The sequence below is a fragment of the Molothrus aeneus genome, chromosome 12 (assembly GCF_037042795.1).
Source record: "Molothrus aeneus isolate 106 chromosome 12, BPBGC_Maene_1.0, whole genome shotgun sequence".
In the NCBI taxonomy this organism is placed as follows: Eukaryota; Metazoa; Chordata; class Aves; order Passeriformes; family Icteridae; genus Molothrus; species Molothrus aeneus.
Window position 1 is genome coordinate 5,821,995 of NC_089657.1, and position 288,358 is coordinate 6,110,352.

The window sequence follows — 288,358 nt, forward strand, 5'->3', positions numbered from 1 at the left end:
AGAGCAAGAGGTGCCCCTCAGTACTGGCTGGGGTCTGTGCCATGGCTGGGCCTGGACACTGGCATCCAGGGAATGGCACAGCAGGAAATGGGCATTCCAGGCTCCAGGGAACGGCACATGAGGGAATGGAACAGCAGGGATGGGCACTCCAGGGATCCAGGGAATGGCACATGAGGGATCCAGGGAATGGCACAGCAGGGAATGGAACAGCAGGGAATGGGCATACCAGGCTCCAGGGAATAGCACACCAGGGTCCAGGGAATGGCACAGCAGGGAATGGGCACACCACGGAATGGGCCCACCAGGGTCCAGGGAATGGCACACCAGGGTCCAGGGAATGGCACAGCAGGCTAAGGGAATGGCACACCAGGGAATGGCACACCAGGCTCAGGGAATGGCACAGCAGGGTCCAGGGAATGGCACACCAGGGAATGGGCACACCAGGGATCCAGGGAATAGCACACCAGGGAATGGGCACACCAGAGATCCAGGTAATGGCACAGCAGGCTCCAGGGAATGGGCACAGCAAGTAATGGCACAGCAGGGAATGGCACAGCAGGGAATGGCACACCAGGGATGCAGGGAATGGCACAGCAGGGATTGGGCACACCACGGAATGGGCCCACCAGGGTCCAGGGAATGGCACACCAGGCTCAGGGAATGGCACACCAGGGTCCAGGGAATGGCCCACCAGGGTCCAGGGAATGGCACAGCAGGCTAAGGGCATGGCACACCAGGGAATGGCACACCAGGGAACGGCACAGCAGGCTAAGGGAATGGCACAGCAGGGTCCAGGGAATGGCACACCAGGCACTGCCCCTGCTGTGTGCACAGCCATGGGGACACATCTGCACCTTCCTGTGGAAGATGGGAGGGAAGAGCAGGGAGAGATTCCCAACCTTCTGTCTCCTTAAAATGCCCCTCCTGGCATTAAAGCAGTAGGGAGCTCTATAAACTCCACTTTAAAGAACTTCTGTCTCCATCTTTTCTGGATTAAACTGTGCTGCCTGTCTCCAAGCAGAATGTGAAGTCAAATCAGCTACAGCATGTCTGCAGAAGCCCTGAGTGGAGCCTGGGACACTGTCTGGGTTTGAAAATCCCCCTTTTGAAAATCCCCCAAGGTTTGAAGCTCTCCAAGCAGAGCCCACCAGAGCTGCTGATAGACATCCCTCTCCTTCCTGTGGGCCTTTGGCTCGCTGCTGGAGCTCTGACAAAAGTCCAGCACTTTGGAGAAGACTGGGGTGGCCAAGCAGAGCAGGAACCCAGCTGCAAGTCAGGAGACCCAGCCTGAGCTACCAGCTCCATGATTGTGGATGTGCTGTGTCCTTTCCCCATTTATTGCTGACAGCATGATAAAGCCTTTTGCAACATCAATCATCTTAAAAACAATAAAACCCATAAAGCAGACCAAACATCTTTTTTTCCAAACACACCAGCATTAGTGACTTTACATCTGCATTGTCTGGAAGAGGAACTTTATTGTAATAAAATAGGTTCTGTCAGTCCAATATTCTTAGGAAAGGCTACTTTAATGGCCTGGAGTTTATTTTCCTGAACTGCCACACACAGTTAGCACTGAGGAAAACAGAGAGGGCTTGATGAGACTCCAGAGCATGCAGATATTTTTTTTGCAGCTTTAAAATTGATTTACAGCTTGCACAAATGCAACGCTTCTGGATGTTTTGGATTCTGACGAGTTGCACAGAGGGTTGTGCTTAAGGTGTCCAGGGGAAAGCTTTATGTGGGCAATTAAAACACAGAGACACCCCAGCCTAACAAGCACAGGGATGCTGCTTGGCAAAAACTGAGCTATTACTTGGTGGCTATTACCCTTTTTGTACTTGGCACTCCAGAAGCCATCACAAAATCAACTCCAAGAGTCCAACTTTCCTGGCAGTCGTTATTCAGCAATATCTTGATTTATTTTTTTTCTGATTATTTTTTTTTCTCTTTTTCCCTGCATGGGAAAGTAAAGCCCAGTTTCTACAAATACTTATGGCAATGACATCCTGGTTTCTATGCTTGCCTGCTGCTGCCAGTACAACCTGATGGATTGGGTATCAGTGAAAAGTGGATGCAAAGGGTGTGATCACTGGCAAATTCATGGTAAAACCCAATGAATATTCATGACATTTTTTGTGGTATTCAACCATCGACAGTATTTTGGACTTCTCCCAGCAGCATCACAGCCAGTTGTGGGGAAGGGGAAAAGTTTTGCTCTTCACACAGGAGTTATCAACCCTCTACTGCTAAATGAGGACCAATGCAAGTTTACTTTCCAGCACTTAGCACAGCCTGTAAACATCCTAAACACAACCCTCAATCCCAGTTCCCCCCAGTTATGCTTGATGTACTTTACCCCTGCAGCCTCAAAACACAGGGCAAACACCAACCTCGCCAAGTAATTTCAGATCCACTGATTTCTCTGCTAAACACCAAACAGCAAGTGGGGGGCTGCCTTTCTCACAGAGATTTGGGGAGCATTTGGCACAGAGCAGAGAGCCTGAGCTCAGCCAGGTCCTCTGGGTGCTGCTAGAAGGCATGCTAGGAGTAATATTTTCTCTTATCAACAAAAATTTTAACAAAACTTTTGTATATTTACTCCTTGTTCATGGGAACCTTGTTGACTGAGAAGGGCTGTGGGTGAAGAACAGACACACTTCCCCCTGGCAGCCTCAGCCACCTGGAATATCATCTCCAGAGAGACATCTTCATTAGGACAGATAATGTTTGCTTGCTGCAGTGAACATGACAATAAAATATGTTTAAGCATACCATAAAAATTAAACAGTACATCCATTACATCACAGCTACCACATTGCCAGGGTGTTTGGTTTGTTGGATCCACAAACCTTTAGTGGGAAAGGCTCTGTAAATTCAGTCAGCTTGTGATATTGCAAGATGCTAGGTCATGTCCTTGAAATGTGTTGTTTTATTGTGAAAATTTGGTTTAGCAGAGGTTAATAAAGCAGCCACTACTGCAATGGAGTCTCTCAGTGCTCATGTGCAGCAGATATTTCTGCAATCCTGAGCTGGCACCAGGGCAGTGGTGCCCAGTGAAGGATGTCAGTGGGAGCAGGAACCTCGGCCCAAACATCTGAACACAGCTGGGAAGCACTGACACATTTTTTGGGTCATAATTTGAGTTTCTTCCTGCCACCCCTCCCACTTCACCAAACACACTAGGAGACCTTAAACCCAGTTCAAACCCCACCAGAGCCCTTTCCAGTCTCTTTTGAGGGATGTGATAAACTTGCACCAGTAAAACTGAAGGCAAATGGCTTCAGTCTGACCTGATGTAGCTCTGCTGGGTTCAGGCTGACTTGGCCAAAGAAAAGACAAATATTCCCTCCACACACAAAACAAGGCAAAGCTGCAGAACGTTGCTTGACAGCTTTTTGTCATACAGAGGCACTTTCAGAGTTGTCAGGACATGAAAGCAAGCGCTACTAAATAATATTTGACTTGAGTATTATGTCACATGAAGTAAACATCATCTGTTGCACTGATGGCTTGCTCTGGGCTGGAAAACAACCACCACTGCCAAGGCACCCAGCAAATTCCTAAAAGAGACTCTTGCCCAAGTGCTCAGAGCAGAGATTTGGCTCCATGCTGCATTTGAGCTGGGGATGGACAGACAGATGCAGAGGACATTCAAATCCCATGGGGCTCAGGCAGATGGGTAGGACTGCATCCTGCTCCTTGCCTGATTCCCAGATGTTCATGGGCAGCCTGTGAGGCTGGGGCTGGGTTTCCAGCCATGGGACAGTCCCAAGGAGTCACTCATTTGGAGACCAACAGCCATGAGAAAAGCTGAGCCAAGCGTGCAGAAGCACAGGGGAAGGTAGAAGAGGGCTACAGAGATTTTGGCTGTGGTAAAGGTCAGGCTTCTCCAGTGTTATCAGTCAAGAAATTTAAACAGCAGAGACAACACTCCAAAAATTCACCCTGGAAATTAAACTGCTTGAAAGGTGAAAAAAGACGCAGGGGGAAGAGTCAAAACCAGAAGGAAGTGTTAGATTAATGGTTGGACTCGATCTTAGAGGTCTTTTCCAACCTAAACAATCCTATGATTTTGCTTGGGAGAGGAACACCACCTGATGGACCCAGGAGAAACTAATCCCAGTCTGGAAAATAATCCTATAAAGAGCAACCTGGGGCAAACCCAGAAAAGGGTTCTGTTTTCCTCTAAGAAGGTCCCTGGAGACACCAGGAGGTGCAGAGGGCCCGGCACTGTCCCCTCTCTCCAGCACAAGGAGTTGGGATCATGGGGATGCAGAGAGGGTCAGTGCAGTGCCACAGAGAAGCCCTTGAGGAGATCAGATGCTGGGCAGGGTCGTCAGCAGCAAGGTCACCAAGGAACACCCACAACATTGCAAAAAAACAGCACCTTCAACTCGGGGCAATACAAAGAGCACCTGGAAAAATCAGTTTTCTTGGGAAAATTCCAGCAAAGCTCTGTGGAAGTGACTCCACCCCATGGAGGTTTTGCACATGGAGAACCACTCCTGCATGGAGAAATCATTTTTGGGGCATTTTTGGGGCATGCATGGTTCCCCCAGAGATCCCTGCAGGAAAACTCCTGCAGGAAAACTGTCAGAGAGTCTGAGCTGAGCCTGAGACAATGGGGTTGGCTTGGGAATGGCTGTGATTTTTACAGCCCTAAATTTGATAGATTACCAAGATTTGTTCTGTTTGTTTTTTTAAGGAAAACGTTTTATGGAACCCAAAAGTATTTTGCTAACGAAAATAAAAAAGCCACTTACAGAAGGCTTTGTGAGCCACCACACAGACAAATGTTACTAAACACAGTGTTTAACTGGGATTAGAGATGTGGACATTAAATACCAACAGGCAACTTCTGGTGTGGGAAGCCCCAAAGCCATTGATTGCTGTGGATCAAAACAATGCTGAGGGTCTTATCAGGACCCTTTTACTTTGCCCTTAGGTTTTTGTCTCAGCATCTGCTCCATAGTCCCCAACATGCAGAACTAAGCTCTGATCTGGCTTCAGAAGGGTCCTAACACCCACCACATACAGGATCCTGTTTTGTGGTCAGATTGCAAACATCTCCTGGAGATCCTGGGGATTTTTCCTTTGGATTAAGTACAAAGGCCTGCTGGAGGTTTACAAACAAATGCCTTAAAGATAAACGTACTAATTTTTTTGGTAGGAAAAGATGTTCTTCCAGGAAGAGAAGGAAAAGAAAATGTGAGCTAATCAGGGCAAAGACAGAACAAATGAGTTCATGGCCAAAAAGCCCCTAAACTCATTGCCATAAAAGATAAAAACTGAATGAGTAATGAAAGCACAGCTCCATCACAGTGGGAGAAAAACTGGATAAAAATGCAGAGGTCCTTTCACCAAACAAATCTTTTCTACAGGAGGAAAAATGGGAAAATAAAAGAAACACAATTATCCATCAACTGCTTTGGCAATTTTCTCTTAGTGTCTGGTCTAATAAGTGCAATTTAACACTTTGGGTATACAAAGCAAGAATTGTGTACTGGACCTGACAAACACATGATGGACATTAGTAATGGAAATTCAAATCTTCCCAGACTTGGCCTGGGAAGGGGCCACACTCTTACCAGTGAGGAAAGGGGAGAAAAAGAAAACAAAGATGAGCAAAGGAAGCCATCAATGAAGATGGGGTAATAGGAATAAAAACCCCAAACTTAAATTAGGTCCAACTAGATATCTTGGTGCTGGTCCAGAGGGTCCTGGGAAGCCTGAGCATCTCTCCTGATGTGTTTCAATGGGGCAGGTCAGTGTCAAACCACACCCCAGAAGGTCTCCCCTGGCTGGGGAGAGCCTCTGCCAGTGCCCAGCCTGCCCTTGCTGCAGCCCCTGCCCGTGGACAGCTCCACATCTGCAGCCTGGTTGGTTTTGTGGGAAATGCTGCTTGAAGGGAGGAGAAGAGAGAAGCTGCTGCCCCAGCAGAGCGCACGGGATGCTGGCCAGGCCAAGTCACTCTGCTGGCCAGCACAAGTCACTGTGAGCTCTGCTAACACTGCCCTGAGCAATAGGAGCAAGGCTTGGTTGCAGCTGGGCTGTTCCAGTGGTGCCCAGCCCCACTAGCCAGTGGGAGACTGTACACAGTCCAAAATCAAGGAGAAAACCACATGCCTGAAGATATCCTTCCCCATTCATTCATCTGCACAGCCTCCCCTGCACATTAAATGCTTTCCCTGCGTTTATTTTATGTTGCACTTCTCAATGGTTACGGTTGTCAGATGCTTTCAGTGACAAGACACTGGTTTTTCAGTTGCTGTTGCCAAAATTCCACTATCCAGGCTTAAATTTTCCAAGCAAGCATCTGCTACAGTCTGAGTCTTGGGGGGGAAAACACTTGAAATAAGTCTTGTGTTTGGTAGAATGAGCTCATGGAAAACAGGGTTGTTTTGTCTATGTTTGCAAAAGAAAAAATAAGAGAATCATCAATGTTTCACAGAGCAACACAAACATTTCCATGCAATTGAGTGAAACATTGAAGCCTGCTGGAGGAGAGAGGAGTTTGCAAGCTCAAAGCCATGAGAAGGAAACATCACTGCTGGGGAGGCTGAGCCATGGCCAGGACATTTCCTCCATCTCTCCAAATGGGAATCTGCCACGGACAGGGCCACTCCTGGGACAAACCCAGCACCCCACCAGGAGCAGCTGGAGCACTCAGTAGACCCTGACTGGATGGAACAATTGCTCTGAAGATATTCCAGCCCTGTGTGGGTGCAGTCCTGTGCTCTGTGCTCTGGGACAACTCTGAACAGACCTGATGACCCACTGTGGTCCCTTCCAAGCTGGCCCATTCTGGGATTCTGTCTCCACATGTGCATCTGAGAGGGTCTCCCATGGATGCTTGGCCTGAGCACGTGGTTTTTGGAGGACAAATGCAACGTGGTCCTGTCTGGAGAGCACTGCTGAGGTATTTTCCAGCTACTTCAAGATGCAGCTGTGATTACATCATTCATTAATTTGTGGTAGAGACAAGTATCCCATAACTCAAGCCCAAGAGAGATTTCTAGGGCTTTGACACTAGAGATTAAACAGAAATAAACATCAGCATCAGTGAAAGTGACTGCAAAATAGCAGAAAGGGTAAGTGGTTAAGAACAGATAAAGATCAGTTGTTGTTAGCCTGTAACAAGGATTTAACTGCAGGGAGGAGAAGGGCACATAGAGACCGTGACAAATTGACAAGTTCTTCACTGTTTATGAATAAAGGAAGTATTTCAAAGAATAAATAGAGAGTTTCTAGAGAGAGGAGGTGTGTGCAGGCATGGAGTTTTGTATAGTCCATTAAGCTGAGTGTGGTGCATTTCAGACTTGTCTGGCTTGAAAAATGGCTCCAAGGTACCTCATACCAGCATGGGCTGCTGAACTTAACAGACTAATTAATACCTGTTTGTCCAAAAGGACAAATATCCCCACAATATACCTAAAACAGTGGTGTTTCCACTGGACTCAGCAGCTGCCTCCAAGCACACACATCTCAGTCATGAAATCCTACTGCTTTCCAAATGTTTTGGAAAGAAGTACACAAAAAAGGCCCATAAACGAGGACAGCAGCAGTACATACATTCTTCTGGGTCGTCACAGCCTGTTTGGGATCAGTAGTGTGAGCTCTGCCATGCACTCCACAAGGAGTCAAATCCTGTGTTGAGCAATGCCAAAACCTTCCCAAAACCTTTCTTTGTCCAAGGTGTATTCCAGGGATTCACCACCCTCCACCCCTTTAGCAGGTCCCTGGCACCATCACAGCTCTGCCCTGGCAATTGTGGCCAGCAGGATTTGGTCACTATGAGCCCTGCTCTGCCCTTCACACACTTTTTTGCCTTTTTAAGCTCCAAGTTTTCAGATGTACTTGACAACAACCCAATTGTTTTCTGTTTGTGCCAGCACTGGGGGGCTGCACACATTTTGAGATAGCATCTTCATAATTTAAGCATCAAACAGAGGATGCCATGACACTGTTTCAGTAAGAGAGTCAAGAAAATTTAAAAAAAAAATAAGTCAATGAGTGATTAAACAAAATAAGTTAAATATACCTATTAATCTAAAACCAAAAGTAATGTTTCAGGAAAGCACATAAACCTGAGGAGTTTCCCTGAACAAACTGGGCACATTCACGTGAATGAACTTGTGCAGGTTTTCCTGTGAGTGTAAAGAAATGCCAAGAATTATCTGTTATGTAGGAAAGGGCTCCATTTCTTGCAGTACCAAAGCTCCAAGCTCAGAATGGACCAGGCTGCAAGGAGGACAGGGATGATTCCCCAGACTGTCCTTAAAGGGTATTCTAAAAATTTGGCCAGCACGTGGAAAATATTTGGAACAGCCTTCATAAAAACGGTTTTGTTCTATCTGTTCAAGTGAAGATATTTATGGTGTCTGCTGTGTCATTCCAGATTTGTCATGGGCCATTAAATATCCACCTGGATATTGCATCATTTAACTACTGGAATGCATAAGCATTTCTGCTGCCTGTGAAAGGGCAGCTCTGAGCTGTGCAGAGCATTAAGTGCCCTGCTCTACTTTAACAAATAAATCAGAAAGTGGAGCAGATAATACAACTGTGTTCAGTTGTGGTAGACTGACTGTTATGTATATTTATTTATTTTAACTGCTCATGACAAGAATGTGAGTAGGGACTGGATATATTATTTCTGGCCTTTCCTTGAGTTTGTTAATCTTCTCTGGGTGTCAGCAGCATTTTGGTGATCCATCTGAGCAGGTCTCTTCTCAAACCAGACCCTGCACTAAGTCTGAAGGCTCACACACAGGCAGATCCCTGGCATGGACAAAAAAAAAGCTCATCTTGATTCAAGACCATGCTCCAAGCTTTATGCACCCGAAGGTGAAAAACCATTGCTCAGCCCAGGTGGCTCCAGCTTGTCAAGATCTGGAACAGGATTCTGGAACAGCATCTCAAATTCTGCTGTAGTGCATGAAATGTCCTCACAAATGCTGAAGTTTTTTGGCATGCAATGCCTCCAAGATGTGTCCAGCCTCAGGCAATGCTTTCCAGGCTTGTCCCCATGCTGGCTGATCCAGCTGCCTCCCATTTGTGCTCCAGTGCCATCCACCTCTTTTAAGTGTGGCTGGTGACACACAGGGGGGACCTTGGGGTCATCCAGCTTTACTACAAACACCAGCACAAGTGTCTAAGGTGGAAGAAAGGATCCATGGTTACACAGGGCCCTGAAATGGATACTCCTCAAGAGAAAGTGTTTAATGACATATGACTGCAGACCTCCTTGGTGGTCCTGGTTTGTCCCAGATTTTTTTTTAAAAAGTCTCATGCTGAACTGATGGAAACAAGGTGACATTGTGGTTTGATGTTGGCACCTGGCATACAAACTGGGACAGCCCTGGAAAGAGCTGATTCTGCCAAAGCTAGGGGTTTTAAAATACATCTATTTCTTTCCAATCCTCAGTGGGGGTGGTGGAAAGGAACCTAAACCCTCTCCAAAATCAAAATGTAGCTAAAGAGAGTTATTAGGGAAATAAAGTGGTTTCAGTGGGAGTGATTTAGCCAGGCTGGGGTGGGAAACTGAATATTTGGGCTGGCTCTCCTGGGGCAGCCTGTGAGGCAAGTGCCTGCTTGAGGGCCAGCAGCCCCACGGCCTTTGGCCTTGGCACACATCCTCACAGAGTCCCTGGGGGATGTGGATATTGGGAGCATGTCAAAGAGGTCAGGAAATCTGGCAGGTCTCTGCCCAGATGACATCAGCTTTGGAAGAACTTTGCAGGAATCAGAGTCCTGCTGGGGAGAAAGCAAATGTCTGCAGGTCCTCAGCTGCAGGGGAAAGAGCAGCTCTTTCTGCAGGGGAGTTTTCTGGCTGTCTGCAGGTTGCCCAGCATGCCCAGGCTCCATCACATATCTAGTTAATGCCTCCTGGTTGTCACTGGAGTGGCAGCAGCAGCTGAAGAGGCACAGGCTGGTCTAAAGTAGGAGGTTGCTCCCTTCCAGAGCAGCAGAATGTTTTCTTTTGCAATTCCAAGGGATTGGACTCTAAATCTGATGTGTTTCCTCTGATAAGCTGCTCAAAACAGAGGCCCTCACCCTCCTTCTCTGATACCAGCAGCATGGAGCACTGGGCAGGCAGAGGAAGGAAACTCAGTAAGATCAAATCCTCTCACAGAACAATTTTATCAACAATTCCTAAGCTGCTCAGCTCTTCTCAAGCCCAGCAGAGGCAGGTGTTCCCAGTTTACTGTAAACCACCAGAGAAGTGTGAAACAGCTCTTGCTGTACTGGGCCATATGGATAGGAAATCTGTCTCCAAGACAAATGTATTTCAATAAACCCCTTCTCGAGACACACTCTAGGTTTAGCCTATAAAGTAAACTCTGCAGCACTCATTTTGGAGGAGAGAGGGGAACTGTTTTCTTTGGCATTTCCCATCCCTTTTTGCCTCAGCTGCAGACAGAAGGAAAGCAAAACACACATGTGGTCCCTAGGAGGGGAGAGGAGAGGGAGATTTTGCAGGGATTGGCGTTAGGATGCTGTGGTGCTCTGGAGAGCCCCTGCAGTGCCACCCAGCATGAAACCTGCAGCTCACTGTGACCAACCAGAACAAGCAGCCCTGGAGCAGATACTGCACTGAACAGGAAAGGAAAGCCTGGCTAAAATGTCCAAGCACAGCCTGTCTATGCAAGGCAGAGAACGGGCAAACAAATAATGACAGCAGGTAGAAAAGTGATTAATACAAAATTTCCATCCTAAAAAAATTGTTTTACTACTGCTTTGCCCACTTACATTCTATTAGCTGAGTATCATCAACAGCCCTAAAATCCACAGGGTGCTTCAAATTGGTTATTCCTCTACTTTAAATACAAGAAAACTGCACATGACCAGCCATTACAGAGGAAGCAGGAACCTTGGCAGTGGAAACCATTGTAGAGCAAACAGCGACAGGTAAGATGCAGGTTGATATTTGATTTTGCTTCTTTCCCAGACTGAGATCTGGCTAGTAACAGCTGCCTACTTTATGGCTGTCTCTTTTTATTACTTTATTCACCTCTATGCCCCCCAAAAAGCAGGGGGGGAAAAAAAAAGAATGGCTAAAATTTATGGCTAGAAGAAACCGATTACTGTTGGCAAGTGAACTGAAGGGATCAATTGTTCCATACGGCAAAAGCCAAAGAACTCAGGGCTCTATTCACAAGAAAAGACTGATGTGCTAAAGGGCATGGAAATGCCACTTTTATTGTGCGGCAGAGAATTTTCACATTTGAATCCAGATTCCATAGGAGAGCGTGGAATGTGAGCGAGGCAGCTCGGGGGGCTGGCCAGACGGCGCGTGCGAGCCGAGAGCCCCGCGCGGGAAAAGCACAAAGGCCCAGCACAAAGGTTCTGTGTTCACGGCCTCCAGCACAGCAGCAGGCTCTCACACAGGCAGGGAATTGTGTGCAAAATGTCCGGAAGTCAGCACCAAGTGTGCTCAGAGACAGGCAAAGCCAGAGCAGTGTGCTCCCCTTCCCCAGCCAGGGCGGACTGTTGGGTCTGTTGCTGGTGGTGGTGGGAGGAATTTTGGTCAAACCCATGAGAATCCCTGTTTTAGTGGTGGGAGAACAAACCCCTCACGTTTCTGTCTTCATGAGGAGGAGCAGCAATTCCCAAGCTGAGCAGACTGTGCCAGGTGGCTGCAGGTGGGAGCAGGGATGCAGGACAGTAAGCATAGCATCATTTACAGCATGTCAGGAAAAATCTTCAAAGTTAGGATGTGAAGAAATCAAGACCCTTGGCTCCAGGACAGACATGCAAACTGCTCATGTGTCTGTAGAGAGACAACAACTGCATGTTGACAGAGCAGTTAAGCACGATGGGTCTGAAGAAGCCAATCCAAGCTGTAATTTTGGACTTGCATCAAAGGCAGCCCCAGTGGGGAAGAGGAGGGTTTGAGGCACAGCCCTGCCATCTCGATCCCACATGCTGAGCTCGCTGGGGTGAAGTTTCCAGAGGTTTTTGGTGCTGGGTGCTACACAGAAAGTGGGGACAGATGGTCCCTGCTCAACACCTGGGACAGCTATTTATAATCAGCTGCTTTGGTGTTTTCCCATAGACAGCAGGGTTTTCCCAGTACAAGAGCAGGGAGGAACTTTGATTTTCAGTTTTACAAGCAGAAAATGAGAGGTGGGCACACATTTAATAAATCTTCCAATGACAGCTAGGTACCTCACTCACCAAAGAACCCTGGAAATCACAGTCCTTGCTCAATTAAGTGAAAAACAAAAAAAGTTCTCGGAGCAGCCAAGTACAAATTCTTCTAAAGCAAATGCCAGTGTCAAGATCTCCCAGGTTTTGTTTTGGGATGCTCTGTCTGCCGGTATCCGAAACTCAGGACACACAAGTGTTTATGCATTTCTAAGGAGGCTCATGGCTAAATTTGGGCAAAGGTTTGTGAACTGGAGAGGGGGGAAAGGCTCTGGGAGGGACTGCAGCAGTGATTCCAGCAGTGCAGCCCTGCAGATGGGCGTTGGAACACAGCTCCCGTGGGGCGGGATCGATGGAAGGCTGACAGCACAGATGTGCTGCAGCTCAGCCTGTGACTAATTTTAACAAGCTGCTTGCACAGTTACAAAAGGCAGATCTGTTGGCATTTTTACTTTCAACCACCTGGTCTTGACAAACATTTTCTGCAAATAGCACATATGTCATGAGGCTGGACTTGGGGAGGCGTGCAAGGCAGGGAGGAGTTTAAATTCTGAGGATGGAGGCAGGGGCTGGAAGTGGGGATGGCCAGGATGTCCCACCCAACAGTCCAGGTCAGCATAACCAACTGTGGCCAACAGGCTGAAGGAAAGCAACACTCAAAGGAAGAGGTGAAATATTTATAATATAAATGATGCAGTGGGACAGGTCTGCCACTCATGATGGACAAGGAGCACTGTCCAGGCATGGGGTGGAGCAGATTCCCTGCTCAGTATCACCTACAGTGCATTGACATAAGCCTTGCACCAGTTCCTGTCCTTGCTGGGTTCATCTCTCTTGAATGCCAGAGAGAGAGAGAGAGAGACAGCTCCAGGGAAAATGCCCAGAAGAAGACAGAGGTTTGAGCCTTTGAAGGAGAACATGTTGAACAGTTTTTATAGAAGGTTTTGACTTAAAGGTCCCTCTGTGTTCGAGCCAGCAGGGGAGGACACAACTACAAGAGATGTGCTGCTTTCAGGGATAATCCTGGATCAGTTTGCACCCTCAGGCAAGGCTGTTCTATTTGCAGGAGATCCAGAGCACAGGCTGATCTGGTGGACCTAAACATGCAGCAGTGACCTCCACAGTTCTCCTTTTCTCACCCCACTGTAACATCCACTGCCAAAATTCAGGAAGGACTGGTGTGAATTTGTGTTAGAGATGAACATCCTCCAATTCAAGCGTCATGACTAAGCACAGAGATAACAAGGAGCTACAAACACCCTCCATCCCTTGATGTCTCCACTGGCAGGCCATTTTGGAATAAGAGTTATTGGGCTCATTGCCAGTGTGACTGGTAAATCCCATGATTCATGAAATGTAAACTTCCAGTTGTTGATCTTGCGATACTCTCTGCCCTTAAAACGAATCCAGCTGTTCACAGAAGTTTTCTCTGTTTTCCTGGAGCCTGGCACAATGAGGGAGATTAAGTGCAGGAGAACAAAAGAGTGAAACGACAAAACTAGTGGGGCCATGACTCAACTGTTTCATAGGCCTCTTTTTGAGATGGGGATGGGGAGGGACTGCTGACAAGCTGGGCTTTGATCAGACCAGGGAAGGGAGGAGGACACCAAGTGATGCAGAAACCATCTCAGTGAAATTGTTTTTTTCTTTTACAAGGATGAAGCTGGTTCTACTCTCTGCATCTAGAATTAATTTACTTTGGGTTGGGCAAGGAGCAGAGAAGTAGGAGAGCCCTGGAAATCTGTAGTGTCTTTCCCTAATTAAAACGTGTCCTGGCTCCCAAACATGAGCTGTTGTTCCAGCTCGTTTTCAAGCTACACTGGAGCCATTTTCAGACTTCAGAGTAAATCAAAAAGCAAACCAAGCAAACAACAAGTTTATGTGTCAGATCAGCTGAGAAACTGGGTCTCTCCTCTCCAGAAAGTGTTTAATATTTTTACTGCAGCATTACCAAAACGGACCTCTGCTGGCCTATTATATAAAGCTCATAGTCAAAACCAGACCACCAAAACCCTTCTGCACACAGCCTTACCCCCAAAAAGGGTCAGTCAGGAGCCTCCACAGTTGGTAAAACACACATTTTCAGTTGCCTGCCCAACAAACAAACTCTCATTGCTTGCTCTGAAATAGTCATGGGACAGAGGAGAGGAATGAGAAGGAATTTGAAAGATGGAGGTTTAGGAACAAATGATAATTTATGTCTTTCAGAAAATACAAGTCAAACCTTGCCTGCTCTGGCCCTTCAGCACTCCTGATTGGAACAGGATATGTGTTTAGCATATCTCCAAGGTATTCTCATATGAACATGACAACCAGGTGCCTACTGTGAGGACAGCTATAACAAATCACCCACATTCTTGTCAAGCCAACGCTGCAATTGTTCTCCTCAGATCATCTGGCTGCAGTGTGGGCTCCCTTCAATTTCTAACACAGAAAGTATTTCCAATAGTTGACAGATGTCTTTCCTCGCTTTACACTCCTTTCTTACCCTCTTCAGTGTCAGGCTTGCAGGAAATACCGAGTTAATTGGAAAGATTAGGGAAGGTCTCCTACAGCCATTGCAGGAGAAAGTGGGAGCAGACAGAATGCAGTTAAGAGAGAATAATTCATTTAAAGTTTTTATTTTAGTATTAAGCTTTAAATATTAACAGCCAGAGGAAGGAAAGGCTCTAAAATTCTGTTGGATGTTTGTTATCACTCAGCAGAAAGCAAAGTGATCCCTCTCACAATATTTTAAACTGGTAGATTAATTCCTTGTTCACATACAGAAGACAGTTTCCAAGAAGCAAGCATTTGTAAACAGTTACTAGAAATACAATTTGCTTTTGCTCTGCAATACTAGAGTGTATGGTCCAGTTCACTGGTTTATCCCACACACAGACCTCAGGGTTTTTGCCCATAAATTTCTCTCCTGTGGAAGATGAAATACTCATTCTCAGCAGAAAAAAAAAATTAAAAAGGAAAAATGAACACAGAGAGGAATTTTTTGAGCATGTAGATAATGAGAATTTCTATAGAAATTGTCTCTCATGAGCTCATTGGATTTGAGTCAGGGTTTGATGCCAAGATTTCTACAGGACAAGAAGTCCTCCTCAAGGATCCAGGAGTGGAGTCCAGGTTTTCACCTCCACCCACTCTCCACCATTTCATAGGCAAAAAGAATATTTTCACATTGGTATCAGTTTGATATGGTGCTTGATCTGCTCTGATTTACAGGCTATATTCAAGTGTGAGAGGTTACAAAGAATTTTCTTCCTAAAATGACACAAAACACAACATGTCCTAATTATGCCCCTCGATGTACTGCAGCCATCTCAGCTGTTTGGAGCCTACCAACAGGAGCTGTAAGGGAGATATGTAAGCATCTTGATTTATCACTGCTTTGCAATGCTGTTCTCGCAGCAAGACAAGCACCATCCGCCTCAAAAAAAAGGTTTGCACTGAGAGGGAGAGGAGGGAAAAGAACATTTCTGTGCTGCAGGGACCAGCTGCAAAATCCCTGCAGGAGGAAAGGAAAGGAAACCAAAGGAAAAAGCTCTGCACGAGCAGTGCTCAACACGCAGCTCTCAGCTCCTCAGGACCAGATCAGGAGGACACAGATTGGGCATGGCTGAGTAGGGATATATGGACAGAGAATAAATTAAAAATTAGTTTTGTATTTAGACCTCCTGAGGAAACAGGGACAATTAGCAGAGACGTGTTAATTCAATGTACAAGTCAGTGACAGCCACTGCAGGGCTCTACAGGACCCTGGCAGGAAATCACCCTCTGAGGGGCAGTCCCTGAGCTGTTACCTCCATTACGACCAGTGGGGATAATTTGAGATAATTTTCAAGATTGGTATTATTTGTGTCATGGCAGCCAGCATTTATCCTGCAGGCCAAAACTCAGCACTCATTTAAAACACATTTCAAAGCATTACCTGCTCAGGCATCTGGAAGTGCTTAGGCACATGAACCTGTTTGCTATTTACACTGCTTAACTGCTCCCATGTTGGACTGCCCTAGAAAGCTGGGTGACAGCAAAGAAAACAGCACAGAGCAACACCCAGCGCCTTTTCCAAGGAAAAAGGAGGATAAAAGTCCACTGGTAGCTTTGTTTGCTCTTTGGCTTCTCCTTATCTCATGCCTTGAGAGCCCTGGGGAGCAAGTTAAAGGACAAGGGAAAGAAAATGAAGAGCAGCCATGACTGCAGATGAGGAACCACAGCAATGGCATGAGGATGAAGGCTGCCAAAGTCTGGTGGAGAACAGGAGCATCCAGAAGGGAATCTGCAGGGAAGAAGACCTGAACAAAGGTTGCCTCAGCTGGGATGCTGAACAGATGGGATCCAGTAAGGAAGGATCTTCTGCCAGGAGCCAATAAAGCAGAAGGAAAGCCCATGAGAACTGCCATGAAGGGCTGCAAGAGCACTTCATGAGCACTACTGTGCTGCCAGAAAGGAGTCCCAGGCCTGCAAGCCACAGAAAAACTGCCCACAGCACATTCTGGGTGATGCTGACAACGTTCAGTGCAGGTTTGTGCTAACAGCTCACACCTCCACGTGCCACATGTGGTAGCTGGCAGAAGAAAAGAGCAGAAGATTAGAGCAGAAGGCAGGCCAGGATGGTTAAAACCTTCCAAACAGCCACAGTCCAGAGGCAGGACTATCTCCTTAGGACCCAGAGCAACAGCAATGGAAGTTCAGTGCTGAGAGAGGCAGTGCTGGAAGGTGCTCACAGCCCTGCACAGTGACCTGCAGAGGCAGGAGGGGCAGGGAAGAGCTCAGCTGAATGGGGAGCACCCTCCAGTGAAACTCCATCCAGGAGAGCAAGCCAGAGACAAGCAGGGGTGTGCCACTCTGCCACAGGACACTCCATCCCTGCAGGGCACAGAAGGATTCAGAGAAGTGAACAAACACTGAGGTAAAAAGTAAGTTCCCCTCTGAAGAGCCAGAACCAGTTACCTTAAAAGGAATCAAAAAAGGAGGAGACAAAGGAATCCACTTTCTATTATATGAAGAAAGCTGATGAGGGATTCCCGTCTTCCTCCTCCCAGAACTACCAGAGCAAGACCAGTCCAGAGAACAGTAAAGGCACAGATTTGTTCATTCTCATCACTGGGACATGGAGGCCACTACTGTAAGATGTCACTGAAACTGAAGTCCCCTCTAGCTTCAGCTGCAGCTGAGATGGGTGTGAATATCCTGAATTACCCCTCAGAGCCCAGGCTGGGCACGTTACACCTTGGAATTATTCTGTGGAGCAGCTGCAGAGCTGCTGTGCGTGGATCTGCCTGCTGCCAGGCTGGAATGCCCTCCCCAGCAGCAGGATGAGCCCCCAGAGCAGGGCCAGGGCAGGAGCAGACGTGGCAGTGCTCAGTGCCAGGTGACACACGTGAGGACAGGCACCTGCCAGCTCCCAGAGCCAGCAAATTCCTCAGCCAGCAGCAGGAAACAAACACAACAACGACTGACTTGCCCCAACAGCAACTCAAGGCTGCAGTTCCAGCTTGTCTGCAGTATCAATAAATTGCTCTTTGTGAAAGTGTGAGGTTTATTTGCTCTGAGAACACCCATGCAAATATTTAGGAGTATTTCTCTGAATAATTCTCCTGAGCTTGGGGGTTATTTTCAGTCCTCACCCTGTGAGCACCCCTAGGCACAGAGCCCATGGCAGTGCTGCCCACCCAGTCTGCACTGCTCTGCATGCCACGCTGTGCCCGTGGATGCCCCGGCCAAAGTGCCCATCATCCCACATCCAGATCATCTTCCAGCCTAGGAATGCATGAAAGTTGCAGCCACAGCCCAGGATATCTTGCACCAGGCTAAAAAAAACTTATTTCACTCCTTAAAGCACATTAAGATAATTCAAAAATTTAATGGCAAAGTCTCAGATTTTTTTTTTTTCTTTTTCTCTCCTCAATCACTCCACAGGATAGTTGGCAACAATTTTTCTTCATCAGGTCAGTTCTTTCCCTCTTGGTCTGCCAAAGCTCATACTCATATTCCAACTTTCCTTTGAATCCCACCTTCTAATTGTCATTGTTATCTAATTCTTTTTCAAGAGAAAGGAATGCCCCTTGGTCTTTCAATCAGCTCAGATTTGTGACCTGACTTTAAATACATTCAGCTGAAAGCCATTAGCAATTATTCAATTGCCTTTGCTGTAAAATGGCTTAAATTACTTGACATTAGTCCATTATTTGAAGAAAAAATATCAATTAAACCTTCAGGTTTAAAGAACTTACATTTCTATATTAGAGGCATTTAACAATATTTTGATTCTAAATTTTTTCCACCAGTTCTATCCAGAGCACAACTGTGCCTCACACGAGTCCTGTTGGCATCTGAGGTGATGCTGGACCCAAGTGTGGCTTAGACCAGCATTGTCCAAGGGCTGGCTCCAGGTGTGCCACGGATCTGGGATGGTGCTGGGTCCAAGAGCTCACCTGGGGCCATGGCTGGGCTGCAGGGAACACCCCCTGCTCCATGCCAGTGACCTCCCATCACTGAACACTCTGTCCCAATGGTGTTGGCAGCAGGATTAGCTCTGATGACAAGAAGAAGGAATAAAATTAAATTAAATTTAAAATTAAATAAAATAAAATAAACAATGAAGGAAAGAGTCAAGTGAACAGTTTGGTGGCAGTGCTGACCAGAGCATCGTTTCTGTGGCCACCCATCCTCCCTGCTGCCTCTTGGCAGTGAACAGGGCTCAATTTTCTCCCCTTCTGCTCTGAGTTTGACTCTTCTTCAGGGCCTGGGATGTTGGAATACTCAGTTCCTGCCCATTAGAATCATCCCTCTGGCACTGTTCTCAAGAAAGAGTGGCTACAATTGCAACTAGAATTTTAATGCAATTGATTTGATTTCAGGAATTCAGTTTTTCCCTAAGAAATGCTGAACTGCATTTAATCTCTCCAAGCCCTAGGAAAATACATCAAAATTTTCCAAAAGAGGGAGCATTCCCCAAAATCTCAGAGACAGACCCTCACAGTGGAGGGTGCACCATTCCCAGGGCTCCCACCAGCCCAAAGGAGGCAACAGAGGGAGCTGACAAAGGCCTGGAGCCAGACTGTATATTGCAGCCTGTTTCTTCTGCAAGGTGCCAGGTCATCACCCCACTCATGAGTGGAAAACAGAGCAAGATCTGACAGCTGGATTGGGTTTGAGGGGACACTGACTGATCTGGGGACCACAGCATGCTTGATGGGGACACCCAGGTGAGAGTTCACCCCTCAGGAGCAGCTGGAGATGGGTACAACTGCTTGGGGCAGTTGTCAGGTGGCAACATGGGGTGGATAAGGGGCAGGGGATGACTCCCTGCATGAGTTTTTGGGCCAATAGCACCTTCTCTCAGTTCTCTGGAACCACTGTTTAGACAGACAGTTTCCCCTGGGTCCATCTTCAATGCACTCTGAGAGCAGTAAAGGGCAGTACTGTGATACAGACAGTGTGAAACCTCTTCAAACTGGAGAAGTTCAGGCATGATACATCACTGCTGCTGTGAGTGATGCTGCTGCAGAGGAGCACTCGGTTCTGCAGTGTCCAATTCAAGCACCAGCCAAACTCAGATGTGGCTCCTAAGTGCCACGGATCAAAAGACATTAATTGTTCAGAAAGAGGGAACAAAAGTTTGCAGTGCACAAACCTCCCCCCTGACCATTCTGCCAATCCCCTCTGGATTGTTTTGTTAGCAGTGCTCTCTGAGGCTGACAGTCCCTGCTGCACAGGAGGCCAGCATGGATCCCTGCACCACACTGGTGGTTTGGCAGCTTTACGATGTTTTACATCACTTTTGCAGAGAACACCAGAGCTATAAAATTTGTAGTTTTCCTAAACCCCCAGAATCCATTTAATCAAAACAGCCCGGTGGCCACACCAGGGCATTATGCAAGTGCATGGCTGCTGCTCCTTCAGCTGCGGGAGGAGGAATTTGCTGACAAGTCAAGATTAAACTTTCAGTTCCTTCTGCTCTCTGCACTCATTACAGGCTGTTAAGAAATTTCAAGTTAATTAATTCAACCTCAGGAGAGGAAAATACTTGTAGGATTTAACATGGTGCAGCTATGGAAGGAAAAGGCTGAATGTGTTTGCAGCTGAGCAGAAAACAGTCCTTGTTCTTTGAAACACCCTTCTCATCCTCCACTGCCCCGGGTGTTGTCATGGGGTAGCCTCATTGGAAACCATTTCACATGAAATTAATTCTGTAGCACCTAAACAGATTTGCACCACAAAACCAAGTGGTTTCTGAGCCACTTCTTGCCATGCATTTTGTTTTCTTCCCAGAAACTGCCTGTGTTCACAGCCCATAACTTGGCACGAGCACCAGCAGCCACACCTCACCTCCTTCCAAGCCAGAGGCTGCTGGGCAGGCAGGGGATAGAGCCCCATAAAACACAATTAACGTTTTCATTAAACAACAGCTCCCCAAGTGAGAACCTCCTGTACTGACAGGAACGAGACTGCTTTATGTTAACGGTGTGTCTCGAAACGTAAAATAAAATATTTGTGCTTGCATAAATAGTTGGAAAGGTAAAAGTGTCATAACAGTGGGTGTTTGTTATTGGAGCTGGAGCTTGCCTCCTGCCTGCAACAAAATGTCATAACAAAGCCTGCGTGGGGCTGGCTACGTTTACTCCTCGCCACAGTGTTTAAATTCTGGTACAAACCCCAGCCATAAACAGATTGCAGAACAACTCCTGCCAGAGGGCTTATTTTAGCATGCCATGGACCCAGCACTGTCCCAGGGGATGCAAAGGGTGTTCTGCAAGCTTTGCACCCCCTGAGATGGCACCGGGCCCAACCAAGCCGTGGATGGAGGTGATGGTGTGCCCAAGCGTGGACCCAGCACCCCTGCAGAGCTTTGCTCACCACCTGAGTTGGGGTTAGGTCTGCAGAATGATTGGGGTCCTGCCAGCTTGGAACCTGGGGCCACCATGGGCCATAGCAGGCTTGGAGCCAGGGTCACCTCAGGTGATGGAAACCACAGCAAGGTTGGACCCAGCACCACCTGTGCCCAGGGTCACCTCACCTGCACAAAGGTTTGTGCCCCCTGAGACCACACTGGCCCATGGCAATCTTGAGCCATCAGCCTGAGCTCTTGCCAGCTGCAGAGCACCCTGCAGCTCCCCAAAGCCTGCCCCAAACTCCTCAACAGAGAGTTCACTTCAGCCCATCACATCCTAAAATCTGCTTTTTGCAGAGTGCCTTCATCCCCAGTGCAAGCTAAGCCAGGCTTTCCAAGCCAGCCCAGCCCAGGGGAGGCTGGAGGGAGACTTTTATCACACTTGGCCAGCAGCAGCATCTTCCCAGCTGCTGTCAGCAGCAGAGCAGCCAGCACTGGGAGCTGGGAGCACTCCCTGCAGCTCCTCCTGGCCAGCAGGGCCCACCTGCTGCAGCAGCATGGGCTGGCAGCTTTACAGCCCTGGAGCCCATGGCTGGGAGAGGCTTCAGCTGCAGAGGAGCCAGTGTGCCTCTGGTGTGCTGTGGAGTGGAGCAGGGGGTTCTGTGGCCCTTTGGGGATGCTTGCTGTGTCCCCACAGCTCTGAGGAAGAGGAATTGGTGGCACAGGGCTCCCATGGCCAGCTCTGAAGCAGCTCTGCTCTGATGGTTGATCCAAAGCAAGGACCACCCCCAGCAGGTCCCTGACACCCTCCTGCCTCCACCCACTGCTTGTAACCCCTGGGGTCACACAGGTGCCCGTGCCACATGCTCTGTGTCTGTGCCCCTGACCTCTGCACCTTGATCCACCCTGGCCATTCAAACCCTGGATGAGGAGCAAGGGGAGACTCAATCCTGTGCAGCTGGGGCAGGCAAACCCAGCATGAATTCTGGCACAGTGTGACTGGGCAGAGGGCAGGGGAAAAGACAGCTACACCTGGGAAACGTACCAGCATCCTTTTTCTTTTAAAATGCCTTAGGTAACATACAATCTACAGCCTACTTTACTAACACAGATCAGTACTGGTGTCTGTCTGGTGTAAGCTGTGTGCAGTGGTTTTGGGGAGCAGTTGGCACTCCCCATGAAGCCCAAAGCAGGGACAGCCCACATGGCTGTGCCATACCAGCAGCAGAACCTTGGGACTGCCTGTCTGATACACTTCTGCAGCTGTGAGCAGCCATGAATTAACACTAGGAGTAAAGCAGCATGATTCCCCCAGAACAGCTGTAGAAATGCTTAGCCTAAATTAAATAAGCATTACCATAGCAGCTAGGTGCTTATTTACAAATGAAGGCCTGGAAGCTGCAGCCAGATCTGCTTCCCCTGCTCCCCACAGGCCCCCAGGGCCAGCACAGGCAGCCTGCAGGGTTTGCACAGGACTGGATGGCAGACTGGAGGAGCAGGGTTGTGGGCTGGACTGTCTGCAGGTCTCAGAGGTCATTCAAGAGGTGGGGGTCTCCAGAGGTTGGGAGACCTTTTTCTGAAGGGCTGAGCCTGTGACAGAAGCCACCAAGACACCAAGAAGTCAATGCTCTGAGCAGGGCTGATGGCTGTGCCTGAGCAGCCCCATGGCAAGGGATGTTCTCCTCGAGCTGAGACACATCTCCATCAGCCAGCAGAGACCCTCTCTGCCAGGGAAGGAGGTCACCCCTGTCCCTGCAGCCAGAACTTTGCCCTTGCCAGCTCCCTCTGGCTCAGGGACCCTGCTCTGACACAGCAGCCTCAGCCCAACTCACCCTCACAGATCCTTTCCCACCTCCTGCACCCAACTGGTGCCCTGGGCATGTATTTTCAGGAGCAGGTGTCTGTCTGGGGGCTCTTCAATCTGCACAAAAGCCCCTTAAACTGCCTGATTTTCTGAGCTCCTGCCCACTCAGCAATCCTCTCCAGTCCCCAGAGAGGCATCAGTCATGGCAGTGAGGATGCACAGCAGAGCTGGGGCTGCACTCCCTGCCTCAGGAGAGCCCCAGTTTGTGTCTGTGCCTGCGTGGGCTGCAGCTGCCCCACTCAGAGCCATTTTCTGCCCCCCTGCTCCTGGGGTGCAGCTACAGCCTTGTCCCTGCACGGGGTGAAGGCCAGCAGGAGGGGACAGGCAGAGAGCAGAGCGTGGGTGCAGGACCTCAGGGGAACAAGAGGAGGTTTCTGTTGCCCTGTCCCACCCCGCAGGAATCCAGGGTCACATCATTCCCACCGGGAGGGGACTGCACAGCTGTGTCCTTCCCTGCTCCCAAAAACCTGCCTTGCTGCAGAGCACTTCAAAGGGTTTCACTCCTCACCAGGAGCAGGGGATCTGGGAACCAGCAGTCCCAGGCTCTGGGTCTTCTTTACAAGTCCCTGAGGGATAGAGGGAAATCCAGATGCATGGGAGCAGGGATGGGTGAAGGCCTTTGGTGTGTACTGAGCTCAGCTCCCTCCTCCCCATTACATCACCTGCTGCCTTGAGGCTCAGCCAGTGCAAAGCTCCTGGCACAGCACCCGTGGCTGGGGAGAGCCCTGGGGCCAGGCACAGGTGGGCAGCACAGGTGGGGCTGGGGGGTGCCAGCAGGGCAGGGAGCCATTGCCACTATCACCCTGCAATCAAACCCTCTCCTGTGAAATGCCTGGGCTCCAGCAAGCTGGCACCCTCCTATGGAAAAATGTGCCTGGAAGCTCTCCTTGGAGCCATGCCTGCTCCAAGGAGTCACTGATAACCCTGCTGCCAGCCAGATACCCTGGGATGGTTCTTCTTCCTCCCCACTGCAGAAGGGCGTTCCAGATCCCATCCTCTCCCTGCCTTTCAGAGCCTTCCATTTCCCAAAAGAAATTTCTGCGCAGCCAGAAGATTTTACCACTTTGTTCTCAGAATATCATAATATTTTCTTTTTTAATTAAATCGCATTCCCCATCTGCCTTGCATACATGTTTTGGGTAGTCTGCTTTTGCCAAACATAAGGTCAACATCCCTGCTACTAACTTTCAATAAAAGCTCACTGGTGCTAGAGCTGTGTTTTATCTAAACCCGATGTCTGCTCACAATTCTGACCGCACCCAGGCTAGGGCTGTGTGACTTCACTGCCCCGGATTCCCATCAAGAGCCTTTTAACATGAGTACACTCATTTAGCAGCAGGCATTGTCTTGCTTTCTTCATTAGCAAACTGAAAACTCACAAGGATGATTTACAATATTTCTGTAACAATGATGAACTTGTGGGGAAGAGTGGCTGTGTTTGATTTGAGCTGCGAGCAAATTAGCGGAGATGTCCTGGTTCTTAATTTTAAAGCTCAAAAATGGAGTGAAGTCAAGGAAATTCAAGAGAAAAAAAGCTTCAGCAAGGGCATTAATAAGGGAGGCTGAAGGGGAGACAGCCAGGAAAAGCAAATCCCAACCTGCTACATGCAAACTAAAAAAAAAAAAGGAAGTCGATACAGTTGTACTGGAAAGCGGACCACAGAAATATAGATATAGCAGGGTTTCTCTGATAGATGCACTAAAATGGAAAAAAAAAAAAAAAACCTTCACAGAACTCCTACATGTTTTTTGTCCAGAGTTCCCAAACTTTTCCAACAGAGGTTTCAACCTCAAACTCTCTCAATTTACAGAACAGAAGCACAAAGATTAATAATTCATAGCAGCTTCCATCTATATCCTGCAGTGTGGAAAGGAGAGAGAGGAGCACAGACTGGACCATGCATTACTGGAGTCCAGAAGCTCTATTTAACTCTCAGGAGAAAGATTTTGGATTTTGGACAAGAGCTTACCCATCCACATGCTGTTGGGAAGCACAGGGCTTTCCCTCCCCGTGCTGAAGCTGAAGACTGCACTCAGCTATAAATCTGGACTAAGATCTGCAAGGCCAAATCAAGATAAGCACAAAGCAGAATGCCTGCAAGTATAAACTCATCTTCTTCAAAGCCTTTCAGGCCCCAGCTGCAAATTGGTTTATTCCGAGAACAAATTGTTGCTCAACTACTTGGAAGAATCTTCACAAAACTTCAGGCAAAGTATCTTTGATTGAAAAGAGCATAATATCAGTGATAAATAATATCAGGTGAGAACACAGCAGGCCTTCACCTCCCCCAAAAGTGAGATAAGTAACATCAGACATGTTCTATCACTTGCTGCTCCATAGCAGCCAATAAATTGCCCAAGAGCCTTCCCAGGGCTTTTGTACAGAATGTCCTTTTTCCTCTGTGCAACTTGTAACAACCTTCCTCCAACAAGAAAAACCCACAGAAAAAAAGGACAAATAATCCCACTCTGCTAACAAAGGGTTGGCTGGCCCAGGAATTTGGGATGAGCTTCAAGGATGCCCAGAAAAAAAATCTGACACCCTGTTAATATTAACTCCTGTCCTTGCCAAGGAGAGCATAGCCACATCTCAAGTACCTAACATGCTTTGAGAAAGATGTTACACAAGAACAGCTCAGGCCAGCTGTGAACTCACCCTCCTTGAGCAGCTGGTGGCACTCTGGATTCAGCATCAGAAACACCTCCCATGCACCTCCCACCTGCACGGTTCTGGCTCTGCTTGGACTGGAGGAAAGGTGGAGACCAAGTCTCTTCTCTGTTGTCCCACTTGCTGCTGTCCACTGGCATCATTTGAACACCAGGGTGTAGGGAGAGTCACGGGGCTGTACAGGCAGATGGTGTCTCACAGGTTATAATCTTACTTTTCCCTTTGTTTTTTCCTACAGACTGAAAATCATGAGAAGAGTATTTTACCTCCAACGTGTTCTGGTTTTTAAGGTGAACAAAGGTCAAACCTGTTCCTAAAAACCATCCATCTCTTTCTTTCTCCTCTACTCCTCATGAGGAAGGGTGCACGAGAAGGAGGGACAGAGAGTGTGGGAGGACAACATGGCAGCGTGGGAGGGCCAGGAGAAACAATGTGAGAAGGCAAGAAAATAAATAGAAACACATGAGGTAAACCAACCCTGATTTAATCACTGAACAGCTCAGCAGGGTCACAGATGACACGAGCAACAAGGCCAGCAACCTCAAGGAAATATTGTCCAGGTCATGTTAAGACAAGATACTTTCCCCTGGAGCCCATCATAATTTGGGTTTGCCACCACGTTGGGCTGGTCAGAGGAGGTGCTGCTGCTGCTGCTGCTCAGTGTTTCCTGTCCCCCAGAGCACAGAGCAGATGCCTGTGCTAGCAGGGAGTCAGGGAGCTCAGGTATCCCTCAGGTATCCCTCAGATCCAGCACCAGGATGATGTGCACACCCCTGGGCATGGTCCAGTGACCAGGGCTGTGCTGCAGGGACCCACCTTGCAGCAAACATGCAAGATAAGCCACGTGCAGGCAGAACTGCAGCAGAATGAGGAGCCTCAGATCTTTAGGGATCAGGCTGTGGGAGCTCTCTGGAGAAGCAGAGCATCATCTGAAAATACTTTGCTGTTTCTGCATGGTCCACAGCCACCTTCCACTTGGTGGCCACATCTGGGGAAGAACATCCACCTGCACTGGATTATTCTTCTGGGTGTCGACCTCATTTTGGCTCTCCTGCTTAGTGTTTGAAGTTCCTGTGCAGAATCAAATTTAGCAAGGTCCATACCTAGGCTGGAAAAATATCTGTCCTGGGGGCACTTCCTCGGTCATCCTGGCTTTCATTAACCCAGCTTCTCCACTGTCCTTCTTTCACACCCATTAAACTGCACCAAAGGGAGCTGGCAATACATTTTCCTTTGCCCTTCTCCTTTGTGCTCCTCCTTGATGAATGGCTAAAGCAGATGCACAGTTGCCTTTGAAGGCTCTGGCCCATGAGCATGTTGAATCAATGATGGATTGGACCAAATGAATCACAGTGTGGGAGAAAGCACAAGGCAATGATTTCTAAGTGGCCTTCACATCTTTACACTTCAGAACTTGCTTTAAAAGCCTGTTTTCTTCTTTTTATCTGGTTCCAGTTTCTGCAGTGCCTTTGCATATGTTGAGGGAGGTAGGGGGGAAGGAGGGGAACCTTTACATATAAACAGAAGAATCCACTTCTCCATTAGACAATAATGAAGCATTGTCATTTAGGGAGTTCAAATAGCTGGGAAACCACTTCAAGGCCATGCAAAACAACTGGGTAGCATCAGAAAGAACAGCAGTTGGCAAACTGAGCAAGAGAGTTCAAAACTCCAGTGAGCAAGCTCGCAAAAAACCCACAGCTGGTTCGGTAGCCTACCTCCCTTCACTGGGACACGAGAGCTGCTTCAGCAAGAAGCTTTAATGAAACTGTATTTTTAGGATATGGTGAATTGCCAGGAATACCTTGATATAGAACTGCTGCTGCTGGATCCCAACTGGAGCCCTGTGTGCTCAGCTGAATCCGGTGTGGAGTGTCCCTCCTCACAGTGAGTGGGAGGTCTCCAAAACCCATTCAGAGCATCAGCTGCTTCCAGCTTGGCTGCTCTTGGGCCCTCCCCGTGACTGATGACACAACAGTGCTCATCAGATGGATGTTCTTCCCCCACAGGTACACCAGGGTGGATGCAGGGAACCAAAGCCACCCATTTTGCAGTGCTGCTTGGAAGAGCGATGCTTTCCTGGGCACAGGAGAGAGGCAGAGTTTGTGAGAAAAGGAAATTGTTACTTGGCCTGACAGTGGACTAGAGGGAGAAGAACATATGTGCAGGCACACAAATTTTCAGGCTCAAACATCTGAAAAAAATCCCAGCAAAAGCCATCCCCCAGGCTGGGAATTGGTTTTTATGGTTAAGCAACATGCCACACACGTTCACCCCCAGGTCCCTGCACTCCAGGCTGCACTTTGTGCCCAGACAGCCCTGCCAGGGGGAGGACACTGGTGGCTGGTCCCTGCCTGGGTAGAGGTCTTCCCACACACCACCCTCTGTGGGATCTGCTTTATGTTACTGCTCGGGATGATGCTGCATGTGGAAATGCAAGTGGAAGCTTGCTCAGACCACAGAATTTGCAAAGCCTGTTTGCTTAACCAGAGCTAAACACGAGCCAAGGACAGCTTGGTTTAAGCTCCTTTCTTCTGGGTAGCCCACATGGTGCACTGTGGCTGCTGCAGTAGCTGTGCCAGTGCTGGGCTGTGCCCATCAGGGAGATCCAGGGGTGGCACAACACAGGAGGACAAGCACAAAGCTGCCCCCAAGGTCCTTCTTGGAGACCCAGTCTCAGTAGAAAGCAGGGAAAAACTCCCTGAAGCACATGAAGGGTTTCTTCCTCCAGCACCCTCTTCCCAGAGCCATCATTACTCACTGAGCTGCATGCACACAGGAATTGCAGCAGCAGCACCCCCATGCACCTCACTGCCTGCCTCCTTGTCATCCCAGCGAGGAACAAATCCCTCTGCTCCAGAGATAATGGACTTGGATGCATAAACCCTTCTGGAGTTTGCCCTGATTCCTGCACACAGCAAACAGCCACTGCCAGCACCTGGGCAGGCACAGATCCTGCCCAGTTTCCCAATAAATATTCCAAATCTCCATGGCGGGGCAAGCAGGGCTCTGGAAAGTGCCTGCTGCTCTCCACACAGGCAGGGGCATTGATGAAGTGCTGTGTGGTATGGAATTATTATTTTATCCACGAGCAATGGAAGTAGGGATGAGCTGAAACACGATTAGCTTGGGACTTTTCCAGCCTGACAGCAAAGTGTACAAATAAAACAGTGGAAAGGGGAGAGGATGGTACTGCAGGAGGCAGGTGTGTGAAATAGAGGTGCTTGGGACAAAGGGAAGTCTGTTAAAGTAAGAAAAGCCTGAATAAACAGGTTGGGTTTTTTTTTTTCCCCAAATACCACTTTCAGCTTCATCCAGCCAGAGCTTAAAGATAAAAGGAAAAGGAGCTGCTGATTTTCCAGTGGGGGAAACTCAGCTGGGGGCTTCAGGGCTGTGTTTATTAAGCACCACGTTCACACAACTGATCTGAGGAGGACTCAGAACTTGGAGACCAGCACAACCAAGTGCTCATGGGAGCTGAATCTTCCTTGCTTTACAGACCCCTCATGTTTTAAGGGAAGTGAAAGTTCTCCAGCTGAACACCCCAGGAGCACAGTATCCCCCAGACACAGTGCTGGGATGGGCAGAGGATGCTGTGAGCTGCACTCCTCTGGTGAAGCCCTGTAACACACAACATCCCCGTCCAAAGGCAGCATTTTTAGCCACCCTCATCACATTTGTCACTGATTTTCAGTGCTCTCAGATGCCCTCACTGTACCCCAGTGGGACACAGCCCCAGCTCAGCACTGCCCTGTGCATCTGCAGGGCACCACAGGCTTTGAAGTTTGGCCCCTCCAACGAGAGCCCTGGCTGGTACTGGAGCTCACATGCTTATTAGGAGGTGAGGATGATTAATTGCCTCTCCCTGCCCGTCTGAGGGGGGCTGCTCAGTGCTGTCTCACTGACAGTGATGTTTCAGGGCCATATGGCCCTTCCACATCCCATCAGCACCGAGCCTGCAGCAGCCCCTCTGCTCCACCCTGAGTCTCAGCTTTCACTGGGGTGGGGAACATGAAATACCAAAACTCTGGCTGAAAACTTCAGGGTCAGGAAGAAGTTTAGGGAAATTCATTCTGTGAAGAGCTAAACCTGTCTGCTGCCATCAGTGGTGCTGGTGGCACACAGCAGAGGGTCACCAGCTTCACCAGAGCAGGGTCCCCTCTCCAAAGGGACCTCACGTGGCTGCAGTGCTGAGTGAGTCTCTGCCATTACAATGAACTTCCATAAAAGCAACTGAAACCCTCTTTTCCCTTTGCCCCCACACTGTGGGGGCACATGGGGGCTGTGTTTGCTCTTTCTGAGACTGGCAGCAATGGCAGGGAGTGTGCCCCATGCCCACAGTCCCACAGGAACCTGCAGACTTTGTGAGATAGCATGGTAAGGCAGTGCCAAGGTGCACAATGCTGCAAACCTATAGCTGCATAACAGGTAAATCTGGATTAAAATGGGTCATCAAGTTGTTCAGGTTGCTGTTTTTTAGTTGGTTGTGTTCATATTCCAAGCAATCCATTGTTTTTTGTCTCTGTGCCCCTCTAACAGTGCAGCACTGTGCTCACACCTGCATGGAATGGGTGCAACCCTCTGACCATGGATCTTATAGAGGGCACCTATGAGGGCAAATTCACAGCAGAAGCAATTCCCACTCCCTGCTGCTCCTCACCAGTGCCCAAGCACACCATGGGGACCTCTCCCAGCTCATTTGTGTCCCAGCAAAGAGCCCTCTGCAGCTGGGCACCTGCAGAGAATGCTGGGGGTGCTCCTGTCCCAGCAGCCAGTGCCTGACAGAAGCCAAACTCCCCAGGAGGGCAGGCTGTGCTCACACTCAGTCCCTAATCCCCAGTGCACAGCCCCCCTTGGCAGGCAGCGTGGAAAATGCCACTGCTCACAGATATGGTCTCCAGGGAGGACAGTTTCCACAAGCTGCAGCAAAGCAGGAGAGCCTGACCCAGAGGCCAGGGTGGCCATGGGCCAGCATCCATCTCCTGAGGTGGCACAGAGCTGTGACACCTGGCAGCCACTTGATTGCTCACCCTAGCTCTGGTTGCTGTTTTCACTGGAGAAAGAGTCCAGCCAACAAAAAAAAAATATAAATAAATACAAAAGCCAAGAGGAGAGTAGCTTCCAAATTACATTATTTTACTTGGTCCTTCAGTTCCCATCACAGAAAGCAATTGGTTTTTTCCAGAAAAAGAAAAAAAAAAAGAGAGAGATGGTTGTTCACCTCAGTCCCCCCTGTGGGAGCTGAGCAGGAAGAGGCACCAGCAGTGGCTGCCACCACCTCTGGGGCTCAAAGCAGCTCAGAAACCATCCCTGCCACCCCAGCAAGGCCTGCAGGGCACGGGGACTGCTGGGCCAACACTGCCTCAGGGACCTGAGCTGGGATCAGCACTGGGATTTCTGCCCCACAGTGCCTGGGAGAGCTGCTGGGTTCTCTTTCAGTGGAGAGGGATATGGGGACCTTCTCCTGCCTGCCCCCCAGCAATGGCTCTGATGCTGCAGCTCCCTCCCTGGGAAGGCTGGGAAAAGCCTCCCTCAAAGGCCTTTAGAGCCATGTAAGGGGAAAAAGGGAGAAAAATGGCTGAGGGGAAAGCAGATCCCACAGATGAGCCCCTGTGCCCACAGCACAAGCACCTTCCCAGCCCCACGAGCATGCCAGCAAACCTTCCTGCTGCCTAATGTATTCCATGTGGAGCCTGCACCTCCAAAACATTACTTAAAATGGGAATAAATCCTTCATGAGACCTCAGCATGACAGATACCACTTGATTGAATTGCCAAGCAAGAACCTTTATTTTAAGGAAAAGCCTCCATTTAACCTATTGTCACTCTGCAGCAGGGGGAAGCAATAAACTGTGTATGTCTGCTTTGCAGCCAAGTCCAAAAGGTTTATCCACAAGCCCTCTGTAGCAAATCTCCTCCACAAGTTCTTTTGATACCTTGTGGATTTGCTAAACATTTATAACATGAAAGTGAGAATATTATACACACTGCCCTGGCATAAATCACGGGTCTGATCCTCTGTATACACTAGCAATGGAAAGGGGACCTGGGAGGAGTGAGAGGGTTCTAGGCTGCAAGGTGAGTAATTGGAAAGGTTTCTCTCATCCCTCCACCAGCCCTAAATGCACACCAAGGCATTAAGAGAAGCTGCTTCTCCCCCAGCCCCTCCAGTTTTTCAAGTTTTACACCTGGGGAAAGAAGAATGAGCAGCCCCTGTTAGACATCAGCGAGGTGAGTGTACAGGACATTTAAGAAGTGGAAAAACATCTGTTTAGTCCAGATAGAAACCAGATGGAGGCAGGGGGAGGTGAAGGATGGAGAAAGAGACAAGAGGAAAAACAGAAACCTGGTCAGGAAGAGGGCTGCAGGAGGAGAGATGCTTCCAGGAGGAACCAGTCTCACCCAGCCAGACCTGAACGCCCTCCTGGGCTGTGGGCAAACAGCAGGGCACAGCTCTTGCTCACAGGATGAGGCACTGGGGGACACTCAAAGAAACTCATTTTGGAAACTCAGGTGCTGCCTGGCCCCCTGGGACACCACATGGTCACCAGGACTGGGAATGGCTAAGGAAAAGTCTTGCTGGCGAGAAGAACTGTGGGGGTGTGGGCTTGTTTCCAGCCACCAGATCCCCACACCTCCCAGGTCTGACCTCTGAAATGCCCCAGTGCTGCCTGGACCAGAAACACTTCCTACAAGGAACATACAAAATCCTACATTTGCAGTAGGAAGTGTTTTTTAAGGGGTCATTTGGCACTATTCCCCAGTCCTCTTTATCCTCACGTTCACCACGGCAATCAAGCATTTCTCTCCTGCCCTAGGCCAGCTCCCTCTGAGGCTCTCAGAGGCACAGCTTGGAGTTTTTCAGGTCTAGCAGGGGCAGTAAATGAAAGTTGTGCCTGGCAGACAGGGTGCAGCAAGCAAAATCCCACAGGGAATGGCACAAGGCACGGCACACACAGACCTGGGGAGCTGGTTGTGGTGCCTGCAGGCAGAGAACAGCAGGAGCTGCAGCAGGAGGGCTGGAAATCCCCCAGAGCTGCACCAGCATCCTGGGCAGAAGCATTGCAACAACACCAGGGACACGTTTGCTGGGGGTGCTCCTGCAGTGCTGCCAGCCAGGCTGGAAAGATCACTAACGCCAGGACAGTGAGATGCAAAACTCAGCCCTGGTCTGACAAACTGCTTCCTCCTGGTTTTGTGTCTGACTTCAGTCTCAGATTCCGCTTTGGCTGGCAGAGTGAACGAAAAAAAAAAAAAGCAATTTTTTTTTAACAACTCTAAAGGCTTCTCCAATAGTATCAAATGCTAGAACTAATGAGCAGTTTCCTCACTATATAATATTTTCCCACGGAAAAAAAAATCTATTTTCACAATGAACATTTTTGCAGGAAATGTTTAATTTTGAGGCCATTTTGATCCATTTCTTAAATCCAGGTGAAGTGTCTCATTTCAAGTGAGTGCCAAAATTGAAGGTCTTTTTTATGTTGCTGTTTAAAATGTGTCTGTTCCCTACATTGCAAGTAGGAAAAGGATCAGAATAACTTCTCCCTTGTCCCCAAACAAAACCCAAGTGTTTGAACATGGTCACTATGCAATCTGAAAAACCCTGTTCAAAGGCTGAATGAAATATTCCCAGTTTGGGAAAATTATTTCCTGCTCCATTTTAAAGAAATGCATTACAAATGGACCCAAGCTACCTCTTAACTTGGTTAGCACTGCATAAAAGGGGACCTCAAGTGTCCAGAAATCATTTGCAAAGAGGTGAGAGTAAATCAACCCTTTTCTGATCAGGTCTTGCAGGGAATAAGTGGGGAATCTGGGATTGAATAAGGGAGAATTGGAGGTTGTAGCAGCCAAAATAGAAAAGGAAGAAGGAAAATGTAGAGGTTACCACCCCTTCCCCACCCCCTCCCCCCCCAAAAAAAAAAAAATCACAAAATAGTTTGGGTTAGAAGGGAACTTTAAAGTCCATGTAGTCCAACCCCCCTGCAACAAGCAAGGACATCTTCAACCAGATCTGGCTGCTCAGAGTCCTGCCCAACCTGACCTTGGACGTTTCCAAGGATGGTGTATCCACCGCCTCTCTGTCAACCTGTGCCAGTGTTTCACCACTCTCATTGTAAAAAACCATCAGCAGACCATGCCCATGCAGAATCTGTTCCCAGCCCCTGGTGTCCTAGCAGGACAGCCAGAGAGGTGGCACTGAGCCTGGGCTTTGGGACCACGAGGTGGACAAATGAAATCTGAATTCTCCAATTTTTAACCTCTAACAGGAGCTCTCCCTACCCAAGCACAGCAGGTCCCTCACTGCAGACTATGCAGCTGTGCATTTATACCTCTCTTACCAGAGGCAGATCACTATGGTCTCATCTCTGCCCTGATGAGTATTTCTACAGAATTTTTGGAAGTTCAGCTGTCCTGGAACCCTGCACAAAGCTGCTCTCCCGCCAGCTTCCTCTCCGGCCGGCTCCCAATTTGTCTGCAAACCACAAGTTTAATTGGAGCTGGCAAGTGTTTTGACTTCAAAAACGTCTGTAACACCTGGAAGACAACGCTCAGGTTTAAGGGGGAGGAAATGGGATGAAATCCAAGTGCTATTGTCACGCTCTCAGCTGCCTGCACCAGAAGGAATGAGTAGCTGCAGGGTCTGGTGCATGCAGGCAATACCAGGCACGCACACAGCTCTGCCCTCCTTCAGCCTCACGCTGCAGCAGGCTTCTGAGGTCACGTTGAAGCTATGTAAAAACCCCTTCTGAATAAATAAATAAGTAAATAAATTAAATAGACACACCCCATAACGTTTATGGAAATTAATTGCAAGAACTGGGAAGAGACGGTGATGCGCCGTTCCTGGAGCCCATAGAGCAGACAAATGATCTAGCAGAGGATGAGAAGGGCTGCTCTGATGAGGGACACTGTGGAGGGGACTCTCAGCATGGGCTCTGTCAGCACCCTTAGGAGCTGACACTCAGTCTGGATCAAGACCACCACAGTGCAACTCTGCACACCCCATATTATCCCAAAGTCATGACTTCCAGCTGTCCTGAGCCCCCGTTTATGATCCTCCCCACTAGGGTGGGCAGGGTTTTAGGAGAGGCATTCAAGGGAGTGCTGGCTGGAGCTGTGCCCTGGGCTGCCCTCCTGGCTTTTGGAAACTCTGAAAGCCTTCAGTGCCCACTGCTTGCTTGAGCTGTTGCAGAAAGAGAAGGAACAGAGCCCCTTCCCATTGGAGCTGCCCTGGCAGTGCTGGTGGACCTGTGAGTGCAGAGCTGGACCAGAACTAGCTTTTTCTGCAAGAAACAGTGATGGACAAATCCTGCTGAGACTTTCAAAGACCAGGCTGAGAGGAAAGATTTATTTCCTGTGATTTACCTTAATGAAGGGTGGAGGAGATTTGTCCTCATTGTGTTCTCTTGCAATTTCAACCAGTTATGCCTTGTCATTTACAGTGGTCTTTCTCCAAAACGAGGAGAATTTTGAGAATTTCTCTAAAATAAGGAGCTGAAAACCCCTTCCTCTCCCACAGCTTTGAGGGGGAGAAACATCAACCCTTAGAAGAGATTTAAAACAGGACAAAACTCCTATGACACAGAAAAATCCTGCAGTAACACCATGTTTTACCATATGATATAAACCTGAGAAAAGCAAAACATCCAGTTGTCAGCTTCTCCCACCAAGTTTCACCTTTTATTTTCGTATATTACATTGTTAAAAGACCCACTTGGTTTTTTTTGGTTTTTCTTTTTTTGGAAGGTCAGTTTATTTTACTTAACTAATATCTAGATAGAGAACAAACAAAATTTCAAAGGGGTCACTTGGCCATTTCTGCAAGTCTTTCATTCAAGCCATTTATCAAACCTTTAATAACAGCCACTAACATGTGAGAAATGTTAACAGAGAATGAATGTTAAAAAAAAAAGTAAGTATTTTGCAAGGTGCTCCAGCCACAGCCCCAGAGATCAGTGTGATTCATGGAACAGATTTCCTTCTCTCTCAAGGAACCATGCTGCAAAAGGACACAAGGGGCTACTGACACATTCCTGCTGTAAAAGCAAAGCATGCTTCTAGAAATCAAGATACTGTTATATTTTCACCCCATGCCTACACATGCTGCATCCTGTCTTTTATTTTCTTGTAACAATCAGATGCTTTTCTAGGTTTTCAGTATCATGTTCAGTGACTTCCTTAAACCTGGGCAAATTCTTCTGAGCCAGATTTTGGAAAAAATCCCATGTGGAAAATTTGAGTGATAATTCAGGTTGTGACACTGGCATGATTGCCATGTGAAGGGATAGACAGTTCTGTTCATAAAAAAAATTCTCAACAACTTCTGCAAGCAAGAGCAAGCACAACAAAAGCATGCACTGAGTTGTCTCCCATTAACAGCACAGATCAAATGAGCCAATACAACTGCTTCAGCTTTACCTAAATAAATGCCTGGATCAGTCATCAAAGTAGAATTGTTTTCCACAACACACTTCCTTGAGCAACCCAGATAGCCTTTGTGCTGGCCCCAGCAGTGATGTAATGGGAAAAGCTCCCAGGCAGTGTCAGAGCCCTGCAGATTGCTCAGACCCGGGGCTGCAGCCTCCAGGTGCGCTCAGCAGCGCCGACCCTCGCTGTGATTAATGGCTCTTTCCAATGCCTTGCGTTAGTGCAGAGAGCCAGCCTGAACAAATTGTGGATGGTCTGTGGGAGGATTCAGTCACCTGGAGGCTGCCACGTGTAAGGAAGCTGTGCCAGCCTACACAACCTGGGTACCTCAGACACGAGCCAGGTGATGCTCAGCGCTGCCTACAATCACTGTGGTACACACACACAGACACACACAGCTCCTGCCTGCCCTGCTCTCTGCCAGAGGAAGACATCTGGGACAACTACTGCCCAAGCCTCAAGGCCCTCAGCCAAAGAAAACCATCAGTCCTGATGGAACCAATCTGAAAATGCTCCCACTCTAGAACCAGCAATCCCTCCTAACCACATCCAAGTGTGGGCTCTGCACAGAAGGCAGCTGAAGTCCCAAGGAAACACCTCACACAGAGACACCACTTCAGACAATGCCATTCAGCAATAATTAGTCAAACTGGAGGTAAACAGCCAAAAACAAGATAGCACTTGATAAAATAGCATTTAACAAGAGAAGGAAATCTCTTTCACTTAGCCCTCGTGTTGTAGCTTGGGACCATGACAGATATTCCAAGTATCACAAGGCTTCATTCACCATGCACTCAAAAATATCCAGCACGCCCCAGATGCATTCCATTCTCCCCAAAAAATGACAAGTCCAAGGGCTAAAAACAAGAAGCCACCTGAAGCATAGCTCTGGTATTTCTGGCAAAATAGCCAGAAAATAGAAGAAAAAAAAGGCACCACCTGCCACTTCAGCCTCAGGGCTCCCTGGAAGGATAAAGGCTTGGGGCAGTGCAGGTGGTGCCTGGGAGGTTATAGCCCACAGCTGTTTTTTCTCCCCACAGGTGTAGCTCGTCCAGGGACCCAAGCAAACACACCCTGCACCCCATAAATATTGGAGACAGCACAAATCACCTCTGCTGCAGCCAGCCCTGGTTCAGAGGGATGGTTTGTGTAGCTAAGGGCTTGTGCAGTATCAGATGGTGGTGATGGAGAAGGGATGGAGTTCAGCTTCCCCTTTTTCTTCTCACCAAGCCTGTACACAGGTACGTGGCTATTTACTGCTTTGTTACTAGCTGGAGTCAGGGACTGCAAAAACCTCATCACAAGGGGGTAAGTGGAAGGTAAGAATGGTGTTTTTTGGTTTTTTTCTTACACCTTCTTGCCTGGGGGTTCTGTTGGACGTTGCTTGTCCCCTAAGCTGTGTTCAGGGGGAGCTCCCTCTCAGTGCCCCAGGAGCAGATGATGCTGCTGTAGCTCTGTGAGGAGCAGAGGGGGTTGGTTGGTCTGCCCTGGCCTTCAAGGGGTCTGATTTTCGATCATCCAAAAGAAAATATTGTCCAGGGTAACCAGAACAGAGAGGCTTTGGCCAAGTGGGATGGAAGGGAGTAATGGAGGTCTCCTGCAGAAAAGCATAAAGCTAAAGAACAAAAGAAATCCTAGCTAAATTCAGTTCCTCTCTGGAGTAGCAGAGGTGAGACTAATAGTTCTATGTAGTTTCTTCTAACCCAGAGACAAATCACATCCTGCTGGAGTGTTTCAGTTTTGAGGGTATTTTCTTCTTTAAATTTGGGTGGCAGCTTGTGCCTCTTCACACAGTGCTTCCTCAGATCACAGGCTGGTAGGGGATTCAGTCTCATTATTTCTGTGGGAGCTCTTCATCACAGTGTGCCTTTCTGCAGAGCTGCTGGGAGCAGCATCCTTAAGGCCAAAGGAATGCAATCCTCATGGGATACAATGGAAACAGTTGTTCTGCATCCCTGGAGCTCCCCGTGGTCACTCACATCTTGTGGGAGATGCAGGCGTGTGCTGAGAAATGGGTGTCACACACTGAGCTGATGCACAAATCCCAAACATCCATCACTGAGCTGTGGACAAAGCTGTCCAGCTACTGCATGATGGTGTGGTATTGCCAGAGACTCATTCATGTGCCACGGCAGGCTCTGAGAGAAGTTTGAGACATTTTCCATCCATTGCTTCCCCTGTTTCTAATTAGTTATGGTGCTGGCATAAGCTGGGATCTGTGTCTACTAAGCATTCATCTGCTCTTCCTTATTCCCACATGAAGTCATAATCCTTCATGGCATCCCAACTGTTGCACTATGGGAGTGATTTAGGGTGCCTCAAATCAGAGGATCATCCCTCAGGTACTGAACAAATAGAATAACTGTGGAAGAAAACAAGCCTTGTGTCACAGGCTGCTGGTAAGAACACATGTGCTGGCACAGGGACACCAAGAGAGGAGTGGAGGAGAGGCTGATGTATCCACAGAAGAATTTGAAGAACAATCATGAGATTTTACACATGGCAGATGTCTAAGATATTTTGAGAGATTCTTCTCGGAGCCTCTAAGCCACAGCAGGGCCCTGCCACATATTTTGTTCTTCCCATAATGATGCTGTGCCATTTGTATTGCAGTATTGATGCACTCCTGGGTGGTACCAGCAGGATGAGAAGTGTGGTTAATAGCTGGCTTCAAGGGCCAAACAGAAATATCAGCCTGCAGTTCAATCCCTAGCCAAGAATGAGGCACTCAAGCAAGGAAACAGATTTCTTTCCTAAACAAGGGATCAAAGTATGATGAAGCAGTGGACAAATCTTAATATCTTCCAGCCAGATGAAGCAACAAAAGACAGTTTGGTAGTAACAGCCCAGAGTAATCACAGAGGCAGTAATTGAGTCCCAATAAAAGTTGTCACAAGGTATCTTGCCCCACTTTCAGTATGGATAAAGATCAAGGACACAAGTTGGGAAAAACTAGCTCTGACCTGTAAAGGCAGTGCTTGCTTGCCAGATGCTTCCAGAGCCTGGCTGCTGTGGACATTCTGCAATCATCTTCCTTTGATTGTTATATGGGATCTGGACCTCTGAGAACAGCCCCAACTTGTGCAACCCTCAGCTGAGCTTGCCTTGGAAACCCTGCCAGGCAGAGACCACCCCTGCTGATGGTGCCCTTCAGCTGCACAAGAAAGACTGGACAGTGAGCTATTAAATAAATATGTTTATTAATTCTAGATTTAAATGTTTATTAATTATTAACATAACTACTCAGCTTGGTAGTGTTTTTTTTTTTTTTTCCAGCAGGCACCCTGCATTTACTCCATGTGGGCTTTTCCTTATCTGAGCCCACAGAGAGGTCAGGGTTGTTTTGGGGCACGGTGAGTTCCCTCTTTTTTGCCATGGAAGTCAAGTCAACAGCCATCAGCAAGGAAATACAAACTTTACTCTGGAAACCCTTTGGAGCCCACTACTCTCAAGATTGTTCGTTCAAGCTCATTTTTCCCCTTACACAGAGGCAAGAGCTCACAGTAAAATAAAGCATCTACTGTTTTTCAGCTGCACATGGCTCCCCAGCCCTTTCTAGAGACTTATCCAGTATGAATAATTAGTCCTGATTAAAGCATCCCTATCTGAAAGGTATTAAACTCCTCCAACAAAATTTCTAATTTTCTTTTCTATTTTTCTTTAAGCAGGGGCAGGTGACTCCAATTTTATCTGCAGCAGGATTCCAGTCTTCCTTGCTCCACTTGTATCTTTTCATCCAACACATTCCTCTGTGGCTGCAGGAACTTCATGCCTCTCTCTCAGCCTAGAGGTGAGAGCAAGGAGCAGAAGTTGCACCATGTAATTATGGTTATTATGCCAGCTAATAGAGCTCCTCATGGCATAAACACTGCTGAGAACAGCTCTGCTCTTGCTGTTGGAGGCTTGGCACGGATCTGAGTCCAAGCCCAGATCTGAAGAGCAAAGCCCAAACCCTGCCAGCTCACACATGGGGCCAAACCTTTCCCTGGGCTTGGGGAAACCTCTGGGTTTTGGAGTTCAAGCAGGATTAGTGTAATGTTGTGCTGAAATGTGTGATCCAAGCAGACAGTGCTCAGACTTCAGGTCTACCAGCTTTCTTCCTGCACTTGGACTCAGTCCATTGCCTTGTCTACCAAAAAAAAAAAAAAAGAAAAGCTTTTAAGTGTAATTTCCAGGTTTGAGTACTACAGGTTTACATTCAAACCCTCACTTTTATCATGTATTTTGCCCATCCAAATGGCAGGCAATATTCTAGTGCTGTCTCTTTCTCTCTCCCTTTTGTCTTGACAAGAAACTGCTCTCATGCTATTTTGCTTTTAGAAAGATGAGATAAATACACACACACTTATACCACAGTTTTTATGAAAAGTCCTTCAGTATGGGATAAAAAGGAATCAGAGGTGGCAAAGTTGTGACAGAATTTGGATGTGGATAATTGGATCTACTTATTTGCACCATTTTTTACTAACTGCCTGTGTCAGTCCTGGGCTGAGAAAGCAATTTAACTCATTGCCTGTGAAAAAATGAAATGACAGCAGCTACTCGAGTGAACTTTCACATTAAGCAAGCATGATCTGCTGTTGATCAAAGACTTTGTGTTCCTGGAGGACCAGAGTTCAAGCACCAGCCTCTAATTTCCAGAGAAGAAAAGGTTTCTGTGTCATTGCAAGGTAAATTTCAGAGTTTGAGGCCAAGGTAAACTTTCATGTCAGCACTGTTAGTGACCCTGTGCTGAAGCTTCACTTGATCATCTCTTCCTTTAATTCTCACTGTCATATTCTGCCTCCTGCTCAGCTGAATTGGCTTCCCCCATTTCAGCAGTGAGGAGTGATGTTATCACCAGTCATTGCTCCCAGGCACTTGTGCATCACGTCATGCAGCTTGCAGGTTGTACCAACAAAACAAGCTCTGAGGACGGGGGTTGGCATCCAAGAGAGACCAGACACCAGCTTTGGGTGGCAACAAGCCATAGAATTGTCCTTGCAGGTCTGGTGTAACCAGAACAGCTAATAAACCTCTGGAATGCTGATGCTGTGGTTGATCTGGTCACACTAGAGAAACCATCTCTTGCAACTGGGATGGCAGGAGCCAAATCATGAGCAGCTAATACCAAAGGCCACTGCTAGAGGTGTGTTAATGTGACTGTTGCTGTGCTGAATAATCACTCTGACTCTGTTATACCTGCTGAAAACTTTTAAAGCATTCGACATCACGATGATAATATTGACTGGAACCTCAGTGCACCCACGTTGACAATACAAGGGACTGAAGCCATGGCAGCAGTCATTTTGCAAACCTCAACACCACTGGTGTTGGGTGTAAAGCCATATGAAAGTTATTAGAAGAAGACAAATGTTGTTACAGATGGATTTGTAGCCCTGAAAATAGAAGTAAATGGAGGAGTGAATGAAAGATGTCAGATGCAAGGATGGTCAAAAAGAGCAAAGGTCCACCCGTTTTTATTTTGCTGTCCCCAACCTTCAGCCTGCCCCAGGAGAAGTCAAATGGATCCTTCCCAAAGCCTGACAGCATTGCCATTGCTGCCCATGCAGTGTGACACCTACTGCAATCCCCAGGGCTCCTCCTCAATGCTCTGAAAGCCAAGACATCTGTGAAAAGCAGCTGTAGATCCTGGGTGGTTAGAAGTTAATTGGCAGGTCTAGCTTGCAAATCAAACCAGAGAGAGAGAGATACTTCTGCAGGAACCAGGAGACAGAAACTCAGCTCATGTTGAAGATGAAGGGTGCCCTGAGCCTGGGGCTCGTGTGAGTTCCTGGCAGTGCCCCAGGAGTGTGGGGTCACCCCAGGTGAATCATCTGGGGCTGCTTCCCCAGCTGTAAAGCAGGATAATGCTTCTGTTCTCACCTCAGTTTGTCTTCTCTGTTTAGATTTCAAGCTCCTCAGGGCTGTGTCTGATACATGTATGTACAGTTCCTAGCTTAATAGAGTCATGAACCAAACTGAAGCCTCCAGGCACTCCTGGATATTATATCATTGCTAATTTCACAAGAGGTTGCAATCAAATTCCTGTATAGGAGGGACAAAAACCTCTGAAAAATTCCAGAAAGGAATAAAGCAAACTATTAAAAACTGAGGAACATTTTTGCTGAAGTGGAAATAATGGTACTTTGTCCCAAAATGTATAAAATATGTATTGCAATTAAATTCTCTATTGGCAAATTGCTCTACAATTAAAAAACACAGAAGCTTGAGTGAGGCAATTAGAATAATAGTAGAGTGTTAATTATAGCTTGATGGATTCTGCATGCTGTCAGCAATTACCTTCCAAGTGTGCACTTCTGAACCAACTCCAAATCCACAAAAAGACACCGGCAGAATTAGAAGTATCTTCCGTGTTGGCATGCCTTTGCCATTTTAAAATTTGTTTTCATAAATACCTTTATAACCTATTTAATTAGATTTAATAAGGTTTGAGGAAGAAACATCCTCCATGCTGCACACAGGCTCCAGCACAGGCATTGACTTGGGCATGAGGGAGAGCACAACTGGGAAGAGCCTCATTTCCTCCCAGCTGCCCTTTTCTCTGTGCAAGGATATCTTGTGCACATCTGAGGTGATTGGACCCAGGTTCCAGCAGATTTGCTTCTAGCTTTCTGTTTTGTTAAGGTTATCTAAAGATTTTGGATCTCTCTCTCTCCCCATGGGAAACCCCATACTTACCCTCTTGCCCTAATATTGAAAAATATTGACATGAATTGCTGAAGTTAATTAAAAAGCCTGGTTGTCAAATCTGAGAACACTTTAAAAGTAGCAAAAGGTCTCTTTATTTCTATGATACCATCCCTACTGAGCAGGAGAAATCCTCTCCATAAAAGTGCTTTTGGGTCCAGCAGAAGACTTGACTGCTGTCTGTGTCAGGCACCTGGCTGAGAAGCTAAAAAATCCCTGTGCATTGTGTCAAATACAATTCATGGTTCCATTGACCAATATGTAAGAAATCTAGAAGAAAAGGAGAACAGGCAGGGGGTGAGAATGTCCTCACCCAGAGTGACAGCTTCCCAAAAATGTGTTTCCTCTCACACTTTCCCTCACACCATCAAGGCAGCATTTCATCACTGTGAGCACTGATGCTGATTGTCGAGAAAGACCTTGCAAGATTTTTTGCTCAGTTTTGGGACTACAGGCAGGAATGCTGAAGCCCAGGCATTCAAAAGCTAAACTGCTCATCACTCTAAAGGCTGGCTTGTCACCTGCCTTCCTCTCCTGTCAGTTGTTGATAAGGCTCCAGTGTGCTGCCTTTTCTTGCTGCTGGTTCTTACTCATGGGTATGGAGAACAGCTGTGCCTTCATCCTCCTCATCATACTCATGGAGCTGCCAAAACTCCACGTCCTGCATGGGGAAAAGACACTGAGGCTTTGACACGGGACTTTTTCACAACCTGTGGGCTAAATGGAGTTTCTTTGGTTGGGATAGCAGCAAATTCACCATCATACCTGTTTACTTTGCTCAGCTGAACCTACTCTCTAGGTGACAGCAATCCAGCTTTCATGAGTTTCGTGAGTTTGTACAGCTTAGTTCCCACTCTGAACAGCCTGAAATGCCATTGCCCTGGGTTTTTTTGGGGAAGAGATGAGCAGCAGGGTTGGAGCATCCTGCAGTGCAATGCCCCGTTCTGTCACAGGAAGGAAATACGGCTCTGTCCCTGCACGCAGGAGGGATCTGCACTGGAAAGTTGCAAATTTAATTAAAGGTAGTAGAAGGAGGATTCCCCTGTGATATCTAAAATATCCCATTCTCCCCACGTAACTCCTGCTGTAAGGGGTTAAATCACAATCCCGCCGGCCGTGGGTGCGCTGAGCACTCCGAGAGCTTCCTTCCCTGAATGCTGTGCTGGGCCACATCCAAACCTGACCCGGGCACTTGGATGCTCCCCAGGGAGCTCGGGAGCGCCTCTCGCTGCGGTCCTGGGGGCGCAGGGATGCTCCGAAATGAGCCGTGCCCGCGATGCTCCGGGGGCAGCCCCGGTGGGTCAGGCTCGGTGCCCTCGCCATCGGCCCCGTGCTGGGCTCCCCCTCTACGGGCACATTTGGGACCCGCAGCCGCGCTCAGGTGCGCTCTGGAGCACGCGTCAAGGACTGACCCGCTCCTGCCACGCGTGTCCCTGAGGAGTGCAGCCCCTCCGGCCGCTTCGTGGCGTGCCGAGAAGGACAGTCCGGGGTGCAGGGATGCCCCCAGGCCCGGATGTTCCCGGAATTGTCGGGATTTACGGCAGGGAGGGTTCGGGAGCTCGGGGCGCGGCCCCTTTAAGAGCGGCAGCGCTGGGGGGGGGCGGCCGCCCGCGTTCACACCTGGAGTGGGAAAGGGGGGCGGGCCCCGCCGCGCGTGATTGACAGGCCGCGAGTACCAGTGGGACGGCGCGGCGCCGCGGAGGGGGGGACTCCTGGCCAATGGCGGCGCGGCGGGGGCCGCCCGGCAGCCAATGGGCGGGCGCGCGGGGGGCGGCGCGGCTACATGTTGCGGTGTCGCCAACGTGGGTCCGCGGCGAGCGGCGCTCGGGCCGGGCGGCAGCGGCGGCGGCTGCGACCCCGCGGGAGGGCACCGGGACCGGCCGGCGCCCGCCGAGCCCGAGCCGTGCGGCGCGGAGCGGCAGGAGGAGGAGCAGCAACAGCAGCAGGCGGCGCTTCCCGCGGCGGGGACACGGATTTGACCCGCCCGGCAGTGCCCGGTGGATGCCGGCGCCGTAGCGCCCCGCGGGGCCGGCGGCCGAGGCGATGCTGCGGGCGGCGGAGCGGCGCTGAGCGCTCCCGTCGCCTCCTCTCGCCGCGGACGTTGCCCGGTGCCGGATACAAAATGGCGCTGCCGTCACGGGCGGCGGCGGCGCTGCTGCTGCTGGGGCTGCTGCGCTCGGCCGCCGCCGGCTGCCCCGCGGGCTGCGCCTGCGGCGGGGACACGCTGAGCTGCGGCGGGCTGGCACTGCCCGCCCTGCCCCGGGACCTGCCCCGCTGGCCGCGGCACGTGTGAGTACCGGGGGCACCCGCGGGAACGGGGCGGGGGGTTCGGGCAGCCAAACCAGCGCTCTCTGGCTTGTTGTCAAGGCAGGAGAACTTTAAACAGAAATCCCCGCGAAACCCCGGGTTAAGCTTCACTTAAACAACTGTGCTGCGCGGTGCGGAATTTGTCCCGTGGTCCGGTGTCCCCTGTGGCACCCACGGGCCCGGGGATGGGGGAGATGGAGGCGGCGGTGCGGTGCTGGTCCCGGGTGGAAAGCTGCGGCTGCCCGTACCTCGGTCTTTTCAGGGTTGGCCTCCGGTGTCCCGGAGGAAAGGGAGCCGGGAGCGGGTTTGGTCTCTTAGCGATGGGATCTGCTGGAGATAACGGCCAGCTTGGGCTTCCGAATCCTTATTAGGGCATCGTCCATCTGTCCGTCCGTCCGCCCGTCCGCGCCGTCCCGGGGCTGCGGAGCGGGGCGCGCCCCAATCCGGACCCCAGCGCCGCGCCCGCGCCCGCTCTCTTAATGCTGGCTTTTAACGCTGCCAACTTTTTAGGCTGGGAAATTCGGGGAAAGAAAGGCGGTCGAGGGCTTCTGGGGAGTTTCGGTAAAACCCAGGTGTTTTCCAGCCGCGGCTGGCTGCGCTCCCTCTGTGCTCGCTGTGTAGCGAAGTCATTCAGCTGCGCTGTATCGTGTGTCCTGGGCGGCAGTGAGCTCAGAGCCCCGCACCTGGTGCTTGCTGCGGCACCCTGAGATGTTTTTTTATCCCCGGAAAGGTGTTGTAAAGTGCTCAGGTTCGTGTCCAAGTGCAGGACGGTGTCTCTGCCATTTCCCGGGAAGCGCAGCGCGTTGTGTGACCGCTGCTCGTGGAAACCGAAATAAAACATCGGACACTTGATGCTCAGGAGATTCGGGGGAAAAGCGTGCTCAGCATTGACAGCTCGAGTGGTTTAACAGTCCAGGAGGACTGAGAGTATCTGTGTGCGCTCACAAACTTGTTAAAAAGTGCCCTGAACTGTTAGTTAACTTCGGGAAATCAGTATCCAGAAAGGGACAGGGAAACAGCGCTTCTGTTGCGGGGCCTTTCTGCTGTTTGAACAGATTCATAAATTACCGAATCTCTGAAACCCCTGGTTGTAATAGATACTCCTAAGCCCGGCCAGGAAAGAGGACGGTCACTGAAGTGTTGCTGGAGATCATCCAGCTCCTTATTGAAAAGAATTATTAGAGGTTTGTCGGGTTCTCCTGGTGGTACTCACTTTTAGCTGCATTTAGAAACGCATTGTTTTACATTAAATTACCGTGTCTCGTATTGAGAGGAACGTGTGACCTCTGCATTAAAGCCCTGACTCATCCCATTCACCTGTTGCTCTGAAGGATCTTTCCTCACCTTTCAGAGCGAGCTTTTAATAATTCCAGGATTCCCATGCACCTCTTAAAATAGGACAGTGTATCTTTGTTTGGGCAAGGAAGGGCGTTAATAACCCAGACAGAACAAATTTATTGTGAGGTGTTTTATTCCGGAGTGCTAATACTCAGGAGTGTCTTTTTCAAATGGAACAGGTTTTGGAGTGTCTTTTGTTCAGTTCAAATTTTATTGGTGAAGTAAGAGCACGTATAAATCTTCTGCTCTGGACTCCTGGGCTGTTGATCTTTTAGACACGTAGAATACGATTTGCACGATTAATAGTGAAACTAACCAAGAGTTGGTTAAATGACGGCTGTTGTATTTGAAAATACAACATTAAGGCTTTTTTCCTCTCCATAGTTCGTGTAAAAAGACAACGTTGAAGCTATTGCAAGTACTTTTGTTTTTAGAATAATATTGTTTCTAATTATTAAAAATTACTTACAATTACCTATTTCAGTTTAGAAGCACAAGGATGAAGCATGTTTTTCAGGTTTAGTGGGATCGTAAATGTTCATTTTTTGTGCAGAGGGTTGATAACTCACTTTACTGGTTTAATTCTCTCTATAAAAGCACCATGTGCTAGCGAAAAGTTACCTCTGTGCGAGTATCTCTGTTTCTTTTTGGATTTTTTTTTTAAAGAAAAAGAAGGCAAATGTGACGGTCCGCAGTGCTGCATGGCTGATGCAGGAGTGCAGCCCAGGGGGTGCGGGTTCTCCTGCCATAAATTTGGGAGAGCCAGGCGATATTGGAGCTGCGCATCCCCATCTCCGTCCCTGCTGGGCAGGCTGGGTCCCGCCGGAGCTGTTCGCTCCCCGCCGTGATAAGCTGGGGCATGTTCGATCGCTAATAGGAGACGAGATAAACCCCAGCTTCCAATGACTCTGGTGGCAGTGCTTTAACTTCATTAAGGCTCTATTGAACAATCCCTGCTTAGCAGTTTATCTTTATTCCTAACGAGTGCCACAATGCCGGGGCAGTGCTTGGAGTCGGTTTTCAGCGTGTTGGAGATAAAGCTTTTGTTTGTCGGCTTGGAAATGCGGCTCGGCAGCCGGGGAGGCTTCTGGAACAGACTTAATCACGCCGCGTATTTTGTCAACAGGACTATCAGTACCGAGGAAAAGCACTTTTTGAAACTATTGTTGTTTCTCTGCTGGCAGCAGAGCTCGGAGTTGTCATTTTTCTCCCAAGCTTTCAGAAGGAATAGCTGGTACACAGAGGGGATGCAGTGGCTCACATTTAATGTAGTGTAGCATGGATGTTTTTCAGGGTTGTTTTTGATTTTTTTTTTTCTTCCTTAAAAGCAACAGGCAGCTCAGCACTGTGTAGCAGTTATATAAGTGTTCTTGACTTGCTGCACAGGGCACGTTGCAACACTGCCATGACCCATCCCGTCCTCGCAGCAGCACCCAGCTGCAGCTGGGAAGGGTTCCTGGTCCTGGGAAGGGTGCACGGAGCTCCTTTGCAGTGCCTCCCTTTGGAGGTGCTTTAGTGTCTTGTGGTGTTTAAGTCTGAAGTTTGTTTTTACAGTAGAGTCTTACATGTGGCATCAAGTTTAGGGCTAAGCTTAAGTACAGAATGCTTCATGCACCCAAAAAGCCAGGGCTCCAGCAGTGTTGGTGATGTGGCACATCCCCTGCATCCTCTGCTTCTGTCTCTCCATGCATCTTGATTTTTGAGGAGTGACAGAAGAGGTATTTCCTTTAGGCATCGGTATGACTGAGGGTTTTTTCCTTTTCTATTTAGTGATAAGCAACAGTAAAAGAAAAGCAACAGTATTTTAGGTACAGCTTTTGGTGAGAAGATTTAGGGACAGTGAGGCCATGGCTGGATAGCTAATTCATTGCTAGCGTGGTCTGCAGCAAAGAAAGTTTTTATTTTAGGCAGAAGTATTGTTCATTTTTTGACCCGAATGACTAAGGGATATTTTGGGGGATATTGACCATCTGTGCATGGACCCTTCTGCCTCTGGGTCAGTGTGCATGTGCCTGGCATGCCTGGGAGAAGGCAGCACCCCCAGGTCCCCAGGAGAGCTGGGCTAAGAGCTGCCCTCTGTTTCCCAGGAAGGCTCCAGGGTTTGGCTGTATGGATGAGTTGCCCCGAGGCACCAGCTGCGTGCTTGTTGGCTCTTTGCACGGTGCTGCTGCTCTCCGGAGAGATCAGGGCAAAGTGTCTGAATGCTTTTTAAAGTCCTGTGGGTGCCTGTCAGTGGTTTCAGGGTCTGGAAGTGCATTTGAAGTAGGAGTCGGGAGCAGTCTCTTTCTGGGCTCAAGTGCATACACACAAAGATTTTTGTTCAGTGAAAATTAATGTTTGTGCTCAAAATTACCTGTAAGTTTCTTGCTAAACTGGGTGTCAGGTCCTGTAGCTTTGCTTTCATATGTTAGGGTAGCTTTGCTTGCTTGGTAAGGGGCTCTGCTGATGCTGGTTGTGTGGGATTTTTAATTTTATTTTTTTTTTTTTTTGAAAAGGGCATTACTCGCTCTCGGGCTCTGGCGTAAGTCTGCTCCTGCAGATGCTGGAGGAGGAGGTGTGGGGGACTCTCCTGCTGAGAGGGGGGAGTGCTGCTGGCAGTACCTCTCCTGCACGTCCTGTTTCCAGGCCTGCTGAAATAATGGAACAAAGATTAAGTCATGGTCACCCTGGGCTCCTGCCCCTGCAGCTGTGCAGCTCTCAGCGAGTGCCGGCTGCCCGGGGGGTTTGGAGGATGCCTTGGGAGAGGGATGTGCCCTGGTGCAGGTGCCTGGTGCCTCTGGCCACCCAAACACCCTGCTGGGTGGTGCTCCAGGGAGGTTTTCCTGCTCAGGTGGGACAGTGCTGGGAGCTGGAGGTGCTTGTGAAAGAACTCCTGCATGGCTTGCAGTGCCACACAGCTCTGGTGGCTCCTGGAGCTCTGTCCTTGCCAGTGACCCTGCTCGGGACAGTCCCAGGGCTGCAGGATGGCTCTGCACCCTCAGCATTGCAGTGCCACACAGCTCTGGTGGCTCCTGGAGCTCTGTCCTTGCCAGTGACCCTGCTCGGGACAGTCCCAGGGCTGCAGGATGGCTCTGCACCCTCAGCATTGCAGTGCCTGCCCTGGTGGGGAACAGCAGAGCCTCTCCGGGCCGGCTGCTTAAGCACAAATAAATACATGTGCCTGCGAGTAAATCCACCCTTCCTGTGCGAACATGTGTCGGTGGATTCGCTGACCACCCTCAGCATGCCGCAGTATTTATTTATCAGTTCCTACAGCAGGGCAGCAGTTAACACAAGCACTCTGCATCTGCTGTCTGAGCTTCTCATCTCCATCCCACACTGAGCCACGGCCGGGGCAGAAATGGGCTCATCGGACTAGGATTAAAAGTAAATACGAGACTGATAAAAAAGGAAAAAATACCTCCACTTTAGAAGCCCTTCTGGCTCTGCAGAAGTCCCTGGCTTCTAGTGAAAAGCTTTAGGACCTCCTCTGCATATTCCTCTCTCCTTTTGAGAAACTTCACGGCATTTAATCGCTTTGAGACTTCTCCTCTCTGCAGTGACTGCAATTTGAAACGCAGGGGTCCCATACAAAAGAAGCAAGTGCTCAATGGGCTGTGTTAATATTCAGTGCCATTTACAATGGGTGCAGTTTGAAAAGGGGAGAATGGATGGTCTGGGAGCTGGGGGAGGAGGAGCTGCAGAGGGAAAATTCCCAGGACAGGGGAAGCAGCGTCTCAGTAGGCAGTAGAAAAAAAAAAAAACCCAAAAAAACCCACACTATCAAGTGTTCTCTAGAAAAATCAACTATTATGTGTTAGGTACAGCTTAATATTTTTTTTCTTTGCTTGTGCAAAGTGTTCTACAGTCTTCTGGATGTAAGGTTTGGGGGTGGCTGAGCTTTGCAGGATTTCCTGCTTGTAATTCAAGGAGCAAATGTGAGGTTGATTGTCTTATTATCCCTTTACTTGTTGGCATCAAGAACCTAAAAGTGGTAAACTAATACGTTTGGGACCCCAGACACTTCAACAAAGCACTTCAGGTACTTAAACGCTTCCTCGAGCATGGGTGAGATTTCACCTTCCTGCTTAAGCTGTTGCTGGAGTCCTGGCTCTGATGGGGATTTGGGCAGATGTAGAAGTTTTTGGAAGTGGAGCTTTATTTGGTGTGTGAGCCTCACCTGGTGCAGACAAGTCCCAGAGCATTGGAAGGATGGTCCCAGACTGCAGCTTCACAAGAGCCTGCTGCAAGGGCTCAAGGTGGTTTCATGTTGAGGCAAATCCCCCAAGAACTGTCCCTGAAATGCCCTTGTGAGTGTGCTCGCACCTGGGCTCATGAATAGAGGAGCATCTCCCACTGCAGGGCAGCTGGGAGCTGCTGAGTGCCACCCTGGGCATGCCCAAGCAGTGCCTGCCTTTGGCTCCTGAGCGCTTTCATCCATCCCAGAGGGGCTCAGGTTTTGTCTTGAAGTTCGAGTGGCTGCAAATTGGGATGATGACTCTCCTTCCTCAGTAGCCAGCTCTGCTCAGGGTTTGTGTATTGGCCCTGATTTGTGTATTGGCCCTGGCTGGTATGTTAGCCGCACCCAGAAACTCTCAATTAGGGCTGCAGGGCTTTTAATTGATCTCGTTGGCTGCCCTGCCAGACACCTTGGATTGAGTTAGCTCAGCTCATCAGCTTTTAACACGATCATTTTGTGCTGCTAACCTAATCACCTAGTGTGACTCCCCTGTCTTGCAGCATGGAGCTGGATGGGGTCATGTGGATGAATGCAGCACAGATAATTTAGACTGATGTTGCTTGGGAGAGCCATCTGTGGAAAATCCGGGCTTCAGGTTGAGCAGCTCTGCAGGACCTGGGCTGAGCAGGAATTAGCACCTCATGCAGGGTGAGGGAGTGATTTAACATAGAATTTAGCTTTGGTGAATAACAGTAAATAAATAAAGCACCTTGGTCTGGATTGTGGTTTCATAAAAAACCTGGGCACCCCCTGACAGCTCTCCCTTGCTGGTTTTTAGTGGCCTGTGAAGAAAGAAGCAGAGTGTGAGGCTCCAGGGTGTGCAGGATGAAACAAAGGGCTTCTTCCTGCACACCCTGGAAAAATACCTGTTTCCTGCTACGTCCAGCTATTAAATAATGTATTTTTTTTTGTAGCATGGACAGCGGCCTAAGTCAAGGACCAGGGTGCCGTTGTGCTAATGCACCACATGAAATACCTATTATTGTTGTAGCTGAGTCATCCATTAATAGTTAACCAAGTCCTGTGCTGCAGCCCAAGTCCTACAGCCCCAGCCTCCTCTGGCTTCAGAGCAGGACCACAACACATGTAATATGTTACACTCCCTCATTATGTTTTCAGCACGTTGTTTCTCAGGCCACAACCATATAATTTTGGAGATGGCTAGAAGCAGGCCCTGCTATTTTGGGGACACCTCTCAAGACCTGATGACATGTCATGTCCAATTCCAGGAGCAGGGTTCACTTGGTTCACGTGGTTCCATTTTCACTTTGAGTAAGAATTGAAGGACAGGCCTCAAACTGCAGCCATCAGTGTAGCTTTTATTAACCATGCTGGATGTGCAGACAGAATGGTTGGTTGTTTGCACCTGCCATGGCAGTTTTGTAGCTTCCCACAGTGGCACTGTATAAATTTCAGGAGGAAAAGTGTAGGAGACTTAACAATTGAACAATTTGATATAGGGCTACAGATTCTTAAAATGTTGTACATAAGTTGCATTTGAAAATGCATTATCTGCCTAAAACTTTGTTCTGGAGATGAAAGTTTTATGGTTTTATGTGCAGGAGAATTTGTCTTTTTTTTTCCCTTCTTTCCAGGGTGGGAGGCAGGGTTTGGGTAGTGTTGATGTTGCTGCTTATAATGGGGCAGTAACGTGTGTGAATTTTCCTTTGGGGTCTTTTTTTGGACCTGTTGGGGCAGTCTCATTATTTTTTTAAATTGGCAGAGGTTCAGTCTTAAATGTAATTCTTGTAAATCCTACTGCAGAAGGTGTAGAGGAATCCTTTCACTTTAGAGAACACACCCTCCTGAATTCTGTGGCAATTTGGCTGTGAAATCTTGAAGTGAAAAGCTTTTTCCTAGACCACCTCCTCCAATTTTTATGGGGTTTTTTTCCTCCCTATAGGAAGGCAGACAAACCCTCAGGTGCAATGAGGAAATGAGAAATTCAGAATGCCAAGTCTGGGCAGTGCTGCTTCCCACTTGCCCCCACACACAGGGACAGGGATTCATCCTCACCACTGAAGTGTTTCTCTGGTTGCCCAAAGCCTGTGATTTTGGGATGGGCACTTTCCAGGGTAGAACCCTGTTGTCTTTCAATGCTGTGAATGCTCCTCTGCTCTGGAGAACTGACCATCAACAACAGCTACCCATAAGCCTCTCTCCAAAAAACTGACCTGCAAATTCCAAATACACTTTGCCTAGCTGATGTTCAGGCTGTTTTACAGCTTCACTTAGAGTGTGTTTTAGCCTGCTGCATGCCAATATAAACACAAGTTTTCTTTGTTATCTAAAAAATACTCTTAAAAAGTGCTGGCTGTCCAGCAGGGCAGGACGTGCAGCCTGTGTGGCAGTGCTGGGCTGCTCCCCAGTGCAGATGGGGACTGGGGCTGCATTGGTGGGAGAAATTTGCTTGGAGGTGACAGGTTTGGGCTGAATTGGTGGGAGATATTCCCTTGGTGGGTGTTGATTGCAGCTGTGTTTGTGGATGCAGTGCTGGAGGTGTCCTGTGTGTGTAGGTGCTCTGCTGGGGTGTGGTGAGTGGGTGTATGTCCATCTAGGAGTGGGGTGGTGGGAGATCTGGGCAGGGGGAAAGCCTCTGGTCTGTGGATTGTGTCCTGGGTAATAAAACAGCAATTGTAGGAAACGGCCTGGCTGGAGGCCCTGTGAAAAATTGCCCCCTAAATGTGTTCCAGTTGTCCAAACAGTGGTGCCTCTCCTCCTGTGCTGTGTGCAGGGGAGCCTGGAGCTCTGCTGCTGCCTGGGGAGCAGCCCCAGGCACCCTTTGCTGCCTTTCTGCTGTGGCTCTGCCATCCACCCAGCTTTCAGAGCTGTGCAAAAGTACCAGAAACTTTAGCATAGGTTTAAACAATGTCTTCTAGCAGTCTGGACAGGATGAGCCCTTCTGCAGCAGTCCATGGGCAGGCAGCCTGAATTTGGCTGTTTCCCAGCACAAGGTGGTTGCTTTGAGATGGAGTGGAAGGTGCATGGAGCCATGGATTTATTTCTCCCTCTCTCAGGAGACTTTGCAGCCTCAGGGAATGAGAAAATGGACGGGTATGGAAGGATTGTGTTGGCAATGACCCCTCTGTCACTTGCAGAGGGTGAGGAGGTGTGTGTTGATCCTGGATGTTCTACTTCTCTCATGCCCAGTTCCTCTGCCTGGTGGAGGCAGAGGCAGAAATGGGCAGAAATGCCAGTGCTGTGACACAGGGCAGCTGTGAACTGCTGAGAGCATCCCATGCTCTGTTAGTCCATGTAACTCACTGCAAACCTTTGTCCCCTCCTGAACTGCAGCAGAGTCACATCCACACTTGTATTTAATTTGTTTTGGCAATGTGGGGAGGCTTCTCCTGTTTTAGGAGACTTAAACAAACCGTGTGATGTTTTATTTTGAAAGGTGTCATAATAGTTTGTGCTTTTTCTTTGCTAAGTGTATTTTTGTGCTGTTCCTGTCTGTTGGTCTATAAACAACTCTGTTCATTCTTTTTCCTCCTTGAACAAGTAATCCAAGTCAGAATTCCTGGCTTTTGAACACCTTTGGATTCTTTTGGAGTAGTGCATGCATTTTGCATATAAATCAGTAAATAAAGGATAGTTTGGGTTTTTTGACTTCTCTGAATTGGAAGGATTTGTGAGAGTTGTTCCATCTTTTTTTCACATGGTTATAAACCTTGTGTATCTCCTCTCCCACTTTCCAGCTTTTTTTTTTATTGAGGTGGTGACCACCCAAAAGCTGTTAAGGTTGATTAAATAAAAGGGTTTGAATGACTGTTCATAAGAGTGGATAAATAAACTTCTTCTGTTACAACAGGTTAGAAAATAATATTAGAATGGGTGCCTAGGCAGACTCCACCTTTGCTGTGTGAGTGGGCAAGGAGAAGTTCTCTGGTTTGGGAGGAGGTCTGCAGAGGCTTCACCCTGATTTCTGAGCACTTTTATCCAGAATTGTCACCTGCTTGACCTGCTGGACAGGGAGCTGGCAGCCTGTCCCTCATCCCACAGGGATGCAGTGGGACTCCTTCAGGTCCTGCAGGTCTCAGTTTTTCCTGCTGTTGCTTTCTGTGAGGCTGAGTCCAGCTCCCCAGTCAAGGTGCTTGGCTTCTGGCTCCTTGGTGAGCTGAAGCTCTTCCAGGAGCTCTGGATTCATCCTTGCTGACCCTACCAGCAGAGACATGTGCTGGTCTTTGAGTTAATTCCTTGGACAGAAACCTGTACAGGTCTAACAGGATGTGTTAGGCTTGCACTGTCTACTTCAAACAACAGCTGGATTTGCTCCTCCCTGCTGCAATAATCTCTCTGAGGCAGGTACTGCTCTTTACCCAGGTTTCCTGAGAAAGGAAAGCTCTTCCCCCAGAGCTTTTGATGCTGTTGGCCAACTTCACTTTAAGGGGAGAACTCAAATTTGGAATTTCTGCCTCTCCCATGGGCAGCAGGCTGTATCCTCACTGAGGGAAGGGAAGCAGTGTGAGATTATCGTGTATGAGAAATCAATCTCTGTGGAAGAGAGCAGTGCTGTTTAACCATCCCTGCAGGACCAGTGGGTGACAGAGTTCCAGCTGGGAGACAGGGCTGTGCTTACCCCTGTTATCAGCTTGCTTGGGGAGGTGTTCAGAGTGTGGCTGGAATGGTGCTGGTGTTTGTTATCTGATACCCACAGCCAGGAGCAGAGGATTTGGTGCTGGGTTAGCCCTTGCATTGTTCCTGTGAACAGGGGATCGATGCCTGTTCACCGAGAGCACCCAAATCCTGGCCTCTTTGGGGACCAGCATGGATTCCTCTGTGTCTAAAGGGCTGTCACCAGTGCAGTGGAGGAAGCATCTCAGGCAAAGCAGCAAGCTCTTGTGACTGCCACAGCAACAACCAGGGATTGATTTTGGTGATGTGCTGCTCCTTTTGAAGTAGAATTTCCAGGAAGAAAATGCCTTCACATTTTCTGCTGGGCATGGAGCTGTCAGCTGTGGATGAGAAGGAATGGCCCTGGCTGTCTGTATCCCTCAGACTGCTCCTTCCCTTGCTGTCCACTCAGGGGTGTGGGATTTACAGCCCCTGTGGGGAGAAGGCAGAGCCATGCAGCTGGGCAGCATCCTTGGGAGATGCCACATCACAGCCCTGGCTGTTTACCACAGCTTTTCTCTCGTGGTTCCTAGCACTTGTCTCAAGTGTTACCACTTTGTGGTCTGCTTCACAAGGGCCTGAGCTGTCCTCTCAGCTGGCAGGGACACTGGGGCTGTGCTGCATCCCTCTGTGTGTGATAAGCATGGTGTGCTCAGGCTGCCCAGGCTCTGTGTCCTGCTGTTTACTTTGTTTGCTTCTCTCTCCAGCTGGGAATAGCTGAAAGGCAGGGCTTGAAGCACTGCAAGTCATAATGCTGGCATGGGGCTTGCTGGGAAAAGGGCTGTGCACCATTAAGCCATTTAGGTTTGTCACAGATTGTTTTTTTTAAGTCAAAAAACACAAATCCACTCTCTTGGGGGAGGATGAGGTGGCAGCTGAACACTTGGGGCTGTGTTAATGAATGTTGCTTTGTTGGTGAGATGCATGGTTAAAAGAAGAGGAATTCAGCACAGACTTACAGGTCTGTGCATTTGGAAACAAAATGGGGAAGTCTCCCTGTCCAACAAGTTCCAATTGCTTCCTCTATGGTTTCCTGAGTAATTCTGACTGCTGGTTATAAACAATCTCTCTTGCCATGGCAGGGTGCATCATTCCCCAGATCTCCCTTTGGACCAGCACCTGCCTGCCGTCCCATCCCTGCAGGCTCCTGGGCTGATGGCAGCTGGTGGCAGGGAAATTCCTGTTTCCTCTGGGAAGTCAGTTTTCTGAGCACAGCTGTGAGATAGACAAAAACAGCCACAGCCCTCAGATGACTGGGATTGGGAGTGAATTGAAAATGTGCATTGAAATATTTTGGGGGGGATTATGGTCTGTCATAACTGAAAAGCCTTTTGATGGTTTTCCTGCTTTTTAGGTTTGAAATGCAGAATTCCTCTCGACTTGTTTGAGTGGCTTTGGAGCCACCTGACTGTGCCAAATGTGGAAGAGCAGAGCTGGTCCTTCTCTTGGCATTCCTGTGGTGTTGGGAAGGGGTTGCAGGATGCCCATTTAGGTCTGGGCTATGGGGACAAGGCAGGAGGGATAAGCCAGGCCCTGCAGCACCTCTCACTCTGCCAGGGCTTCACCATTCACTCTGGCCACTTCACTGAGGGCTTTCCAGCCAAGGTGAACCAGCTCTGTGTGTGATATTTGATGGTGTTTTGGGGCAGTATGTGGCTGTTTGACCCATGCCCAGCCTGCCACCGTGGTTGTTTTCCATCCTTGCTCTGTGTTTAGCCCAATGCCACAACACTGGTGTCCCTCAGTTGAAGTCATCCCTCCAACCCTCACCTTCTGGGGTCTATGAGGACTTGTTGGGAAGCAGGGCAGGAATAAATGCCAAGCTCTGATGCAGGCAGGACCTGGCCTTGCTTTGGTGACACTCCTCAGCCTGGAAATGGCCCTGTAATTAAAGCAGTGAAGATCCATCTCACCTAATGTAACCCTATAAACATTAGGCTTTATGGGTAAGCTAGAGATTTAGTTTTCTCAGTTTTGTGGAGTGCAATGGGTATTTCCAGAGGACAAGTCAAGAACTGTCCAGGGGCCATGCAAGCAGAAGTGTGGCTTGTCCTTTATGGATTGGGATGTGGTTGGATTCTGTCTGGGAAAAGAGACTCTGCCCAGAACTTTTTCACAGCATGATCATCTCTGTAAAGGCCAAGAAAACTTGATCTGGAAGCCTGTTTTACTTGTTCATTCCTAACTCCAGCCCTGCTTTGAGGGGAGCACTTGGAGGCCACCAGCCTTGCTGTCCTGGCACAGCCATGTTCCCCTCCTGGAAGAAAGGGTTCAGGGTGATATTTGAAATGCAGCAGAAAACCCCACACTTCCTTCAGAGTTTTGACTCTTGCATTTTTCATCTTGGGCAGGGTTTAAAGTTTTCTGCAACATTCAAGGAAAGTTTTGGTTTCCCTTGCCCACATGTCAGCATTCCTGAGCAAAGCAGCCTCAAGATTTGTGGAGCAAATTCTTGAAATTTTGCAAATGTTTTGAGCCAGAAAATGTTTCCAAAAACTGCCTGACCTAAGAAAGAGTTGGTAGGACTTGGGCATGGCTTAGGAAAAACGAATAAGGCATTTTTATCCCTCTTTAAATTAGCATCATTCTGACCAAAACAACCATTCCCAGTCTTGAGAGCTGCTGCACTCTGCCACATTGTTGTTCTTAAACCACAGCTGTGCTCATTTGAATAAACCAGATAAAAAAGATACAGATTTTAAACCCGAGCTTTTCCCTGTTCTTGCACCGACTTCCCCGGTGATCTTAGTGTCATTTAAATCTGAAAAGGAGTTTGGATACTTCAAAGTGGACTTGAAAGAAAGGGAAGTAAGGGTGTGTGTGGCAACTCCTGCACCTGCAGGCACTGCAAACCCTGCTTAAGGCTCCTGGGAATGTTCTTCTCTGAATGTTCTCCTTGAGGTGATCTGGGTGTGCTGCCACCAGCACCCCATAGTTTGTGCTCTGCAGCACCCAAGTTGCTGTTGTGGATGCTCCAGACATTGGGTTTATGATTTATGCACTGGATGTCTCCTGCCATGGGCTCTTTATAGAGGCAGGACCATGAGTGAGCAGGAAGGGCACTGGGAGGCAGGAAGACTCCTGAGTCTGGGACCACTGACTTGTTTCTAAAGGTGAAACCCCAAAGCAGACCCATTGCTATTTTGGCCCAAGTATAGGTTTTGTTTTAGTTTTCTTGTTGTTGTTTTTGCGAGCACATTCATGGTTGTAGGGGATTTTGGTACTGACATCTTCCCTTCAGAGAAGGGGTCTGACTCACACTAAAATTGCTGCTTGATTCCCTTTTTTGCCCTCCCCCTTTTTCCTGCTGAAGTCAAGAACCACTTCAAAGGCTCAGATGTGTTGGTGCCAGATGCCACACAGTTATTGTTAGAAGAATTTGAAATATAATTGAAAACAAATCTTTGTTCAGCCAGGCATATCTGGCTGTTGACTTTCACTCATGACAGAGGTGGGTGCTCAGCCTCTTCTGCTAGATTTGATGTCTACACACTTGTCATGGCAGATGAATTGTCCCCATGAATTTACATCTGGTAAATGTTTGCAAAATCTGGAAAATGCATATTTTTAAGGAGGATTTTTCCTACCTAGGAACCCGCACTGACGCTCAGAAGTTGCCAGCATATTTGTGGAATTCCTTGCAGTAATAAAACACATCAAATTGGTCTTGGCAGGCTGATTTCAATAGAGATGCTCCAAGTCCAGGTTTCTCAGCTTGGCAAGCAGAGTTGTCCCACTTCCTTTTAAGACTCGTCTCTTCTGTGGGATATAAGGATATTGTTCAATGTAATTTCGAAAACATTTGTAAAAGCATGGCTAATACAGCTGTCTGCACTCATTTCAGCTTTGTTTGCTGAGACAGCAGGGGCTGGTGTGGGAGCTTTGCAGCCCAGCTCAGTCAGTTCTCATGGTGAAGTCCAGGAGGCTGGAATTCCAAAAGTGCCCAGCAAACCTTTGCCCACAGCAGCCCCTGCTTGCCTGCTGCTGAGTACAAGCTGTTTTCATACCCCATAAGATGGCATTTGCAAACATGGTTTACAAGGTGCACAGTGTGGTTTAGGTCCCTGTTTCTTGTATAAATTTAGAGGCGCGCACCAGGTCTGTCTTGGATCAGAATTTTGACTCTGCTGGTGCACATTAACCCAGAGTTTTGCCCCAGGACTCATGGGCCACTCCATGCTGTGTTATGGTGTGACCACCTGGGCATCATTTTGTCCCTCCTTGCTCCAGGTACCCGGGTTTGACTTTCCCTTGGGCCAGGATGATGGTCTGAGACCTAAAAGCCTTAGTGCAGTGGGGTGCAGGGAGCTGAGTCCCTGCTGGAGGATTTTCCTGCAGCCAAATTTGCACAGAAGGGTCCCTCTGGAATTTAAAAGGTCTTCTCACTGTGATTATGTTGCTGGATTTGGTGTTTCTTCTTTTAATTTGCCTCCCCTACCAAATACACCAGTCTCATTGCATATGGCTGCCTGTCTGTTGTTTATTATCTTTGCTACACTGTGGTTAGTGCTCACACATGGTATTTCTTTGGTTTCAGTAAAGACTGAGCGGGTTGTCCGCCCCTGGATCCAAAAAATGTAAACTATTTATAAATGAAAAATACTCTTCCAGTTTGAAAGTGCTGTGTTGTCCCCTTTCCATCCAGCATGTGCACATTTGTCTGTTCTCCTGTAATCCCACTGATGTACTTCCAGATTTCTCATAATTTATGGGACTGGGGGCTGTCTGGAGAAAATTTGATGGGACCTTGTGCTCATGGGGGAGAACACGAAGCAATAGTGATAAAAAGTAATGGAAAAATGTTATTTGGCTGTGCTGCATTCAGTGCAGATATGGCCCCAAACTCAGATAATCCCTTCCTGCAGAGTTCAGGGATTCTTGATTTTGATTTTCCAGTTGGGCTCATCTCCATAATAAGCAACTCTTGAAAAACTGGGACAAAAAACTTATTAGTGTGGCTTAAAATGGCCAGAGTGCTTTTTCTGGTACTCCTTGCAATTAAACTGTGTTTGATCTGTTTTGAGCATGTACTTAGTTTTATATTGAGCTAAGAGCCTATGTTTAGTCTCCTAGGGAAGAAAAATAAGACAGGATTGAATAATATATTATGGGAGGCTGGGGTAAGTTTTCTGTGCCTGTTTGGACTGCAGGGCAGGAGGTGATGCTGGGTGGGCAGCAGGGGATGGGCTGGACCAGAGGCTGAAACAGTCAAGCCCAGGGGCAGGAGAAGAGGAGGCTGGGAAGGAAATACAAGGTGTTTAATTGAGGAGCTTGTTAGCCAGCAGCTGATGGGTTGTTTTTGTAGAGAACTCCAGGGGAACTTGAGCTGAGTTGGTTTCCTGGTTGAAATGAGTGTTGCTCGGTGATGGGGCTGGTATAGGAGTGAGGCATGTGGGCAGCAGAGCCCTTCAGAAAATGCTCCCCAGAGAGCAGGAGTTATTGTGATCTATGGTGACATGGTTTTCCATGCAGCCAGGGTGATGGTAAATGAGGTAGGGCTGTCCTGCTTCCTGCTCAAATCTGGAAGATTAGAGGATAGCTGAAAAAACAGGTGGTATTTTTTGGAAGACTGTTCACAGCATTCCCAGCGATTCATCATTCAAATGCAAATAGTGGAAACTTTCTCACTGCCAGTGAGTTCAGGCAGCCTTTGCCATGAAGCCACGATCAGTCAGTCTGTAAATGGTGCAAAACATCAGTGGTGTAACCAGTGCAGAGAAGATTAAAGCATAATGAGTGTAAATTCAGTAAATTTCCAGGTTTTCTCTGGACACTCTTGGCACTGATGGTGATAATTCCTTGCTCTGTAAAACAACAATTTCTGAGCAAGGAATATAGGGCTTGGGGTTTTAATTTTGACTGTTTGGGAGCACCTAAACGCATTTGCACGTCTGTCCTGCACAAGACAGCACTTGCTGGAAAAGGCTGCTGCAGCCTAGCTGGGCCTGTGGAATGAAGCCTTTAATGCACTGATTGCATATTAATGAACAGCCAAGGAGGAGGGACTGTGCCAAAAAGCAGGGAGCAAAAAAGCCAACAATATCAGCACGAACTTTGCACTCTAGAAAGTGTGAAGTGACGTTGGTGAAAGGAGTTTACTGCACAAGTGGAACACTGTGGTCCCCTTTGATGCCCAAATTTCTGTGCTAGTAAAATTGGCCAGAGGAAGGATAATTGACCAGTGGAGCTCGGTGGGTTCCTGTTAACCCATTCTGTACCCCTTGGAATGCTCTCCACTGCTGAGTGTGTTTTGGCACTGTGGGTGCCTGCTCTGGAGTGTTTGACGTATGGAGCTGTAACACCTCTCCATCACATGGGGTTACCATCCACATCTGGTTTCTATCACCCTCAGTGGTTTTATTGCAAGTTGTAGTGCTCCATCTGCACCCTTTCCCTTGCCCAGTCCTGTCCCACAGCATCAGGAAGTCCCCAGCCTGGAAAAAGCTACAAAATAGGCTGGTGTATGAATTAATTAATATAATGGCTACTGATAGCAGTGTGCTTTTCCTGGTATTTGGCAGAAATTGGATATCTTGGCTCTTGCCTTTTCATCAGCCTGGTTTCCACATCCCAAGCTCATTACCAAGTCCTAGGGATGTGGGTTTTGGGGATTTTTAGGGCTCCCCACCTGCTTGGAATCCTCCCATAGAGGCTTCCCCACAGAGCCTGGGTGATGCCAGTGGTGGCACTGTCCCCATGGAGTGCTTGGGGACAGACTGGCAGCTCTGTGTGGTGGCTGGTCAGTTCTGTCTCCCTCCAGGAATGTGCAGTATTCAGTGTGGGGGCTTGGGTCCCCAGTGCAGCTGGGGACTTTCCTGTCAGGAGCACTGGGAGTATTTAAGATGATCTTGCAAATATTTTTTTAAAATTTTTTAGGGTTTCTTTTGGCCCTGGGCCAATTTTTGCTTGTCTCAGATGCATAAAGTGGGTTTGAAAAAATGTTGTTTCTCTCTCTTCCCCCATTTAAACATTTCAAGAATGTCAAGTCTTGTCAGCCTTAGCTTTGCTGGGGAAAAAAAAAAAAAATCCCTTGAGGAGCTTGGGGATGTGTTTTGTATGTGATCTCAAAACCCTGAGGGGAAGGTACATTGAGGGAGGGAAAGAGGAGGTCATTAACAAAAGCTTCCTTTATCCCACATTTTAATGAGGTATTGCCATTAAATAGCAGCAACCACAGAAAAATTCAGCCAACCTGACTTTTCCCCCTGTGTTTAGCCCCTTGGTTTAAATCATGCTCTCACTTTGCTGGTTCCCTGCTATGACCAGAGTTTTCCAAGGAAGATAAACTCCAAATTTGTAACATAAACCTGTTTGGTAACATGGACAAATTAAGAAAAATATTCTCATGGAATTTTTCTGCTGCAGTTACTTGTAATCCCAGTAATACACATGAAAATGAGCACAAGAATTCTGATTTCCTGAGGGTTTGTGTCTCCAGGGCTGAGTAAGGTTTTAATTAGTGCAGAGTGTTCCTGTTATCTCTGGATTGTATTTTATCAGTGCCCTCCTTTCCCACCTTGGCTGTGGTGTATTTTGGGAGTGTGGGGCTCCTCTTTTCTGCAGTGATGGGCCCAGGCCATCCAGGGCTGAAGGCTTTGTGCTGGCCCTGGGCTGCTCTCCCCTCCTTGCCTGGCCCTGTTCTGCAGCCTGGCAGGAGCTCCTCCCTTACCCTTCCCAGCCCTCTGGTCTTATTCCACTTTTAAACTTATTGGGGAAGAGGACAGACATCATCCACAGACTTTTTCCTTTCTGAGCATGGCTGCAAACAACTTCCCCTCCACTGATCATGCAGAAATGAGGAGATTTGGTGGCTTTGGTGCATTCACTCTCCCTTGGTGGTGCAGTGGGATGGATGCTCAGGGTTTCACAGAGACCCTCTCCTGTTTTCTGGGCTGATTTTGTGGGAGGTTCCAATGGACACCTGCCCACCTCAGCTTTCCTCCTGCTTTTCCCAATGCAAGGGCATCTCTGTGCTCCATCCCCACCACCACCAAGCAGCCCCTGGATGCTTTTAGGGGTGATGGGGGGTGAGCTGACCTCTCAGAGCTGACCATTCCACCTCAATCCCGTGCCTGCTGCTCAGCTGGACTTTGGAGCCTGGCTCTGGATGGGGCAGGGGGAAATCCCGAAGAAGGAGGAAATGTTTGTTTAATTCCTGACGTGGTGTAAGGTTCAGATTGTGAAACAGCAGGGACAGAGCAGGGCATGGTTTTTCCCTGTGGTTTGCAGATAACATGTGCAGAGCAGGCAGCCAGTGTGGGGCTAGGGGAGAAAGACACCGAGGTTTATTTGTTTGTGTGGCTTGTTTTTAATTTAAATAACCTTTATAATTTCCCCTCCCTCTGAATAGTAAGTGATTCCTTATTTATAAGGGCCTTGCCTTATTATTCAGCCTGAAATACAGGCTGCACTCCAGCTTTTACAATTGGGATTAATTTTTAAGATGGGTCCAGGCAGGGGGGCAGGTAGTGTGAGCCCCCTGTGTTTGCATTTCCTCTGCTGTTGGAGGCCTTTGGCTTCTCTCTGAGCATAGCTGGGGCCAGCTGCCTGCTGCCCTTGCAGCCCTGGTGCTATAAAAGAGGCAGCAATGTGTTCCCAGCTGGAATGGGCCTGGGTAATTGCTCTGGGCAGGTTTATGGTGGGGAGGTGTGAAGTGCCCGCTGTCTGTCTGTCTGTCTGCCCCCCTGCATGGGGCTCTGCAGATGGGCTGGGGGGCTGCTCAGGAAAGAAGTGGTTTGTTAGCCATCTCCAGAGTAATGGAATCGTTGGAATCACAGAAAGGCTTGGGTTGGAATGGCCTTAAAACCCCTTTAGCTCCCATCCCTGTGGCCTGTGCACCCACTAGACCAGGCTGCTCAGGGTCCTGTCCATAGAATTGTCCCTTCTCCATGGGGATCCAAGTCACAGAGTGGGGCTCTGGTGCCCTGAGAGTGCTTGGACAGAAAAGCCACACTGGGATTTCAGAGTGCATCTCTGGATTTCAGACTGAGTTTTGCTTATTAAGGTGGGGAGAAATGTGTCTAAGGAGCCATTTGCCACCTTTTCATAAATATGCTAGAGATTTCACAGCAGAGTGCAGAGACTGCTGAAGCTGGCTGGGCATACCAGAAACTTTATGAAATAGTTGGATTTGATCAACACTTAATCACAGTCAGGCTGCTTGGCCCAGCCTCGCTCCTCTCCCAGCCCCAGAGGCGGCAGGAGGTGCTGGGGCTGGCCTTGTGCCCCCACTGCCAGCTCCACGTGTCTGTGATGGCACACCAGGACATCTGTCAGTGCCCAAGGGAACGTTTATGGCCATGAGGAGAGCAGCTGGGCTGCAGCAGGTCACTGCTGTCCCCTCAGGTACAGGGGGACAGTGAACTGAAATGCTGCCTGCCATCCTGCATCTTGGTGTGTGGGGGCATTGCAAGAGAGCTTTTCCAGGTATTTTATCCAAGCTTTTCCAGGTACTTTATCCAAGCTTTTCCATTTTCTGAAGTGGCTGGATCGGGGGGCTGTTGTGATAAGGCTGTGGTCATTTGCTGCTGTTGCACCCAGTGGCAGGTGAGGGCAGAGGGGTGAATCCACCGACTGCAATGCCCTTGGTTTCATTGCCAGGACGTTTTTTGGATGTTTGCTGTCCTAGAACCCCTTGCTAATGCTTTCTGTTTGAGGGTAGAGGGGTGAATCCACCGACTGCAATGCCCTTGGTTTCATTGCCAGGATGTTTTTTGGGTGTTTGCTGTCCTAGAACCCCTTGCTAATGCTTCCTGTTTGTCCTGCTCGTGTGAACAGCTTCCCTGCTCCTGGCTGTCCATGCCTATTGCACTTCCTAGAGACTTGTTCTTCTCAGGATCAGAGGAGCTCTGTCTCTCAGGCACACACACTCACGTATTTCTCTTGACCCAAGTCCTTCCCAGCCTGGATTTGTGCTGTTCTTACACTGCCTTATGGGCCAGCATCCAAATTCAAGCACGAGAGAGATATTTGAGGTTGATTCTTTGCTGAAAACCAGCTTGCTTTTTTCCCTACAAGAACTAAGCAGAAAACTTCAGCTCTGGCTAGGAGTTTTCAATTAATTTTACGAAGTTATTGGTACACAGAAACAGAACATTTTCAGCAGCAGCAGTGTTTTTCAAAAGTTTGCCTACGAGCAGTTTATTGATTGAGCAAATAGGTGGATAACACAAGCCTGGAGGTGTATGATGGTTAATGTGTAACCATTAAATAGACTTATTTGGGCACTTTTTATGGGTTCTCATAGCAATTAAAGCTTATAAAGCTGTGGAGAGTGTTTTTTATGTGCAGCAAAATGAGAGCCTTTATCGCAGTGGAGGTGTTCATGGAAAAGGTGCAGTTTATGTAATTGTGTTCACGTGACTTGACGTAAGTGTGGGGCTGCAGGAAAAGAAACAACCTACTAGAGCTAATTCCCTAATTCCCAAGGCTGATTGCAATATTCCTGTGTACTGGCTTCCCTCCCAGTGGCTCTTTCAGTATATTGAATTCAGTGTCATTCCATGGGGGGCATTTTATTGTGAGCCTCTCTTGCTCTAGCCCGATTTTTTCTGGCTCTCTCCCCCATGGGTGTGGGTTTTTGGTGTGGGTTTTTTTTATGTGTCTTGGAGCAACTTTGGTGGTGGTGTCAAATTTGCTGAAAAAAGGAGCATGAAATGGTTTCCTGCTGGCTAATGTGATCAAGAAGTATTCTGCAGCTCTTGAAGCTCTGTCCTGGTTAAAGCAATCACACAGGACCCCAAACTTTGTGGGGATATGGAACAGCCTTGGTTTCTGCTTAGAATTTTTTTTCCTTCCCAATACAGTGTATTTAATGGAAAGTGAAGGCTGATTGAAATGTTGTGGACTCAGTAGATGTGTGTGTATGTATATATGCATGTATAAAGCTGTAGTTCCTCCTTTTCAAACAAAAGAAATGAAGACTGAAAACCAGACTTGTTTCCTGTGTTTTGCAGCAGCACCATCTCCACTCTGGAGCCATGTGGATGGTGGGGGAGAACGGATGGGGAGGGCAGCTTGGCTCAGTTTGTGGAATTGTGTGATTGCACAGCTCCAGGCAAATATTGACACCGGGTTTCTTGGCAGATGTGCTGTTCCTGAGGTGCCTTGGGAGCAAAAGATCCTTCCCTGGCACTTCCTGCAGCCCTTGCTGGGGTGGTGGAGGTGGTGAGTAAAGGGAGAGAAGCTCACTGAGTGTCAGTGATGGGTGCTAAGGAAAGGTTTCACTCACAAATACTCTGATATCACATTATGAGATCTCCACCAAAGGGATGGATGCCTGGCAGATGTGCAGAGGGATGGGACCCCTTGGGTGTGTCAGCACTGCCAGCCTGGCACAGGTCTGAATGCAGGGCATGCAGGCATCTGCTCTGCTTTTGGCATCTTTAAAAAAACAAAATAAAACCCAAGGGCTGGCTGAGAAAGGGAAAATTGTAGAATGCTGTTTTCCATCAGCACTTGGCTGCCTGGGCTGTGTGCTGTGGCAAGGGTGAGCATGTGTGAGATAACCTGCTCTCCCTGCTGCAGTTCTGGAGAATACACCAGAGCATTGTTAACATCAGCCAGATTCCTCTGTGCTGTGGCTCTGTAGTGCAGTCTGGACAAAAGGTTAAATTGGGCAGTCAGTTTTGCAGTTCTGGAGAAAGTCCAGTATCACTTAGTTAACTTTTGCAGAGCCATTTCCTGTAGGTTTTGTTAGAGAAAAGCAAGGTTATGTGTTTCCAGTTGCAGTAGAGTTATTTTCCCCTATAAAATGCACTGCAATTTATTTTTACACAATTTTGATTGGTTTGCTAAGACTTGGAGGGTTTGGAAGATCTGGAAAGTTGTTGGGTTTTTTTATTTTTTTTATTTCATACCTCACTTGCTGTGACAAATTGAGGAAAATGTGTTTTTTTAATGTGGCATTGCTGAAGTCTGGCCAGGCTGGGAGTGTGCACAGCATGTGCTCCCACACTGATGTCTGACCCAGGGTCCTGCTCCTGGCAATGCCCAGTTTTGGGAAGCACTGAGGAAGTTTTTCTCCTTCAGGCAGGTCACACACAGCCTGGCAGTTTGCTGCAGCTGCCTGTTCTTCCTGGCTGCACAGATGTGGTGATGAATTGCACAGGGGTTCTTTCCCATGGTTTCTCAGCTGTGGAGGTGCTGTCACCCTCTGGCTCCTTGGCTTGCCCTCTTCCATCTCTCCATGTCCCCTCTTGTAGGGTGCTCTGGCTTCTCCATCATGGTCCATCTCAGGATTTCTTCATCTTTTCATGTGAATTGCTGCATTTCTTTTTCCCAGTGCTGTCTGTGCTTAAAGCAGCAGTGCTTCTCACGAGCCCTAACTCTTCTTTCTCTAATTTCCTTGAAATGGTGACATTTATTATTTTCACAGAAACCAGTCTGTCTCCTCTCAAAAGGACATGGTTTGAATTCTCCAAGCAGTGAGTGCACCTGTGTCCCTCACTGTGCAGTAACAAACCTTGGGGCACCTTCTGCATTCACATTTCCCAAATAATCCCATTTTGGAGCAGGGCTTGGTGTGAAGCCAAGGAGCCCTTGGCCCTGTGAGAGCTGCAGGTTGTGCAGTGAATGGTGAGCCCCTGGCACGGTGCCTGGGCTCACAAGGACCACTCCTAAGAGGGAAGGGGTATTTCTGTTCCTGGCCAAATTGCAGTGTTAGCTTTTCTATTTTCAGGGCAGCCAGGTGGCCACCCACATGGAGTTTCATTATGAGACTTGTAAAAAATATTTTGAGAGGCCATTAGGTAAGTTTGAGATGGCATCTTCTTTGGGTTATGCCTGAGTGAGGTGGGCTCAAAGCAGGAGGCAAGGACCTGGCTGCCTTTTAACAGCTTCCTGCAGAATTTGTTGCTTGACTGCAGCATCCCTTCAGCTGAAGGATTCCCTGTCCTTGGAGCTAGGAATGGAGCTCCTGTGACAAATGCACATCCTCTGGTGAGCAGAAACTAAGATTGTTACAATGCCAAGAGGAGCAGAATGATTCCAGTAATAGTAGTTAAAAGATGAAAAAATTAGTTTATCCAAGTATCTTCTGAATCCAGCAATTTTGCAGGGAGAGTGGGTTCTTTATTGTTTCCCATAGTAAAAGAACTGGGAAATGTTCCCCTCCCCTCTGCAATGTGGAAAGGATAAAAATCTATAGAAGGGAAAGTTTGTTCTTTGACTACATCTACATTCCCTTTGAATTAGCTGTGATGCCTTTAGCTGAGAAACTCTGCAAATCCGAGGGAGTTCATTGAATAATAAATCAAGGCATCCATCCAGCAAAGTACATCAGAGCCCTTTGAAGTAGATGAAAAAATACCTTTGTGATCTGAACGAGAGCTTTGGTGCCTGACTGATGCTAATGCAGGGTTCAAACTCAGCTGCAGTGGCCCCCAACAGAGGTGGGGAGCAGGAGCAAACGTGGGCTCAGGAGCAGCTGCTTCCCCTTGGCTCTGCCTGGAGCCCCATTTGCTCAGGACTCCTGAAAGTTTGAGAGATCCAAAGAGTGAAAAACTGCAGCCAGTGGAAATAAGGACTGACTTTTAATACTGCAAAGTTCTGAGATACCAGACTTGGGGAAGGGCAAGCTCATTTGAAGGACTTTCTAAAATTTAATTGCCTATAACTTTTTCTCCTTCTGAGATTTTCTGCAGTCTGAGTTGCACGAATAGAGAAATCTGGCTTTGTAAGTGGAAGGAGCCGAAAAACAGCACCAATAAAAGCTGTAAAGCTCTCAAAGATTTTTAAAATAGTGCTTCTGTAAAAGATGTGACATTATATGCCGGGGCAGAGTGCTATAAAGATGTTTTACTAGCACTCTTCACAACTCAGTTGTAAGTTGTGCAGCTGTCCCAAACTCCCCTGATAAAGCCTTTCTAGCTGTGCAATCACTGTAATTGTATTGCCTCATGCATACATGCATGTGTTTGTGTTTACATGAAGGTCATGTACACGTGTCAGTCATTTAGGCATGAATGCACACATGTCAGATTGTGCTGTATGTAAGGAATGTTAAGGCTGGCATGTAAAGCAGCAATAGGTTCAATTGTTCCCTCAATGATTTTATGGCATTCCTTGGGCAGAGACTTGAGCTTCAGCTCCATCTGCTTTGACATTGCTGCTGTCCCAGGGGCAAAAACCAATACAGGAGTTATGCCAAAAAAGTCTGAATGATTGTTCTGACAGCTGACCCTGATGTTAACAGCGAGGTAGGAAAGTGCTTTTTATAGAGCACACTCACACACACAGTTATACACTCACTCACACTTGTATTACTCTTGATCTAAGTGGAAATGGCTTGTTTTAAATGCAGTTTTTCCATCTTGAAGGTCAATTAAACCAAGTTGGAGGTCAGATAGAAGGGACAGAACATTTGCTTCTTGGTGTATCTATTTCTGTAATGTTATCAGTGCATGTGGTTTGATTTCCAGCATTTTGTTCCCGAGGCTTCCTCTAAGGCTGAACAAATTGGATCAGTTGGATGTAGTACAGCTTCCAATTTGGGGTTAGAAATCCATTAAATTGCTTGGTGCTTTGTTGGCAGTATGAAAGTGCTTGGAGTGGAAGTGCATTATGATTGGACATTGATTACTCAAAAGGAAAGGGGATGGATGCTTGTGTAAACCATACACCTCCAGCCAGGTTGGCCAGCTTTGGGGTTTTTTTAGCTTAAAATCTTCAGGTTTTGCCCTTAAATGCTGTTCTTTCTTACAGAGAAGAACTATTTTTAAGCTGGAAATGGAGAGCTGTCTGCCATGTGTTCCTCACACCTCTGGAGGATTAGAGCTGGCCCTGCACCATGTAGTGCTGCCAGCCTCAGACAGCCCTTGGGTAGCTAACTAGTCCTTGAGATGGTTTGGGGTTATATACATCATTCCTTTCCACACACAAAATGTTTGGATTTGGCCAAGCTCTCAGTTTCAGCCCGTGGCACTGGAAGGTGCCAGGAATGTCCTTGCTCTGGTAGGTTTCAAACTGAGTGAGTTTATGGTGGGGCATAGGGTTGTAATTCCACTTGGGCCGATCAGAGAGGGCTTTATTCCAGTGTGCAGAGCTGCAGAGTTGCCCGGGTGTTGTGTGAGATCAGAGTCACTGCTGCAGGGGGAGGAGAGGAGGCAGAGCTGGCAGGGCTGACCAGTGCCTGTGTCCTGGCTGCTCCAGCTGGGTGGGCTGTGCTGGCTCTGCTCACTGGCCCCATTAAACTCTGCAGCCCATCTGAGGAGGCAGAGCTTCACTTCAGTCCATCTGCTGAGAGTTTCCCTGGTGACAGCACAGCACATGCCCTGGGTGGCTGGGGAGGAGCAGCCACCAGGGAATAGCAGCCAGGTATTGTGGCCAGCCAGGGGGAGAGAGCAGGACAGCAGTGCTTCTTTCTGGGAAAAGCCTCTAAAAACGCTTTGGTACCATCACTGTGTGAGAGCAGGAGGTGATGCAGCCCCTCAGTGTGGGTGGAAAGCAGCATCAAGTGCAGGAGAAGCTGGAGCAAGCCTGGAGTGAGCCCCCATGCCTGGGCCGCAGGGAAAATCTGCACATTGGTTTTTTAAAAACTTGTTTTCCCCCACTCTTCTCCTGACTAGTTTTAACCAATGCACAGATATTCCTTGGTGCCACTTCTTGGCAAGCATGTTTTGGGGGGAGATCAGTCCTTGCTGATTAACTATTAATAAAAGCCAGGACAGAGAGAGTGGCTGAGCAAACACAGTGGGAGAGGGTTGTGTGCCCTGTCCCCACCATTAATGATTGACTGGGCAGGGCCCTGCCCAGTGCTGCCACTGGGCCAGCCATGGCCAGCTCTCACTCAGAGTGGGCTCTGCAAAGGGGCAGTGCCAGCTGTGTGCTGAAATTCCATCCTCAGGGCTTGGGGATCCCCCATCCTGTGTGCAGCAATGCAGATGTGGCGTTGCTGGGTAGTGGTGGATAGTGGCAACCTGTTGTGCCAGGTTGTGCATTTACTAAATTAATATTTCTCATAAAAAGTGGTGTTGGAGCAGTGGAATAATATAATTTTGGCTTGTTAAGGTCTCTGAGCTTACCAGAAACACTTGCAGATAGGATTGAAACCATTTGAATCCCAAAGAGAGCAGAGCACATTACAGTTCTGTGTTCTTTGAGAAAACTTGAAATATGATTATTCAGTATTACTGAAGGGTTGACCTTGGAAGTTTTCTAAAATCATGGAAATCTTGAACAGTGTTTGAGGAATTTCTGAATTATCTCTTCTCTCTGCACTCTAACCCACAGCTGGATTTTGCAAAGTCATGTGGTGGGAGGGTTTGATTGCTAGCAGTCCAACATGCTGCTGTGGGTCTTCCCAAACATCTGAAAAAAAGCCAAAGGTTTAACGTGGTTTATCTGCTGGGAGTACTTGTGAAGAATTGCACAACTTTCAGAAGAAAATATTTGCTTTGCAAAAGGAGCCATTTTTGAAACTGTAAATAGCACTTAATGCTGATTTATCAATGTAGCTTGTTACTGTTAACGGAGGCTAAGCAGTTCTAAGGTAGATATGTATAGTAAATTATATAGTTATTAATCGTCAATAAATTGGTTTAATATGTTGAATACACAGTGGGGAACCTTAATTGAAAATGTTAGTAAAGAAGTTATGGCCTTTATTGATTTACCAAAGAAAAACAGCAGTGATGGAAGCAAAAGCAATTTGTTTGGTGTTTTGAGCTGGGCTATCCAGCCATTGCTCCAGGGTTTAAGAGACTGCTTTGCTTTGTGGGTGCAAAATCACCAAGAAAGAAATTTATTATCAAATTAGAAAAAGCTGAGTTTGTTCATACACAGTCAAGCAACCAACCTGCAGGCTTTTGGTTTTAGGGCTATGTCTTTCTCGTGGTGGTAGTTAGCACTTTAATCAAAGCAATAAACCCAGAACAAACCCTCTAGGTGTCAGGGCAGATGATGGGTGGAGTTTTATTTGTGGGTTAAAAAACCCTCCACATCCTGCTTTTCCTTCCAACTGCTTACCTGTCACAGGTGGCAAAGCAGGATTGCTTTACTTGAAATTAAATACAGTTATTCTTATTTAGATGCTCATTCCCCCTTTGAAACGTGTTTTTGCTTTGATGCAATCCTTGGAGCTGATGCCTCAGTGTGTTTTGGAGAGGATTGTTCTCCTTCAGGCAGTGCAGCTTAATAGAAGAGGCAAATACAGAGAAAGATTGCTGCAATTAAATCCTGCCCTGAGCCCTGCAGCATCCCCTGTTCCCTGCACACATCCTCACTGTTCCCTTTGGCTGGGGGCAGAGGAACCTGTGGCCCCAGCAGGAGGATGAGCAGCCTCAGGGGCTGCAGGCTGTGTGCCTGTGGCCAGTGCTCTTCTCAGAAGCAGAAAAAGCATTGTTGGATACCTTGTCATTCCTGCTTCCTTTGCCCTGTGCTGGTTTGAGTCCCTGAGTAGCTGCTGGGAGGGGCTGTCCATGTGCCCAGGGAACAGAGGGGCCTGGGGGGAATCTCACTGACACCACTGCATGACCTTCAAATCACTTCACTTCTTGAAACTTGACCTTTTTTGGAACAATTGGGACAATATTTTTGGAGCAATTGAAACACTGAGAAAATTTGTTGAGAGGGCCAGGATCAAGCTCTGGTAAAATGAGTATCCTTGTGTCCCTTCTGATGGTGCAGAGTAATAGCATGAGGTCTGTGAGCACCTGAGTTACCCAGGTGATTTCTGCATGTGTTATGGGGTATTTGCATATATGTGTGATAATGTAGATTAAATTGCATCTAAGCCTTCTGTCTTGAGAAATAAATCAGGGGTGTTTGGCGGAGATGATCTTTCAAGAAAAGAGAAAAAGGCAGACAAGAACTCTACTTGAGTTTTGCTAAGGTTATTAAAATAAGAGGAAGTGGGATCCTAGGTTTTTTCAAAACACATTTGTGGAAGCCAAACAGGGCCTAAAATAACCTGACACTGCTCTGCTGAAAGAGACAAATAAGCCTGTAAAAATCCTTGGTGTGGGAGATGTGGAAGCCCCAGCAGCCTTGCAGTGCTCCTGCAGAGGAATCCTGCCTTTCCTCAGCCCTGACAGTAGGCCTGCTCATCCTGTGCTGCCTCTTGGAGTCTGGCAGTCCACAGTGGCAGAGATATTCACATTTACAGCCCTGTGTGAGCTGAGGCCAGATGTGTGATCTGTGTGCTCCCCAAGTTGTGAGTGCAGACTGGCAGAGCAGGAGGAAGGGCCAAGGCTGAAAGTCCCAGAAAGTCACTTGAAGGTAAGATCATTCCCAAGTTTCTTGAATCATACCAACCACATGCTAAATTAAATTGTAGTCTGGCACAATACCTCTCAGTGATGTGGTTTTAATTAGTGTTCTTTGCATTAATGGCTGCATGCATCTGCATGGTATCAATTCTTTGGGGATCATGCTACAGGAATTTCCTTTAGCCTGTATCACTGGTCATGACTGAGAGTGATTCATGGTGCAGTTTGCTTGGTGTCTGGATGACCTCTCAAAGTTTGTCTTCACTGTCAAATTACCTCATATTATGGCTTGAGGGCTGCCCTTAAGTTGACTCCCTCCTGCACATAAAGCCCCTTATATGAGCAGGCTGTCAACCCAAGCCAATGTGATGCTGCTGCTAATTTGAACAAGGCCATAAGTAAAGCCTGAGTGGGCACATCAGCTGAGCCACAAGAGAACCCCTCAGTGTGGGGCACAGCTTCACCCATGTGGGTGCTGTGTCCTGCAGAGTCCCCTTCTCTCCAAAGCTCTTAGAGCAGCAATCTGGGGCATCCACCTTGCTGGTGCCCTGTGTTTTGGTGCTCTTATTACCTCCTTCTAGGAGGTAGCTCTTTGCCATGCTTGCTGTGGGCCATTTCTGGGCTGCATTTCAGAGTCTCTTGAAGCTGGATGCTTTGCACTTGTAGGCAGCACCCAGGGTACCCTGGAACAGAAATGGGGCTTGGCCTGGGGCACAGTGGCTGAAAAGCTGCCTGGTGAAAAGGACTGGGAGGTGATGGTTGACATCTGTCTGAACATGAGCTAGCCAGTGCCCAGGTGACCAAGGAGGCCAGTGGCACCCTGGCTTGTACCAGCAATAGTGTGGCCAGCAGGACAGGGCCAGTGATCATCCTCAGCACTGGGCATGTGTTGAATGCTGGGTTCAGTTCTGGGCCCCTCACTACAGGAGCACAGTGAGGAGCTGCAGCATGTGCAGAGGAAGGGACTGGAGCACAGCTCTAATCTGAAGAGGCTGCAGGGGCTGTTTGGCTGCTCTTGGGAGTAGACTTTGGACCTGTCCTGTGCACAGCAATCAAAAATAGACTAAAGCTCCTTCTTTCTGTCCTGACTGCCCATACAACCACCTGAATCCATGCAATCTCTGATGGCCTTGTGCTTCAGCATTAATGCTCCCCTGTCGCTGCTTACAAGGACACTGCCATCTCCCTGGCACCTCACAAGCTTGTTTAAAAGAGACATCTGAGTGTGCTTTCTTCCTGCACAGCTGTACACTTGTAGCACGGGCAGTGTGCTCCCTCTCTTGCTCCCCTGGCCCCCATCCCCAAGCTAATTCAGCTGTAGCCATGCTTTTCATACCCACTCAAGTGTGCATGGGGCCTCCATTCCAGGGCTGTAAAGCCATCTACAAACATGTGGGAAGAGGATGGTGCCTATTCAGTGAGCTGCAGACTAGGCAGCTATCTTTCAACAGATGAGCTGAAGGAATTTCTACTGCAGGGCTCAATTGTTCTGGGCCCTCAGCTCCCTTTTGTGCAGGAGCAATGAAAAGTTGTGTTATGACAACGGTTGACAAAGTGTTTAATGAAAGCCACAGTTGGCAGTGACAGAATTTCAAGCCATCCTCCTTTTCTCCAGTGCCTGTCATCAAAAGGTGCAGAAACACTTTTGACATAATCTTCTGCACTGACAGATAAATGGTTTTGATGTGAGGGTTGGAAACTTTCACCTTGCAGAACTGAATTCAGCCATCATCGTGGTGGACAGAGACCAGGAGCCGTGTATGTCTCTGTTCCTTTGTCTGGTTTTCAACAGAGAATTAGGTGGCTTTTCTCTGCACTGGTCAAGGTCCCAAAACAGGGCCAAAACTTGAACATAAACTCCTGATCTACCCTGCACCTTGCCCAAGGGGGCAGGGTTGGCCTCTCACAGGTCAAAGAACTGACTGGTCCCTCCTCACTGCAAGCAGGACTCTTTGTTTGACAGCACTGTTTCTTTTGGGAGGTAGTTTGAGCATACCCAGTTGCTTAACAAGACTTTCACTTCAGTCTGCAGAGCTCAGTGATAATGCCACTTTCATAATGCCAGCTGAAGGCAAACACTGCTTTCTTATTTAGAGACTAGAATAACTGAAAAGACAGATCCAGGGCCCTTCCCATATTGATTTTACAGGCTCTCAGTTCCTGATCACGGGCATCTTAGTGACAGGAGGGGAAAACCCTACACTGTTGGATTAGCCAGTACAAGGAAGACTTAAAGTCTGTAATGGATAAATAATATGCAGAACACTTTTCATGCCAGTAAATCAGAATAAAGTTTAAAAACATTTACCAGCTTTTCCTTTTCAATAGAAGATGATATGAAAAAAAACCAATCTGAATGTTAGGGGCCACTCAGGTTGGTTGTTCTGCTCTTCCTCCTCTGCCAGCTGTAGAACTTCTAATCTTTGTAGCGTCCCTGAACTTCACAGCTCAGGCTCTTGAATTTATATAAGTTGGCTTTTGTTTTATTTCCACAGTTGCCTTGGAGGGATCAAAATATCCTTCCATGAGTAATTCAACATACCCATGCAGAGAAGCAGGGCACTGAGCAGCTTGTGGGCAACCCCACTTTTGCGCTCAGCTAACCTCAGGTTTAGGTGCCAGGAAATGGGCAGAACATGCACCAAAGCCATGGGCTCTTGGAACTGGCATAAAACACTGCAGGTGATGCTTTATACTCTGGTGTTGAAGAGATGCTTGGGGTGAGAGATGCCTCAGAGGGCTGGGCAGGTGCTGATTTGGAAAGGACAGGGTTTTGGTGTTGGGAGCCGATGGCTTTCTTTGAGGAAGACATTTTGGAAAACCGATGGCAGGAACATTTGTTTGGTGATTCATTGGGCAATTGTGGCCTCATCCCAAGGGCTCCTGGAGAAGGAATGCATTCTGTGCTGCAGAGGAACAGCAAATGTGCCAGCTTTCAGTGATGGGACAGCTGTGCCCCAGGCTTGGCATCTCCATCAGCCTCCACTGCTGGTCTGCTCAGCTCAGAGAGGCCAACCTGGTGGGGTTGAAATGAAAATCCTGCAGTGCTTCATTCACTGCTGGACATTTGGGACCCACACTTTGGAGTGGGAGAGCATCCTGTGCACCCATGACCTCAAGTTTTGAGCTCCCTTCTTTATTTGCATTACTGGAGCCCAACCAAGATTGAGGACTCATTTCATCAGCATCAGGCAAACCAAGACAATACCTACCTCAATTTTATTTACAGTCTAAATAGACAAGACAGACAAAGGGTGGCTGTGGAAACAAAAGCTCTGGAGAGGTGATGTGACATGACCCGGTCACACAGCAGGAGATGAAGAGAGCCAGGAACAGACAGAGGTTTCCTGACTCCCAGTCCCAGTGATCTATCTATTGAAACATGTTAATTCTTTCTCTCACTTAAATGCTGTGACTGGCATGCCACACACTGCCTAGTGAGGGGATCAGAGTTCTGGGAAACACATCCTTTGATTGCTAATGCTTCAGGCTAGAAATTCTTGGGTATTTTAATATAAGTTAAAATACAGCTAGTGCCAGAAACTCAGTAAACTTTATTTTGGCATATCTAAGTAATTTCAAGTCTCCTGTTTATTTTTTACTGACTCTATTTCTAGGTTTCATTTCCCCACTGATTTTTGAGCAGTGTAGTGTGCATTTAGTGAGGTGGTTGGGGTGAGTAATGTGGGGAGAACTGAAGACTTTGGTGTTCAAGAGGATGGAGTTCACCTGCATTTCTGCAGCAGATGTTGGGAAGTCTTTCTGTTGCTGGTGCAGCAAAATCTCTCTGTGCTAGCTGAAGAGCCAGCTACTTGTGCAGTGACTTTGATGTTCAAATGTCCTGAATGGCAGCAGCAATAATCAGAAAGTCGTTTTGGGTGATGTTAAACTGTGGCCATGAAATCCTTTAATTTATGAAAATCTCTGTTTTTCACTTGTGAACTTTGGAGGTTCATGTCAGCATCACTCAGTGCTTGAGCACAGGATAAACCAGGGATCTGGTCCCTCTGGCAAGTGCAGGGAGGATCAGTTCTGGTGCACGTGTTCTTGTTCCTTGCTTCATAAAACAGCCCCCTTAGCCTATTGCAGAGGAATGTGTTGAGGAGAAATACATTACCTGAAAAAATGTGAAGTTTGGCTGCAGTAAAAGGCATAGAAATACATGAAAACAGATGGATTCATGCACCATCGTGTCTGGCTGTATTTCCCCCTTTTAGTTTGTCACTTGTGTTTCTGTCTTGGCTTTATTGTGCTGAGCCTGTAGGACGTTACCTGTTGTATTTTTCTTTTTGCCTGTAGATCAGGCAGGGGCAAGCTTCAGCATGATCTTACTGTGTGGTTAAAAAAAAAAAAAGTAGTAATGTAATCTGTGGGCAAATTGCACTTTAATTCGTAATTGTGCTATGAATATGGACTTGGCTTTCAAACACACTATGAGTTTAAACTGCAGTTTGACTTTTATTTAGATAAATGCCTTTGAGTTGATAGTGAAATGGATATCTACTGTAGGCTGGTATTGATTTAAAGGTCTCTTGAGTGTTTTAAAAGACAGTAGGGGCTTACAGGACAGTGTATTTTAAACTGAGATGCTTGGTTAGGTTTTACACTCCTCTATAATTTCACTTCTAGGCTCTGTTAAGAGCCAGCCTGTGTTGCTGATTTGTGGAGCATTCTTCCACAGTAGGTATTGGCAAAAAAAATTGAACATTTTGGGCAAGATGCGAGGAGCTGCTTTCAGAGCTGAAATGATGGGGAATGGTGTGATGTGAGAGCCATCAAATGATTCCCTGGTGCAGGGGAACGCTTTGAGGACTTCCCATAAATGCATTACAAGAGGGCAGGTGATCAATATCTGCTTTTTAGCTTGAAAGAGGTGTTTATCACTTCCTGCAAAGTTGGTAAGCTTTGTAGTCTTTCAAGTCTCGGTATTTGCAAGGCTGCTGTGAGCCTGGATTTCTGTGTGCATTGCCAGAGAGTGCAGTGCGTTAGTGTGAGCACTTCAGGAGGGATTTTCCATCAGTGCTCTTCTGGCAGCTGCCTTTTCTTTGTGTGTGCCCCAGCTCTTGGGCCATGGAGCATTGGTAGAAGTTCAGTGGGTGCCTCTGTGACTTAGATCCTGTTTGGGTTCCAGACCTGCTTGCTTTCTGTGGGCACAGTTTTAAAGCAACGAAAAAACCCAAACCGGGGAAGATTGGCCAGTTTTCTAGTCAGACTGGCTTGGTGGTTTGAATAAGCAGCTCGATGTTTGAGGGCTTATCTAAAATCAGGCCATGAATCTTTTGTGTTGTGTTCAGGGGTGCAGTAAGAGGGTGTAACCTCCCTGCAGAGGAGGCAGGAGGGTTGAATTTTACCCAGGGTAATATCCGAGAGCAGGGTGTGGAGCAAAATAAAATTAAAGAAGTCCCCCTCACAATTTCCTTACAATTTACTGTGGTTGCTGTTCTGCTACCACCCATCAATTTGCCTCCTCCCTCTTTAGATTACGCTCTCACAGAAACATGCCAGCACTGCATCCAGAAGGGTAATTAAAGCGCTTGTTACTTTTCTGCATCATTAGTCACTTGGTCTTAATTGATTTGGTTAGTGCCTGGCTGCAGGTTTGACCTGTCCTGTGTGGAGTGCTGAGAGTGCATATCTTGGAGGGAAGGCTCTGCTGTTGCACTGTGTGATGCTACAGCACAGCACGGCAAAGCTCTTGCTTGTGGTTTCTGGAATTAGCACTTAATTTGCATTATTTTGCCTGTTTGCTGTCCCTAGCAATTCCTGCAGTGTGTTCCTTCCTGCAGCATGTTGAGCTCTGGGTGTGTTTCCAGTCAGGGATGTCCTGTGAGGCAGATCTGCTCTCCCACCAGGCTGCACAACCCATTTGTCATCCATCAGTGCTAGAATATGATTTAGGTTTAGATTTGGACTGTTGGATAGCTGGAAAGTGTTGGCTGGGGTTGTTGAGGACCAAAGTGTGTTCTACTCTGTGGCTTGAAAGCTGTATTCACTGATTTAAAAAAAAGTAGTGACAGACTAATTACATCATCTTGTTAGAAAATGTAGAATATATTTTATGTTTACACATAGCAAGTGTACATATGTGTATTTTGTGTGTAACACACAGTGGTATAAAAATATCCTGTGTGAATATAGCTATAAAATATTTAGTGGAAGGTTTGTTTCAGTTCAGACTTTAATTTGTCAGGAAACATCCTATTCATCTGTGATTAGTTTTGTGGTTGGAAATAATCAATAGTAGAATAATAAATGTAATTGTGTAATATGAAGACGAATTAAAACCACACTAATCTAATGCAAAAGAAGAAGAAGCTTGGGGAGAGCTAGATAAGATTTTTGTCATGGAACTAAACTCACTTGTGTATTCAGCAGAAAAGTGCTGCTCTCCTGTTTAAGGTCTCTTTAAAAAAAACCCAAGACCCAAACCCTGTCAGTGCAATCCAGAATAATTAAGATGGCTCTGTTTTGCTGAGCAGGGTGACTGACTATTTTGCTGATCCCACTGTCTTTTATTTTAACAGAAACCTGAGCTACAACAAGTTGGCAGAGATTGATCCTTCTGTCTTTGCAGAGCTGTCGAACCTGCAGGAAGTGTAAGTATTCCTTCAAAGGCTTTAATTGTGTTTTGCCAGGGCTGCTTGTGGGCTGTGAGGAAATTATATCTACTTTCCTAAGACAGTACCTTCCTTTAGCTAAGTTGAATGAGCAGGTCTGACTTGGTGTGTAGGTTTTTTTCCCTCTATATTGTATCTGGGCTGCTTTTTTTAAACTAATCAATGAGCAGAACACAACATCCCAATTAAAACAGCAGAGCTGTTATTGGAAATCATTGGAGTTTGCCTCCCCGGGTGTTGTGCAATGCTTGGAGGTAGCAGTTGAGCACACCTGAGCACACACAAAGCTCCTTGCTGAAAGCATAACCCTGAAGCAAGGCACAGCAGCCTGGATTGTGACACCTGATGCCAACCTAGCCCAAATCTCCCAGGAAACAAAGGTGTAGTGTAGTGGATAACAAAGCACTTAACTGTGCCTCCTCCTCTCTCAGACATTTCTGCTCCTTTTGGAACCAGAACAAACTCTGCTGGAAGTGTGGCTGGAAGAGGCTAAACCAGCAGAGCTGTCCCCTGCTCTTGTGGGGAGCAGAGGAGCTGGTGAAGGTCTGAGTGGCTGTGCCAGACCCTCCTTGCTGTAAAACAAACCCATTTCAGGAACTGCAGGCTTTCCAAGCTCCTGATCTCTGAGAAGGCTCAGCAGTTTCACTCAGAGAGGGGCTGCACTGTCAGCCCTTAACAGGGGTTCCTGGAGTTCTGATTTTGGGGTTTAAAAACAAAAGTGCCTGAGATTGCAGGCAGTGGGCTGAGGTAATGAGCTGTGTTTGCCTGGTGAATCGCTGGCATACTTGAGGTTTGGGCTCTGTTTGAAGAGCTACTGGTGCCTCATGGGAAACTGAAAAAACATTTCCTTTCAGAAACACTCCTGTGCTCTATCAAGCATTTTCTCTTGTCCTCTGTCTGTTTTCATTAAGTGTTGGCACTCATGGAGGGGCCAGATCCTGTGATTCTTAAATAGGCAAAAAGTGGAATTCTCCCTGACTGATGCCTGCTGGATTGGACTGTGCAGATTCTTGCAGCATCTCTCCCCTGGCCTGATTGCCCCTGGCTCCTCTGTTTGCATGAATAGTAGGGACTTGCTGGGAATCATGAGTAAGTGAGGAATGGAAATCAGAAGTGACTGCAGTGCTCTGAAATCAGCTCTGCACGGTCTTTAGAGAGAAAGTGATGTGGGTCAGCAGAGCACTGCCTGCAGGATCTGTTTTCTCAACTTCTCTTTTCACTGTGGAAAGCCTTAAATTGCTCTGTGCTTAAAGAAGAATAATTGCAGCCCTGATTTAGAATTATCCTGACATGACTGTGGCTTAGCAGTAGCTTTTATTCATGGAAGTGCCTGAAGGTGTGTGACTTCAGGGAGCACAGGCTGGGAAATGTGTGTGGCTTCTGATTCCCCAGGGAGGGAATTCCCTTGAGCAAAGTGCTGTGTGTGTGTGTAGAGCAGTGAGCAGTTCCATGCTGTAAAAAGGTGTCAGGGTTTCTGGGGAGATAAGTAATGCAGCCACAGTGTAATGGGTAGATAAGAGCTGCTTGCTGTGTCAGAAAGGCAGGGTTAGGGAATAGGGAGAGAGCAGAAGAGTGAGTAGGAGGGAAAAGGAGCAGTCAGAAATGGGAGACTGGAGGGGAGGCAGAGGTCTGGAGCAGAGCCTGGAAGGCAGTCTGAGGGAGAAGCTCTATTAAAAGCCCTATCTACTAATCTTGGTTGCTTTTGAATAACAGCTAAACCACAGACCACTGAAATAAACTTCATTTCACAAGGAGAACCACATCTATATTGCCAGAGCATCTTCTTTCTGAGGGTTTTTTTTTAAGCACTTGACAAACATTCATGAAATAAGGATCATGCTGTGGCATGTCTCGAGAGCAAGTCAGTGTTTCTCTGTGCATGCTGTGCTGGGCAAACCAAGGCACCCTCAGGGAAAGAGATTGCCCCAAATAGTAGAAGCATTGATAAGAGCTGAACCTCCCATGATGCTTCAAACGTGCTGTCTGTGGTTCCTGAGCATTGCACAAGGCTTAAAACTCTGTGTGTGTCTCTCCATGTGAATAATTACTGTGGTATATTTTGAAAACATTTTGTTTTCTCTTGATTTCAAGAAAATAACTGCAGACCAAAAGATTTAAACTTCATCCCTTATCTTCAATGCTGTGCTTTGCTTTACTGAGATTGTGATAAAGTCAGAGCAGAATTTACCCTACACTTCTCCCTCAGTTTAGGCAGCTGTTTTTGTGCTTTGTTTTGGTGGCCTTTATGAGAAGCTTTTAGAAAAGTTTTAAGTCTGTATAGGATGAAATTTAGTGGCTCAAAGTGATGCAAAACCCTGTGATCCCACTTGCTCTGAAATAAGTGGTGGAGGCTCAGGGTAGGGGCTGGACTGGGACATTATTTTCCTTCAGGACACTTGATCTTTCTCTCATCCCCTTTGGTGGCTTCATCTGGTGACAATCCCCTGGTGTCCATCCATTCTCATTCCATGGATGGATGGATGGATGGATGGAAGGTGCTGCTGTGGGGTGGGCCCTGTGCTCCTTTCTGGGCTTTCCTCAGGTCATGTGGATCATGGAATCCCCCAAACCGATGGTTTCATGGCTCTCAGGCTTTCCAGGCTCATTGGTAGCAAAGAAAGTAGTAATCATGCTAAAATTCCTCTGCAAACAACTCACCTTTTCTTTTCTAAAGTGCCTTTCACTGAAAGCTCTGGAGAGCTGTGCTATTTTTGAGCAGGCTCCATTTCAGCTTGACACCAGCCTGGCAACTGGACTGTAAATATTTTATATGGGTGGCCCCCCCTCTGCCTCAGCATCCAGAGGGTTTGTGTTGTCAAAGGTGAGGGCTGGGGAAGGAGACTGAAAGTTTTTAAAGTTGTTCAGCCCAGCTGCTCTGTTTTGAGGTTTGTTTTTTTTTTTTTTCCCCTCTTTTTTTTATTTTTTATTTTTCAATTCCTTTACATAGGGAAAAAGGAAAGATGAGTGGGAAATCCCAGGCAAATACAGAGCTTGGCTGTCTCCTCTGTGTCAGCAAATGGTGCCTGTGAGCCAAGAGAGAAAATGAGGTGGGAGAAGCACTTCTGACTGATTCCTGCCATGGCAGGAGGCTGATATATGAATATCACACTTATGTCAGAGGAGGGTTTGACCAGTTGTTAGATGCTGGTTGGTGTCAGAGCTGCTTAACCAGAGCTGACCCAGGCTCCTTCTTTTCCTGAAGATGCTTAGTTAGATGTTAATGAAAACATGCTCAAATAAGCATTTTAATGCTCTTTCCAGCTTGCTCTGTACCTTTGGAAGCTCCAGACCATGTTGTAATATGAGCAACAGTGAGCTTTTAGTTGCAGAGTGGAGCTCCTTGCTGAATTGCAATGCATCTGGCTTTTTTCCCTTACATTTTAAGGCATGGGTATAATGTCAGAGGCAGAGGAAAGCTTTTATCCCAGCAGTGCTTGGAACTCCTCGTGAAATCAAATATCTTGCCTCCTCTCAGAGGAGCCAGAAGGGAAGTTCTGGGATAAATGTGCCACTGCCCTCTCCCACCTGCCAAAAATAGTGTTAAAAGGAAAGAAGAGGGGGGGAAAAAAAACCAACATAATTTAAGATTGCCCCTACTCATGCCTGTGGCTTAGCAACCCTTGGCTGTACAGCTTGGGATACTGTGCTTTGCACCCAAATTGTGAACTTTTCAGGATTTTCTGCAGAAGGAGAGCACTTGGAAAGCCCAGAGTGACCAGGGGTGCTTTGGGGGTGCTGGGGAGCCTGGCCAGGGCTTGGCTGTGATCACTGCAGTGAGAGGGGGGAGTGGGTGAGAAGACTGAGAAATTGGGTGATTCTCAGGCAGCCAGACGAGCGACTGTTACAGTAATTAATTGACTAATTCACCGTACAAACAAGGGCTCTTTAAAGCAAGGAAGAGCCAGTCACATGGCAAGGATCTGCTTTCAGTCAGAAAAACACTTTGAAGCATTAGGCCCTGGCAGGGGACGTGTCTGTGCTGGTGGTGCCATTAACCAGGGGCTCTCTGTGCTCCCCAGCTGCCTGGACTGGTGACATTTCTGTGCCTGGTGACATTTCTGTGCCCAGCACTGCTGCCTTTGTGGGGAAATCCCTCTGGGATTCCCAGAGCTGGGCCTGCTATGGAGAGGATGCCATTAGGTTGTGCCCCCAGGCCCTGACCTGGTGTGAGCAGGGGAAGGGGTTAAATTCCTGTCCTGAGCCATGGCACACATGGCTTTAAGGTGCAGAATTCTCCTGTCTCAGGTTTGATTCTGGAAACACAGTAGTGGAGGGCTGTGGCACAATGCCTTCCTGCCTGGCACTTTGGGGAGGGGCTGGCAGGGGGGGAAAAGCCTTGCTCTTATAAAGATAATGTGTTGGAATCAATGATGGTGGCTCTTAGGTATTGAAGAGCAAGGTGTGGCCAGCACAGGTCCAGAAAACTCCTTTAGATGGAGGTTTCTGCCTCAGTGCCAGCCCTCCCCTGCTCCTGTAGGCCTGGGCACAGGCTGCTTGCCTTCAACCTTGATTTCTGTTTCTTGCAGGAGGCTGGACCACAACGAGCTGAGTGCCATTCCCTCGCTGGGATCTGCTGCTTCCAGCGTCCGCTCCCTGCACCTGTAAGTCATCGTCACCTCCCCTGGCTCTGGGCTCTCTCTGGGGAGGGTTTAGCTGCCTCTGAGAGCTTCATGGGTGTCACACTCCTTCCTGCTGACTCTAGAGTTGGGGTTTTGGCTTGTTAAGAAATGTAAGAATTAATTAACCTTAATTAAGAAACGTCATCTGGAGTAGTGTGATTTGTGTGAGGTTGTGTGTTGTGCTTATGGTCAGTGGTAACTTATGTCAATGTAAATTATGTAAATTCCACAGGTTGAATAAAACGTCTTCTTTCTCATCTGCCTTTGGGTTTCAACCATTAGGTCATACTTGTGCTATTAAATTTTACATTTTCTTTGTTGTTCTTTTTATTCCTGGCCCTGTTCTGATCATTTCTTCTTTCCTCTTAAAGCCAGAGAGTATTCATATCTTTATCTTTTAGGGAACTCATTCCAGACCTGTTTTTATGATTTCTTTCAACTTCTTTTTAACATTTTCTTTTGAGAGAGCAGTGACTGTAAAGCATGATCTGCAGAAGGTCTGAAGTTCCTAACTTAGGTAGTTTAGATGACCACAGAAGCATCAGACACCTGAGAGTCCTTGTGTATTGGCCACCAAGGATCTTGGTCCATGGTGCTGCTGAAGGGAATAAAATACTAAAATATCAAACTATTTAGTATCTGAAGAGTGTGGATTTCTAATATGATTGTTTGCATGTGCCTGCTTGTACTGTGCACTGAGGAGGAATTTTGCTGAGGTATGCACGATACCTCCCAGGTTCCTGGGAAGTGTTTATGGCTAACAGGGACTCCAGCAAAGTGCTGGAGCAGTTCAAGAGGTGGCTTCCAGCCTGCATGGCCCTGTGCAGGTGTCTCTGTTCTCCATGGATTTGGTGCTTCTTGTGGTACAAAATCATCTGTGACCACACCACCAGCTGATTGGCCTCTCTTGCTCAAAAGGCTCTGACTTAGTCTGAGGCAGACTTTATCTGCTGAGTTTCTGTGCTGCCACGTTTGTGCTGTGCACCAGGCTTTGAAAAAGACCTCCAGAAATCTCATTTATGGATGGAAAGCTTGCATAGAATTTGCCATCCAGGGATAAGGTTTTAGGCCCCCCAGATTGGCTTCTCTTTCTCATGAAGTCTATAAATGCTCTTGAGTTCCACAAGCCCCTGTTGTTATTTTTTGCTATTAATTTAGCTGTTGGCAAAGAACCAAATTGCAGGAGCTTTGGGTTTTTTATTCCTGAAATGAAATGAGCAGTTTGGAAAGGGGGAATAATGACTTGTGGAAGGCAGTAGATTTACGGCTCCTCTGAAATTTCAGAGTGGTGCAGAAGGAAGGAGAAGCTACAAAGCCAAATGATAAAAGAATGGGATTCTGAACAAACCTGCTTAGTATCACTTTCCAGAAATCTGAATTGCTCTCCTCAGCTGCTGCACATAAATAACTCTGATAGCAGGATTTGTAAGACTGCTGTCATACTCCTGCAAGAAGGGTCTCTTTGTTCAGCTTGTATTAGAGAATGCCACTTCTTTTCCCCCTTGCATTTCCTTTTAATTTTTATCAGAGATAAAAATAACCTGAATGATGTTTTAAACTACCTGCTCCAATCAATGTTGCTGACTCACATTGGAATGATTTGCTGAGGAAGTGAAGTTTTCTCCATCTTTGGGAGTCTTTAATCAATTGGTTGGCTTCCTAAAAGATGGACCTTTAGTTCAACTCTAGGTTAATGGGCTTGATGGGCAAATTGGTGGGTAAAGTTGTTTAGCCTTGTGTGATGTAAGGAATCAGATGATATGGTCATACTGGTTTCTTCTGGCCTTCCAATCTGTGAAGTAATAATTGGGGAGGCAGCCAAACCAAACCCAGGGTGAAGACTCATAATGAAGACTTGTGTACTGAGAAACTGGTTTATGTTTAAGTGTATAGTGTTACAGTGTATTCTTAACGCTAAAGAAAAATAAATACATTTCCTTTTTTTTTCAGTGTTTAGAAATGTGTGAAGTGTGTTTACCTCACAAACCTCTGAAGTAGGTTTTGTATATTGCATGTGGTTAAGTATTTCCAAAGGACTGTTAATGTATTATAAAAGCAAGGGTTGTATATTTGTCACTCAAAACATCCCATCTGAATGAGTTATTTCATCTCCTACTCTTCCTAAACAGCAGAACACACTTTTTCTCATTTTGGGGCTGGGAAAAACAATACTGCCAAACTCAAATTTCCCATAAAGTTTGGTGGTTGTGTGGGGTTTTTTATGGGTTTTGCCTTTTTTTTTTTTTTTTTTTTTTTTAAATGAGCTTTGCTTTGCATTCCCTGCTTTTGGGTTTTCCTTACCTGTCTCCATCACCCAAAACTTGCCTGACCCCACACGTATGAGGACCAAAGGCCAGTTAAATATATATGTAAGCATGTGAGAATCTGTTGAAGAGAGAATTCTCAGAGCTTTCTGCAAGCCTTTGGATGTCCCAGGCTGCAGATGGATGCAGACATAACATATGTACCAAAAATGCTTTGTCCTGATACAGTGCCATGGAGTTTGGTTCAGTTCAGTTATTCCTCGAAGAATCAGTTTGTTTGCCTTGCGTGTTGAAAATATTGCCAGAGTCGTTCATTTCAGCAAGAGCAAACATAAGGGACTTGATAAGGCTTTTAATAGAACAGAAGGGAAAAATAATCTATGTAGGGGTTACCAAATAAAGACAGACATTAAATGCAAACATCTGTTAGTGCAAACAAAAGCCAGGAAATTCAGCTGGGAGGGGGAGAGACCGAGTCTGGATTCATTCCGAAATTACATCGGAATAGCTGAGAGGAGAACCTTGCCTGCAATTCCCACAGCATTTGTAATTTAGTTACAGTTCCTAGACTTGGACATTGGGGAGTTGATGGCAGGATGTTTTCACTGACATGCCCTTGGCTGAGGATTTCCCATCCCAGTGCAGCTACAGTGTGTTAACTCTGAAGGCTCTCGAGGAGACCCTGTTACCTGATCTGCTGGGGAAAGGGGTGATGGAAGAAACCATTTATTTGCAGAACTTAGTCTGTTTATATCCAGCTTCCTCACTAACTTGCATGGAAGACCTCTTAGGCCTGCCAGGTTAAAGGAGCTGCAATCAACCCTGCACTGGTCTGTTGTTATGGGTTTCCTACAAACCCCTAAGCTCAGCCCTTACTCTGGGGCCTGTCTTTGCTGCTGCATCTACCTGCATGTGAGTAACTGCACCCTGGAGGGGTTTTGGGGCATTTGGACAGATGATGGAGGTGGATCCTTGTCCTCTGCCCTGGCTCCAAGCCTGATTAATCCAGCATCCTCTGCCACAGGCTGCTGGGCAGCTGTAGGGCTCAGTGGAGAGTGCTAACCAGACCTCTGGAGCAAGCATGGTAAACAGATAACACTGCCCCATCCTTAGCTGGCTGGGAATTAAGGAAGTTAACAGATTAAACACTTGAAAATAACTTTCATTTCTTTCACTGTAAGTCTTTTAAGCCTCCAGCCATTTAGGAACAAAGGGGACAGTGACCCACAGCAGTCAGCTGTGTGGTGGCAACAGGCAGGGCTGTTTGAGATGCTTTGGCCCCATCATCTTGCTCTGAATAAGCACAGATAACAAGGAACTCAGAATAGGGATTTTTAGAGCAAAAGAGTGTGAAATAGGATTAGCTGATTCACAAGAAGATGCAGTGACACTGCAGTGTATTTACTGGGGAAAGCGAAATCAATAGGACTACTCTGCTGCCAAACTGAGCAGAAAAGTCTCTTGAAGAAAATCAATCTTCTTTACAGACTCATTAATGTAAAGATCAATTCACATTAAACTGTAATTAAACAGAGAGCTAATAGGAGAAGGGTAAGTGATCTGCTGTGCCCCAGGCAAAATAGATCATGTAAAATTTGAAAACTAAATACTGGAGAATTGGAAACTGGGAGTGGCAGGGAACATGCTAGGACTGCTTGGAAAAGGGCTGATGAGCTCAGATGCTGGTTGGGGCAGCATGATCCTCATGGAAAGGAGGTACTCAGTGCTATTCCAGCTGGATGTCAGGTAAGACAGGTCAAACACTTCAGCCAGTCTCTTCCATTTGACTTGCATGGTTTCATGTAGAGCTTTTCCTCTTAAGTGCTGGGGATTTCTTTATAATTCTGGTTAAATTAGCCACATTGTTAAAATTGTGACCCTTGTTTCTTATCTAACTTTGATTTTTCTCTGGATCTCCTTAGACCTTTGTACTAGATTAAAGTTGACCGGTCTTGGAAGTCCATAGTGTGGCAGAATCAGGATTGCACTATTGAGCTGTTGCCTCATTCCTCCACAGTGAAAGCTTGGGAAAGCTGCTGTTATTTTAGTGCTGTTTGCACTGCTTCACTTGTGTTGTCAGATGGGGTTTGCAAAGACTTTCTGAAAACCCATGTGGTCCATTAGATTCTTTGAGCTGCTGTTTTGCTTTCATCCAAGACAAAGGTGTCTTGCTTTGTGAGCTGAAACAATGCAAGCAGCCTGTGCTCTGAGTGGAATCTCACAAATACCTTCATTTCTGCAAGATTTCCTGGGAGCTGGGGTTGTGGGCTTGAGATCTGTGACTTCACTTCATCTTTGCTTTTCAGGTTAAGGTGTTGCAGACTGTGTTGAGCATCAGGACTGCAGCTGCAGCTCTGTCAGGGTGACCCTGTTAGAGGGAAGAGCTCAGAGCTGCTGCCATCTCTGCTGCTCCTAGAGCTCAGCTCAAGCCTGAGCTGGTCTCTACACGAGGTGTGAGCTCACTTTGTGTTCCTGGCTAGGCCAGAGTAAAAACCTCTGCGTGGGCGGTGTTGAGAGCTGGGAAGTTTGGCTTGCAGGAGGAATGAGGTTTGAGCTCACAGACAGCACAGACACAGCCTTGGAGGCCATTTGTGGCCTGGGATCCTGCTGTGCTAATTGCTGTACAAACAGAACAACTGCCTTGACCCCCAAGGGGTTTAATCTGCAAGTCATCTTTGCTGGAGTTAAAAAGGGATGATCTAACAATTAGAAATAAGGAGAGTACTCTGTTAATTCCATCTGGGTCGCAGCAAGAGGTTTTGTGCTCACAAGCACCAAATCCAGATGAGTCAGAGGCAGCGGGGTCTGCTCGGAGTCAGCAGCTCTGCCTGTGTGCAGGACGTGCCTTGGGCAGCTCAGAAACCACACTGCCCTCCTCCCTTCCTCATTGCTGGCCCAGAGGAAACTTTCTCTGGGAACTGAGGTGGTGGAGATAGATAAGTGGGAGCAGATTCACCCCCAGCCCCTGCTTGCATCACCTACATGGTGTAATGTCTGCAGGGGCCAATTCTCCAGTGTTTGCTTAGGTAATTCCCCTTGGAGATGGAGAGAGCTGCTTTCTGAGAGCATGGCTATACAGGCTATACTACTGAGCTTCTGGGTTTGGATGTGAAATACATTAATATGGAAAGGGAAAATGAAAAGAATGCTGACAGGCTGTTCAGTGTGCAGCAATGCACAGGCATAAGATATTCTGAAACTCATCTCATAAGTTTGTTTTGCTCAGAGTTCATATTAAGGCTCTGGTGTGTAAAGTCTGCAAGTTTTTGAGGCCAAAGACTGCAGGAGTCTTTCCTAGTGGATGAAACTCTCATTAATCATGTACTCCCAAGCACCAGAAGAGATGCGATGCTGTTTTGACTTTTCTTTTGGGCTGTTGGAACTGTTCTAATCATTTGCATGTCCTCTTTGAGCTTTTAGATATAACATGAGTGCATGGAAATAGCAAAGGATCTGAGGCTATTCCAGGGAAATGAGTAATCATTTCTTCTGGAAAAGCAACAGCAGTAAAGCACACAGTTATCAGACTCAACAAAAGAGCATCAGAAAGTAATCTGGGCACGTACAGTGGAGTGTAAAAATTGGCCAGAGGATAAAGGTAGTGAAAGTTGGTGGCAGCTCATGAAATACCCCTGGAGGCTGCTCTATTATGTATTTAATAACAAGCATTTTGTGCAGCCGTGGCAGCTTCTTCTGTGAGCAGAGAATTGCTTTGAGCTAGGCCAGATCTGCTCTGGCATCTGTGTGCTGCTTTGCAGGCCATGCTGGGTTAATCTGTGTATGGAGGGAGGAGAAGAGGACATCAGTGGGACAGAGCACAAGGTTAGGGGTTGGAATACTGGAAGAGGATCTTTTTGTGCATGACCCACATACTCATTATACCCCAAAGTATGTGTATACATACATACACACACACACATATATATATATACATACATACATGTGTGTGTATATATATATATATATACCCCTTTGGGTGAATCTGCTTCCTCCAAGCTGAAGAGGATCTACCTCAGGGCAGCTGGAGCTCCTGGATGTAAAGCATCTCCAAGGGCAGGAGCATATTTTGTGTACAATGCACAAAGTGGCTTCCAAGTTCTGTCCCTCTGCAGATCAAGCCTAGATCAGTTGTTAGGGTCATCTGCAACCATGATCTTTTGTTAAGGTCAGTATGAAAAATAGCTTCATATTTGAGCCTTAGAATAGCCCAAAATTGCTACTATTAATATCTGTGGCGGATTGACTGTCTCATTTAATGGCATATGGCAAATAAAGCACACGTCTACAAAAGCAATTCCTTTGTTAGTCTTCACAGACCAAGCAGGTTTCAAATATAAATAACTTGCTGAGTTGAAAGTTTTTTTAGCATATTGGAGTTTCCTGCCTAAAAACTGCTGGCAGTGGCAATTAAGTTTGCTCAGAGGTGAGTAAAAGTCAAGTTGAAGCTACAGTAAAAGCAAGTTGAATTATTAAAAGTCTCTCTCCATGTTCCTCTCTGAAAGTTTAGCCAATTCAGCTTTTTAACAAAATTGCACAATATAAAGAAGCTCTCAGTATGTGTTCCCACATCCCTACTGAGATTGGGCAGTTAGTCCCCAGTTATCCTGGTTGTAGACAGTGGTGCTTGTTCAGAGCATGAAAGAGATCCCAGAGAGGAGTAAGAACAGGGCTGGGGGTAGAATTGTGGGGTTTAAATTGGGTGGCATAAAACACTGGCACCATTAGGAATAATGTAGGGTGAAGAAAATGTTCACTTGAGTGTGATCCTGCTAGGTTAAGGTTGGCAGAGATCAGAAAAAAAGTCTGCAGAAAGCTCATTTCTAACTGAATGAAAGCCAGCTATGTGCTGGATTTTCTCTTATTTTTAACCCATGTCAAATTCCCCAATTAATTGGAGAAGTGAACAATAGAGATCATGTCAATAGTGATTATCTTGCAAAAGCAGCCCTGCTGGGGGTGTGCAGCGTGGAAAATGTGACTGCTGGTTAAGAGAGATGAGAAAGTGATCTGTCACACCTTCAGATGAAGTGATCACTTGAGAGGCCACGCTCCCTCAGGTTTGTGTGCATAACTCCTGCTTGTTAACAGGAATTCCACGTGAATATTGATTGGGAATAAGTGGTTGGGTGAGTACATGTTCTGCCTGTCAAACCATTTAATGTTCAATTGCACATCAGGGAAAATAGCAAAGGTAGCTGGAAAATGAAACTGGAGTGCAGAGCTGTGCAAGTGGAAAGACAACTGTGTTAGTGGTCAGATCTGAGCAGATAAAATGAGTTGGGGAGAGGTAGAATTGAGAGTTGATGACAAAAGAAAGAATCTATAAATGGCTCATGGATTTTAGATTTAAAAATCATTTCCTGCCCAGTCCATCTACTGCAGATCACACACTCTGTGCAAGCAGTTGCTGCCCAGGGTGGTGATTAGCATGAGACATCAGGCCAAGGGATTGGACTTTCTGTAATCCCCCAGGTGCCCTGGAAAAGGCACACTTTTTGGTGATCTTACCAAGGTATTTTTGCCCTCAAGGTTGTTTCTTTGAGAGAGCAGTCATCTTTTTCAAAATAGGAGGAACTGAAGATGTAAATGGTCTTACTATAAAAGCTTGAAGAACTTACTGGCTAAGTGGTGGTGAATGCTTACCCTTGACTTTACAAGATCTTTACCAGGGAAGCTTGAACAGCCTGTTTTACACCAGCCTGGCTTAGCACAGAGACAGTTCTACTCTAAACCCCAAATTTCCTCTTCCCTGGATGTTTTGCCACCTTGTTTTGGGGTTTCCCAAAGCCACCCTTCCTACTTGATGAGCTTCATTAGCAGCAGGGTGCCTGTTCTTGTGAAGAGCTGCTCTTTTCTTTGCTAGCTTGACCACTGCTTTTCCACATAGGAGCTACTCCTTCTTGCAGGCAGAGCAGTGTGAGCCCAGCAGAGCTCAGTGAAGTCTGCCCAGAGGCAATCCCTGTTTCTGTGACCTTGCTGACAAGACAGATAAGCCCTTTCAACAGAGCTCAAGTGTGTGTCATGTTGGAGCAGACAGAACAGCCAGCCTATCTACATCTCTCAAGTGTTAACAGGAGTTTGACTGGCCAGTCAAAAATGTGTTTTTTCAAATGCTGCCTTTTTCAAGAGGCAGGTCTTTTAGCAGCTTCTGCTGCAAGTTCCGTGAGACTGAGAGTTTGATGGTGTGGAAGATGAATTCAAGTGTGTTGTCCTTTCTTTACCTCCCTTATCATCACTGTAGTTAAATCCACCTGTTTTCATGGTGTTCCTGTCAGTGATGGGAAAAGGCCCTCTGTCACATTGTGGCTTAGAGACACAGACAGTGCATGCTATCAAGTCTGCTTGCAGTTACAGTTTGGATGAAAATTGCAGCATCATGGGCAGAGCCATTGCATTTGCTTTGCACTTGAATTGCTTCTCCCCTTGTGTTATTTTCCCCTCCTCGCTCCCGTGGAGAGACAAAAGCAAAACAAAACCACCCACAAAACACATGTGCTCTCTGGGCTGTGGTGGATCTTATTTACTTTGATCATGTATTACACAAAGAGAAACTAAAATCAGTATCAGGATTTAAGGATGAAAGTGCCTCCATGCCCTGTGCTTTTGGAGCTTCTTGGCTTTCAAATGGAAATGCCCTCCTTGTTGATTAGAAGCACAAAACTTGCATGCAATGAAATGAAAGGAAGCTGCTGTCTGTGCTCCAGCCTCTGCTCTGTGCTGGTTCAGTTGACGTCTGATTTTTGGATTTCTGTTCTTGCTTATCACAGACCTGGCTCATCTTTGAGGCGGTGATAAGGTGGGGGGCCTGGGCAGCAGCCCTGACACAGGCACTGGGCACTGTGGGGCTGTGGAGAGCAGGAATTCATCAGAGCAGCAAAGTGGTGGGGTGAAGGTAGCCTCTATCTTGGCTTCAGAGAGTTGCTTATGCATTTAATTTGTGATAGGAAATTGAGTTTGGCTGGCGTGGATCAGTGGCAGAAGAAAGCCCTTGAGGGAGAAGCACAAGAGGAAAAGCCAGCGGCAGAGCAAAAGAGTAGCAGACCAAAGATATGAGATGTAGAGCATGGAAACACTGACCTGACTGTCATCTGCCAGCAACTGAATGACCCCTTTCAAATACTAATGCAGCCCTTCCTTCAAAGAGGCTCTGCTGAGTGCCACGACCCCGTTCAGACAGCTGGTGCAGAGCCCTGTGGTTTCCTGCATTCTTGTGTGAAAACTGCCATTTACCTTGTGTGACTCTCTTCCTTCTATTCCCACAGGACAATTCTCCTCTTAGCAGAGTTCAGCACTCAGAAGAGCCTCTCTTCTCCTTTGCAGCCTTCCTCAGTCCTTGCTGCAGATGGAGGTCAGGGAATGTGAGAAGTGACAGGAGCAGTGGCATGGACAGAGAGGGGGTGAGAGGCTCACACAGCTCTGTGTGCTTGCAAAACCAGCAGTGATGGTGTTCAGTGGCTTAGGGATTCCCTCCCTGGTGCCTTTGGCCAAACTGCATCACAGGTTGGGCAGCCCCTGCTGAAGATAGCTGGCCCCAACCCTTGCAGGTGCATCCTCCATTGAGGGTGAGCTCAGGGCTCTGCACATCATCCCTGAGATTCTTTGGGGTCAAGTTCACAAAAGTTCAGGGAGGCTCGTTACAGAGAAGCTGTGCCAGACAATGAGAGAGGCTTTGCATGGCCTGTTTAATGGATCTGAGCCCCTTGTGAATACATCATTTTAAAAACTGCTGCAGAGCACTGTCTTGATGAAACATCCAGTGTAACCAGAAGAGAGCTGGTCCTCTTAGAGCCACTCAGTTGCTGATGGGGGGACTGTGCCCATAACAGAGACTGTCTTGTCTTCAGGAATCTTTATTTGCTTTGATGTCACAGCAGGTTGTGTAATCTGCTGAAGAGATGAGACAGCCTCTATTTTAAAGATGACTAAATTCTAATCCTGCCTGTCCCACACATTTTGTTTTCTCAATGGAATGAAATGCTCAAGGCTTAGGAAGTTGTATGTTGCAAAAAATATCCGAAATCATATGGTGGTGAGTCAAAGTCCAGTGAAAGGAAATGCAGATCAAAGTGAGGGAGGGAGAGAGTTTTGAAAAACGACATGGCTTCCCTCAATGGATCAGCACACAGTGTAAGGTCATGTAAGAAATCAGAAAGTTTACATAAACAGTGCTAGTTCAGAAATATTCAAAGAGAATATGTAGCTCAGTGTGTTTTGGTTACAATAGGAGAAGGGCTTTCCTTCATGCAGTTCATACTTAACCTATCAAAAATTGTTCATCAGATCCAGGCCTTTGCTTATGTCCAGCTGCTGGGAAGATTTTAAAGAGAATGCTTGATCCCCTCCTCTTATCCATGTGGATTAGAAGGAGCTGTGGGAGTGTGCCTGGCAGCAGGATAACATCTGCCCATGGTTGGGTGCCCCGGGCACGAGGGTGCTCTGAGGCCACTGGGAGTGCAGCAGGGTCAGTGGCTGCAGTCCATCAGTGTGAGAGGAAGATGAGCTTGGTCCTGTGAGTGACCACAGAGTGGCCTTTAATAATAGACAGTGAAAACAGAGCCCCTGGGTCACACTGGGCTCACATGAGCAGTCCTGTTGGCTGCAGTGGAACTATTTGTGTGAGTGAGAGTTTGCTTGTGGGAAGAGAGTTCCTAGCACAGCCCTCTGCAGGGGGCAGCTGCTCCCAGGCCCAAAGGGGTGAATTAGCAAATCTCAGCTCCCAGACTGATTTCTGCCTCCAAACATCCATGACCTGGAACAGAGACACGGTCACTTCACTGTGAAAGGTTCCATTTTTTTCCCATCCCCTCCATCTTCAAAGAAACCCCAAAGCCCAGGTTGTTTTTTTTACCCCTCTGTTTTGTCCCAGCTGTGTGTAGCTGGGGGTAATTTGATTCATGCTACTCCATCCTAAACCATAGAATAGGGTGAGAACATGACCTGATGAATAAAAGCCTCCTGGAATATACCTGGTTTGAAGCTGATGTACAGCAGATGAATAAATCCTCTTCAGGTTTTCTGCTTTAGTTAGATATAGTTGGAATAGCTCCTTCAGCTTGTTTCTTGCATTATTCCTTTATATGATTTTAAGTGAAAAACAGTGTAAAAGGGTCATGGGTTTTGTTTGCTTCATCTTAGACCTTTTTCTGAAGGAGTGCTAGGGAGAGGGAAGATCCTGACTTACAGTTTTAGGTAGAGCATATGAACTTTAGGAGAAAGTTTGGATATCTGTAAAAAATTACACAAGTGGCTTCTCTTTTTTTTTTTTTTTTTTTTTTTTCTTCCAGTGGTTTGGGGTTTTGGTATGGGTTGGTTGGTTTTGGGGTTTTGGGTTTGTTTTTTTTTTTGGCTTTTTGGGGGTGGTGTTTTTTGGTTTTTGTGTTGGTTTGTTTTGTGTGGCTGACCCTAAAATGCAGTGGCTGGCTGGCCTGCCACTGCTCTGCTCTTGTTGTGTGTGCAGCCAGCACCTGAACAAACAGAGCTGTATCTGTGACAGCCTGGGAATCCGCCAGGATTCCTCAGGGAAGGAGTGATTCAGAGCATCTGAGAAAAGTGGGGGCTGCTTCCATGCATCCTTGCTTCCTGTCCAAACAGCAACCCATGCAGCCTTGCTCTGAAAGGACAGTGGGGCACTTCCCACAAGCAAATGCAGTTTTTTTGTTGGATAAAAATACACATTCTTGTGACAGTACAAAATCTTGTGCCTAATGGATTATTCTGGAAAGGCTGGTAAGACAACACAAAGTGTCAGACAACTAGTGGGGCTTTCCAGAGCACTTGGGGAGTGTGAGGGCTCATGCACATCAGGCAGTTCAGTTTTTCTGGGAAGGTCTCATGTTAAGAACTAGAGAATGGTGTGACACAGACTTCCAGCATGTCACCTGCCTGGTTTACTTCATCTTCAGCTGCAGAGATGGCTTCACTGTACTCCAAGGCAGACATTTCACAAGTTACAGTAGAGAAGAAAAAGTTTTCTGAAAGAAATCTTTGGAAGTAAAATTTGTGAGTAAAATGTTAAAACCATGTAACAAGTTCTACACTGATAAATTGTTTGAACTTTGAGTCAAAGCTGATGTTCAGGTCCCAATGACATTCTTCCCCTTCCTTCTTTGCATATGTTAATAAAAATCACTTAGGAGATCTTTGGTTATTGAATGTAAGAAGGTGACCCAGAAAAGCAGGAACATTTATGTTGCTGCTGTTGTAAACACAAATTCATCTTCCAGATTATCAGTTACCCTTCTTGCCTTGTTAGGAAAATCACTCAGGCGTTGCACTCTACTCTGAAACCGTGATTTTATTTATTATTTTTTGTGTTTGTGTAGTGAGTGACAGGCTGAAATCAAATAGCAAATCATGTAAGGTGAAAGCTTAGGAACCCATGTCTTTGATCTTCTTCAGTGTTTCTAGAAGGATCAGTACTGGATCTCCATCTCCTCTGAGCTGAGGAGGAGGAGGGCAGGTAGTTCCAGGCACGTGTTAGTCACAGTGTGTGTGATCCATCTCTGGTTACGCTGCCTTTGATCTCCCTCTCTTTGCACAGCCAGTCTGTGACACCAAACCTTGCCTGTCCTTCACTACCAAACCCCATAACTCTTTCTGGCTCCAGCATTTTGTTTCTTCAATACTTTGTCAGGATGGAAATACTAACCAAACCCTGAACTTTTAAAAATCTCCCTTTTTCCAAGTCCTGTGATCTCCCTCGTACGCTAATTTTGAAAATGTGCTGGCATATTAATAGAACCCTGCCCGAGGTGCAGAGCCCCTCTTTAGAAGCTCAGTTTTATTTTTGATGCCTATAACAGGTGCTGGTTTAATAGGTTTGCTGTATTACAGCTTTCCCTTTTCTCTGGTGAGCCGGGCCAGATCTGTAAGCTGACACTACATGAAGGGCAGGCATGTGACTTATGCCTGCCTTTAGCCTCGCTTCGCACTGAACATTTACACCGCAGCTACAGCAGCCTTAGTTCAAGCTTTGTCTAAACCAGGAGGTTTTCTGCTGATTGTATTTAAATCAGCCCAAGCAAAGCCCCTCGTGCATTCCTGTCTGAGGGTCTTGCTTTGATTTTCTGCTGTCAGCTTTGGAGTGGGCAGCTGCTGGGGAGAGTGAATGTGGCTCAAACAACAAAGGAACGTTTTTGTGCTGCTCTTTGCATCCATTTCACACAAGGAGTTTGAAGCTAAGGTATAAATTAAACTGAGTGGTGTTCTCCTTGCTTGCTGCAAAGAGGAAGGTGAATTCTTCCCCTATTAGCTCTGGTGGAAAATGTTTCACAGCCTGTTTATCAAATAAATATTCACAAAGACGCTTCGAATGAGGAAACGCACCGGGATTAAAGTGTAACTTTACCTCTAAAATACAAGCTGAGATTCCTGGAAATGCTGCAAGCCTTTGACTTTGCGCCACCTGTTATTTTCCTGCCACCCCCTCCAGCTCCCTCCCGGCTCAGAGCAAACCCAAACAGGCTTTGGCTGTGCTGGAACGTTCTGCTTGTTTTTCTCAGCGCGGTGGAGCAGAAGAGCGCGCGTTGCGTTTGTTTCCTCACGGCCTTGCTTCGGCAAGGAGCTGCCTGGGGATGGTCCAGATCTCCTGTGGGCACAAGGGGTCTGTGCAAAGTGCTGAGGGGCTGTGCTACTCTGGGGTGTTGAACTGAGGGGCTGGAGGGTGCATCCACCCAGCTCTCCTCTCCCTCTGCGGCCAGAGCTGGTGCTGACCCCAGGGTGAAGAAGTTCCTGAACAAGTGCCATGAGCACAGAGAGTGTGGAAGGGATCACTGCTGACTGCCAGTTACCTTAGCTTGGCACAGAGGTGTTCCAGGTCTGTGTTAGCTGCAGATGAAGTGTCTCTGGGAATGACGTTGGGTATGAACTTGGAAGTTCTGCTGTTTAAGCCAGATCCTCCCATATTCATAAACAAACCCAAATGGACTTGGATGGGCTCCTTAGTTCCTATGATTTCTTTTTTGCTTGAGTTGCTTTCACTCCAGGTTTTTAGTCCTCAGCAAAGGCTGCATCATCCTAGTTGGATAGTCCTTTTCCATGCACATTGGAAAGCCAGAGGTAGAGAGGGGTTAAGGAACTTGCCCAAGGCAGATGAGTCTGTGCCAGAGCTGGGAATAGAAACCAAGAGACTTGGCTCCCACTCCAGGCTCTAATTGCACAATCTCACATTGAAGCCCTGTCATTGTACACTCTTGAGGTAGCACTGGCTGAAGTGAGGCAGGGAAGGCTGTTTCCAGGCTGTGATACCCAAGGAGTGGGGAGAGGAAAGGATACTGGGAGGTGTTGGTTGTGCAAGCACCAATTATTTGTGCTTTAACGCCTGGTTTCGGCAATTGGTTCTAAAATCTGATCTGTCACATTTGAAGCCGACCCAGTGTGAAGTGGTTGGGTGAAATCCAGCCCTTTTCCAGTCAGTGATAAAAGGGAGAGGCAAATTCATAACACCACTGGGTTTTTTGGTGTTTTTTTTTTTTTTCTGCAAAACTCCCTTGTGATGAACAGAGGAACAAAGGCGGGAGAGCCGAGAGGATCCAAGTAGTAACAGTAAGGGTTAAATCACATTTGGGCCCTTACCAAAAGAATGAAAAATAAATTGTAATCAAGCTAGTAAAAGGTTTGTGCTTTGCTGCTTTCATATCACATGCTGTGTATAGGAAAAGTCACAGGCTTTGTTTGAAGTGCAGTGCTTTGAGAGGGTGCAGTGCTTTGCAGCGAACTGTCTGACATTCCCCAGCTGGGACTGGCCCGGGATGGTGTTTGGAGCTGAGAGCTACATTTGGAGTCAGCCCATGTTTGAAGCAAAAGGGGGAGAGGGAGAGAAAAGAGCCAGTTTTTCTGCCTGTGCAAAATAAAGTATCCCTCTCATCTGCCAGCTGCAGCACATGAAAAGCGAGAGGCGAACAGACAGAAGTCACCTGGAAACTGCGAACACAGCTCAAACAAAATAGTTCTTTCCTGTCCTTTTCTTCCCTTCTTCAAGTCTGTCTTCTGGGATGGGTTGGGAGATCTGGCAGGCAGGCCGAGTGGATATATGTTGAGCAACCAAAGCACAAAAATATTAATATTCCAAAAGAAAAAAATAATAAAATGAAAAGACATTGGCTTCTGAAGAGCGTTTCATGTCCAAATCCACTCTGTGCTCTCAGTCCCTTGCAGACTTTGCTGCCCTGTGTAGGGATTGTCAGGTGATTTATAGATTCTCCATGTTCGTTTGTACAAGCCTTCATTTCCTGTTAATTTACAGCCAGATTCATCTCAGCCATCTCAGCTTAGATGAGATCAGAGCTGAACTCGCAGCCCCTGCTTCAGGAGAGCTCCAGAAAATGTGCTCGTGCTTTGCTTTCAGTTATGTCTGTGTTCAGGTACTTTCCTGAGTCAGGCTTGAAAGCACATTTAATGGGTGCTCTTCTTTTGAGGAGGAAAAAAGTATTAAAAATATCTGAACCTTGTGATGCTACTAATCAAGTTAATTGAAAAAAAAAATAGTCGTAGAGGGAAAGAAATTTCCCTTGCCCGTGTTTTTAGTTAATGGAGGTCACAAAATTCTGGGTATAGTGATTTTTCCTGTCTTTTAGTCTCACTGTGCTATAAATTCAGTGTACCACTGTCCTACTAGGTGCATCAGACTTTATTCCCAGCTGTAAATGAATATTGGTCTTTTGGATAGCAGCCACATCATTACCTTTGAAACAGTTGTGGTTGTGGAGACCTGTGTGCAGGTAACCCATGGAATAACCAGTTTGGAGACATAAATTATGACTTTCCTTTGATTTTTTGTGACACCTTGTTGCATTGTATTAGCAGCACACTGCTATAGTGCTGTAAAATTTGTCCTTCGTGTTTTCTGAGCCTGCACTGAATTAATTATCATTTAAACTCTTCAGTCAAAGTAGTGTTTCTGTGCCTGTTTCCCCAGCGTTAAGCAAGGGCCATGTGCTGGCTGTTTAAAGGGTGAGTCTCCCAAGAGCAAATTGTTCTGGGGTTGCAGATTTTCCACTCTTCCTGTTGTGGACACCAGCAAAGGTTGTGGTGAAACAATCTGGTTTCAATAACAGGGAGGGTAAAGGAGCAGATCATGGTGTGGGGAGCAGGTCCCTTGCCATGTGCTGCTGGCATTTTCTGTCCAAGGGAGGTTTTCTTCCAAAGGGGCTTGTCTGAACCTCTGGGAGAGCCTGAAGAGGGGGTGAAGCTGGAGAAGATGGGCTCCTGAACAGCTGGAAGTGCCTGAAAAGCTGTGTCAGACATCCCTCAGTTTTTGTTTCAAAGGGCCGATGCTTTGTCAGGGGAGCTGGAACTCGCATTCAGGAGTGCTTTCACTGGCTGCTCTCCCCTCCTCTGCTCACCCAGTAGGTGTCTGCATGGATTGAGGCACAGGACTTGTCTGAACTCCCTTTACTATCTCTTATTATTCAGCAAGTTCCCAAGTGTCTGGTGAGCGTCTCTGTTTGGAGTGCCTCACTCAGAGCCTTGCCAGTAATATCAGTGACTGCTCTAAATTCACATCAGGCATGTGCTCTGCCTCTTGTGACTAATGCACAATGTATTTCTTTAATTGATTACTGTTCTCTACTGACTCAGGCCAGAAAGGAGTCAGAGGAAAGGACTCAGTGAGGGGGTGATTTTTACTTATACCTTGTTGAGTACAGATGAGGTCTAAAGGTATTTAACTGTTTGGTGGCTGTGGAAGCAAACTGAGGGCAGTTGGTAGGAATTTCTCTAAAGAAAAACCTTGGATTGAATCCCTCAGGCTGTCCTGATCGGGCAGCAAACACAGGGGATCAGTGCAGGTCTGATCCTACAGCTGGTGCTTGGGCACTGCAGAGTTGTCCTAATCCTACAGCAGGACAAAAGTAGCAAAAGATAAGGAAATGCCAGCAAGAATGTTTGCAAGACTTCTTAATTCTGTGTGTTATAAATCACTGTAACACAGTGCAAAGCTGGGAATTTTCTGAAGAATCCTTAGGAATTCAGAATGTTATGTAACTTTTGTTGAGTTTGTATTTAGTTATTTGTTTCCTTCTCTGAAAGTCACATTCTCTGGATAAAGCCTTGGCATGTTGAGCCACTGATCTGCACTCCTTGCCTTTGGGATTTAGAAGCAGCCCTGTAGTCCTGGCATGTAACAAATGCAGTTTGGAAGCGCAGGCTTGTGGGAGAGCCCAGATTAATGGAAGAAAAACTGATGAGTGGAGTCAATAGCTCTGTAGAAGGAAAAAAGTGGAAGCCTGCAGATACCTGTGAGCTGGCTCTAGCCAGAGGAGCAGCGAGGGGATTAGGGAAGAATCTCTCTGGAACGGTTAAAAAGTTAAAGCTGTTAAAAAGTCACCATAACTCTGAGTGTACAAACTCAAGGCCAGCCTGGAGGCGTGCTGCAGACTCGGATATTCATTCTGTTTTTCTAAGAGAACCAAACAGTCCCTTTTTCTGCTCCTGACTGTTGCAGGCATCACAACAGGATCCGCAGCATTGAGGGCAGTGAGCTGCAGCCCTACGTTACCCTGGAAACGCTGGACCTGAGCTTCAATGACATCACGGAAATCCGAAACGGCTGCTTCCCACAGGGACTGCTCATCAAGGAGCTGTGAGTTCTGCTGGCTGGGAACAGCTTTTGTGGAGTTGCCACAGCACAGAAAAGGGCCTCAAACCTTCAGAAAAAGGAGCCATGAGCATAAGAAGTATGGGATTATTTGTCAGGATTTTAAGTGCAAGGGAGAGTGAGAAGGCAGCACGTTGTCACTGTTGTCAGGTTATTTTTGAGTGGTGTTTGGTTTCTGATGTAGCTATAAAGAATGCAGATTATTATTAATTGTGTTGTAAAGAAAAGGTATCTTTCAGGTATCCTACATCCTTCATGTGTAGATGTCTCTATAAAGAATACAGATTATTATTAATTGTGTTGAAGAGAAGAGGTATCTTTAAGGTATCCTGCATCCTTCATGTGTAGGTGTCTTTGCAACTGCAAACCCATGTGCATCTAAAAGAGTGGAGAGAGAACAACCATTTAATCATCAAAGTGGCTTTCTGAATATTGAGAACAGACATGTCTCTGATTATTTGGAGAAAATGGGGTCAAGCAGAATAACACACTCCCACAGGATGTTGCTATTCAGAGAAATATGACATAATCTGTATTTTAGATACCTTTGAAGAGGTGCAGGCAAGTAGTCTGCCTGCATTAAACTTTACACCCAAGTTTGTGTTCCTGGTTGCAAGAGGGTATAAGAGAGTGGTGTTGTGACTGATGTCCTGCAGAAACAGCCCCCTGTGGCTCAGACCAGGATCTAAATAAAAAAGACCTCTGGGACAGCTGCTGAGGGGAAAATGGGGAATGAATAGCATCATCCTGCCCTGGAATAGTCTCCAGTTTCTGGCTTCCACTTCTGATTGCCTTGTTCAAGTAGGAGGATGTCAGGGAGCTCTTTGGAAGTGCCCAGCAATTGTCCACATTCATCACAGGCTCTGGGAAAGACCATTTATGCAGCCAGAAATTCAGCTGGTTTTGAAGCCACCTCTGTAGTTTCACCAGCTTGTCCGGAGACCAACTAAATGCTGATAAAAGGTAATTTCTGACAGAAGCATTCATTTTTCTGCTGTGATTTATTGCAGCTACCTGGGGAGCAACAGAATCAGCACCCTGGAGCCCGGTGCCTTTGACAGCCTGTCCCGGACCCTGCTGACACTCAGGCTGAGTAAAAACAGGATCACTCAGCTTCCTGTCAAGGCCTTCAGGCTGCCCAGGCTAATTCAGCTGTGAGTACAAATGTCGAGTTTAATTAAGCTCAGCCACACTTCATGGAGATAAAATGATCCTGGGGGTGTGCACAGCAAATGTCACCCATCCTCACCTACTGTGTCTGAAATGTAGAATTCACTGTGCAGGAGTTCTCTGCCAGCTCCTAGGAAGACACACTGGGAGAGGGTTTTGTCTTGTAACTCTTGGCTTTTCAGGTCATTATTTGGATCAGGTGGGGAGGGAGGGAGGGAGGAATGCTGCAACAGATATCAGCATCTTTTGCACTTGACAGAGTGAGACAAATCCATTCCCTTGCAAGCTGCTGGTGTCTGTGGTGCAAGAGAGGTTTGCAAGATGTTTCCATTGAGAGGGACAGAACTCAGCTGCTGTGTTAGTGTTTCAGGGCCACACAGGTATCTTTATGTGCCAATAAAAAAGCAATGAGGGAGGGTTGTTAAACTGTGAGGTGATATTTGGGCAGAGAAAATTGCAGCTCAGATGAGTTAACACACACATGGTTGTTGTTCTGCCTGTGTGGGGACACACAGACATCTGTAGCTATAAACATGCTTTATGTGTAAAAAAGTGGCCACTTAATGGCACTTTTCCCTTCTGCTGCTGTTGTAGAAATGGGCCCAGCCTAAGGCTCCTTGCAATCTTTCCATCAAATTTGAAAGACAAAAGGTCCACCTCTGTCTGTTAACATAAAGTCCACAAATGCTGTTGGAACTTGCACCTCTAAGTGTCAACCTCTTGACTGAGAGAGAAATCCTGAAGCCAGGGTGTGCCCAAGGAGAGTGTGTGCATTTGTGTCTGCATACATGCAGGATTTACAGCCAGTTTGGGATGGGATGGGGCACACAGTAGGAAAAGTCTGCTGCCTCTCAGTTGGAAGTTGCTGTCCATTGAGCGAGGGCTTCTAATTCACTGTGTTTGACTGCATCATGTGCAGAATTGTAATGAAAACAACTCAGTCTGTTTAGGAACATGGTTTGCACTGAGAGATGGAGTAATTGGTGCTCTTAATGACTGCCTCAGAGCTGGTTGTTTAACTCTGCAGATAAACATGAATGAATTGCAAGTTACCCAGATTGGTGGGTTGTAGGATTTGTGTACAGTTCTTTTTCTGGCAAAGCCTGTTTCACTAATAGCCCAGGAAGTGCAGTACCACAAGGTACTTTAGGCCTGCAAAATCTTTATTGCTTACTTGACTTTAATTATTCTCAACTTGAGCCCAAGTTCAACATTGTTTTTTTAGGCAGTTGAAAAGTAAGCTTAAAGTCTCTATGGCTTCTTCATCTTTTCCAAAACAAGTTTGGATGTTGTAACCTCCACCATTTTCCTCAACACAAACACTGAATAGGGAGCTATCCTCAGCTTAATCTTGTATGTGTGGGAAAAGTATCAGTTTTAAAAGCTTTAGCTTCCAGCTTTTAGTGCATTGTGTTGAAGTTCTCCACTGACTTAACAGAACTGGATTTTCACCTGGTATGTCTGGGTCAAGCAATCCATAAGACTGATGTTGGTTGGTAAAGAGTGCTGTGATGATATTCATATTGCTATTCAGAAAAAAGATATTGGCAAAATTTAGGGGTCCTTCCCCACCCAGGGAAACTCAAAAGAAATTTAATGAACCAGGCTGGAAACGATTGTATACACAAATATTAAGACTGCATTGTTATTGGAAACACTTTCGCTCTTTATTAGTTTCTGATAGTAGAAAAAAAAAAAGTGACATTTTTCACGGGTCTGAAGGCTTTCCTTTCAGACTTGGCCATAAAGTTTCCTCTTGTGCCCACACTTCTGGGGCACCTGCATGTTTCAGAGCACATTTTAAGTGGGCAATTACAAGTCCTATAAAAACAATAGATTGTAAAGGAAATAATGCCAGTGTTTTGGTTCAAATGGTGTCTGTGCTCGAGGGAGGATGGAGAGCGGGAATTGATGAGAAGGCTCAATGGTTGAAAAGAAATGCAGAGAGAGGAGGGATGAAGAGGAATTGCTGCACTGTGTAATTTCTCTGTAGTGAAAGCCTGTCCCAGGGTGAGTTTGTTTAGGAGATCACACCCAGCTGCCTTCCCTGGATAGCTCTGGGATTGAAGGTTTCCGGTGCTGTTCTGGTGTCTCCTGGGAACCACTGACACAGGAGCTGTTGGCATTGCTGCCCCCATTGTGTGCTGCACAGATGACTGGGTGAGAAAGGGCTGGGCTTTAACCAACTTGTATGGCCTTGGTGATTTCAGGGAGCTGAACCGCAATCGCCTCCGCCTGATTGAAGGGCTGACGTTCCAGGGGCTGGACAGCCTGGAAGTGCTGAAACTGCAGCGCAACAACATCAGCAAACTGACTGATGGGGCTTTCTGGGGCCTGGCCAAAATGCAAGTTCTGTAAGTTGGTGCTGTCACATCCTTCTCTGTATTTTAGCAATGACCCGTGCTGCTTCTTGTGCTCCTTTCTCTGTCCTGCACGCCCAGAGCTGCTGCAGTGGCATTGCCACTTCTCTCTTCACAGAGAAAAGCAAGGCGTAATTTTTCTCAAGAATATTTCTGAGATTCACATTCTCTGAACCTCAGAGAAAGAAAACACAATTCTTATTTTATTTGCTGTGCCTGTGTTTGTGTAAAAGTAGAATGCAATATGGAGATTTTTTATCTAAAGTAATGGTGGTTTATTTACGAGCGTGTGTGTGTCGGGACTGTCAGCTGACAGTCACAAGATTCCCTACAGTTGTGTGCAGAGTTGAGTGCTTGGCAGTAATGTAAAATAGTGTAATATAGTAGAGAATGATATAGTATAATGAAGTAATTAATTAGCCTTCTGATAAGATGGAGTCAGACACATCATTCTCCCCCCTCGTCGGGGTGCCTACAAATTCGATACAGCAGCTTCTCTTTAGCTGACCCACAGTTTGCAAAAGCTCACTGCTTCAGCAGGTGTTCAGTAAAAACAGCACTGTTTTTTAAGCTGTGGAACTATTCCTTTGAAAGTTTGACAGTTTGAATGTTCAGCATTTATCTCAATTGGTCTTTAAATATCTGGCTTCTGCAAATTTGTTTTGGCTGATAAATGGAAACTCTTTGCTGCAGACAGCATCATTCCACCTCATGGGATACTTAGAAACCAAGCTGGCCATTCTAGGTGATGCTTTCTTTCCATCCCAGAAAATAAATTGATTAGTCATTGCAAAGAAATACCTGAAGCTTCCAGCACCCTTGGCTTCCAGATGTGTTTGTGAGGTCCCAGGTGGTGAAGGCAGCAGGTTTCTGGGTCCTGCTGTCACACAACTGAGACTCTGCAAATACAAACTTGAATGGGATGCTTTAAGCCCAGTTTACTTGCAGTGGAGCTTCTCTCTGCAGTCACATCTCCTTGTGGGTATTTCCTTTGTGTGTCCTTGAATTTCTATCTTTGTTTGACAAAAAATGCCCACACATGCATGTGTCCACCTGGGTATGTGGAAAGGTGTGTAGGAATGGCTAAAATCCCAGTTCTTTTTGGAAATGCTTCCATCATTTGACCAGTGCCGCTTATCTGTCAATTCCTTCTGGTTTTTCTCCACAGGCACCTGGAATACAACAGCCTGACAGAAGTGAACAGTGGCTCTCTCTATGGCCTTTCCTCTCTGCACCAGCTCCACCTCAGCAACAACTCCATATCCCGCATCAACCCCGATGGCTGGAGCTTCTGCCAGAAGCTGCATGAGCTGTGAGTTGGTTTCTGTGGTGTTGTGTAATGCTGGTAGGAGAGAGGGGAGTAAGGAATTTTCTCAAGACCTACAGCTCCCACTCTTATCAATCTGTAGAAACGCAGGAACTGCAGGCTCCTAAGTGATGACCTTGTTATTTATGATGTTATGACCTTCAGAGCACCTGGTTAAAACACATTTGTACCAGAAACAAAGGCTAGAACCCACTAAAAGTGCACAGTGCCAAAAGACCTGGAGAGTTTGTGAGCTGTGGCTTGCCAATGTTTTAGCTAGTGAGTTACAAGACTTGTAACTTGCCATATAATAACTATACAGCCTGAAGGAATCTTTGCTTTATCCTCTGTATTTACAAAGAACAACCGTGCTTTCAACCAGCAGAGATTTGGCCCTTTCAAGGCAGTTCTCCTTGTTTCTCCTGTTTACACTTTATCCTTCCTGTGGGGTTCAGTTGTTGAAAAGTAAATACATGGGCTTTGCTCTTCTGAGGTGCTGGGGATACAGCCTGGCAAATGAAGGGCAGCCCCACAAGGGTGTCTTTTGGATCTGTGGCACTGCTTAATGCCTTTTTGAAGAGACAACAGGGATGCTGGCAGTATTTACAGAAGGTGCTGCCATCCCCTCGTGGGACTGTGCAAAGCTTTGCTTTTTACTTTGGTCAACTTGACACTTGGTCAGTGGAGCTGGAATTCATTCTGCTTGGTGCAGGAAATGCTAAACATTGTCAGGGAGTCTCCTATCCACCAAAAAGCAGCTTCCTGCTGCCAGAGGCCTCACTCTGCTCTCACACTGGAGGTTGGTATCTGCCCACCCAGCTGTGAGTCCTGAACCTTTGGGATGTGGGCTCAGAGATGGATACACATGACACATGTAATTTCTTTATGTTAAGAATTAACATGCTAGCCCTGTGGTTTTTCTATTGAACCCAAATTATTTGTTCAGATGTTGGTTATTTTTTGGGGGTGCAAGGAAGTACTTTATTTTTTGTTCTAATTAAATACACACGTGATTGTTGAATTACTTGATTTTTCAAATTGCTGCAGAACTGCCCATGCCTTGCACAATTCAGATCCTCACATGATATTTTGCTAGATTAAGGCAGTGTTAATGGAGAGATCTTCAAGGCAGCAGATCAGAACTGGAACTGTGCTCTGCCTTTGATCTGTTAAAATCTGAAGCATCAAAAAAAGGGGACATCAAGGCACTCACAGCTGAATCCTTGGAACAGCCAAATGCAGATCACTGCACTGCATAGAACCAAGTATCTGGTGCCTGTGCTGAGCTTTATTCCAGCCTGGGTTGGATGGGGTGGGTCAGGCCCACCTGCACCTCCCAGGGCTAATGGCAGAACTCTTTTAGGGAGAGCTGAGCTTGTCTTCTCTACATGACTCTGTCTTGCAAACCCTCAAGGTTTAGTTTGGAGGTTGCTTGTCATGCTGAGTCCTTTTTCTCAGGTATGGATTTAGGATCTCATCCAACAAGCAGTTCTAACGGTGAGCTGTCCTGTCTTAGAAGCAGTAATTGCAGAAACTGGGGTGCAGGATGGGGTAGGTTTGGAAGATGCCTGGTGGTGTGAGGTGGTGTGAGGCACTGGGGTGTGCCTGGCCTGACAGGCAGGGTTGTGCTGCAGTTTGAGGCCACGGCTGAGATGGGGAAAGTGATTGTGTGGGAGTTAGCACAGCCCTGCAAAGTCCTGCAAGCTCTCTCAGGTGCTGCCTTTAGGGTAAAGCTGCTGTAGGGAGCCATCAGATATGAAACTGAAACTCCTGTAGGAGAGATCTGTGCTGAAATGCCAGGGTGAGGAAAGGAAGCCATGGACACATCCAGACTGACTCGTGCACTTTGTTGGTGGTTTCATTCCTGATTGAAAGATCCTTGCTCACCTCCCCTCTTGCTAAATCTGCTGGGTTTCAGTTACCTGAAAACACTGTGGCTGTACAGGGAATGAATTTCAGTCTTCTAAGGAGGGTGTTGATCATCTGAAGGAGGAGTTATCTCATTCAGTTGCTGGGACAAAATGTGAACCCAAGGCTCTGGGCTGATGTAAGAGCTGACAAGGAAAGAAAGCTCTTGCCTTGTTCTGAGCATGAGAAAGGGCTGATTGTATTCACCAGTCAGGTGCTGGAGCGTCAGCATCATGGAAAAACCACAGTGGGAGCAGAGGATTTCATCAGAGGTAAATGGTGACTTGGCTGCTGGGTCTTTCCTTTTTACCTGTAGCTTGGTCAGGGGGAGTGAAGTGTCTTAGAGGTACCTGATCCAGAACAGGCTGGCAGCAGCAGCTCCAGTTGCACAATAGGGTTCTGGTTAACCCCATTCTGCACCAATTCTGGCATGGTGCTCAAAATCTCCTACTTCTCACCAGGCTGGAAGGGCTGTGTAGACAAACGTTGCCATTGATTCATGCCAGTGATTTCTCACTGGTAGAGATGCCAAGCTTGGTGAAGCAGCAGAGATCTCTCAACCAGATCACCCACACTGCTGAGCTGAGGGGGGAAACCTGAGGTTTTGCAAATTGGGCCTGGGGCAGGAAGCAGAGCCCTGGAGAGCTGAAGAAGCCACTGCCAGGTGCAATAGCTCCTGAAACTTTGCATGTGTGACACCATTGAGAGTCACCACGTCCTGCTGCTGTCTGTCCATCTTGGGGTGACATCCAAACAAACAGAGGGAACATGCCTTCACCAGTTGTGGCAGGAACTCCTGTATGTGGATTCAAAAGGAACTATTTCTTTTCTCAGCCAGGTTTAGGATTACTTTTGAACAACTTTTTTTTTTTTTAAGCCAAATTCTTTAATAGCAGGTGAGGACATAATTTTGACCAGATGCCAGTTCTTCATAACTAACACTATAGCTTCTTTAGGAGTGAAAGTATGTTGTCCCATACCTTCAAACTCATTAATCTTTGCTGAATTTTTTCCAGAGCTTGCCCTCTGCCCACTCACACAGCTAAAAGATAGAGAGCCCCTTTGCCAAGTAAATGACACTCTCAGTGCTCTGGAGTATGTGTCTGTTTGGACTTTGGTTTTGGCTTTGCAGTGAATTTCATGCAAGCCCTAGACACATTTTTAAGCAGACTCATTAACAGGCAGTGCTAGAAGAGGAATTTGGAGGTTTGGAACTCCGTGAATTTTTTTTTTTCTTGTCTGTACAGTGAAGAATTTCAGTGCTTGCTCAAAGCTGTTTCACTTTTTCAAAAGTTGAGCAGCCCAAACCCTCACATCTTTTGAAGTGAGTGGCACTCCCAGGTCACCGAGGAGGTGGTTTTCAAAATCTGGTGCCTGCTGCTATTCTCATTTGAGAATCCAGGCTGGCCTTCCACAGTAAAGCAGGGCTTTATTCTGGATAGAAGGTGGTTGCACAGTGTGTGGGGTGGCTGCAGCAGATCCCAAGGCTTGCCCTCAGTGTCACATCTCCAAAGCCTCATCCACACCTTGCTGGGAGAGAAAAGCAGCTGCCTTCCTGCCAGCTTCCAGACTGCAACAGGAGCAGTGCTGAAAAAAATCCTCCCAGACCAGAGATAATGCAGGCAAGGGGAAGAGATAGGTGGAAAACTAAGGAAAAAAAAAAAAACAACAACCCCAACCCTCCAATAGTCTCTTGTAAGTGGAGAGGATTTAAGGCAAACTGTGCTCCTTGACAAAGGGGAGTGGGAGGAAGGAAAGGTGGCTGGTTTACAGCAGACACCTCCTTTCTGTGGGTGAAAGGAAGCATTCAATTGCCTTGTGGTGAAATGCTTTTGGCTCTGCACTGGGGTGGAGCCCAGGCACCCACACCCAGAGCCTGGGGCTGGCTGTGCACAAGTGCAGAATGATAAGGCACCTCCTGAGCACAGCAGCCTGCACCCTGCCAAGAGGCTGTGTGAGCTCCAAAATCCATCAGTGTGACATCACTCTGCACCTCACAGGGCGTGGGCAGCAGGGCCTGCTGCTCCTGTGAGCCTCAGAGGGAGAGGGGATTGAGCACAGCCAAGGCTCCCAGCCCCTCACCCAGCTGCAGGGGAGGCAGGGGAGCTCTCCCTGCTGGAGCTGACAGAGCCTGTGTGCTGGGCTGCTGCTCTCAGTCACTCCTGGGGCAGCCTCTCTCTGTAGCCTGCACAGAAAATTGCCCCAGAGCTGGGTACCAGCTGCCTCCTGCTCCTTGGTGTCCCCCATGGGTGTTTTGGGGCAATACCTGCAATCAATCCTATTTCCTCACCCCCCCCCCCAGTGCATCACCTCGTGTCAGGTGGCTCTGGGAGGCAGGCACTGCTTGGCACAGAGCAGTTTGGAAAATACCAGATGGATTGACAAGAGCTGTTTGTTGCATTTTTTTTTTCCCTTCAGGATTCTCTCCTACAACAACCTGACCAGGCTGGATGAGGGAAGCCTGGCAGACCTTGGGGGGCTGCACGTGCTGAGGCTGAGCCACAATTCCATCAACCACATTGCAGAAGGTGCTTTCAGGGGACTCAAAAACCTCCGTGTCCTGTAAGTTGCTCTCAGCTTTTGTCAGTCCACACCCATGTTCCCTCCCTCCACAGTTTGTGTTCTGCCACATGGTTCTGCTTTGTGAAGATGCTTTGGGTGCCCATGTCTGGCAGTTTCAGGTTCCTGAAGCCACCTCAGCTGACCAAAAATCCCTGAGGTCTCATTCCTGCAGCTAATAGCAGTATTTCTCTTGCTATCACATTGATTTTAATTGAAATTCTTAGAAAAGCTTGGTTTCTTTTGGGTCATTCTGCACTCAGAAGGAGCAGGGATGATTCCTTCTCCTGACAACACTGGAAATTTGAATATCCTCTTAAATGTGCTATTGATCACTTCTGTGGTGTTTCTTTTTTTTAAAAAAAACTGAATATTAATATAAAATTGTGAATAAATATAAAATTATTATTATTATTATTGTAAGATGATGTTAAGAAAAAAAGCAATTGGAAAACAAAGAAATGTAGAGGTTGGGCTTGGCATCTGACTGTACCAGAAGTGTAACAACACATGAAGCTTCACCCAGCCTTCAGTCCAGTCATAGAAATAAGAAGCTTTTGCAGGTAACATGCAAGTAAACAGAAGTTTTTAATTCAGTTTGGCCCATGAAACATTGTGTGCTATGATTTTCGTGGGAAACCCTGAAAAACCAAAAAGTTGCCAAGGGCAAAGTTTCATGTGCCCTAGTACTGAATTGCAGAAATGATCCATCCAGTGCTGGCTGGGGCCATTTACCACAGACTTTTATTTTAAAACCACTGACACAATAAAATACCTGGAAATATGACACTGGAAATGAGGTTGCCTAGTCCAAATAGCAGCTTGGAAGGTTTTGGGAGCAGTAGAGCCCATGAGACAGATCAGTGTGGCCTCTGTGGGGTGCAGTTGTGTTGTGTTTGTGGGACCCCCGAGGAGGGAAGGAAGGAATGATTAATTTGATTCCATGTTCTTAGAAGGCTAGTTTATTATTTTATGATCTATATTATATTAATGAATACTATACTAAACTGTACTAAAGAATAGAGAAAGGATATAGACAGGAGGTTAAAAAGATACTAATGAAGACTTGTGACTCTCCTCAGGGTCCAACACAGCTTGGCCCCAATTGGCCATTGAGTCAAAACAAAGCAGAAACCAATGAAACAGTCACCTGTGGGTAAACAATGTCTAAACACATTCTAAAGCAGCAAAACACAGCAAAGCAAATCAGATAGTTATTGTTTTCCTTTTCCTCTGAGGCTTCTCAGCTTCCCAGGAGAAGAATCCTGGGCAAAGGGATTTTTTCAGAGAATGTGACTGTGACAGGGTTGTAGCATTGTACCATTGCACACCGAGAGCTGTGTGAGACTGAAGCACATCTGGGCTTGCCTTGTGAGCGTCAGAAGATGGGGGATGCAGTTCCATGGCTGCAGCCGTGTTCTGTCTCCTCGCTGGCTGCTCTCCTGCTCTCTCTGGGAGCTGCAGGCCCAGCACCTTCATCTGGCTCACCACAGAGTTCTCACAGCCCCTGTGACAGCACCAGACACGTTCCCAGGCTGCTTGGGTTCAGCAAACTGATTTAGTTCTTCCTTGCAAAGAAAAAAAACCACACTTTGATACTTTTATTCCTCTTGAGAAGCCCATTGTGGCCTGAGTCATTAAAAGGAAATGGGAACAGAAAAATGTCCCCTCTCTACAGTACTTTTTGCATCTTACTCTTTTCTTTATTGAAGTTCATAGTGAAGGAAGTGACTGGAAAGTGAGTTTGGGTTTTGTTTGCTTTTTTTAAACTTAAGCCAAAGCCTTTCAGGCCCTGGGCATTGAGAACGGGCCCTCTCTGAGGCAGCTGTCAAGACCGGAACTAAAGGTTTCCAAAGAAAAATGGAGGGGAAGGGAAGCTGCTCCTTCTCTTTGCTCTGCACTGAATGTGGAGCCTCTTTTATGTCCAGGGCAGAGGGGGGGAGGTGGAGAGGGAGTGTGTGAGCGAGCTCTAATTTAATAAAGAGAAAGGCCTATTGGGTCCTGCACCTGGTGAAAAAGAGCTGAGCATGCTTTAATTATGGGCTATTGTTGGGGAGCCTTTGGTGGGTGTGAAACTGCTGAAATGTGGAGCTATTCAAATAGAGGTCAGGCCCGGAGACCTCTGAGCACAATGATTAACAAGGCTGCGAGCATTCAAGCTCAGCCAGCCAGAAAGAATAGGAAATTGGCAACAGGGGCTGGGAGAGGAGTTGGGATACAAAGAGAGCTGGGCCAAAATACCCCACTCTTTTTTTCTCCCTCTCTCTATTTTCACTCATTTGTTAAAAAGGTTTTTTATTCCTCCTTTCTAACACTAAACCTTTGAGTTGCCACTGGGTGAACAAGCAATACCATTTTCTTTCCCTTTTTCAAGAAAGCACAATGTGTGGCAGTCAATTAATAAAAGTGTGTGTCAGAGCTCCTACAGGCTGTTCCCACTTGTCTGTCTGTGCCATGGGAAAGGCTTTGCTGCTCCAAAGACCAGTAGCCCGTGGTGAAACTGAAGAGGAGAAGTGTCTGAGAAGGGATTTTCCCTTAAAAAACAAACAGAACAAGGGACATGGGCTTGGCAAGCCTAGGGAAAATGTAGAAACTGAGCTCCAGGAGGATGGATTTGCTCCTGTCCCACTAGGATGGTGCTGGAAATGCCAGCACATCAAAGCATTCTCCTGGACTCATCTCTTTGGCCACCACAGCATCCTGTGTGCCCACAGCCCACGGGGATATGGAGTTTTTGTCCATGCCTTTGGCACAGAGCAGCCCCACAGATCACCCTGACATCCACAGTGATGCTGGCTAAGGCCAGGGCTCTCCAGGGATGTGAGATTCAGGTCTCAGGCTTAAGCCAGCTGAGAAACAGGAATTGTGGCTTTTGGCCATCTCCCTTCACATCTTTAGTTCACCCTAAAGCAGAGAAAGGAGCAAAGACTGAGCCAGCTGAGGGAAAACATTCCCGTATTGAAACTGGGCTTTCTCTTAAATTTGTTTTCCCTTCCTCTGATTTACTGTGTATTTGTGCTGTCCAGAAGCCACGCTGTGTTGCCTGTGTCTGGAGTGTTGCAAAATGCAGGGGGACTCGGTTTTTCTTTATTTGGTCTTAATATTTTTTTATCTGGAAACGTTCTGATAATCGTCTTCAAAAGGTGTGAAAGGAGTACCTGAGGGCTCAGGGGTTATCTGGATGGTGAAGTTTGCTTTGGTGCTGTGTTTTGCCAGGTTTTAAATCAGAGTGATGTAACAAAACCAACAAAGCCTATTTAGTGTTTCTTTCTTTTTACTTAACATTGGAAATGATGAATTTCTGTCTGTGATGCTGGGTATTCATTGCTAGCTGGATTTAAAAGCTGGGAGGGAAAGATTTCTAAACACTCTGTTTAAACAGCTTTTGTGGATCTCTCTGTTTGTTCTGTGTGCTTGTTTTTCTTTAGACCTCTTTGACTCTTGTAATTGATGGTCAATTTGAAAGCCAAAAGAAGCTAACTCTGAAAAAGGAATTCTCTTGGGTTTTTTTTCAAATGGTTATACAGAGTTAGGCTGGTGTGGTGATGCTGGCACTCCCCTTTGTTGAGTTTTCAAGTTCATTGCCAGAAAAAATGCAGCTTTGTAGAAAATACACCAAATCATCTTCCTAAGATTCAGCTATAGACAAATATATACACTGGAATACCCAAAGTGATCTTATTTCATGGTAGTAGCATTTAAGGACAGCTGTTTGTTTCAGTTTAATTTTGGCACTTTATTTTCACTTTCCTCCTGTTTGGATGTGCTGAACTAGAAAAGGACAGAAACCTGCTTGGTAAAAAGTAGCTGTCTCAAAGGATTTTAGCTAGGAGTGAGCCAGAGCTCTGGAATGCACCATTCCAGGGCAGGAGAAGTGATTGGTGCTGCTTTGCTGCAGGACTCTGCATTTTCTGATAACTGTCAGGAGAAAATGGGAGGCTCTCATGTGCCTCAGGATTCTTTAATATAATATAGATCATAAAATAATAAATTAGCCTTCTAGGAACATAGCTTCCTCCACTTGTTTGTAACAGTGGCATTGGGACCCAGGTGCTGATTCTGAGCTCTCTCTTGTGTTCTCCCCAGGGAACTGGACCACAACGACATTTCAGGCACAATAGAAGATACCAATGGAGCCTTTACAGGCCTGGAAAACCTGAGCAAGCTGTGAGTATCTCTGGGCTTGGATTCTGCAAGCCAGTTTTGTTGTGTGCCTGTGTGGGGTTGGGTCTGTCCCTTTTTATGCAGCCTGCCTCACCTTGGAACAAGACAAAAATCAGCAGAAAATCTGAGCTGTGGTAGTTTTGCAGGCTCACTGCAAGAGTGCAAATGTGGTTTTTAAGCAGGTATGAGGCAATTATTTCCTTTCAAAATGGTGAGCAGACAGTGCCACACACTGCAGTTCAGACACAGAGAGGAATTTGAGCTGTTTTCACGTATAAAACTCAGCACAACCATTCCTCACTTCTAAAAGAAACAAGCAACAAAACCGACCCCTTGCAGTGTGCAGCGAGGCACTGATTGATGCAGCAAATAACAATAAACAGAAGAGAAAAATCTCCCCACTTCCTGCTACAGCAGAGGATTGAAACAGGATTCCTTTCTGTGGGATACTCTTTCTGAGAGTGATCTTTTGGGCTCAGTTCCATGTGCAGTGACAATAAAAGGCACCATGGGGCACAGGCTCTTGAAGAGATAAAAAGGCTCCCGAGGCAAGCATGCGCCTTGCGAATGTTTATGGCTTGCTCGGCCTTGGCCAGGATTTTCACATTGCTCTCTGCAATCCCTGTCCCATCTGAAGCAGGGGGATATAAATCAGCCCTGTCAGAGGAGCCTCTGATGGCTTGTGACAAATCAAGAGTCTCTCTCTAATCATTACCTCTTGCCTTTGTTGAAGTTCCCAGTGCCCCCCCTGCGCCGCTGTCTGTGCTGCTGGGATGGCACAGCCAGAGGTGCAGTAAAAGCACCTCGATGGAGAGCAGATGGCTGCAATGAATCCTGGCAGGAGGAGGGACATTGTCACGCTCTCATCTGAGACTCCTGGGGCAGAGGGACAGGCAGGGATTGTGGGGAGACAAATCCGGAATCACAGACAGAGATGGCATTTCACTGCTGCTGAGGGGAGTCGCTGCAGAGGGGCCCAAGCTGCAGCTGCAAGTAAAGTGGGGCAGAAGGCAGAGCAGGATTTAAGGACAGGGGGAGCCAGGCAGGGAAGCAGAGGCAGTGTGGGGGTGAGAGAGAAGTGAGTAAGAACTGCTGTGCATGCAGAGTCAGGGAATCTTCCCATGACTGCCAGAAAAGAGGCAGAGGAGCAGATGTGGTGGGTAGAAGAGTTCTTGGCTGCTTGACTGAAGTGTTTGGTTTGTCTGAAGAAACCAGTGAGAGCATGTGAGCAGCTGGAAGGGTGATGGGAGCAGAGACTGTGTCCAGTGGGATTTGCAGGCTCTAAGGATTGTGAGTCTGTAGTGCTGCTTTGACAGGGAGAGAAGGAAAGGAGCAGAGAGAGCTGTCCTGGTGGTGCATCCCTCCAACAGGGCCACAGGCATGGGAGCAAAACTAGTGGTCCCCAGTGATTAGGATATGTTAGAAATGCTGGGTGCAGATAACAGGAGAGTGGTGAAAAGTCCAGAGGGGACAGCATGGAAGGAAAGAGCTCAGCAAAAGGATTGCCTTGGAAAGCAGGAGCAGTGAGCCCTGATGAGCTGTGGGGGTCAGGCAGAGGCCAGGAGGAGCAGCAAGGAGCAGGAGGAGGAAGGATGGGAGCAGGGGCAGCCTGTGGGGTTTTGTGCTGGGAGCTCTGGGTGCAGCAGCTTTTGCTGTCCCCTGTGAAATGCCCTGGCCTGATGTGATGTTCATCACCCAGCACAAGGAGCCCCTCCAGAACATGGCTGGTTTGGGCTGCTGGTAGCCAAGGATGCACTGAGGGTTTGTGCAAGTCCAAGGCAGTTTGGTTTATATCTTTATTTCCTTTGTTGACTGATGCCTGTCACTGCACACGGACTCAGGCCAGCTCTGAGGCTGCCTGAGGGATGTGTGCAGGGAGGGTTTGTGCAGGGGATTGCAGCACATCTCTGAGCATGTGGATTAGGTTGGTTTGGGGCAGACAGGAGTGGTTTAATTACCTGCTGTGGGACAGACAGCTTGCTGGGATTGTTCACTGTCAGCCAGAATGTAAGGCTAAAAAACGCTCAGAACATGAAATTATTTTATTATTACTTGTTTTTGCAGCATTTTGAGAATACTTGTGAGTGGTCACTTTTAGAGGGATCTCTTCAGAAGTGTTTTAGCTTATCAGCACATAAATCCCAAACTGATGATTTCTAAGGCTGAAGTGGGTATCAGGATTTCTTTTGGAAAATAAAAGATCAGCCCTTTCAGCAAACATTTCACTGTGTGATTTAGGGCCTGTGTTTAAACCGTCAGCCTCTTTAAATGCATTAGCATACAAAAAATAAATGGGCACTTCAGAGGAGACCTTCCAATGAATTAATAATCACCTCAGCTCTGTGGAGATTGCCTTAAAAGCCCTTCCCCTTTGATCTGGCACAGATTAGCCTCTGAAAGGATTTAGCACAGAGAGGGTTGTTCGCTGACATGAAGGTGTTAAACAGAGATGGAGAGAGGCCAGTCACTTTAGCCTTCCCTGAATTATATATGAAGCTCTCCAGGATGGAGAGCACAGGCCTAAATTAAAATGTTGCTTGAAGAAAGAGGGAGTTGAGAAGCACTGGAGCATAAAAAGCAGCGGTGGAATCACTGCGGAGCAAGGAGGTTCCTAATTATTCAAGCTGCTAAATGTAACCAGCTTTTTGATGGCTCACTCAGCGAGGTCTTCCTGCAGGTGCAAAACTGGCTGGAGGAGAAAAGGCTGCAATGAATTGTGTGCTTGGCATGTAATGACACTGGTGCAGTCTCCAGGAGAGCTTGTGCTTGGCTCTGCCCCTGGAGGAGGTTCAGGCCAGCAGTGGGATGGCTGATTGTGGCTGTGTTCTGCTGCCTTCACATTCCAGCCTTCCACAGCCCTTTGATGGGGGCCTCTAGGTTCAAACTCTCAGATTTGTAGAGGCACTTAATTGAATTAGTTGCAAGGAGTAATGAGTTTGCTGAGGCCTGACTTGTTATGTGTGTTAGGTATTTCTCATGTCCAGGCATCGAGCTGTGTGCACCTACACAAGTGCTGTAGTTATATATTCCCTTCCCCAGATGCACTCCTTATCTCTGCACAGATAACTAAACAGATATCAGCAGTGTCTCCAATTTTCAAAGACCAAAATCCACTGAACAGTGATAGAAATCTGCAGCTATCAAACCCAAGCTCAGCATAATTTTTTTAATTTAGTTTTTTTCAGCAGCAGTTGCCCATCTAACTTGCATTAGAATCATAAAGGTTGGAAAAGATCATTAGGATCATCAAGTCCAACCATTAACCTAGCACCATCACCATGTTCATCATTAAACCATGTCCTGAAGTGCCACATCCACATGTTTTTGAACGACTCCAAGAAAAGTGACTCTGCCACTTCCCTGGGCAGTCTGTTCAATGCTTACAACCCTTTCTCTGAAGAAATTTTTCCTAAAATCTAATCTAAACCTCCCGTGGCACAGCTTGAGGCCATTTCCTTTAGTCCTTATTTTATCCTTACCTTGTCCTTAAAGCACATTTATTAGGAATATGGCTGCAGAAATTAGTGTGTATGGATGCAGCCATTTGACCAGAGTTTACATATAGTAAATTATTTACTGTATTAATCATTCTAATGGATTTCTCAAAGCCTTCATTAATGCAACATCCCTTTTACCAAATGATGGCACACATGATTGCACCCATCCTTTGGTGCTGGGGGTATTTGAGACTGGGCTTTCCTGGAGCCTATATATAACCAAATTATCCTGACATTTGAAAAGTGCTTTGTGGAAAGCCTTGACAAGGAGGATGAACCTTGGAGGGAGCCTGGGGAAGGAAAGCAGTTCCTAATTGATGACACTGGTTGATGTTTTATTAAAACAGGTGAGGGCACTATCCATTTGGCACAAACCCTGCCCCTGGCCACCAGCACTGGTCAATATTTATGGAGAACTGTTGCTCTGGAGATGGCAGCTGGGCTGGGATGTCTCCAGCTGGCTGTTTCCTGGTGATAGCCCCCTCATGCCACTGCTGATTCAGAGGAATGCTCTGTGGTCACAGATGCAAACAAACCCATTCCTCAGCTCTGGACATTACCTGTTCTGCCTTTTGCTCATTGAAATTGTCCCTTGGCTATGATCTGTTGCATGGTGTTGCTCTGCTGTTGTATTTAACAGGAAGGAATGAGCAGTGCCTGCAGTCAGCTGCTGTGTGAATGTGCAGCCCAGGGCAGCCCTCAGCTCTGTGTGCTGATAGCTGCTAGCCCAAGCACCAGGGAATAAATCACCACTCTTCTTCCTGTCTGGGAAGAAGTCAGAAATGAAAAGTTTGTGGGGAGAAACCAGTATCTTGTTAAACTGTCACTGCCCTTAATCCTGTCCACAGCCAGCCTGTGAAGAACAGAGGGGACTTTCTGTTACTCAGCAAGCTGGTTCCCAAGCACAGGAGCAAACCTGCCTTTTTACATGATATGGCACATTCCCTTCTGTGCTGTCATCACTATTAAATTCAAATACAGATAAAAGGATTTAATTTCAGGAGCAGGAAAGCGAGTGTGCTTCAGCCCTCCTAATCTCTGTGCAGTTCAGATTTCCTGGGACTTAACACTGAGTGTGTATATCAGATAAAGCCACACTAATTGTGTTCCTTCTTCTTTTTTTTTTTTTTTTTTTTTTGCCCCCCCCCCCCCCCCCCCTCCCATTTTCTTTCTGTTTATCTGGCACTGGATGTTTGGAAACTGCAGAACTCTGTTTGGAAACAAGATCAAGTCGGTGGCCAAGAAAGCGTTCTCAGGGTTGGAGGCTCTGGAGCACCTGTGAGTAACCCACCATGCCTCAGAGTTTGGGAAGGGGGGGTCTGCCAAAAGTAGCTGCTTGAGAAATCTGCTAGCAATTTAATAGTGTCTTTGTAAACTGAGAAGCCAGTCCATTTGTGGGGGCCACCTGCTTCCTTCTCATTATAAGTCCGCCTCAACTTTGGCCTTTTTTTGTGCCAGGAACAAAGTCGTAGAACATATGGGAAATTTGCATGCTCTTAATTTTTTGAGAGTATCACCTTGACTTGCCCATTACTGCTTTGCAGGCTGTTAGCAATGAAAAGAGGCTGGTGCAGGCACAGCACTCCCTCCTCCTTTGCCCCAGCTCCCTCCTAAACCCAGGCTCTGGCAGTGCCACGAGTTACAGATGACTGGGTTTGATGCATCCCCACTCAACATCCCCATGCAGCACAACCCCCATTTGCAAGAAGGGAATTTTGGCTGCCTCTGTGTAATTTTTTTCTGTGTCCCAAGGCTGATGACTCCAGCAGTGATTCATGAATAACCTCCTTTCTTGGATTACGACAAGTTAAAGTATATTTGACTGTGCTCTACATGTTTTATTGGCTGTTGATTGTATGAAATGTTATGGCCATCAAGAGCACACTGAAGAGTTTGGGCTGCCTGACTGGGAGTACATTCCCAAATAAAGGTGCCCTTAGTGCTCTACTGAGATTGTCCTCTTTAGGCAGTGTTTGTCTGCCCTACCTGTCACTTAGTAAACTTCAGCCCTAAATCTGACACTGTGCTTTTTCAGAGAACAAATTATTTTTTTTAATTAGCAATAGTTGTGAGGGAAGGCTTTAACCCCTTCCTTTAGAAATACTGGGATGTTTTTTTAAACCTAACAGTGTCCTCTCCAAGTCATTTTCAAATAATTCCTCAGATGCTGCTTAGTGCAAGTATTTGCTTTCTTTTATGTTTGCTGAAGGTCTAGCCTGGGGTGGGTACCACATTCCTGACTATCTTTGGTTATGGAGGGGGCTGAGGAATTTCTGAGCTATGGATGATGGAGGTAGCTCAGCCTGAGGAAGTGCAGTGAGAAGATGGGGTAGGGAATGACTTAGTGATTTTTGTTGGCTGGCTATTGTTCAGCAATACTTTGATAATACAAAGATGTTTGGAGGAGCATTTCTATGTAAGTGCTGAAGGCCTTACCTAGGACCTAGCAGATCACCTTTTACTGGAGTCATTGCTTAAAATCAGTGTGAGAGGCTGTGTCCCAGCCATGGCATCTCTTCTGTTGACCCTGCCTGTGGTTGTGCCTGCAGGAACCTGGGGGACAACGCCATCCGCTCCATCCAAGCCGATGCCTTTGCCAGGATGAGGAGCCTGAAGCAGCTGTAAGTGATTGTCCTGCTCACACCCACCCCAGGCAGGAGGGATCCTCCTGGCCCTGCACCTCAGCAGCAGCACAGGTGCTACCCACACCACCACTCAGGCATTTCCCCCTCCCCTGCATGCTCCTCTGGGGGGTATTTTTACACATCAGGAGCTGTCACTGCATGTAATAGTGAGTGAAACTAGATCATGGGGACGGGTTCTTCCAGCAGGTTTGTGCTCTTATTGCCTGTGCAATTATTCATCTCCGTTCAGGAAGTCCAGCCCTGCTCCTGTTAGCCAGCTCTCGTGCTCACAGCACCATGGATTTAATTCCCAGTGGCCCATCTGCTCCCTTGCTGTTCCTGTGTTTAGGGTTCACACACAGGACTGATACTGCAGTGATAAGCTCCATTTGAACTGCATGCACTTGTCATTCAGCCTTCTGGTGTAAAAATACAGATGTGTTATCAGAGCTGCTGCTTGTGCTCCAGGCTGGGGCTCTGCACTGTTATCAGACACTGTTTCCAGTCTTGCCTGGTTTCCTTTTCTCCTCTTCCCCATAAATATTTAATCCACTGTCAGTGTGTTGCTATGCCCCAGAGTAGTGCAGTGTCTGTGGAACACAAAATCATTTATTTGGTGTTTGGGCAGGTACTGGTTCTTGCTCCTGACATTGGAAATGGGAATCAGATGGTCACTGCTGGCAGTGACACTTGATACCAGTGACTGGGAGTGAAGAAGATAAACACTGTGTGTCTGTTATGTGATTAAAAACTTTATCTTCTGCACTGGCACTTGAAACAAAATTGAGATGAAGGATTGATCTTATTAGGAAGAGATAGTGAGATCCCAGATACTGTGAAGGAATGTTTATAAAAGGGAGAAGTTCAGATAGAGGACATTTACATGCAGAATGCATTGTGCTGAAGGATCTCCTGACCTGTCCCAAGTACCCAGGAGGTTTTTATGCCATCATATGTGTTAAAGGCTACACATCTTTCTAGAACAGTAAAGTGGACAGCTTTGAAATGTCAAATCCCTATATTCTCTGTCTCTCCAGTCAGTTTCTTTCTTTTTCCCTTCCCTGCTCATTTCAAACTTCAGGATTTCCTGAGGTATTGGGTAGAAAATTAGCAGGAGATTCACATCTTGTAGTGCAATGCTGGAGTTGGGATTCTCCTGGGCTCTTGATACCCTGCACTTGCATAGCTTGTAGGATTGCAGGACTGGAGCTCTCTCTGGGGCATTTCCCAGTCTCTGAGGCATCCTCACATTCAATTCCAAGGATCAGACTGAGTTTTGCAAGCCAGACCAAAGTATGAAAGCCCTGGCTTTCATACATACATACATACATACATACATACATACATACATACAATTCTTCACTGGCCTTAGAGCTACGCTGAGCCATAATTTGGCCCAGAATATTAAAAAGAACCCACATTAATCCCAAAGCTCCCTTTTTCTTTGCCCCTTTTCCTAGTGTAGGATCAGAGAATTACAGAATCCTACAATGGTGGGGTTGGAATTCAGGATGCTGAGAAATGTTTATGTGTTTTGTTTTCCAGAGTAGTTACTGTTCCTGTGGGGTTTATACAAATATCTTTGGTCATTTCTCCTCTGCTGCTTCTTTTAATCAGTAAACACAACTCCAGGGTCACCTTATGGAAGGCAGGGTCTCTCTGCTTTCTGCTCTGCCATGGAGGGAACTCAGAGCCTTTCAGTGGGAGCTGGGTGTCCCCTTTCTCTCTGGTCATCAGCTAAATGCTGAGTTTGGTCCCCACCAGGGGCTCAAACCCCAGAGGGGCAGAGCAGGAGCTCATTGATGTGTCTTGTCTGTTCCTGGGGATCACTCTGGGGGCTGGTTAATAATGACAAGGAGCTGCAGAGTGTCACTGCAGTACAGGAGGGGGTTTCTCTAAGTGTGTCGTGCCTGTAACACCTTCAGTGCCTCAAGGACATCCCTGCAGTCCTTTTTCTTCCTTCCACCCATGCTGGGGGGGGCAGGAGGAACGTGTTTAACATGAAAGGGCTGTGAGTTTCCCAGCCTTCTCTCCGTGCAGGACTCACAGCAGGCTGGTGTTGGTTTTGTTTCCCTGCAGCCACATTAACAGTGACAGCTTCCTCTGTGACTGCCAGCTGAAGTGGCTGCCCCAGTGGCTGGTGGAGAAGGAGCTGCAGTCCTTTGTGGTGGCCACCTGTGCCCATCCTGAGTCACTGAAGAGCAAGAGCATTTTTGCCATCCAGCCAGAGAGTTTTGTGTGTGGTAAGTTCTTGCCTGCGTGTTTTGAGGTTGTGTGAAGGGTAGGAGTCACTTGGGAAACATTTTCTTTGAGTACCAGCATGTTATTATGAGAGGGTTTCTGTTTTGTTTTGTTATTCAGTGGGATCAAAGGAAGCCCAAGCCTGCATTTAAAAAATTTGTCATTGGCTACAATTTATTTCCCACTAAAACCACACAGTGGATTGCTTGCATCCAGAGTATTCCTTGCAGGGCTCCCTGAGTATTAAATCAAAAGGGACTAAGGCCTGTTCCACTTCCAGATGGGGCTGCACAGACACTTCCCTAGTCCTCTCTGTTTGATAGTATCAAGCCTGCAGCTGTAATTTTTTTCCTTCTGCAGTGTTCTGAGCTCCTTTTTTGGATTTGTGTTCTTCACCCATCTTTTCTCCCTCTTGGAGACAACAAAGAGTTAAAAACAAACCCCAGAGGAGAATCCCTCCATCACAGCTGCTTCTTTGGGACCAGTAAGGCCCACCCAAATACTGCAGCTCACTCTGCACCTGAGCTATGGTTTCAAAGCAGCTTTACTTAATACCAGCACACATAAACATCTACTACTTTTCTCATAAAGAAAAAGAAATTTAAATCATCAGAAGAGGCCAAATCAGTGCTGCTCAGGCATCCAGGTTTTGGGGAAAAGAAAGGCTTGGTTTGGGAGCCAAACCCTGTGCAGTGGAGCCAACCAGTGAGGATCCTGGGTGGAGCTGCACATGGCTGTTGGAAGGAAAAATGAGCTTTTGCAAACAGCATTTAACTGAGCTGAATGCATGACTTGCACTGAACAGGGAGCAGAAGCTTTGTTCCAGTGTCCCTCCTGATCCCCCAGTGACACTCTCTGCCTAGGTGGCCCCTGTCTGAGCAGGCTGGGAGGGAGCCTTGCTGTGCTCATCTGGAAGAAGAGATCCTGAAAGCTCCATCCCCACAGCAACATCACAAAGCAAAAGCAGCTTTGCTTCCCAGTGCCTGCCAAGTCCTCCAGGCACTAGTAGTCCTGGTTCCAGAGGCCTGGCTGTTTAATTAAACCTTAGTCAAATATTAAATTACACCATTTGTAGAAACCTAATAAATGAATCTGCTTGGATCCTTGCTAAAACCAACAGTCTTCAGGGCAGAGAGAGAGTGTGCAGAGCTTTCCACCCTGGTCGGGTGACAGGCAAATACAGCTGCTTCTGCTTTGAGAGTCATGGAGTCCTTTAGGCTGGAAAAGACCTCTAAGATCTTTTAACTTTAACTTACTTACCATTAACTTACTGCAGCCAAACACACCACTAAACCAGGGCCCTGAGTGCCACATTGACACATGATTTAAATACCTCCAGAGATGGTGACTCCACCACCTCCCTGGTCCCTGAGCAGCCTGTTCTGGTGCCTGACAGCCTTTTTGGGGAAGAAAGGTTTCCTATTAGCTAATCTAAACCTCTCCTGGCACAACTTGAGGCCATTGCCTGGGAGAAGAGACCAATCCCCACCTCACTAAAACCTCTTGTGAGCGATTTTCCCTGGAGGGGGACACTTGCAGCCCTTTAAATGTCCTCTCCCCTCCTACTTCATGCCAATACAGGTCTGGCGGTGAGGTCTAAAGTTCAGTTGTGCTCTTCATGCATGGATTGTACAGAGAAGGACAACCTGAATATGGTCTGAATATCTTCTTCAGACCATAGTATCTTTCTCAGATTCACTTGGTGAAGGAGCTGGGTGTCTTGTAGGTGTCTGAGGTCACTCAGTGACCACCTCAGCCCACTGAAGGAACCAGAGGAACAACAGTCCCATGTAAACCAACAACTCAGTGGAGCTGTGTGTGGCACACCTGCTCTACAGAACACTGCTTATTTCTCATTTCACCTCTTGGCTTGCTCCAGCCTCCCCTCAGAGCCCAGCACTGACTCTTCATTGCTGCTCTTTCCTCCCAGACGATTTCCCCAAGCCCCAGATCATCATCCAGCCCGAGACCACGGTGGCTGTCCTGGGCAAGGACATCCGCTTCACCTGCCTGGCTGCCAGCAGCAGCAGCTCCCCCATGGTGTTTGCCTGGAAGAAGGACAACGAGATGCTGCACAACGCCGAGATCGAGAACTTCGCGCACGTGCGCGCCAAGGACGGGGAGGTGATGGAGTGCACCACCATCCTGCACCTGCGGCACGTCACCTTCGCGCACGAGGGCCGCTACCAGTGCGTCATCACCAACCACTTCGGCTCCACCTACTCCAACAAGGCCAGGCTCACTGTGAATGGTGAGTGGTAGCTGACTCCTCCTCTTCTTCTCCTTAGCCTGAGCTCCTGCTGAATCGTGGTACAATTCTGTTGTGTTTGCGGGGTGCCCCGATGAAGGGAGGAAGGATGAACCTGACTCCATGTTCTTATTATTTTATGATGCTATAATATATCAAAGAATGCTATACTAAACTATACTAAAGAATGCAGAAAGGATACTTAAACAATGCTAAAAAGATAATAATGAAAACTCGTGACTCTCTCCAGTCTTGGCACTGATTGGCCATTGACTCAAAACAATTCACACCCGAATCCAGTGAAACAATCACCCATGGGTAAACAATCTCCAAACACATTCCACATTAGCAAAACACAGGAGAAGCAAATGAGATAATAATTGTTTCCCTTTTCTCTGAGGCTTTCCCAGGAGAAAAATCCTGGGTGAAGGGATTTTTCCAGAGAATGGGAATGCCACACAATTCCTTGCTCCTGAGGGTCTGTTCCTGATGGCAAGCTCTTAACCTCTGCACAGCAGCTGTTTGTATCTCAGTGGATGCTGGGAAATGCCCTGTGAGGAGCACACACCCTTTTGTGTTGGCTGCCATCCAGCCAAGCACTTCAGCATGCATGTTCTTAGCAGCTTGAGCTGCTGCTCTTTGGCTGCTCAGGTAGATTCTTTGCCCAATGAAAATGAAAATACAAAGGGGTGCAAAGAAGGGGGATGTAGCAGTTGGAAGGTCTCTGTGGGAGAGATAACAGATTGTTTTCACAGAAGAAAATTAGCTTTGATTCATTTTAATTTTCTTCACAGAAGAAAGTGAGCTGTAATGATCTGAGTTGGGGGTGTCATGGATTCTGCAGACAGGTGTGTTCTGTAGAAACACGGGGTCAGTCCCCAGCAGCTCAGAGCCATCCTCCTGCCTGTGGGTGACTGTCACCTTGATCCCTCTGTGGGAAGGAAAGCAGAACCACCCAGACGACGATGTTTCCCCACAGAATCACTCAGGCCCTTTTCTTGCTTTCCCTTTCTCAGTGCTGCCATCGTTTATCAAAACCCCCCACATCAAAAGCTGGACGGGCACGATGGCACGGCTGGAGTGCGCTGTAGCTGTGATATTTTCTGAAAAATCCTTTCTTTAGAAATTTTTCTCCTGAGAACCCTCAGGAACAAAATGTAAACAATGATTATCTGCTGTTGTAGAATGCAACAGGTAGATCTTTGATGGCCCATGTTAGTTGTTTCTAATTAATGGCCAATCACAGTCAGCTGGCTCAGACTCTCTGTCCGAGACGCAAGCTTTTGTTATCCTTCTTCTTCTTTTTCTGTTCTTAGCTTACCTTGTGATTAAATCTTTTCTTCTATTCTTTTAGTATAGTTTTAACATAATATATATCATAAAATAATAAATCAAGCCTTCTGAAACATGGAGTCAGATCCTCATCTCTTCCCTCATCCTCGGACCCCTGCGAACAGGGTCACAGTGCGCGGCCGAGGGCCACCTTAATCCCTCTGTGTGAAGGAAAGCAGAACTGCCCAGAAGACATTATTTCCCCACAGAACCACTCACACTTTTTTCTTACTTTCCCTCTATCAGTGCTGCCATCATTTATCAAAACTCCCCACGACATCGCGAGCCGGACGGGCGCGGCGGGAGCGCGCGGCCGAGGGCCACCTTAATCCCTCTGTGGGAAGGAAAACAGAACCGCCCAGACAACGATATTTCCCCAGAAAATCACTCACACCCTTTCCTTGCTTTTCTTCCATCAGTGCTGCCATCGTTTATCAAAACCCCCCACGACATCACGAGCCGGACGGGCACGACGGCGCGGCTGGAGTGCGCGGCCGAGGGCCACCCCGCGCCGCAGATCGCCTGGCAGAAGGACGGCGGCACCGACTTCCCCGCGGCCCGCGAGCGCCGCATGCACGTCATGCCCGACGACGACGTCTTCTTCATCACCGACGTCAAGGTGGAGGACATGGGCGTCTACAGCTGCACGGCTCAGAACTCGGCGGGCTCCGTGCTGGCCAACGCCACCCTCACCGTGCTGGGTGAGACGCCTTTTGGCTTTCGTGTGTTTGTAATTGTGTCATGTGGTTGTAATCCTGCAGTTCTGTAGTGTATGGCTCTAAAGTGCATATAGAGTGTTAGGTGCTGTTCTTCCATTTTGGTCAGACAAAGCAGTTCCTCTCTAGGCCCAGGAATCAAGGACACATCACTGTCTCCCTGCCCTGAGAGATGGAATCAAAAGTCAGTTGGGGGAGAGCAAACTTAGGGTAAATGACTTCATTACCTGAAGCTGTAATTGGAAGATTAACCACCAATATGCAAATGGACTAATCTTATAAAAGTGTAAAAACCCATGACTCATCATCCGTTTTTGGGTGGAGTCCCTGGGGGTGCTTTCATCTGCCCTAAATGAACCTGAAGAGGCCCTTCAATAAATATAACTGCTTTTATTCCCTTAATTTTGTCTGGCCTCTGTTTTTAGGTAGTCCCAAAAAGGCATCACCAGTGCCCCAGAAGGCCAAGTGCAAGTGGGAACAGGGAGGGATGGCCATTAAGCCCTTTACCAGTTGCAGATAAAAGAGAGACAGAGTCAAATGGTCTGCTTAGTCTTGTTTCATTCTTTTACACTGTAGTTCACTAATGAAAAATACCTGTTAAGTAAGAGAAGGAGCTGTAAGTTGCATCTCCTCTTGTGCTGAGGAAGCCTCTCCAACCAGCCTATTTCCTGTCTGGGAAAATGACTTCAAAAGGAAATTGCACTTCATCTCTCTTGCTCTGTGAAATACTTCACTTTTCAGCTGTTGGCATATGTCCTCAGAAGTTTCTTGTTGGGAAAACTTAACACCAGTTGGTTGTGGGAAGTGAAACCTTGGCTGTGGTTGTTAGATCTGTTGTGGTGTGTTGTGTCTGCTATATTCCTGAGCACGTGCCTGCTCGTGCCTTGCTGTGTCTGCAGGAACACGAGGAACTTTCAGTGCTGTTAAATCTGACAGGGATTTTAGGGACAGTTGTTACACCATTATTGGGGAAGGTGAAACAGGAAAGCCTTATAAATATGATTGTCTGGCAAAAGATTTTGAGAATATAGAAACTATAAGCGAGATTGAAATGAGAGCAAGCTTTGAGATACCTTAGTTACTGAACAACTGGAAAACAGTGGTGTGGCTGGCTGAAGGTAATCCCCTTTTGATGAATTAATACCCTCTGCCTGCAGACAGGTCCAAGGGTCAGAGCAGACCCTGCTAACTTAGCAGAAGGGGTCCAAAGAGTAGTTTATAGGGTTTAAAATGTAACACAGTATGGTAATGTAATTATTCTTATAGGCTGTATGTAAATGCTATAGGATTTGTATATTTAGTAGATTGGTTAGTGAGAATAAGAATATTCAACACAGAAGAAGATTTATTGTATTGTAATGGGAACCTCACTCTCTTACCTTTTTTACTCCCTTACGTTCTTACCCTTTTACTCTCTCACCCTCTCATCCTCTCTCCCCCTCTCTTCTCTTGGGCCTGCTCTGAGCTGTGGTTGGCAGCTCCCAGCAGGGCCCTGCACCGAGGCCCTTTGCAATAAACCCCAAATCCCAGCAGGGCCCTGCACCCAGGCCCTTTACAATAAACCCCAAGTTCCAAGCCCTGGCTTCAGAGATCTCTCGTCTCCGTCCATCCCGACTGTCCTACCCCCATCTCTCCTACACACCATCCCTAAAACTCAATTTCTGTGCTCGTTCTCCCGCAGAGACACCATCCTTGCTCCATCCCCTGGAAGATCACGTGGTGTCCGTCGGCGAGACCGTGGCTCTCCAGTGCAAAGCCACGGGGAGCCCCCCGCCCCGCATCACCTGGCTGAAGGGTGACCAGCCCCTGGTGGTGACAGAGAGGCACCACTTCACCTCGGGCAACCAGCTGCTGATCGTCAGGAACGTGGTGCTGGAGGACGCGGGCAAGTACACGTGTGAGATGTCCAACACGCTGGGCACGGAGCGCGCGCACAGCCACGTCAGCATCCTGCAGGCGCTGGGCTGCCGCAAGGACCGCACCACCGTGGGCATCATCACCATCGCCGTGGTCTGCAGCATCGTGCTCACCTCCCTCGTCTGGGTCTGCATCATCTACCAGACCAGGAAGAAGAGTGAAGAGTACAGTGTCACCAACACAGGTAGCTGCAGTGTCCTGAGGTCCCCTCTAACCTTTCCCATCGAGGCCGAGCCGGCTCGGCAGGGAGCTCCACAGTCCCCTGGAACTGCAGCTTCTCTTGGCTCCCAGGGCTGGAACCAGCTCTCACTGGCTGCTGAAGCACGTTCAGAGCTGCATTTCTCCCCTTGGCTTGCTCTTCAGGAAGGTCTTTTCCACTTGGCTGTAGTTCTGGCCATTGCTTTGCTACTTTGGTTTTCCATGACCATAAATGATAACTTTTGAGACAGTCTGGATGATGTCCATGATGCTGGGAACCTGTCCTGGATTTTGGAAATCTGTATTTTCAAAGTCTTCAAAGTCAAAACTTGAAAAATTAAGACTTTTAAGCTGGAATCCCATTTTTTCCATGTTGGCTATGGGGAGGTGGGTCTCTGTTACTTTTTAGAGGAAGAATTAGCATATATTGCTTTCTCCTGATACTCAGAGGGGATAATTTGGTGCTGAAATAGATGTTGCAGTGAGAATAAAATCTCCTGCCCTCTTTACACAGCCTCTGAACAAAACAGAAGTATGGAAGAACCAGCCTAAGACCTTCCCAGCCTGCTTGGAATTTCCAGCCTTCCTTAGCTTTAGATAGAGTACAAAAGGATTTTTAAATACATGGGCTAGGTAGGAAGTCTTGGACAGCCTATTAGCAGTGTATTAGTGTGTATTAGCAGATGTATTAGTGAGATTCTTTTCTAACTTCTTCTTTTAGTCCTCAAAATCCACAGCTTTGTGCCCAATATAATTGAGTTTCACTTGGTTTTGTGTGGCAAGGGAAACTGAAATTGCCTGATAGAAAATGGAGAAGGCCAAGAGGCTTAAGACTTATTTCCTGCTTAAGAGAATCAAACACCCTTTTCTGCAAAATACTTTTACTCCTGACTTCAGGAGGCAGACGACTTGAGTCAAAGGAAGGACTGAATTTCAGAGGAAAGAGAAGGATTTACTTATTCTGAATAAATAGTTCTACTGCACCTACTATGTACTGACCATGCCACATGCAAACACTCCAAGTGCCTTTATCAGCACTCTCTCCCACAGCTTTAAGCTTTGAAAAATCAGGAATGGGGCTTCTGAGGGGAAAGGAATATTTAGGCAGTTCAGTTTCCAGTGCATCTACAGAAAACAACCCCTTCTAGATCTGGTCCCAAATCCCCCTTGAAAATGTGAATTTCCTTTGAAAAATCCTGCTGGGAGCTGACTTTTCCCTTCTGCCATTGCTCTAGATGAGACTATAGTGCCTCCTGACGTGCCAAGCTACTTGTCCTCCCAGGGGACTCTGTCGGAGCGCCAGGACGTGGCCATTGGAGTGGACACCCAGCAGCCCAACGGGCACATCGACAGCAATGGTGAGCAGTGCTTTCATTGTTCTGTGATGCTGGCTCTGAACCTGATATGGGAGGTAGAAATCTCAGCCCAGGGTGCTTCTGTGTGTTTGTGTTTGTTCTGAGTTATCTGAGAGATCTTTATAATGTTACTCCTGCATTTATGCGGAGCAGGGATCTGTGTTTGACTTCACAGAGCTCTCCTCTCCCTGGAGTAAGTGTTCCTACAAGCTGACTGCCTCAGAAACTGCTCAGTCAGGCCCTAAGGACTGGACTGGTTTTTTGCTAATTTTGGATTCTGTTTTTGGCAGCAGAGTTACCCACAGTCATACCAGAAAATGCATTAACATCGCCTGTCCCTGCCTTCAGGCTTTGAAATTAAATGTTGGGGTTTTACACTATTTAAACACAGCACATTAGGAAGGAGAAGTTAAGAGTTCTGAACAAAGATCCTCGTGAGATTGTGCAGCACTTACTCTGTTAAATGTTTGCTGAAAATTATCTTTTATCTCCATTTCTATTTTTTCTCCCTTTTCCAGTGTAAGTAAGACCAACAAGTCATTTAACTGAGCAGATGGCTGTGATCTTTACCCAGATGGTTTGTTTGTTACAGGGATGTGTCAGGCTGATGCTGGAAGGTGTCCAGATGTTGAAGCTCCTGCTGTAGGTTGTAGACAGCCCAAGCTGTGTGTCAGCTATAACAAAGACACTTGGAAAACTGAGGACATGGCTGATGGAATGCTTGTTCCAGATAAGACAGGTACAAAACCCATTAATCTGGGAAGGCATTTCATGTTTGTACAGATCACAAAACCCTCCAAGTCAGACAGCATTAACACAAAAAATTGTTACGTTCAGAGAAAAAAAAAAAGCTCAGAATGATTCTCAGGTGCAAGCACAAAAAATTTACTTTCTCCTGCTTGCTTTGATTCTCTCTGAACGTTGGATAGTTGGAATTTGAGGAACCATCAGAAAGAGGCAGAGTAAAGCTCCCAGTTGCCATTCTGCACAGCTGGTTGATGGGAATTTTGATTTGAAATATTCTTAAATTATGAGAGCACTTTCTGAACTGAAAGTGTTAAATTTTTTCATGCTCTTTTAAAAGGGCTGTTGACTTCAAAGCTCAGCTTTTTAATTTGTTTTCAGAATTTAAAGGTTGTTTTGGGCACTACACCTGCCTCTGCTCTTTGCCAATTTCTATGGTGTTCCACTCATACTTTTCTATTTTTAGGATGTGCTTTCTGTTCTCACACTGCATTGTAAAAGGCACAGAAAATCAGCCAATGAAACAAATTTTCTCTCTAGGAGAAACTAATGTGAAGTTTAATAATGGAAAGTTGTTGAGTGCACTAAGGAAATTAACTTTCAACTTTTAGAAACTCCTTGCTGCTTTGAATCCTGCTCATCTGTTCATACCACTACCAGTAATAACATATTTTGAGATAACAGTGCAAGCTGATGCTGCTCCCTGTAAAGCAGCAGCACAAAAATAAGAAAGGTAACTTGGTATTTTAAAGCAGCTACAGTAAAGTTCCACTTTGCACTTCTACCCTGATTAGAAAGTTTGGGAAAGGAAATAAATGCATAGTTTATTTAAAAAAAAAAGTTACAAGTACTTTGGAGTGAAAATGAATCCCTAACTAACTAAACCTGTTAATTGGAACTACCTTGAGTGATGGTGGATCTGTAGTAGCCCTGTGTTAGACCACGAAGTTATTTAGTGAGAGATTCCCCCAGTGAACTGCACAGAACTGCCCTTTCCTTCCATGATCTGTGTGCTCCAGTGCTGACCCCTTCCAGCTGCTCCTCTCACCCTGGTGATTTTCCCTTCTTCCCCCAAGGCTACGGGCTGCCCGTGGTGTGCACGGAGTGCAGCGGCAGCACGGACAGCGAGAGCCTCCACCCCTACCCCAAGGACTGCCAGGGCCTAAAGACTGTGGAGAACACCCACCCCAATGCACTGAGCAGCAGGGAGCACCAGAGGAAGAGGGGTGCAGGCACCAGCCTTCTTCATGCCCAGCCCTGCAATGGCATTGCCAGTGGCAAGAGGGTGGAGACAGACGGGACCCTCTACCCCAGCAACCACGACAGGATACGGCCGGAGGGCGCGCACGGTACGTCCTTCCTCGGGTCGCCTCTGATCCCCAGGGCCACCAGCAGGGCTGTGGCACAGCCCCACGTGCTCCCCTCAGCCTGGGGATGGCAGTGGTGGGGTTGGTTTGGGCAGAGGATAGAATTGTTAGGGTTGGGAAGGACCTCCATGGCTATGGAGGGTGGGAGTGCTTGGTGGGCTGAGCGTCACCTAACCATGCTGCTCCTTTGGGGTTTTGCAGGCTCTTCACAAGCAGCAGCAAAGCCTTCAGAGCTTAACAACCTTAATTTGGTGAGAGCTTCGCCTGCAGGAGGGTCACTAAAGCAACTGAACGTGCTTCCTGAAATATCCCCAGCACTACTGGATCTGCAGGGGGAAGCAGACGTGGAGCAGGCTCTCCTGCCCAGCAGCAGCACAGCCCAGCCCCACGACTCCACTCACGAGCCCAAGCTGCCCAACAGGTCTCTGGACTGAGAGCACAGACTGACTGCCACGTGCAAATTAACAAACACACTATTACTTTTTTAAGATTTTTTTTTTCTTTTTTTGCACAGAGTATATAGGCTACTTACTTCTACCTCGAATCTTGAACTGATGGCCTGGCAAAGGCAACCAACTGAGGTATGAGAAACAAGCTTGTATGGGGAACAAACTCCTGTTCGAGCGTCATCTGATTGTACATAGTTTAAAACTTCCCTGAGAAGTATGAAGTGTTCAAAAGTCAACTTGCATATGAAGCACATAAATGCAAGGGATTATTGTGTAAAGAGAAAAAGTATTTGATACAATTGTACATAAGAGTTTTCATATATAAATATATATATATATAAAAAATATATATCTTTTACAGAGGCTATTTTAATCTTTAGTGCATGGAAAACTGAGTGAAATTTTACAATTTTGGCAATATTGTTTTCAGTATCAGGTTGCTGTTAAACTTTGTGAGAGAAATAATTCTGGTGCCTTAAATGCATAAACAGAACTTTTAAAAGCCAGACTGTTCCAAAGGGATTGTCCTCTTTTCAGTGGAAGTTCCTTTACACCATGTACACTGGGGTTGGGGCAATCCCAGGTACTGGTTGGGTGGAAAAGTGACCAGGAACAGCCCTGTGGAGAGGGATTTGGGGGTGTTGGTGGGTCAGAGGCTGGGCGTGCCCTAGCCATGGGTGCTCACAGCCCAGAAATCCAACCATGTCCTGGCCTGCATCCAGAGCATTGTGGGCAGCAGGTTCTCCTCTGCTCCACTCAGGTGAGGCCCCACCTGGGGTTCTGCACACACTTCTGGTGCCCTCAATGTAAGGAGTAATGAGTTCAAACTGAAAAAGGGGAAATTTAGGTTAGATACAGAAGAAATTGAAATTCTTCCCTGTGAGGGTGGTGAGGCACAGGTACAGGTTGCCAGAGAAGCTGCAGATGTCCCATCCCTGTAGGTGTTCAGGCTGGATGCACCTCTGAGCAACCTGGACTAAGGAAAGGTCTCCCTGCCCACGGCAGGGCGTTGGAACAAGGTCATCTTTAAGGTCAGGACAGGCTGGATAGATGGGCTAAATCCAACAACATAAAATTGAACAAGTCCATGTGCTGGGTCCTACACTTTGGCCACAACAACCCCTGCAGTGTTACAGGCTGGCACAGAGTGGCTGGACAGTGCCCAGAGTTCAGAAAGAGACCTGGGGGCACTCGGTGGCACCTGCCTGGACATGAGCCAGCAGAGTGCCCTGGTGGCCAAGGAGGCCAATGGCTCTGGTCTGTGCCAGGAATGGTGTGGCCAGCAGGAGCAGGGAGCTCATTCTGCCCCTGCCCTGGGCACTGCTGGGGTCACACCTGGGGTGCTGTGTCCAGTCCTGGCCCCTCAGTTTGGGAAGGACCTTGGGACACTGAGCACATCCAGAGGGGACAACAAGGCTGGAGAGGGGCTGGGAACACAAACCCTGTGAGGAAGCCCTGAGGGAGCTGGGGGTGCTCAGCCTGGAGAAAAGGAGACTCAGGGGTGACCTTATCACTCTCTACAACTCCCTGAAATGTGGCTGGAGCCAGGTGGGGGTCGGGCTCTTTTCCCAGGCAGCCACTGACAGAATTAGAGGATACAGCCTTAAGCTGTGCCAGGGGAAGTTTAGGCTGGGCATTAGGAAAAAATTCCTCACAGAAAGTGACTGGACATTGGAATGGGCTGCCCAGGGAGATGGTGGAGTCACCGTGCCTGGATGTGTTTAAAAAAAGCCTGGATCTGGCACTTAGCCATGGTTTAGATGATAAGGTGGTGTTAGGTCATAGGTTGGACTTGATCATCTCAAAGGTCTCTTCCAGCCTAGTTAATCCTGTGATTCTGACCCTTCCAACCCAAGACTTTCTGTGATTCAATTGGATTACTTAGCACAAATTTCCTTCCCCTTGGAAATTTATTGTACTTAACACATTTAATAACAGAGATCTTCAATTGTGTCAAATGAAATTTATAAAGAAAAAAAGCAGCGAGCAATTACATAGCAACCTGATATTTTCCTGTTGGTGGAAGAACTTGAATTCCATTATTTTTCAAAACTTCATAAAAATTAGTATTTGAACTGTGACTGTGTGAGACTTTAGAGTGGACCACACAGGAGGCACTAAATAGCTCTTCAGCAGTGTAGAGCCCCAAAACAACCAGAGGAAAAGGCTGTTTTGACTGGGAAGAAGTTGTTACCAAAATAAATAACTTGTGCAGTAAACCAGGGGTGGTCTCACAACAGTGCACCTCTCAAACACGTCATCACAGAGGTTTTACCTGCCATGTGTGCACAGCTCTGAGCACCACAGCCTCACCACAGGCCCTTCCCCTCCCAAAGGGACCCAGCTCTACCTGTCTGAGGTGTGTGCAGCAATCCAGCCTTGCCCTGCTTAGAATAAATAACCTGTGCCAGTGTAATGCATTTTCACACCCAAAACCCACATCTGTTCTGTGGGGGTTTGAAACCATAGAGCTGTTTTGACAACAAAACTGAACTGTACTCCTGAGGGGACAGCTGTATCACTAATTCATCCAATACCTTTTTTTTTTTTTTCTGCAACACAATATTACACTTTGTAGTTGAACAGCCAGACTCTATATGAAAACATCCCCTTCAAGTGAGTTATGCTGCCTTGTGTAGCAATTCTGGCTAGTTAGAAATACACTTGTTTTATAAGGAAAACTGTGGATTCATGGTTGAACAGACTTCTAAATGGAAATGTCCCAAATGCTTTTATGTGGTCTTTTTAAGTTCATCCATTAACGGGGGGGTATATAAAGAAATGCCCACCTCAGTCAAACAGATCTTTGTCACTTCTGACTTCACAATGACGCTTTTTATTTATAGGAAGGTTGCTTTCTGTTGGTGTTTGTTGGTACCTGTGGATGGAGGACTCCCAGTTCTTAGTGATTTGAGTTCTGCTAACGTGAGGTTGCTAACTCTGGTGATGACTACTTTGGGGCAGGTTTATCATGGGTGGGAGGGGGTGTTGTTACTTTTTTCCTTAGGAGCAACCCAAATGCCAGTTCCAGTGAGGCCGAGTCTGGGAATCCACCTTTGCCAGGACTGTGGTTCAGAACAAGCAGCAGAGACAAGGGCAGAAACACTTCATGGTCACTTTAGCTCCATCACTGAGGGACTTGTCCCAGGGCTGCTGCACCTGTGGGCTTTCAGGGAGGGGCTGCAAGCTGCCCCTTGGTTTATCACAAGCTGGTCCTGCCCAGCCTCAGCTCCTGTAAGGGAAGGACCTGGGGGTCAGGGGGAGCAGCAGCTGCCCCTGGATGAAGCCAGGCATAATTCAGCCAGTACCTGTCTGTCCCAGTCCCTGACTATTGACACGTTTGCACTTTGAGACAGGTGGCGAATTACAGTGAGTGCCAAGTTTATTCAGAGCAAAGGAAATGGAGGTTAGAAAATTATAAACCGAGCACAGTTTTCCCTTTGCTGAAAGGAAAAGTGCTCCAGAACTAACTCATGGAACCAGGGACATGGGGGAGATGGGAATGATTCAATGGGCTCGTTTTGCTGGCAGAAATGTCATCACCAGTGCAGATACAAAAGCATATTTGCCATGTTAACATTGAAAATAATGGTTCTGAATAAAGTTAACTGCCTAATGTTATGACTTCCACTAAATATGTGAATTTGCTGCTTCTAAGAGGCAATGTGAAAGAGGAAGTATTACTTTTGTGTACAAATTTATTTATTTATTAGAGAATTTGGTACAATGTTGTACATTGAAAAACATGTAAGATATTGAAGTGTCTAACAAACGGCATTGAAGTGTCTTTAATAAAGGTTCATTTATAATATTACAGCTGATCTGTTGAGAGTGAGCTTTTGGGAGTTTCAGTTGGAAATTAAATAAAATTCTAATCCATTGCTATATCTCTTTCCTGTCTTTCTGTCATGAAAATGGAGCTTAACTGCCAAAGTACCTGCTCTTGAAATTGGGCCATGAGATAGTGGGGCTCTGACAGCCTGGCATGTGGATGGGGTGGAATTTGGGGCTGGATGGAAAAATACAATACAGAACTTGTAGGAAATACATTTCCAATATATCAGCTTGCTTTACTATCTGGCAAGTCCCCCCTATTTTGGCAGTGAGAACAGAACAGATGAGGGGTAGCTCTGTGTGTGTGTGTGTGTGTGTGTGCAAGTAAAAACAGGGCCAGGACAGCACCAGACCCAGCTGCAGTTGTGAACACCTCTGGTGTTCCCAAAATCCAACCCCACCCTGGGTGGAAATTCCAGAGGTAGCTTTGGAGATAAGCCTGAATTCCTGCTTTAACTAAAAATCTTAATTCAGCTTCTGTAGATTTTTTAAAAATTGAAATTAATTCCCCCTTGAAATTATCACTTTGGGTATAAAGCAGATTGTCTGAGAATATTCAAAGTTCCTTAACACATCTAGGAGTTAAAATTTTTTAAAACTGAGAGAGGTTTTAAGAGGCTGGTGTCTGGTGTAAAATTTATTATCCCACTTTATCCTAGTAATGGGCTACATTAAATTTTGGTAAACTTGAAATAAAACATTGCTAAAACTTAAGGCAAACAGTCATAGGGGAACCCATGCATTTTTTGGTCTATTTGTTCTCCCTGCAATTCCAAAACTAAAAATGTCCTTTTTATCCATATTAGGCAAACTGGTGCATGCAGAACAGCCCTGGCCACCTGCTGGGGCTGTCAGTTGCCTGCTGCCATTCCCAGGTACCTTTGGCCTTTGGTGCAGAGCTGCTCCACTGGCACACAGGAAGGGGAATCATTTTTTGGATGGGTTTTGGTTGGGGTTTTTTATTTTAATTTAAAAAAAAAAAGGTGATGACAAAAACTGATTCTGCAATATTAAATAAAAACAACAAAAAAAATGCACCATTTGGACCCAATGATATAAAGATGATTATTTACAGCTCAAGTAATTAAATGCATCAACTGCAGTGTTAACCCCCTCACCATGTTTAAAGAGCTTCAATAGAAAATGTGATGTAGATTTTTGGGACAGAGTAATAAATCTCCCTCTCCCCCAGCCCCCAAAATTGAATGTGATACATGTATTTATAGAATGTCATAAAAGAGACAGCCTCAAAATGGCAGGAAGCACAGCTACACCAAGCCATGCTAATGAGCAGTGTTACCAACCAGCCAATACAGGACTTGGCTGAATTCCCCATTTTAATTGAAGATTATTTTTTAAGAATTATGTCCTTTGTTCTGTATGCTTTACTTGTCTGCCAATTATTTTCTAAGTTTTGGCCTCTAAAAAGTCTTACTACTCTGTCATGGATAGCAGTATATATATATATAATACTGCTAATATGTTTTATTATATATATTTATATATAATAAGACATCCAGGCTGTGCTGTAGGCACTCTGGGCAGGGGCTCTGGTGTCACTGGTGTCACTGGTGTCACTGGTGTCAGCACACTGACCTGGTCTGGCGTTTGTTCTCCCTCTACATCAGCAGAACTCTGATGTTCTCCCTGCTTTGCCCTCCCAGCTTCCCTCCCAGGTTTCCATCCCAGCACTTCCATCCTCCTGCAGCTTCAGCAGCTGAGGGATGAAGACCAAAAGAAGGCAGAGCTCTGTGTCATTGCACAAGCACAGCTGTAAAATAATACAAGCCTGTGCTTTTACTGGAGAAATATGAGTGTGATTAATAAAGCTGCACTGGCTCCCACACAGGAATGCTTGCTGAGCACCTGTAGGTATAAACAGGAATATAAACTTCCACAAATACAGCTCGAATCAGAAACAAATGGATGATTGTCTTTGACAAAGAGCTCTCCCAGGCCAGGATCCTTTGGTGCTGTTGGAGGGCAGCAGGCTGTAACTCTATCAGCCCCTTCCCCTCCCTGTTACGAGGCAGGTGCCACTGAATGATGAAAACTTGCTTTATTTCAGCCTCCCCACTCAGCCCCCAAGCCAGAGCTTTCCAAAACACTTTCCCTGCAGGAGTTCTAATAATGCCTTTTGCAGCCACCGTAATTAGCTGTTTACCCCCCAAACATTACTTTTTTGGCACAACTCTTCCAAATTACCTCACCCACTTTCCATGCAGGAAAATTTCATGTTTGGGAAACTGGATTATTGGAGGATTTACTTCTCTCAAGCAGGGAGAGTGGCTCTCAGCCTGCGGGACAGCTGCTGGGAGGGCTGCGGGAGGAAGGCTCCGCTCCAGCCGGCTCCTCCTCCGGCAGGATGGGATGGGCTGGCTCAGAGCAGCAGCTGCCGAGTCTTCTCGTATGTCCCCAGGAAGATGAAGCCTCCCAGGCTGATGGCTGCCATCCGTGGGACAACACCTGCGAACAAGCTGAAGGCAAAGGGAAGGAGCTTTGAGAGATGAGCGGGGAGCGGATGCAGGCGCTTCGGGAAGCAAAGCCAAGGAAAACTCTCCCTTGCTGGTTTCTTAAATCCCACCCCACTACTCACTGCAGGGATCTGTCTGGACTTCCCTAACACAGCACTCCCAAAGCTTGTGGTTTGTAACCCCTCTCCACACTCCTCAGGTGCAGAAGGACAAGGCAGAGGCCATTGTGGACCACTGGGATGGGGAACTCAATCAATCCCATGGCCACAAAGAGCTGCACACAGGTGGGAACATCCTGTCCCCAATGCCCCCACAGCCTCTCAGGGCTGCCCCTTGCACAGCCAGCCCTGCTCTCTGCAGTGCCTCGTTCCCAGGAACACACAACAGTGAGGGAGCAGAAATGTTCCACTGTGGCACCTTCAGCTGCCACCCTTTTAGGTGCCTGATCTGCACAGTTCTTCAAAATGAACAGGAAACTCGTGCAAAGCCAATTGCTTGACACATCCAAGCTCACAGTTGGTTTAACAACTTCAGGACAGGCCAGTGCCTCCTCCCAGAGGATTACAGGCTTCCATTTGGCATCCCACCCCCCTTCCAGATCCATCCACTGATGGCTGAGCTCCACTGGGATCCTGTCCCTGGCTGTCCCAAGCACTGCTGAGGGGGTGTCCACAGTGGAACAAGCTGTAATTCCTGGTGAGACCTGGCTGCTCAGGAGCTCCCTGCTCCCGCTGCACAGGGAAACCTCTGGCAGTAATGAGCTCTGCTAAGGAGCCTGGAGCACACAGGCAGATGGAAACATTTTATGGCTTTACTAGACAGCAATTGGGCCTATTACCATAATGACAGCTTTAAAACAGAGTAATTTGTACAAGGCATGTATGGACAGGGCACTGATAGGGCAAATCCTAGGGAGCAGCACACAGCATCCCTCTCCTGCCGAATTAGGGAGCCTCATTACGGGAGCAGGGGCAGACATTTGTTTCCAGAACAGCCCACTCGAGACACAGCTATTACACAAACAGGGGCCCATAACTGAGTTACCCAGAAGCTGCATCCCTGGCAACCCCCATTACCAACCATCACTTCCAAGAATCCTGGCCCTGCTTCTCCCAGTTTCCTGTTCCCACCTGCCAGGCCATGCCTCCCCCATGGGCTCCCTCTCTGCGTGAGGGCAGAGCTCAACAGCTGCAGGGAGGTCCCAAATCCCAAGAGCTCTGTGGCAGGTCTGATCCAAACTGCTCCCTGCTGGACCACGCCTGCCTCCATCAGCAGATGAGACAAATTGGGTTTATTTCTGCTGGCCCCATCAGAAACTGCTCTGGTGGGCAGAGGTCTGCTGTTCTAGCTGGATTTGGTCTGTGTCTGCACTCTGCCACTCCCCAGCTCCTAACAGGACCCTGCAGTTACCCTTTGGATCATTGAATCATTTAGGCTGGGAAAGGACAAGCCCAAAAAAACCCAGCACTACCAAGCCCACCACTAACCCATGTCCCCAAGCACCACAGTCACACATGTTTTAATTCTACCACTTCCCTGGGAAACAGGGCAAGGCAGTGCAAGGCCTGGACACAGCACAGAGGGGCCAGTGCTGAAAAAAGCACTGTGTGTAACTTGCAGCCCAGTGCTGGAGGCTTTCTCCCCCCTGCTTAGCTGCCATCTCCCCCAGAGATGGGACCCCTCTCTACTCCCCAAAGAGAATTCTCCCTGCTCTCCTCTCCTCGAGGGGCTGCTCAGCCACAGAGGCTTTCTCTGTGCATGTGCTGTTACTGCTGAGGCATGTGCCCTTCTGGTATTTTTCCACTGAAATCCAGATTCATAACCCACACTTCAACAAATAAAACCAAACGATGTCGAGGGATTGTTATTTCAAAATTAAATCAGTACCTCACGTGTGCCAATTCTGCTCTGGCTGGGAAGCTCATGGGAGGAACAGGACACCTGGTGCAGCACCACCACTCTACACAGGCCACCTCAGCAGCATCACCATTCAATAACCCTTGTGTTTCTCACCAATAAATTGTGAAGCTTCATCCATGGCTTTCAAACACCTCTATCTCCTTGTGAGAAAAGCCATCAGCCAAGATGCAAACCCCCTTTTCTGTGAATGATTCCTCCGCTCCTCTGGCAAGAGCAAAGAGGTTCACAGATCCACTCACCCCATCCCTATCCTAACCCTTGCCAGTCCTGGCTCTCCCTTGACAGAAAGGGATGTGGAATTTCTTGGCGTGGAGCAGAGGCATTTACTAGGTGCAGACCAGGAAGCCGAGCCCTGTGCTCTGGTTTTAATAAGGTGGCAATAAGCAATGCGTCTTTCTGCCCTCAGAATTCCTCCTCTTCAAGTACGAGATTTATTAGAGGAGCCATAAATCATGTCATGTTGGAACTGGCCAAAAAAGCCCGACATTTTTATTGGTTTTGATTAATAGATTTATAATTGGCAGCAGGCATGGCAGCCTCTGCGTTTATTTTTCCCAAGACTTTCTTCCTTTTCCTCGCAGCTGATGCAGCTTGGCCTCCTTTGCACGTTACTTTTTCTCCAGATCTCTCATTGTTTTGATTTCAACTGAATTGTGCTCCCTTTGGTCCTAGTCCACTGGTGCTATCTTTGGGCAGAGTTTAATTCTGGGTTGTTTAGGAAAGGGCACTGCTGAAGCACCCTGGAAAGAACACAAACACACATTTTTACTTTCTGCTGGTGGCTGGGGGGTGGGGGGAATTTCCTTAGTATAATCCATGTTTCTTCACACCCTTTAGAGCTTCCACTAGCAGCAGACATGGCCTCACTTCTCCCAGTCCCTTTCCAAACATGCCCTAAGAGCCCACCAAGCCCTGCAGGACCCAAAACTCATCCCCTGCCACGTCACCTTGTCTCCTCCCAGAGGCAAACCTGAGACAGCCCATCCCTGAGTGCTGCTGGGGGGCACAGCTGGATGCCTTCCTGGAATCAGTGCTCAGGAACTTCCTGCAATTTGTTTTGAATTATTTCCCACATGTGTAGAAAGAGGGTTGAACTTTTATTAGCTGGGCAGGCAGAGATCAGATGTTCAGAGAAAGCTGTCCCCTGCAAAGCTGTGTTGTGCACAGTGCTCTGGCCAACAAAGGTTAGGACAGTGACCTGAAAAAGTGAAAGGGCTAAAAATCTAGGGAAAACCACAGGGAAAAGCCCAAACCTTCCAAAAATCCCTCTGTTTCTCTTCCAGGCCAAAGGCAGGGGAGACACAAGCCCTACTGAAGGCAGCACAGGCTGAACCTCACAGACTGGAGAAGTTAGGAGATAAATTCACTTTCAGAGGCCAACTACTGGTATAAGACACACACTCAAAGGGGACAAGGTGGTGTAAGTGGAGCAGAGTCAGTAAAAATCAGTAATAATTTTGACATCTCAGAATCTTCCAGAAACACCAGCAGAAGACTCTGTGCTCCCACACTGCTCCAAGGGCAGGAGAGCAATTCTCTGTCTCAGGACTGGACAAAGTGAGGCACTTGAGAGATGGGATGGACATCACCTCAGACTTCCACAGCTGGTCAGAGGAAAGCCCAGAACATTTCTACACTCTGGTTACAGCAGGAAAGCCCTGCAGAGCTGCTCTGAGGCTGCTCAGACCTCTCTTTGTACTCAAGCCTGGCTCAGGAAATTTGCACTTTTGCAGTGGGTTCCACGCTGCCAGAATCTGGGGGCATGAGCTAAAGGCCAGACCTAAGGGGAGATTCAAAGCTCACAGCTCCTCCCTCTGCTTCAGCTTGTCCCACTGCTGGCACCACACTGGCCTTGCCTGCTCACATTGTGCTTCACAACAGAAATGGGGAATTGAACAGAGGGGACCTTGCTGGTGCTTTCAAATCTGCAAGAAATTGCCAGGAGGAGGAAAACCTGTCCATAATGGGCTTGTCCTTATGGTGACCTTCCCTGGCACCTCAGGAGAGGGGATTGACACCCCTCAAATGGAACTGCTGAGACTGCAATGAGATGTGTCTGAATTTAAATGGACACAAATCACAAATGTTCATAGGGAGGAGTCCATCATGGGTTATTAACACAAAGCCACCCTCACCTCTGGCACTGGAGCTGGGCTCAGAGGTTGGATACACTCCCAACAAAGCCCCTTTTCTGTACTCTTCCCTGGACACTGCCCCCAGCCAGGGCTAAGGTGAAGACACTCAACCTCCCTGAGGGATTTGTTCTTGGCTACCCCACTGCTGCTCCCTGCCCAGGTGTGCAGCAATCAAAAGGCTTTTCTGCATTGCCAGTATTTAAACAGAAACAGATCCCACCCCATCCTCTCACACCCCCTAAACCACACAGACAACACAACCCCTGAGGTGCAGCACGTCCTTACCCTGACAGGCCTTGTGTCCTCCAGATGCCACCAAGGGCAGCCAGAACATTCCCCCTGGCATTGCTGGAACCAGCCTGCACCACAGAGAGAGAGATTGGAAATGTTGGCAGAGGTTATTTATTTACTGAGCTCCTGCCCCTGGTTAGTGCTACAGGACAGGAATTACAGACATCCCCATAACCTCCTTACCCCAGGCACAGGCAAAAGCTCCTCATCTCCAGGAATGAAAAAAAGGGTGGAAAGTGAAGCAGAGGCACAGAAGAACAAAACAATCAAGGTCCCAGAGCTGGTCAGTTCAGAACTGGGCAGCCAGTCCCTTCTGCACTACACTCAGCTCTACATCCAGCAGCTGACACTGCAGTAGGACCTTAATAAAAACACTCTCAAAGCACCAAGTGACTTTGCTGCTCCTTCAGATTTAAAGGAACAAAAAAACTCAGAGTAGTGTATTGCATGTGAAAATTGTCTTGACAAACAGCAGGACTAGAGACCCTTAAATTCCATGTGATGCCTAGTTAATGTGAAATGACTGACAGAAACAAAAGGGTCTCAAAGCACACTCATTTCTTTCCCTGGTTGCTCAGGAGAGGGGCAGAGGTAAAAGAAACCCAGTTTGTACAGGTTTATCACCAACATTATCCAAAGACAAAAAGCTTTAGCAGACACAGCCCAGCAATGACAGATAACACAGCAGATGGGACTCAGCTGGGGAGGAGCACTTTGGCAACAAGAAACACCCCAAATTGAGAGATGTGAGCAACAGGGTAAAAAACACCCAGAGAAACTCCAGAATGCCCATCCTTCACCAACACAGCAGCTCTTTTTAGGGCTGGGAAAGGCTTTAGGAACATCCACCTGCTCTTAGCTTGGTGGCTCTCAGCTCTGCCCTGGGTCAGTGAGATGACGATGGGAACACCAGACTCACCAGCAATTTCTAAACTTATTAAACTTACTGATCTTACAAGCAATCTTCCTTCTGCCCAGGTTGGCTGATGTTGGCCATCACAATCTCTATAGTTTAACATTTTACAACAGAAAATCCAAGTCCTCCTCAGAAAATACATACAGACATATCAAAACAGCAGAATAAATCCCTGATGGGCAGTTTAACATTGAGTTAACTCTGACTCTGCAAGGCTTTTCTTCTAAAGACACTGCATGAGAGTCTGGAAGCTGAGCACAAGCCCAGGTCTGTTTCAGACAGCTCCCTTGGGAAGGGACCAGAGAAGCATTCAAGGAAAGGAACACAACAATTTCATTAGTTCTGCATGCAGTGCCTGTTCACATCTACTCCTGCCTTCTAGGACAGGAGCAGAAATGATTATTAATAGGTGCTGGATTTCATTCTGTAAGGACCCTACAGAAACCCTGGCATGGCCAGGCCATTCCCTGGCCTGTCTGGTGGCCTCCTTCCCTCCCCCTTACCTTTGCCAACATAATTCTTGTCTTTGCTACGTCGAGCGGTGTGGTGACTGCAGCTGCAAACCCACCTGAGAAAATTAAACCACCAAGCACAAGTGAGACATTGTTGTGTGAATATGAATGCCACACTGCCTATAATTCCCAGGGCTGTGGTCAACACTGCTCTGTTATTAATGCCTACAGCACGTTCCCTCACAGGTACGTCTGTCCAAGGTCTGGACACAGACCTTTTGTTACCGTGTATTGATTTTAGAAAACAGCCCTCTGCTGCTAAACTGTAAACCCAAACACCCCCAGGGACATTACTGTCTTTTTGTTCTGTGCTCTGTGCATACATGAACATAGGAAGGTTGTAAGGATAACAGATTCCACCTCCAACATCTACAGCGAGTTTGGAAAGAAAAAAACTGCTTGCTCATTTGCAGAGATGGGAAAATAAACCAGCCACACTGTGTTCTGCCTAGAGAATTAAAGTCTGACCATTTAAATGCTGGAAAGACAGAATCATGCTCTGTATCTGAAACACATATGCTTGGGCTACTCACTAGATACACACAGACTGGATCTGGGACTGTTCCAAGGAAAAAACACAAGTCATTGTTTGGGATGGAGCTCATCTCCAGCAGATTAAATCACCTCCACTTTGGATAACAACAATGTGAGGCTGCACAAGGGTCTCAGGAAATTGTCAGAAGTCTGCTGTCACAAGTGCCATCTTACCCTCAGGGGCATTTTTATTCTCTACTCTCTCCCAAACTTCACCCTTGGAGCTCATTACTGTCACTTGCCCCAGCCAGCTCAGCTGTGGCTTTCCTCCTGACAGCCAGAAATCTTCAGCTTATCCATCTGCATGTCTCGCCCCCAAACGTGTGTGTCTGGCTCTGTATTTTAACCCTGTTACTGCAGTCTGGCCTCTTGTGCTATCTAGGGACCAGCTCTGCTGCTTTTCCTCCCAGGATTTTATTCCTTTCTCTTATTTCCCCATCCTAAAATCAATTCTAATCTTTCCCTCATCTGTTCAAAATATTTCAAGATTAATTCATGCTGAGGAAGAGCCAAAGTGAAGGAAACTTCTAAAATGCAGGAGCAGCAGTAAGTGAAGAATGAAATGGGAAGAAAGGGGGGAGAAAAGAGAGCAAGAGATTTGTTCTGAAATCTTTCTTGCTCCTAATTTTTTCTTTTCTCTGGAGCTTGTATAAATCCTGTATCTGCTGCAGCCAGGAACAAAGTGACTCCAAAGACTGAAGCCTACACAGTGCCCAGGGAATAAGCTAAAAATAATCTATTTTCTGTTCCAAGTTTTATGGAATGTAGAAAAATTGATCTCTCTTTTCTTGGGATGGGAGAAGGGAAAAAAGCATTTCTTCTAAAATCTTTAAAGTAATGAAAAAAAAAAATTACCCTGCTGGCTTGTGTTTTTACCTGCATCTCTCTTTCTCAACCACCTTAACTTGAACATATTAAACCCCTGTTTTATGACAGAACAGGCTGGGCCAGCTGGCACCCTACTTGACTTCTTACAGTTAATTAAGGAATGTCCCGGGACAGTTCAGGAGATGCAGTAAGGCACATGTGCAGCCCCCTGGATCTCAAACCAGAATAGCAGGAAAGTGGAGTTAGTGAGCAGCCCCAAATGCCTGGCGTTAGGAGCAGCTTCCACTCCCGTCGGGTTGGCCCACGTGGTTCCCTCTGCCGGAAGCTTTCTAGCAGTGATACCTCACTAAAAAGCAGAAAAATGGGCTGTATGCAAGAAGTCAAAGCAGAAAGTATGAGCAAGTTAAACCAAATTCCAGTCCATTCTTGGACCTTCTTTAAGGTCAGAAAATCTTTTTATTGTGAGCCAGTTTTTGCGTAAGTGACCGAAAGGCTTTGAGAATGGTCCGGATAGAAACTTTGGTACTCATGTCAGCAATGTATTTTTAGAATGGTAAAAATAATCTCCATGGAAAATAGTGGCTTTACAAGTCTGGATGTAGAAGCCCTTCCTTTGCCCACAGACCAAGCTAAAATTAAACAGTGAACCACATGGCTGTCAGGCCTGTGTCAAGCAAAAAAATCTCAAAGCATCACCCAGCTCTGATGGCAACACTTTAGTAAGACTAACTTATGTCCCTTATCAGATCCCTGTAACTTTTTTTATGCATTTACTCCTGAGAGTTTCTTATTGGCAGCAGCTTCAGTCTTGGCTGATAAAATAGTTAGAACAAACACAATTTATCCTGACACGATGTTCCCAAATTCTTATCTGAAAAGTTTAATCAAGGCTGATTGGTTTTCATTTTTTCCCCAGTTGACATCTGGATCTTCCCTACTCTTTCGTTATTAACATTTCAATGTTTCTTTTTCCATCACTGGGAAGTATTTGGTACAGATTTACCAATCAGTTCAGAATGGCAACAGCAACAATAAAATGCTTCATAAGCACAACAAGCAGCAGGATAGCGGCTAAATTAAAAGCAAGTTTGTATATGCTTGACAAAAACATGAGATTAAAGCTAGCATTTGTTGAGGACTGCTCTTTATTGAAGGCAGAGAGTCTGACAAAAAGAATGTTCTCCAGCCTTAACTCTAAATGTCCAAGATAATTTTAGATTGACCTCTTAAACTTAGTACACAGGTATCCAGGAAGAGAATAAAGCTTCTAATCACCAGATTGATACAACAGACATAAACTGTTAAAGCCAGTCTATTCATTGAAAATAGGAAAGCTGTGCACTGCACTAATCCACAATAGGGCCCAACAGATCTTTAAAACACTTAAATATTTAATAATCATTCAGTTCCTGCTGTCACTGAACTCACCAAGAGCTGCCACATGAGGCTGGAGACTGCTCCACTAATCAGCAACCAGGAAAAGCATCAGAGTTTCACATGGACAAGAAAGGCTGAGACACATGGAGTCTCCCAGTCCCAAATCACCCTGGTTTCCCTGCAGAGCTGATGGAGAAAAAGGCACCTTTGCAGGCAGTCTGTGTCCAGGCTCACTCACCAACTCAAGGCTCCTCTCTCCCTTGCCCTAGACAGAGCTGGGGATGACTTGGGCTCAGCAAGCAGGCTTAAAGATGGATTTTCACATGAGAGAAGGCTCTTGGCTCATTAATACTTCTAGCAGAGCAAATTCCTCTATTGGGAAAATAAACCTTCATGAAGTAGTGGAAAATTCATCACCCATCTCCCAAGAAGTTACAATGGTCACTGTATATTCACACTTTACCAAGGCAGGGTGTTAAACAGAAAATCCCCCTGCTACTCACACTTTCCCAGTGACCAGTCCTTGATGGAAGTGCTGGTGACAGACATCTGCAGAGCATGATTTACCTTTACTTGGCAATAAGAATAAAAAGAATTGAAGACTTAAAATATTCCCCTAGGTTGCTGCTGGCGTTTTTTTACCATTTTAGCTGTCATACACAAATAAAAGCATCAGAAGTGAGGGAAATACTTCACCTGGGAACAATACATAACCCTAGGTTCTCACAGCCTGTAGAATTTGCTGCTACAGGAAAATGTTTCCAGGTACTTAGACACAATCCTCAAATAAAACCTATGAAGGGAGAAAGACAAATTCTCCTTCAGTTTTGGCATCTTGCTTTTCTGTACCATTTTAACTTCTCCTCACCTTTTCTGCAGGGTTCAGGGAATCCTTCTGGCCATTACAGGGCTTCTTCCTGAGTCTGAGTTCCTGTCATATGGCCAGACCTCTGCTCTCTCTTCTGCCATACCACCCCTGATCTGTAGGTCAAGCTCATTTCAAGAGACAGGAATTTGTTCCTTGTTGGGATTAGCCCATCTTAGGAAAAGAAAAACTATTCAGGTCAAACTGTATTATTGGCTTTCTTCATTATTAATTTCTGTACTGACACCTGGAGGTCACCCAGGACTTTGTTTTTTGTTAATAAACAGGGGTTTTTCACTTTCACCCTGATATCCATTTCTCTCATTGGCAAAAAGGGATTATTGGAGCCCTTCTCTTTAGAGGAAATGCTCATTCCAGGACGTTTTCCCCTGAAATTTGTCTCAAAACCAAGACATGGGTTGAAAAACTGAGCGGCTCAGGTCCAATGCTAAACCTCGTAGCATCCTCTTACACTGACTGATCTCCAAGTTCACAAATGGCATTTTTCAGAACTCTTCAATCAATAAGTTCTTATTTTAACTTTTATTTTACTGGTATCATGTTCAATTTTTTTAAGAGGAAGTTTATTCTGGCCCTTTATCAGTGTGGGAACGACACCTGCCTATAGTAGAGCAAAGTGATCCAAGAACCTCTTTGGATTTCAGCAGAAATACCAAGACAAAGCACTGCTCCCTCCAGAGATTTAACCAATTCAGGCCTAGGAGCATGTTCCAGGCAGACTCTGCAGGGAAATCTTGAGAACTACTCAAAAATTTATTCAGAGCTATAGAGTTAAAGAGGCTTTTAGACACAGTGTGTAATCTTGTCAGAGCCGATTAGATCAAAACAAAAGTGATGGGAAATCCTCCCTGTTCATGTGCAAAAAGCTCTCCTTAGTGCATTATGACTCACTGGACTTGCACCTCCATTCCTGGTGACTTTGTCACCACAGAGCATTAATTATTAATGTTAAGCCACACTTTTTCTTATGGCAGTGAGAAAGAAGGCATCTTAACAGGGGCAATTTGCAGTCACATTAAATGGATATTCAGGTTCTTTGACAAGCTGGGGATCACCTCAATGCTCCAGGGCAGCGCTTTTCTTTTCCAACAGCTAATACCCAGTGGCAGGATCTCCTTGCCACTGTCCCACTTGCATGGAGAGCACAGGAAGCCCAGCAGCTCTCCAGGGACAGCCTGCCTTGGCACACTGCAGGGCTGGGCTGGTACAGCCAGGCAGTCCAAGCCCAGAGGCAAGGTTTGGTTCAAACACAACCTCAGGCTTAAAATCTCATCTAGATCTACCTTTGGGTTCTTCTGCTCAGGTATCACCTTTTCCCACTCCCCAAATACTCCAAACATCTCTGTTAAGACACCAAAGATGATGATAAAGCTGGACAAGGCCTTGAGGGATTAAATTATTAACAGATGAGTCAGAGAGGATTCTGAATCTCTGATATTTATGTTCATGCCTATTACATTTCCATAAAAAGCCCATGGATCACATACATCCATTTTATATGTGAGGGCTGAAACTGCTGCCATTTCACAGGCACTGGGGATGGAATTCAACAGATTGTTGCTCTTGGTTCTGTCTTCACCAAATAGTTATAACCAACTCATACAGACACACACACACATGTGTGTGTGCCATAAAGGGAAGCTAAACAGGACTTTTCTTTCAGTTGCTTTCAGCTTATTACCCTGCCCCTCAGGACCTCTAACATATTTTTAGAAAGCATTGAATTCAAGCAAAGAACACGGGAGAAAAGCCTGTCTGTGTGATTTCACCATCCCACCACCACCATGGTGGCATTTGAGGGCATATCTGTGTGCAAAGGTTGTTTTTTGGATAACATTCTCCTTTTAAGGATAACACCACAGTGATTTAAAATCACTTCTGTGCACACATCCATCTTGTTTTATTCACAGGGTACTGCTGAGGTTTTTGGTTTTTTTTTTGTTTTGGGATGGAGAGAAAGGGATAAAGAGTTTGGTTGGCCTTTTCTTCCCTCATCTGAAGCTACATGTAGGTAGTTAATAAATTTTAACTCTGGAATCCATTGTTCAGAATGCAGGAAATTATTTTTCCACTACCTCCCCTCAGCAAGAAGGCTAAATATTTTCAGTGAAACAGAATGGATGCAGTACCAGAATAGATCAATATCAGAGCCAGCTTGTTAACATATCTCAGAGGGAGGCAGAGGGGAAGGTTCTGATCCAAAGAGAGCTCAACCTCCTGAGCTTTGAAGCAGCTCCTCAAAGGACACATGAGAAAGGAAGATTACAATACTGCTGGTGAAAAGGAAATAATAGGGAGACAAAGAGAAGGAAAAGCTGGCTGGAGGAAGGGTAACCCAGAGAATATTTATCCTCACCAATTAAAACATGAGCTACAAAATTGGACTCCTGCTCTGCAGAGATTTGTGCTTGGGGAGTAGAGCCTAGGAAGGCAACCAGGCTGAAGTGTCTCATCTACCACCACACAGACCTGGAAGTCTCTGTGCTGGAGTCTCCAGGACCTGGTGTCTCCTCCAACACGAAGTGTTGGTGTCCCCAGCCTGTGCCAAAGGACAGTGCCACATTCCATGCACAGCTGTGCCTCTGGAGGCTCCTCCTGCAAGATTTCTGCTAGACAAGGAGCAGACACTGCTGAACATCTATTAAACAGTAGCAAGTCCAAGCACAACTGGTCAGAATCAGGGCATACAGAAAAAGAATTGGAGGCACTGAGCTAAATTCCCAAGTGAGGCACCAAATTTGACCTCAGGAAATGACTCTGCAAGTCTTTGGGTAAATCAGATAACCTTTCCAGCTCTCTGAACATGCCTGAACACAGTTTTTGTATCAATCTAACTGTAAAGAAATCAGCAGTGTTAAATTAATGAGCCCCCTCACACCTGCAGACATACAGATTGCATTTTAAAGCATTTTTAGTACGTTAGTTTGATTTGTTTCAAAACGAAAATGAACAATCTGCTTCATTTGCTTTTACTTTGTTTGCACTGATTGACGAAGTCAGTGTAAAATCCAACAGCAGGATCTTAAGCAGAATAAAACTCCCTTCCCATCAGCATAAACAGAAAAAATACAGCTGGACAAGACTACAAGAGGTCACCTAAAATATTCCCTCGGCCCCAGAATGGAATCAGTTCTACCTCAACCATTCCCTCACTGCTCACACACCCGATCTCTTAACCCTGTGCAGCCACAGCCACGCTGCCTCCCCTCAGCTGTGCAGCTTCAGTGCCCTCCAAAACAATCCTCAGTCTCTGCTGGAATTCTGCTGCTATTAATACTTCATTTCCCCTAACAGAACTTATTTAAAAAAAAATTACATACAATGTAATGGCTCCAAGTTTGTAAGTTCTCAAAGAACAAGCTTTGCTTTTGATAATCTCCATTTCAAGAAATGCTATAATTTCTCTTTAAACAGGATTTATTTTTTCCACATATTCTGTTACTAGTTTGGAATCTCAAAATGTATTTTAGCTCCTTGGGGAAAAAGCTCTGGCTATCCATCCCTTTACTATTAATCTGTTTTTTCTATTAAGACAGTTGAATCTCTCCTCCCTCAAACTTGTCAGCTATACTGATGAGTCATTAATTGATTTTTCTTTTTCCTCTTTTTGTTTTTTTGGAAGCAAGTACAGTAGGCTAAAATCAAGCAAGAAGCCTACTGAAGAATTCAATTAACTTCTGGCTTGTTTGGTAACAAATAGCGCAGTATTGTGTTCTGCCACCCTTAATTCTTGTTGTAGTGTCTGGAGATTGCCCAGATGTTTCATCCTCTGGGGGTTTTTTTGCTGCAGAAGGCTTTTGCCTCCAGGCTGAGCAGTGCTGGCCCTCTGCTCTGCTGCCTCCAGTTAATCTAGGTGGCTGTCAGAGCTGTCACAGGAATGGTGAATCACGGCCCCTGCAATCACTTCAGCCCCTGGGGAAGCGCTCGGAGCGAACAGCTGCACAAACCCCCACCCAAACGGAGTTTCTCCTGGATGAGGATTTTACAAATCAACTTTGAAACAATCACAAAGCCTGACTGACAGGCCCACAGTTTTTAAATAACAGAAATTTGTCAAAAACAAATTGGTTGTCTTTCAAACAGACACCCTGGCTGAGTCTTTTTTTTTTTTCTTCTCTTTCCTTTGCTGACTTTCCCATTTCAAAACAACAACTGGATCCATTTTCTTCTAAACAAACTTGAATTACAAAGGAATGTTGTTCTGCTATACTTAATAGATTTGCACATTTTTCCCTTTCTTCTTTAGTCTTTCCCAGTATAACATATAATCCTTTGCACCTGCAAAAGCTCCACAGACTGCTGACTGCCAAGAATCCACCACGTGACCCTGCTTCCATGACCAGAGATCCTGTGTTTAAAGAGAAAGGAAAATAAAAAGTTATTAAATGTTTGAATCTATCTGATCCCCATGTGAGTTAACTCTGAGGATGGGAACTTAAGTGAAAAGCTATTTTTGTGGCATTTTTGAGTGATGTAATAAGTGATTTTTCCCAAGGAACTTGTGTACTTGAACAAGCAGATGGAGTGAGAAAGACGTCTGGAACTGAGGAAGGCTTGAAGCAAATTGCTTTCAGGGAATTCATATGTATGTATTTAAGCCTGTGGCCATGCAATTTTGCAAATATTTTGTGAATTTATTTTCTTTTTGGCAGATAAAACAGCACAAAGCAAAACACTGAGCGTGAGGGCGGCATGCAAGAACCAGTATCAGCTCAGCCCAGACGTACAAAAGGCTCCCATTTAAAATGAACATCTTCCACCAGACACAAGGCCTGTTTGCTCCCCTACATTTCTTAAACCAACCCTTCCCCTCACACTCCCCAAAAAACCCCATCATTAAGAAATTGCTCTTATCACTCCCATTATACCCCAAAGCAGGTGTGGCTCTGTTTTTCACTTGGCGTCATTAGGGACCACACACCCTCCTCCCCACACACCCTGCTCCCATCCATTTCCTCACAGCAGCATTTAAACACACACATTGAAAGCCCCAGCAAGAACAGTGCCTTCCAAAGCCACCTCTCAAGTCACATCACACAATCTGATGAGCCCTGTGAGTATCTGCAGCCAAGGCCAGTGTCTGCTGGCAGGGGTTTTCTCTGGCAGCTGCAGTCTCTGTGCTCTCCCCTCCTGCACCCTGCTCCATCACCCCTTCCTCATCTCCTGAAACACTTCACAGGGGAAGCTCTGGAGGAGAGGTTTCTGGTTTATGATGTGAGGATCAGTACTGAGCAAAAAGGGATGGGATCCACAGCCCTTCTGAGGCCCACCACTGAGAAATCAGCAATTTTATTTTATAGCTATGGCATTCTCCTTCTTTTTAAAGTCATATTACTTCTGTTCTATAAAATTTTCTTAGAAGCAACTGGATAGCAGTGCTAGGCTGAGGTTATTGCTCTTGGGCTCCTGGTCTGCAGTGCAGCCACTTTCCACTGGAGCAGGAGAGCTCTGCTCTCGTTTGCTGACTCTTCATTTAACATGCTGTCCTCGTGACTCGCTTCTCCCAGCTTGGCTGGCGGTTATATTTCAGTTGAATGTTTTAAAAATCAAACTGTTCAAGCAACAATGGCCAGCCACAATGTTGTTTGGTACCTTGCCACAGTTAAATAGCTGCAGCTCTGCTGTACGAAAGCACTAGAGGGGTTCCAGCCTCTCTAATGCTAGCCATTCTTTTCCTGGTGTTTTTGGTATGGGCTGCTATTCTGCCATCACCCACAGCAGAAACTGATTTTCATTTCATAAATAAATAAATAGGGATTCATAATTCTTCAAAACCATAATATGTTTTTCTGGAATAACTTACAGTCTTTGGACATACAGTTCTCTTGCAACTCAGCCCTGATGGAAGAAGGACACACTCCCCTGGACAAACTACCTTCCAGAGTATCTGGGTACTGTAAAAGCATACATCTCACCTTCAGCACCCATCTGCAAAACACTTCAGGTGCTTAAGAAACCTTGAATTGAAAGCCAGGGTTTAAAAACTGAGCTTCTGGAGCCACAGCTTTCTTTTGATAGAAACAGAATTATTGTATTTGGTTTTTTTACACATTTTCCAAACATCTGTATATCTACAGCTGAGCCCAAGAACTCAGAACAGTTACTGCTGCCATGTAAAAATGCACTGTGCAAGAGCTGCTGGAGGACTAAGAGGAAAACCAGCCCATTAATACAGACATTCATGGCTTTGCCAGAAGCCCAGCCTATTCTCAGTCATGATGGGGTTTTATGTTAATGTCATTGTCCAAAGAAGAAGGAAAAGGTCATTCTGATTTCTTGGCATGTAGCTCTGAAATCTAGTTTCTGATAAAGCCTGGCTGCTCAGGGCAGCTCTGCACAAAGAGCCTCTGCCAAGCAAGGCAAACAGTGATGAATTCCCATCCATTACGCCTGCAAATTGACAACAGGTATTTGTAACAGCCATGCAAGATGGAAAATGCTTTAAAAGGGTGGAGCCAAGAACAGTTCAATTAAGTTAGGGAAAAGGAGAATTGAGGCTGGAGAACAGGAAGCAAATTCCCCAACAGTGAGGTCTACTGAACCACGGAGCCAGCCTCCCCAGGGAGGAGAGGAAAGCCCTCTCCTTTGAGTCATTTAAAAATAGACTGGAGAAGGCACTCAAGACTGAACTGTAGGGAATAATCCTGCACTGGCAAGGGCAGGATGAGATGACTTCATGTGTTTCTTTCCATCTCCAATTTCGGTGATTCACCCAGAGCTCCAAACCTGAACATGCAGAAGAGCAAGAGGGAAGCAGGGCACGAGGACATGATCCTGGAGGAAGCCAAGAGGAACAAGTGTCACAGGGCCAAGAGGACCTGGGCAGGACTCCTGTCCAAATTCTTTCTAACCACACGATGCTGTGGGCCAGGATGACGTGCTGGAGGTCACACATGTTTTCTCTCATAGCCCATGGACCAACTAATTGACAGGGCTGGTAAGTCAGGCCTGTAAAACTTGCCCTTTGAGCAGGTTTTAATACCATTAAGACATGGCAAAGCACAGAAGCTGTTAGGGGCCTGTAGATTACTATAAAACCAGGGCCTTGTTCCTGGAAAGAAACAGAAGGTCCATATACACATCTGCCTAAAACACTGACTTTGAACAAAATTGCTGGGTACTGCAGTGGTACAGGGCTTAGGGGGGACACTGCCATCCTAGGTGCTGCAGAGAGGCAGAAAAGCCTTCCACTCGGGGATATGATGGGGAGAGCTCAGGTCAGGCAGAGCTCAGAGTCCAAGGGGCTCCAAAACAGGGCAGAAGTGCCCATGTAATGCCTGCAGAAGCCCCAGGGACACTGCTCTGTCTCCATGTGCTCCTGCAGGACGAAACACAAGCCAGGAATCACGAGCAACACGACTGCAGCAGCTGGCTCAGCCTGGGTCCCCCACTGCCATCACCAAAAAGGCTCCTACCTGCTCACACTGTGCTCCTGCAGCAGAAGGCTGCAGGGGACAACCTGACTTTTCCAGGGCAGTAGCCATTCCCACTAGCACTCACAGCCTAGGGAAGCAGAATGACAAGGAGCACATTACATGAAAGGGCCGCCATGCCAAGCCTGTGTCATGTGTATTCTATTAAGCTGAAGGCTGAATAGAAGACTTTGTTTTCCACTTCAAAGGACCTCATCCCAATCTCTCTCTCTCTTCCCTTATGAATAACAAATTGGAAATAAATCTTCTGGCTGAAGTGCATGGAAACTCATACAGTTGGGGCCCTCTGCAGCTTCCCAGCTCAATCACATGGTAATTTTTTTTTGTAAACACTTTTCTGTGATATATATGTAAATCTCACTGTGCATTGCTGCACGTGTAAGGCAATACAGCGGGTGTGGCCTCAGGGGATGGCACACAGCAGGAAGCCTGACTGCATATTTCCAATTATTCACAGGGATAATGTTCACAGAGAAGGGTCAAGTTTTATTCGTGGGCAGAGCCCTACTTTTCTTCCTAGAGATCCCATTTCATCCTGCTCCATAGGCCAGTGTCCCCTGATTCTCACCACAAATGTTATTTAGCTCTTTTGATACTGAGAAAACAAGGACATCCCTTTTTGTTGGGTAGAGTAAGCATTGGAAAAGTCACTCTCAAGATATACCAAAGGCCCCTCAATCTAAAAAAAAAAAAAAAAAAAGAAAATATTACCAAAATATTACCAAAATATTACCTCTGCTTTTAAATAGTGGGGGGAAGTATTTGGTGCCCACAAACATGGACTCCTCAGTGCTGAGGACACCTGGCCTCCAGATGGCCAATAACCTTTGACCAGGGCACACAACTCTTACCTGTGCATGCCTGTCATCTTTGCCACACATTTACAGTAAAAGTTTGTGCAAAAATCAGCTGTCAGCTTTGTGTTCCCAGCCCAGCCAGGTCATGGTCTATATTCAGGACATCTAAGCTTTGGTAATCCAGGAAAATGCAATACCCACATCTCTCAAACCTGATGACCAGCCCAACACCACCAATGCTGCAGGAAGCATTGCAGAGAATAAGACATCTCTGCCTTGGCCTTGCTATTCTTCAAGCAGAACTCATGGCATATACCACCCTTGAGGCCTGCAGCTGAATAAATATTACAATTCATTCCAATGATAAGTATCTATAGTATCTCTGTGTGCCCCTCTGTTCACAACAGTGTTAAACTTCATGGCAACAGGGGAGAAAAAAAATCAGTACAAATCAATCACATGGATCTGTGTGCATGTGAGGTCCTGCAGACTGAGGAAAGAAAAGCAATTTTCATGTTTGCCTTTCCTGCCAGGGATTTTACTCACAACGTGGCATTCTGCATGGCTGACCCTTACAGATGCATGGCACATTAGCTACAGGAGAAGCAAAAACTTCACAAGTTGATTGCTGTTTCTATACAGAAAGTCAACATGGAGCAAAGAGCCAAATGTCCTCCTCAGTGGATTTTTATGTGCATATGTGCAGCATATGGGCAAGTACATGTGTATATTATCTTGCAGGAAACATGCAAGCCCAAACATGGGAAAAATTCAATGATCTAAGTTCACTGTTGACATAAATGCTGAGCCTCCATTTGCACTAATGGAGTTGTGCTCACTTATGCCAGTACTGAATTCAGTCCTAGAATTAAACCCACCCAAATCCTAGATAAATTGAAAGAGAACAAAAGTTGGCCTATATGCAAGAGCATATTTTTCATGTTAAAAGCATTTCATTCCCTTTTTCTGCCCATATAATACTGCATTGATGTCTGTGACCCATTTGGATGTAAATCAAAATGGATGTGCTAAAAGCCTGGTTAAAGGAAATGTTCTTCGAAGCAGTGTTCCCATGGCAAGGCAGAACAGCTACACTCAGTTTCCATGGCACAAAGGGACATATAAGGGGGGAAAATGCACTTCTGAAAAATCACTTTAAAGCCAGCAGGGTTTTTGTTGAACACCTGCACTGCTCCTACCTAACAGATCTGTGCTTCGTAGGTATGTGTGAATAAATTACATGGAAGAGTTACATAAATCTGCTAAGATTCTTCAGCAAATAACCAGTGTCCAAATCAAATCTTCAATATTCAGACATCCCCAGATGTCACTGGCAAGCTTAGCAACTTGTAGAGAACCTCTTGTGGCCTGGGCATGCCCAAGAGGGCATCACAATCTGGCTCTGTATCTACAGACTGTGTGAGCCTGTTTTCCTCTGCTCTGTTGAAATGCTGTATTGATGATCCAAGGCCATCTGACTTTTCCCAAACGTGCCTGCAGTGCTGTGAGCAAGGCTTGCATTTGTTTCTCTGCCTTTGGTGCAGATGGTGTGCAGCATTCCTCGGGCTGTGCCCCAGGATGGTGTGAATGACACTTATTGTGGCAGCAATAAAGCCAGGGCTGTTTGCTCAACAGCTGTTGGGTGCATTGTTCCTTTGTGAGAAAAATGCAGCAGCTCTGCTCATGGCATGGACACGTTACATCCCACCCCCAGCACCCAGTGCAAAGCTCTTCTCCTGATTCAGCACCTAAGCAAATGGCAGACAGTGCTATTTAACCATGAGGATTTAATCCCAAAATCAGCCCAACTGTCAGTCCAAGAGGGAGCAAGGCATGGTAGAACACTTACTGCACTGCCTGGGAGGAAATGGCTTTAAAGCTGGGCCTGGCTTTCATTTGTTCTTGACTTATATGCAGCTGAGCACAGAGCAAAGAAATACTAGACTGTTTCTCCAGGAAAAGGGGAAAATGGTCACCTACCTGTAGGGCAGGGAAAGAGCCATTTAAGGCCCAGTTTGGCTACATGCCTCTATTTTCTACTTGCCCTGTTAAGCAGCCACAGATCTGACTGTAAATTTTAGGAGGGAAATAGCATGTGGTTTATTGATTCAATGGTGGAGTTATAAACACATATTACTGCTGAGAACCCCAGCTGCCTGGGCAGAAGTATTCTGTAAACCTTTCATTCTTATTAACTTTAAAAATCAGGTGCAATGAGCTTCAACCAAGGTTAGAGTGCTCGCTCTCCACAGAAAGCCACCAAGCAGTCTTTGCGCAGCAAGCTTCAAGATGTGTCTCAAAATCTATCTGCACTGATGACCAAGAGCAAGGCTGAGCTGACCCTAAAATCAGTTCACACCCTCTGCTGCCTACCCCAGCCCCCAGCAGCTGAGCTCTGTGGAGAGGGAACCAAGAGAACCAAGCAAATGAGCACAGGTGCCTTTTCCCTCTCGATCTATGGTTCAGTTCGCCAGCACATTCCCCTCCACACAAGTGCCTCGTGCCTACAGTCACAGCTGCACCTGAACAGAAAGCAAAGGACCTAATCCCAAATTTGCTCTCCATTGTGTGGCCAGAAACCAGCTCAGAACCAGCCCATGGAATTCCTGTTCTGACCCAACCAATTTTCTGATCCTGCTCAGCCTCACCAGGGAACGACTGGACTCTCCCCATTCTCTTTTTGTGTAACACCTAGAGATTTGAGAAAATTATTTTATTGCTAAAACCAGAGACAAAAAAAAACTTGTGGACTCACTAGAACTGCAGAAAGTCTGAGAGCTCTAAACTTTGCTCAGCACTCAAAGAGGGAAATCCTGGCCCTAGTGAGTGCCAGAAGAGTCAGACATCATCTTGAGCACGGTCAATTGAAGATTTTTATCTTTCTTTGTAGCTCCCGGGCCAGCAGAGCAGCACAGTGTGTGTCTGCCCTCCCAGAGAGAGGCAGGACTGGCTGACCCTGATGTTCCACAGTCTTAGCAATGTCCAAGTGTCTCATCTTAAGAGTCAGACCTGTCCAATGGGAAAGACAAAAGGTTCCCAGGATAGTAGGTTTGTTTTCCTTAAAAAAATCCAGCAACTAAACAAACAAAAACCCCCTTGTTTTTCAAGTCAACTCATTTGAGACCTATGTCCTCCTGTCCTGCCTGCTCCTTCCCTCCTCCCTGGCTACCAAAGCCTTTTCTGCAGACATACAATACATTTGCTCTATAAAGAGACCATTCTCCCTGTGCAGCTGCATTTGAGTAACTCTCAGAGGCTCTGAAGCACAGCCAACATGCAGAAACATAAAACCCAAGAGGACTGAGTCTTGTTTCACCTGAGAAGGGTTTATCTTACAGCACTGTTCTCTGAGGGACCTGACCACTGCCACTGAGACATAAGAAATGGGCATTTTTGACAAGATGTTTCTGGGCTCAAACCTAACCAGAGGCTCTTGATTTTCTGTAGGGTTTTAAAATGCTATTTATTGAAAAAAAACCAAACCAAAACAAAACACCTGATGCCCTGTATGTAATAGCCCTCCAGCAGAACTGAAAGTTGTCTTTTTTTCTCAGTTAGTTCTAAAAGAGAAGGATTAAAACATGAAACAAATGATAAATCACTAGTGCTGCTAGTAGGAACTCGGATATGATGATTGTAAGCACTGAATAAAATGTCTGAACAGAAGAGAATAAAGATGAGACAGAAGGGATGGGCTCCACAGGGCCAGAGTCATCTGAGCAGAGACTGCACAGCCCTGGCAGCAGGGTGAGCACAGGAGCTGCACCAGGCTCCTGTAACCCACAACAATTTCATGCCAAACACACAGCCCACAATGTGAAATTCCCACAGTAAGGAACACACATATAGTATTTCCAAAGCAACTTACTGAAAATTCTGAAAACTGGCACCCTGGAAATTCCAGGGCAGCAAACAAGGGGACTGTATCTTACAACATTAATTCCAAAACCTGAACTAATATGGAAGGCTCTGTGCTTGGCTGGTATTTGGGAAGCACACCACATCTATGCTCTGTTGCCTTTCTTCAGGGCCACCTGGCTTTGAGATGGGATCAGAAGCATTAACCCCACATAAAAGAACCTAAACCTGACCAAACTGTCACAGTGATATTCAACCATGGTGCTCTTCTGAGGATTGGTGTAGCAGAAAGTGAATAAAATTTGTAACAGCATTTCTTTCCCTGAACTCTGAGAAGAATTCAAGACTGTTTTCCTTATGGAAGTGGATGCTACCTAAATAAAATATTTTAAAAAAAAGAAAATACTTTTTAAAATTGAAAGCACCATAATTTCTTTACTGTTGTTTCTTGAGTCATCGTTACCTAAGGAAGGAGCCTATTGCCTGTTCCTGAACTGTGTGTTCACCTGAGTCACTATCAGTAATGCCAGTATTTGAAGCAGTCTCTGTTTCTTGCTAATTACTGCAATCCTCCCTTTGCCAGCACCCATAGCCAAGGTAACCTTATAGTTCAGTACTCTATACAATGTTCTTCTTCTTTTACCATAGCTCAGTGCATGGCATGCAGCTCTCATGGGGGACAGCTGGTGCACATCCACAGACAGGAGAAAACTGTGCATGTAAACTCTGTGACTAAAGCATAAGGAATAACCAGAGCAGCTTGGAGTAAAGCAGATAGAGAAAATGGGGTATAGAAACACACCATTTGCTACCTATGACAAGCCTTTATTAGGCTTCTTTAAGCTTAACACCCTGCTGCAGGCTGCAGTCAGCACACATCTGAAGGAAAATGAACCTCTCTTCCTCTTCCATGTGCCTCTCTAACTGTCCTTTCACAGTGGAATGACTTTCCTTATTTTTATGGTGATTACCTTGTTCAGGGAATCAGGACTGAGTCTCTTCCATCAGCTCATGTCACTTCACAGTAATGGTTTTAAATATGACACAGCCACAGCTCTTGTTCTACTCTCCTCAGTGAGATGGCCCACACACATCATACAGAACTGCTCCCACAGTTACTTTCTCAAGTAATCCTATTAATCCAGTGCAGAACAGTCCCTCAGGCATCATCTCAATAACTCTTCTGCTCAGGCTTTGTGCCACTTTTCTCTTGTCCTTTGCATTTCTATTTCTTTGCAATTACTGTCTGTTCATGCTCCCTTTGTGCACCCATGAGAAGGTGAAGAGCCCAACACCCTCAGCCATACTCCAGTGATGTTCCTGGCCACATCCATCCTCTTGATGGGACCATAATGATTTTTGTCCTTTGTTATACTGTCAGGACAATTTTTAAGAGCTTCCCTCAGATAAACAAAATGTGTTCTGCTTTCACTGCCTGGCTTTGACATGACAAACCCTGAGCTCTCTCCCTGGGCTGAGCCAAAGTGACTGAGTATGCCAGACTAATTTTTGCAGTTTTCTACCCCTGACTTCACATCAGAAGAATATAATGCAACAGGTTTGTGGGACAAACTGACACAAGTTTTGTTTCTCTTCAGATCTGCACTGACCTCCTGAGATTAAACATGATGCCTCATCCTGAGTGACTCACTCCTGTAGTTAGCTAAATTCAAACTGTCTTCTTTAGAGCCTGTAATGTAAACAGTACATTTTACTGTCACAGCTAGGTGGACATTAGTTAAAACAACTTTACATTCTGCAAACAGCTACATGATGGTGCTGCTTTATGTGGTTTTGGCATGGACACCACACTTTTCCCCTTTAAGCACTGCCACCTCTTGCTCCCACACATGCCTGCTGCACTAAGCACCAGCAGGCTGGGCCAGCACCACTGCTGAGGAGTTTATAGAAAGCCATTCCTGGACACTGCCAGGGAAGCAGATTCCTAAAAAGGCAGCCCCAGCTCCCCTGAGCAGTGGGATGAGACCCAGACCCCACAGCAGGCTGAGCTCATGGAGTACCCACAGAATCCTCACTTCTGCCAAAGCTCTTGATGATTTTCATGCTCCTCCTGCCTGTGGATTCACCTTTAAATTGAACTCCCTGAAGCCTCCACATGCAAATATTCACTCTGTGGGCTTGTCCCCCCCAAACAGCCCCAGCTACAGACACACAGCAAGAGGACAAACTGCTGTCCCAGTCCAGCACACAAGGTCCCACTCTGGGGCTCTGTGCTGAGCTTGCTCAGGAGTCCAGCACTTCTACCAAGAAGTTTCTCTCTCCAGCTCCTCTTTTATAAATATATTTTGCTAGAATGTTTTTAATGATTTGCAATAATTCTCTTTGCTTCCACCCCATGACCTCCAAGTACTTGAAAAACCCTTCCTTTCACTTTTTGCAGTGAGTTCAAGGACATACAGAGGAGAAATTACATCTTCAAATCCAACCCTCCACTCAAAAATCTAGATCCTGTCTCTGACCATGGCAACAACTGCACTGTTAAAACATCATCATTGACACCTTCTTTAAATGACCTTAAAATAAAGTACATGCAGCCAACCAAAATATCTTTTCAGTGATGTTTACAAAACCCAGGCTGAAACAGTTTTCTCATTTGCAATTTCCTTTTACCATGAAGACCAAAACACTAAAAAAATTAAAATAAAATAAATTTAAAAAAAAGAAATCACACAACACAAGGTGGTTCCCACACTTTTAAAGCAGTTAAAAATGTTAGAGCTGAAGATAAAATTTCTGGCATTCTGGGAGTAAAATCTAGCCTGCATGCCATAGATCAGTGGTTAGATATTCCCTGTTATTTTTCAGATATTCAGGCATATGATCTTCACATGCACAGGTAAGTTGGCACATTATTACTGATTCTTGAATATACCCATAATCACAATAATGGAGTTAGATAAGTTACCATGGCAAACCTTTGCAAAATGTATAACTTATATTTCCATCACTAAAAGAGAACTTACCTTTAAGGACTCCCAGAGGGGAAACTGTACCAGAGAGAAAGGAATCTGGAGAGGTGGGAAAAGAAAAAAAAAAGAACAACAACATAATGTTACAAAAGTAAATTGGGTTAGCATGTTCCTCAACTGGCTAAATTAGGAACAGTTATTGTTCTGCCAGTGAACTGCAGCTTATTACACTTACAAATCTTTACGGACACTTTATGGATGCTGCCATTAAATGACTGGTTTCACTAAAGCAGTTTTACTTCGTTTATCACATTCCCTGCTGAGAGGTTAATGTATTGTTACCAGGGTGGCCTAGAAGTGCAATAAGCAGTGTGATCTAGTGCAGGGACATTCTGGGTTTGTCAGCCAGCCAAGAAAGCCATAAGGATGGTTCAAGAAACACGTTCCTAAGGCCAGGAACACAGCTTGGCAAAAAACATCCTCAGCAACGCAGACTCTCACAGATACTGAGCTCCTGTGCTGCAACCAGGGCTCTGCTCTTGGGCATCAGCTGCAGAAATGCTCCTGAACATGTCTCATGGTCTCCCATGAACCAGAACTAAAGGCAGGTTGTGAGATGCTACCACAGCCCAGCTAAGAGGGAGAAGCTTGGTGGCTCTCACTGCCTGTGACACGGGGTTCTCCTGTCCAGCAGCAGCTCCTCTGCATCTCTGCCTAGGCTCATTCCTGCTGCCTCCTGTCCCAGGAGTGCCTGTGCATTTCCATGTCCTTCACAGATCCTGCCCTGATAAAAACCTCAGCTCATCACTCAGTTTGCATTGTGAACACACTGAAACACTGTGCAACAAGAGGCATCACTTTCCAAGGTTATGCCTTCTATTGTATTTCCTCCTTTGCAAAGCCCTCCACTAAATTCTTCCTTGTCCTTCACCACTCAGAGAAGTCCTGTCTAATACCTACCTCTGGTACCAACTCTGCCTTTGCAATCTCCAGGCTGAATATTTCAGAGGAAAGGGTCTCCAGGAAAGCACTGGGCTGTCCTAGGATTGCCCTATAGCTGTATCTGCAGGTCTGCTTTGCCCCTTCTTAAAGCTGCATTATCTCTGCTTTGTTAGCCAGTCAACCCCAGGCTCAAATCTTCCTCCAACTACCTGTTTTCTTCTACTTTTATCTTTCTTCATTTTCCCCCTTGTTTAGGCTGATTTGGCAGTTCATATATCAAATTATTTAGTCTCAGTACTTACACACGCACTTACACATCTTTTACCATGAAAAGGAGTAGATACACAAAATGGATCATGCTTATTTAATGCAGATATCTTTGCTCTGAGTGATGTCAGGTTAAAAACATTCACTAGAGATATGAATGGCTTATTAAACCCAAATTCAGGCTACACAAAGGAATCTGAAATGGAACAGCCATTCAACATCACAGGAGACAAAGAGTATTGTCTGCTTCTCTGTGCTGCAAGTAATGATTAATAAATGAGTCTATTAAGTTAATCTGCCAGGCAAAACTAAACTTGACAGACACCTGCCACAGAAAATTTGTTATCTATTCAGGCAGGAAATGGCAGTGAGAAGAAATCAATGTCACTGCTGTACATTGAGCTGACAAACTGAAATCTCAGAGGAAGTTTGTCATCTTGGACAACGAGCAATATCCCTGGTGGCATCTCAGAGCCCCACAATAAAGGTCAGACATGGCTCTTATTTATCAGGGTCTTGGAACTCTAGTGTAGCAATTAAATTTCATTTTTAATACTGGGTGAAAAAGCCCAGCTCTTTGACAGTAATGTGTGGTAATATATTTATGAGAAGATATATACACACCCACATGCTACTGCAGCATTGTTGAACTGAAATTATATGGAATGATTTCTTTGCAATGTAAAATGAAAAGCAACATAATCTTCTATGATCTAGACCAAAAAAATAGAGAAATATAAGTGACAATAAAACCAATACATTTGCTTCAAATTTGTTAAAAAAGAGAAAAGGAAACGCTCTGTATCCAGCTGTACACCAAACAAAACAAGCTTTCAAATACAGCCTCCAAGTTTTGCTTTTTTTATGCTCGTGAATGAGTGGTAAAATTAAGCAGCTGTTAATAAGACAACAAGGGAAGCTTGTGACATAATCCCCTTTATATCTACTTAGCTAGAAGCATTTCAATCAAAGGGGAAACTTGTTCACAAGTGCTGTTTGATTTTCAGTGTTAGTGGTATTTGCTTTCCGTGTCCTGCTCGGGGCTGGATGGGGATTTTGGGTTTCCCTTTTCCCCACGTGCCCCATGGGATGCAGATTTCAGATGTGTGCCAGGGTGACCTGCACAGCCACTGGGCTCCCTCCTCTCTGCAGGATAAGGCTCTAAACATTCAAACATTCCTAAGTCATGCTTTTACTGGAGTTTAAAGACTTGCAAAACACAAACAAAATAGGAAGCACCACCACCACCAAGCAGGGCAGCAGCACCTTTGCTGCACTAAGATCCTAAGGAGATCTCCTACATTTATTGCAGTCACCCATTGGATCCTGTCTGACATCCTGACTTAAAAACAAAACCCACACAAGCAATTCCATGGGTATTGCAATGAAAGGGAGTCTGTCTTCCTGTGGATTTGGGTTTTGTCATCAGATTCTCTGAAGCCAAATCATTTCCAAGTCGCCTTCGGCAATCTTCCCATGACAGGGACCTCCATCACATTTCTTCTCCAGATCTATTCCACAGCCCTCGTTGGAAGTTCATCTCCTATTGAAAGCCTTCCCTCAAACCCTTTCATCACCTTTATTTTCCCCTCAAGAAAGTTATCAGAACTCCTGTTTATCTTCACAGCCTCTGCCTTCCCACCACATTTCTGTGGTCAAGATGTGGAAGGGCTGTGCAGGCTGCTGTGTGTCCATGTGTGCAAACACCCTGCTTGCATAAGCCTCATCTTCCTCAGAGACCAGACTAAACAGCCCACACCCAAAAGTAGCATTAATATATGCAAAAAGAAATAGGTCTGAGAGGGTGGCTCATCTGACCATGAAAAGCCTTTAGATGGCTTATTGCCCTTTATTCTTCCTCCACGGCAGACGTGACAAAATCCTGCAGTCTGGGGACACTTCTTAATTTGAACACTTACAGCATTTCATTCCTTTTTGTATTTTGCTTCTTCTTAAAAGAAAAGCTCTTCAGCAATGAACAAAATCACACCCTGTTAGGCAGAGATATTTCTGCCTGAAATAGGCTAAGGCAACAATGAAAATGTGGTCCACACATGTGGGTAACTTGCTGCCAGCAAATATGAAACCCTGGCAAGCTCCAGCAACCTCTCATTTGACATTAATATAAAATAGACAGAGAGTACCAGTTCTCATGTCTGGCCTAATGTTATATAACTATGCTGTTTGTTCATCAGAGTCAACCCTTAAACACACACAAAAAAGCAAATTTAAAGCCCCCAGACAGCTGCAAATAATTATTCTAAAATGTTTTATAGGTTAGTGAAATTATCATTTACTCTGGTCCCTGCAGTCCTTAGCACCTGATGCCTAACTTAAGGTAATGAACTTTGCAGATGCTTATTTCTACACATCTACTTAATTCCCCTGATACAAAGAATTTTAAATGATTATGTTTAACAAGTTACTTTTAGAAATAGCTGTACTTCCCCACCAGAGCAGCAGACACATCTTGCTTCCAAAGAAAAATACCAACCCGTAAGTACTGAAGATTGATGACAGAGTAAAAGTCCTCCCACCAAATACTGTTTAATTAAAGAAATTTAAGGAGGAACTTAATAATGCTCTTTGTAACTACAACACAACACTTTAAAGTATTGTGTACATATAACACTGAAAATTCACCCAGTTGATATCTGATGGTAAATTGCAAGCTGACATTGTCCCAAGGAAAACAGCAGCCAGAGCAAGGACAGCAAGCTGAAGGAGTGGCAAAGAATGGGGGAAAGAACCAAAAGAAAAAAAACCCAAAACCTCATCAGCCCCTTCAGAACTGGGATTCCCTTCCAAATATGAGAATTCTTTCACACAAAGAGGAAACAGATGTCCATGGCTGGAATTTGCATGTGGCTGTATTCTCTTCTAGGATACAATAAAACTACTCTTCTTCTCATCCTCCGAGCTAGAAATTAAACAGTGGCATGTCATGCAGAGTCCAGCTGTGCTTCCTACCTCCAACCTTTATTAGCAATATATTTAAAAAGAAGAAGAAGAAAAGAGAGAGACAGAAAGAAAGGGAGAAACTAGAAAAGCACAAGAATTGAAAAACTGTGGTATGTGTTCTCAAAACAATATAAAACCTACAGATGTTCTTACTAATCTGTGGCACATGTTTGTTTATTCAGGTTTTCCCTGTACCCAGTTCAGCAGGCTTTGCTCTCCAGAAGACTTATCTATTTTTATAAACGTTAGAGTAAATACTGGAGGAGAGATTGGCACAAACAGCCAGAGGAGGAACAGACTCACCTTGTAAGAGCTTTCTCAGTGTCCCTGAGGGGGACTGAAAATGCACCTCCATCCCAGAAACTGCTCTCACCCACACCCCCACTGCTCCCTACATTAATGGCAACGGGAGAAAAGCAAACACTTCTGAAGAGGATTTTGAGAGTGTGAATGTCACAAAGGCCAGCAGCAAGAACATCTGCTCCCTTCAGGGAGAACCCATTTCATCCTCGAGGGGCAGCTCTCAAACTTGCACCCAACCTGTCACCTGCACTCACCAGGACAGGGACAGAGGGGCCATCACTGTCCAAGTCTGTATTTATGAGGAGTACTGAGCTGCTGTGCCAAACTGTACCTTCTCCACTGTAATTGCAAAGAAAAGTCTAATAACCCACTTCTGTATAGCAAAAATATATTGTTTTCTAAGGATACATACACAGCAAATTTCAGATCAATTTCCCCTTTACCTAAGTCCCTTTTACAATCCCTTTTTTTCTAGCTTCTTTATAAAGGATAGAAGGGTTCTTTAATAGGTTCAAGTTAAAGCAGAATAAAACAACCCTGTCAGCCCACTCGAGTTAAACATCTCTGTTAATAATCCCAGCAAATTTGGTTCAGTGTCTTGCCCTCCCAAAATTCTTCACACACTTGCCCAGTACATCTGGATTAGGATAAACTGATGTTCCAGCTATAACTATACTTTCCCCAGGATGGACTTTGTAAAGACAGCATGAAATGAGGCAAGCCTGGCCCCTGGTCACATCAGAGGTCATAGCAATAGCCACCATCAAGAAGATTTGGAGGTTTCACAGCTTTTCTGCTGACTGAAGGTGAAGGTGTTTAACACCCATCATCAATGGAATACCCCAGAGCTGACAAAGTAAACTTCTTTTCTTGCAAAGCTTCAATTAATATTGTCCTCCAGGCCCTCCTTGAAAAACTGCAGACTCCACAAGGAACTGAATTCTAAAGAAGTAATTTGCAACCTGAACATAAATGAAAGACTGTCAAAGCCATCAGCTGTGCTCCTGCAGCTAGCTCTGTGAGATGGAAGGTTGGGAGCGTGGGGAAAGAATGGACAAGTTTATGTGTTAAACAAATGATGGAGGGCTTTGTTAATAAACACTGATGCAAAAACAAACAAAGCTTTTCAGGCGGGTTTAACAAAGCTGGCATGGCAATGACCAGGGAAGAGGTTTTGGCTTCACTCCTTAAGGAAAACAGTGAAGAACCAAGTTCACACACAGCACCTTCCTGTAAGGCTGCCCCAAGCCAGAGAAGTGGTGGAACCCCACGGGAAGCTCAGCCATCACAGGGAAAACGATCAAGTTGCATTTGCAACAAACAACTTTTCACAGCCCTTCAGTGCAGAACACCAGCTCTGCAGCACTGCCAGAGGCAAAGGAATGGCTTTAGGGTGCTAGAAACATCAATCTCAACAATGCCAAGAGTATGATTAAAACAAAGGTTTCAGATCATGCACCAGCAGCCACCTGAAGTAATCAGCAATTCCCTCATTTTCAAGCAAATAACATTAACCCTGTGTGAGCTGGGAGAAAACTGCAAGCTATAAATGGGAAAAAATTCAAAATTCCTGAATTATAGTCATTTTTCTGGTTCAGGCATCTGCTAACTCTCAAATAAATATTTGCACCTTGCTTCCTATGTTTCCCCAGCTCTAACCCCAAAGTATTTCCACTTGTCACCTGGCATATGTGAATGGTTGGAACTAAATTCCTTTCCTAGACAAAACATTATGTGCCCCACAGGGTTGCTTAATTTGGTTACAAGCCATTCTCACAGATGTCCTGTGGACCTGTGTGGCAGAACTTCACATCCACATTTCCTCTTAAATAGCATCACACACTCATTATAAAAGCAACTTATATGTGATATCACATAGAAAAGATAAGTAAAAGGAAAATTAAGTTTTCCCTCCATGAGAAAAAGATTCTGTGATTAAAAAAGCAAAGAAAAATAAAGGAAAAAATGTTTTTCTGCAGGGGCAATATTGACCAGCGAAGGGGAAAGACATAGTCAGAGATCCAGCATGACTGCATGTTTCCAAAACATGGGAAAAAGAGAGGCACTGAGGCAGATGCACAAACTCAATGCAGGCTGGATTGATTTAAGAGATCCTGATGATCACAGAGCCCTAACTTTGCACACGCGTGAGACAGACCATCATTGAGCTATTGAAGGCTCTTTCCTCACAGAAACAACATTAACAGCCTCACATTCCACCCCAGCCCCTTCTTGAACCACCCCCTTCTTACTCTGCTGGGAGAACAGAATAACTGTTAGAGATTGTATACTGTCAGCCACAAAAGTCGATTTTATTGGATTTCAAACATGAGCTGGACTGACCAGCCCCTAATTACACAAATAATATCCATGTTCTCCCATTTTCCAGCAAATAAGCATTAAAGGAGATGCCTGTTTTGCTATTAATTTTCAACAACATATTAAGAACACCCCTCAGCAAGTAAATGAATATGCTGACACCGATTGGTACATGCTGTTTTCAGGGCTCAGATAAACATCTTGTAGGATAAAAGATGAGTTTAGCAGCTCCAGAAGAATGAAGGTATTGTTTAACAGGAAGCAGATGTATGTCAGATGGCAAACTCATTAAAGTGTCCCATCGTTAAAGGAAACGGGATAACAACGAGCCATCTGAAAAAACCTGCAGTGATCAGGAAATGCACAAGCCACAGCTAATCTCCCATTTATTGGTAGGTAATGCCTTTAAGTCATGCACATGCATTGAGTTTAGGAGCATGAAGGACTAATCTTTGTTCTCAGGAAAGAAACAGGGGCAGAACCCAAGAGCATGGAGAGCAGCATTTCTGGAAGAAGTCTTCTGAGGGAAAACTCCTAACATTTGGAGGAGTTATCACATTGACCCGTGGGTGCACACACAGACAGTCTGGGCAGCATCAGTTCCCTGACTCTGAGAGCATTTTAATGGATGTTTTTCATACATGAGGCATTTTAAACATAAATATATCTTTTTAAGATGCCTTATGGAAGGTACCTATAAAGGAAAAGCCTCTAAATACAAATTTGGAAACTCTAATCAAAGAAAGAAACCATTCACTGGTGGACACTGGAGAGATGGATTTGCAGCATCAGAGTTGAACAATTCCTCAAGTGAGAATTTTGCAGGTTATAAAAGAACCTAAGCACAAGGAATTAAACAAGCAGTACAGATTCACAAAACCATAGAACCATTTAGGTTGGGAAAGACCCCTATGATTATTGAGTCCAACTGTTAACCCAGCACTGCCAAGCACATCACTAAACCACATCCCAAGTGCCACATCTACATGCTTTTAAATCCCTCCAGGGATGAGAACTCAACCACTTCCCTAGGCAGCCTCCTCCAATGCTTGACAACTCTTCCAGTGAATGAATTTTTCCTGCTGTCCAATCTGAACCTCCCCTGGTGCAGCTTGAGGCCTTTCATTCTCCCCCTGGCACTTGTCACCTGGGAGCAGAGACTGATCCCCACCTGGCTGCTCCTTTCAGGGAGTTACTGAGAGTGAGGAGGTCCCATCTGAGCCTCCTTCTCTCCAGGCTGAGCATCCCCAGCTCCCTCAGCCTCTCCTTGTGCTCCAGACCTTTCCCCAGCTCCTTTCCCTTCTCTGGACAAGCTCCAGCCCCTCAAGGTCTTTCTTGCAGTGAGGGGCCCAAAACTGAACCCAGGATTTGACTCAAAGACAGCATGTTTGAATCACAGGGCAGGTGGATCTGTGGAGAGGAGTGAGAGTATTGCTTCATCCAGCAAATATTCAGTCTAAGAAACTGGAAAACAGTGCAGCTGTAATTGCACTGACATCAGCAAAGGAACTCTTGTCCTCAGAGTAACAGCCACAAGAAAAAAAAAACCAAAAAAAAAAACCAGACTGGGAAGAAACATGTGTTTCTCCCATCTTGGATATATCTCAACCTATACCAGTTCTGTTACAAATGTCTTGTTACTACATTATGATTACAAATATCACACAGCAGCTCTCACCATAAAAATTAAATACATCCCTTGCCAGGAGTTTTCTGAGTATCACTAAAAAAATTTCCAAGAGGAAATCCATCTCTGCCTTTGGATATTGGCCTGATCCAAAGGCATTGAAATCACTGGGAATTTTGCACATGTGGCTTTGGCAGCTTCTGGATCAGGACTGATACTCAAGATGGAGAAAAGAGGAGAGGGTAGATGCAAAGGTTCTACAGCACAACACAAAAATCAACTAATCTGGATTCTACCAGGATGCAAGGACCCCATTCATGGTGAGAGCAGGCTCTAGGATCTCCTTTTTTTAAACTTGTTTAACAGGAACTGCTGCAAATTCCCTGCTTTTACAGAAATACACAACAGTCTTAATTATATCTGAGCCCAAATCATTAACTTTTAAGTACAATTTTAAGTCCCAATACAGTTAATGCAAGCTAACCAAGTTTTTTTTAATGTTTTACCAAATACAGACTTTGGCATTCTGCTCCATTGCTACCCTTGCTTATTTGGTAAGGGTATTCCTGCTTCTTTGCCCTTGTGGAGGAAAAAAAAGAAAAATCCAAACTGCACCAAAAAATAAAAATAAGCAAACATTGTTTTAAACAAAACGCTTCATGGATATTATTGAGAAAACTACTCCATCAGTGGTAGTGAAAAACCAACATTAATGAAACAACTACTATAAACCAAGCTGAAACTTCTGTCCCTGAAGTGTAAGGCCTGTGCAGTACTGTTTGTGTATCTTACACCATTATCTCCATCATGTGGTAGAGAGAAAGAATGCAGACTAATGTCAAATTCAGGAAATACTGTTCATGCAAAGGTATTTTACTTTAGATTCAGAATTTTGTATCTCACAAAATGGGGCTTTACTAAGTTTCCTTCTGTGGGTGCCATTTTCAGCTGTTTTCATTAACAGTTGCATTGCTTTTGCCCAACCACAGGACATGATCTTGCAGAAGTGAAATGATCTTATGACAAAGATTCCCCTTAACTTTTACCTATTAAAACTTTCCTGCACTACAGCTACAATTCCACAAACTTTAATCTGATTCTACATTACAAAAGACCTAATCTAAAACTCATTACAGTGAACTGAAAAATCCCAGCAAGCGTTTGGCTGATCCCAAAGGAGCCCTTAGACAATGCACATACAGATACAGGAAGGATGGTTCCTTTATTATTTTTTCTTTTACCCTCTATAACTCTTTTCTGACAGTTTAACCAATTCTGCAGACTCTGTAACTATTTAAACAGGAAGCCCCCTGGACCCAGCAGACCTCCCTGCTGATGCAGCTGGAGAGTTACTCTGCTCCTAATGGAGCATTTCTTCCAGCCCCAGCCCAAGGTAGCAGCTGTACGATGTGGGGTTGGACACTGCTGGGCCACCTGGGACTCTCTGCCCTCCCAGGTGTGCACGTGCAGCCTCATCCATGGCAATCCAGCCCCTGGGAAAGGCTGCATCCCCCAACTTCCTGCCTGTCAGCAAGCTGGGAAAAAACTTCAATTTGTGCTGGCTGCACAAATCCAGTGTGCACAGAGCAGGGAGGGTTTGCTTTCAGGAGCCTCTTGCAGGCTGCCTCAAAGGAGCCTAAACCCTCCTTGTACAATGGTATCACAGTGTAAGAACTGTGGAAATAAAAGCCACGACTCTCAATGATTTGTTTTAATCCAATTATGGAGAAGATGCTTTCATCATAAGCCTTTGAGCTCCTTTGCATGACTCTATACAGGCACCTCATTTCTGTCTGAGAATCTCTCATAGCCACAATGTTTAACCATACAGCTAAACCAGAACAAATTCTCACACTTGGTTATCCAGCTCGGATGGGAGGAAAGTGTGTGAGGCTACAAAAGCCTGGGAATAAGATCAAGGGGAAGAAGGGGGCTTTGGTGGGCAAGACAGCTAAACAGCTGGAACATCCCAGCACACACAAACCCTTATTTTGTTCATTTGCTCATCCTGCAGTCCTGTTCACACAGCCCAGGAGTAGCTCTGGGCTATCAGCAGGGCCTGAGGGAACTGAACTGCAGAGCACAACAGCAGCTCAGGCTTCTTCTGTGAAATCCTGCTTGGAGCTGTGATCACCAAAGTAGATGCTACCAAGTTTCCACTTTACCATATAAATCATCCCCTCCACATTTGGCAAAGTACTCAAGCACATGCTTAGCTGTGCCAGAGCTAATTTTCTTCCCAGCAGCCAGTATGGGGCTGTGTTTTGGATTTGTGCTGGAAATGGTGTTGATAACTCAGGGATGTTTTAGTTATTGCTGGGCAGGGCTCACACAGACAAGGCCCTTCCTGCTCCTAATCCCACCAGAGAGGGGGCTGGGGGTGCACAGGGAGTTAGGGGACACATAGCAGGGACAGCTGACCCAACCACCCCAAGGGACATCCCAGACCATGTGGTGTCATGCTGGGGAAGAAGCAGGAAGGGGGGGATGTTCAGAGGATGGCATCTGTCTTCCAAGTCCCCATGAGGTGAGATGTCCCTGCTGTCTGGGGGATGGCTGATCACCTGCCTGTCCTCACAGCCAATTAATTCATTGTGTAGCTTTGCTTGGCTTTTGCTTTACTTGTTCAACTATTTCTATCCACTCACAAGTTTTCTCAATTTCTCCTTTCCAATCCTTCCCCCACCCCATGTGGGGATGAGCTGCCAGCTGGGGTTAAACCAAGACAGCCTTCACCATTGCCGAATGGCAACAGGTTAACCTTTAAAGTGTTAAATACCAAACACAAGTTCTCAAAACTCCATGCTCTTCTTCACACTCCCAACTTCCCTTTAATGCAAAAGCTCTTCCAGAGCTGGAGCTGGGCCAAAGTGTTTTGTAGAGCTGAAGCCTGAACAAAGTGTTCTGCTAATTTGGGGCTGCAACCAACATGGTGACTGATGAGAAAAGCCAGCTAACAGCCTAATCTTTTCTGTGTGTTCCTTTAGATACACAGTGAGGAGCTCAAAGTGATCTCAAGCACCCAAGAGAGGACAAGCCAAGGGAACAACACGACTGGAGCTCCACCAAGAAGCTCCAGCATCCAAGCAGGGCCTTGCAGGGCCCCACGATGGGATCAGACCCCACGATGGGATCAGGCCCCACGATGGGATCAGGCCCCACCACTGCCTCTCTCTCTCTCTCACACACAGCAGGTCTGAGCACAGCTTCTGCTGCACTGATGGTGCCTTTAAGGAACCTCCTTCTGTGGAAAACATTGACAGCAGAAGGAGAAAGCCAAGCTGCACGCCCACTGCAGCACGGCCTCCAGAGGGAACGGGATGGGAAATGCCACGGCATGGGAAATGCTGCTCTCACAGCTTCAATCCATTGAAATTCTGCACCCAAAAGGTTTGACTGAGATGATTTCTTTTCCTCACTGGTTTTGCAGCCGTGTCAAATGCCCATCACAGCAGATTTGCCAGTTCCCTGCTGTCACAGGTAAAAAACTCACAGTGCAATGGCTCAGGTTGTGTGGGTAGGTGCAGGATTTTGAATGCAATACACAGACAAAATCAATGGGATTTACATACATATGATTTGGACCACAGTCTTCCCAATTGTTTTCCAGCTGGGAAGCAGTCAGAAATTAAATAATTTTCATGCTAACAGGCATTACTTGAGAGGACAGAAAATTGAATGCAAAAATGTCGCTTGGATAAATAGTCAGACATTTCCTAGCCATGAGGAATCTCCTGAAATTTCACCTTTTCACTGGACAGTAGGGTAGAAACTTTTAGGGAAACCTACCCTTAGGTCTCTAAAACTGTTTCTATTCCTGCAGCCTCATGAATGGATTGGGTGGCTTATTTTGGGTGCTACTCAATCCCCATAATGCACTGATAATGCTCCTTTCACCCTGAGCCTGGCTGGGATATATCTGCCTAAATTAATTCAACAAAACTGTGAAGCAGCATCTGAAATAAAAAATATTGATCCTGATCAAAGACATGGTGTCCCAGAAGTTGCAGTGCAGCTTGGACTCAGGGAACTGGGCACCAGGTAGTGCAGTAAAGAAAAATTACCAAGCAAATTAAGAACCAAAGAGAAAAGGAAGGAAAGAAATGCTATTGCCTAATACACTTGCTTTGCTGATGTCAAAGCAAGTGCCTTTTGCAGTATAATTTTGTGACTTTTGGGGCTGAGAAGGAGGAGGCTGGTGCTAGCAGCATATAATATAACCAGGTGACTTAAAGCAGGATTTTTTCTAATGAGATTAGCAAACTATACATTACAATTCCCGTAATGTTTCAGCCTCAAGGCATTTTAATTACACTATTCATTTATCTTCCCTGGGATTTTCTGACTCATGCCAAAATCCTTTCTTCACTTAAAAAGCAATTTTTATCTCAGGGCAAGTGCTAATAGACCACTTCAGACAAAACAACCAAAATCTGCAGAACTCATGCAAGAGCAAAAATCAACTGTGGCTTTCAATCAAAGGATGTAATTCCATTAACACCTTTCTTTAAATAGTATCACCATGTGCTGGTAGTGGGCTCTGGGATCATGAAAAGAATTAAGAAACCTGCAGAACTGTGCAGATTCTGTGTTCTCACATGCAATTTTAAAAACTCAGCTGACCTGATGCCAGTGAATGACCTGAGTTTGTCTGGAAGTCATAGACCCACAGAATAGTTTGGGTTGGAAGTGATCTTAAAGATGGGCATGGGCATGGAATTTCCATTATTGTCACAGGCCCAGGACTAATCTGGGGTGGAAAGGAGGTTCCCAAATTCATTCTGAAATGCTGATAGACATGGTGGAAACAGCCTGTTATGTTGGAAATTTCCTGTAGACACAAAAGACCCTGACATGATGGTTTGTGCCCACAGACCAGCTGAAGAGTGCCCAGCTGAACACTGGGGAGAACCTACCCTGAACAAGAGCCCTTACAAGATGTGATTAAAAAACAACAAAAAATTTTAAAACCTCATGCTTTTGCTTTGCAACACAGAGCAGCTCAGTAAGATAAATTCCAAAAGCCTTTACTGTGGTAGAATAGTTAAATAGGATCACAATAAAATTCCACCTGTCAGCTCCAAAAGCACCCCACATGTAGAATTTACACAAGCTGAACCAGAGCTGGTTTAGGGCATGTCATAACAGCCATTTCTGCACTGAGCACTGTTAAAATTGGCCTCAAGATGAATTGAGTGCCTGGAAAGGGCAACCATATTTCAAGCAAACTAGGACATGCTTAGGGTGCTTGGACTGCCCCTTCAGCTGCATTCCTGAACGTTTAATTTTTGCCACTTGGTTTGCATGAAAAATATTTCCAGCACACTTCCAAAAACCTCTGCAATACAGGACAAATACCTTGTGGTAAAACTTAAAAGAAGAAACCTGTTAGTTTATATGGAAAGGATTTTGCAGAGCATTATGCCAACTCACACCCCTAAGTGAGGAGCCAGCATCACAAGTGGTTTTTTGCTCACATGAATTGTTTGCAATCTGTCATTTCTCACAGCTACAATATGGCATTGCCAATTTAATCACAGGGGCTTTTTTTGAATGGCACCCTGTTTTGTTTGTGTTTGTGATGCTTTGCAGCAGAAGTCACTTGTGGTGCAGGAAATGGCACAACTAAAATGTAAATCAGAAGGGCACTGTAACTGATTGCACCCTTGCTCCATTTTTTCTCAAGGGATTTTAATTCAAGAAATCTCACTGTGTGCAGAAATTTTGAACCAAGCCAGTGATGCTGAGCACCCTCACCCCTTTCTGAAGTCAACTCAAATTCAAGCAAACAAGTCTGGGGGAAATAATGAGGCAGGGCCCTTCCCTGGAGCTGTGCATTAGAGAAGCCAGTCTGACACGAATGAATAGAAATCCTCTTGGGCTTTTTCAGAAATAAATGCACCAATAATGCAAGATTAATATGTAATAATGAGACCATTTTCTTCCATGTCCCACAGACTATATGCACTGTATGCCCTTTGAAGCCAGCCAATTACACTGTTAGCAACAAATACATTTCAGCTGGAGCAACTAGAACAGTTGTTAGTGGCAATTTTGCAGGGAAGGCTGCAGTGAAGCCCATGTCCCCTTTGCACATGCAGATAAAATAAGTTTTCAGATGCTTTGGTGCACAGTCAAACACTTTGGTAACACATTTTTGAAAGGGTATTTTTGAAGGTAAATATTTTTGTGAACTATTTGCTTTCAAAATGTTACTGTTCTCACATTTATCTGGATTTTTTTTTTAATTGCTCTCTCTCAACCTACATCTTTTAACCTGTATCATAAAAAAAAAAAGGAGAGAGAGAATCAGATATCTTGGATTTCCTATTATTCCAGGTAACTTATTCCATATGCAGTACAGCCAATGAGTTAAAACTTCCTCCCTTTTTTATTTCCTGTTGCTACCAACATCCAACTCATAAAATCCACCATTTGGAGAGATAATGAGAAATCCAAATGGCCAGCTGGGCTGCACAAGTTCTGGTGAGGCCAGAGGCTCCTCAGTGGATAAGGACATCCAGCAGGGATTGATGGGGCAGCAAGAACTGATCACACATTAAAGAAAGAGAACTTTGGAAAGGCAGCTATAATATTGCTACAGGTCACTTTTGTACCAAACACTTCACAAACAACTGAAGATTTGCCCCAAGACCTGCAAATACAGGAAGGAAGGCAAATGTCATTGCTTAATTCACCTTAAAGAAATGCAGCACAGCCACTGCAAGCTAAGTGCCACTTTGGTGACAGTTTATTATTGATAAATAAATCATTTATACACCTGACACAGCTCGTTTCTCTCTTTCGTGATAATTATAGTTTTAGAAGCCTCATTTAAGGGGTGCAAATTAATTTCCAAATTCCACCTACTGTCAAAGAATGTGTTTTATTAGGTGATTAATTACCTGCAGGAGCACTTCAGGAGACACCTTGGGGGCAAAGAGGGATTGCTGTGACAGCTCCTTTAAGATATAGCTCTGCTCCTAAGGCCCGATGAGCCCAGAGATAAAATAACTGCATACAGGTGTTATCATCTGCAGCACCTTGGGATGTTTGTGCCTCAGAGAAGTGCATTTCCCTTCTGGAACACGCAAGTATTTGCCTGGATGCTACAGCCCTTGCTTTGTGAGAAGTCCCACAAGCTGCCTGGGGTGGGATCCAGTTCCACAGCGGGGCAGAAAGCAGGAGCAGCTGTGGGAACTGCTCTTCCTCAGCTCAGTGTGCTCCTGAAACCTCTGTACCCCCAAAACCACACACCACGGGGCCTGCCCCAGCTTAGATGCCTGGATGTTTCAAAATCCTGGGCCAAGAACACTTTTTGGAAGTTTTACTTATGTCAGGCACATAAAGGTTGAAGGATTTACAGCCAATTTTAACACAGTTTTTGTGCTGTTATTTCTAACCTCTACACTGAGCAGAGCATCCAGCAGAGCTACACTCATGTATCTCCTCTTTGCAAGCAAGTTTGGTGCTCCAAAATGACTGGGAAGAAACCAAGGAAGCATAGCTTATACACACACCTCTGCACCTAGCTCAGGGACCTCCACACTCACTTTGATACTGAAGACAGTGGAAAAAACTCCCAGAGAAAAAACAACTCTTCCAATAATAACTCTTCTAATAACAACTGGAGAAACATGGAATTTAACAAACTCTAAAGGCTTTACCCACCTGTTTTACCTAAATCTCTTATTCTACACAACACCACAAGTACAGCTGCCAGAGGAGGAATTGCTCTGCTCCTGGCATTTCTTTTCCTCTTCCACCTGCACCTGCCTTTCACAGGAATTACTTTGCTAGAGAAAATAAGATCTGAAGGCCACTGACCAAGGGCAGGACCTGTTCCCAGCCAGCCTGTCTAACCTGCATCAGCAGCCTCTCCTGATGGATGGGCTGCACAGATGATCAGCTCAGGTGCTGCTTTGTTGGATGGTTCCCCAGAGCAATTTAAGTCATTACTTCTTCACCTCCTCATCATGGGCATAGGAACAGATTTTTCTTCTCCTGCTTGCAGAAAATTTTCAAGTACTTGTCTTTATTTATCATTTTACCTTCCTGTGGCTTTTCCATTGCTCTTCCCCCCCTTTCCTGCACAAGGACATCAAAGACTGCCAAAGGCAATTCTCACTGTGCTTTTCATCAGCAAGCTTAAGTCAGATTGTTAGAAAAAGCTGTTTAAGTCTAAATCAACATTAACCCTTCAAGTCTGGGAGCAAAAGAAAACAGAAATTCAGAGTGGTCTGAGAGATTCTCTTGTCTAATGGCAACAAATTTCTTCTGATCTCAGGGCAGTGGGATGTAAATCTCCCTTCAGTGAAGTGTGGAAGAGGGAATATCACAGATGAACATGTCTGAGGTAGGAAAAGAGAACAGAAAAGCAGAGTTCAAAAATCTGAGAACTTATTTCACTCTAACAAAATAATAACGAGGGACACAGAAGCATTTTGCAAATAAGGATACATGGCAAAGAGAGGATTTCTCTGGACTCTGAAAAGACCACCTATAGCCATGATGGATCTACAACAGTTGTAGTTTTCAAGATGTGGAAGCAAAGGCCCTTGACATAACTCTCAGCCAAACACAATCAGAAAGCCACTTGCAGCACTTTCTTTCTTTCTTTCTTTCTTTCTCCCTCAAAAAGCCAAAACCCCCAACAGCCATCAACAACAGCAGCCAAACAAAAAAGCCGAAAAACCAACAACATGACACAAACCTCCCAGAAAAACAATCAGATCCCAGTAAAGATCAAGCTGGAGATTATTGCTCCAAAGCTGCCCTTAATTAAGCATAGTCTTCCACCACTCAACAGTTGTTACAAGGTTAGAGAGAAACATATCACCTAAAATATCATCTCACCCAAAGTAATTAACCAACTCTGACAACACTGTACTACAAACCTACTTCAATTTTAACCCATTGTGTGTGCTGGAAACTTCCACAGTCAAACATTCTGTGTTTTCTCATTTGCCCACATACGCTTGTTATTAAAACCACATGCGGGCACTGAATCATTTCATGGTTCGTTTAGAGACAAACACGCAGAAAATTGTGGGAAACAAGTACAGCCCTAAGAGTCTGTGCAAGCCTCTGTAGTCTGAGGCACTATGTGTGTGCAGCAGGAGCCTGAGCTGCAGGGCTTTGTTCATCTGGGGCTCAAAAGTGAGCAGGAGAGAAATCCCCACGCATGTACACTGAATTTCAGAGAAGATCATCAGCAGAGTCAGTCAGGGTGACAGCTTCACCCTCAGCACACTCTGCAAAATGCCACGTGTGTGCTCAACTGTTAGGCCACAACAAAAACCCTTAAGTGAGGCAGCAGGATGGTCTTTCATTCCTGAAACTGCTCTGGCAATGAGGAGAATTCCCCAACTGCATAGGAAGTTCACAGCATAACCTCAAGCAAAGCACTCAATCTCTCTGCATCTGACATCTGGGAAAAATGGCAGCCCTTCATCTTGCCCACTGGCCTGGGAGGTCACCAGCTCAAAGATGACCTTTTGCTGGGAGGACAGTCAGATAACAGTAAGGCTTTGCTTTTGATGAGGTTTCTGTGGATTATTCATATTCCAGCAGTGGCTGAAGGACCCAAACACAATGTGCCAGCTCAGATGTGCAATGAGAACACACGTGAAGCCCACCTGAGAACACAACCCCCTTCTGTTCACAATTACTGCTGCACTCAGAGGCATTCATTCCCTGAAGGAAAAAACCCTCTGGATAAGCATTTTCTTTAAGAATGCATCTCATCTGTGGATCTTATTCACCAGCAACACAGGGAACATTCATATTATGTCTGCAAATTTCCAGTTTGGTTTTGAAGCCTAAAACAGCAAGTAGGTGATCCAGGTTTCTTGTTGAGCCCTCTATCAGGATGGTAAAAGGTCAGATTGTAGCACAAACATCTTTAATAGGTGCAAGATCTCTGCTTTCCTCTTACAGGGGTGGATGTACACACATTCCAGAGATTTTCCATGGAACCCAAATGCTCCAGGATAAAATTAAACCATTAAATTATGACATCTGCCAGGAAGTTGTAGGGGAGACCTCACAAAGTCAACCCTGATCAAACAGCTCTCTGCTGGAGAGCCTCACAAAGAGGTCATCTGTGAAGAAAGACAAGGAAGATGATAACTGAGGAGTCTGAAGTTCTATAAACCTCCTGGCCAGATATGGGGCACACAGCTCTCCCAAGAACCCTGCAGCTTTACAAAGACAGGAACAACACTCAAAAGCACCAATGAAACCTCAGCCCAGGGCTGACACTAGTGTTTCCACCTTGCTCCTGTTGATGTAATGCTGCAAAGCTGGACTTCTAGCTGGTATTAATGAGGCAGTAAAACATCCCCTTTCAGAAAAGGGTGCTGTAGTTTCACACAGCTGCATATGTAAAACTCTATCTCCTTCTAAATAGCTGATTCCTGGAGAGGGAAAACAAAGAAAGCCCAGCCAGGTTCCCATAACTGGGACTTCTGATGCTTCTGATGGATGGGTGGAAAGGTGGTGGAGAGCAGGGAGGGAAGGTCACAGGATTAACAAGCATGTCACAAACAAAGAGCAAGGCTGCAGTCATCTCAGAGCTATGGAGAGAGATGGCTTTAGTACCAAAGATCTAAAGCATAGACTAAATTTGGGGTTTTTTGATCAATCTTTTGGGGTAATAGGAGCCTTTATTGGCTGCTCTTTACAGCTCTAGGAATAACTCTTCATTCCCACCCCACTTGCAATGCCAAAGAGCTGCAGACATAAGACAGTCCTTTTCTCCTTGTGTTTCTGAACAGAAACAAAGCTTTTTCCATGAGGAAAATCCATATCTTTGAAGGCAAGAACTTTATAGTGCAATCGAAATATTCATCAAAGCTCTGCTTGCAACAGCAGGAACTTTGCACATGGAAGCAGGTGGGGTGAATAAGAATTTATGGGATGTCTGTAGCCATGTTAAATATCTGAAGTTCTTCAAAGCACAGGTAACACTGAATGGAGTTTACAGACACAGTTGATTTAAAATATGCACAGTCTCAGTCCATACTCATATTAAAACACAGTCAGGAGATACCATCTGCTCTTTATAGGCACTGGTAATCAAAGGTTTTCTGTTAGTCTGAGCACAGGCATTAAAGGATATATTGGGGTAAAGCTCAGGCTAAAAAGGAAGCAATGCTCAATGCTGCATTCTTTCATCCAAAAATACACCTGCATCCTTGATCAAAAAGTTTATTCAAGCTCTGGCATCTGGGCATTTGCACTATGTCCATATTCATGATACTTTATTCCTAAAACCTTGAAAAATACTTTTGGTCAACAGGATTTTCTAATGCTGTAATTTCTTTTATATAGTCAAAAGACTATTTAATAATTTCTTTACTAAGCAACAAACTTCTTTTATCGCCTGATTATTCTCGTGGAAAAATACAAGAAGGAGAGAGACAAGGTACTGGTAACTTCCTGATAATTCAACATGCTGCATCAAGTAAGGAAATCAGGATATCTTCCACCTCCATGCCTGGTAGCAGCCTGACCCTGCAAACTTCTCAGTCAAGCAGTTCACACTGAAGCTAACAGGAGCTTGTAGAGCAGAACAGCTCTTGATACTCAGAAATGCCAACAGTTCTGTTTCATTGTGGTTTTTTTCTCTCAATGTATTAAAACACTTCCAAACCTGCTTGTACAAAAATCTTTTCCAACCCAGTGACATGAAATGCCAAGGTGTGATTGAACAGAAGAACTTTAGAGTCTCAAAACACTATCCAATTTTACTGTCTCTGATCCAAGCTCTAGCCTGGGTATCCATTTTCAAATAGAACTAAAACACATTGGGAGCTTTATGTTCTCTGAACTGTTATTAAGCTTCACTATAAATTTAATTACGGAAACACCTTTGACAGAATTAAATAGTACTGCTTGCAGTCAGAAATAACATCACCAGTGGTGAAAATGACATTGACAGATTTACATAAAACTCCACTGAATGTGCTAAAGCTTAAAAACAGCAAAGTACCAGACATCTCTTAAAAAAAGAGATTTCTAATCCCATTCAAGTACCTGTGACCGTTATCTGGCATGGATACAATTAATTGTAAATAAACCAACAATGAAAAAAACCTCCACCTCTGCAAACACACAGCATTTGCAAGTCTGATTCTCACTGGTTAAAGGCAACAACCCAATGCTCACACAACACCATGCAATCATGCAATTCTAATATCTTGCTTTTAGACTTCCTGATCCTCCTTCATAGGCTTTTTTTTTTTTTTTTTTTTTTTTTTTGCTATTTCAGGCATTTCACTATAATAAACTACGGAATTCTCCTCATACAGACAAAATTCCATAACTAAATCTTCAATTAAAGTCTCATATTTAGCAGGAAAAGGAGAGCGGTGCCTCAGATGTGCCTCATGGTTTGGTCACAGATTATCTATAACAACTCCTGAAAGGACATCTGCACTGATGAAGTCTGAGGACATTTTGCACCAACAAGTATTCCTCATTTTTCATACCTCAGTGGTTCCAGGGTGCCCTGAACTAAACTTCAACTTGTTAATCTCCACAGCTATTTGGGCTGCAACCCATGTATTTTCAATGGATACCTGACACACAATAAATGGTAATATTTGGTTCATACAGTAAAACCCAATGCCTTTGCCAATTAGTAATACTATTGTTACATGGTCCTGATCCAAATTTCACTGGCCTTGTTGGGTTTTGCTTTCCATCAGCTGCAACTACACAATGTCTGGATGGTAAACTTTCAGTTAATCACTGGGATAATAATACTTGATTAGTACTAAGGTTTCCATCTCTACTATAGGTTTATAATCTTGCTCTAAAATTCATTATTTCACTGCTTTACCAGTAAGTAATGGAACATGAGCCATTCAATGGGATATTTAGTGACATCTTCTCTCTGAGTGGACAGAGCTCCATTTTTTAGATTGCTTTGCTATTGAAGTGGTTCACAAATCCCCCTCTTTTCCCCTCCTCCTCAGCTTTTGAACTCATCATCTGATTTTAGGCAAATAGAACAGCAGCAAACACAGAGCTCTTAAAACTCACGTGAACATCAAAGAAATGCCTCAAACCCATCTGTAGGCATCTTGGTTGAGCCAAGAGACTCAATCTGGGGACCTCATTTTGCAGGAAAATTGCAGAAGGAGTCAACAGGCAACCAATGGGCTGGCAAGCAGCACCTGGGAAGTGCCAGCATCTGGCACCATCTGCTCCACCAACAGCTCAGGGCTGGAGCAAGGAGTTTTGGGGCCACAAAAGCAGAGCTTGAGTCAGCACAAAGAGAAGCAGAGGTGCTGTGGGTACAGATGCACGGGAAGCTGTGGCTGTGCTGTTTGCAGAGCTACATCAGTAAGGAAAAGGGAGCATGGCTTTGGGAGCAGGATGCTGGTCCTGCACTGCCCCACGTGCAGAGGTGATGAGCTGGATGCACAGGGAGGCTGCATGCAGGCAGCTGAACAAAATTCCAGAATTTCCTACAAATTTCCTAAACAAAATTCCAGAATACAGAACCATCCAAAACACAGCAGAGGGGGAAAACCACAGGTGAAACAGCAAAGAAAACAAAAAGCTGCTGCAGACCTGTGTAAATAAACGGTGAAGCTGCTTAAACCTCGAGGGTTTCTGGTTTGTGGTGCTGGATTAAAGAGCAAAGCAAGAGCAGAAGAGATTCTGCCTGCACTCTGCTCTCAGAGGAAACACAATGCACAAAAGCAAGATTGGCAGCAGACAGAAGATCCAGTGTTTGGGGATCAGTGTACAACTATTGAGGCTGAAGTGCTCTTTAGCAGGGTTCTCTAACACACAGCCTCTGTGGGGAGGCTCTGGGGAACATTTACAGAGTGTTTTCCTGAGCTCAGGGCACCACTGAGTCTTTCTTGGCCACAAAATGTTATCTCTGGCTGTTTAGGATGTTCAGAGTCCTCAGTCCTCCCAAGGAGATGGGGAAATCTGTGAGGCCAAGAGGCCATGAGACATCTGAGGAACAGCTGCTGAGAACTTCAGAGGTTCCAGGGACCTTAAAGTTGATTAAAAATAGAAGTAATTTAATCAAGGTCACATTTCTCCTCAAAAATAAAGAATTCTCTTTAAATACACAGTGTTTTGTTACAGTAAAAGTACTCCCTATGTTGGCAATTCATGGGCCTTTGGAAAACAAATACTTTAAGTCACTCTAGGCCATTTTCTCTCAATCAAGACCATCAGTTCTAAGGGGACTGAGAGGACAAACATGAACCTGTGCAAGAAGTCCCATGGTTCAGTGTCTGCCCCATAATCCATGAAGGATCTTCCAGCTGGCCTCTTAGGACAAAGTTCCTATGGGATCCTTGACTGGCTTCTTCCTACCACTGCTACTCAGCTCTGCTCCCCTTCTGAATTCAAAATAGGGGGAAAATCCAGAGAAAGGAAATTCTTTTGTTAGGAAAAGAAATAAGAGTAGTTTACACCCTTAGACACACAAGACCCATTTCCAGCTCATACACTTGAGCTTTATTTGTTTCTGGAAGTTCTAAGCTCCTTCCTCACTGTTAGTGGGAGCTCTGTGTGTCTGAGGGGTTTTGGGAAAGCATGAAGGTAAAATAAAATCACAGATGAGAGGACACATTCTTTTCAGGTCCCTTAGTAATGCACAAGATTCCTGTGGCCTGAATTAGTTAATTCCTAAACAGCTGGGACTGTCAAGAAACCATGATTTTGCACTCCCTTCCTTATGCTCCCTTCTGCTGAAGTACATTAACAAAAGAGGTTAATTTGTCAAAGCCCTGATATTCATATGCTGAGCTGAGATTCATCACACTTGGTGGTCAGGAAATCTTTTACAGGACACAGAACTGAACACAGGCTGGACAAAACAAGGAGAGGTACCTTGAGTCACTCTGAGCACAAATGGACAGATTGAATTTTCCTGACCTTAGCCAGAATAAATACATCCCAGGGCATGAGGGGTGAGGGAACAGTGCAACAAGGAGGTATTCTTGGCTGATTTTGAAGGTTTTGTTTGTGCCCAATGGCTTAGGAAATTTGTTCATCCTTCCTTGAAAGCTACATTTGTAATGCTGTACCACTGCCGGGGTGAGTCACAGGTTAACTTAAAGCCCAGATAAATTCCAACTGCACAATTTCTGTTCACCTGACCCGTGGATCTGTGCCACACATTGACTCAAATATTAGAGCAAAACAAAGAACTAAAGCTCTTTTGCATCTTGCCTTTCACCCCTCTGAACAAGGCACAGCCCAGTGGAAACTTGGGCAGAATTCTATCCCAGGAGATAGAATGGCAGAATTTGCCAACCTGAAGAATTTAGATTTAACTGTTTTCAAAATGCTTCTCTAATTGTTGTTTTTCCTAATTTATTTTCTCTCACGGGCATCTGGACTACTAAGGCAAGGTGAGTTTGCCCTCTGTCACAGAGGCCATGGTGGTTCATCAGCCTCTTAAGTCACACAACTACACTGCCTTCTTCAAACACCCTCCTAAAATTCTGAATCAAGCATCAACAATCATGAAACAGGCTCTGAAAAGCACAGGAATGAAAACAAACACATCAGGGCTCTTTTGTTGGCTGGTGTTTGAAACTTCAGCACAGCATCCAGCTCATGCCTCAGACATTTTTTCCATGGTTGTCAGATGTAGACACAATCCTGTGTTTTCAAAGCAGCTCATACTTCACATATTCCCATCAGTCTGAGAGATGTGGATCATAAAAGGTGAGAAGAAACAGTAACATCCAAGTGTACCCAGAGAACATTTACCCACCAGGCACATTCATATTGTCTCTCAACAGAGTGTATGACCTGTATCATAACATCAGGGAAGGGGATGCTTCAGTGATCTGCAGAGGCACTGTGAGCTTTATTCTCCTTCCAGTCAATGACAGCTGAGGCCAGAAGTGCCTGACCTGCCACAGAAATTCCTGAGCTTAGTTTCTAATTGCATTCCTTCAGACACCACATGCCCTCAAAATAACAGTTAGTACCATTAAATATTCAGAATAAGCATCTCTCAACCATCTAAAATTCAAAATTAACAAATTAAACACACATCTAGACTTATGAGCAAAGTGAAAAAACAAATAAGAGAATATTGGTGACAGAGCTGAGAATCCAAAATGGAATTTCCACTCATCACTTCAGGATGGAGTGGAAGCACTCAGAAAACATGCATATTTTTCAGAGCACTAAAAAGGTAAATACTCTGGGGAATATCACACTGTACCTACATAACTCAGGGGACTGTGGATGTGTACAGCTTTTTTACTTTCCCTGATGCAGAAGTGAAGACCTCTGCCAAGCAGGGCAGGTGTGGGATGAAGCTGTGCCAAGGCTACCAATGGTGAGAATTTCTTTCTGAAACATCATCTCTGCCCACACCTTTGTTAGAGGCTCTTCTGGTTATTATTTCTGGACAATGAGCTGCAATTTCCTTTGCTACCAAGAAATCACACAACTCTTTATAACCAGCTGAAAGGCCTGGGGAAGTGCAGACACCCAACTATTGCAAGTGGCTCTGACTGAACCAGGCAGCACCTGTGTGCATCTTTAAGGAACAGCAAATAGAGCCTGCCTGGTCATCTCCAGCCACTTGTCTGCTGGCTGCCACAGCACAGCTGAAACCCCAAAAAAGGTCAGAATGAGCAAAACCACTGGTCTGTACAGGATACAGCAGGGAAATGAGATTACCACATGGCACAGAGAAAATAAACCCTTGGTTCACTTGTTTTAGCTGAAAGAGGAGAGGAAGACACACATTGCCAGCAGGCTGCAGAGGATCTGCACCACAGGACATGGTCACTTCTGGCGTCACAAAGCAGCTGTTGATGTACTCTGGGGTGCACTTCACACCAGAGAAGTCTTTGCTGCTTTTCTTAAAATACAAAGAATGAGAGGAGCTCTCTTTGGTAGCTTTCTCTAGGAAATCTCAAAACATGAAGAGTTTTATTAGTCTGATCCAAAACTGGAACTAGTAGTCAGATCTACATGTAAAAGCAAAAGTCATGAATGCGTTTGATGTATTTTAAGCAAGACACTGAACCACAGTTGTTATTTACAGATCAAAGAAGCTCCAGCAGTGTCCTGAAACAATCTAAGTGAGAAATGCCAAAATCTGATTTCGTCCATGTGTTGCTTTGAACTCATAATTCACAGAATTGGTCACTATATTGAACTAATTATCAAGCTTAATGCGTGCCAATTTTGATGGCTGTGCTCCCTTATAAAAAAGTCAGGTCTGAAGGGAAGTGGAATGATATACTGGAAGATGTGAAGCCTTTATTGAAATCTGGGGAGGAAAAACAACCAATGTACCAAAAACATCCCTTCTTGCCAAAGCCCAAACATAATTTACTTTTCTAATTAGTTACTGTGACACAGATTAGCAAAATAAATAGTTTGCATTAACCAATACATTAAAAAAATAAAGTGGTTAATTCCTTCTCCCTCACAGGAAAAGTTTCTTGTAATGCTTAAGTGAAAAAATATCTACACAATCTAAAAATCTAATGAAGCCACATATTGTACGTGGAAGTACAACAATAATTTCACAGCACAGCCTAATACATTTAAATTAAAATTCTAGCAGCAGTGAAAAGAAACACTGAAAAAGTATTTCTGCAGGCAGGAATAGAGAAACAAAGTCTGTTCAGATATCAGTGAAGACTTAAAAACTACTTTTTTTGGCAATTACTTACTATGGTTGGAAATTATCACAAACACTGTTTTGCCAAAGAAGTGATTTCAGGAATCACACAGCTTAGGCTATAATTAAAAAGCAATCTTTGGGAAATAGGTTATTACCAGTATTTAGTAGCTAATTTGTTCGTTAATGCCTTAACAAAGCTCTCCTCTGATTGCAATGGAGGGGGAACAACTTCAAGAGGATTATTTGCTATTAAGACTTGTACTCAATTATTGAGAGTGCTGCTGTGCTGCAATTACAATGGCAGAGCAGTCATCAGGAAAGCTGGATGGATCCAGCCTGAGCTGCAGCCAGCAATTCCCACTTGCAGGGGCTCTGAATTTTAAGGATAACCTGCACAATACCCTCACAAATTTGAGAGCTTGCTGATTAACAGAGAGGTGCAAGCTCAGTCTGCCTCAATACCAATCACACATTTTATTTTATGGGGATTCCTCCCCCCCCCCCCCATATTAATTGCATTTGTGAAGGAGCAGTTGTGTCACTGCTGGAGTCTCTAGGTAACATTTTTCACCAAGATAATATGATACTAATTTGATTTTCCTTCTGACAATACTTCAGAAAGCATCTTCTGTCAAATTCTATGAACACCATCTTTAAGTCACATTATGGGAGATAAACACGACAGTAACTTAGAAATATATGCCAAGTATTGACAGGTTATAATTGACTCAAAGCTGCCACCACTTTTCACTGTCCCCTGTAATAGTTCCTGTTCTGCTGATCAGGACAAGGAATTCTACACCTCACTAACCCCAGATTTAAATTCTGTCCTGGGATCCATAACAAACAAACCTCTAGGTAACAGGACTGAGTTAAGAAATCCAAACTCGCCCATATTTATGAACTGCTTTTCCTGCCAATAATACACCTTCAGTCTCTTATTACTGTATTTCAATAGCAAAGACAAAATCAGGGAAATCAGGGAATACTTTTAACATGATAATTGAACCTGAGACACAGAGAGACAATTGAACCTTTCTGTGTAAAGGCTGGTTTGGGGAGCTGCTGCCCAGCTGACACAGGAGCTCAGGAACCCTTCAGCTGCAGAGCAAAGCAGAGAGGCCCATTAATCATATTTATCAAGATTGTCTACCCTGGATTTCATGCAGTTAGGGGAAATGTGCTATTCTACTTCAGCAACAAGGAGTGAGGCTAAAACAAACTGACCTAACTGCATGGGTCACTTCCAGAAATAGAAAGGATATCAGCAGCACAGCTGCACAGGCCAGGAGGCAAAATGCTGGGGTAAGAAACATCCACCCAAAACTTCTGAGGTATGTAGCCAGTGGCAAAACTAATAATGGCCTAAATTTTGCTTTAATTGGCATTCAGTACATTCAAGTCAGCAAGACAAGATTCAGTGAAGTGCCTTATGGCCTTGTATTTCATGAGCCTCCTAAAATGTTTTATTGCACTTCAGGATTTCATATCAGCAAAAGCAAGAAGGGAGCAGATAACCTCCCACTGAGGTATGAGCACATTATTTATTCTGATGCTCACGGAACCTTCTTCATTTGCCCCTCTCTTTTACATTAAGAGACTGAAATGAAACCACAGAACACAATGTACTGGCTGTTCTCCCATGGGAGAGCAGGGGTAATATCCTGGCTTATGATTCCCTCTCTTTTTGAGGCTTTGCTCTGTCTGAAAGAGCACTGAGATGCCTCAGTCTCCCCAGGACAGAAATCTAGCCATGTCACATATTGTGCATCACTAGCAGCCTTTAACTGGGAAGGATTCAAGCCTGGGACAGCCAGATCTGGCAGAGGGACCCCAGCACTGCAGCCATGCCAAAACACTCAGGGCAAGCTCTGGACCTGCTGGCTTTGAAAAGCAAGAACACAATTTTCACATATTCAACCAACATAATAAGAAAATGTGCAGAGCTTATGCTTTATTGGCTTCCATAAAATTAACAGAAAAATAAAAGTGAGATAAGAGCCTGGTTTAATAGCACCACTTCCATCTGCAGTACACACACACCAGGCCTGCTTTACCTAAGTTTCTATAAAAGTTATGAAAATCATGTTACCACTCTGCTCCACCTCCCACAATATGCAATGCAATATAGTTGCATTTCCAACTATATTATCACCAAGAAGTGACGCGAGATTTTCAAATTAAGGTGCACACCACATTGCCCCAAAAATTATAAATTTAGTTGTATTTTTCTTAGAAACAGATAAACTAAAGAAATGCAGAATACTAACAGATGCTGAAGTAAAATTTGAAATAGATTATACAGCCCATGAAGACTCAGCACAGATATTGCCAGGTGCTGGGATCAGACATTCTCCCTTCTCTTTTTCATGGCACATGGGCATTATTCCATGGGACAAGAATACACGGAGAATGCTACAGACCTCATATAACCTATTTATATCAAATAAAAACCTCACCAAAGCTAAAAAATAGGAGCCCATAAAGTCAGTCCCAAGCTAAACCTCACACAAGTGAAACTCAGCAGGGCTAGTTCCCAACATCAAATCTACAATTTCACATTTCAGATGTTGGGTTTGCTTTGCAGGCAGGATGAGGGGCGGGATGAAATCATCGATGCCCGGATCCCCGGGATGAAAGCAGCGATCCCAGGATCCGCGGGATGAAGGGGTCACTCCCAGGATCCCCGGGATGAAGGGGTCACTGCCCGGATCCCCGGGATGAAGGGGTCACTGCCCGGGATGAAGGGGTCACTGCCCGGATCCCCGGGATCAAGGGGTCACTGCCCGGGATGAAGGGGTCACTCCCCAAATCCGCGGATTTCACCCCAAACTCCGCCCGGGGTGCCGCAGGCGCGGTTGCTGCTGCCCTCTGCTGGCCGAGCGCGGGCAGTGCCACGGCCAGGGAGCCACGGGAATTCTCTGATTTCCCTTTTCCTGCCCCAAATATTTCCCCAAATATTTAATGCAAGGGTGAATTCCTGCCGCACTCCCGAGATTCCCCTTTGACCAAGCTAAGAAAGCTGTTTCATTTATTCCATCCGCTAAAACCAGCCTTTAAAACATCCTGAAGCAAGTTATGGCTTTCAGCATTTTCTCTTTTGAGGGGCACTTCTCCAGCACTCAAAACAGTGGGAGCAATTCCTATTTCCTGCTAGATAATAAGCAGGTAGTCTTTCAAAATAATTGAAGTATGATATGTCTTAAACACTTGGAAGAACTTTTCTTGTGGCACTCTTTCACAAATGCTTCTCTAGACATTCTTCCAATCCTTAGCACAATTGATAAATTATATGAGCTCTCTGCCATAGATCTGGTTTCTTTTTCACACCTTCACCATAATCTTTGGGTACAGATTCAAGTATCAGATTGCTGATTCTTCTAACTGTGCTTCTGTTTTTAGCAGGTGCAGAGAAACCAGAAAACAGTACCCTCAGTATGAAAAAACAGGTAAGTGCTATTAAAATTGACAGCAGCGTGATCCTGCAAGTGGAAGTCTTGCACTGTAAAATCATGTTTTGGTCTACTTCAGGCAAGAATTTCATCCTTGAAAAACAGTCCTGTACTTTCAGGAAATTGCTAAATTGCTTGCTGTTCCAGACCAATCACACACATTTACAGGACTAGTTGCTTCAGAGAGTCCAAGACCCTTGACAAGAAATTATTAAAAGCTATACCATATTTTACATATAGAAGTATCCCCATGTATATTTGTACATATTTTATATAAACATATGCCCTACACTTTCTGGGGTTAGAGAATTACCTACTTCAGCACACACATGCAGAAGTTGCTTCACCCACCAACAAAATGTGGCCTTCACCAGAAACAGCCCACCAAACCTCCACCATCAGCAGGATGGATCTACAACTTAGCAAAACAGGAACTGAGACCTACAGAAAGTATTTACACAGACAAAATACAGTTGTCCATGTTGGAATGCAGCTGAGGAATTAAAACTAAAAGCCACCACTCAGCCAAAAATTCAAACCATTGTGAAACACAGAAATCAAAACAATCAGTGTAGCAAACAGAGTTCCTAGGTTATTTAAAAAACAAAACCAAATCAACAAAAAAACCAAAAAACCAAAAAAAACCAAAAAAACAACAAAAGAAACAAAAATATGACAGAGAAAAATAGAACTTTTTCTTCATAGTATTATTTTCTTCCCAACTTATTCTTGCCCACAGTGCTGCTACCCACCCACAAAACACATTCCGACACCATGAATGCTGCATTTGCAGAAACACTTTAGCAAGCTGCTTTGAGAATGTATGGAAATGGTATCTTTGTTGGAAGCCTGGAGCAGGACATGCTTCCTGCAAGACTCTGCTTGCACCCACATTGAGCTGGAAAGAATCTGCATTATCAAATCACAGCCTGTGCTCTGAGTGCACATGGCTTTCCAAGTGGTTTTCTCTTCAAAGACCCCAGCTGCAAGGCTGTGGCTTTCAAAATACAGGAATACTCTGCATATATGGAATTCTTTTCATCTGAATAGACCCACTGATGTCAGAGAGGTGCACTGACTGTGTGCTCCACTGGTAAACAGCACATCCATGGCATCAAGGATGGCTGAATTCTGCTTCTGGCCAGGCTGTATGGACACTGCACCTGAGCAAGAGAGTGTTCAACCAGAACATCTTGCTTGTAAACATGCTTGACCGAAAAAAAGCCAAAAAACCCTCATCCCTTCCTCCCAAATGTCAAGGAATTTGCTTTAGGATTCTGCCCACCATTCAGGCGTGTCACAAAACCCATTTCCCACAACTGGTAAATTAGGAATACCAGGGTTATTTTGTAGTCTGTAAAATTCATTTACAGCTGCTTTGTGAGATCTCCATTTTCATCTCCAAGTACTATTCCAGCATTTGCAGGGAGAAGGTAATGAGCACAACCTACAGCAGCAGAGTTATTCATTTTACCCATTTACTGCTGTTCCAGGTCACAAACTAGGGTGTGCCTGAGGCCTTATCCCAGACTTGTCTCTGCTCCCACCCCTGAAGAATCCCCTTTAACCCTCACAGCCCCCTCAAAATGAAAACCCCTTGAATATTGATACCTAGGATGATAAAAGTGATACAGGAGCTGATACAACTCCAGTGATGGGCTCTCCAAGACAAAGTGATGTTAGAGTGGAAAGCAGGGACTTATTTTTCAACTTCCTCCCATTAATCCTGAAGTCACACAAGCTCTGCACAATTTTCCACAAAGCTCTTTAATCCATTTTACAGCCCCTGTCCCTTTCATGAGACTGCTGATGCTCTATATGGAAACACCCAAGCCAAAGAAATGCTGGCTGCTCAGTAAAAGTCAAAACCCAGTGTTTACAGCTCCTGCCTGGCAAATTCCTGGTTAAACCTAACCTATCTAGAGTCACAAAATAACAAAAAGGCAGCTCAGTTTTCCAGAAGGGAACAAAAGACAGATACTGCACATATTTCACTAAGGAGGATGTTTATTTTTCCAAATATTGTACTAAGATAGTGTCCTGTTTGCCTATTTCTATCGACATCTGCTCTGTAATACACAGAGAACGACAAAAGATCAAAGTTTTAATTGTGCAAGTGAAAGAATGTATTAATAACATTCTTTCTGTCCTACAGCAACAGAGATAAACTTAAAAAAAAAAAAAACCTCTCTAACAGCTCAGAGAACAGGATATTTATATAAAGATGTCCTAACAAAAGAAAAGCATGCACAACTACCTTAAATGGATAAACAAACTCCCTGTTTGCAGTGTGCCCTATTGAGCTCAGCCCTCAGAAATCCCCTCCAACCCTCAGTCAACGGGGTCAACATATCTCAGCTGGGTTTTACATTTTTATACAAACTCCCTCAGCATCCTTTGTTCAACAACCCTTTAAAATTAGAACTCAAGCAGGTGTGCCTTTAAGGCCCATTTTGCTGCTAGTTGCTTTAGTCTTCCTCTTCTAGGCAGTAAGTTGTTTAAGAGTATTTTGTTGTGGGTTTTTTGTTTATTTGTTTGTTTGTGGGGTTTGGGGGGGGGGTTGTTTGTTTGTTGGGTTTTTTTACTTCTAGCTCCTTCCTCATCTGCAAAGGCTGCACTGCAGGTCCTCCACAGCCCTTTTGAGAGACACCTTGTGAAAGGACAGCAGTTCTGTGGAACACATACAACAAGCAGTACCTCCTCCTCCTCAGGAGATGTTAGTTCTGCTTGGCTCTCTGGAATTTGCTGCTGTTTGTCACACTGCTGCCACAGCACCCTTTGCACTGGCTGTCCCTCTCCTCCCAAAGTTATTCTACCATTCCCTCCCTCCCAAGACAGCAGCAGTGCCTTTATCCACTCAGGGCTCTCTGCCTTGCATTTACTGAAGGGAAAACCACAAACCCCAAACCAACCCACAGCTGCTCTACCTTAAAGAGCTGGGACTGCCCAAGGTGACAGCTGGGCTGCCTCACCTAAACCAAAGCCAGGAGCATGTGGTCCCCAAGTGGGGTCAGGTTTGTCAGGAGTTTCCTTTCAATCTCAGACCTCTGAGATCTGAAACAACATCAACAAGTAAAGCATCACTGCCACCTCCACCTGAATGGAGGCCAACACAAGCAGAGCTTGAATTGTCCCAGAAAAGTCTAAGAGGACAAGTGTGGTATTCACAGTCTCTGAACAGAGAGAGGCATAATTCTCTCTCCCAGGATTTTTCCTGGGGAAGGTAGTGAGAAGCTCAGAGAAGAGAACAATTCTTATCTCTACTTGCTGCTCTTGTTGTTTTGCACATGTGGAATGTGGTTTGGACATTGTTTACCCCAAGTGATTTGTTAATTGGACACTGGAGAAGGTTGTTGTGATTCCTTGGCCAGTTGGGTCAAAGCTGTGTCCTGGCTGTCTGCAGACAGTCACAGGTTTTTCTTTAGTATCCATGTAGTATAGTGTTCCTTAGTACAGTATCTCTTTAGGATGTAATTTAGTATACTATTAGTAATATAGTAAAGCTGAATAAAGCAATTGTTCAGCCTTCTGAATCATGGAGTCAGAGCACATTATTCCCCTGTTTCTACAATAGACCAGCTCAGCCAGGGCTACCTGCACAGCAAAGACTGACATTTGAAAGTGACTCTCAGTCTCTTTCCAAGACATCTGTGAGTTACAGAGAGCCAGTCATTCTCCATCCCCTTTGTCTTAAAGAAAGTTTAATAATAATTTAGCTTCTTTTGAATCTACTTCCAAGCTAGAGGCCAGGCCATCTGCAGTATTTTCACAAGTGACAAACTGGATTAAAAGCACACAGAACACCCACTCTGGATTCATTCACTTCTTCCAAACCCTGGTAATTCAAGACAAAAGGGACACCAGATTTACTGAGAAGCTGCAACCTGCACACAGACATGCCAGTGAAGTAACTCACTGTACACAGGGAAAGGGACAAAGCACTTCCTTTTCTTTTGTGCTGTCCCCTCATTTACAAGAATGTCCTCTAAGACATCTGCTGGAGTCCTGTAACAGGAAAGGAAATGGAAGAGCTCCAGTGGGAACTCAGGGGTTTCTTTCTTTTTCCCATGAACTGAACATTATGGAATTTTAACAGATGTTCTACTTGGTCATAGTTAATAAAATGAATTATGCAGGAATTAAAAATCTGGCTCCATTTGCCTATATAAGATCTCAGCAGCAGAACTCCATTCCCATTTAGGAATTCTAAAGGATTTGCAGTGGATTTATAGTCTGCTCCTGCCTTATTATGAGATGGCTGGAAATTTTACCAGTTAACTTTTCTCTGTCGTGGAAGATGTGAATAAATTTACCTGTTCATTGATTGATCTTAGTAGCATGATCCAGTTTCCACAGTGCCGCACACTGGTACACTACAGCCATAGGAAGGGGCAATTCTCACTTGGATTTGCTTTGGAAATGACATCATGGGAATTCCACATCATTTCACAGCCTCTGATTTCTGCCATTTATTCAAAGTCTCATTGAGCAACCTAATAACCATACTCCCACTTTGTGCTTTATTACAAAAGCCTTCCTCTTGGAGCACAGATGTCTCTGTCAGGCTTCTGCTGCCAACAGAATGATGCACTGTACCTCACCTCCCCTTCCATTTTAGGATTAGTTCAGTGTAACTCCATCAAAGGAAGATGTAAAGACCAAAATGTAATGGAGATGTGAGAGAAGAGGCACCAAAAAGGTGAAAAGAGTCACAGCCAAAACTTTCAAGCCTGGAGGTTCACTCAAAGTTATTTCCAAAAGCATTATGTATTCAGCCATCTTCTTTCTCTTCTAATATCCATCTGCTCAGAAAACATTCTGAGAAGATGAAGGGGATAAGTCAGAGTGAGAATCAAAACTGAAGGATGAAACCTTGCACCAGCACAGCAGCTAAAGCCAATTACATGGAGCAGAGTAAGGCTTGCCTGAAAAGATCTTCTATACCAAAGCAAGAAGATGAGGCTTCCACACCACACTCCATTTATAAACAGATTTATTTTCACTGAAATTCAATCAACTGGCAGGCAGATCCCTGTCCAGAAATCTTCTTGATATAATACACAAAATTTTATCCCAATACAATAGCTAAAATTAACCTTTCTTAAACACCAGCTCAAGAACTTTGCCAACACAAGAATATAATCATCTGAAAAGCATCAATATTCCCAGCCTCTTCCAATTTTCTTTTAATGAAAAATCATGTATTGAAGACTCTCTATCCAAAAATTCCCACTCCATTACAACTAAACAAAGGGGTTTATGTAGGCAGAGAACCAAAGCATGTAAACAAACCTTGTAAGTATAAAAGTCAGCTGGAATTAAGTACCACCTGATATATGCTATGTAGCTACCAGGATGTGTCTAATAACGTATTAATATAGATTTTTATCTGAAAATAAAGACCCTAAAGGAAGAAGTGTACTCAAAGAGAAGGAAAAATACCAAGATTAAATGTCAGGCTTACAGCAGCTCCAACTGAAGGTGCAAAAAGCTGTTACTCGAGTGGACATTGCTTTACAAAATTTAGTGTCAGAAAAATGCAACAGTCTTAACAGTGTTAAATTCAAAGGTTTTTTTTTCTTTTTAAACATCGCCTATGATTTGCTTCATTTTTAAGAGAAAGCACATTTCATTTAGTAGTCACTTATTTCTCATTCTATTGGACAGATTCTTCCAAAAAGCAATACTTCAACTGAAATCAGTTCTGAAGGATCTTTTATGAATATACATAATGAAGAGGACTCCCATTAAATTTCCAACAAAGTGTTGCCATTTTGAGTAAACAAAGTTATCTCAGCAGGGTCACACACTGTGCCATGAATATGGTCTGCAAATTAATTACCACCCTGACATATGCCAAAACAAATTTTAAGGAGAATAGCACACAGTAGCATCCATGTGCTTTATCTACCTGTTAGTATGCAAAATCTGTACTCAATGGGATCTAAATTTATTCATTTATTCAGAACCCCTCTGAGAAATCAAAATGATTCGTATTCATTCGCCTTTTTTGCCCGTCAGCAAATGAAATCTGAGTGAATAACACGTTTAGTGAGCCAGAAAATAAGTACAGGACAAAGCTGTGGTGGGGGTTACATTTCAGAAAAGCAGGTGTCATCTTTGCACAAATAACTAATTTTTTAAACTCTTAAAACTGCTACAATAAACTGCAGTGCATTTGTCAGCACTTTAGGAACGCTAAGTTTGGTGTTTCTTGTTTTAGGTAATACCCATCTTTATTCTGTACTTGTAACAAGAGCTGGCCAACACAACTGTCCTGAAAACAGTTTTCAGCATGAAGCAAGGCTTCAAAAAACAGAGCTATTGAATGAAGATTAAAAAGCCTCTGCAACTGGCTTTATTATCAATGGCAACACAGACAACAGAACTGAGCCTGTGTTTAAAACAGAAGAGGGAAGATCCAAACCTACCTTTAGGTATCCAAACCTAACCTTTATTCACTTGAGTTACATAAGGAGACAAACCCACACAGCACATCCAAAATGTCCCATGGAGAGCCCCAGAATGTCCCTGGTGCCCTTCCTGGAACCCAGGCTGTGTCCAGCCCCATGCCAGGAAAGAATTCCTCCCTGTGAGGGTGGGGAGCCCCTGGCACAGGGTGCCCAGAGCAGCTGTGGCTGCTCCATCCCCAGTTCAAAGCCAGGTTGGACAGGACTTGGGGTAACCCAGCCTGGGATAGTGGAAGGTGAGGGGTAGAACAAGATGGGTTTTATGGTCCCTTCCAACCCAAACCTTTCTGTGATTTGATGTTTTCCTAGGAACCAACTGATCTCTCTATTTCAGGTACACATACATCATGCAATTTCTGTTTTGTCAAAAGATGATCTCCTGGGATCTGATATTGAAACAATTTTAGACAGGGAGTTTATCAGTAGGTTTTTCTACTTATTTTATAAACTCCCTTCAGTTCACACAGTATATCAAGCACTTCCATGACACTAATGCTGGAATTCACAGTACATTTATAAAAGATTTTAGTTTAGGAACTATTTTCTTCTGAGTGGACCAAAATATTTTTAGCCCTATTTTTTTTTTCCTAACAGTGAAATACTTCTGATTTAGAGTTAAGTAATGCCATATCAAATCTACAGACTGGGTGACTAAATGCATTTCTTTCACACATTAAAAAAAAAAAAAGAAAAAAATTAGAGAGAGCACAATCCTCTCTATATACAGATGACAAATAATCCCTTGGCATCTGCTGACGAATATATTTAAAGAAAGCCTAAATCTGTCTGTGCTAAACTTGGCCTGATGCCACCAGTTCACCATTGTTGGCATATATAGTTCACATGATGCAATCACAAGACTTGAGAAAGTTTCCAGTACTTTAGTTTATGGTTTTCCCATGTTAACATATACCTTTCCATCCTTTTTCAATTCAGCAGCAACAGAACTGGGAGACAGGATGGCAAATGAATTTTTGCACGACTCAAAGGTTTGCTTAGTGCTCATTATCAGTATTCTATTGAAATTACAGGCTGGTAACTTACCTAGAATGAAATAGGCTGGGATTTAGAGCTTAAGGTTAGAGCACCTGATCTCAGCTGTACTATTATCTCTTGTTAGAAAACTGAGGCAAAGGAAGCAATTGAAAAGAAACCAAAATAAAAGAGAAAAAGACAAGTGTTTTACCTCTCTTAATACGGTGCTTTTATAACCCCGATAAAGGCCTTGAATACCCTGTAAAGCAACAAAAGAAAGCATCATCCAGGGGGAATGAGTTTGTCAAAGACCACAATTTATTGGTGATTATGAGGCAAGCATTATAGCCCTAAAGTGTCACACCTCAGCTTCAAATTGACTGTATTGATTATAACACTGTACACTGTATTCCATTATTTACAGTGCTAGAGGGTTTTATTTTCACCTCCTTAGCCTTGATTCAGAGCCCTTATCAAGACAAATGTTTTGTATTTTTAACCAGCTGAAAATACTCAAAACAATTAAAACTCATTTTATAAGTGCATATAAAATTATGTTGTTTATTATTATAGGGCACTTAATTCAAGTGTTTGGCAAGGCTTATGGTTCTCTAGCCAGCTATATGGAAAGGGAAAAACATATGGTTTTGACAGAATCAGCTTTTAAAGCAGAATCAAGTCACAGAAGAAGGGTGCAGGGTTATCACAACAGTTTCCATTTGAAAGCAAATAAAAATCAAGTGGATCATTTGAAGGTCATATTTATGTCTTCCTTTCCCTGGGTTTTACACTTAGAAAATGTATTATACTATTTTTCTCCACACTGTTTTTAGAAGCCACTTTCTCTTATGGAACACAGCTTGAAAATCCCCCCTTGTGAAACTCTGCTAAAACAGAAATGAACAGGTTTTCACAGGAGGGACCAGCAGAACTCCTGAAAAGAAGACAAAGGCCCTTATTTTTCAGAAGTAACTAATACTAAATGAGCACTCATTCCCAGAACTCCTCCTGGCTCCTCCAGAGCCTCTCTGAAATCTTGCCTTTTGGTCACCCCCTCCAAATCCAGCTTCAAAAACTGGGAACCATTCACCAAACTGCACACAGAGACTCCATGTCCTGCTGCCCCAGACAAGGACTGTTTGCATAAATACAAGCAGAGCTTTGGAATCTGGAAGCTAAATCTTTTTTTTTTTTTTTTTCCCATCATCTTCAAATGTAGGTATCCCATATAAAAAGAGGAGAAAAAAGAGTTGCTTGAAACATGTCCCAGGTGGAGGTGGAGGCTTGGTTTCCTCAAACATAACATGCCAATCACTTTTAAGAGCAGAACAATAGATGGAAAAGTGCTGGGAAGGCACAGAACTGAGATAAAGTTGTAGGAATGCTTCTGGACATGTATGGCACTGAGTGGGAAGGATGAAAATGTTGAGAATTTTGCTCTGAACTCACCTCATGGTACAAGGTGTGGGAGAGGATCCGGAGAGTGCTGGAGGAAGGAGAAACCTGGGCCCTCTGCTTGACAACCTCGGACGGAACCCGGATGAGACAGGCAACCTGCAAAAGAACCTGGGGTCAGGCAGCCAGGGCTGGCTTCTCCTCATACAGCAAACACTCCTTCCCAGAACACAAACCTGGCAAATGGGGAAATCAGGTTTGTCATTATAGGGCTTAAAAGGTGTCCCATGAGCAGCTTCTGTATTTGTTCTGGGAGCCATGTACTTTCTGATCATAAAGTTATACTAACAGGAACATGGAAGCACCCTTGGCATTTTTAACTTCAAAAGCAGCAGTAGAATTGATTTGAGAAAATCACTGATAAAACCAAAATTTGAATCTATCCTGTCTGTTGGCAGTCACAGGAATTGACTGTTCCCCCCACGTTCACAGATTTAAAGTGGAGATTCAGGATTACAAAACCAACAAACTTCTTTCTTTGGTAATTCCTTTGTGCCCTCTAGTGATAGCAGGAGCCATTCTGATCAGCTTTAGACATGACATATTCCAAGGTTTACCTTAAAATACCCACCATGCTTCATTCAAGGTAAAGCATTGGATTGATCCCTTCCTGCAGAATGAATTTCCTGGACTCTACAGCTGGATGTAATAATGTGGCTGCTGCCACAAAGCTCCAGCTTTGCTGAAAAAAAACAGGCTTGGATTTTAAATATTCACCTGCCACTTTGGCTTCAGACAAGGGTTAAATTAAGCTTGTGTGCACATCATTTCACAGAATGAGGGTCCTGAAGTGTGGGAGTTACAAGCCTCTCATCTCTCTAGAAAATGCCTATTAATCAGCACTCAAAATTAGAAGCAGAGTTTGTCTTCAGTTGGCTCCAGGGATACTTAAAGCAGTGATGGGACTGGTGGCAAAACACTGCAGACCCCATAGGGCTTTGCCAGATTTTTAGCCTGCCTTGAGACCATTCTGTGCTGGGCTCAGGAATAAACTGTAGCTCCTAGACACAAAAGTGATCACAGAGTGCTTCAAGTGCAGAGCAGCCCAGGTGAAAGCTGTCCATCTGAAGGGGCAAACCAAGCAGCTAACTGGGAAATCCATGTGTGCCAAAGAAAGTACAGGAATTCACTGGAGATTGCACAGACACAGTAACTTGAGTGGTCATTTGTGGGTAACACAGTACAAGGTTTAGGTTTCATTTTCACAAAGACACCAAGAAAAAAAATCTGTTATCCTGTTACATTCCTACAAGTTTACTGGACAACAATATCCAAAAGTCATTACAAACAGATCTAACTCCATGTGCTCTTCAATTCTCAGGGTCAAAAATAACAAGTGACCCCAATCTGTCAAGAAAATAAGAACTGTCAAGTTTTTTTGATAGTTCAGCATAAATATTTATAGAACTTCATGCTTCATAACACTCCATGTCCTTATATTAGCTTTTTATTCCTTAAAAATACAGAGGCAGGAGGAAAGCTTTAAAAAGGCTGGGATGAAAACAATCTAGTCAATCAAGAGCAGACAAAGAGCTCAGCGTGGCTTCCTGACATCTGGGGTGCTGCAGTTTTGGCAGGAGAAGGGTGGCTACAAAGTAATGTCTCCATTTCCCCCTGACTACTTGGGGTGCATTTCATTTCAAATTAACTTTGATGTTCCTTCCATTTGAATCTGTGCTTACAAGGGAGTCTGTGGCTGCACAAGAACAAAAACAATGATTACACTGTGCTGTTCTGAAAGGAAATAAGGGCTCATGTCACCTGGGCAGTGCTGTCAGATTGCTTCCATAGGGCACTTCTGGAATTCAAAAAGCCACGAGTTGCAGCTGCCAACATCAGACTGCAGGGTGACATTTTCACTGTGCTCCTGAACTTACAGCCTTGTTTGTTCCTACACATGCACCTTCCTGTCAACAACAACCCCTGCAGGCTTTTGATGTGGAGAACAGGGCTCTGAAGGGAAGTATGCAAGATTAAGTTCACATGTATCTTATTAAAAAAGTAACAGCCTGGCTGGTGGGTGCAGAAGATCTCAATTCTACCTCTCTCTGATCCCAATCACTGCAGCACCTCCAGGTAATCCTGCCAAAGGTAAGAGAACACAATGCACCTCTCCAGGCTTTGCTTTCTTGGACAAGGGTGCTCAAGCAGCACCAGTAACACTGCACCTAGAGAGCCCACACTTCAATTTTCAGGTGTGAAAGTCATGAGCAAAGGCCCAGGGAGGGTGAGGGATGCAGTGTGCAGCTGTCCCACACTTTTACCTGCACCCACCACATGATTAACACAGACAGAACTCACACAGGGGGCCCAACCAGCTCCCCAGTCACCCAGCAAGAAATTGCTTTTGAATCTCTTGGCTGTTCACACAGCCTGTTGCTTGACACAGAGGAGCACAATAGAGCCCACCAAGCTCAGGCCATTCCTGCTGGATTTGGGGATGACCTGGTGACAAATCAGCTCTGTGCTGACCATCTGCAGAGCCATGAGGAGGGCCCAGCAGTGGGGGCTCAGCCACCCCAGCTGACATTAGGGCATCAGGCAACAGCAGCACCCCATTGGCTGGGGCCATGCTCATTTTCCCAAGCAAGCTCTGGAGCCAGGGGCTATTCCCATCTTTTGATGGGAGCAAAAAGACAGAATAAAGATCCTGGGAAAGTTCAGGTGCTGCCCTGTAATCTCCTTCCTTATCTATCAGGTCAGGTAACACAAAGTCAATGCACATGTATATACACCACAAGGGCAGGAAAACAATAATACTGAAACAAAAGGCTCAAGAATTTTCAAATTTAAGCCATATGGAAACCTGATTTTACAGCTACAAGCAAAGTTATTAATAGTTTACAGAGCAGGTGTGCAGAAATGACAATATTAGCATCTATACCTTTCCGGCTTTTTAATGCAATGACCACTTCTGAGCAAGAGAGTACTGAATTTCAAAATCCTTGTCTCAAATCTTTACTGGGTCAGAGGGTGACTCCAGTATTTAGACGAAAACCTAGGTGCACTTTTAATTTAATTTTAATTTACTGACTTGCATTAGCCAGTCGGGAACAAAAGCTAAAAACAGGTGTATTTCATTAACATTTATCTATGTATTGCTAAAACCGAGTATGTTGTGATTAAATTAAGGTAATTCCTTTCCTCTGTCAGTGAGGGAAAGCGTTCTAACTTTCGGGCACTCCTTGCACGAACCAACGCTGCCATCTCCTGGTGGATTTGTGTTGGAACCAGACTGTCCTGGCTGCTGTGAAGAATGACCAGAGCAAATAAAGTCTCCAAAGTGCCATGAAACTTTATATATACACCGATTTAAACAGTTTGTTCCAGTATAAATGTGGCCGTAGCAAACAGAAAATAAGATCTGCTGTAAATAACACCAGGAAAAAAAAATAGCACCTCCTCCCAAAGCCTTTCCTATGGGCTCACCTAAGTTTACTGGAAACACCTGATCTTAAAATTGGAACTTCTGCATAGGGGCCAATCCCACCTAAAGCTGGAGCAGCTGTTGAGAATCAGGCAGATTCATCTAATTCAGCACAGGGGTACCCAGCACTTTTCTTTGTATAATAAAAAAGAACAAAGTGGTCACGGTCCTGCTTACACAGAGGCTCAGTGCAAAGGGACAATGCCAACATCTTCAGAAAAGAACACAACAACTCCTGGTCTTCTGTGCTATATTATGATCCAAATATTAACATATCTTATTTGGATTAACAGCCTTTTCCTTCCACCCTCTGTGCTCCAGGAAAAGTGTCTTCCCCCTGGCTGGATTTGTAGGGTTTGGTAGAGAATCAAAGATAACACAGAGATTTGTTTTTAGGCACCTCCACTCCAGTTTGACCACTAACCCTGTGAGCTGGGCACAAGGTGTATCCAGGAGCATTTGGAAGAGGACAGAGCAGGTGCCACAATGGCTGTTAAGGGCTTAGGCTGGGCATTTAAGCTGGGCTGGTGCACAGGTTTAAGCACAGTTTTCCTCAGAAGCAGGGACACAGCTGGTACAACACTTTGAGCTCTGCAGCTCTAGGGAGAGCAGCTTGAGGAAGCATTTATCTCATTTTTCTCCTCCTGCAGCACCCTGCACAGCTGATGATCTGACTCACACACTCCCAAAAGCTCCCACAGCCATCGAGTCTGAGCACTTGTTATCTTTAATAAGAGACAGGCATTAGCCCTGCTGTAAACCCACTGCAGCAAGAGCCTCGTTTGTGGCACCTGGTGAGCTCCTGGCTAATGAGCTGGACTGTTCTCTGCACTGAGCTTAGGTGAGCATCAAGACCAAATATTTTTCCACTTATTAATTAGCCAGCCATTCTGCTCCATGGCAGGAGAAGGGCAGTGTGAGGACAAAGACCTGCTAAGGAATTTGTGAGTGGCTGGTGATTTAGGAACCTGCACTCAGTGACTCTGAGCAAATCTCTGGCTTGCATAGATCAGCCTACATGAAAATTTAGTACAGAAACATGGAGTAAACTCCAGAAATCTTTTCTTTTGATGCAGTTTTAAACCCTTTAGAACCATTTCCTAAAGGATTTTAATATTTAAAGTTCTCAACGGGATGTTAGTTTTAAGGACTTTATCTGTCTAGGTAGGCTGGGAAGCTTTAATTGATGTTCACCATACCAGTTAAATACTTAACACAAAATATGCCTGGGGACGGTTTCTCTTAAATTTCATTTGCATAAGTTTATTCCTAATCAAATAAAAATACAATTGATGACACTATAAAATTTTGCATCCAGAGAGCAGAAACTTCAGGCTAAACCTCCCAATACCTGTGCAAGATAATCACTAACCCATTAGGGAGGAAAAGCTGCTGCACAAAAATGACAACAACAAAGATGCTATGATTTATCAAAGGACATATGTTTAGGCTGCAGTCAATCTGCTAACAAAATCCTAATCTCTCACCCCATTTCTGAAGGTCAGAAGGATTGCCTGCTGAACAGAATGTAAAATAAGCAAGAAAAATAGAACAACTCTAAGACCCTGTTCAAAGAGAAGCAGCAATAAATTGGGGTTTTGGGGTTTTTAAGTGTAACCTGCATTAGCCCTGACCATACTGCTGCAGACAAAAGTTACCTTGGAGCTCAAGTTTGCTTTTTTGTTTCTGGGTTTTTTTTAATATAAAAAAAAAGCTGCTTCCCAAATAGATTAATATGTCATAATCTCAGTGTATCAGTTTCTATGTCAGATGCTCCCTTCCAAGTAGGAAGTTACTATTTTTAATCTGAAACATGAAAAATGTCCTTTTCCCTTTCTCAGATAACTGAATTATTAAAATAATAGTCAAGTTTAAAACTGAAAGGTCTTAAATTGCACTGATTTCCATTGGATCTGGAGAATAAAGGGGAAATTTCCCTCTTGGTTCACGTCAAAGACTCTCAACAAAACTTGAATTCAGCACTGCAGCTTTCCATGCCTCTCCAAACCCTGTAAATTTATGCTTGGTTCCTCAGCTCTCCCTGGGATGCCCCTCATCAACAGAAGGGAAAAATGACTGCAATATTATGAGATTAGCAAAGTATTTCATTCTCCAAATAAGTGGCTCTAACTGTGGTTAGAGCTCTTGGGTTGGAAACATTTGCTAGCAGGGATCATGAGCTGTGAGCTGCAGAGGGAAGATGAACTGCCTCACCCTTCCCATCACCAGAAAAATGAGCAGAAAAGAGGAGGAACGTGAAATATCCTCATATTCATATATATGATTTAATATATTCCTTGGACAGAGCACCTGAACTGCTGCAATCACAGACCCAAAACATTTCAACCACCAATAAACCTTCATCTAAATAACTGCTGCACTTTTGACCAAGACAGAACAAAAATACAAGTTTCTCTGGTCAGTAGCTCACTGTGGGTCACAACTGCAGCTGTGAACAAATCCTTCCACACGTGCTTGTCAGCAGGCTGTGCCAGCTGCTGGAGCACAGAGAATACAGAATGGAAGAGTTAACTCCTGTTTTAATGAGGGAATTGTCTCCAGGGATGACAGAAAGTGCCCCCTGCATGTCCTGTCCACTGTCTTTAAATGCCAGCCCCAGGGAAAGCGTTCACCTTCAGCACAAAGCCTCAGAATATGCTAAATCTTATTTTCCCCCCCCACAGCACAGAGTGCCCTTCCTGCCCAGTGAAAGTCAGTCCTGTGTAAAGCTGCTGGGGTCATCAACAGGTGACTCCACTCCTAATTTAAACCCCACGGAGAGAACAAGTTTTGACTAATGGGCTCTGGATGGGAAAGTTTAGACAATGCCAAGCTCTTTGTCCAATCTTTTCCTCTGACTGACACAACCAGGTCTTCATTAATTTAACTGCAGTTCCCCTGTATGCTGGCAGGAAACATTTCTTCAAAGAACAATCTCACCCAGCAAGATCCCTCAGATCTCAGCACCTCCCAGAGCTTAACAACATATTATTTCAGAGAGATAAGACCATTCACAGGGACCAAATGTCACAAGCATTTGGAAAACTGGAATTTCTGCACAAACACTTTCAACTTCCTCCACGTTCCCACCTTAGATGACTTTACCTGGAATCTGCAGAGCTGTTTTGCAGATTTATTTCATCCTGTCATTTCAAATCTATGACAGCTCTGTTTTATTATTTCCCAGAGCTGCCTCCTTCCTGCTTCAGAGCATCATCTGCAGCACCACACACTTGTTCCTTCACAATGGCCATCTTGGCTGAGCCTTTTCACCTCAGCTGCCTGAAATCCCCAGCTGGGATCATCCATCATTTCAGGAGCCCTCTCAGGGCTACTGGGCTCCTGCCCCTCTCAGATTTCCTTCCCCACACATGGCTCTTCAGTTGCCCAGATCCATTCCCAGCAAATCCTGCTGTGGGTTCCCTGCCTACCTTTCCTTCAGCTGTGTCAGATACACCTCAGAAAACTTTTGTCCTCCAGCACTGGGAATTTGTGCCAAGCTCTGTTCACAGCAAGGAGAAACTCTTATTCCAGTTACATCAGCTGACAGGCAGAGAACAGGGAAAGTTTGTGAAGCTGACAAGGCTGACACTAAAAACAGCTTTGCAGAAGTACTTCTCACTGCAGATGTTTTTAAAGTTTCTGTGTTTTGCGAAAATCAATTGGTCTTTTAACATTTAAGCAATGTAGGGTTTTGTTTCCTTTTTAAAACTAGACCTAAAACTTACCAAAAGTAGCCTGATGTTACACACCTCTTTGTACTCCAGCACAAACTGTGTCCCAGAGACTTTGAAGTTCCTCAGTACAATCACAAGCAGTTGGTTTAAACTCAACCAGCAAAATCAGGCAGCTGAATGACTTGAAAAAAAATCTTCCTTAACCTGGTGGATGCTTGAGTCATAAATTACTACCACATTTCAAGACAGAAATCCTTAAAACCTAAGAAAAATAGACCCTTAAGTCAATGTACAGAACCATCTGCATGATCCAATCTATTCCAGCAACACTTTCACCATGAAAGTCTGTTAAATTTATTTTAAAAGGCTTAAGAAACTCATTAAATCCTACAGCCAAACCATTCTTTCAGCAAAAGCAGTGTGGTGCATCCCATCCAGCATAAAACTGTGTCCAAGCAGCCAAGTGGGGTCAGGCTGAGTTACAGGAGGACAGACAGTAATGAGATTCCAGGCAAGAGAACACAGGCAGTATTTTCTGAAAATACATTAAGTCTCCTGTTGAAAGAAGGCTAGTATTTTGCAATTTTCTCGCTCTCTTGGGGTTACATTGGCCCAGAATATGGAAATTTCAACTACATTTTATTAAGTATTTTTCCTTTAATTGATATCTTACTCTTTCCTTCAGCCCTTTCACTTAAAGAATTATGGGCTTGTCCACATATGGAGCTATTCAGAGTTATTCCTGACACACTCTGTATAGAACATTGCTGAAGGTAAGTTTATTCCAAAGTGTCTCAAACATTTCCAAAGCTGACTGGTACAGTAAGTCAGGAAATCCATCAGGAAATACTTTACACTTATAATACTTTTTAATCCAAATTTGCTTTCCTCTGAAGACACTCTGAGCTACAAATATTTCTAAAGCAACTGATTATCAGCCCTGTGATCAAAAGACATGAAACCACCATGCTGTACTGTAAAGCAGCATGTTCTCTAAGCCCTGAACTGAGCAGGTTACACAAAGCAGTGTGGGGAGAGCAGCTGATGGAGAGGATGCACTATGTGCAGTTAGCATGGAGCACACAAGAGAAGATCAGTGTGGGTGGCTGGCTAGGTATTTGACAGTTCTTAATTTGCTATTTCAGCCTCTAATTGTATGATGAATTTGTTGGCAGCATTTGTGGATTCATGCCCCCATTCATCTTTACAACCAATTCCCAACCACTGCTCCGAGTTTCCAGCCGTCCTCTGCTCTTTCTCCACTACCTCTCAAAGGCAGCAGTCTCACCTTCCCAACCATCTCCTAACCACTGCTTCTGCATAAGGATTTGGCAAAAATCCTACAGCATCTGTATTGCAGACCTGACCTCACATAGATTCATGTATGAATGTTTCAAACCCCACCACAACTAATTCAGAAGACCACCTACATTGCTGCACTCCCCACCACTGCTCATCTTGCCAGGGTTGGAGTATTCCCTTTCTCAAAGCCTGTGTGCAGCCAGATTTGCACAGCACAAAAGGCACAGTCACAGCTAAAATGACAGGCACTGATCAATGAAAATAGAAAAAAAAAGTTTCAGTATTGTGGGAAAGGTCCCATCACACTTTGACTGCTGTCATTTGCACACAGCTTATGAATACTATGATCTGCCAGCACATGCCACGCTGGTTGAGAGCAGACAGGATGCAAAGCATAAAATGCAGAACAGTTTTGTCCATTTATTAGTTCAGCTTCTAGAAAAGGGATAGCAAAAATATTCAAAGCCATTAGCCCAAAGTCTAGACATAAGTACTTTATCTCTTCTTTGCTGAACTAAAATCAGCTCTCCCCAAAGTGTCCAACTTTCCTGTTGAACTGAAAAGTCACATCTTCCAACACTGCAAGTTTTAGAGTTTGAAATACCTAAAATCTTAATTTCATGTCTGATGTGAGTGGCTGTCTTGTCTCTGTTAGATTGGGCTCTTGCAAGCTGATCTTCCAGAGCTTATCATGCTGTAAAGCCCTGGCCAATTATCCTGCTGGAGATTTTCATTCCATTACTCTGCGGATTTGTCTGACTCACGCTTCTGCCTTCTCCTCAGAACAAGCATTAATAACAACTTTCTTCTCTGACCTAGCCAGTTACTCTCCTGGAATCCACACCAATAGCCTTTTGGAGATTCCCCTCTTCTCTGAAACTGAAACTGGTTAACTGTTTCAAACAATGCTGCCAGGGCAGAGGGATGAAGTGGCTGAGTGATGGACAGAGATAGACAAGAGTGTTGTCCATCATGTCTAAAATGCCTCTTTTATGCAGAAATAAAACCCCACAAGCATAAAATAAAGTAAAACATACACTTTCCTCTTTTATTTGAATTAAAAGCACACTCAAAAAGTCATTCTACAGAATCATGATTTGTAAAACTGTAAACTTGCTTGTATTTGAGCTTGCTTCTTCTAAGAAACAAGTTCATACTAGAAGAGAAGGGTAAATGAATTCCCCAGAAAGATAACTCCTGCATTAAGAAGTTTTCCTATTTGATACATCCCAACAGCAGATAAAAAAATTCCAAAGTTATTAATATGAAGGGTCAGATGTAATCACAGATGAACCACACACTTTGCTCTTATCACAGAAGTACCTCAAGTGGTAACGCACTGGAATTCCAAGTGAGTTTGGAATTTCACCTTGAAATACCTGTCCTCACCTTGCCCTGTGCAGTCACCTGATCCCCTCTCCTCACTGAAGTGACAAATTTTTGAGCTTTTCAAATCTCCAGACTTTTAATCCCAAAGTACTCTAGAAACTTGCACAAGGACAAAGGCAGCTCAATAACCTCAGCTGGTGAAGATCCAGAGCAGGGTCATTGCCACCAGCTGCCAAAAATATAGGACATCTCCCTCCCATGCTGGTCCTCAGTCCTCCCCCTCACTTCCTCTCTGAAAGTCAAGGTGGCTTGCTGTCTTGCAAAGTAGAGAAAAAAAAGAAAGACAATGTCATCAAAAATAGCCAATCAAGAACAAAAGATAAGAGAGAACCCACAATTTACAGGCAACAACCCAAAACTTTCACTAATATCTTGCAAAGCCCATATTGTAACCATAACAATATCTAAATATTAGATGGAAAAGGGCTGTTGTCAGCTTCCTCCTCTGGAATGTGAGTCAAACAACTTTAATCTCACCTCCATGGTAAAGCCAGTGGGATGGAAAATTATCTGTGCTGAATCCAAATTAGCTGTGCTGAATCCAACCAGTTTGGCACTCCTGAGGGAAATCTCATTGGTCAAACAAGGACAATCCTAAACTTGTCCCATAAAACCACATTTGCAGGGGCTTGGTAGGAGAGGCTCAGAGGGGGAACTTCCATGCAGCAAAGTTTCTTGTAATTAATACACACACTCATATTAAACTGACATTAAAAAATCTGTACAGTTAACTCTGGGCCTGCAAGACACACCTGGTTACTACTGAAAATGGGCACTAAGAGCTTAAAAATGCTGCTCCTTCTCAGAGTTACTTATACCACCTTAGAATATTAAAAGTAACATTTCAGAACATCTGGTTTTCCTTCCCACTCCCTATGATATCACGTTTTCCAAGCACATTTGGCAGCTCACTGTAAAGATACAGGCAGACTAAACATACAGGGCAAAGCAGAGTCAAGATGAAAAATTCCAAATTCCTGGATGCACTAAGTGTGTTTTCTATCTCCAGATTTCAGTTACACAAGTGGTATAATAAGCGCTTTTCCCCCACTGCCAACTCATGTATCCTTCAACCTTCTCCTTCCTTGATGAGATGATACAACATGTATCTGCCCTCTAGAGTTTTGGATGTGCCTTTGTAAGCAGTTTTTAATATATTATGGGATATTCAGAGTCTCTATACAGAGAGATTCAGTTATAGAAAAAAAATAATTATGCTTAACAAGGTGAGATTTTGTGTGCACTTTTCTTTATCTCACTCTGGGAGATGAGATTAGCTTTCTATATTCCTCCTGCCTAAAAGGAAACAAAACAAAACAAAACACAACACTGCTACAACCCCTGCCTTTTTATTGCTTGGCTTTGTCTCTCCCAGCCTGGAACTGGAAAAATGGACCAAACCAGCTCCAGAGGACTGTTTCTCCTGTAAATTTCCACAGCCTGTAAACAATACAGGAAAGTGGCTGTTATAAAAACTAAAAGTTCCCATTTGACTGATTTCTCACACATTTAAGATTTGCACAGACTCACATTTTATTGGTGCACAAGAAGGTTACCTGACTCATTTATACTCACCAGTGAAGGAACAGCAAACCTAGAAATTCATCAACACTTTCTTGCTCTAAATTCTAATTTCTCTGTTTTGTAAAAAAAACAGTGTGGAAATACAGAGCCATGCCTTAAGAATCCCAACATGACAGTCTTTGGCTTAATGCTTCACATTGAGAAGCAATTTAAATCATGAAGTATAAAATGGAAGAAAAGTACATATTATCAAAAAGACTACTGACAAAATAATAGTCCCAGTGGTTATGCCCTGATTGAAACTTAATGATTAATCAATAAAACTGTAATTATAACTTTCACCCTGATGCAATTTGGACTAGTTTATATATTTCTATTGCTCAACTAAGAATTTACATAAAACATACATGAGAAGGTCTTGCTTTGTGCTATTGTATTAGAGATTTGTTGTAGCAAATCTCTAAATAGCTCTCTCAGTTATTTTAGAGCTTAGTCCTCTCCTCACACTCATCACTCCAAGAGAAGAAAAGCCAGCAAATGAGGTGGAAAAAAGCCAGGAAAATTAGGTGGAAAATGGCTGTTACAACATGATAATTCCCACATGATAAAGCCACTGGCATTTCAGTGGCTACCATTCCACATTTCTGTATAATGGCATATAGAGTAGTCAGAGCCAAGCACGGGGGACAGCCCTGAGCAGCTCATTTACCTGTGCTGTACCACCTCTGCCAGCCCCAACATGAAAGCAGCAAGTGCCTGAGCTGTAAAGGTCACAGACCAGCCCAGGGAACAAATGGCAACAGGCTCTGTAGGAAGGAGTCATCTGTAGCCAACTGGGCTTTGGCTACTGCTGATTCAATTTCTTGGCTGTAATTTTCTACAGGATCCTCACAGGCACAGGGAAGGTACCATGAATAACCTATTCCACAAAGAAGAGACTTTCTTCTGGTGGATTTTATTGCAAAGCACTGGCACCTGTTCATAAGCCCCATTGTCACTTTGCTTGATTCTGCAAATAGCACTTGAGAAGCTCAAAACACCTCCTGGATCTGCTGTTCCATGACACATCAGGCAAACAAGGAGTTTTAGGGCTGTGCATTGGTGGTAAATAACCTCCTGCTGATTTCTAACAGCCTTCAGAGAATCTTCATGGAAATAAGTTCTGTGCATTGCCTTAAGTTAGAAATTACAACTTGCCAGCACAGGCTCTAACCAAGCTCACCTGAGGCAGCCACACAAACAAATCCCACCCAGCCCTGCCTCTATCACCTTCTATCTACCCCTACCAGTATCTAACCTACCAGGTTATAAGTGCTGTACTCATCTATCTTCATGTACTTGGTATGTTAAATTAAGTTTCTTGACTAAATCTCATTCAATCTAATCAGTAACATTTCCACAGAAGAATAAAATTGACTTGGGTGTCAAAGCTGATCCCACAGAGAGCAGGGAGAGCTGAGCTGCTTCCCATGGGAAATAGCTGTGCTGTAGTAGTGAGGCACCTGGTGTTCAGCTGAAATAAATGGCATCTCCACACCCCTGGGAGCTTGGGACCAACATACACCAAAGCTAAGCCCACCCCATGGGAAAGGAAAGAAAAAAGTCAGTTAATAAGAGCAGTAAATAAAATAGTATGGAACCACAGACACAACAGATTCTTCTGCACTGTGCCATCAGCTAAGTTTGAGTTGCAAAAGAGCCAGAAAAGCCTGTTTGTCTCCATACAGCCCATTTCCTTACCTCAAACCTGCAGAGACCACCTGCTCCCCATTTTATCAGGACACACTGTGCCAAAAACAGGAGAGCAGAGGTGGCCAAGGCTGGCAGGAACAGCCTGGGGTGTTCAGAGCTCAACACCCAGCCCCAGACACTGTGCCAATAGTGAGAAACCAGGCTGCTGTAAGAACTGCCACAAGATATGACACCAAACCTGAGCTCCCATAACTGAATGGTATCCTCTCCTCCCCTGGACACACAACAGATGAATTTCCTTCTTACCACTTCCCCAAGGGAGGCAGCCACCATGTGTGTTGCAGGGGACAAGTAAGATGAAGATCCATGGGGCAGCACGGATTTCACATTTTCGTAGGTGATAAAAAAAGCAGCAGCTGAAATTCAAGAACACATGCAATCATTGCACTGTTCCTCCATCACAGGGCTGTAGTTAAAATCAGGGTATTTTTACACCAAAACAGTACAGCAGTATCAACAGAATCTGTGAGAGAATTCCTTCAGGAGTTGATGCTTCCGGCTACCCCGGCAAACCTCCCATTAATATCAAAGGTGTCAGGACTCCAGGCCACTTTCAGTAGGGAGCTACAGAAAGATGAATTAATTAGCCATGGATGTCCAGCACATTTTGAAAGACTGATATCTTCCATATCCATAAATAGAGTAGAGGGATCATCTCTTGGTTGAATTGAATGAATGGTTCTTTTTTTGACTGGGGGAGGAAGGGAAGAACAAACAATCAGTTGATCAATTGAAATGAAAAACAAACCCAAAAAACATAAATTGATACAGTTATGTTATCCTGCAATGTACAAAACTGTTTCAGTAGCAGTTTATTAATAACTTCTTCCTAGCTGTTGTCAGTTAAATATTTTGAATTTAGCTCCATAACATTTTTTCCAAGCTTCTGAAGGATTTGTAAAAGTTCTGTGCAACGAACAAGAAATGCACAAAACTAAACTGAGCACAGCAACTTGAGCTGTTTATTCACTGTAACAGTCAACTACAAAGGCACTTACACCTTAAGGGTTATTCCTTTTCCTAAAGATAATTTCAGTTCTCTGTCATATGTTGGAAAGATAAAACTACAGTGCAGATTTTGGAGATGTAAATACTGAAAAAATGACATGTCTTGCGGGGGAACATATTTTAATTGTAGAGAAGGGCCATGTGAATTGCCTTCTACTAATCAAAAGATGCTTATCACCTCAAAAGGAGATAACAGAGCAGCCAAGATAAAGAACTGAATTTTTTTATATCACCTTATGAAGGACATCAAACATCTGAAGGTGTCAGTGGATTTGTCAGCAAAGTTCTCCTAACATTTACAGCACAGATTGCTGTTTTTTTCATCCCTCCCTACAAAGACAAAATGGACAAATGCATGAGGAATTTCAGATGCCTTTTCTCTGCAGGGACTAAAAGTATCTACTTTTGTAAAGCCTTAGTTTCAAAAGTATTCCTGATGTCTTTACAATATAAGTATTGCTGTTTCAGGGAGATGGGCAGAGCATCCCCAGGGCAATTAACTCAAACATCTGCAGTGCTCAAGCACTTGGAAATTCCATTCATTTCCAGTGCCAAGAAAGAGTGGGTCATGACAAAAGTGTTCAGGACAAGCAAAACACAAGCACCCAGAAATGCTTTAGTGTGCTCCTGTAAGTAAGGACAGGCTTATATCCAGAAATGCTTCCAAGGAATTAGGGTTGCTTTCCAGAGCAAATCTGCAGCATCCTTCACTCCAGTCTTGCTCAAGTTTGCCTAATGCTGTAATTCTAGAAACTGCTCCTCACAGCTGGACATGGACTCAAAAAATCCAGGCACCCACAGGAGAGGAAGCCACAGACATGAATGTCCTATGTGACACAAATTACTACTTAAAGAAGACAAAGCACAATCCACAGAAAATTTACCATTTGGAAAGGATCCTATTGCAGTGGAAGGAACACCAGCATAGATGCCACGAAAACCACCAGCTTTCCTAAATCCTTGAGGACTCTGAAGTCTTGTTTTTACAGTATCCAGGGGAAAAAGGATCAAGTCAACACACACACCAGCAACTCCACCAGCCTACATGACAAAACCATGGAAAAAAGCGAATTAATATTCTCACATAAGTGGTGCTTATGTGAGTAACTGAGGCATGTGTAACCCAAAGCACTGCTGACTGTGTTCTTCCTGAGGTTAGTTTATAAACTGATAGTCTTACACACAACTCAACAGCTTCCACAACAAAAGAAAGTAACAGATATTACAACTTTTAAACAATTTTTAAGGTATTTTCAAAACGGTCTTGGTGTTTTGAATAGTGCAGTCAAAGCAATGCAACACTTCCCCATCCATAGAAAAGCCAGACAGTGGATGTCACTTTTGAAGAGACAGCACAGAATGACCAACACCTCCAGCAGCTGTGTGATAAAATCAGGGAAAAACTGAAGCAATTCTGCTCCCCACCTTAGGCATCTCTAGAAAGCACATCCACATTTTTCCAGCATATGTTTTCATTTAAAGTGTTCACACTCCCTCACTGCCTTTGTCAAACAAAGCCTAAGATAAGCTTTCTTTTTTCAGATCTTTTTTGATAAAATCCAAGAGAAAGCAAAAATGGTAAATCATTGAAAGGTTTAGATTGGAAAGTATAGTAGAGGAAATGTATGGTACTTGAATATCTGTACTTGAAAATCTGTATATAGGCTCTGCCCCCGGGAGGTCCTGGTTGTCCTTGATGGGCTGCAGCTGTGGCTAATGAAGATAACTGGGATAAAAGGGGACAGGTTAAGCAGTCAGGGAGAGCCTTGAAGGAGCCCTGGACTAAGAAGGAGCAACGTGCAGATGAAGGAGTCTGTGCTGTGAAGATCTATGGCCACAAGAACACACTGAGGAGGTATGGGACTTTAGAAATCTGATAGCAGCAGTATGGGACTCTAGAGATAGAACAACAACAGGAAAGGACCTTAAAAATCTAGCTCCAGCCCCCTGCCGTGGCAGGGACACCTTCCACTATCCCAGGTTGTCCCAAGCCCCATCCAGCCTGTCCTTGGACACTTCCAGGGATGGGGCAGCCACAACTTCTCTGGGCAACCTGTGCCAGGGCTTCACCACCCTCAAAGTCAATAATATTTCTCTAAAATCTAATCTAAACCTACTCTCTGTCAGTTTGAAAATATTCCCCCTTGTCCTGTCACCATGTGCTCTCTCCACCTTTCTTGTAGACTCCCTTAAGGTACTCCCTTAAGGAAATCATATTAAATGAGTTTTCAAACTCATAAAGGGGAAGGGTTTTATCCAAAGAATTCATAAAATAAAACCCTAAAAAATTGATTCAACTAGGGCTCAATCTATTCCCATCACCTGTGTTCCTAGATGACTGGGATTTTGGGTTTTTTTTAATTACCCCATGACATGGCTGATTGTAGAAAATAATTATTTCACAATAACCATGAGGAAAAGGCTGAAATAAACAGAAAAACTGATTCAAAAGAAAACACCATCAATAGTTAACATCAATCCATTATGAGACATTATTTAGCTGCAGTGCTATTCAGAAAACACAGTTTGAAGGCTACCTCATATAGATCCCAACAAACAGCTGCAGAGATTTTTAACTCTGCCTGAAAACAAATCACATGTGTATGACACCGATGATTTTTTTTCAGGGTAACAGAGGATTCAGAGAGGTGTACACTATCTAGCACTAAAGGTTTAATCAATAAGTTAATTACTCTTTTAATCTAGTTGGCTATTTTGAATGCATTGATTCTTCTTCACTCTTTTTCATCAAAATCCTTATCTGCTCAAAATAGCATTGATCAGATTTAATCTGGCCATCTGTTAAAACATGAATCAAAAGTTACTAATTGCTTCTTTAAGTTCTCAAAGTTCTGTATCTTAAATGTCATTTAAATTCATGAGGTAGCTAACAGAGCACCTGCCAGGGGGTGACAATAGCTGTGTGTTTGCAGTAACTGCAGAAAAGAGAAATGGCTTTTGGTTCATCAGGCACCTGGAACACATCTCCTTCCCCAGCTGTCAGCAACAGCAGGGTTATCAAAAGAACCTTCACCAGGAGCTGGAGGGGGATCAGAGCTCACAGGACTCTGCAGCTTCCTCCCAAGGGAAGTGGAGGGGCAGCTCCAAGCTCTGCTCCCTGATCAGGGACAGGGCCCAGGGAGCAGCTGGGGCTGTGCCAGGGGAGCTGGGGTTGGGATCAGGGAAAGGTTCGACCCCAGAGGTGCTGGCACTGCCCAGGCTCCCCAGGGAATGGGCACAGCCCCGAGGCTGCCAGAGCTCCAGGAGGGTTTGGACAGTGCTCCTGGGCACAGGGTGGGATTGCTGGGGTGTCCTGGGCAGGGACAGGAGCTGGGATGGATGACCCTTGTGGGTCCCTTCCAACTCAGGAGATACAATGACCCCATAAACACCATCACAATGATTAAGCAAAACCAGGACCTAATTCCAGCTCATGGAGCCACGACCTCACTGCTCACATGCATCTGCCTCAGAGCATTGGGGGGCAGGCAGCTGAGCTCTCCTCTGCTGCAGCTTTCCCCAAGGCACCACATCCCTGATTTTCCACACAGAACTCACTGGCTGTTTCCAGTGGAGCTGTGGTGACTGGGCTTTACCCCCTTGCTGAGCCCACACATGGAAAAGCAGCTTTTAGGGAGGGCAATGCTTCACAGACAGGGTCAGGAGCTCCCTGTGGCTCTGGAGTGGCTGCTGAAGCTACAAACTGTGGCCGTCCCTGAGCTCAGCTCACCACCTTGGCAATGCCCAGGCAGGACATCTGCAAAATGTGGAATATGTAATATTTTCCAAAGTAAGGATGTTCCTTGATGTTAGGGCCTTGTAACTTTCCAGCCTGATCAACAACAAAGGAGATTTAATTGTTGAAACACAGGAACCAACAGGCTCTATGTGATGTCCTGTGTTAGAAAGCCAAAATACTTGTCAGTTGAATTGCTAATTTCAGGGCTCCATATGTTTCAATAATGTCAGACCTAGAGGGAGGTTAACAAGTGCTGGGGAGAAGGATGTACCACTGATGGCAGACACAAAGGATGCAGAATTTATGGGCCACAAGGACATTTGGCAGAACCCCAAAGAAAATGAAGAAATTAATAAAGACAGCTCCTCAACTGAGCAGATTCAGCTCCCATTGGGTAAAAGGGAATTCCAGCAGGGGCACATCACAGGAAACCCACTGACCCAAAGGATGAGAATGACTGAGCCTGTGGATTAATTGCCATGGCAAGCCAGAGACTCACTAGCCAACACAAGATACAATACTAATTAATAAGAGAACCTGTGCAACTTGTAGCCAATGAATATTAATGCTTTTATTCAGCAAAGAGCAGAAACAGTGAAAAGTTTTGGTGGTGGCAGTGCTGGATTTTTGTGGATTTGCCAGCCAGCGACGCTTTCTGCGCAAAGAAAATATATATACACATACACAGGTGTGTATATATATATATATGTTCTATATGTGAATATATGTGTGCATATATACATTATATAATCTATATTATATACATAATATATACATTATTCATATTATACTAAAATATATGTATACATACTATATATAAATATATATAATATCTTAAAAATATAAAAATATATTATATATACACATATAATTTATATTCCCTAAAAATACCCCTACTCTTGCACACCGGGTATAACAGCCTATTTCTGGCTCACTCACTCACTCACTCACTCACTCACTCACTCACTCACTCACTCACCGCCAAGGCCGCCCAGGACTCCCGCGGCTCCATGCGGGGCTGGCGGGCCGGGATCAGCGGGGCCCGTCCCGGCGCTCCGGGCCTGCCCCGTGCGCGCAGATGGGCGCAGCCATATTGGCGTCCCGGCCCGCGGTCACGTGGGCGCGGATCTCTCTGCGCATGCGCGGGGCTCGGTGCATGCGCAGGGCGGGCAGTTCCCAGTAATTAGCGCTAATTAGCGCTAATTAGCGCCGAGCGTTAATTAACTAGCTGGTGCAGAGATCTGCTAAAATCGGCAGCAGGGTCTGTAGCTCAGAGGTGATTTGCACCTCTCTGCTTCAGGTAGCCAAGATTTTGTTTAAAGATTATATTAGAAGTTTTGACTGATTTCCAGGCTCACCCTGAATCCTACATGTCTCGTGCTTTTTGCTTGTGGGTTCAGTGTTTTGTAGTGATCCAAACTAGTTCAGGTCCTGCAGAGGTACTCTGCGAAAAGGACTGGGTTCTGTATGTGCTTCCAAGACATTTGTAATATTAAGGAAAAACTTGCTACAAGAAAGAGAATATACAGGGATGACAAACAATTACTCTCACAGAATATAAATGAGGTGTTTATTCCTATGGGTTTCTCTGGATCTGCATTGAAGGCACTTGAGACAGTATTTAATGTTTGTATTTAATTTAATATAAAATAATATTTTATTATTTCTTATCAGTAAAACAGTCTCACAACCATGAGTTTGGCAGCTTTTCATTAGCAAGGCACAAAATATATCTCTTGTTACAAAGTCTTTTAAGACTACACTATCCAATTAAGAACTGCTACCTAGATTATTTTCCCTTTTTACCCAGTAACTGATCCCAAAGAGCCCACAATGGGGACTTTTCTGCCCAATTACAAAATGCCACCCAAACCCATGAAGAATAAGTAAAGAAGAACAACCTGCCTCCACCCTAAAACCTCCATCTTGCTTCGTATTTATTTCTATATTTTAAAATCTCAAATTCCAAGTTTTCCACCCTGTGATATTACTCACTTCTAACCAACTACACCCATAATCCCAGCACTAGCAATCAATTTTGGAGGCCTTCTTCACATCCTCAGATCAAATGCAGTGCTCTCTTGTGGGTCTGTGCCTTTCAGCACAGAAAGTTTACAATTCTCAGCATCCAGGATTCCATGAATTCCCATGCAGAGAAGTGGATCAGCTGTTTCACTAGGAAAGGTCAGGTTTTTATGTGTGTCTTCCTATGACACCCATGGGTGAAGCTTTTTGAGAGCAGTTTTCTAGAAAGCTGCTGTTCATTTCTGAGCATCTGAATGATATCTATCTATGAATATATTAATATATTGAATATTAATATGATATATTCATATATATGAATATATCAATATGTATGAATATATATTGATATATATATATATGATGATATATATATCTCAATATCATTGTACACGTGGTTATACCGCCACCTGTACAAATGGCCAGTGCTGCCAGGATTTTATAATTCATGGCTGTGTTATCAGAAAGTGATGGTTTTGGGCCATCCATGTGAAGATGGGAAAGGCTGCCAGGGGTTTGGCTCTCCCCATGGTTACACACAACTGGAGGGAGTACCACAGGGTGGTGGTCGCCCTGGTTGTCCCCCTGGGAATGGGTGGTTGTCCCACTGGGAAGGGATGGTGGTCACCCTGGTTGTCACAATGGGAACAGGGTGGTGGTCACCCTGGTTTTCCAACTTGGAACAGGAATGGTGACAGCAGCTTCATGGCAGAGCAACACAGGGGAAAGGCAGAGCAGGGAATCAGCAGGGAAATTCACCCCCAAAATAACAAGCTGGCCTTCACTAAAAGGAAAGGTCACTGAAAGCCACTATTTGAGAGCTGGGAGGGGTTATAAAGAGTGAGTTGGACACACTCATTTTTGAGTTGGAGGTGACTCAATGCTTCTGCAGCTCCAAAAATTCCTTTTTTTCTAAGGAAAACAGTGCAGGAGAACAATGTGGATACTTGCAGTGCTTTCGAGGCAGTAGATTTTTTTTTCCCCTTACAGAAAATAAATTGGAACTGCTTCCATGAAGAAGAGGCATTGGCTACAGAAGATGTGCTGGAGGGCTGGGGCAGGAGGTGGGGGGAACAGTCCCTTAGCACTGCAGGGATGGGCAGCGGTGCCAAGGGTGAGGAACAGTCAGGAGCGGGGCTTGGCACAGCGCTCCATCCTCATCCTTATCCTCCTCCTCCTCCTCCAGGAATCTGCTCCTCCATCTATCTCCTGAGCAGCTCTGGAGCTGCCAGGCACTTGGACAGCAGACAGTGGCCGCTGCTCATCTGTAATTAATTGCTGTTAATCACCCTGGCAGCTCGAGCCACCACACCCGTGTGGGTCCCCCTCGCTCCCGGCCACGAAGAGTAAAACCTCTGGGGCTGCACCCAGGACCTGCGGTGCTGTCCGAGCCTGTCCTGCTGGGAAAAGTCTCCCTCCTTCCCGACCCCTTCCCGGGAGCCTCTGACCTCAAATTCCCTCCCTGCAGGCGGGCACACACAGCTGTGGTGACACGAGTGCCACTGTGGGTGCCCGGTGCCCGCAGCTCGGTCTCTCTGGGCCCCAAGGAGGGCAGCGGGTCCCCAGGAGTGGGCGGCTCAAGCCCTGCCCACCCCTCCAAACATATTTCAGGGGCTTTGTGCCATCCTGCACCGCTGCCAGTGCCTTTTCCCAGCGTTCTGCCCATGCCTCATCCCGGGGAGGATGTGCAGGGAGCGGGTGGAGGCAGGCGCGCCGCGGGGCTGTCCCCGCTGTCCCCGCCGTGCCGAGCCCCCGTGGCCGCTGCCTGGCCCCGGTAGCGGGGCTGGAGGAGGAGCGAGGAGGCCGCTCTGGGGCTGGGCAGAGCGGGGCGCTCAGGAGGAGGAAGAGCGCGGCCGCCGCGGTGCCGAGCGAGCAGCATCGAGCGGGGGGAGCAGCCCGTGGGACGGGCGCCCAGGGCATCGCGGGGGGCACTGCGGGACCCCGGGGCCGGTGTGACCGCCGGGGGACCGCAGCGGCATCACAGCCCCGCTCCCGCTCGGCTGAACCCCGAAAACTCAGCTCGCTGCCCGCAGCACCCCGCGGGAGCCACGGGAGCCCCGCACGGCCTCTGAGGGGGACGGTGTGTGTCGGGGGGGTCGGAGCCCTGGGTGCCACCAGCACGGCCTGTCCTCCCACGCACCGCGGCAGGATGGTGGCCCGGGGCCGCCTCCCTGCTCCAGGCACCGCCAAAACCTCATGGAAGAGCTGCAGGGATGTGGGTGGGGTGGGCGGGGTGGCAGCACCCTGGCACTGGGGTTTTGGGTGATCCCCGGGTTGGGAGCAGGATGAGGGTTGGGCCCACAGCCGTGCCCAGCACCATGGCTGCTGAATGGGTAACCCCAAATCCGGGGCACACTGAGCTGTTCTGGGCTGCCTGCTGGCCTGTGAGCATCTCCCATCCTGGGGATTTGGGGCTACAGCCCCCAAGATGGGGTCTCTTGCCATCCCCACACCTGGAACCAGATGTGCAGCCCCCGAGAGCACTGCTGCCTGCACCCTTCCTGCTCTGCACCTTTCCTGCCTGCTGTCACATGTCTGTGTGGGCAGGTTTGGCAGGATGCACCCCCTTTCCTTCACTGTCCTGGCTCTTTCTGTGGGACAAACTGCAAATTTTGTCCTGGGGGTGTGGGGCACGAGCCAGAGTCTAGGATGGTGGCAAGAGCAGGGATGGGCACTGGCCCCACAGGCAGCACAGCAAAGGCTCTGTGGGTAGCCCAGTGAGTGCTGGGGGAGTCACAGCTGTCCTGGGCTGTTTGGGAGCAGGGGAACACTGCACATCCTTCCGCAGACTCTGAGCTGGGGGTGATGATTTATTTCTAGAAATGCTGGCTCAGCTCCTCACCCTGCAGAGGGGACGGGGTGTTTTTCTCAGGAGTTATCCCTCTGGTTCAGCCTGGATGGTTTTGTTTCAGCTCACATTCCAAAATTGTTGAAGAAAACAGCTTTAAGGCATTTCTAAAATGAAAAGATGTCAGCAAATTAACAGTGGTTTTAAGGCCCTTGTATTTCTGGGAGGATGAAACCTCTGTGTTCAACCCTCTGGGATCATCACTTGGGCTTCCTGTGTTTCTCAATCTCTCAAGGAAAAATTGACCCACCAAACTCATATTTGTCTCAATCCTAATCCCTGCATTCAGGTGTATTTCCTCACAATGAAATTGGAGTAGAAAATGCTTTAGGCAATGCTTTGCAGCCCCTTCTTCCCCAAAAGTGCCCAAACTGCTTTAATTAGGAATGCTCTTTAAGCACAAGGTTTGGATGCAGCCAGTGAGACTCACATTTCAGAAGGATCATCAATGGTCTGATAAATACACAGCACTTTCAAGCAGGCTGCTGGGACTGAGGAGGATATTTGAAACCTGTTGCCATGCAGTTCTAGCAGAAGTGCAAAATGAAATGAAACGTAGTAGAACTGGAAAATGAAATGCTGTTAGACAAGGCTGCTCCCCAAACTGGCTCTGCCTGGATCCAGCTGCCCTGCAGGACAGCCTTCTCCCTTTCTCCTCACTGCCCTCTGCTCAGCACCAACCCAAACCTGGGCTATTTCAATTCCTGTCAGACACAGAGCAGCTGATGGGCAGCAAATGCAGCCTTCCCAAAGTGGCTGCCCATGGCCCAGCCTGCAGGGCAGAGCCCAGGGAGGAGGTGGCAGCTTCCTCAGTGGCTTTTCATGTCCTCTCTCTGCCATGCAGACACTGGCATGCATGGCACGGCTCTGTTTTGGCAGCCGGTCCCTTGGCAGGGCTGTGTGAGCACAGGGTGAACTCTCTGCTCCTTGCTGTGACACTTGGGCTGGCAGGGATGACACAGTGACCTCGGCCAGCCCATGCTGCCTGTGCCATCACCTGGCACTGATGTGTTTGATGAAAATCCTTTTGCCAGAATTTTTCTCCTGAGAAGCCTCAGAACAGAAATGGAACCAATAACAATCTGCTGGCTGTGGAGTGTGGGCTGGAGATGGTTTAGCAACAGGGGCATCTTGGACTGGTCTCCTGTGGATTGTTTCTACTTGATGACCAATCATGGTCCAGCTGTGTCAAGGCTGTGAGCAGTCATGGGTTTTTATTATTTATTCCTTTCCAGCTTTCTGATGTCTCCTTGCTCTTTCTTTAGTATAGTTCTGTTAGTATTCAAAAACACATAACCACATAAGCAATTATATGCGGTACTTTTTATTTAAGAGCTCTGGGAATTGGGGTAGTTTCCACCCAAATCTGATTCCGACCATACATTCGAGGTGAACGTGTTTTATACTCTATCATTACATAACTTTCATGTTAATTATTAAACCTATATTGTTATATTGTATACACAGATTTCAGCTAAACACATAGGCCCCTTTAAATTTCCAACATAGTTTCTCACGAATCTTCTTATGGTTATATAAGAATTATATTTAATTACTAAACAATCACCACATCTAACAATTATATCTTTTATCACTGCTTACGCAGGTGCAATGATCTGAGAAAACACAAAGCCCAATATTTTCAAAGTCTAATGTCTCATTATCATTTAATAGAACAGATATCATAAAATAATAAATCAGCCTTCTGAAAGGAGGAGCCAAGATTCTCAGCCCTTCGCTCGTCCTGGGGACCCTCAAACAGCACCACAATCACTGGCTTGAGCTGGTCTGGGCAACACCAAATAAAATAAAATAAAAATATTTTAAAATAGAAAAAATTAAAATAAAAATTAAAGAAAAAAATAACTTAAAAATTAAAAAATTAAAAAACCCTTAAAATTTTTTAAAAAATTATTAAAAATACATAAAAACCAAAATAAAGTAAAAACCATAAAGTGCCTTAAAGGGCTTGAGCTGGTCTTGGGGAGCACCAAATAAAAAAAAAAATTAAAATAAAAAATTAAAGAAAAAAAAACTTAAAAATTAAAAAAAAAAAATTAAAAATACATAAAAACCAAAATAAAGTAAAAACCATAAAGTGCCGTAAAGGGCTTGAGCTCGTCTTGGGCAGCACCAAATAAAAAAAAAAAAATTAAAAGAAAAAAAATTAAAGAAAAAAAAAACTTAAAAATTAAAAAAAATATTAAAAATACATAAAAAACAAAATAAAGTAAAAACCATAAAGTGCCGTAAAGGGCTTGAGCTCGTCTTGGGCAGCACCAAATAAAAAAAAAATTAAAAGAAAAAAAATTAAAGAAAAAACCCTTAAAAATTAAAAATAAAATTACTTAAAAATACATAAAAAACAAAAAAAAGTAAAAAGTGTAAAGTGCCGTAAAGGGCTTGAGCTCGTCTTGGGCAGCACCAAATAAAAAAAAAATACAAAAAAAAAAAAAAAAAAACCTTAAAAATTTAAAAAAATTATTAAAAATACATAAAAAACCAAATAAAGTAAAAACCATAAAGTGCCGTAAAGGGCTTGAGCTGGTCTTGGGCAGCACCGAATAAAATAAAAAAAAAATTATGAAAAAAAAATTAGGAAAAAAAAAAAAAGTAAAAATAACTTAAAAATTAAAAAATAAAATGAATTAAAAATACATAAAAACCAAAAAAAGTAAAAACCGTAAAGTGCTGTAAAGTGCTTGAGCTGGTCTCGGGCAGCACCAAATTAAAAAAAAAAAAAAATTAAAGAAAAAAACCCTTAAAAATTAAAAAATAAAATTAATTAAAAATATATAAAAAACAAAATAAAGTAAAAACCTTAAAGTGCTGTAAAGAGCTTGAGCTGGTCGTGGGCAGCAGCAAATAAAATAAAAAAATAAAAATTAGAAAAAAAAAAATTAAGGAAAAAACCCTTAAAAATTAAAAAAAATTATTAAAAATACATAAAAAAGAAAATAAAGTAAAAACCATAAAGTGCCGTGAAGGGCTTGAGCTGGTCTTCAGAAGCACCAAAAAAAAAAAAAAAACCCAAAAAAACCCACAAAAACCCCTCAAAAATTATAAAAAACTTTATTAAAAAAACAAAATAAAAAGCGCGACTGTCGCAAAACTGCCGTAAAGCGCGACTGTCGTGAAAGGAGCAGTAAAGCGCGACTGTCGTAAAAGGTGCAGTAAAGCAAAACTGTCGTAAAGCTGCCGTAAAGCGCGACTGTCGTAAAGCGCGACTGTCGTAAACCTGCCGTAAAGCCCGACTGTCGTAAACCTGCCGTAAAGCGCGACTGTCGTAAAGCTGCCGTAAAGCGCGACTGTCGTAAACGGGGCCGTAAAGCAAAACTGTCGTAAAAGCTGCCGTAAAGCACGACTGTCGTAAAAGGTGCCGTAAAGCACGACTGTCGTAAAACTGCCGTAAAGCACAACTGTCGTGAAAGGTGCCGTAAAGCACGACTGTCGCAAAACTGCCGTAAAGCGCGACTGTCGCGAAAGGTGCCGTAAAGCGCGACTGTCGTAAAGCTGCCGTAAAGCGCGACTGTCGGAAAAGGTGCCGTAAAGGGCGACTGTCGCAAAAGTGGCCGTAAAGCAAAACTGTCGTAAAGCTGCCGTAAAGCGCGACTGTCGTAAAAGGTGCCGTAAAGCGCGACTGTCGTAAAGCTGCCGTAAAGCGCGACTGTTGTAAAAGGTGCCGTAAAGGGCGACTGTCGCAAAAGTGGCCGTAAAGCGCGACTGTCGTAAAAGGTGCCGTAAAGCACGACTGTCGTAAAACTGCCGTAGAGCGCGACTGTCGTAAAAGGTGCCGTAAAGCGCGACTGTCGCAAAAGGTGTCGTAAAGCGCGACTGTCGTAAAAGGTGTCGTAAAGCGCGACTGTCGCAAAACTGCCGTAACGCGCGAATGTCGTAAAACTGCCGTAAAGCGCAACTGACGTAAAAGGGGCCGTAAAGCGCGACTGCCGTAAATGAAATTTCTGGGACACAGAGGGACCAAGGTTTTTTAATAGTATCTGTTGCCGGGATCTGACTGCCGTGGAGCCGGTCCCAGCTTGCAGGGTGCTGGCTGAAGTCTTTGCTCCAGGGGGGATGCCCGCAGCACTGGCCCCGCCCACCTCTGCTCCTGCTGCGAGTCTCGAACGGGCCATGAGCCCGTCGGACCCCACGGCTCCGGTAGCCAGTCTTGCTCACTCCTGCTGCTCCGCCCCCTGCCCTCGAAGCCCCTCCCACGGCTGCCGTCCTCTAATCCCGCCCACCCACGTCACCTCGGCCACGCCCCCTTTTGTCCCCAGTCCAGCGCCGCTGGTGGGCGCAATCCCGTCCGCGTCCGTCGCTGCCGCGCTCCCGTTCTCAGCGCCCCCTGCGCACGTTGGGGCGGGAAGCCCTGGGGAAGCCCTGCCCCCCCACCCTGGCAGCACACCCCGAGCAGCCCACGGGCCCCGCGGCAGGGCAAACTCCCATGTTTAATCCCGTCCCTGCCGGCGTTTCAGCGCAATCCTCTGGTCCCGGCATGGCCCTGCTTGCGCTGGGACCGGGGCGCCCCAGCCCCCCCAGCCCCCCCGTGCCGGCGCCGCGGCGTCTTCAGCGGTGGCTGCAGCGTCTCTCGTGCCTGCCGCCGCTCCAGCCCAGCCTCCCGTCAGCGCCGCCCCTGCCCGCCGGGGCGGCAGGCACCCCAACCCAGACCGCGGTTTCAGCCGCCGACCAGCCCGCCGCTCATGATGGCTGGCCGCCCCTCAGCAGACTCCCGCCGCCCCCATGCCGCTCCTCCTGCCTCCCGCCACCCGCCACCCCGGGTTTATTTCCCGCAAACGAGGCCGCCCCGCCGCCGCCCGCGGTCGCTTTTCCGCTCCTGCCCTTGCCGCCCGCCACCCCGGGTTCATTTCCCGCAAACAAGGCCGCCCCGCCGCCGCCCGCGGTCGCTTTTCCGCTCCTGCCCTTGCTGCCCACCATCCCGGGTTTATTTTCCGCTAACGAGGGCGGCCGGCCGGCCGCCATGGCTCCACGCTGACCGAGTGACGAAACCTACCCATGCGCAGTTGCTACACCACCCCCCCCCCCCCCCCCCCCACCAGCAGTATCACTGCGCGCCGTCTCATCCAACCACAGCGCCGCTTCCGGGATCAGCCGCACGCAGCAGTTCTCTCTCCACGGCCCCGCCCCCCCCCCCCCCCCCCCCCCCCCCGCTCCCCCGCTCCCGCTTTCGCCGCAGCTTTGGTACAGCCCGGTCCCGGTTCCGAGCCGCTGCCTGCCGCTGTCCAGCCACAGCCGGCATCCCTGTTCCCTGTCACGCCGCTTCCGCCGCCACCGGCTCTACAGACGGCACCACAGCAGCCAGAATCTGCAGCGCCTTGCATGTATCCTTCCGCGTCTCTCCCTCTGCCGGCTCTGCCGGACCTTGAGAAGCCGAAGCACAGTGAGATCCCTCCGCAGCGCGCAACCCCGCACAGCCGATGCCGAATGTGCCTCCGCTGCCCCGTCCCGCACCTCCGCCGCCTGCTTCCCTCCCTCCGCCGCCGCATCCCGCAGCCGACCCGAGCAGCACCGGATCACGGCCGCATCTCCTCGAACACCCAACCGTGTTTTCTCCTTCCACTCTCCCAGCACCGAGTGGGACTACTTTGTGTCACGATTCCTCCGCACAGCCACATCCGTGCACACAAACCCTGCAACGAGGGGGGCGAAGGGGGGGGGGGGGTGGAATACGACAGCTGCTTTAATAAATACAGGACAGACAGAGAATTATTTTGCCCCTGCAAATGCCAACCCTTTGATCCCGACACAAAAGAATTCCGAAAAAGAACTGGTCCCAAACAGCTCCAGAGTCCCCCCAGTCTTTGGGACAGATTTCACGACGCAAAATGAGACACGAAACCCTGAAAATCCTTCAGCATTAATCCAAAAAGTAGAAAACTCACAAAAATATTTTGATAATTTTCAACTAGCAGACTGGCATGAACTCAGACGCCAAATTTGTAAAGAAAGTCTAAATCCTTTAGCTATGCCTGTGCTATTCAGCCAGCAAGCTGGTGGTCCTAGAACATGGGGGCTATCCCACCTCGTCAGATAAAAGAATTGCAAAAAAGCAATAAGGGACAGTGGTATCTGCTCCCCATATTTTAAGCAACTGCTGAAAAGCACCCTGGAAGGACATACACTCACACCAAATGACTGTAAAAATCTTGCTAGTGTAATTCTCACAGACTCACAATATATGCTATGGGAACTCAAATGGAAAAGACTGCTTACAGGGGTACTTACAGCCCATTTTGCCCATCATTTACCCCAAAATACACAGACAGCAAAGGAGATGGCCAGATGGGCAAGGCAAAAGGAAATCCTACTCAGCTTTCTGAGTGTCTTCTCACTGAATTCAGTGGACTTGGTGAAAGGAGGCAGCAAAAACCAGAAAGCAGGAGGGAAGCAAGATGAACAGCCACTGTCCCCAGAGCTGGAGGACTTTTCATCTCCAGGTCTAAAGGTCCTGAAGAACATGCAGGCTGAATTTGGATCTGATGCTGCAGCTTATTTCTCAGCCATGCTTATCTCTAGTTCAGACACTGTATATTGCAATGGCATTACTCATTGTCACAAAGGCTGGTTTTCCCTCCAAGTACAGAGTAATGATTATTGGATTATTAGACAGCAGCATCATTCCCTCATTACTGTTTATAAAAGCAGCAGGAGAGAGACATGGATTCTGCAGGGTGGCTGACAGAATGGGCTGTAAGACCCTCAGAGGGAAGGGAATCTTTCACTGTTTAGGGTGTCAGAGTCCATACCTTAACTCTTCCTGGGCCTCAGCAGGGAGACCTGAGATCTGGATCACATGTCTTTTGATATGAGCCTTAAGACTTACAAAACTCCTTTTTGCACACTGTCCATGGGGTGTTCCCCCAGGGATGTTCCAACCAGGAATGTTCAGGAATTCCAACCAGGAATGAGCTGCCAGGAAAAGTCAAGGAATGAGTGCACAGCAAAAGCAATAAGCCCTCCTGGGCAGGGGCATTGCCCCTGCCTCTTCCCAAAGCTCTGCCTGCTCTCCTGGAATGGAAAATGCCATTTTTCACCCCTATCCCAAAGGCTTTTATGTTCTGTGTTTGTGTCCTGCTGGCTCTCCCCCTTTCTACAAAAGGCATCCAATTAATCAGTGGTTCCAAAAGCTGCAGAGAGGATTTTGGCACAGAGTCCTCTCACAGTCCTCACCCAGCAGGAAACCACACTTGGAATTACTGGAAATGTGATTCTAGAGGAGGAAGAAAGGGTGAATGTTGGACAGCACTGCAGTGTGTGCAGAACCAGAAAATTCAGGCAGGCTCCAATTCCAAGATTTCCTTGGCTGCAGGCACGTCTCTTGGGATGAGTTTTGGATGAGGAGTTTTGGAGTTTTGGATGCTGGGAGTGTGATGATGCCTCACATCCAGCTCAGCTGCTCTCCATCAGGCTGCTCAGGGTGTTTGCAGGTGGGAAGCAACTGTGCAGACCTGGGCTGTAACATCTGCCCACAGCAAGCACAGGGACTGCCATTAAAGTGCCATTGCCAGCTCCAGCAAATTCATTACAGCTCTCCTACAACACTGATTTTTTTTCTGAGCTGCCTCAGTCCCTGGAGACAGGTGATGTTAGAGCAGTCTTCATTTCATTTAGTCTTCATTTTGAGTGAAAAGCTCAAAGCTCTACAGGCAAAAATATAAAGAACCCAAGTGTGTTACATTTCTCAACCTCCTTAGATTTTTAAGGCAGCTCCGTGGTTTTTTGTCTCTAACTTACAATTTTTATGGTAGTCTGGGGGTTATCAGTACTTTGCCTTAGTTTGGGCTGTATTGTGCTTATTAATAAACATTTGTTTGTTTCATATCAGGAATGATCAAACAAGTGAGCTCCTTTGGCATTCCTACCGTGGACACTGTCCCCACTATGGATGTCTGAGCACCTGAAGTATAAGGCAGGCTGGTTTGCTGTCCTAGGAATTAACTCCTGAAAATTCCCATGGCACAGGGGTTAGAACTAGATATTTAAAGTCTCTTCCAACCCAAATCATTCTGTGATTCTACAAAAACTTTGATCCTGGTTTCTGGAAGAAGCAGGAGCCACAGTTCCATGTTCCAGCTGTAATATAGAGACAACTGGACTTTGAGCAGTTATTACAGTAACACCCATCAGAGCACCTGGCTTTCTGAAAGAGCCCTGCTATTTACACAGAAATAAAAAGAATCTGAAATCTACCATTTCCAGATGGTTTTCTCTTAAGTGGCTAAATAAACTCAAAAGCTGAAAGTTCCTCGCTTTCCAGGTCCGTGTCTGTCATTAAATAAAGCACATTGGAGCCATATTGAGGGAAAAAAATCAGACATCTGCAGTAAATGAAGCAGGCTTTTGGACTCACTGCTATCCCCCAGAACCCAGCCATGGCAGCACTTAAAACAAGACCTTTTTACCCCCACGTGCCCAGGAGGTTTCTTGATGTAAAGGTTCTTGAGGTCACAGCAAGCATTCTTCACATTGCTCAGTGCAAAGCTTTCAGATACACTCTGTGGCACTGACTCCTTTATTTATCACCTTCTGTCAGGAGAACTGCTGCTGCATCAGAGAGGTCACAACCTTCTATTCTTCCAAGCCACTGTCCTGTCTTAAATGAACAAGTTCTGCTTAATGCCATAGGCCAGACATCAATCTTTGTGCCAAGTCCTTCAGTGCAGCCCCCCCGGGCTTGAAAAGTAAATGGAGTGAAGAAAGAGATCTGGTTTCTCACATCCTTTCTTCCCTGCAAGAAAATGCTGTGGGTGCTCTCCAGCATTGCTCCACTGTGAGGGAAGGAGATGGGCCCAGCAGAACCTTGCACAGCTCTGACTGCACCTGAACTGCAGATATTCATGTTAAACTCTATTTTCAGCTTCTCCCAGGCCTGAGTCCAGCTGTGGCTGGAGCTCAGGGCTGGAGGGCAAGCTGGGGAGGCTGAGGAGCATCCGTGGGGCTTGTCCCAGGCACTGCAGGGCAATACCCTGAAGCAGAGGAGAAAACAAACATTTGTGTCCATCCTGCTGCAGCTGTAAACTCTGCCAGCACCACAGCCAAAATTTTTTTTCTCAGCCCCTCCTTTCATCTTCTTTTTTTTGTTCCCTGCTCTTCTTTCTCTGCCTGACCTGGCTGCATGTTGGTAAGAATGCTTTTAAAAATGGCCATTATGCCTACACCATCTCACCTGCTTCCCGCAGCCTTTGCAGCACATAAAAACCTCGTTAAGAGGTAAAAACCCTTTTAATTGTGGTGGGGTAAGGAAAATACTGCATCTGTGGATGCACTGAGTGGGATATGAGCTGCCAGCAACACAGCAACCCTCTAGCTTATGTTCTGCAGAAAAAGAGATTTTAGGGAGTGAGTATAAGCTACTCATGGCTCCTCTTTATCAGGGCTACTTAAACACTTATTTTGCATTGATTTCACATTATTCCTTCCACTAGTACAACAATGCACCTGCACAGAAATGCCTGAACATGTGGATCAGTGAATATGTAAGCATGTTATATTCTTTGTGTGTATTTCCTCCCTATTCTCTGGCTGCTGCTGGATATCTGACACCAGCAGCAGAAGATTTATTGATCTGGTCATAACATATTAAGGCTGCTGAAGAGCAGATGTTAAAAACAGACTTCTTGGCATATATCAGCCCCTGGTGGTATTGGTCTCACACATGTTCCAGTTTATTTATTGAAGCAATTGCTCTTCTCATTCTCTTCATTATCTTCCTTCTGGGCAATTCAGGCACACCAGAGTCAACCCCTTCCAGTCAGTCAATCCTTCTTGGATCATTGTTTTTGCTTTAGCTTGGGCAACACCCGACAACTTTTCCTTCCTGAGAAGGAAAAGCCCATCCCACTGTTCATGAAAGCAGATGGAAATTTATCAGCTGCAAAAATTTATCCTGGCATAAATACAGTGAAAATAAAGACTCAGGGATCCTCTTAATTTGATAATAAGCAGGTGCATAATGGGTCCAGAGAAGCCATCTGAAGGGGCAATTTCAATGATATGACCACATACAGCACCCAAGAGGCTGTGATGCCCCACAGGAGCATATCATGGCAGATGAGGAACAAAACACAGCCCCCCTTTGACCATAAAAATGTTGTTTGTCCCATTTTATTACAAACAGCCACACACCTGTGAAACTCGTGCAGAGCAAAGGGTTCTTCCTGTGCAGGAGAGCAGCGAGGCTCTGTGCAGCAGAAAGGTGTGACCCTGGTCCTTCTCCAGGAGACAGCCTTGTCACCAGCTCCCTAAACACCTGGTGTGCACTCTCCAAGGTGAAGCGTCCCTCCAGACTCCTGCAGCAGCACAGGTTTTTATTCTGCAGCTTATTTCTGCCAGGAATAGGGCAGCAATGCTCCTGGCCACAGCTTTGGTGTAGTAAAATCCAGAGGCCCCCTGACACCAGAGCTCTGGCAGGAGGAAGCTGAGTCCTGTTCCCAGAAATTCCTCCCAGGACTGGTTCTGTCCTCCAGCTGCCACCCCAGTGCCCCATGGCCTCTCTGTGTGCTCAAACCTCTGCCCACGTGCTTCTGGAGCTACCTGCTTCAGAAAAATGGACTAAATATTTTCCTAGTACCTAGCCAGCAGTGGACAGCTGGACCTGGATGGACAGGAATTTTTCCAGCTCTCCTAATTTTGTCAGTCTTCCTTTTCTCGCCTTAACCCTCGTGCAAACTACAGGCAAGGCTGGTTTAATCTGGATTTTAGGTGGTTTTTTGCCACTCATATGCCATTAGCTCCCCCTCATGCTTACAGTAGCATTCCCTGTTCTTAAGTCTTGGAAGGTTTAGAAATTCTGCTGAAATAATAATTGCAGTAAATTTTTATGGAAACAGATGGGGTAACCAGACAGCCATAAATTTAATAACTCCTTTGAGTACTTAGCAGCAGAAACATGAGTCCCCAAATTCATTAAGAAGTGATTAATGATGATATAGATTTTGCATAATGATAGAAAGCCTTAAAATGTACAATTTTTGAATGCTCCTCATTTATTCTGCCTTACTGGCTGCCTGGACAATTGAAGATGAAAGGCCTGGGAAAGACAGAAAACACACATTTAAAATACTGGGTAAAGTGAGTAAAATAATGATGCAGTGACCTTTGCACATGAACATGTCTTTCAGACCCTCTGCTGTTAGTCGTACAGCACAGCTGAGTTAATCTAATATTTCCATTTTAGCTCATAAGAGAAATGAAGGAAAATCTTAATTATGCCTGTAGTTGTGGTTATAATCCAGCCCCCTGACACTGGAATGATTCACATCTGTTCTCAACTCATTTTGTGGGCCAGTGCAATGACTTAGTGACTCAGGAAGCAGAGCTAAGAAAAAATTTACAACAGAATGGCCCTAAGCTCCTCAAATAATTGTGCATTTCCAAATTGTCCCAGAGAAGCCTCCCTGATATTCCCATAGAGTATGGCTGGAACCAGGAAACATGGTTTCTTCAGCCACTGTTTGCTTCACTCATTCTGGTGATTTAGGTCCTTCTTTTTAAAAAGGAGTATTAACAGACCTGGTCTCTTCCAAAGGTCTGGAGTTAGTGAAACTTGAGGGGGGTTGTCCCTCCTAGGAGAAGTGTGGATGTTACATTAATGCTGGACCTGCTTTCCCTCCCCTCCCAGCCAGTCTGGACCAGCACTAATTCAAAGAAAAGAGCTTCTCAGTCTGCTTAGGCTACTCAGAGAAGGACAAAGAAACCAAAGGACATGGGTGACAGGGTAGGGACAAGGAGCAGAGGGCTGGAGGGAGCACAGACTCTCACAGCTCTTGGGACACATGTTGACTGTCCCAGAACTCCTGCACATCCCCCTTTGCTATCACTCCACAGTGCTGCCTATGTCCTGTAAAACCACCTGAAATCCTGCTCCATATTCCCTTCTACAAGCTGGGGACAGGAGTGGGTTGGATGGGGATGACAGAGGAGGTCAGCAGTGGGGAGGAAAGTTGTCTAACTTCAGTTTTCCTTTTCCTTTTCCTGTTAACTGCAAGTCAAAGCCAAAGCAAAGCCCCTGGAGAGATGTGAAACAGCAGCTCCAGAAGGTCAGGGAGTGGGTCTTTGTCCACACCCAGCTGCACCTGTCAGGCTGTCCATACACCACCATCAAACCCAAACTAAACAGCTTTACAGGTACAGGTGAGTGGCTTTTGCAGCTCCTCTCACCCTTTCCTACAGACTCACTTTCCAGTGTCTCCAGCAGGCTGGGATCTCAAAGGCAGAGCCCTGACCCCCTTGTTTTGTTTGACATTGTGGAGCAGAGCCTTTGGTGAGAGCAGCTGAGAGGCCCTTCCCAGGACCAGCGGAAGGAGCCTGGTGACAAGAAGTTGGTATTTACCTTCCTGTGACTTTCCAGGGCCCTTTTCCTTTTCCTTCTGTTTTGTAGAGAGAGAAACTTGCCAGTTCTTCTCCTCTCAGCAGGATTATCAGAGCTGGCTTCCCGTGGGAAGTTTCCCATTGCTGGGAGTTTCTGAGGGTCCCTGCCTGTGGTGCCACTGGGAGAGGTGTGTCCATTCCCTGCTGATAACCTCTCAGCCATTGTTATCTAAGGGAAACAAAAAGCTCTGGGAACAGGGGCTTCACTTGACATGTGAATTTGCCAGATGTTACCACTCTGAATCTTACTAAAATATGCCCTGACCACAGCTGCTTTATCTGCGTGGAAGGAGTTGGGAGATAAGAGGTGATTTTGCTGACAGTGCTGGAATGGCCTGACCAGGCAGCCTGGGAGCAGCTCCCTGACACTGCATCACAATTCCTTGCAAATGTGCCAAATGTTGGGGTTTGTGTGGTCCTGACCACTGTTTCATTTGACAGTATCCTTCCTTCATGCTTATTCAGACTGAGATTGTTTTCCAGAAAATGACATCATCTTCCAATGTGTACATTTGGTTTCTAAAGGGCCTTGACTTTTTCTGCAGCTCAGTTGATGCCTCAAGGCTTGTTTTAATGCTCTTCTGACAGTGTCTTGTGTTTGTCTGATTGGAAATATTCTAGGTAATTAAAAATTACACACCAACTGCTGCTTAAAAATCTATTGTGTGTATATTGATTTTGCATATTTTGGCTTTGGAGGAGGCTGTTTCAGTTCTCCATCCCCCCTTTCTGATTCTCCCATGTCAAGACTGGAGCCCAAGCTCTTCTGAAGCCTGCAAAGCCAGAGAGTGCCCTTAAGTGAAGCCTGTTTATTCCTTATTGCCTTTTATTCTTTACAGGAAACAAGATGGGGAGGCTGTGCCAGAAATACAGATACTGTAATTATTATTTTTATTATTCCAGAGTATGCACAGGAACTTTTTAAGTCTGGTCATCCCTGTACCCTGCAGGGCCTTAATTTGGAAGTTCACACTTGAAAGGAGAGGGAATTGCATCCATGCTCATTGTCTGTCCTTGTCACAGGCGTGGGGCTGCACTGATGAGCTCTAATCACACACGTGAGTCCAGAACAGGGAGAGGAGGCATTTCTCTGTGCACAGAATAATCAACTCTGAGTTAAATGCAGTGCTTGAAAGTGATTTGTATCCATCCTCACCCCCACCTCCTCAGTCTAATTAACTCCTCTAATAGAATTAATCAGCACACTAAATACGAGACTCACTAACGACAGAAAAAACCACACCACTATCTATTCCAAAATACAATTACACTGACAAACTCAATTACATGCCTCAGTCACTTCTGAAATTACTCACCAGTATTGGACTGTGCACAGTTTAAGTTTCATTGTTGAAAGAAATCACAAACACTTTCTAAATTGTACAATGTTTACAGAAATACACAGAAGCACAGCTTTTATTACCCATGTGGCAAAATTAATTTGGCACATTGAAAGCAAATGAATAGAGCTGGAGGACTTTATTCAGGCAGTATTCTTCCCACTGATAGAATTTACACTGGGGGAACATCTAACACATTAACCTTATTAAACTCTGATGTGGGTAAACAGCATTTCAAAAGGAATGAGAAAGGATCCCAAATCAAAATCCTTATTGCATTTGAGTCAGAAACATCCAATTCTGCAGTTCTAACTGTTCTTTTAGTTTACAACCCCCTTTCACCTAAGTAGGCTTTTGCTCTGGAAGCTTTTGCAGCAGTAGCAGTCCACAATATGCAGTTTTGATTCTGGGTTTAGTCTTTTAAATCTGTGGTGAACTCTACAGCTGAAAATAAACTCCCATCAGATTTGGTTATATGAGTTTAGGTTAATTTGCCAGTCAAAAGAGGAAGATAAATGTTGCTTGTGTTTTTAATAACCCAAGTTTATCTAAGTTCATCCAGATTTGAAGATACAGAAAGTCTTCCTGAACTTTTTATTTGTCTGGCCATATGCAGCACCTGCTTCTCAATTTAGTTTATTTTCAAACTGTGATACCAGTCAAACAGGAAGGGATAGAGCTGCTCTTGCTTACAACTGGGCACAAGCAGATAAAACTTTGAGCTCCAGGCTTCAAAGTGTTGAACTTGAAATACACTGACTGAAATAAACATCCTCCTATCCTTAGCAAGAGCCCACATCCATGCAGAGCCAGTACAACAAACTGGTTTTGAGGCTGAAAATTACAGTGGCACTTGCCTAGTAGGAAATTCTCAGGTCAGTAGAGTAGATTCAAAATTCCTTTGAAAAAAGAGAGTCCAGCACTTTGAAGAGTTCTTCAAGAAGGCAAGGAACATCCTGCTGGGTCTCACTTCCTGCTGAACCTGAGGTCCTGTCAAGGGAAGAGGGATCAGAACTCCCAGTTTCAGTCAAAACTTTGGAAGAGGTGAGCAGGTGCATTCAGAGCCCCAACACCTGCTCCACAGGGATGGAGTGGCACTGGAATGGCCCTGGGAAGCTCTGTTTTTATGGATGGATCACACATGGTGTGCTCTGCTGCCAGTGTCCTTCCTGTGGGCTCCCCCATCCACCCATTCCATCCCCTGCTCTCAACCAGGGGAGAAACCAAAGCAAAGGAAAGGAAGATTGTTCAGTGCAAAATGATGATTAGCCTGTGTTAGTGAGAAACCCTTTCTCCTTCCACTTCCCTTAAAAATTATGAATTCTTATCATATGCTGGGACAGTAACATTTGAGGAGCAGGACAACAGAACAGAAAGGATCTCCAGAAAAACTAATTCCATATCTTCTGGATCTATATAACAAATATTCTGGGGAATACTTGTTATACACATCCAGAAGATATGGGATTAATTTGTTCTATTTTGGCTTTTTACCATGCCCATAATAGAATTTACTTTATATATATATATATTATATTATTTATATTATTTATTATTTTATTTATCATATCATTTATTTTACAGCACACCACTCATCCCTGTCCATAGTCGCTGCTGATGTTCCTTTTATGTGCAGCCAGGCAATTCACACCCACTACTCCCTTCCCCTTCTTCAGGTTTTAAAGGTTGTTTAAAGCAGAGTATTAAACCTGGTTTTATTCTAATCCACATGTTTGCAGATGCATAGCCATTCCTGTTAGAAGTGACACAAGCACAGTTTCACAGCTGAAGATGCATGTTGGGATAAAGATAAATTCATGGTATGAAACTGGGGCCTCAAACAAAGGGTTTCTTTTGCTGGAACTCAAGAATAAGACTCACTTTGTGAATTAATAGATTTTATACTTTCATCGGTGGGATATCATCCATCAAACTAAAACCTTTCAGAAAGGCTGGAGCTATTCCACATCCAGGCACCTTCTTTATTAATTCTGCACATTTCTGCAGTCACTGGTGCTGCATTGGATGACACTTGCAAAGGATTACAGACCTGAGATGAAAAAAATTACAAGTGAGAAGCTATTTTATTGCTATTTATTTTCATCAGCAGAGCATCCTTCTCCCAAATGCCATTCTAGTTTGGTTGATATTGACTTTTCAGGCTGCTGAGAAGTTTTGTAATTCTTTTTTGTTCATAGTTTATGTATAGAAATCAATACTAGTTTGCAATTTGTTGAAACTGAAATGGCCACAGTAGGAGTAACATGTACCTGATTTATCCTTGCATTCTATTCCCAGTCAGAATTGGATTAATTTTGCAGTCAATCTATGATATCTAATAATTAAAAACGGTGATTTCCACATCTCACATGCACTTTTTATTAACCTCACAGTAAAACATTACTGAAAAAGCAAGCAGGTACACAGCTGTGAATTTTCCTTAACATCACTGATGTCAGTGATTGAGATATCACGGGTCTGGGTTTCTTTTTTGATCAGAATTTGTGCTCATACCACCAGAAACAGAGATTTCACTGGTTTTAAGATAAATCAGTAATGATTAACTGCAAAATTATCAGACTCAAGATCTCCTTTTCTGGAAAACAGTTGGAAATTGCTTACAGCTTTCAAATATAACTGCAAAAAGTTTGGGTCAGAATAACTTTACCAAATCACAGCTTACCCACCTCAAATTTCGCGTCGCAGGGAGCAAACCCCAGTGAAAGAGCCGTGATTTGGTGTCGTGATTTGATTGTCAGACATCCCTGGAATGTTCCTGGTCTGACACTACCACCTAGTGTCCCCATCACAGACCGCAGCCTCTCTGCGGGCAAAAACGCGCAGCGAACCCCCTTGTTTGTTCACTTCCATGATTACATTATCATAAATAATTCACCTCCCGAGACACATGTACAAATAGAAGAGAGGCTGAAGGCCACACAATGCCAGCCTCCTTTTCCTCTTGAACTGTAATAGGAAAGCCAGCTAGGCACACAACCCTGGGGAAAAAATAGTGAGCTGATTTAGTAATAGCTCTCACAAGACTAAGTGATGTGTTTGGTTGCCATACTTCCAATTTTTACTTTCCAGTAAAATTGAAAACCACATTAATGCTCTTGTGGCACACCTGGGATACTCAGTAAAACTGGCACAGATGAAGTGTGGAGCCTCAGTGCCACAGGGCATCTCCTACTGCCTTAGGAGCATCTTTAGTTTTTTAGCTCATGAGAGCTCTGCTGGACCAGCCACACTTGGGGACGCTTCACATTTCCTGGTGGGGGGCAGTGAGCATATTTAGAACCTCTCCAGGATGCCAGAAGAGGTTGCTTTCCTCTAAAACAGGTTTTCTGCATCAAAAGCTTCCTTGGAGCCCCAGCCCCACAGTTTTCTGCCCTGTCTCCTTCAGCAATATCAGCCTAATTAAGCCACAGTCTTTGCCTGCTGTGCCCACCCTGGAAAAGTGGGTCCAAAGAGCTATCAAGTGAATTGCAAACCCTACAAACTGCCTGAAGGGGAAGAGGACTCTGTTCTGGCCAGGGTTGCTGCAGGGAGACTGGAAAACACACTGGAAGACATGAAACTCTGAATGATTTTATTTTTTTTTTTAAGAGAAGCCTTTTCCAGCTTTTGACTTTTATTACACTTTCCAAAACAATTTCAAGAAGTTCCCCCTTTGAGCTATGAAAACTCCTATGCCTAAATATGCTTTACAATCCTCTCATTCCCCCACTTACAGTTTCAGTGTGCTGTAACATTTTCAGCCAGAAAAACCCTGCACTGGGGACTGCTGAGGCAGCTCTGCTTTACTGCAGGCACTGCATGGGCTGTGGCAGACTGCACCACCCCAGGCTCATTGTACACATCCTCCACTGGAACACTGCAGTTCAGAGAAGCCTTTGACCTGCTGATTGCAAAGAACAGCCATTGCATTGCTTTTGATGCTGCAGCCATAATGGCACCTCAATTTCTTCAAATTATTGGCACAATTTCACAACGTTGTCTTGACATCGTCAGGCTGAAGGTATCAATGATCTTGAACCCTGTTTAGAGCACTGGCCTTGCATTTTCAGCACACTTAAAACATGCTTTCCAGTGGACTGGGAAGAAATGTCAAACTTCTCCTGCAGCTCAGACATCCCAGCTGTAATCCCCAGCACACCTAATGGTCCTTCTGTGATAAAGCCATTTGAAAATTAAAACTACTTATTTGAAAATTAAAACTAGTTATTTGAGCCAAATAACTGAGTTACTTCATTTTGTTACTTCAGGGTGAAAGCTAAACAGTTCCTGCTCTGGAGATGCAGGGGTAGAGCAAAGGGACTGGATTGCAGAGCCCTCTGCAGTGAGGGACAGGATGGAGGAAACTGTTCCCAGTAGAAATCCCCTGTCCTGGAGCCAGGGACAGACATCTGGGCAGATCTCTGTGTCTCCCCACAGGTCTGAGGGTGCCAATTGCCAGCCCAAGACTGCAGCAGTGTCAGAGAGCAGCAAAACTCCCACATCAGCCAGCATGAAGAGACTTTCCCCAGCAAAGAGGGACACAAGCAATGGCACACCTCACTCTGGGCTTGCCAGAAATGTGATCAGCACTGACATGGAGGCAAGTCCTTCCCCCTCACATTAAAATGACATTGTTGACATCTAAACCTGGTGGCTCTTTTTTCTCTCAATGTGAACTATGTGGCAGCAGCCAAGGAATCCCTTTCAAAGGAAAGTCGTTTTATTGATTTAAGAGAAAACCTTATTTGAGAGATTTGCCACCAACATTCTCCCTTGCCACAGATAGCCACCAAGCAGAAGATGAGTGACGATTCACAGACTCTTTCCATCAGCATGGGAGTGATATCAGTAGAATTCCATCACGTCCTTTCTCTCTCCTGCCACCTCTTAGTGCCCTTATTAATTACACAGACACAAACAAACCCCCCTTCTGTGGTTCCCAAAGTCCCCCAAAGCCACACAGCTACTCAGGTTAGGCATGCCAGGAGATTATTTCAGACCTTAAAAACCAACAGGAGATCTCAGGCTGATTGATTAAGAAAATTGACACAAAGAGGAGATGAGCACTACTGCACCTGTGACAGCAGAACCCCTCTGTGAAACAAAGAATATATTCACTATACTAAAGGGAAACTACTTCCCTGGGCATAGGAAAATGTGCTAGATGGGTTGTTTCAGAGTCTTGAATACCCTGCAGAAAGTCTGGGATGTCCAATGTTCAGGGTGACTCCAAAGCCACTAGGATCAGTATTTGTGTTTGTCTTTGTGCTTAGGCATCCGTGAAAATTAGGAAACAAAGTTGTCTTATATGAACAACAAAACACAAGTCAGAACTTGAATTATGGGCTTGGTGTCCAGGTCTTGGTCTTTGAACTCACTGAGTACTCTAAGAAAGCCCTTCAGTGATATTATTCAAGTTTCAAATTACTTGCCATGCTTTAAATGCTTAAATAGATGCTGGATCCAGTCTTCAATTTGTTTAAAATTGTATCTGAGCTGGAGAGATTGCTTTAACTTTCAAAGCTAAGACTTTGGGCAGATAAAAAGAGCAATAATATGTTCCAAGAGTCAGAACTAGGTGTTCTGACAGTGTTTCTCCTGTCATTTTATTTAATAATCCATGGCCCCTCGGTTAATAGCTTTCTGCTTGATTAGCCTGTATAAATCAAAACTTCACAGCTTTATCCCTGACATGTTACACATTCTGAGCTGGGGGTAATGAATCGTGCCATGGCTTGATGTATTCTGCCTTCCTTTAGAGGAAGCCCTGTGTCAGGGAAGCACCTTGGCTTTCAAATTGAGTTATCAGTACTCTGTCAAAATCCAGAGGAGGAAATGCAGAGGATCCCAACCCTGTGCATCAGGGATTGCACAGCCCTGAGCAGAATGTGAAGCTGCAGGGACTGGCTTAGATTATGCTGGCAGCTCTGGGTATCTTCACTAACACATGAAACTGCCTGCTCTGCATTCCCTGCCTTTCTGCTCCAGTCTCCTGCCCACACTGCCCTGTTTGCAGTGGTGCAGCAGCACCAGCCTGGTTTCATTGCAGCTCATCCCACAGGGGTCCCCTCCGGGCTCTGGGGGCTGCTGCAAACCTGGGTCAGGAGGCACCTGTGGCACCTCCAGAATGGGTGTAGCTCAGAATGCTGAGCTGTGACTCAGTGTGAGCTGCTGCCTTTCCTCAGGGAGGAGGGCTGCTGTTGGCTCCCACTGGGAGCAGCAAGGACAGAAGCATTAGCTCCACTCCTGCAGCTGGCTGTTACTTTTCCTACCAGGCTGATTTTCCACCTGAAGCCCTGGGCTGAGCAGCAGGTGAAGTGGAAGGAGTAAGCATCCAGACCAAAAGCACATCTTCAAGAGGAAGCACATTTAAGCAGAGGATTCATTGGAGCATTTGATGAAATTCTGGAAAACCTGCTCAGAGGCAGTGCTAAGGCAGGTGAGGGGGTCTCTCACTGTGGCCCTGTGTTCCCACAACCTCCCAGGGCAAAGCAGGTTTCTCACAGCATCAGTCAGCCTTTCCCCAGCAGCCCTGCCCCTCCAAAAGCCCAGCACTGCTCTCCTTGGCCGCTAGATGCAGCTCATGCTGCACTGCAGTTTGCTTTACATCATTCCAGTTTTCTGATATTAAAAATTATTTCCCTTGTGTTTCTGGGTGTGTGTGGTTTGTGGAGGTTGAAGCTTTATCCTAAAATCTTCCTGGTTTACTTTTAAGTCTCTTTCCCCCGAACTTCTTGCTTGCTGCATCAACTGTACCCATTTTGAAAGCCCAATCCTGCCTCCTCACATCTCCATACAGAACCCTACTCAGCTGCACTGCTTTGATGGACCTGCCAGGGCAATGGGGAGGGGGGAAATCAGGTGAGTTAATAGAGAACACACTGATTTTCAGCCTCAAGCTGAGCACAGAATTTTACACTGAACTTCCCACCTCCGGCCATTCCATTTTCCCAAATAGTTTTTAGGCTGCAGATGCTGCACATCAATGCTGCCTCTCATCAGAAATCCAGGGTAAGGAGTCCCCCACCTCCAGTGTGAGGAAAAGCTCAGCACAGAGCCCAGGGGCACACCAGGGGATGGACCAGGAGCTCTGCTCTGCTTTTAGTGCCCACTCAGCCTGACACAGCAGCATGAGAGTGAGTCCCTTGGAGAAACAGGGAGTCTGCAGGCAGCAGCTGCAGCAGTTAGAGATCTGATTAAAAGCTATTTGAAGTTCTCTTGAGAAGAGCAGAAATTGGGATGCCATTACAAAAATCAGAATCACTGAAAGCTGGGGCTGGACATCAGAAAGACAGAAGGGCTGGGGAAGCAAAGGAGTGACCCTGTGGCTGTCCCTGCCCTTCCCACAGTGCTCAGCTCAGGAGTCACAGTGGTGCAGGGGCAGGGGAAAGGCTGACTGATGCTGTGAGAAACCTGCTTTGCCCTGGGAGGTTGTGGGAACACAGGGCCACAGTGAGAGACCCCCTCACCTGCCTTAGCACTGCCTCTGAGCAGGTTTTCCAGAATTTCATCAAATGTTCCAATTAATCCTCTGTTCAAATGTGCTTCCTCTTGAAGATGTGCTTTTGGTCTGGATGCTTACTCCTTCCACTTCACCTGCTGCTCAGCCCAGGGCTTCAGGTGGAAAAACAACACCTGAGGAACCCTGAGCTCTTTCCCCTTGCATGTTTGATCCCTGCTGACTGTGCTTGCTGGGCTTTCAGCAGAAAGGTACCTGCACAAAGGGAGCCCATCAGCTCCAGGTAGGTGCCAGCCCTGGCTGCCACTGAGGCTGGATCAGCTCTGATTCTCCTGGAACTCAGAACCTGCAACTCTTCACTGTGGAATCCACTGTACAGACTGTTTTCTTACACAATGAGGCTGGTTGTGGTGATGATATTCTTGTACTGTGGCATAAAAGGAGCCAGGGTGCTGGAAATTACTGGCAGCAGCTGTGGGTACTTGTAGGTAACAGCTGGGGAGAAGACCTAAAGGGCCTGGTTATTCTATTTTTCTTTCACACAGTGAGATATTCCTATTAAGCAATTACCTCCTGGGAGAAGCAGCACCATCATTCCTGGTTTGTTTGGTTTTTTGTTTGTTTTTTTTTTTTTTTTAGAAAATCTAAAATAATTTTTTCATAATGCACCAGATGAGATGGCTCAGACCTGCTGTGAAGGAAGCAGAAAATAACGCTCACAGTTTGTAATATTTCCTTGAGCTTCTGCTTTCGCACTGAAAAATGAGCTTCCTCCCATTAAAATGCCTTTAAATTACAAATCCACAGCTGTTCTCTCCAGCTTGCTTGAACACAGTAAACTCAAAGTGATCTGTGTGATGGCTGTGGGCTGGCCAGCATGTTCCTCCCTTGCTAGGGGCACAGGGGTGGTGTGGGCAGCTCCTTGGGCTCTCTAAGGCCACACTGCCACCCAGCAAGCTCTCCTTTCCATCAGAGATGGAGCTGAACCAAAGGAAAAGCTCCCTGAGACTGGGAAGCAGCAGGCATGTACAAAGAATTCCCCATGCAGCCCTCCAGGAGAGGCTGGGGAGCTGAGCTCCATGGCTGGGAACAGCCAGGGGCTGGAGGAGCAACTGCAGCCACGCGGGGCTGCCTGAGCCTGCTGGATCCAATCCCCCAGGTGGATCCAATCCCCCAGATCACAGAGGGGAAGCACAGCCCGGCTTTAGCAAACCCAGCACTGCTGGATCCAATCCCCCAGGTGGATCCAATCCCCCAGATCACAGAGGGGAAGCACAGCCTGGCTTTAGCACACCCAGCACTGCTGGATCCAATCCCCCAGGTGGATCCAATCCCCCAGATCACAGAGGGGAAGCAGAGCCTGGCTTTAGCAAACCCAGCACTGCTGGATCCAATCCCCCAGATGGATCCAATCCCCCAGATCACAGAGGGGAAGCAGAGCCTGGCTTTAGCACACCCAGCACTGCTGGATCCAATCCCCCAGATCACAGAGGGGAAGCACAGCCTGGCTTTAGCAAACCCAGCACTGCTGGATCCAATCCCACAGATCACAGAGGGGAAGCAGAGCCTGGCTTTAGCAAACCCAGCACTGCTGGATCCAATCCCACAGATCTCAGAGAGGAAGCAGAGCCTGGCTTTAGCAAACCCAGCACTGCTGGTGTGTGCAGGTGCCACCAAGCCCTGCCAGTGGAGGCAGTCCCAGCCCATAACCCTGGCTGTCAGCACAGGACCATCCTGCCTCCCCTCCAGAACAAGAACTTGATTGGTTTCATTTTGCATTGAGGAAAAATACAGCAGAAAAGGAGAAGCAGATGTTTTTAGAAAATGTCTACAATTCCTGGAGCTTCAAAGAGCTTTTTGATTGCACAGGCTTTAAAAAACATACAAAAGAGAGATTTTCACTGTATTTTCACTAGGGTAAAACCCTCACTGAAATTTGTACGAGAAATTTTTGGACTGAGCCTATATGGGAAAGCCTTACTGCTCACAAACCATATTTAAAATCCTTTTCACTGTTGGTTGGTTATTTTTTAATTTTATTCTTTAATAACAAAAAATCAGTTTAAACCAGGCATCCTTAATTCTTATCTAGAGGCTTTGGAGACCATGTTCTCTGCCTTCTCAATGATTCCTGAAAAAGATGCTGCTGGAAAAGGTAACACACAGGGGCTGTGAAGTGGTGGTAGGTGCCAGCACTGGGCCTCCCTTTGCCACCTTTGAACTGGAAATGTTCACCTGCACGTTTCCTTACCCAGATTTGGGGCCCTGTAATGGTCCCTATGCCATCAGACATTTCAGCAGAGGGAAACAAGTGACTCTGCTATCTCCTGGTAACCTTCTTTTCTCATCATTTCTCACTAGACTTCATCTCCCAGCCCCTGGGAGCAGGTCACATCCCTGGGCAGCCCCCACTTCTGTATTTGGGAGAGTTCTCTGCCATGGGCCTCTCTCCTCTGCAGAGGCTTATGAGCACCACCATGCAGGGCTTTTGCTCAAGCTCTTTATCAATGAGTTAATGAGTAAATGAGCTAATGAATAAAGCACTGTAAGCCCTGCTGAGAGCCCTGTGTCCTTAGTAAGCTGGCCAGGGTATCAGGGTTGAAAAGTTCAGGTCAGGTCCAGGATGGCCTTTCTCTCCATGGCTACACCAGGAACATCCAACACAGCAACTCAGGTCCCAAAAGCTGCTTTTCCACCCACTCTGGTTCTCCCAGGGGCTTCTCCTGCTTGGGGTAAGGGCTGCATTTCATCCAGGGGCCTCCCAGATGGGGCTGGCACATGGCAGGGGTGTGCTTGGCCATGCACTCTCCTCTCAGCATTATTGTTGTTGTGCATCCCATGCAGAGGAAATGGGAGCTGGCTGCTCAGGCAAGCTGGATTTCACACTGGGATAAGGTTTTGAGATTGCCTCATCCCACTGGGAACCTGTCCCTTAGGTCCAGGGGAGCTTCACATTTATGTTGGCTTCAATGAGCCAAGAAGATGGACAAATGTCCGTCCTGCAGCAAGGCTGAGGTTCCCAAAAGCCCCCCAGTTTATAAAAATCACACGTTTCTGCAGCCAGCTAAAGGCAGATGATGTATAAATGCTCCCATATGTCTCACAGGGCTTTCTATAACTTTGCAGAGCCACCTAACCCTGCTCTCCCACAGCTCCAGGGGTCCTGTGAGACCACAAGCCTTCAACAGCAGATTGCAGCAAAAGTGATAGTTTGGAGCTTTTTCACTCTCAGCAGAATTTCTCACAAGCACAGTTTTTAATTTGATTTCTTCTTGGCTTGTTTCCTCCTGTGGTGTACACACATCTTGCAAGCAATGAGGAATTTGGATGTCACTTCTCATTTCCCCTCAGCCTTCCGGATCCAAGTCCTGGTTATCCTTTTTCCCCCCTCAATGTGGAGAAACAGAGCAGCATGTTGGGAACCAGCTGTGAAGCTCTCAGCCAAAAGCTGAGTAGGAAATATCTTAGGATGAGCACTGGGTACTACGTGTCAGCTCTTCCCCCCCCCCACCAATAAATGCACCACAACAGGGCTTTGGGTGCTTAGGGAAAAGAAGCTGGTCCTGTTGGCTGCCCTTACCCTTTTTTGCACTCCTGGGAAGAGCCAGAAAAGTTGTCTGTTCCTTCTTGCAAGGACAGCAGCATGCATGACTTCCTGAAGAGGAAGAGTTGCTGACCCCCATGTTGAGAATATGTCCCTGTCTTCACTCTCTAGCTGTGTTTCCTTTGCCCTGCCTGCACACTCACCAATTTGCAGCTGGGAGAAGCTGGTAGGAAGCCACTTGTACCTGTGCAAAACCAGCCCTGACTGCAGGAAATGCTTTGCAAAGGGCAGAGGAACAGCTGGTGCAAACCATTGCTCAAGACTGCAGATAAGCTCCATGCTGCCAGGCTTGAATGGGTTTACACTGCTGAGCATGAGGATAATTCCTGTTCCTGTATGAAAAATTGCAGAGAAAGAGGTATCTGTGTCAGACATGAAGTCAAAACTCCCAGAAACCTATTTGAGCTCCTAGGAATGAGCACTGTCTCCTGGTATTCCTCTTGCAGATCTCTGCTGGGATCTGCTCCCTGGGCCGTCCTGTGGCTCCCTCTGGGATGCCTGAGGAAGGTGTGCTGGTATTTCTCAGTCCCATGATTTCATATTTTGGGGTTATAGCAAGTTCCACAGCCTTGGCTCCCAGGAATATCAGGCCCTGGCACAGGTGCCCAGAGCAGCTGTGGCTGCCCCTGGATCCCTGGCAGTGTCCAGGATCCCTGGACAGGGCTTGGAGCAGCCTGGGACAGTGGCAGGTGTCCCTGCCCATGGCAGGAGGTGCAATGAAATGGGCTTTAAGGTCCGTTCCAGCCCAGACCATTCCATGATTGTCCTTCCAGTGCCATGTTGGTGCTGTCTGTGTTTTGGCAGGTCCAGGGGTGCTCAGCAGGTGGGATGAGAAGCACTGAGTGTGACGGTGTTTGCAGGGGTCCAAGGATGAGGGAAGAGATGAGGATCTGACTCCAAGTTTCAGAAGGCTTGATTTATTATTTTTTGATATATATTATATTAAAACTATACTAAAAGAATAGAAGAAAGGATTTCTTCAGAAGGCTAGCTAAGAATAGAAAAAGAAAGGAGAATGACAACAAAAGCTTGTGTGTCGGACAGAAAGCCTGAGCCAGCTGACTGTGATTGGCCATTAATTAGAAACAACCACATGAGACCAATCCCAGATGCACCTGTTGCATTCCACAGCAGCAGATAACCATTGGTTACATTTTGTTCCTGAGGCCTCTCAGCTTCTCAGGAGGAAAAAATCCTAAGGAAAGGATTTTTGATAAAATGTGCCTGTGACAACTGAGAGCTGGGATGAGCACTGTGCCTGTGCCGTGCACACACCTGGCTTTCCCTGCTGCCAGGAGCAAGTTGTGCCCACAGACATTCACCATGAGAACTCTCCACCACAAACTTAAAGAGGAGGGATGTACAAGGAGTTATATTTACAGTAACTAAGTGCTGGTACAGGATGTGCATAAGGTGATTAAAAAATTCTCCTCTTTGCCTTGCTTAATAATCTGGAAAAAACCTGACATACTCTCAGGGATTGCAGAGTTTAATATCTGGCTGATGATGCTAATTTAATTACATGCCAGCAGGTGGTGCCCAAGTAGAAAAAGGAGACAATTTAATAGAGAATTCTCACAATTTAATATCATATTCTCACTCCAAGTGAGGTTGCGAGTGGGGTTTCATTTTGGAGCCGTGATCCAGCCGTTCAGAAAACATTTAACAACTCAGTATTGTTGTTTTCATCTTTTCTGCTTCATCCCAGCTCCCCAGACAGCTCCCAGATCTTCAAGGCTTGTGAGAAGGCTGGGAAGTACCAGCTGATAGCAAGGAGAGCACTTCCAGATGCACACTCAGTCTGAAGGGGGTGCTTGGTCCCACTGCAGCTGAGGCTGTGGGAGGGGACAGGTCAACCCAAATGTGTCTCAGGGCTGGTAAAACTGCAGTTTTCCCCAGGTGCACTCATTGCTTCTAGAGATTTATACAAAAAATGTGCCAAATGATGAGCTGTGCTCGTGTTGAATGTTTTATGCAGGAGAGAGAAGTGGCTTCTCTTGGCCTACTCTTAAAAACACAAGGAGAGGGATTTTGTGTCATCTGCTTTCTCCTGCAAAAACGACACGAACCTACTCAGCTGGTTCCCACTAACAGCCCATACTAAACAGATGCAAAAATACCAGGTTTATGTATTCTGTAGCTCTGGCAAGCTGCTGATCTGAGTGGTTTTTGCAGGTGCTAAAACACAGAACACAGGCATTGCCTCTGCAGGGCTTGCAAGCTCTTTAAAGGAAAGTACAAACCCCTGCAATTCCACAACTTCAGTGAACAATAAGAGCGATTTCTTGCTGGATTAGGACAGGAAACCTGTAAAGAGCATTTTCATGATCCTCCTTCCCTGCACTGAGAATAGAGGAGCTCTGCCACTCTGCTGTGGTTACACTGGCTGGTGTCACATGAAAATGGTCACAGCCCAGCCTGGGCAATGGGAGAAGCAGGACAACATCCAGGCATCTCCCAGCTGAAAATCAGCCTTGTTAAAACACAAGCTGGAGGGAGCTGGGGTGTTGTAACAACTGAAAGCAAAGGCCAAAGTAAGTGGGTAATGCCTGGGAGTGACTTTTCCCTCTGATCAATGAAAGGAAAGGGCCTGAGCCTCCTGGGAGCAATCTCTGCTGCAGGAGGCTTTCTGCTGGTTGGGAGGCAGAAATCTCCTCTCCTTCTTGTTGAAATTCCCGACACGAGCAGACAAGCCTGATTAGAGTCAGTATATACTGGTCCTTTAGGAGCTGAGCAGACAGGGAAGAATGTCAGGGAAGAGATTGCTTCCAGTGGTAATTTATGCAGGGGTTTGTTTTTTTTTTTTTCCCTATGGAGAACATAAAACACTTCTGCTAGGGAGGAGATGAGCCACTTCAGCCATCTGCAGACATCACCAAACACAGATTGCTTGGAGGCCTGAGAGTGGCTGGGCCCTTTGCAGTGGCACTGCCTGTGAATTAGCCACAGGTATCTCATTGCAGTGAGGATCTCAGACATTTCATAATAAAATAAAAGCTAGAGCCTTACAGTGTCCAGATATACATATCCTGGGAAGGAGTGGAAAGATGAGGGTACTAAATGATGAGCTCTTTTGTTTTACTCCTTGGTAAGCTGCTTTTCTGATCCTTGCTGAAAACATGCAGTGCTCTCATGGATCAAGCCTGGCTTCTGTCAGCGCTGCAGATGGTTGTGCAGCTTCTTCTGCTGTATTCATGCTGACAGCCATGCATCACTCAGAGGCTTGCAGAAAAGGTCCCACATGTTTTGTGTTTGTGTTTGCCCTGGGAAACCGGTGCAGGAACAGCAGAGAATGCACATGGAGGGCTCATAGGCAATGATTTGTGCTGCTGCTTTACTGGCACACATATACCAAGAACGTAGTTTCAAATCTTGGTGAGCCTCAGCTTCCCTCATGGTGTGCTCTGGACTGCACCAAAATCCCAGGTGCTACCACTCCTGGGATATTGGACAAGCCCAAATGTAGTGAGTGGCAAAGTGCTGCAGAAAGGCAGAGTGGTTGGGTGGCCCAGAGAGCACCAAATTCCCCCAAGTCACAAGAATACCAGGTATGGAGGGGTCCTTTTGTGCCCATTGCAGCATGACCCTCCCCAGCTGGTGTTTGCTCTCCCAGCCCAGAACAGCTCTCTGTTCAGCCAGCTCTGCTGCTGTCCCTTGCAGGACACTGCACAGGGAAGGGGACACCTGGACACCTCTCAGGTGCTCCTCTTCAAATCCCCTCTCAGACACCAGTGCTTGTGGTGGTGCTACAGGGGCAGCACCTCCAAGGAGGTGATTTCATCAGGTACCCTCTCCACTATTTCCCACAGAGGCAGAGGCCAAGTGCTACTGCACAAGCCCAGACAAGCACGCAGTGTGTTCAGCTTATCTGGGAGATAATGTTTTATCAACATGCCAAGAGCTACAACTAATGAGGCACAGAGCAGAGGAAGCAGTGCAGTAACTGGTGTGCAGCCTCTCTCCAAACACTGATAGCAGTGCCTTGCAGGGCAGAGCACACAAAGAACTAATGAGTGAACACCCAGGATCCAGGCACAGCCAGCAGCGTCCTCAGAGATTTGCTTTATTCTTAACAGGACCTAAAAATTGCTGCTGTGCAGCCAGCAGGATCTTATAGGGTATATCACTCACCTGTTTTAATTTGTACATAAAATTTAAGGTTTTCTGAACAAAGGCTGGACCTTGAGGATCCCCATTCACAAAGAAAGCTGCTGGTGGGGCCATGAGTAAGTTTTTGCAGTCAGTCTGTATTGTTTTCTTGATACCCTTTCCTTGGCCCTGCCAGGGGGTGCAGGGGTTCCCTTTGTTTGTGGAAATTCTCCTGACAGTGCAAACAGCCAAAGCATTTACAGGGAGCCAACTCAGTCCCTGAGACAGGGAGATTAACACATCCCAGGACAGCCCTGCTGTACTTGACAGCAAAAGCTCCAGGAAACCCCTGTTCCCTGCAGTCTCTTCTCCCAGGGCTGCTCAGGGGTGCAGGGGTTTTCTGGGGGAGAAAGGGAGCTCCAGAGGGGAGCACGGCTCACCCATCGGGCTGGAAGCACCAGCCAGCAGAAAGCCTCAGCCCAAGAGCACTGTGTCCTTGACAGGCAAGAGGGAAACATCTGTTTCTGTGGGAGACTCTGCCCGTGCCAAGAGCAGGAGGCTCAAGCAAGAGGGAAGAAAATGTGATGTGGGCAGAGAGCTGAAATCTCTTCTGTAATGCTTGCCTGAGAGAGAATAGGCTTGAGGTTTAAACATGAGATGGCAAAGTCAAGTCTAGAAAAACCTGCTCTGGTGCACCAATAAACTCCTGGGTGGACATTGACTTCTTAAAGCTCCTGTTTTCTTCCTGCTGATGTTATCTGAGGCAAAAGAAGATAGCCTGATTGCTCAGCTATGGATCTTTTTTCCCCACTGGTTTTCTGGTTAAGAAAGAAATTATTTATCACCATTGACTAAATGCTCCACTTCATTACTGGCTGCTGTTTCTCAGAAAGAAATAAAGCTGAACATTAGCCATAATTTAGCAAAGTGCTGCAGATTGCAGCGCTGAGGGCAATTAAACAATGCAGAGCAGTCAATCCCTGTGCCATCCCCTCCTGCAGCAGGGCTGGGGCTGCTGTTAGGCACCAAATCTCCTCCCAGCCTCCCAGGGCCAGGACTCAATGCAATCCACACTCCCTGTACCTGCTCTGAGGAGAGGTTTAGCCCCAACTTTAAAGCAATTGAAAGGAGAGCTGTCTGTATTTTGGAGCATGTTTTACCTTGTCAGTGACTAAAGCTTTAACACTGGCAGCTTCCCAAGCCCTTTCCCCTTTCCAATTGAAATAAAACCAGGAAAACAGCAATGCTGGAACAAGAGGCTGCTGCTGTCAGTCTCACTGGATCACACTCTTCTGCCAGGGGTCAGGTAACCATCAAATCACAGCCCTCCTCCAGCCCTAGGCCTCAGGTCACATTTTTGGAAAAATACAAGCAAGGCTTTGCACAATCAATCACACCTGGACTCAGACTTTTTTGTAAGTAATATATTTTGTATTATTAGTATAACACATTTTTAGGGATTTCTTGCCCCCAGGAATTCTGATGGAGGCCAAGAATGTATTAAAGAGTTTAAAAAAAGAAATATTTATACCCAAAGGAAGGATATCCAGGAGAATAGTTAGCATACACAAGGCTGCAGACTTTCAGAAAGGATATAAACTCAGTCAAACATTAATAAACAATAAGCTGTTTTCAATCTTTGCTGTCTCTTTCCCACCATACCTACTGATAAGAGGTAAAAGCTTTCATTCAGGGACTTGGGACAGATGGTTATTGCTCCTGAAATGAAAGAATGAACAGCAGTTTCTGGTAGAAATTCAGAAAATGTCAGAAACATTTGCCGACCAAATTTACCCTGCCGAAAGCAATGGAAGTAATTTGCCTTAGAGATCTCAAAAATCACAGAATCAGTGAGAGGTTGAGGCTGGAGCAGCTCTGGAGATTGCCTGGTCCATGCTCAAAGCAGGGGCACCTACAGCAGCTTCCCAGGAATGTGTCCCATTGGGCTTTGAACACCTGCAAGGAAGGAGAAGCTGCAGCCCCCCTGGACAGCCAGTTTGAGTGCTCAGCCTTGCTCACAGTCAGAAAGTTGTTTGTTATATTTAAGCAGAATTTCCTGTATTTCAGCGTATTTCATTGTTCTTCCACAGAGGAGAGCCTAGTTGTGTCTTTTTTACTTCCCCCATCAGATATTTGCATTCCCTGACAGGATTCCAGGCTCCTCTTCTCCAGGTTGAGCAATCCCAGCTCTCTCAACCTCTCCCCATCAATGAGATGCTCCAGCCCCTTCATTGTCTCCATGGCCTTTCACAGGACCCATTCAGCACGTCCACATCTCCCCTGCACTGGGGACCCCAGATGGGTGCAGATGTGTCTCACCAGAGGGAACTGGGAGGCAGGAGCAACCCCTTTGACCTGCTGACAGCCCAGGAGACTTGTGGACTGTCTGCTTTGTCTTTGGTCCCTGTGCTGCCTCAGGGACAGCTCAGTGTCCATCAGGATCTCCCTGCAGAGCTGCTTCCAGCCCAGCAGCGCCAGCCTGTCCTGCTTCAGGGGTTACTCCTCCCCAGGCACAGGACTTTGCATTTGTTAGCCCATTTCTCCAGCCTGCCAAGGTCTCTCTGAAGGACAGCACAACCATCTGGCACACCACCAGTCCTCCCAGTTTTGTGTGGACCATGAAATGTCCATCCCTTCTCATCCCTTAAGCTCTCATCTTCCTGAACAGCCCCATTTTTCATCAAGGGGGGACATTTTAATGTGGCTGCAATTGAAAGAAGCTTTTGACAAAGCATTTCTCAGGTGCTGCAGCCCTTGATCCTCCTACAGACTCATCAGTGTTGCCACCTTTCATCACCCCAGGTCCTCTGAGCTCTGAGGTACCGGTCTGACAGAAAAAGAACAGGGAAAACAGAAAGGCTGAGGGCTGCATAAGCAGAGAGGGAATCTGGAGAGTACCTCTAATTAAGTTATTAGTGAACAAAGCCAAACACCTTTACAAAATGAAAAGATCATCTGTGGAGCTGGCACTGAATCCAGCTTCTAAAATTAGTCCAGAGAGGAAAGACTGATAGATAAAACACCAGCCAAGGAAAAGCCATTAATGGCCAGGACAGGCTGCTGCTCTCTCTGCACTGCAGGCATTAACTGTGGTTAGAGGCAGGAAGAGTTGGATTGAGGGTACCAGAGATGACAGGAACCACCCTCCTTGAACTGAGATCCCAGGAGAACCAAAAGACCTGGAGGTGAATTAAGAGTTACAAAAGGTCCTTCAGCCTGCTTGGCCACCCAGGGCTTTGATGAGGCTGAGGGAAACCAAGGACACTGACAACAAAGGGAATAGACACAGCTCATCAAGAGATGAGCTCTTTCACACAGCATTGGCCAAGCACCTCTTGGACCACAATTCCCAAACCAGGGCCTTGAGATAAATTCACCTTTCCCTTCCAGGATTTGGCAGGACAGTAGGATTTGGCAGTAAGGAGAAGCAGATTAAGTGGCTTTATGTCAAACCCAACCCTCCCAGAGCCCCTGGCTGGCCAACACCTTTGTTGTGCTGCAGGAGGGCTCAGCAGGAGCTGTGCTTCAGGAGGAGGAGGGAGATTGCAAACCAGCTCAGTGAATTCTCCCATTTACAGTAGCCAAAGGATGAAACCTATTTAAGAACCTTCCTACAGGTCATTAACTGAAGATAAATGCCATGCAATTATGAATATATCTGATATTTATTATAATGGTACTGATCATAATGAATGAAGACAGTGTTTAGGTGAGTTATTTCTATAGGTAATTAAAAGTAACTTAAATTTTCCTTTACCAGATCTGCTTTAAAACTTATAACTTTATCTTTAATGCATGATCAATCACTTAATGACAGCTTTTGGCTGTGCATTAGTGAACTCCAGCTGATGCAATATTTCTTCCAGATAATTTTTCTAGTGAAGGAAGTACAGCATTTTATGCATTTTCAGGCAGGTCTTGAAAGAAGGGCTGAGAGTGAAAGTATAGATACATATTCCTCTGCAATGGAAGTGAAGATTAATATTTTGAGAACCTTTAGAGGAATTCTACACCCTCCGTTTGCATGTGGTCAAGGATCAGTGGATTAAGGACCAGGGCTGCAAAACTGGACTGAAGATAATTCTCCATCAATGTCAGGGATAGTGGTGCTCATGGGCTCTTTTCTGAAATTTAACCAACACAGAGTGAAACCATGAGGAGGATCTTATTTCTAACAGAGTTTAGGAGAGGATGAGAGAAGGACAGGATTGTGTGACCTTCAGAAAACTGAATTAATTCAAGATGAGGAACCTTATTCACAGCTAAATTTCAGTGTAATTAAACTGTGATCAAAGGGACATCAAGAAGTGATATGATACCTAAAGTATATGGTTGAAAAAAAATTACCTTTCCTGGTGGCTGCTGAACTTTGGCAAGACAGGCCACAAACACCAGCTCTGAGCTAGATATGGTATGGAATTGAAAATTAAACCATAAAACTGAGAGCCTTCAAATAATAATGAAGAGGGCATTTGGGCTTCAGAAGCACACAATAGGTGCAGAGCAAGGTCTTCAAAAGCGCTTGGAGGCCTTTTCTTGGACCTCATAAAAAAGAAAAGGTACTTTTTCTGTATTCTGTGCACCAATATTTAAGACTACTGATTTGGTTGAACATTTTCTAATGTACTTCCATTTCTTTCTTATCAAGAAAGTAATATAGTTTAAAAGGACTGCTGAGCTGCAAATGTCTTCTTACAAAGAGATTTAAAATTTAATCTTTTCAGAGGAAGAAAAAAATTAAGCTTTTTAGCCACTGAAGCTACTTTCTAAATCAGTGTGCTGGACCTCCAGATGAAGTTTGTGGAGCTCAGATTTGTACTTGCTGCTGAGCAGCAATTGCCAGCAAGGTAATGCATTTGGTTAGGCCCTGATGGCCAGCCCAATCAATGAGGGAAGCTGGGAAGGTCAGATGTGGCCCAGGGAGCCCTCCCAGCATGTCAGCCTTGAGCAGCCTCAGTGCTGTGATCCAGGGATCGCACCGTGCTGTGCCCGGGGGATGGAGGCATGGCAAGGGGCTCAGGGACTGTTCAGAAAGGATGTTGGCCAATCTCCACTCCCCAGGGAGCTGCAAGCTCCCACCCCTTATGGCTAATGAATAATATTGTGGAAAACTGTTTCCAAGCTGGATCACAGCCACGCTCTGCGCTCAGGGGCAGCCCAGGGCCGGGTTCAGCTGTTTCACCTGCTGGGCTGACTGCCAGCACGCTGTCCCCGATGCTCCCTGCCTCAGACAGGGGGAATGCTGCTCTGAATTCTGTGCCTCTAAGCTGCTTCTTGTCCCCTGTACTTGGGCATTTCGAAATACCTTGAACCTTTTGCAGAAGGAAGTTACAGATTCTTGTCATTAGCTTGTGTAAGTTCATACAAAACTCCTGATGCCATAAAGCCTTTTTGGAATGATGGAACTATAGAATGTTTGGGTTGCAATGGGTGTTAAAGACCACCTAATTCCAGCCCCTCTGCCATGGGCAGGGACCTTCCACAGATTGCTCAGAGCCCTGTCTAGCCTGTCCTTGGACACTTCCAGGGATGGGGCATCCACAGCTTCTCTGGACAATCTGTGCCAGGGCCCCACCACCCTCACAGGGAAGAGTCACACAGGTCTTACACAGAAAGCTTATTTCACTAAAAACACCAAGTAAACCAAGACCTTCTGCATGGTTTTGTTCTGCTTGGGTTCTTCAGCAGAACCACAGCCTCAGTACAGCCCTGATTAGGGCTGGCTTATGGGCTCAGCAGCACATCACGATGTGGCCACACTTCCAACACGAGGTCAGATCCTGATTATTACTGAACTCCATTAGCTGGGCTGTTTGTTGGAGATCTGTACTCAAACCAGATTCTATTTCAGCACAGAGAGCCCCAGTCATGGTGGGTCTGTGGGTCTGTGGTCCTTCTCAGCAAAGTGGTTCACAAGTGACCATTGTTGCAGAAATCTCCCTGCCTTCTTACCTGCAGCCTTCTCTCTCAAATTTCAAGGAGGTTTCCACACTGTGGCTCACCATCCTGGTCAGGCTCTTTCTAGGAGTCCTGATTGGCTTTGGGTGTAAAAAAATAGGATGTCTGGACATTAAAACAAATGAACAGCTTTTAAGAGTGTAAAACATTTTGTGCTTGCCACCAGCCAGAGCTCAGCATGTTTAATTAAGGTGTGTGAGCTTGAAAGAGGCTAATCTTTGCTGCTGAGGCTAATTTCTGCTGGTTTATTAGATAATATAGTAAAAGACAGATTGAAGCTCCTTTTTTTCCCATTTTCTTTTCCTTGTCACCACCGGTGAGCGAGGGGGGAGATAAAATCCCTTCACATGAAATCATTTTCGTGAAGGACCAGAACCAGGACAATTAAGCAGAGGCACAGCTGTACACCTCGCTGTGCACGCCAGCTCCCATTCCCCATTTCCCCCGTGAGGACATTTCCAGAATGACTGCTTGGGCTAAAGTTCATAATTAAAGCTGTAAATCTTGGCTCACTGCTAAATTTGCCTGCACAGAGAGAGAGAGAGAGTGGGAGGGAAAAGGAGAGTCTATCTCCCTCCTGGGAAGCCTTGTTTACTAGTGTTTTGTAGGTTTTCTTATGCTGGTGGTGCTTATCAGGTATGATAAGAGCTGGGTACTGAGAGCACCCCAATATGGAGATTTTGGGGCCTTGACAACCATCAGCAGTGCTGGCTGGTTTCCCTTTTGCAGCAGGGATGGATCAGTGGAGCCAGATGTCTTCACACAGGGTTCCCACACTGGCAGCAAGATTTGGGGATCACCAGGGATGTTCTCATGCCATGAAGAACAGCTGAAAGCCTCAAAGTAAAGATTTGGGGGTGATCAGGGCTGTCCTCATGCCATGAAGAACAGCTGAAAGCCTCAAAGTAAAGATTTGGGGATCACCAGGGATGTCCTCATGCCATGAAGAACAGCTGAAAGCCTCAAAGTAAAGATTTGGGGATCACCAGGGATGTCCTCATGCCATGAAGAACAGCTGAAAGCCTCAAAGTAAAGATTTGGGGGTGATCAGGGCTGTCCTCGTGCCATGAAGAACAGCTGAAAGCCTCAAAGTAAAGATTTGGGGATCACCAGGGATGTCCTCATGCCATGAAGAACAGCTGAAAGCCTCAAAGTAAAGATTTGGGGGTGATCAGGGATGTCCTCATGCCATGAAGAACAGCTGAAAGCCACGAGTGAAACACTTCACTGTGCACTGAATGATCCCCACTGCTGCCCATACAGCAGCACCCTGGGAAGAGCAGGGCAGAGAGGGACCCCAACAAAGATCTTAGGAGGTTGTTGGATATACCCATGAATAATTATAGCTTAATTTCAATTAATCTGCTGCCTTTAATTAATGGCTGCAGTTTCATGTGTTTGCAGCAGAAAGCTGCTTTCTGGTGAGCACAGCTCCTGCTAGGACAGACAGATGGCCCAGCTGTGACCCACCCCATCCCCAGCACAGGCAGAGCTCCCTCAGCTCTGCAAATCCTCCTCTGGAACTATCTTGACATGTCTCACTCATGGACAAAATGAAGTATCACAGCAGAGTATTTACCACATTTGACCATATTTACCATATTTACCATATTTAGCACACTTTCTGATAGACCATCTGAATTTTAGAATTTTTTTCCCCCCCAGGAAATGGCATATCTAATTTACCAGAAACTATGATCCTCTCTCATACACTTGTGATGGGGCTGCTTATATGCAAATCCCTCCTTATCATTTGTCCATAATCTGTCTAAATGTGGCAGAATAAGGTTTTATTAATAATATATTTGCATGCCCATGGCACAGGGCTGAGTCATTGCTTACAGTACACAAAGCAAGACAAAGCAGTGGAGCATGTCTATTAATAAACATGATAAGTTCATACCTTTGTGAGTAAAAGTTGCACATCTCTGCTGAAGAGACAGCCCTTTGTTGAAATAATGATTTATTGCTATTAAAATTGTGTGATTTGCCAAGCTTGGAAAGCAGACCCAGAAAATCTCACGGCTGCCTACTCCCATGATGAGTTTCACCAAGCATGGAAATGCAGGAACATTTTATCAAGTCAGAACTTCAGAGGAAAACATTGAATTCCAAGGTCAGCTCCTGATGATATGGTTGTAGCTTTTCAGTCACAAAATTACGACATGATTTATAATGAAGTTTATATTTGAAATGCTAAAAGCTTCACACACAGACCCCAAAAAAAAGTCAGGGGAGAAGCTGTGATAAAGCTAAATTACATGGCGTCAATCAGCCATCTGGTGTGCACCGTGGTTTCTAATGATCAAGGTGAAAACTTCAGTAGGCTGCAAAAATAGAGAATTACAACACCCACCCTCCCTGCAGTTAGTGCTTCCAGCATTTCAACAGGATGAAATGTGCTCTGGAATTTCCACCAGCTTTGCTCCTGTCATGCACACACCTGAGCACCTGATGGCCAAGGTGGGGCATCCAGCCAGGACACATTTGGTGTATCCAGCTGGGGATACACAGAGGAGGGCTCTGGTGTGGAGGTCTGAGCTTTGGAAAGGAAGGGAGAATCCCCCTGAGGTCAGTGTGAAAATCATCCTTCCCCAAATGACCCCCAGAGCCCTGGATTGTGCCATGTGCTGCTCTCTGCTAATCTTTATGTAATCAGTAAATGAAATCTCATTTGGAGACTGTCCTTTATGTGCCACCCTTTGCTAGCTCATTTTATTTATCTCAAATATCTCAATAACAGAATAATATGAACCCGTCAAAACCCTCATCTAATTAAAGTTCAATGAAACCTTTTTGGTGGCTACCTTCATGCACTCATTTTAGAAGTCTCCAAAGGCAATGTTTTCTTTACTTTTCCTCCTACAGGGTATCTTCCTTGTCACCTTTGTGCCAAATTGGAAGAAAATGTCTCTCTATGTCTCTTTTTTTACAGAAATGGTTGCTCTTACTGTGTCTTCTCACTGGGGTTGAGATCATCATGATGGTTTCTCCTTCTGAAGTGATCATGGAGTCAATTTGGCCATGGAGGAGTGAGGCCCCTCAGATTTCAGAGAAAGGAGACAGGGTTTGTTGGTTCATAATGAACAACTCAGATGTGGGAGCAGGGAGACACAAACTCTGCAGTAATTACACAAATACATGCCCAGGAGGAGATATTTTGTGGGAAAATGCAGCTATTTTTCATTTGTCTCATACAGGGATGATCTTTTCTCTTTATTTTACACTTTTTCTGTGGAAATCTGATACATACAAGTGGAAATTTGTGTGCTGATTCCATGAAGACCATCAAGATGCAATGGGGGGATGGATTACCAGCTCTTAGAAAAATATAGCAATGGACCTGTGAGTCTGAGTTCATTTGACTTGTTGCAAGTCTTGGGCCAAGGTCAGCAGGTGCAGGCTGGGTCAGATTTCATGAACATAACTGATTAAATGCTGCCAGGCAGCTGCCAGCCAGAGCCCTGCAAGAGCATGCTCCTCATGCCAACTTCTCTGCTTGAGAGCACATTGCACAGCATAAATCTGAATCTGTGATAGAGCCAGCCCATTCTGTGGGATTTGGCTGCAGCTGCTGGAAGAGGCTGCAGTCGTGGGGTGCTGGACTTGGGGTGCTGGGCTCAGCATCTGCTCCATCACCTGGGAAATAAGAGACTGCTGCTAGAGGAGCCTGTGGTGTTGCAAAGGCCCCACAGCATCCATAGCTTAATGTGGGAGCCTCATCTGCAGCTGGTGAAGGCAGAAATCAAAATAGAGGGGATTACTTACTGTGTGTCCCTCCCCAGGCCCTGCTGGACCCTCTGGACAGCATCAGCCAAGCTGAGGAGCAGTGAGGAGACCTTCTGTGGTGACACAGAATGTGGGTCTCAGACTGAGCAGAGTGACCCAGATTGGTCCTACAGGAGCCACCACAGCAGCAGGTCAGCAATTCTCTGCTTCCCTGGGCTGGGGCACAAGTGACCAAGTGTGGGCAGCTGGCCAGGCAGGGAGGCACAGCTGCTGTGGCTGCTCCAGCCTGGCCCAGTGGAAGAAGATGAGGAAGATGAAGGAACTGAAGGTTTCCAGACTGCTGGGCAGAGTTTATAGTGATCCCATTGCTCATGGGCTGATGAGCTCTGGGGTGAGGCTTGAGCCAACATGCCCAGTGTGCAACAGGGTGATCCCAAAACTCTGCACGGAGGAGCAGCTGAGCAAGGATGCAGTGCTGGAAGAAAGCGAGAGGCAGCTGCTGTTTGATCAGTGTGATGCCCCAGGCTCTCATCCCTGCAGAGTGCTTTGATCTCACCCTTGTTTCTCCCAGTACCCTTCTACACAGGCAAAACTGGATTGAGGCCATCAAGCAGGGCAGCATCACTGTTTGGCTCTCTGCTCTGATCACTTCTGTCGTGCTCCTCAGCCTGCCCTGTGTCCTTCATTCCAGACAAATGGCACCAAAAAGTCCAGTCTGACCCCAAAATGTGATGAGATATGGACAGGGACAGTGTCTGTTGGTGTGGCAGGGCATACTCTGAGTGCAGCATCCTGGCAGCTCAGCACCACAGAGCCAGGCACTGTAAGATGTTAGATTAAAGGCAGATGCTCCAGGAACAAAGACAGAGGAGAACAATTATATTTCTACTTCAAAAGGAGCTGATTCTGCAACTAATTAAATGTTTTTCAGGTGAAAGCTGATTTTTAATTTTTTTTTTCATGTACTCATGAAAGTGTTGCATTCAAAAGGCCCTGGCAGAAGGAAAGGCTGCACAAGGTGGGGTTTGCTGGCGAATGGTGCAGCACAACCACTGCACAGAAATTCAGCAGAGCACTGCACTGTCCTGTGCTGGGTCACAGGGAGGGCTTTGAGCTTGGAGCAGTGCTCAGACCCCTCTGTGTGCCCTGACCTTTCCTGGCTGTGATGGGTCACACTCAGTGGCAGCCCACCAGCTGCCTGGCCAGCAAGCACCTTCTGACCAGAGGCCATGGTAGGTGCCTGCAGGAAGGCAGAGCTGATTGTGCTGTTTTCTAGTGAATTGTTGATTTTGGAGATAGAAGATCCCCCCTGAAATCCAGCCATTCTTGCTGGAATCCATCCAGTTTGCTGCCAAGCAGTGGAGCCCAGAGCTGCTCCGTGCAGTCTTGCAGAGCAGCCCTCCCTGCAGAATAACACCACAAAGAGTGTCCCAACCAGCAGCCTTAATGATGGAGCTGTTTTCTTAATGGTCCCCTGCACAGCCATTAGTTCTTAAAGAAGATTTACTTTACAGCCAGCTGCTATGAAGATATTTTATTGGTACAGTAAATACAGAGAGAGAAATTGTGGCCTTTAGTCTCTGATTGCTTGTGCTTTCCTGCCCTGTAATTCACAACCCTTTGTGTCAGAGGCTAAAATCTGTCTGGGTGTATGCTCTGAGGTGTCCCAACCCCCAGCTTGGCCAGTCCAAAACCACCCTTAGATGCCTCCCACCCCCCTGATCCCAGAGTCTCCTGCTTTGGGATGGGTGGCAGAAGGATGCATGGCTGTGTGGGGGCAGACCCAGGCACAAATTCCCACAGCAAGTGTGCCAGGAGTGCTGCCTGCCTGTGTTAAATGGCCATGAGGGCACTGACAGCACTGCAGCAGCAGGTGGGCTCTTCTCCCTGCCCAGCCTCTGTGGCCACCGTTTGGCACCTCGGGCAGGAAGCTTGGCCCAGGGTGTTCATCAGCCTGGGGTGGGAAGCTGAGGCAGGGTGTGAAGTTGTTCCCATTCCCCCAGGGCATGTACACAAAGACATTGGATAGTCTGCAGCTCAGAGCAGCATCAGAAGACTTCACAAAATGACCCCCAGACACTCCACAGATGAGGGAAGGCTGAGAGCAGAAGCAGAGCTGCAGAAAAATGTCTTCTGTGTCTGCCCACTGAGGTGTGAGCCATTAGGATCACACAGGATGTTGTTTTCCCTCTTGCAAGTCATGCCTGAAATCTGGTCTCATAAATGAGCTTGTTTTTATTAGAGGCAACTCGCCTTTACCGGGTTATAAATCTGAATGTAAATGCTAATTTTATAACCCTGCACCTAGAGAATAGCAGAAACACAAACATTACAATCCAGATAGCATGGCCAAGAGCACAGACACCACATCCCAGTGTGTTCCTGAGGAATTTCAAGCAGGACATGAGCTCTCCCTCCTCCCTCCCTCTCTGCTTGGCTGCTCCAGATCTGCTGGAGGTGAGAGGGACCTGCCTGGCAGAGCTCAAAGCACATATCTAGCAGCTATGAAGAATGAGCAGAATTAGGTGCTGTTATCCCATAGTTCAGGTGTTTTTTTGGAAAAAACACCTTCTGCAGCTGCTGAGTTTGGGCACAGGGTGCTGTGGCTAGACCTGCACTGAGCACTGTCCTCTGTGGGGAACGTCCCTGGTGTGGCTGATGCCATTTCCTGCCTCTCAGCCCTCCAACAAGTTTTCTCCTCATGCACAAGCAAAGTGGCTCCTCTTTTGAATTATTCGCTTGGTGTGGGATTCACATTCTCTGAACCTGAGAGAAGCAGAGAAAAGAATGATCAAAACAATTCTTATCTCATTGGCTGCTGCTGTGTTGTGCCAAAGTAGAATGCAATATGGAGACTGTTTACCCAGAGTGATGGGTTTTGTTTCCTTGGCCTGTCAGGGCCCTCTGTTTGTCCAAACTGTCGGTCAGCAGACAGTCACAAGATTCTGGGCAGTGGAGTTGAGTTGAGTTGGGTGCTTGTGCAGATTCAGTTTGGATGTAGTGTAATATAGTGTAATATAATATAGAATAATATAGTGTAATAAAGTAATTAATTAGCCTTCTGACATCCACAGAGTCCTCCTCATCATTCCTCCTCGATGTCGGGCAAAAATATCACCGATAGCTTGGAAGATTTTCTTTGATGCAGAGATGCTCTGGCTAAATAAACCAAGAAGAAAATTACATGATGTTAGGGCACTGCAAATAGCAGAGTCTGGCACAGAATAAAACCTCTGGGAGGCACCTTGCCTACCTTGCTAAGAGAAGGGATTTCAAATGCAGTGGATTGCCCTGTCCCCAGTGCTCAAATTACAGCTGAGTCTATGCTAGAAGCTTCTCCTGGGAAAGCAATAAGAGTTAAGGATTTAAATTTTTTGGCCAACACTTCTTTGCTGGCAAAAGAAGTTTTATGCTGGCATAGCTGCCTTCACATGACTTGTGCTGGCTTGATGTCATGAAAAAATGGTATCCCTAAGGAGCATTGCTGTGCTGGTGGAAGTTTTATCTATAACTCAGTTCAGGAGATAATTTGTGACTGTAACTAGAGTCAGTGTATTTCTTGCTGTAGTTTATGTCATTTCTTTGAATAAACTAAGCCATCATTTCAGCGTTACCTTGGCAAAGCTTTCCAGTGCAGACAGAACCTATGTGTTGATTGAGAGCAGATTCAGGGGCACACAGCACTCACTAGAAAGGTATTTGTGTGATGAATGCTAGGAACCTGACTAACTCCTCTGGCAAGTGTCAAAGCTGTGAAGTGCACTGGCCCTGAGGCAGGCAGGGACCTCAGCAGATGCTGCAGATCAAAGGGAGGAGCAGAGCTGTTCAGTGGTTTCATTAGTGACCGTGGCAGGCAGCAAAGTGCTGCCTTGTCCCATATGGAAAGTGGCTCAGCCATTCAGATTTGCAGTTGTGCTGTCTCTTGGTAATTATTTCCAAGGCTGATTTAAAGTAATAAACAGCTTCTTGAAGTGGTGTTGGTTCTTTTGAGATTAACTTGGGGAAAGTAAAATTTGATGCAATCACTGCAGCCACGAGCTGAGACAGAAATGTCTTTAACCAAGGCCCAAAACTGTGATTGACACAAGGGGTGCTGACCAGTCCAGCTGCAAGACCTCAGCTGGTCTTGTAGGGAACTTTGTTTTTCCCTCTGAAGACCTGTGTGAAGGTGCTGAACTGAGCTGGGAGAGAAGGATGTGAATGTCCTGGAGACCTGTCTACCACTGTGATTATGTAACTCACCTCAGGAGCCCAGGATAAATGATTTACACTTCCATTTAGAGCCTATTTGTAGCTTCTCATCCAGAGGCCGCCTGAGCCGCCTCCTTCCCCATCTGCACTTCAAATGTCTCAGAATGGAAAAGTGTGTGGAGCAGGATCTTCCTCCCAAGACAGTCCTGAAAGCCATCTTAAATTATGGTTCTTGTGTGAAAAATGAGTCATTAGGAACCACAACATAATCTGCCTTCTTTGAGTAGTTTCAAGCCAAATTTTCATAGTATTCTCTTTTTATTTTATCTGGATGTTTGACATGCACTTATTAAAAATGTTTCCCTTTAAAACACTGTTTGTGCTCATCACCAGACTTTAAATATGTTTAAGGGGAGAGGGCTGGAACAGATAATTATGGTCTGAACACCTCACAACGCCAAGTGCTTGGTGTCTTGATGGCATTTGCTTCCAAACCCTGCAGACAAACCAGGCTTCCAGTGTCCAAGGCACACATCACACCAGTCCTGGAGAGGCTCGGGGCTGAATGACCACCACCATCCCCTTGTTCCTTGCCCTTGCTGGGGAGGGGGAGCAGCCATTCCAGCAGCTCCAGACTTGGCTGTTGAACTGATCTGTGGCAAGTTCTTATCCTGCTCACCCTTCCCAAGGAGATACCAGGCATATGTAGAATGGGAAGGATCTGCCTTTGCCTCTGCAGGTGCCCAGTTCAGCGCAGTGCTGCCAACTTCTGCCTCAGGGGAAGATCTACAGAGGCCTAAAGATTCTGGAGTCCACGAGAGTTAGGCCAGGGCACAGGTCAAGTAATTCCTCCAGCCTCATTGGAAGGGAGAATTTTGATCCAGAAATATCTCCTGCTGGCCTGCTCCACGTGCAGCCACTGGGCCACACAATCCATGCATCCAACACACTTCCTTGGGGGAGGATGCTTCTCCAGGTTCAGTTTCCAGTCTGTTCTCAGCCCCTGTTGGCATAGAAACACCCTTTCCAATTAACCTTCTGCAAAACACACACATACAGAAACATTCTGCAAACAAATGATCTTCTCTTTCCTTTCTGTCTCTCTCTTTCCCTTTCTTTTTTCCTTTTGGTCTGTGAGAATGAGGAGTCAGGAGGTATGAATCTGGGTCTTTTTAATTTTAGAGCATTTCAGACTCTCTGCAGGCTGTTGCCAGCCTGAGTAGCTGCTCCCCACCGATAGTAACAGGCAGACAAAATACTGAGCAACCAAATTTTCCCTCTCATTCATCCCTGTCCTCATATTTTAGAAAAGAGAATGAGAGCTGGGCCTAATAACTATGAAAATTGCTCAAAGCAGGAAACAAGTGAGGATCAGTGAAGCCAGGGCTTTGGAATAGGACAGATCCAATACAAAGGGAGCTGAATTGCTGCCAAATTCCCCATCCCACTGGAAAGATCGTGTCTTGCATGCCTGTCATGGCCCATCAGCACCAGACTCTTGATGGGTCACGCTGCCTTTGCCAAAGCTGGAGGAGATGGTGTCCAGGGCCTGCCTCATCTCTTGCTGAAATTGTTGAATTCAGAAGTCAGGAGAGCAATCCCCTGGATTACCCATCTTCTCTGCTCCTGCTGCCTTCATCCAATTCCTCTTCAAGGCCCATGTCCAAGAAGTAACCTTGATATTCCCCTGGAAAAAAGGGAATATGGTTCACCTCTACATAGTGGTGGAAAGGAAAAGTTCTCATCTCCAGAGGACTGTCCTGAAATCCTCTGGAGATGGATGGAAGGGCTCCCAGTGATGAGCAAAGTTGGTTTGCTGGAGGGAAGGGAGCAGATGAACATTTTATCCTTCACTCCAGCACCACACTGCCTCGTTTGTTCCTGCATAGCATTAATCACACAGCTCTTCTTTCAGCTCAAGGCTGTTCCTCCTCCCAGGATGGATTTGGGCACAAGCAATGTCTTCAAAATCCATAAAAATGTTGTACCAGCAGAGCTGAAGTCTAAACCAACTTTTCCTAGGTTGTTCCTAGGACAACAGCATCTTCACTGTGTAGTATCCAGCTGTGCCTTTGTCTTGAAAAAAGGAAATAGTAAGATTTGCCAGGGGATACAGAAAGCAAGAACACACTTATTTTTTGTTCCTTTGAAAGTTCAGGGAGGATTGTGGTGTCCTAAAAGCTGGAACAGAGGAAAAGGTCAGTGAAGAACATGCCTGCAGCATGACAGCTGAAGATGTGTGCAATGAATTTCATTTCAATACATTTTTTAAAATCTGGTCTTGCATAGAAAAAAATACATGCTGCAAATGTGGCTGGTTACTGACTCTGAGGAAAAAACCACGCTGCACTTGGTGTCTCTGCCCAATTAACTCTTAGAAAAGAGGATGTGTGATAAAATTTTTGTGGTGTGAGTGGCTTGAAATACGTTCTAGGTGATGGCAAGATGCAGCACATGGAGTGAGTGCAGGCATTTTTAACCCAAATACCTGCAGGCAGACTGCTGACTGCTTCCAGTGCCCATGGAAGGGGCTGAAATTCCAGCTCATGATGGGGGTACAGTGGCATTCCAGCCTGCTGCCATTTTCATTACAGTCTTTGTCAAAAAGATGGATACAGGTTCTGTGTACTGTTCTTGGTATTAAAATAAGAAAGAGATCTTTTTTTTTTCATCTTCTGTTCTCATCTTAGATCAGCTCTCAGAGTGAGCCATCAGTCAGATGGCAGTGCTGATGGATCTTCATTTTCACTGCATGCTTTCCCTCACTTTTGTGACAAAGATTGCCAGACTAGAAAAGAGTTTGCCATTAATTCATTGCACTGTCAGTATTTGGACTAAAATGGAAGGGGGAACATGGCACAAGATGTGCCTTTGCAATGAGCAAAGATAGCAGCAGGAAAGAATGAAATGACTGGAAAGGAAGCAAAGTTTGGCCAGAAGGTAAAATCCCAGCCATGCCCCCATGCTGTGTCACCTGTAGTTCTGCCATTTGGGTCCATCTCTTCCAGCCTTGGCTCTCTGGTCCTTGTACCACATCCAGCACAGTGGGGCACCAACCCAGGCTGTGCCCAAATACCAAAATGTGCTGAAAATAGATCCTGGGTAATACATCTGAGCAGATATGCCTGTGTCTCCAAGGGCCTGGAGGACCTAGTGTGGCTGTAAAATGCCTCCTGGCAGGGTTTGAAGAATGTATGAGCTCAGATGGTGTCCTTCTGTCCTTCCCTCCCTCATTCCACCAGGGACCTCCTCTGCTGATTTTAGCAAGGTTATCTGGGTTTCCTCACTTCCAGGGCATCATTAGACAGGAAAACACAGCCTGAAAGTGCAGCAGAGCACCAGAAACATTTCAGCCAGCAGCTCCAGCGGGGTGCCACACCAGCCTGGTGTGCTAGAGGCATGTGCATGAAAGAGACAGAAGCTACATGGCAGTGTCCTCAGCAAATGTGACATTCCCATGCCTCTTGCTCCTCCAGAAAGGTCAGGTGCATGTTCAGCAGGACTGGCTGTTGCCATGGGCTGGGACAGGACTCAGGCAGAGCAGGACACATCAGCTGCTGTCAGCACTCCCTCCCCCTGGGAAATCTGCAGCAAAGGGTCTCTGGATTATAAAATGTCATTCTGCAGTTACCAGCCTGTCAGTTTACCTTCCTGGTGGCACCCTGCTCTTCTCTCACAGGTCACTTCTCCCCAGTCATTCTCTAAATGCATTAAATATTGATTCTAATACATAAGGGGGCTGTAAACTTTCAAAAAGGAGTTTTGTAAGTCTTAAGGCTCATATCAAAAGACATGTGATCCAGATCTCAGGTCTCCCTGCTGAGGCCCAGGAAGAGTTAAGGTATGGACTCTGACACCCTAAACAGTGAAAGATTCCCTTCCCTCTGAGGGTCTTACAGCCCATTCTGTCAGCCACCCTGCAGAATCCATGTCTCTCTCCTGCTGCTTTTATAAACAGTAATGAGGGAATGATGCTGCTGTCTAATAATCCAATAATCATTACTCTGTACTTGGAGGGAAAACCAGCCTTTGTGACAATGAGTAATGCCATTGCAATATACAGTGTCTGAGCTAGAGATAAGCATGGCTGAGAAATAAGCTGCAGCATCAGATCCAAATTCAGCCTGCATGTTCTTCAGGACCTTTAGACCTGGAGATGAAAAGTCCTCCAGCTCTGGGGACAGTGGCTGTTCATCTTGCTTCCCTCCTGCTTTCTGGTTTTTGCTGCCTCCTTTCACCAAGTCCACTGAATTCAGTGAGAAAACACTCAGAAAGCTGAGTAAGACTTCCTTTTGATTTGCCCATCTGGCCATCTCCCTTGCTATCTGCTGAAATGTAAATAATGGTGGTTTATGGCTTGTGTTGCCATCTGCAGCTGCAGGAAGAGGCACTCCCCACCCACCTACAGTGCCCCATTGCCCACCCTGTCTGTACCCAGCCCTAGCCTTGCCCTGCTGGGATTTGCAGTGCTGTTGTGTGGGGCCATTCCCACCATGCCTGCCCCAGGGAAGGAGATGCCCCAGTGTCCTTCACACATTTCCTTTTCTGGATCACTGGAAACTGCCTCAGGAGCTGGAGCGACATCCAGAGCTGCAAATGGGCAAGGTGCTCTCTAACCCAGATACTCAGTGCAAAAGCTGAGATGGCTGGCTCAAGCTTGGACATCTGTCATGTCCATCTTCCCCTTGCCGCTCCATTTCCCTGCGCTGCAGGAGGACCAGGGGTACACAAAAAGGAAGGGACTTTTTGGCAAAGGCTGCAGAGCCAAAGTTTTGGGTTTTTTCCTGCAAAAGATAGGCAGACCAGCCCGGAAACAGGTGGAAAATATGTGTATTTTCCTATTTCTAGCTGCCTTGATATCAAAATCCAGCTCACAAAACCAGCCAGCAGACACCTTTCTCATTTGCAGATCCTTCCTCCAAAGGTAAATCTCTATGTACTCATGGCTATGGCTGTGTCCTCCCTCCAAGCCTCTGCCTTTTTGCATTTTGGCTCTTTACCCACTGGACTCCAGCTCTGAAGCCAATAAATTTCTTTCTATCAGTGGCCTTCAAATCAACCTCCAGGATGGTACATCCTCAGGGGAACAAGCTAGAGATTCATTCTTTATTTTAATGGATGTAAACCCTAGAAAATTTCTAAACTCTGCTTTTTTAAAACACACAGGCTGATAAGAAAGGTTCTTAATGGAGACTTACCCGTGTGCCTTGCTTACACAAAATCACCCATTATGATCCATTAGTATGTTACCAGAGTGAGGACTGAAGATCTTGATCTTCTGTCACTTCTCATTCCCAGGCTGACCTATAGGCTTCTCTGGAGATAATTTTGTAAACATACATGACAGATTGCTGAGAATGTGTATTCCTTGCTTAAATCAGCCCATCCAGGAAGCAATCCCAAGCACAGAGCAGTGAAAGGCTGGCAGGTTATGCTGCTGAAAGCCTTGTGGGATTTCTCCAAGCTCCATACACTTTATGTCATGTAATTGGTATGCTGGTAGTGGATCTGTTATAAAGAAATGGGCTTAAACATTTTGAGGCACAATTTCTGTATGTAAATCTTTGCCAGCAATTATCACACGTAACCAAGGAGTTTTGCTAATGATCGAATAAAATAAACGATCCTGTTTATTCTTTTCACTCTGTTCATTATAATGTTTTGGCCTCAAAATCTAATTACAGATAGTTTGACTGTGTGCTAAGTTTTGCTTCCAGCCTCTTTTGTAGGTCCATTCTCCAACCATATTTCAGCACTCTGCTGGCAATGCTGCAGTTTCTTCTGGACCATGAATTTATAGGCAAGGAAACAAATGGCTCTTGCAGACAGTGAGAGCAGAAGAGTAAGCAAATCAAAAAAGCAGATGGTAAGTGAAACACTTAGTGTAATTCAGGTTCTCAAAGAGAGCAAGTTCACTGCATTGAGCAATTCCAGTATCTTATGAGAGGCATCTATCCTGAGCAGAACACAGTAATGATACCTGATTGAAATTCAGAGGGAAACAGCAATGCAGGCTGTTAGAGCAAAGGCTGGGAATCACTGGAGACTGAGCACAGGTTAGTTTGATGGCTAACAACCCAGCTGAAACAAGCAGAGTGTGTTTGGGTTCCTTCTTTCATAAATCAAAAGTCTGTATCCAAGGCTACTTTTTCCCCATTAAGAGAGGAGGAGGGCAAGAAGTGAAGATGTCCCAGGAAATCTTGCATTTACACTCTCCTGTGCAGGGACACTCAGCTTCTTCAGCCACAGGCTTAGTGAGGGCAGGTGCAGGGATGAAATAGCAAAGCACTGGGCTGGTACAGCTGAAGAGCAGAGGTCATGCTTGCTGTTTCTCCAGAGCATCCGAGTCATCTGTTTATCCCAAGCTCTTTGCTGCTCCAAGCACTCCTGCAATTACCCCTGCTCCTCCTGAACAGCTCTGTGGTTAAGTAGCCAGGGAGTGAGATGGCAAAGGTGAGCTACCAAATATTCCCTGCAAACAACCCTATCCTCTCTCCTCCCCTTCTGTGCTGAAGAAAGACAGGAGAGAGACAGCAGTGAAATACAGGTGTTAGTAGGAAAACAAAAGTGTTGATTGTAGAGAAAGAAGTGAAGTAAGTGATGGAGAAATGCACACCATGGAAAATGCTAGAGGCTAGAAAAAGAGGAGGAGGATGTGAACAGTTTCCAGCCTCAGTGTGTCCCAGGCATCAACACTTGCAGTCAGCACATTTCTGTGCATTACAGAATCTTCTTCAAGTCACTGGAGGTATTCCAGAATTCTGCTCATTATCATTTTCCTTCCTGAACTGGATGTGGCTGGACTCTGAAATGAGGGAGCCTGGCTTCTCATCACAGGGTGGTGAGTGCCAGCAGGCAGAGGTGGGCAGGAACCTCTCACTGCCTCTCATTCAGGATGTGCACAGTCAAGGTGTCACTGTCATCCTTTCTGGAAAAATCCCTCTGCCCAGGATTCTTCTCCTGCAAAGCTGAGAAGCCTCAGAGAAAAGGGAAAACAATGATTATCTGATTTGCTTCTGCTGTGTTTTGCTGCTTTGGAATGTGTTTGGACATTGTTTACCAACAGGTGATTGTTTTATTGGTTTCATGTGAATTGTTTTGACTTATTGGCCAATCAGGGTCAAGCTGTGTCGGGACTCTGGAAAAAAATCACGAGTTTTCATTATTATCTTTTTAACCTTTCTGGACTCTTTAGTATAGTTTAGTATAGTATTCATTAATGTAGTATCATAAAATAATATAAATAATATTTTATTATTATTTACTATAATATAGTATCATAAAATAATAAATTAGCCTTCTGAGAACATGGAGTCAGATTCATCATTCCTTCCACAAATACAATATCAAGGATGGGGAATCTCTGCTGGAGCCTGCTCACCTTTCCAGCTCCATGCCAGCTTGTGGCTCTCCCTGCACCACCCACCCCAGGCCAGGCACAGCCCCAGGGCCTTTAGGAGGTCCTGTGAAGGTCACCTGCCCTTGCAATGCCTGCTAAAGAAGAATTTTTATCCAGCCAGAAGAGCAAGAGGTGGGACAGCTACAGCTCTTTAATTCTTTGAGTGGAAAAGGATCCACATCCTGCTGCCACTGAGGTCACCCACCAAATAAGGCTTGGCAGTAAGGAAGGCATGAAGTACCATATTCAACCCAGACCCACTTCACTTTAAGCAAGGTTGATGCCAGTTTTCTTCTGCCTTTCTTTAAGGCAATGAGGGAAAATTGAAGTCTTCCTATCCAGAGAGACTTCATGAAGCAAAAGAACTATAAATTAGAGGGATAGAAGAGTTTCTCCTTCTTTCTAGCCCCATTTCAGCTCTGGTAACACTGCACAAAAGCTCAGCAGCAGTTCTGGCAGTCAGAATCCATGCCCTTGTTGCTGGGCTGCTCAGGACATCCCTTTTTCCTACTTAACTTGTCTGCAGCTCAGGCCTCTCAGAGATTATTGATTTTTTTTCTCCGTTCTCTTCTTTCTCAAGCTCTCCCAAGGCAGATGATTTAAACATTGTTTTTAAAAGTTTATGGCGAGACAATTTAAAAATGTCGTTGAAGGCTCTGATCTCTTGGCAGGGAGGGAAGAACTTGCTTATGGCTTCTGCAGAGAAAAAATATTGGTGTGCTAATCCCCTGAAGGACTCCTTCCACCACAGCAGTTGTTACTCCACCACGACCACCCTGACTGCAAAGCACTGCTCTGCACTGCTGTGGGCAGAGCCTGGGCTCCTCAGGGCTCTGAGGTAAAGCTGGAGGAGATGGAGCAATATTAAACTATTCTGTTGTTATTACTTAGCCAGTTCCTGCGCAGCCACATTTCCTTGAGCAGTTTAGCAGCAAATTCATCAAGTTTAGAGGATCTCGAGGGGTCCCAATGGTTTGGCTGTGGAAACAGTGGTGGAGAAAATGCTCAAGAGCCTGGTTAGGTCCCACTGAAGAAAACCCTATTGAGACACATCCACAGGCTTCTCCATCCATCCTGAAATTTTTTCTAGAATATGAGTCTGTCCACTGTGCTGGCCTCGTGCACATATGTCTATTAATTAAAAATTAGGCATTCAGCATATCCATATCATACATATCCACCCTGGGTACTCCAACCACGTTAGGAATTTCAGAGGTGGCCCCCAAGGTGTTTTACAGCCCTGACAGTAATTTATTCCAGCTAAAATTGAGCCATACCTGGTCATGGCTCCGTGCTACCCTCAGTCCTGGCCACATGCTCTTGCACAAGAGGAAGAGAGTGCTGCTTTCAAATATCTTCAAAGTATTGAATTATTGCAGGATTTAATGTTCAGTAGATGAAATTACCCTTTCAAGTGACCTCAAATGTAATAAAGAACCAAGACTAGTCAGTGCAATGGTTTTATTGCAGAAAATTACAAAATGATGTACTGTAGCAGCATAAACTTGTAATAAATTACCTTGAGTGATGAACCATGAAAAATACCAAAGGCATGTAAACTGTGTATTTCTGAAGGAGGATGCCTGTGCTGGGTAAAATACATACACAGCTCCCATAAGAAAATTGTAGGTGTGATTTAGTTGGATTTGTTACTTCCTGCTTAGACCTGATCATGCTGAGTTGACTGCAGTGATGTCTGTGGTAAAACTCTGAGTGTAGAGTGTCATTGTTATAAATTAATGGAAATGAGCTGACAGCATCAAAAGGTATAGGAACCATAAGGGGAGATGTTTTCTTTGGTTCATGCTTTCTGTAGCCTCTACATTTTGAGGTTTTGTTCTAGTTCAGTCATTTAGAGCATGTTTCCTTTTCTGAAGCCCTGCTGTTTCTCTGGAAATGTATTAGGGCTAGCTCCACAACTGATGTAAATGTGGAGAGTTCCATCACTTCAGTGGAGCTATGCTGATTTCCATCACAGCCAGGAGTTTCTTGTTGAGACTCGTTGGTGTAACTGCTTCATATTCACTGCTACAAGGGAGGATAAAATGCACAGGGACTTTAACTTCAGAGTCAATCACTGTTTTCAGGCAGTGGAGCTTCTCACTGAGAGGCACCCTCTGCATTAGGAGTACATTTAATCATGTTTTTAGGGCTCTCCTTGGCCAGGTCAGACTATCCCTTGTGTGAGGGGATTTAATCCCTCCTCAAAGGCACAGGCAATGCTACAGGGGCTCTCTTGGGTTGATGTGCATCGTATAGCAGGTAGCCTCAACTGCACAAGTGTTGGAGTGCCAACACTGCAAAGCCAAATAGGCTGTGATAGAAGGAAGAGGGGAAGAGGATAACATCCTATTTGTACCTTAAATACAGCTCCATGCATGGAGAAAGCTCCCAGCTGAGCAGGAGGGGCAGAGAGCTGAAAAAGGAGATGTTCTCACCAGCCTGGCTGTGCAGGAGGGCAGGGTGAGGACATCAGTGCAGCCTGGACCCTCAGGCCTGGGGTCTGGGGTCTGGGGTCTGGCTCCTCATCTCCAGCTGTGTCCTACAAGCACTGAACTCAGAGAGACCCCTCTGTAATGAAGGGAAAGTCCCTGCACCCACAGGAGCAGCTGAGCAATGGGTGTCTGGTGCCTGGTTTGGAAAGGTCTGCAGGTCCCCTCCTCTCTGTGCCACCATTCCCCACAGGGCACGGTGCCCTGAACCCTGTGGGGGCTGTGGGAGAGCCCAGCTGCAGGGTGAGCCCTGGGCAGAGCCCTGGGTGCAGGCAGGAACACACAGAAAATGCCCTGAGAGGCTGCAGAGGAGTTATTTCCTTTCCCATGCCATGGTTGAGTATTTTGGTGTAAATGATGGGCAAAATGGGAGTTCAGACATGCTGGGTGTGCATTTGTAAAGTGCCCATATGACTCCTGCTCTTACCATTACCCACTGGGAAAGTGCCAGTGAGTGTTTTTGTAGAGCTAATGGGGCTCACAGCCACCTCCCAGCCCTTGCAGAGGATGTGCAATAATACTCAGAGGGCTGGCTCTTGAATTAAAATGAATTAATTCAATTCTCTTCATTGAAATGAGAATAATTTTGAATGCAAACATATTGTAATTGATATATTATTTCTGTTTGTAAAAGATGAAGAAACAGCTCTGAAGTAACACATCAAATTTGAGTTATCTCACAGCTGGGTGGATTTGATCCAGCCTGTTGGGGAGATTAAGTCCAGCATCAAGTCCAGCATTTAAATTGTTATTAAATATTTGTACAGCAACTAGAAGTCATGGTTGATAGCAAATTGCTAGCATGTGAGTGCCATGTATCTGCAGGAAAATCCTCAGCTAGAAGAGAGATATGATGGAAGCAGACAGGGCAGACAAAGGATGTGCTGTTGGGGCAGATGGCAACAGTGGGAGGGAGTTATTTGCCCAAGGTGACAGAGGATGGCTGGGGCAGAGCTGGGGATTGAAATCAGACCTTAAGGACAGCAAGGGTGCTCAACTGAGCAAAGCTTGGCCTAAAATAAGTCTGATTTTTTAGTCAATCACTCAAATCCTTTTCAATGGATGTGGTAAATTAACATTTAACTAAGCTTGGGACAGTTTATGAAAGGATGTGGAAAATTCTGTGCTCGTTGTAGTCTCTGAGTTGATGTGGGTTTCTTTCTCTTGGACATCTTCTCCACCAATCACAAATTCCTGGATTAAATCTGTGCAGTGCTGGGTACATTTCAGAGGCCTTGGTGCTTGAGAGTCTGAGCTGGGTGACCATGACCCTGTTCCTCAGGGCCTCCAGATGTAGGAACTGGAGAATCTTCTGAGTCCTGAGCAAGACCCCAAGCGTGGGCTGTCTGAACTTCCATTTTTGAGATCTTTTATTCCAGTTTAGGGCTGGTTGCTAACAGTAAATCAAACATAAATGGACAAAAATTCCCATTTTTCTAATTATAAATCACTGAAATATTAAAGAAAGCTGAAACTCTCCAAGATTTCATCTCTTTTGAGAAGCAGGCAAAAGAATGTAGAATTTATTTCCAGTTTTACTTGCTATGAAACAATTACTGTGAGTGCCCAAGAGCAGACAGCAAAGTTTCAGGCTTGCTGTATCTTTGAGCTTCCCCTCACATCTCTGAGGATGAAGCATGGGAGCAGAGATTAGGATATGGACCAGGCACATCACTGCTGCCTGCTTGCCACAGAACTATGAAAAGTATTCTTGCTGAATTCTCTAATCCCCACAGCACATGATGAATTACTGGCATTTATCTATCTGGCCATAACAGCCTCAGAGCTCACAAATCATATGTTCATGCCACTGCCTTTTGTAAACATATATTTTAAATATGCATTGATTGGGTATGCACTGTTATTATCCATCAAAATATTTTTATCTCTTAACACTTAATAACAATAATAAAGATTAATGCCAAGCTCCAATATGGATAAAGGCTGCACGACTATGTATTTATTTTTCAAGTTTAATTAAAGCTGTTTGTTACAATAAAAATTAATGTTATTGTCTTTCAAGTGCAGCACAGCCAATGTGAAATAACTGGATTTCACACTGCAGCTATTTGAAATGGCACTGGGCTGGAATCAGTCAAAGGAGATGATGCTGTGGATCTGTTTGTGTTTATATCTTTCTGATGAATGGTAAGAAAGCAGAATTCCTGCAGTTTTCTTTTGGTGGGGGTACGTGGGTGGTCTGAATCACTTTGTTTCATTTGTCACTGTGGGAGTGCCACTATGGGTGACCTCTGATAATCCATTTACCCTCCTCAGACCCTGCTTACCCTTCAGGAACTTGTTGGATTGGAACCAAAATTAAAGGAGGGCTTTCAAACCATAAATGAAAGTGATTAAATAGTTGATGGCTATATTGTGAATAGTCCTTGATGTTTTTGAAGCAGGAACCTGGTCTTAAGATGGGCTGCAAAATGCCAGATGGTGCCAGTGCATTTCTCTTCCCTCTGGGGGTACCAGTCAGATCCCTGTGAGGGATGGACACAGAGGGGTTTGCTACAGCCAGGGCAGGCAGCCCTCCCCTGCAGATCCAGCCAAAAGCACCAGAGAGGCTCGACCATGGAGACCATGTTCATGGAGAAGAGAATGCTCCTGCCTCTGGGAGTTATCTCCCATCCAAAACTCCTTCTGAAACTCCCAATGCTGGACCCAGGCACTGGGGAATAATCCATTGGTTTCCCCAAACACTGGCACAACCTGGAATGGCGACTGTCCTTCTCTGTGGTGTCCTGCCAGCTCAGGAGATTCCATGGATTCTATGCCAGCTCCAGCTGTGACCAAGAGCATTAGAGGGTCCTTGAGCAAATTGTGCCAGGAGGGTGCTGAGGAATTAACTGACAAAAGTCCTTGTTCCAATCCTAAATTGTCAGGGATGGCCTCACTCTGCTCAGCATGGATTTTGATCCTTTTTAAAGCTCCTTGCAGAAAGTGTTGCTAAAAGTTATTCCTTCCTCAGGTCTGTTGAGTTCTTGGCTCAGAAAATGAGATCATTTTTACCTGGTGGCCAAGCCCTCACGTGGTTTCAGAGTGCCCTGGCACCCTGTCCCCAGTGCCCACCCTCAGCCAGTGCCAGCCAGTGTGGGCTGGCACACAGGAACTCCCAGCCCCTCATCCCCCAAGGGATTCTGATGGCCTCTGCTCCTGAAGCTTCATATCTAAAAATGAATAAACCCCTTCCCATTTCCCATATGTCTCTGGAGCTGAAGTCTCTGCCCTGCACCATTGCAAGAAGCAGATGGCACATCCTGTTACTGCAAATAGGCTTCAAAGTAAGATGTATTTGAGTTGCTTTATTTGAATCAATAACTCAAATATACTTTGGATTTGCCATCTTGATAGGCTCACTTGAAATTGGTATGAGTATTTAGGTTGCAAAGAAACAAGGACGGTCACAATAAAGAGTAGCAGACACAGCCTGACAGGTTTTTGTTGTTGTGTGGGTTTTTTTGGCTTTTGGGTTGGTTTTTTTTTTTTTTTTTAGGTATTGTGCAATGCAGTGTCTGTGTCTCTCACTCCCTTAACTTTATCAGTGCTTACAGACCCATTCCTTCCCAGCCTATTCGGACCGTGAATGCAAATCTGCAGCTGCCTCAGCAGAGTAAGGTGGTGGGATTGAAAACACTCATTGGGGCTGAACCGCTTTGGAAATGCGATGTTCCCCTCGGCAAAAAGATCTGCTATCAGGAGAAAATCAGCAGGTCTGGCTTTATCCAGCAGAGGGCAAAGCCACCCGCAGCCTGCCCGGGCTGGCAGGAGACCCTTCCCGGCTCCTTCCCTCCAAAGCAAAATCACAGAATAACCCAGGTTAGGAAAGACCTGTGAGATCATCGAGCCGCACCGTTAATGAAACGTGCCCAGAGTGCAAGGATGGCACATGAAAAATGCAGTTTGGACAACGGGTCCCTCTCGCAGGTGTGTCCCTGCACAGGGGGCGGGAAGCATCCTCGCTAACCAGGGGGTGTTTTCATCATCTGTCATTTATTAGCCTTTCCTCTGTGGGCTGCTTTCCATAAAGGGTGGCATTAGGGACCCTTTCTGCTGGAAACTGAGACAGCTTTTGCTGGAAGGAGCTGCGAGCAGAGCAGGGAGAGAAAGGGGGGAGCACAGGGAAGAGCCAAGGATGCACCCAAGGAGAGGCTGTGTGTTTCAGCCCTTCTGCCATAACCTGCCACCCTAAAATACCCCTCTTTGCTGCTCATTGCCCTACCCCAGTCACCATTATATGGTTGAATACATATACATATATATATATATAACATATGATATATGAGATGTAATATGTAATATAATATCTTATATATCATATATTATATATAATAAATATGTTATATATTATATATTAGAAATAATATATAATTAGTTATATAAATATATATTATAATTATATATTATATCATATATATTTATATATGATATTATAATGATATATTATATTAATAATATATCATATTTTATATAACAAAATAATATATAATATATAACATATATGTTATATATTATTCACTGTGTCTGCTCACTGAAAGGGGAGTTTCAGGATGGAACTTTCTACAGCTAGGCTGACCCACTGCTGCCACTAAGGTCCACAGGAAAAAGGGCTGTCCTGCTCACCATAAAAGTGTAGATTTGTCAACCGTCCCTCTCCATTATTAGCATTTGGACAGGCACATGGTGTGATTCTGGAGCTTGCTCTGGGCAGGGCAAGGAGCTTGACTTTGTAATCCTTGTGGGTCCCTTCCAGCTCAGGAGATTCCATGGATTCTATGCCAGCTCCAGCTGTGACCAAGGGCATTAGAGGGTCCTTGAGCAAATTGTGCCGGGGGATGCTGAGTAATTAACTGACAAAAGTCCTTGTTCCAATCCTAAATTGTCAGGGATCGTCCCCCTCTGCTCAGCAGTGGATTTTGATCCTTTTTAAAGCTCCTTGCAGAAAGTGTTGCTAAAAGTTATTCCTTCCTGAAGTCTGTTGAGTTCTTGGCTCAGAAAATGAGATCATTTTTATCTGTGTTTTATAAAGTTATGATCATATTCTAATCAAAACACTAATCCCAAGGCATTTCCAGACGCCTTGCCAATAACTAACAGAGACAGTAAATATGATTTGATACCTTAGAGCTCCTCCGAGTCTGATTCTCATTGAGATGAAAGCCTTCAGGCAACTGAGAATTTGGCTCCTACTCTGCTGATGAAAACCTAATCAGAAATAGGGGTGGGATTCCCAGCAGTTCCCAAGAGATCCTTGCCTGGCTCTGAAACGAGCATTTGGGGTTTCATTTCTGGCAGTTGTCTTTTGGAAAAATAAAGCCTGACATTTTAATGCAGGCCCTTCATACAAAAGGAGATTTTAAAAAGCAGAGAGATCTGCAAAGCCACACACAAAAAGAGGAGAAAGGGGGGAAATTAGATGGAGGGAACATCTGCTAAAGTTTTCCTGCTATTTCAGGAATGTTTGTATAACTCAAGCATTCCCTACCTCCTTTTGTATCACAGACAACATCTTTGCTAAAAGATTATCTCCCCAGCACACAGCCTCTCTCCCTGCTTGCTTTTACTCACACAGAAAAGCAATATTGGGAATGTTCTTAATGCATCTGAGTTTTGTTTTAATGGAGCAGCTGGGGACAAGAAGGGCACTGCAGCTTGCTCAGATTGCAGAGACCCTGCATCTCCTCCTGCAGCTGTTAAAGCACATAGAATGATGTGATATTCCATAACTGTGACTCTGCATCCAGTGTAGAGCAAACACCCCAAACCTGAGGCAACCTTGTGTTTCTTGTTATGCAGTTAATGCAAAAGGCTGGTCTCGTTAAAATTTTAGCAGCAATTGGGCTTAGATCTGTGCATAAAAAGTGCTGAATACTGGTGTGATTGTTGAATTTGCTCAGCCCTTGCTGAAACTGGAATGCACAGAGCCCATTACATTGAGGATGAAAGGTAAAAACTCACTTGGATTGTCCTTGTGCCATCATAAATGAATCATCACTCAGCTATTAAGAGCCATGCTTGATCATGCAGTTTAGAGCACACCAAGAAGAAGCACTGGCTGATTCATGTGGCAGTATCAGAGCACAGCACATTTCCCTGTGAAATGTCTGTGAGGTTGGGCAGAGTCAGATGCACTTCAGTTGCAAAGCTGGAAGAGTGTTCCTGATGGATATATCTACTTACCTCAGGCAGACTGGAAATCTGTCTTCTGTCCAACCAGAAGGGAAAAAAAAAATAAAGTAGGGAAAGCTTTAGTTGTACACTTTGGGGTAGGCTGTCCCTCTGGGTGACCTGGTACCTGTCATCATCTCCAGCTCTGCCTTCTTCACTGCTGCTGTCACCTGCAATGTGGCCACCTGCACACAGGAATATGGACAGAAACACCAAATTGTCTCAGTTTTAAGAGCAGCTTTCTGAAACAACTCCCCTAGCTGGGTTTTACACAGTAACATGGGGTCTTGGTCCTGATCCTAATCCTCTAAGGGTTTTCCCCTCCTCCATGCCTGTACAAGAGACAAGAGACATAACAAAATCCACCCCATAAGGAAATTATTTTTTTCCTTGCTCAATCAGAAACATATGATATTAACCTGTGGAGAAAAATACATCAAGTTTTATGTTTGCTCCTACAGTAACATTAGGAATTGATTTCAGGACAGACTAAAGCACTCCTAGTTAGTACTTTAGCAGGACTGTAAAAATAGGTATCAAGTTCCTAGTATGAGAATCATTGCCTAGATACCAGAACAGCAGGCAATATGGGAAAACCCTAAATAGACAGTGATTATGTATGTAAGGGAGAATGTGTAATGTAGTGTGGGGATGGCTGGGCTTAACACCTGTATTTAGCCCTTAAGTTCAGCAAACTAATTTCCAGAAGCCTAAATTAATAAACTGTGCGGTGTTTTCTTCTCATTAGAGAGACTTTAGTCCTTGTGTCCATTACCTTTACATGCCAAGTAAGGCATTTCTCTCCCTCAGGGCCATGGGCTGAGTGAGAATTTCATGTATAAAGCCCTGTCCAAAAGCTGTCTTTCCTCTCCCCCTCTCCCCCCATCTCCAGGGGGGAGCAATGGGATGAAGGTCTCATCCAGAGCTGCTCTTCTGATCATGGGCACTACAGAAGCTGTGGGCATCAGGCTGTCTGGACAAGGAAGCATGCCAAATATCCTTTTATATACATAAAAATTAATGCAGACTTAACGCCTCCCTTAACTCCCACATTTCAAACACCAGCAAACACTATCTGTTAGTAGTTGTAAGCCTCTTTCTAGCACAGACACTGCTCAAACCTTCCATCTTTACATATTTTCCCAGCTGTGATATGACCTGTGTGCTCTCTCACGTGCAGATGAGATACCTGGCAGATATCCTCTGCTCAGAGTTGCCTTCCTGCCTCATGTGTAACCTTTGGGCACTGGTTCCTGCCCCAGCTCCATAAGGAGCTAAATGTTCTTATACCTAGCCTGAAGTAGTTTTCCATGCCACCAGTTTCAAGGAAACTTTCCACAAACCTCAGTGGTAGCACCATGTGAATGACAAAAAACCCTTGCAATGTGGGATCAGCCATCTCTGCTGTACAGCAGAGCATAATGTAAAACAGAGTTACAGCTCTTAGTTTCTCCTACATGCGTGTGTGTGGATGTACCAGTGCACATCACTTTGTATTTCTCTTTATAAAGCAAGTTCTGAGAACATGGATGGAGTAAAAGTACTAATTCACTGGCTGAATTCTAACTTCTGGGCAAACAGCAGGGATCTGCTGAAGGCAAATAGAGCTTGCAAAGTTTTCTCCCCTTTATATGTCTCTGACTGAGCTCCTCTGGAAATGACACTCTGGTGCTAGATATGAAAAGCAGTTAGCGAGCATAAAATAATTCAAATCTTTCATCTAGGAAACATTTTGCTGTATATATTTTTTCCCATAATCTTGAAGAAGCTGGGCTCTGCTTTCTGTCAGGAGCAAATTAGTGACCTCCATTTCTTGTTCCCTGCCTGAGGAAGGTTTGTGTCAGTAACAGATCAGAGAACGAGCAGAGGTTTCGGATCAATTTGCAGCTGATGTTTGTTTGCATTGTTTCAGAGCTCGGTCATTTTATTAGATATCCTTCAGCTATCACATGAAATATCCCTTGGAGCCCAGGGGAGAGCTTGCAGCTTGCCTCTGCAGGGGCTCTGTTCTCCTTGAGAAAGAAAAACCCTTTAGCAACGAGCTGAGTGACTGTGCAGTGCCTGCCCACGTGTCCTCCCCCAGCTCTTGGCCACTGATCGCAGCAAGCCATGAGCGTATTGACTGCTTTGACAGATGCAGAGCAGAAAGCAGCTTGGATCTTTAGTTTAGTGCACTTAGGCTTGTTTACTGCATTGCCCTGAAACTGGCATGAAGGTTTTCAAAAGAAATTGGGGTCTGAAAAGTAATGACCCTGCTTATATTCATGAGTTATGCCTCAGGAAGTGATTTGCTGCACACCAGTCTGGGGAGGTGCAGCAGCCTCTCTGGGGGCTGAACAATTCCACAGCCCTGGAACTGTTCAAGGTCGGGCTGGATGAGGCCCTGAGCAAGCTGACCCAGTCAGTGCCCTCTCTGCCCATGGCAGGAGGGGTTCAAATTAGATGATTTTTAAGATGCCTTCCAACCCAGGCTTTTCTATGATTCTATAATTCTGAGTCTGGAGTCTGGACAGGCCAGAAATTCAGGAGTAGGAGGAGCTCAGAGCTGGCAAAGAGCCAGTGTGACACTGCCCTTCAGAACGGGGGGACAGTGAGCCCCCCTGAGCCCTTTGCTGGTACCAGATGAATCCAGGGCTGGGGCTCCCGTTTGGTGACGAGGTTTGGTGTCAGCAAAGCTGCTGAGCAGCTCCTGTCACACTCTGTCACCAGGTGGAGAGAGAGAAAGGTGTCTGGACATGCAGGGGAGTTAACAGATCAAGGCACAATTGTGTTACATCACTTGTGACAGCTGCAAATTCTGCTAATTGCTATCGATTGTCGGGAAATTTTATTAGACCAGGATGTCAGCTCAAGTTTAGCCATAAAAATGTGTATTTCAGCTAAGATAATAATCAATGGCAGCCTTTAGATGCTACAAACACTTTTCTGATCAAGCAGATTGAATGCTGTCTTCCAACAGGAGCAACAATTTCAGGCTTTAATCTGCTTTATTTGGAGATCAGGGCTGAAAACTGGACTGTGCATATCTGTTGAATGCCAAAGAAAAAGCTGTAAATCTTTCTAGTAAGCAAGAAGAAATGATCTAAAATCAGGCATTTCCCAGAGCGGCCTCCTCGCTCCTCCTCCAGCCCCGCTACCGGGGCC

At 45.7% G+C, this 288,358-nt stretch overlaps 2 protein-coding genes across 5 annotated transcripts; one reads left to right on the forward strand and one right to left on the reverse strand.

The window, feature by feature from the left end:
- The first annotated feature begins 44,387 nt into the window (after nt 1-44,387).
- LRIG1 (leucine rich repeats and immunoglobulin like domains 1) lies at nt 44,388-138,455 on the forward strand. Its single transcript, XM_066558350.1, is given in 22 exon segments — nt 44,388-44,484; nt 44,487-44,631; nt 44,633-44,709; nt 44,712-44,925; nt 79,845-79,916; nt 84,464-84,538; nt 102,263-102,400; nt 103,426-103,569; nt 105,796-105,939; nt 107,114-107,257; nt 111,578-111,721; nt 115,805-115,885; nt 120,586-120,657; nt 121,929-122,000; nt 124,083-124,246; nt 126,175-126,495; nt 128,244-128,525; nt 130,222-130,641; nt 131,891-132,013; nt 132,603-132,749; nt 133,831-134,103; nt 134,323-138,455. Coding segments are annotated over 22 exon segments (3,582 nt in total). The 3' UTR covers nt 134,556-138,455.
- On the reverse strand, nt 137,100-222,629 carry SLC25A26 (solute carrier family 25 member 26). 4 transcript variants are annotated; one of them, XM_066558351.1, is made up of 10 exons: nt 222,505-222,629; nt 218,671-218,827; nt 217,025-217,134; nt 203,702-203,806; nt 202,464-202,511; nt 165,350-165,394; nt 154,556-154,625; nt 146,644-146,708; nt 145,219-145,292; nt 137,100-140,881 (listed from the first exon to the last, which is right to left on the reverse strand). In XM_066558351.1, the coding sequence occupies exons 1-10, from the start codon at nt 222,535-222,537 to the stop codon at nt 140,785-140,787; spliced, it is 804 nt and encodes a 267-aa protein (XP_066414448.1). In that variant the 5' UTR covers nt 222,538-222,629; the 3' UTR covers nt 137,100-140,784. The 4 variants fall into 4 exon arrangements, with proteins under 4 accessions (XP_066414448.1, XP_066414452.1, XP_066414450.1 ...); XM_066558355.1 differs by lacking the exons at nt 218,671-218,827; nt 222,505-222,629 and adding an exon at nt 218,020-218,109; XM_066558353.1 differs by lacking the exons at nt 217,025-217,134; nt 218,671-218,827.
- Nucleotides 222,630-288,358: the final 65,729 nt, after the last annotated feature.

Excerpts from the sequence above, each read along its gene's own strand:
- SLC25A26 (XM_066558351.1), bottom strand. The coding sequence starts at position 222,537 with ATGGAGCCGCGGGAGTCCTGGGCGGCCTTGGCG. Across the intron at positions 203,807-217,024 it reads CTGCCTCCCTTGGGGAAGTG|GTTGCCTGTCTCATCCGGGT; the intron begins GTAAGAAGGAAA and ends GTTCTTTTGCAG. Across the intron at positions 202,512-203,701 it reads CCCACACCTTGTACCATGAG|GGTATTCAAGGCCTTTATCG; the intron begins GTGAGTTCAGAG and ends GTTGCTTTACAG.